This window comes from Cricetulus griseus, chromosome 3 (genome assembly GCF_003668045.3).
Source record: "Cricetulus griseus strain 17A/GY chromosome 3, alternate assembly CriGri-PICRH-1.0, whole genome shotgun sequence".
Classification (NCBI taxonomy): domain Eukaryota; kingdom Metazoa; phylum Chordata; class Mammalia; order Rodentia; family Cricetidae; genus Cricetulus; species Cricetulus griseus.
The window spans coordinates 24,056,603-24,337,700 of record NC_048596.1 but is presented as its reverse complement, the minus strand read 5'-3'; the positions used below and the strand labels follow the sequence as shown (position 1 = coordinate 24,337,700).

The 281,098-nt window shown below is 43.0% G+C and overlaps 3 protein-coding genes and 1 non-coding gene across 9 annotated transcripts; 3 read left to right on the top strand and 1 right to left on the bottom strand.

The window, feature by feature from the left end:
* Positions 1-94,612: 94,612 nt before the first annotated feature.
* Positions 94,613-223,127, top strand: Exoc6 (exocyst complex component 6). 6 transcript variants are annotated; one of them, XM_027407453.2, is made up of 23 exons: positions 94,613-94,774; positions 120,684-120,855; positions 122,986-123,033; positions 123,166-123,256; positions 126,337-126,382; positions 129,159-129,363; positions 131,092-131,247; positions 131,574-131,642; positions 134,502-134,585; positions 138,033-138,079; positions 138,212-138,332; positions 139,848-139,919; positions 143,916-144,013; positions 146,379-146,484; positions 148,023-148,129; positions 149,644-149,755; positions 150,638-150,772; positions 160,169-160,348; positions 165,592-165,627; positions 179,387-179,528; positions 194,310-194,383; positions 221,365-221,477; positions 222,723-223,127. In XM_027407453.2, exons 1-23 carry the CDS (start codon positions 94,674-94,676, stop codon positions 222,853-222,855), a joined length of 2,448 nt encoding a protein of 815 aa, XP_027263254.1. In that variant the 5' UTR covers positions 94,613-94,673; the 3' UTR covers positions 222,856-223,127. The 6 variants fall into 6 exon arrangements, with proteins under 6 accessions (XP_027263254.1, XP_027263253.1, XP_027263256.1 ...); XM_027407452.2 differs by having other exon boundaries at positions 148,020-148,129; XM_027407457.2 differs by lacking the exon at positions 94,613-94,774 and adding an exon at positions 117,060-117,210 and having other exon boundaries at positions 148,020-148,129.
* LOC113834850 lies at positions 96,272-96,358 on the bottom strand. Its single transcript, XR_003483743.1, has one exon. It is a non-coding gene; the product is annotated as a small nucleolar RNA SNORD86 (small nucleolar RNA).
* An 899-nt stretch (positions 223,128-224,026) lies between the features above and the next one.
* On the top strand, positions 224,027-232,803 carry LOC100755258 (cytochrome P450 26C1). Its single transcript, XM_027407451.2, has 6 exons — positions 224,027-225,703; positions 226,188-226,412; positions 226,866-227,141; positions 228,312-228,467; positions 229,754-230,071; positions 232,030-232,803. Exons 1-6 carry the CDS (start codon positions 225,500-225,502, stop codon positions 232,405-232,407), a joined length of 1,557 nt encoding a protein of 518 aa, XP_027263252.1. The 5' UTR covers positions 224,027-225,499; the 3' UTR covers positions 232,408-232,803.
* A 4,584-nt stretch (positions 232,804-237,387) lies between these two features.
* LOC100755549 (cytochrome P450 26A1) lies at positions 237,388-240,843 on the top strand. The gene is made up of 7 exons (XM_027407450.2): positions 237,388-237,576; positions 237,767-237,991; positions 238,237-238,533; positions 238,614-238,772; positions 239,227-239,361; positions 239,922-240,074; positions 240,323-240,843. The coding sequence occupies exons 1-7, from the start codon at positions 237,388-237,390 to the stop codon at positions 240,662-240,664; spliced, it is 1,500 nt and encodes a 499-aa protein (XP_027263251.1). The 3' UTR covers positions 240,665-240,843.
* Positions 240,844-281,098: the final 40,255 nt, after the last annotated feature.

Here is a 281,098-nt window from a genome sequence, read left to right as displayed (position 1 = left end):
AGCTTCTGATCCTCTTGTCTGTACTTCCTCAGATGTTGGGAACATAGGCACAGGCCTGAAATGCTGGGGACTGAACTCAGGGCTTCATGTGGATTCTAGGCAAGCATTCCACCAGCTGAACTACAGCCCCAGCCTCTCTAGATAGCTAGCTCTTTAGTCACCAACCACATGGGCTGAGTTCTTTTCAGGCCTTTGATTTCAGTCCTTCAAATGAGCTGTCTCTAAATGTCCTTCATTATCAACACCATCAGAGCCTTGTTTTGAGTATTCTATGCAAATTCTGGTGTTGATATGTGTCTGTGTGATTATGTATTTAATCCAGTTGGACTAGAACTTTCTGAGGGTAGAGACTCTAGCATCCCACACACTGGTAACACACAAAGTCCTGGCCAACAATTTGAGCAATGTTTCTTTTTTTCATAGCATTTCTTTTTAAAATTACAGTCATTTATTTTGTGTATAGGGTAGGTGAGGAGCATTCACACCAAATTTTTGGAAGTCAGTTCTCTTCTTCCACTGTGTGGAATTGAACTTAGATCATCAGGCTTGGTGGTAAGTGCCTTAACCTGCTGAGCCATCTCACCAGCCTAGATAAGTATTTTCCTCACAAATACTTTGTGAGGAAACAGATCAAGTATTGAGTGGCAGAGTTGAGAGGAATTATGGATCTCTTGTTTTTTAACTTAAAAAATTTACAAAGAGTTTTAGATGAACAAAGAGTATAAAGAAGACAATAGGCGTCTATATTCATTACCCGGTATTATTAGTTGTCACAGTTTTAACACATTTATCGGATTTCTCCTAGCCTTCTGAAAGCACAGAAGCATTAATTACCATTTATTGCATGTTTACTATGTGCTGGATGTTGAGCTAAAAGCTTTGCCTATATATTGTCACTTCATTTTCTCAACAACTCTGCCAGGTGGCATTCTTAAGCCCCATATTAGTGACAAGGAAACTGACAAAGTTTAAATCAGTTTAGGCTGTATCCAGCTCAGGCAGATGCCTGTGTATAAGGCTTATGCTCTAAAAAAAAATGTATTAATTATTTATTTATGTGTGTGTGCCTGCATGAGTTTATATGTGCCTTGTGTATGCAGATACAGATACTCTTGGAGACCAGAGGGAGTCAGGTCTCCCAGAACTGGAGTTACAGGCAGTTGGGAGCACTGGGAACTGAACCATGGTCCTCTGCAAAACCACCATGTTTTCTTAATCACTGAGGCCACCCGGAAAGGCCATGTTCTTAACTACAAAACATGGCTTGTTGTAATTTTAATCAGACATACTTCCTTTCTATTGCCTTTTCTCCTGCCTATAGCTATGGGTTTCAAAGAAAAAGTGAAGCTTTGTTTGTTTGTTTGGTTTTTTTGAGGAAAGGATATCATGGTTATAAGAAAGAGACTCTGGAATAACTAATGTGGAGGACTCATCTGAGCTCAGATCCAGCATAAACCTCACTCACTACATTGTAGCCCCTGCCTGGACTCCAGAGCCCCAAGAAAAGGGCTCCTCCCTCCCCACTGGCTTCCACTGCTCACCCACCAAGCCCTAAGTGGGTGGGCTCTGAAGGCAGAGCTCCTGGTGCCTTGAGGTTTTGAAGACACCAAGAATGGAAAGACTGCGCAACATAGGAAGCATGCATGATGGTTCAAGGCACAAGCTCGATAACAGTGCGGAGCGGGACTTGCGAGGTTTCCTGCAGGCACCTAACTGAAAAGAATGGGAATTGGTGACAATTTCCAGCTGCCTTACTTCTTAGACTTCATTTCTGGAGTTGGGTTTAGTCAACTTACAATGATGAAGAAAACACTACCATCTGGTTAGCCCTCAAAGAATAAACCCAGAAGATTTCCGTACGAAACACACTCACTGTTTTCATTTTTGCATACAGAGTATTAATAGCTTTCCCTTGGTGAGAACGAATATGTGCAGGCGTTGTCCGGAGCCCTTTTCACACATTGCTTTGTTCTGTTCTTTTCACAGCTCTACAAGGCAGGCATATTTATCTCACTTTTATGCAGAGGGACACGGGCAGTTGGGCTGTCCAAGGTCATCTAAGAAGTGGTAAAAGTGGGCCTTGAACACTTGCTCATACATATAACCATCTTCTTATGTATGTCTGTTTGGATGAAAAGTTGTGTCCAGCCAGGTATGTCTCCTGACCCACAGCATAAGTGCCAGGCTATTATTAAAATATTCCCAAGACTGGTGTGGTAGAACATACTTATAGTCCCAACACTAGAGGTAGAGTCAAGAGACTCACAAGTTTGAATTCAAGCTCAGCCTGTCTGGTATAGTGAGATCCTGTCTCAAAGGAAACAAAGGGCCAGGGTGGGGTGAGGCTATCGATGTAGTTCACTGGTAGAGTGCTCATTTTGCTTGGGCGAGGTCCTGAGTTTGACCCTAGCACTGAGAAAAACTTTTCCAGTCTCCTCTAGGTTGTAACTCTCCAGGCTAAACTATAGCTTCTTTTCTTTTCTTTTCTTTTCTTTTCTTTTCTTTTCTTTTTTTAAATGCCATCTGCTCTCAATATGTGTGACTGACAGTCAGGAGCATCCTTTTTCTTCTTACTAAGTAACCCATGGTTACTCCTGTCACAAGCCCCAAACCAGCTGTGCCCTCTTACCTGCCAACCTCACTGATCAGCAGAAATGCTCACAGAAGGAATTAGCCTAAAATTCGGTTTGTTTGTGTTTTTCAAGACAGGGTTTCTCTGTGTAGCTTTGGAGCCGGTCCTGGAACTCGATCCTTAAACCAGGCTGGTCTGGAACTCAGAGATCTGCCTGCCTCTGCCTCCTGAGTGCTGGGATTAAAGGGGTGCGCCACCACTGGCCAGCGAGTTTAAAAATCTTATAATAATGATTTTCGACCTGATAATCTCCTCACTGTACTCAAGAAAGGACAGTGATCAGAAAGAACTGAGACAGGAGATGGGACATGGCAGAATTTCAGAGACTCTTAGATACTCATTTTAACAAGGTAGAAAATATCATTCTGTAGAGTGCTGGGGTATGAGGCAGGGGCTCTTGGCCATGGTTTGGATCTTATATGTCCCCCAAAGAGCCATAAACTAATGGCTTGACTGCTTGTGGCACCAGTGGGAAGTGGTGGGACCTTTAGGAGGTGAGGCCTCATGGCAGGAATGCCCCTGGGAGGAGTTATTGGAACCCCAAACCCCTTTTCTTCTCTCCTTTATGGCAGGCATGAAGTGAACAAATTTCCCCTGTCATATGCTTCCGGCCTCAGTGTAACACTGAAATCTCTGAAACTATGAATCAAAATACTCTTTTTTTTCCCTTATAATTTCTTTACCTCTGCGATCTTGTTATAGTAACAGAAAACTGTGGAATATTCCTTTACACTGCGTAAATATATGTGGCTGTGGTTGGCTTAATAAAAAAGCTGACTGGACAATAGCTGGACAGCATAAGGTTATGTGGGAGAACTAGACTAAGGACACTGAGAAGGAGAAGGGTGGAGTCAGAGGAGTCACCAGCAAGACACAAAGAGGAAACAGGAGGTGTAGCATGAAAGAGAGGTAACACCATGTGGCAGAATGTAGATTAATAAAAATGGGTTAATTTGGCCAGATAGTGTTGGTACACGCCTTTAATCTTAGCACTCAGGAGGCAGAGGCAGGTGGATCTCTTGAATTCAAGGCCAGCCTGGTCTACAGAGTGAGTTCCAGGACAGCCAGGACAACACAGAGAAACCTTGTCTCAAAAACAAACAAACAAACAAACAAACAAACAAACAAAAAAGCAGGGGGCATTAATTTTAGTTGTAAGAGTTAGCTAGTAACAAGCCTGAGCTATTGGCTGAGCATTTATAATTAATGTTAAGTCTTGTGCATTTATTTTGAAGCCGGCAGTTCCGATAAAGTCTCTGCCTACAGAAAAACAAATAGAACACACTCTAGCAGTTGACATCCATGACCCAAAGATCACAAGTATAACCAGGACTAATTTTCAGCTTGGGTTCAAGTAAAATAATGGATTTGTAATTCTTAGCTAGCATTGTGTTTCATTTCACCTTTTAATCTGAGGTGCCTACATGTTTCTTCCTACCACCCCATAAACTGTTTTTTATAAGACAAAGTCACTGAACTCATGGCAATAAAACTCATATTTGCTTTGGACTTATCATCTACTATTTTAAGCACTTTATAGATGTTCTTTCATTTAATTTCACAACCAACCAGTGAAGGAGGTCCTGTCATTACTGGCATTTTACAGGTGACAAGTCAGAGGTTTGCGAAGGGTACAAAGTGACAGTCTAGAGAGGTAAGATGCAACGTGAGAACTAAAGTTGGAAATGTCCTATTGTGTGCTGGTATTTTCCCAAAGAGTAGATTTTAGTTTTTTTAATTTTAATTTTTTTAAAAATTAATTAAATTTAATATCTTTTTTTTGGAGACAGGGTTTCTCTGTGTAACAATTCTGGCTGTCCTGGAACTCCCTTTATAGACCAGGTTAGCTTCAAACTCACAGAGATCTGCTTGCCTCTCTGCCTCTGGAGTGCTGGGATTAAAGGTATGTGCCACCACCACCCAGCTATTTTTTTTTAAACACACACACACACACACACACACACACACACACACACACACACACACGTACACACACACACACACACACGCACACACACACACACACACACACACACACACACGCGCGCGCGCACACACACACACACACCTATGAAACCATAGATAGTGGGTTTGTTTGACTATAGTCGTCATTTCATTCTACACTTCAAGAAACATGTTTCGAAAGGGAGCAAAAGGGAGCAGGGAGGCTAACTGCAGACCTTCCCCTCTCCCTCCGCCCCTGCAAATTCATTCCCTCAGTTCTATCCCCAGCTCTATAGCAGAGCAACCACTGCAGTCTCCCCTTCCTCACTGACAGAGGAAGATCCAACAGATCTTGCTGACCGCCATCAACCTCTCTTCTCCTAGTCATCCCGTTATCCCGGCCTCCAGCACCAGCGGGCACTCCCTGGGAACTCACCGGCCACTCGGCCACTCGGGTCAGGGAAGCAGGCAGGACAAGAGCAGGTCTTCACTCCTCCAAATCCAGTCTCCCTTTGCATGCCCAGCCCTGTGTCAGACCACCTGCTGCAGCTTGGCTGCCTCCCTACTTTCATCTCCAGCGAAAGCACAGTTCTTCTCATCGGTCATTGCCTTACCCCTGTCCCCGACTCCAGCAGGCACTCCCTGGGAACCCAAGGGCTACACCAGCAAGGCAGGCAGGCAGGTAGCCTTACTGTGGATCTCCACCTCTCCCTCAAGTTCTCCAAATTAAATTCCCTAGTTTCACCCCATCTCTGTTCAGATGAGTTCCGTGCCCCCGGCCCCGACCCATGCCCTCATCTCCAGCTGATCACACAGATCTTCTCCTCCAATCTCCAACCATCCTGTCATCCCAGCCACCAAATTGTGCAGGTATTCCGTGTGAGCCCACTGGCCAAGCCTGCCAGAGAAGAAACTCACCAGCTAAGCAGGCCGGTGAGCTTCACAGATTTTCACTTTCCCTCCTCTCCTTCAAAGCCAATGCCTCAATCTTATCCCCAGCTCGGTAGCAGCCTACCTGTTGTGGCTTCTTCTCACTCTCTACCACCCCAATTCCCAGGGAACTAAGCAGATCCTAGTGGAACACCCTGCTTTCCTCCCTCCTGTGGACGCCCCCTCCCCCAGGTCCATCCCTATTCATAAACATCTGCTCCCAATACCTAGAAAACATTTCACCTGGAATCTTCAGTGGCCATACCAATCAGGACCTCAGAAGAATTTCTTGCCAGGCAACACACAGCCACCATACCTCTAAGAACCAAGGGACAAAGCACCCATCCAACAAAGACAAGACTAGATATTAGCATTTAGAATTCCAGTCTTCCCAAACCTAGAAGCCTATCCACCAGTGTGAAAGTAAGCAATAGCAGCTAGGAAAATATGCCTCCACCAGAACCCAGCAAGCCTACCACAGCAGGCCCCAAGCATTACAACATAGCCGAAGCACAAAGACCTTAAAAAAAGACTTTATGAATAAGATAGAGGTCCTTAAAGAGGAAATGAATAAATCCCTTAAAGAAATCTAAGAAAACACCAACAGTGGAAGGAAATGAATAAGATAGTTCAGGGTCTGAAAGTGGAACCAGAATCAAGAAGGAAGACCCAAACTGAGGAATAACTGGAAATGAAAAATTTAGGACCATGAACAGGAATCTAAGAGGCAAGCCTCACCCAACAGAGTACAAGTGATAGAAGAGAGAATCTCAGGCATTGAAGACATGATAGAAAAAATGAATATCTCTGTCAAAGAAACAAAGCTGACACACACATCTGAGGGTCAGAGATGATTTTCACATGGCTTGACTTTGTGTGTGCTAAATCAGTTTTAAAAACCAAACCAAACAATAGCAACACTGCAGAAACCTATCCATTTTGCAATGGAAAAGCTACCCTGGTAGGTGATGGACTCTTTCTTGGGCAATGTTTCTGTCTAGTTCTGATGATCAATGCCTTCAAGGCTATGAAGACCCAGGCTTTAGTCTGTTAGTTAACTTAGGTATTAATTATATTTGCACGATTGTGACCATGGAAATTGTACTGTTAGGACTGATGGAAACAAATGAAGGAAATACTTATTTTGGTTCATAATTTAAGAGGATTTTAGTCCATTGAGATGGGGAGAGGAAGGCAAGTGGGGCAGTTCATTTCATGGCAGCGGGAGTATGTAGAGGAGGCAATTCACAATATGGTGGGCCGGGAAGCAGAGAGAGCAACAGGAAATAGGGACTAACTGTGGCCTTCAAAGGCCCAGCTTCTAGTATTCTACCACCAGCTGGGCCCCATCTCCTAAAAGTGCCACATGGTTCCACACTTGCTCTATCAACTAGGGAATAAGTGTTCAAAGCATGAAAAAGTGGGAGACATTTCTGGTTCACCCAATTCAATTGGTAACCACAGAGAGGGGTTTAGTTTTTCCAGACCATAACGTCTTTCTTTATAAAATGCTTACGTGTTCTACAAAGTTTTATCTTGCAAAACACACACACACACACACACACACACACACACACACACACAGGAGGAGAAGATCACTGGCTCCACTGGAATTTCTGGCACATAAGGGTTGGCCAGTAAATGTTGATGAATGGAACCAATCAAGGCAGTGACACCAGTTGAAAACAAACTCATCCTATGAAGGTATGTCCTGTTTTCTATCATCTTTGCTTCATCCTTCACCAGCCCTTGTGTATGCTAAAAGTGTACCATTTCCTTGCTGAGAAGACCTTTCCCCTCATAGATTATTGAACCTCTTTTTTTTTTTTTTTTAAGGCGGGTGTGCTAGGAACTCAACTGAGGACTTTTTGTATGCTGTAGAGAAACATTCTATCACTGAACTCTACGCCAATCCATTCCTTATATTCTTAATTAAAAATAATAATTGTTACCACTATTGTAGGGGAGACCCTCTCTCTCTCTCTCTCTCTCTCTCTCTCTCTCTCTGTGTGTGTGTGTATGTGTCTGTGTGTGTGTGTGTGTGTGTGTGTCTGTGTGTGTGTGTCTGTGTGTGTAAATCAGAGGATACATTTGTGAAGTCAGTTCTCCCCTTGCACCTATATGTAAGTTCCAGGCATGGAACTCAGGTCATCAAGTTCACATGACAAGGGCTTTACTGAACATTTTGCCAGGACTATTCCTATGCATTCTGAATTCTTGTTATGTTGATTTCTGACTTCCTAACTCAACACCTAGTTGGCTGATGGATGAATGGGGAGTCTCACTTGATCTTTTCTGAGCTGAGCAAATAGCTGCATGAAGAATGGGAAGGAGGCTACACAATCAAGGAGAAACACCTCCTGACGGCATATCTTAATCACAAGCCAGGCTTCTTAGTGTATTACCTTCCTGAAAAGGGGATCCTTAAGACAAATTGTGAACAGTAACAGAAGCAATATTGCAAGGCAGAAAGGCTCTTTCGTGTTTGGTTTAAATAGAAATAAATTGCAGATATAACAGCCATTTATTTGATGGGATACTTCCACTTTTGCCTGGCTTTGTGCATTCCCCAACACACACACACACACACACACACACACACACACACACACACAGAGAGAGAGAGAGAGAGAGAAAGAGAGAGAGAGAGAGAGAGAGAGAGAGAGAGAGAGAGAGAGAGAGAGAGAACCTGCATCTTTGTACTAAAAAAACCCACATTTGAGAAATGAGTATTTCCAGAGCTTTGGAGTCTAGTTGATGCATTTGTCTGAGGCGGCTGGGTAGTAGACAACTGGCTTCTCCTGCTCATTGACAGAACTCCATTTGTGCTCAGGGTTGCAGACACCCTTTTAAGAACAAGTATCTTCCCCAACCTCCTAAATCTGGAATGTTCACAGTCCAGGTCTGGTCTCTGAGAGATAAGTGTAAGTTTCCTGCGAGGGGCGCTTCCAGGAAAGCCATTGTTTTCTTAACAAAACAGATGAGTGCAATTGGCACATGTGTTCTGTCCTTTACACTTCCCCTTCTTCCTGCCTGGAAATGTGGACCCCATAGGGGCGGGGGCAGAACCCAGCTGCTGAGGAAGAAAGTCAGGCACCATGAGTGACAGATAAAGAAGCTGCAGGGGCACGTGAGGTCTCTTTCTTAGGCAGCTGCTTCAGTCCGATCTCAAGACCTTAGTCACAAAGAAACACTAAAGCCCCACTCAGTGAAGCCTTTGGATCAGTGATTTGGGGTTCAGTGTAATCCTAACCCACACAAGTGGAAAAGATAGGGGGATTCGAAAATTGTAGGCTTTGAGAAACGCTTAGCGTACCTTGAAGATATTAAGAAGCAACTGTGCCTTGTCACAGATACCACTAGGCTTTGGACCATCTAGATTTTGTCAGTGGTTATTTATTTTCCTCTTTGCCTGACATTTCCCTTGCTCTCTCCTCCTTGCCTTCTTTCCCCTTCCTTCCTTCCTTCCTTCCTTCCTTCCTTCCTTCCTTCCTTCCTTCCATCCTTCTTCTCCCCCTCCCTCTTTCCCTCCCTCCTTCCTTCCTTTCATTCAAAATGTGTTAAACAGCTCCTATGCTATCTATGTGCATAACCACACAGCCAGCCTTTCTTCACTCAAATAATTATATATTCCTTATTGTCCTAGATACGTTTATGACAACTTGACATAAGTTGGAATCATGTAAGAGGAGGGAGCCTCAACTAAGAAAATGCCTTCATATGATCATGCTTTAGGCAAGCCTGCAGGGCATTGTCTTCATTAGTGATTGATGTGAGGTGGTTCAGCCCACTGTGAGTGGGGCCACCCCCAGGTTGCTGGTCCTGGTTTTTTGTTTTTTTGTTTTTCAAGACAGGGTTTCTCTGTGTAGCTTTGTAGACTAAGCTGGCCTTGAACTCACAGAGATCTGCCTGCCTCTGCCTCCCGACTGCTGGGATTAAAGGCATGTGCCACCATCGCCCAGCAGTCCTGGGTTTTGAAAGTAAGCAAGTCATGTGGAGCAGGCCAGTAAGCAACATCCCTCCAGGGTCTCTGCATCAGTTCCTGCCTCTGGGTTTCTGTCCTGTTTGAGTTCCTGTCCTGATTTCCTCCAGTGATGTGGAAGTGTAAGTCAAATAAACCCTTTTCTCCCCAAGTTGCTTTGGCCATGGTATTTCATCAAAGCAATAGTAACACTAAGACCCTTGTGTACTTAAGAAATCAGGTCAATGGAAGCAAGTACGGAGGGCAGTGAGAGCATGAACAATGCTGATCAACTAGGTCCAGTCTGGTAAGGTTGTTGTATTTTTGGACCTGAGGTTTGATCTGAGTCTAGAAGGATGCACAGGAGTTTGTTTGGCAAAGTGGATTGAGCGAGGCAGAAATGGCCAGTGTGGGGGGCCTCAAGGCTGCAGAGCACTGCTCTTTTAAGGAACCGAAAGTTGGCCCCTGTGACCGAAACATTGAGAGCAAAGAAGTAGCACCGAGTTGCTCTGGTGCAGCAAACAGGGTTGGTTGGTGTTAACTCTGTGTGTCCTAAAAACAATGGAGAGAACCTCAAGATTCTTAACTCCTAGGGTTGAACCTGAACATACGTGAGTTAGAGAACCTGAATGTCATTCTCACCATACAGCCTGTATCAGCTGAAGGATATATAAGTGACATGTGGGAACATCTAACCATACAGCCTGTATCAGTTGAAGGATGTGTAAGTGACATGTGGGAACATCTAACCATACAGCCTGTATCAGTTGAAGGATGTATAAGTGACATGTGGACTGTCTTGTTGTGAAGCAAGGACTGTCTTGTGGAACAAGAAGAATAAAACAAGTTGGATGAGGGGAGGGATGGGCTTCCAGGTGGAAGGATGACTTAGGCAAATTGTTCTGAAGGCTGAAAAGGCAAGTTACAGGAGGGGACTTCAGGATTTTGAGTCTATGCAAATGGATCTGTGGAGGGCAGTGACGAAAAGGTGAGTATGGTTTGATTGAGGAGATTTGCCCTGAGGAATGGGCAAAGGCAGGGAAGGAAGGGGTGAAGTGACTGCAGAGAAGACTCCTTAGGTTTTACCAGTAAAATGCACGGGACAGGGCAGATGCTGCAGGCAGGAGACCAAGGAGGAGGCTGTGCTGGGTTACGGGAGCCACTCAGCTAGTTAGCCCTAGTGAAAAGGAGGCATTCTTGGCCTCATGCTATGCAACCCTCAAGTCTATTGGGTCCATATGATGTACAGCTATCAGGCTGCCTCTGTGCGTCTCTCTGGAGACTGACACACAATTTCTTGCTTTTGTTTCTCCTAGCACACCAACTCACTTCATGAGGCCCTTGGCTTCTGCTTGCCATTCACCAAACTGTGTGGAAATTTTGGGCTGCCATGTATGGTAGTTTGAATGAGAATGGCCCTCAAAGACTCATATATTTGAACCCTTGGTCCTCAGTTGGTAGAACTGTTTGGGAAGGATTATGGGGTATGGCCTTGCTGGAGAAGGTGTGTCACTGGGGGCAGACTTGTGCCATTCCCAAACTCTGCCTCCTACTTGTGGATCCAGACGTAAGCTCTCCGCTGTTCCTGCCACTATGCCTTTGCTTGGCCACAGTGGAACTTAAATCCTTTGAAATTAGAAGCCCCAAATTAAAGGCTTTCTTTTATAAGTTTCCTTGGTAATGATGTTTTACTACAACAACAGAACAGTAACTAAGACATCACAGAACTCACAGGCCTGAATATACTGGATCTTACAGTTCCAGATCCCACCACCATGGGCCAGTCTCTTTGTTTAGCAAAACAAAAAGCCAGACCACTTTGTGGTAGCAAAGTGATTCCAAATTAATTTTCTAGTCACAACCAATAGAGTAACATGATAAATCTCACCCTGTTTGTATTGGTGGGAAGCCCTAATGTTTTACATTGTTCCCAGTGTAAAATTAGAATCAAATATACCAGGTTATAAATGCTAAACCTCCAACTGTGTAGATTTGTCAGTGTTTATTTAATTGTTTTCATTTTCCCAACATTCCTTTTCTCTTTCCTTGCTTTCCTTCCTCTCTGTTTCTTTTCTTCCTTCCATTCAGAATTTGTTGAGTGGTGAGATTCCACTCATGTTATTTCTACATTTGATCAGTAACAGATTATTATCTGTTGCCAGAATGAGGACAAGGACAAGTTTATCTCCTCTCTCACCATGTCTATTCCTGTATAATAAATTACCTCAAAACTTAGTGGCTTAAACATTAGATGACTCTAGCCAAAGAAGCAGATTATGCCTTGCTCAGCCATCATCAGAGATGCTTCCTCCTGCAGCAGATGAGAACAAAAATGAGACCCACAGCCAGATAGTACACATAGAGTGAAAGAGCCTGGATTACACAGTCCTAGATGTATGTCTCCATCAAATCCCTCTCCTCAGGGCTTAGGGAACCCCTTGGAGAGGAGGCAGAAAGAGTGTAAGAGCCAGAGGGGATGGAGAACACCAAGAAAATAAGGTCCTCCAAATCAACATGATAAAGCTCATATGAACTCTCAGAGACTGGGGCAGCTTGCCAGCCTGCACCAGGTCTTCCATGTATGTATTTATGGCTTCTAGCTAGCTTAGTGTTTTAAAAATGGGACTCCTGAGTGTGTGAACGAGCATGTCTCTGACTCTTGTGCCTTCTCTTGGGTTCTTTCCCTTCTGTTTTTTGTCTAATTCCAATGTGCTAATTTTTGTTTTAACTTATTATATTTTATTTTATTAAAAAAAACAGACATTTAGTAACCTCTGTGGGTTAGGAATTTGGAAGTTGGCCTGGGTGGCTGTGGCTTTGGGGTCCGTCATGAAGTCAATCAAGATGTTGGCTGAGGCGTCCGTCCTCTGAAGGGTTGGATTATCACATGGTCATGACCAAAGAGCTGCTTGAGTATCCTCACAATATGGTAACTGGTTTCCTTGGAGCAAGCGATCCATCACTGAGAAAGGAGGAAGACGATGCCTTGCTTTTAATGGCCTAATCTCACAAGTCAAACATGGCCCTTGCTGTATCTGCTTGTTAGGAGCGAGTTATTAAGTCTGGCCAACACTGAAAGGAAGGGGAATTGGGCTCTCTTGTTTGACGAAATGATTGTAAAATGATTTGTAGATGGTTTTGGAAACTACTACAACTGTTCTAACCTCAGCACCTGGTACAGTGCCTGCCAGCTACTGGATGTTTAATACTAGTTTGTAAAATAGTATTATTCTCTCTCCCAGATTTGGACACTAGCAATGAGAGAGTGGGCCAAAGGCACTCATAGTAAAGAATGACCGCTTGAACTTTGGTGCCTTACTCATTCGTCCCATCAGGAAATGGGGTGTGAGCAACTGTTCTTTCTTCACATCTCGGTGTAAGCCTGGTAGAAGAGCCCACAGGGCCCACAGGGTCCTGAGTATCAACACAGCTAGTGAGTTAGAATTCTACCTCCATATTTACAATAGGAATCTTTAATTGTTATTTTGAGGCACAGATAATTTACACATCTACTTTACTTATCTCTGAAGATTTGGTACCTCTTGATCAAACAGGTGCAGGTTAGAGCAGCTATCATGGCCTGCGTACTGTAGCAGGGGAACAGAATAACAGGATGCTGAAGATAACCGTCTTCTTTCTTCCTTCTTTTCTCTTCCTTTTAATATCTTCTTCAGCTTCTCCTCAGCTGGTCATGGCAGGTCCACATCTGTAATCCAAGCACTCGGGGGAAGAGGCAGAAGTATCAACAGTTCAAGTTCAGCCTCAGCTACACAGGGTGTCCTGGGCTACCCTACACTCCATGAAACCCTTTCTCAAAAACTGGGCAACTCTTTCTCTTTCCCTAGCCATTTGCTCTCATGTAGTTGCAAGAGCCAAGCATGGTGCCATGCACCCATAGCCCCGGCTACTCAGGAGGCTGAAGTCGGAGGGTGACTTGAGATCGGGAGTTCAAGGTCAGCTTGGGTAATTTAGTGAGACCATGTCAAAGGAAGAAGGAACGTAGAGTAAGTACGTAGAGTAAGCATGCCATGATAGCCACTCTATAGTAATTACTGTAGTGATATATTATTTGTGATTTATTAAAGCTTGTCTGAGGATTCAGAAAGCAAAGTCAGCCACAAGCCACAGAAGCCAGGCACATACCTTTAATCCCAGCAGCCAGAAGCTAGGAGGTGGTGGTACACACCTTTAATCCTGGGATGCAGGATTAAGAGGTAGTTGGATCTCTGTGAGTCCAAGGCCACCCAGATCTACACAAGATTGATTCAGTCCTAAAGAGAAACAGCTCACACAAAGATGATCTCAGCACCTGGGATCACACATCTTTAATCCAGCACGAGGGAGGTATATAAGACAGGAGCAAGGCATTAAGTATGAGGCATTCATTCTCCAGCCACACTGAGGAGAGGCAGCAGTTCGAGGCTTGGTGAAGAGCTTGTGGATCAGCCCTTTCAGCCTGAATTAGAGGTGAGAGCTAGTGGCCGGCTGCTTTGCTTTTCTGTTCTTCAGTTTGAAGTTTGAACCCCAACATCAGTCTCTGGGTCATATATTAATTCATGTTACAAATCACATTTAACTTCATTTTAACTTCTTTTACCTTCCTCAAAGTTTTGCAAAATTTGTCTGTCTTCCTCCGGTCCATCTGGCATCCACTTCTTTTACTCTATTCCAGCATGCTCTTCTCAAGGCCACCAATGACCCCATGGCCTTACCAGAGACATTTTTTTCCTTGGTCTTGGAGCATCTGACTTGTCAGCCATGACCTTTGAGACTTTTTGTTTCTGACTTGGTGCTGTCACATGTGTCTGGTTTTCTGAAGCTGCCATAACTGGAGGTCAGAAGAGAGAGATGGATGGGACAGGGAGGTTGGTTCCTTGGCTTGTAAAAGCATCATTCTGACCCTTGCCTTCATCTTCCAGGGTTGTTCTCCCCGTGGGCCTGCCTCGGTTCCAATTTTCTCTTTTTATAAGGACACCAGTAGGTTTGAATTTCCCCTCTCCCCATAGCTTCATCTTTGCTGATTGACATTTCTGTTTTTCCTATTTCCAAATACGTTCATGAGCTGACGTTCTGAAGGGTTATTCATTAACCTTCAAGACTTTGCTTTCACCCCGTCCTGTCCTTGGCCTCTGCTGAGAAAAATCCATCCTTTATATCATGTTACAATTAAGGATACCCAAAGGCTTTTTGCCTTGGAGTTTTTGGGGGACTGGTCCAGTAACCCCTCTGATAATATTCAGATGTTTTTAGGTCCCTTTAAATTTATAATGTCAAAACTGGATTTATCTTTCCCCAGGGTTGTTGCTTCTCATGAGTGTTCCAGTCTTGAATTGGCTCCACAGTCCATTTGGTTAATAGTGGGATCACCTCTGCTATCTCCTTCTCCTCACCAAATACTGTTAATTACACTGCTTCAATGGCCACCACATATCTCTCTTTATGTCACTACATACATTTATTTTGTGCTCTTTTAGCTTAAACTTATTATTATTATTATTTTAGACAGCATTTCACAATGTATCACAGGCTGGTCTCAAACTCACAGCCTTCCTGTCTCAGCCTCCTGTGCTTCACCATACCTGGGAAACTTGAATTATTAAGACTAATAATGGTAATAATAGTAAGCCTTTGTTGGGAACTTAATGTTAATGAGTACTATGTCCTTGCATGAGGTGCTTTTCACTTTTGCCTGTCTATTGAATTCTAATTATTTTTAATAATAAAAACCCAGAGTCAGATATTGGATTAATGTGAATACCAGAGAAGCAAAGCGGTCAGTCACTGGAGAGTTCTCATTTCTACCAATGCTCAGACCAAAGGGGGAATCCTGTCTTCAGACTGCATTCTTAGACTGTGATGCTCCTCAGACTGCATTGAGTTCCTGTCTCCTCCCATCTTATACTTCTCTTCCACCAGCCGTGTTGGGATTAAAGGCATGTCACTCCAAGCTCTGGGATTGCCTTTGTATGAGCTCTGTTTCTCTTTTAGACAGATCCAATCTCATGTAGCCCGGGGTGGACTTGAACTAATAGAGATCCCTCTGCCGCTGTCTCCAGAGTGCTGGGATTAAAGGTGTATGCCACCACTGCCTGGCCTCTATGGCTAACTAGCGTGGCTAGCTTTGCACTCTGATCTCCAGACAGGCTTTATTTGTTAGATCATAAACAAAATATCACCATGTTTGCCCTCTTCAATACATCTTGCTGGCATGAATGTGTAGGACTCTTGTTCTACTTTGATTGTGATAGAACACTGACCAAAGCTAACTGGGGAGGAAAGGGTTTATTTGGTTTACTGTGCATCATGAAAGGAAGTCGGGCAAAACTCAAGTACAGAACTGAAGCAGAGACCATGGAGGAACGCTGCTTGCAGGCTTGTTTCATCTGCTTGTGTTTAGGCAGCTTTCTTATACTACCCAGGACCACTGCTCAGGGGTGGCACTGCCCATAGTTAGCTGGGACCTCCTACATTAATTAGCAACCAAGAAAATGCCCTGCAGACCAATCTGATGCAGGCAGTTCTTCAACTGATGTTCCCTCTTGCCAGGTGTGTCAAGTTGATAACCAGTATTAGCCACCATATCCCTCAAATCCAGTTGATCAAGAAAAATACAAATTTATCTTTTTCCCTGTTATTAAATTAATGATTGATTTAGATTTTTATTTCATGTGATGGCAGAAAACAATTTCATATAATTTTGAGTAAACAATAAATCCCTGCACTGTGATTTTTCATTTATTATTTTAAGATAAGTCATATTTTTATATTTTTATATTAATATCAACAATAGTTGAGACTGTCGATACTTTTGTGGAAACACAGTTTTGCAATATGTGGACTTTTGGCCAGTGCATTATTTATGAGCCTTCACAACAATTCCTCTTATCCAATCTTTGTGAGACACTCTAGAAATTTGTCAGTCTATCAAATAGCCCCGTGCAGAAATCATGTATAAGAAGGGACTGCATTATAAAATTTGATAGAAGGGGCTGGTGAGATGGCTCAGATGGCTACTCTTCCAGAAGCCTAGGGTTCAGTTCCAGCATCCATACGACCTCTGCAACTCCAGGGATTTGTCACCCTTTTCTGACGTCAATAGGCTCCGTGTGCATGTGGTGCACATACATACATACATACACACATACATACCTATATATATGCACATAAAAACAAATAAAAATTAAAGTTTGATAGTTATTTGTCAAGTTGTCTTTTAAAGAGTTTATGACCATTTATATTCTCACAAATAGCATTAAAATGCTTATTTCTCCACATCTACGCCAACAGTGGACATCATCAAACTTAATAATATTTCTGATATCTTGTTTCTCTTGTATTTTTTCAAGTATGGATAAAAATAACTTTTTAAAGTTATATTATGTTATAGTATAATATCACCTTGCTTTTAGTCTCACCTGTTCAATTTAATATGAATACCTTTTCATTCAAATAAATAATGCCACTTTTAGGAAGTGATCTGAGACACCGGGGGTGGCTTGAGCATATATGCACACACGCACGCAGGTGTATATACCCATGTGAGAGTGTGCTGAGGCCATAGAAAGTTGTTGGATGCCTTCCTCTATCACTCTTCACCTTGCTGCTGTGAGACAGGTCTCTTGCTGAATCAGTTCAGTGTTTCAGCTTTGTCCTGGACTGCCAGTGAGGCCCTGGGGCCTGCCTGTCCTGGCCCCGAAGTACTGGGCTTGTAGACACAGCCTTCCCATGCTTTTTATGAGAGTACAGAGAATTCAAACTCATCTAAGTTCTCTTCTTCTTCTTCTTCTTCTTCTTCTTCTTCTTCTTCTTCTTCTTCTTCTTCTTCTTCTTCTTGTCTTCCTTTCTTTCTTTCTTTCTTTCTTTCTTTCTTTCTTTCTTTCTTTCTTTCTTTTTTTTTTTTTTTCGAGACAGGGTTTCTCTGTGTAGCTTTGGAGCCTATCCTGGCACTCGCTCTGGAGACCAGGCTGGCCTTGAACTCACAGAGATTTTTTTGGTTTTTCGAGACAGGGTTTCTCTGTGGCTTTGGAGGCTGTCCTGGAACTAGCTCTTGTAGACTAGGCTGCTCTTGAACTCACAGAGATCCACCTGCCTCTGCCTCGGGAGTGCTGGGATTAAAGGTGTGTGCCACCACCGCCCAGCCTAAGTTCTCTTCTAACTTAGATGACTTTGAACTTTTGATCTTCCTGGGTATGTGCCATTGTGCCCACTTGTATGCTGTGTTGAAGATCAAACCAGGGCTTCCTGAATGCTAGGCAAGCAGCCTACCAACAGAATTGCAATCCCCAACTCATTATATCTTTTCTTCTAAGTCTTCTCAATCCAGTGAGCGTTTAACACAGTCACATCTCAAATGGTCAACAGCCACATGTGGCAAATGATAAGAAGTGGTAAAGACACTTGCAGTTGTTAAAACCTGGATAGATTAGCCTGGTGCATAACAGCTTGCCCAATGTTTGAGGCAAAGTTCAGTACCTTTTAGAAAGGAGATACTTAACCGAGGATTGTTTTTCTTTTTCTTTCTTTGTTTTTTCTTTTCTTTTGTTTTTGGTTTTTTGAGACAGGACTTCTTTGTGTAGCTTTGGAGCCTGTCCTGGAACTCGATCTATGGATCAGGCTGGCCTTGAACTTTCAGAGATTGCCTTTAATCCTAGCACGCAGGAGGCAGAGGCTGATGTCTACCACTGCCTGGCTCAAGGTTTGTTTTTCTAATGGAATTTTTTTCATTTTTTTCCAGTTGAGTGTTTCAGTACTTGTTTTATGTAGATTTGTCCAAAATACCTCCCTGTAGCCAGGAAGTATTTTGTTAGTCATGAAACAGAAAACAATTCTTGCATACATTTTACTTTGTTTCTCCAAAATGAGAGATGTTTTAAGAATGTGTTTTCATAAGATTTGCCAAAATTTTTACAATACACAATAGCTTCTCCCCCTCACCCCTCTTCCTTTTGGAGAATTGATGGGTGGATGAAGCTTGGAACAAAACCATTGACAGTGGTTGGGAGAGCAAAACAATGTGATGTGAAGAGGTTTCGAGGAAGTGGCACTCTCTAGAATGCTTGAGCTCTAGTTGTAGGAAGTGTCTCATCTTCAGAGGATGTTGTGATTTGTGTTGATAGTCGGAGTCTGGGAAGACTGACAACCCTGCTGACAGCCATAGGCCATATTAGAACTAGATTCCTCCAGGTAGCATTTCCCAGGTTCTGCTGCTCAGAGTTTGCCCCACAAATCATCTCTTAGGCAAATGTTAACCCACTTATCCTTCTTTCTCTCTCTCTCTCTTAATTGGTGTTTTTCAGACAGGGTTTCTCTGTGTAGCCTTGGCTGTCCTGGAGCTCACTCTGTAGACTAGACTGGCTTTGAACTCATAGAGATCCGCCTGCCTCTGCTAGGATTTAAGGCATGTGCCACCATGCCTGACTTCATCCAGGCTGTTTGAGGCAGAGTCTTGTTATATAGCCGAGGCTGGCCTTGAACTTGTGCTTAGCTTCCTGAGGGTGAGCCCCACAGCCAGTCTGTAAGAGATTCATAACAAGATATGTGTAGTCAGACTTTTCTTTCCTGCCCACCAGTTCCCAAATAACCAATATGGAGACTTAATATTAATTACAAATGCTTAGCCAATAGCCCGGCCTTGTTACTAGCTAACTCTTAATTTAAATTAACACACACACACACACACACACACACTTGTTTTTTTGAGACAGGGTTTCCCTGTGTAGCTTTGGAGGCTGTCCTGGAACTAGCTCTTGTAGACCAGGCTGATCTAGAATTCACAGAGATCCGCCTGCTTCTGCTTCCTGAGTGCTGGGACTAAAGGTGTGTGCCACCACCACCTGGCAAATTAACCCGTATTTTTTATCTACACTTTGCCATTTGGCTGGGTACCTTTTCTCAGCATGGCATGTCCGTCTTGCTTCTCTCTGTGTTTGCTCGCTACTTCTTTGACTCTGCCCTTCTTCTTCCTAGAATTACTTTTTTGGCTCTACCCTAACCTTATTTTGTCCAGCTTTTGGCCAGTTAGCTTCTCTATTAAACCAATCACAGCCAGCCATTGGTGACGCATGCCTTTAATCCCAGCACTGGGGAGGCAGAGGCAGGCAGATCTCTGTGAGTTCAAGGCCAGCCTGGTCTACAGAGTGAGTGCCAGGATAAGTTCCAAAGCCACAGAGAAACCCTGTCTCGAAAAACAAAACAAAACCAATAACAGTGACATATATTCACACAGTGTAAAGAAATATTCCTCAGATGTGAAAATCTGTTTGCATGAAAATAATTCAGTTTGAACATGGAAGCACTAACGAATTAGAAGTACATGCAGAATACCAGCTGGGAAAACCCTTCAGGCCATCTGGTTCTGCTGAATTTGCTCTTTTTTTTTTTTTTTTTTTTTTTTTTTTTTTTTTTTTAGTAATTTATCTAACTTTACTTTATGTGCATTGACATCAAGGTATCAGATCCCCTGGAACCAGAGTTACAGACAGTTGTGAGCTGCCATGTGGGTGCTGGGAATTGAATTTGGGTCCTCTTAAACAGCTGAGACATCGCTCCAGCCCCGAATTTGCTCATCTTATAAGAGCAGGCAGAGGGCTTGCTTATCACAGCCACAGAGAGAACTAGAATTCAGATTTTCAATGTCTCTGTCCATTTCTCTTTTGCTAGAAGCATAACCAACATTTATCAAACCCTTGCTGAATGTTAGGTGCTGGGTTAAACACTTTTCACAAATTTCAATAACTAAAAAATATCCTCCAAAGAAAAGCATTTTAGGCTTAAAGGAAAAAACACCACGCTAACAGATTTTCTGTTGGCATTTCCTTCACTTTCTTAAATATAAGCAGCTAGCACACAAACTATTCTCCCATTTCAGATTTGAAGTGTGCAAAGGGCTCTAAGTAGTCTCTGCTGGATTGTGTTTTGAAAGCTAAATAAGCATTAATTCACAGCAAAAACTCAACATATTGTAGTTACAGATTGGAAGGCAGCTATGCTCACCACTATACCACCAATGCAGGTTAGTTTTGGTTTGGAAAGCACCTTCCCTAGCCTTCCTTCCTTGGCTTTTGTTCATTAACTACTTTTCTTTCTTTTTGTATCCCCCCATCTCTTTCCTTCTTTCTTTCCCCCCCTTCCCACTTCTCCTTCCTTCCTTCCTTCCTTCCTTCCTCTCTCCCTTCCTCCCTCCCTTCCTCTCTCCTTCCTTCCCTCCTTTCACTCTCCCTTTCTCTCTCCTTGCCTTTAATACCAAATTTTGTTGAGATGCCAAATGTTTTGACTTTTGCCTGTGAGCACGTGAGGGCCTGAGCATCATCTAAAGGGAAGCAGAGGCCCAGATCGGGTAAGGACTGATCCTAAGATTAGTGGAATAACTGCTGAGATCAGAACATTGTTACAAGGGTCTGTGGAGATGGTCATGCAAGTAGCAGGACCACAGGTCAATCCCCAGAGCCATGTAACAAAGCTGGGCATGATAGTGCATGCCGGAGAAGCAGAGAAAGAATGTCCCCGGAACTCAGTGACCAGCCACCTAATCAGTGAGTTCTATGCCAAGTGAAAGGCTCTATCTCAAAAAAAAAAAAAAAAAAAAAAGGGGGTGGGCAGCACCTAAGAAATAACAGCTGAGGTTGACCTCTGGCCTCCACACGCGCACATACATTTTCGTGCACACATGCCCAGTACAAATGTGGACTGCAATCTGAGTAGTAACGGTAGTGCCCGAAGCGTTCTGTAGGCTCAGGCTTTTGGTTATTTTGTTCGATCTCAGATTCTTCAAGTCCCTTGAAGGTATCCAGGGGCCCTCAGCAGGAGTCTCAGAATGAAAAGGAAACCTCTATTCACATTCGGCACTTCAAAATCCCTTGAGGTGAGGCACAGATTGCTCACACAGAATATGTTCTCAGAGATACAGGGGTGTTGGTTTTAGAATAATAGCAAAAGAGAATTCTCAATAGAGGAATCTAAAATGGCTGAAAGACACATAAGAAAGTGTTCAACATCCTTAGCCATCAGGGAAATGCAAATGAAAACAACTCTGAGATAACATCTTACTCCTGTCAGAATGGCCAAAATCAAAAACTCCAATGACAGCTTATGCTGGAGAGGACGTGGAGAAAGGGGAACACTCCTCCACTGCTGGTGGGAGTGCCAACTCGTACAGCACTTTGGAAATCAGTATGGCTGTTCCTCAGGAAAATGGGAATCAGTCTTCCACAAGATCCAGCAATTCCACTCTTAGGCATATACCCCAAAGAAACACATTCATACAACAAGGACATTTGTTCAACTATGTTCATAGCACCATTATTTGTAATTGCCAGAACCTGGAAACAACCTAGATGCCCCTTAACTGAAGAATGGATAGAGAAAATGTGGTACATTTACACAATGGAGCACTACTCAGCGGGAAAAAATGGAATCTTGACATTCTCAGGCAAATGGATGGAACTAGAAGAAACCATTCTAAGTGAGGTAACTCAATCACAAAAAGATAAACATGGTATGTACTCACTCATATGTGGATTTTAGACATAGAGCAAAGGATTACCAGCCTACAATCCACACCACCAGAGAAGCTAAGAAACAAGGAAGACCTCTGGAGAAGGGGAAAGGGAAAAGATCTCCTGAGCAAATTGGGAGCATGGGGGGGAGAGGGGAGGGAGCAAGGAGAAAGGGAAGGGGAGAAGAGGAGGGGTGAAGAGGACATGAGGGAGCAGGAAGTTTGAGTTGGGGGAAGAATAGAGGAGAGCAAGATAAGAGATACCATAATAGAGGGAGCCATTGTAGGTTTAAAGAGAAATCAGGCACTAGGGAAATGTCTGGAGATCTACAAGGATGTCACCAGCTAACAATCCAAGCAACAGAGGAGAGGCTACCTTTAATGCCCTCCCCGATAATGAGATTGATGACTGACTTATATGCCATCCTAGAGCCTTCATCCAGCAGCTGGTGGAAGTAGAAACAGACACCCACAATTAATCACTGAACTGAACTGGAATCCAGTTGCAGAGAAGGAAGAGTGATGGGCAAAGTGGTCAAGACCAGGCTGGTGAAACCCACAGAAACAGATGACCTGAACAAGGGGGAGCCTAGAAAGCAAAATGAGTTGAGTGTAGATCTGGGAGGGTGGCCCAATGGGAAATCTTTTGCCATTTGATGTGAAGGCTGGAGTTTGGGTCCCTACATATGCAATGCTGGCAGTGTGATGGCACACAGGAAGCTGAGACAGGGAGCAAGCTGGCTAGCCAGATGGACTGAACTAGCAAGCTCTGGATTAAAGTGAAAAAACAGACCTCAATATACAAGGTGGAGAGTGATCAAGGCAGATCCTCCGCGTCAATTGCTGTCCTCTGCATACATGTGCACAAATCCGTGTAAGAACATCAGTGCATGCATGCGCACGCGCGCGCGCGTGCGCGCGCGCGCGCGCACACACACACACACACACACACACTCACCACATATTAAAAAAAAAAGAATTAGTGGACTATTCACCAGGTGTTAATATACTACTAAAACCCAGCTCCTACCTGTGGTCTACAAGGCTTGTGCAATCTGGCTTCTCCTTACTTTTCCAGCCTAGTGACATTCCCTCTGTGTCTTTTTGATTCCTCAAAGCTGTCAGTCATAGTTCTTTTCTGGAGCTCTTTCCTTCTCTCTTAATTTGCCTAGATTATTCAGGCCTCACTATTGCATAGGCCAGGTCTTCATTGACTCCCTCATCAAAAGCTGACCGCTCAGTCCTCTTCTCTTCAGAGCACCAAATGGTGTTTGCATTGTACATTTATCTGTGAATTTATCCTAATGCGTGTTTCCCTAGGTGTGCTGCAAAATTCTAAGTCATGTTTTTTTTTTTTTTTTTTCCTCCTGTGTTTCCTGGTACAGAATGGCGATTCAGTGAAGATTCGCTGTGTAGTGGAGAAGGAAGTTACTTAGTAGCCTGAATTTGATCCTCAGATAAAAGAACCTGATGTAGTAGCCTGTTTGTAATACCAGCATTGGGGGGGGGGGGGCGGTGGCAGGGAGAGACAGGCAGATCCCTGGGGCTCACTGGCCAGCTAGCCTAGCCTACTTCTAGCCTACTTGGTGAGCCCCAGGCCACTACAAGACCTTGTTTCAAAAAAATAGGTAGATGACATCTAAAGGACACCCGAGGTTGACCTCTGGCATTCACACTTGTGCACAAACAAGGGAGTCAGTGAAGACCTGGCCTATGCAATGGCGAGGCCTGAATCATCTAGGCAAACCAAGAGAGAAGGAAAGAGCTCCAGAAAAGAACTACACAACACACACACACACACACACACACACACACGTTCATGAACACTGATACACACGTGTACATATATACTGTACACATGAAAAAAGTGCTAGTTCCTTGGTAAAATTAAATGAGAAAAATTGTTGCATTAGTGAGTGAGGGAATGAATGGATGTGTTAGCAGAAAAGCCCCAACTCATTCTACACTTTCTGGTTGCTGTTGATGTTTTTGAGACATGGTCTTGCAATGTGTCCCAGGCTGGCCTTGAACTTGAATTCTCCTGCTTCAGCCTCCAGAGAACCAGGATTCTAGGTGTGTGCCACCACACCTGGCTTTTATTGGTTGTTTATATATGACACAACCTACACAAATACTCAGTGAAATCGCCCCTTTGACCCTATTTTGGCATTGTGGAAACAGCTATCAGAAGCTAGGCAAGTTGGCATTTATTCCAACGTGTGTTTATTTAGACTGAATGGGCCTCTTTAGTGACTCAATTAAGAACACCACCTTGCCAGTTACTGCAGCCTCAGTTCTTTCCATCTGAATTCTTGTTGTATCTCAGTGAAGTTTATGGGCCAGGAAGTTACCTGAGGACTCAGGGTTTTGATATCAATAAAAGAGAAATCTTGAGTGACTTTGCCTAAAAATGAGTCAGAATCAAGTTATAACGTGGGATTATCACAGGGTCACCTGGTCACCATTGGTTTAGCTATAGATGTTGCTGGGACCACATCAAAAAAGAAGTTATTTATTAAGGAGAGAATGGTTCCTTTTAAATTCTGCAGCAATCATGTCCTGCGCTCTCTCTCTTTTTTCCCCCTTCCAGTCCATGGAAAGTGTTATCTCAGGCGGCTTTGTGCAGGAAGTTGTGTTTATCGCTTCCTCACAGTGGCAGTTTGTCTGGGACTTAACTGCATGCTATCAGATTACATCAAAATGTAGGCCTTTGTGTGTTTAACTCATCAAAGGAGTGGTGGACCCTCAGGACTTGCTATCACTTCTCTGCATATGCAGCCATGTAGCAAAACAAAGCCTATCTAAACAGGACACAAGTATTTCTGTTGTGTCGTGGCTCTGCAGGCTCTCTGCTTGCAGCAATGCTTGGGTTCAGGTGTCTGCAGTGTTTCACTTCTTGTTTTTTATATTTATCTCCTTTTAGAATTGCTGTCATTTGCCTGGTTGTGTGCAAGGAAGGAAAACCCAAAATACTACTTACCAGAGAGGAGGCGAGATCACTGCAATTCACAGTGGCGGTTGGGCTGGTAAAGTCTTTACCTCATGGTCTTGATTCTCACTTGGGAGACTCAATGAATATTGTGAAGGTTTGTGGAGCCTGTTAACCCGATTTGAATCCTGGCTCCTTGATGTCACTTCTATGGGCTTTCATTTTCCCAACTGAAAAAATGGAGGTAATAATAACACCTGTCTCAGTGTGTGTGTGTGTGTGTGTGTGTGTGTGTGTGTGTGTGTGTGTGTGTGTGTTTGGCTAGGGTCTTATAGCTCAGGCTGACCTGGAAACCAGCATGTAACTGAAGATAACCTTGAATTTCGATCCTCTAGCCTCTACTTTCTGAGTGCTAAGATTATTCGGGTTTGGTTAAGAGAGAATCCCACTATGTAGCTCAGGCTGGCTTAAAACACACTATGTATGTTCAAATCCAGGCTGACCTTGAACTCAGAATCTTCCTGCCCCAAATTCTCAAGAGTCAGGACTACAGACTCGTGGCCAACACATCCAACTCTCTCATCCCCTGATGCCAAATAAGTCATATTATGTCAAAGAATGTGTGAAAAGTGCCGCTAAAATGCTCCCCCAGGAGGACAAAGGGCATTTAAAGCCTGGGAGGATGCTGTGTGCCAAGTCCCACAGAGTGGCAAGACCAGCAGACAGCTCTGGGCCCCGGCTGGTTACATTTCCACCTTTGAGGACTCATTGTTACTTTCTTCTCCTTCCAGTCTTTTCTTTTTGAGACAGGATCTCACTTTTTAACCAGCTGGCCTGGAACTTGTTATGTAGACCAAGCTACTGGTACAGAACTTGTAACAATCATCCTGCCTCAGCCTCCCCAGTGCTGGGATCAGAAGTGCAAGCCACTGTACCCAGGGTTATTTTCTTCCTTAGAGTTCCGGCTTCCCTTTGGTAGGCTGCCTGCCAGACGCTGCCTCTATTGGCAGCCACAGGAAGCCAATGCAACTGTGAAGTAATACTTCTTCCCCAGGGCTGGCTCCACCCTGTTGACCAAGGTTTTTTTTTTTTTTTTTTTTTTTTTTCTTCTCTTTTTCTTTGCTCAGCCAACTTCTTTTAATGCTTTGCCTAAAAAGGAGTTCTCACCCCGCCTTGCTGCAGAGGGAAATGGCTGACTGCCCTAGAGGTTCCCGACACAGCTTTCGTGGGATGGAAATGGTGGCATAAGCTTTACTCCTCAGGGGTCTGAGGGTTCTGCCTGGCAGCAACTGGCCAACATGAAACTCATTTCCCAGGCACATGTCAAAGGAAGAGCTGGATTCTGTAAAAGATCCTCTGAGGCGGTCTTAACAAATATTTGCATGGAGGAAGTATGACAATTTTCAGAGACCTAGGACCGGAAAGAAATTGAAGTTACACCAAAAAAAAAAAAAAAAAGTATACTTTAGGAAGGTGTTTTCTTTTTAAAAAATCTGAAACCATCTAGAATAGGATATTTAAACAAGCCTCATGCTTTATTGCTTCTTCTTCTATCTTTCAGTTGTTTTGATTTATGTTTCTTTGTTTCTTAGAGCAGGTCTTACGCTATAGCCCAGGCTGACTTAGAATTTACTATGGTTGCCCAAGCTGGCTTTGAACTCTTGGTACTGTTCCTTCCTCAGGCTCCTGAGTAGTGAGATTGAGTCATAAGCCACCCCAGCTGGCTTGTACATTGTCTCTGTGACGTCTATGTATTCGTGTTCATCTGCATGTGGGCATTCATTTATGGAGGTGTGTGTACTTGTGCATGTGTGCACATGCATGTTCGTGCACACATGGAAGCCAGCGCTAAACTGAAGCTTACATTTCTGCCTAATTTATTTATTTGCTTACTTACTTTACAGCAGGATTGTCAGTTCCTTTTTTAGAAAAAGATTTATTTTACGAGTATGGGTATTTTGCCTGTATGAATGAATTTATGTATGTGCACCACAGGTTTGTAGTGCCCTTGGAGGCCAGAAGAGAGCACTGGATCCGCTGGAACTAGAATTAAGAGATGAGTTACCCACGGTGTGCTGGGGATCCAAACTCTGATCCTCACTTGCCAGCAAGGACTTTTTATCCAATGAGCTGTCTCCCCAGCCCAGGGCTCTGCTGTCATTGTTCGTTTATACTATGGTTACTCATTCTCTGCCAGTTTGCATTCTTCGTGGCATCTTCTCAGGATATGGGGATATCTTCTCCACTGAGAGGCCCACTTCAGAGCCATCAGTCATTCCCACTTAGTGTGAGCTGGCCCTGGGTGCCAAGTCTCCTCCGATTGGTTTGACGTCTCTGCCTGGCTCCGTGGAGTGAGCTCTTTGGCCATTCTTTTCAGCTTTTGCTCCTGGATGCTGGGTCTCAGCTTCTCCATAATGGTTACAGGGTGGATCTGGTCCCACATCAGATAGCACAGAAATAAGATCCCCAGTGTTAGTGTAGAATTGAGTGTTCCCTTGTCTGGAAAAAGACTTGGGACATTTGTTGAGAGCCCTCTTAATGGTTTTAAATGCTGAGTGCAGAGATCAGCACTTCCTGTAGACTGATATTAAAAATCTTCTTTTCTAATTACAAAAGTAATAAATGTGTTTTATTAACACAGACACAAACCTAAATACAGAAATGTATAATTTAAAAATTTATGTTGCTGGAGTGGCTCAGTGGCAGAAAGCTTGCCCGCCTCATACAAGACCCTGGGCTTAGTTCCCAGCACAAGAAAGAAAGAAAGGAAGAAAGGAGGAACAGAGAAAAGGGAAGGAGGGAGGGAAGGAAGAGAAAATGAAATTCAAGGCTTTTTTTTTTTTCTTGAGACAGGGTTTCTCTGTGGTTTTGGAGGCTATCCTGGAACTAGTTCTTGTAGACCAGGCTGGCCTCAAACTCATAAAGATCCATCTGCTTCTGCCTTCTGAGTACTGGGGAAAAAGGCATGTACCACCACTGCCTGGCTTCATTTGTGTTTCTTATGCTGTTAGTAAGGTTGAATGTCTTTAAAAATCATTTGGAGGGGGCTGGAGAGATGGTTCGGAGGTTAAGAGCACTGACTGCTCTTTCAGAGGTCCTGAGTTCAATTCTCAGCAACCACATGGTGGCTCACAACCATCTGTAATGAGATCTGGTTCCCTCTTCTGGCATGCGAGCATATGTGGAGGCAGAATGTTGTACACAAAAATAAATAAATAAATAAATAAATAAATAAATAAATCTTCATTTGGAGGGCTGGGGAGATGGCTTATAGGGTAAAAGTGCTTGCTGTGAAAGCCTGAGTTCAATTCCTGGAGCCCAAGTAAAAAGCAGGCCCCCGCCGGGCTTTGGTGACACACGCCTTTAATCCCAGCACTTGGGAGGCAGAGGCAGTCGGATCTCTGTGAGTTCGAGGCCAGCCTGGTCTCCAGATTGAGTGCCAGGATAGGCTCCAAAGCTACACAGAGAAACCCTGTCTGGAAAAACAAAAAACAAAAAACAAAACAAAACAAAACAAAACAAAACAAAAAAAAAAAAAAAAGAAGAAGCAGGCTCCCATCGGTAACCGCAGTACTCCTTTGTTGAGATGGGTGGGGGAGTCGAGAATGGCCAGAAGCTCACGTAAGCAGGGCAGTCACAGAAGCAAAGTGACTTTGCTCAAGGACAAAGTGGAAGGAGAGAAGAGAAGTGATGGGAATCGTGTTGTACTCTGACCCCACACAGGCACCATGGTACATGCACACTTGTGCTGGCCTCTGCCACCACACAAGCCAATAAACCTTAGAAAAATGTTTTCCGTTACACTCAGATATGTGTAGCTGTCACCTCTCATCAAAGAAACTCCTCTTTGCAGGAAACAGGCCGCTATAGAAAGCCACAACTGTTTAAAATACAGAAAACAAATAAACAACAAACGATAACAACTGCCCATTGGGTGCTCAACCCCGGTGGATACATCTACAACTCCTGCACCTAAAATTCAGGGAACATTACAGGAGAGGGAATAGAGACATTGTAAGAGCCAGAGAGCCAGGAAATCTGCTAGGAGGTCACAATCTCAGGGATGCTTTACCTGTGGTAACGTAATGCAGTGATGTAGTTGCTTAAAACAGACCTGGACAACACCAATAGACAATTAGAGAGTGTCTGGGGGGAATCTCATCAGACCCCACCCTTAAACAGACAACTACAGGCCACTATTGTCTGTTGAGAGTGGAAAAATTAGCTGGTGTGATGATGCATGCCTTTAATTCTAGCACTTGTGAGTTCAAGGCCAGCTTGGTCTACGAAGTGAGTTCCAGGACAGCTAGAGCTGTTACAGAGAGAAACCCTGTTTCAAAAACAGAGAGGAAGGAGGGAGGGGTGAAAGGGAGGAGGCAGAGAGATAGACAGAGATAGAGAGAGAGACAGAGAAAGAGAGAGATAGACAGACAGGTAGGCAGACAGAGAATTTTAGTGTTTCCCAGGGATGAGCTCCTAATTGGTTATCCAATACCAAATGGTCAGTCCTGAAACCAGGACTTTTCTTGAAAACAGACACCATTATCATTATTATTATTTACCTTAGTGGAATGGCAATGTTTCAAAAGGACACAGCTATGTAAGCAGGAAGCTTGATCAGGTTTAGCTTCTAGAACCTGCTCACCGCTGGCTAGTCCCTCAGGTGGTGAAAAGCTGATGTCACCCCATGGCATTTTCTTTTCCTTTCATCTTCTGTACCTGTTGTTTGCTCTTATTCTTTTCCTACTTGACAGCTGGGCCTGGGGTCATAGACCTGTGATCCCAACCACTCAGAATGCCTGCGGAGGCAGGAGGACACAGCTCAAAGCCAGCACGGGCACTTTCCTGAGACTCTGCCTCAAAATAAAAGGTAAAATGTGAGATGGGATATAGCCAGTGATAGAGAGTTTACTCAGGATGTGTGGTGCCCTGTGCAAAAAAGAGGAAGGAAATGAGGGAAAGGGAGAGAAGAAGGGGAAAAGGAAGGAAAGAAAGAAGGAAGGAAGGAAGGAAGGAAGGAAGGAAGGAAGGAAGGAAGGAAGGAAGCAGACAATCAGGCCAAGCCAAAGAAACCCATAACATTCTCTGATGACCTAGTGGTAGGATTTGGCGCTCTCACCTCTGTAGCCTGGGTTCAATTCCTGACCAGAGAAGTCTTCTTTTTCTGACAGCTAGAAATGTAGCTTAGTGGTAGAGAGTTTGTCTGGCATGTACAAGATCCTGGATTAAAATATAGCATGTGTATACACACACACACACACACACACACACACACAGGAGAGAGAGAGAGAGAGGGGAGGGGAGAGGGAAAGAGGAGGGAGGAGGGAGGAGGGAGAGAGGGAGGGAGGGAGGGAGGGAGGGAGGAAGGGAGGGAGGGAGGGAGGGAGGGAGGGAGAGAGTTCCTTGACTCTGAGTTTAACTGAAAACTGGTTCTTTCAAAGAGTTTTCAGTGTCTCCCAAGCATTTTTGTTTCAGGTGCAGGATGGAGCTGCCCCTCTCCAGGCTCTGCCCGCCTCGCCTATTCCATTTCTTTCTTTGATGTATTCGAAGTGCTGCCTGTTGTACCCTTCAGGCTCAGCAAGGGTGTACCAGTGAGCTGGCGCCTGGTTCACTAGCTGACTGTTCACTAGCAAGTGGTCTGGTGTCCTCCCCCCCACCTACAACTTTACATCTCCCTTATCAAGCAGCATCTTCAGGGAGGACCACAACTGTTTCAGCTTTTCCACCTCAGTTAGTTATTTGTGCTCACCTGGTTCTTCATCTCCTTCATTTGCACATTTGCTTTTCTTAACTATTTTAGCCACACTCACTTATTCTTTGCAATTAATCTTTACTTCTAATTCATCTCATTTTAGGGTTACTTCCTTTTTGGGTCTAGCTCATTTGCTATAGCAAAAAGGAGCTAATATGTGCCAACTCTACAATAACTTTTAGAATTTCTTTATGGAAATGTGTGTCTGAGACCCTTTAAATGCAGTGGGACTTGTCCCACTTGCTTATAATGTTGAAAGAACATAGTTTTCATCGCTGTCAAGGAGGGAGACAGGTGACCAGGCTGGGAACCTGCCCAGGAGGACCATTCTTGAGGGCTGGGATTACCTGGGTATTTGCTATTTCCTTTCACTTCCTAGCTTGCTTTTGTGATTTTTTTCATATATTGCTAGACTGTTTTGAAGCAGGAACTTGCTGTGTACCCCGGCTGGCCTACAAGCATGGTTGATTGTTTCAGCTCCACCCTAGAAGGTTCTGGGAATCTATCTATGTATGAACGCCAGCCCGTCTTTGCTTTTGCTGTACTATTTTATCGCTTCTACTTCTCACTCATTTTCCTTGATTCCCGTTTTGTTTTGTTTTGGAAGGAACATGGACTATGAACTATAAATAAACTCAAGTTTCAACACTATCTTTCCATGTACTGGACATGAGTTCTTGGGTAAGTTACACTTCCAACTTTTCCTCCCAACAACTGAATTTTAAAATATGAATCATATTTATAAGGCACAGTGCTTTCTAGAGACACCTAACATGTTTCTTTATCATCATCATCATCATCATCATTATTATTATTATTTTGGTTTTTTAAGACAAGGTTTCTCTGTAGCTTTGGAGGCCATGTACTTACAGAGATCTGCCTGCCTCTGCCTCCCCAGTGCTGGGATTAAAGGTGTGCGTCACCACCATCCAACTGTGATTGGGTTTGGATGAGTCTATACACTTAGAATCTTTGAAAGCTGCAGTTTCTTTCTCCTGCCTTCTTGATGTTAGGTCAACAACATAATACATCTGTCAAAAACAATGAGTTTTTATAATCTTAGAATAAGCATTACTTCATTGTAAGGAATAAATGTGTCTAGAATCACAGTGTTAGAATCTGAAGGTATAGTCCAGGCCAGCCACACATGAACTAATGCTGCAAAGATAAGCAATTTGGACAACCCACAGTGGAAGATTTGTGACCCTTAAGGTTTCCACATTGTAGGAAAATATGCTGTGTTTGTATCTCTCTCTCCCCCATCTCTCTCTCTCTCTCTCTTTGGGTGTGTGTGTGTGTGTGTGTGTGTGTGTGTGTGTGTGTGTGTGCGCACGCGCACATGCACGCACACATGCAGAAGTTGACAGTGGGCATCTTCCTTGACGGCTTCTCCGCCTTATTTTTTGAGACAGGGTCTCTTGCTGAACCTGGAGCTAAGCAACACAGCGAAACCCAAGTCATCTCAGGGATCCTCTCCTCTCTCTTTCATAAGTGCTGGGTTTACAGGCACAAGTCTGTGTGCCAGGCTTTTTGTATTGGTACTTATGATCTGAACTCATGTCCTCATATTTGTGTTGTTTTAACTTTGGCACAGTGGCTGCACCTTAATCTACTGCTATTTCAGCCAGCAATTGTGACTCGGCAGTTATCAGCCTGCTTCTCTGGCAATAGCCCAGCCACTCAGGCCGCAACCTGGTGGGAATCCTGTTCCCCAGGCACTGGTTCTGCTGCTGCTGCTAAAGGTAGCTTTAACTAAATCTCTACCATTCTATTTATTAGAAAGACTAGAGATTCAAAGCCTGGGGTGAAAACCTGTTATCTCAGAGAGGATGAGTAGCAGCTAGCTTACTTTTCTTGCTGGCATCTCCCAAAAGGAGTGTCACTCCAATGATAGGGAATGTTCTTCTGTATATATGTTTGTCTTATTGGTTGATGAATAAAACACTGATTGGCCAGGCAGGATGACAGGTAGGACTAGGAGACAAGGAGGATTCTGGGAAGTGTAGGCAGAGAGGAGTCATCATGAGATCCCAAGAAGTGACATAGCTGGACAGAAACTGCCACTGGCTAACCATAAAGGTCTGGAGGTCTGTACAGACAGGCAAGAAGTGACGTAGCTGGGCAGAAAAAGAATATAAGTAGGGACAAACAGGAAATCGCTCTCTTCTCTGCAGAGACGTTGAGCAGTCACAATGTAATGGGCAAGGAAGTTGCAGGTCTGGTAAGCCAAGATCATGTGGAAATACATAGATTAGTAGTTGTGGGTTGAGAAAAAGAAGCCCAAGTTGCCAGCCAACAGCTTTATACTAGTATAACGTCCGCATGTTTCTTGGGGGCAGAGAAGGGTGGCGGGACCTGCTAGGCCAGAAAACTTCATATTACACTCCAAATTCCTTCCTACTCCTTCTGCTGCATCTATCTCTCCCAGATGCCCTCTGAGGCTCTATGATTACTCTCTATCAACTAGTAGCTAACTCAGCCTCCTGACCCAAGGTTAATTTTATTTAATTAATACAAATGCAAACTTGGGGTTCACAGTGTAATTGACTATCCCCCATCAAGCCTGTGCAGCAAAATTCTATCAACTGAGCCATCTCTCCAGTCCCAAACACTTCTTGAATTGAGGCATAATTCTTATAACATAAAATGAACTATTCTTAACCGTACAATGTGGTGGTACTTGGTAAATTCATAGTATGGAATGATCCTCTTTAGTCTTGATCACTCCATGTGTGTGAAGCATTTACTTCCCATCTCCCCTCACACCAGCTCCTGCTAATCACTGGTTTACTTTCTATCTTGATGGGGTTAATTTTCTGTGTCTTTCATGTAGAAGGAGTTGTACAATGTGTTCCTTTGTTCTTGACTTCTTCTGCTTAGCATAATGTTTTTGGTAGTCAACAAAAACTATTAATAAAATTCAGGGAATACAGGAAAGTAAAATGAAGAAAACAAAACATTCTGCAGTCCCAGTCAGCTCTGATGAGACAGTTTGCAGTGTGGCTAGCATTGCTAATGCCATTATCTCTCGTATAAACGGGCTTATACAATTTGTACCTTTTGTCTTTCTAGCCAGTGTTCTATTTAGTACTCTGTATGCAACTTGCTTTGTGGCTGCATATGGATTGCTTCTTTCTTTTTAGTGGAAATGAAGGGTCTTAGTATGTGATGGTATTCTAGGTTGTCTGACAAACCTGTAGTAGGATAATCTTTTCTCTCTCATCTCCCACTTCCTTGCTAAATAAAATAATTTGCATTCTAATCTGCCCTTTGTGAGATATCCTGAAATTCTGCTATTGGAGAAATAAATGGGGAAGGTTTGTATTTCTGTAGAGTCAGTATTATGTGGCAAGACTCTGCAGGGAGACACAACACACACACACACACACACACACACACAGAGACACAGATGCACACACTAACACACACACACACACACTAACACACACAGAGAGACACAGACACACACACTAACACAGACACACACAGAGAGACACACACACTAACACACACACACACACTAACACACAGAGAGAGACACAGACACACACACTAACACAGACACACACAGAGAGACACACACACTACACACACACACACACACACACACACACACACACACACACACACACACACCTACTCACCTCAGATAGAGAACCCACAACAAACCAAAGGGACATACCACCAAAGTCCAACTTGGTGCGCCAATGAGTTTTCTTGTTTTACAGAAATGTTGGTGAAGACTTACTTGCAAGGTCAGAAAAGACTCAGAGACAGTGCACTACCAAACCCTCCTGCCTGGGTCACAGCTCATAAAAGCTGAAAACCTGGGACGTACCTCACAGCCTGCAAGCAACAGTTTGGGAAGTGTCCAATCCAGGTGCCTCAGGTGGTGTGAGCATCTTCTAGGCAGCTCAGCTGGTCTCTGCTTCTGTCAGGATGCTTGTCTGGTATCTGAGTCTCCTTTGAAGCTGGGCTCCTCAGAGAGTGTTGCCCAGTGGTTTTTACTGCTTCCTCTCAGGTACGGAGGAGCCTAGTGAATCTGGTAGGCTCCCTGAACTTCCTGAAGTGATTTTTGAGTTGTTTGCTTCCTATCTTAAATAGCTTCCCTGCAAATTGGAGTGTTTCAATCTCAGAGGAAACTGCTATACAACTGTCAGCTTGGATGTTGGGATTTTCACACATCAGTCTGTTGTAAAGCCCTTTCCATCCTGCAGAGAAGCTGGTTAAATAACATGATGCACACAACTCAAAATAACTCCAGGAAGTCCCTGAAACTGACCAGATTCACTAGGTCCCTCCCTCCCTAAGAATACATTAGGAGGAAAGCCTGCAGATAGTCACTGTCTGACAAGGCCAAGCTGGGAAAAGAAGCAGAGCTCAGCTAAACTAAGTTGCCTGGAAGAGGCTCCAACCACCCAGCCACCTGGAAAGCCACCCAGCCATTCTCCAACACAATGACCTAACTGCTTATTGTGCATTGTGCTCTGTGAGCCATCACTCATGCTGGGGGTATGCTTCGGTGATGCAGCTGTCTTTCTGTTCCTATAAGTAACCCCAATAAAACTTACTGGTGAAAGAAAAAGTATGGGCTCAGAAACCCCAAGGCCAAGTTCTCAGCATAAAGGAGATTTATTTGCCCCAGAGGGAGAGAGGACAGGGAATAAGAGACAAAAACAGGCAATAGAGGATAAAGGGGAAGCAGAAGGGAAAAAAGGAAAGGGGACAGAGATATTTGTCCTGGGAAGACAGAGGACTGCCTCAGGATAGAGAGGAGACACATGTGGCCCACAGGCAAATGGCAGTTTATAATGGTGGTTAAAATGGAAACCCTGTGTTAGGATGAGGTATTTGATTTTTTAACATGATTAGGCATGTTAATTAGGCTAGCTAGAGGGAGTGTTTGATTGCAGGACTTCAATACTTTGATAGCTGGACCTTGGTAGTCTACCTCAGGAGGAGGAAATGGCCAAATAAGGGAATAGAGTGTGGTGAGTAGCTTTAGGAATGTAATCCAGTGGTTTGTAGCAGAGGGAGTCAGGGAGAAGGGCAAGGCCTGCCAGAGCCATGTTCGCCATGCTCGAGTCAGCCAGGGTCCCTTCAGTTGGTTCACAAGTTTGTACTTTGGTGATATCTGTACTTTGGTTTGTTGTGGGCTCCTATATGTGGGGGGAGGGGGGTGGGGAGTAGATGTGTGTGCATTGTGTCTCCCCAAGAAAAAAGCCTGTCAAATAAAGAGTTAAAGTTCATTAAACCTTGAGGCTGTTTCTAATTTGAGATTCATTTGATCTTAGAATCAAAAGCAAATCAAGACAGTGCTCAGGGATGCAGAGGAAAGTGCCCAAGACTGGTGCTCTGGAAGCCCAGACTCCATTTCTCTGCCACCAGAGGCTGGATCTGGGCCTTTGCAATATGATTTACTTATGAACTCAAGTTTCCTCATCTTTGAAACAAGGCCTACGAGCCAGGCAGTGGTGGTGCACACCTTTAATCCTGGCACCCAGGAGGAAGAGGCAAGAGGATCTCTGTGAGTTTGAGACCAGCCTGGTCTACAAAGCGAGTTCCAGGACAGGCTCCAAAGCTACAGAGAAACCCTGTCTTGAAAAACAGAGAGAGAGAAATGGGGTCGACGAGCTGGGTGATCCCTGTGATAATAAATAAGTTTCAACTGATGTTAACACTCAGTAGTGGTGACTCTGCCTCTGTTTCACAAGGATGGGACCCCAAGTCCACTGTGGTACGACCCCTCCCTTCCTCCGGTATCTCTGCTTGATTCAGTGGTAGCCACTTGTGACAAGTCAAGTCTGTCAAAATCTTTCTCTAGGACTTTTGAATGTGAACCACAGAATGTATGAACAGTTCCTCTCTTGTGGTGGGGGCCTGTGAGAAGTGAAACTCGGTAGCCATTGGTAACCGTATTATCAGTGTAGTGAGGTGCTGATGTGGATAGGACAAAGATTGGGTTCCTTGTCCCATGGGGAAGTCACATAAAAAGGAGCGACCTCTAAACATGATATTTGGATTGTGTCCTGGAACCCAGAGCATTAAAAAAGAAAAAAAAATGAAGCTTCCAGTAATTTCATGTGTCCATTTGACCACACCCAGTTCTGGGATGTCTGAGAAAGTGTATCTGGGTGAGATTAACATTTGAATGGATGCATAAGCAAAGCAGATGGTCCTCCCCAGTGTGAATGGAAGCCTGATGTGACCCAGAGGGACAGTTTGCCCTCTTTGCCTGCCTTAAAGTCTCTCTATCCCTTCAGGCTTGTTCTCAGGCCAGGCCTGCATCACCAGCCCTCCTGGGTCTCCAGGTGACCAACTCTTTCAAGCCATTCTATAGTATGCCATTGCTTCTGCAGTCCCATGTCTGTAAGTCCAGTACTCAAAGGCAGAGTCAGGAGGGTCACATGCTTGAGGCCATCCTGAGTTACATAGTGAGACCCTGTTTCAAAAGCCAAGGGTCTGTAGCTCTGTGGTAACACTTTATTAGCATGTGCACAGCCTCAGGTTCTGTCCTCAGGACTGCCAGTTCACTAGGAAGGGCTACTGGTGACTATCAAGTCTTTTACATGTGTTCTTTCTATGTTTAACTTTTTTTTTGTATGCCATGCCTTTAAAGTACAGTTAGGCTGTAATGTGACACCAAATTTAGTTCAAGAAATGATTCATGAAGAAGACCACACATCCTAAAGAACAGGACTCTTCTTCACCCTTACCAGAACTTTCCCTTCTCTTTGAGTGAGTACAGTGGACTTTAATGACACCATAGTTGTGATGGCTAATCTTGATGTCAACTTGGGAAGAATGAACCTCAGCTGCAGAATGGACTCCATCAGCTTGGCCTGTGAACAAGTCTCTGGGGCATTTTCTTGATTCATGATTGGTGTGGGAGGGTCCAGCTCTATGCTGGTGGCACCACCCATGGGCAGGTGGTCCTGGGGGACATAAGAAAGCAGGCTGAGTGCAGGGGGAGCAAGTCACTGTTCCTCCATGGTTTCTGCTTCAGTTCCTGCCTTGAGCTCCTGCCCTGGCTTTTCACAATGATTGAGTATGACCTGTAAGCCAAAGACACCCTTTCTCCTCTAGCTGCTTTTGGTCATGATGCTTGTGACAGCAACAGAGAAACAAACTAAGACAGAGATAGGTGCCTGGAATGTGAAGAACCTGACCATGGTGCATCTTGGAGGGTCCTGGAAAGTGTTTTGAGCTTTGGAGTGGAAAAGTTGTTGAGCACTTAGACCTTAGTCTGCTGTTTTGTGGGAACTTGGAAGATGAAAATCCTGGGAGAGATGCAGTTGGTGGAGGCCTGGGTTGTGAAGTTTCAGATAGAAGCAAGGGCTCTGTGGGTGTCATTTGTATAATATATTAGAATTAAGAATCTTTAGAAGCAAAACCTTTGCTTTACTGAGACAATTGATGCTGGTTAGCTGGGGCTGAAATGAATGAGACCAGCCTCACAGAGGTGGAATCTTCTAGGAGCTAATTCCTCAGGATCAGTACACAGAAGCTATGGTCCTGTATGCTAAGCCTACAACCCCACTTGGCAGTGGACTTGGTAGTGTGTACAGCTGCCCCACATGGTGTTGGATTTGAAGGCATGAAGGGGTCGCTGAGAAGAGCTGAAGCTTTGCATGGTTTGCCAGGGTCCTGACTGTGTGACCTCTTTGACATTATTTATCCTTTTTAATGCTGTCTTGTTTTCCCAAGTAGCACCATTTTATCAGTTTCACAGATTATTTATGTTGAGACAGGGTCGTATCAGGCTGGCCTTGAGCTTGCTATGCAGCAGAGGATGACCTTGAACTTGGTCCACTTTGTATGTGTTTGGGCTTATAGGCATGTACCTCCATGCCCTGTTTATATAATCTTGAGGATTGAAGCTAGATTCAATACACAGTCCTCAGGAATGTTAAGCACTCTGTCAATTGACCTACATCCCCAGACCTTCACTGGGTTTTCATAAGACTTCAAGTGTGTGTGTGTGTGTGTGTGTGTGTGTGCGCGCGCGCGCGAGTCTGTTTATAAAAGAAATTGCCCTCAACATTTTATAACATACATTTCCATGCTTAAAAGTTAACTCATTTTCAGTGGGTTTGGTGGGGAGGAGAATGCTATTTAAAAATAAACATTGGGCCAGTGAATTGGCTCAGTAGGTAAGGGGGCCTGCCTCAGGTCTGATGACCTGAGTTCAATCTCTAGAACCCACATGCTAGAAAGAGACAGCCAGCTCCCACCAAGTTATCCTCTGATCTCCACAAGAGCGCCATGGCACAATACCTCTCCAAAATAAACAAACAAATAAATAAATAAATAAATAAATAAAATAAAAATTAAGCTGTGTGTATTAGCATATTTGTGCAATTCCAGCACTTGAGAGGTAGAAACAGGAGGGTCGGGAGTTTAAGCTCATCCTTGTCTACATATTAAGTTCAAGGCTAGCTGGGACTACATTAAACCTGTCTCAAAACTCCACATGAGCTGGGTCTGGTGAGGCATGCCTTTAGTCTTAGCACTGGGGAGACAGAGGCAGGTGGATCTCTGTGAGTTCCAGGCTAACCTGGTCTACACAGCAAGTTTCTGGCCTGCTGTCTCAAACAAACAAACAAGCAAACCTCTAAACAGTAAAAAAGACATATGCTGATGATCACGTGCTAGACAACATAGCCATACTCCAAGCCATTCCCCTTCCCTTCTGTTGGTTGAACTCTGGGCTTCTGTAATATTTCCTTGGGAATTAAAGAAAAATAATTTCTCATTACATAGCTATAATTTTAGCTGAGGCTGACCTGAAATTTCCCATGCAGCAGAGACTGACCTTAAACTTGCGCTGCTCCTGCTTCTACCTCCTGAGCGCTGGGACTGCAGGCATGTACAAACACACTCCACTTTCCGGGGATTCTTGCAGTTGTCTTTTGATTTGGTTCCCAGTGACTCCTAGTACACTAAGCTCCGTGTGTCTTCCGAGCCTTGGATCCTGTTGGTCGTTTGCTTACAATTCTCCTACAGTACAGACCTATGTGGCTTGCTCCTCCTTTTAGTTAAGCCTTTGCTCAACCCTAACACCCTCAGCAAACCTCTTCCTCGTCTACTGCAATGGTGCCCTACTATCTTGCCACTCTCTATTCATTGACCTGTGTTGTTTTCTTCGTAGCATCTCTCTCATTCTTGCATTTTATTATACATCTTTTTTTTATTAACTGCATCTTTCTCCATGAAAGCAAGGATTTCCTTGGTTACTTCTGAACCCCAACACCTAGCATAGGCTCCAGCTCTGTCAGTGCATGTCAGTGAAGAAAACCGACTGGATGGCTTGGGAGAGCAAGGACAGAAGGTGCATTCTGGTCTTCACTTCTGCTGCTCCATGTGGCTGTTTCTGGAAGGCTGGAGCAGTGCCAACGAATAGTCCTCTGGCTGGTGGAGGGAGGGGTTCCCAAAAGAACTTCTAAGGGAGGCAGGATGAGACCTGGCTCAGGTGGGGTGCCTGTTGGTAGACCATGTTCCCTCTGGTCCTTTCTCACTGACCTCTCCACAGACTTGGCAACCTCCTTTCTTCCTCATTCCTCCCCACTGGACCCTTTAAGTACTGCTGAACCTGGGCCTGACCTCTCCATGCTTTCCTCAGTTCCTTGATTTAATGAGAATCTTTCAATGGAGGAGTGGAGCCAAGAACAATGGCGTGGAGCACCTGTTTCCTGACCTTTCAGAAAGCTCAAGGATGTGGGGCAAGAAGTCTCACTACAATTGGCCAGCACCCATTCTGATCTGCAGTTGTGTGCTGTGTAATCCCCCTTCTCAGCCTGCCAGAGTGCTTTGTAATCAGATCATTGACTCTGTTCTCATGGGATTTGAAAATTGGTTGCATTAATTTCTTTCCATGATCTCTTGTTGAGGGCAAAATTTCAGCTTATTGGATTTTAATTTTTCTTTTGTAACAGGATTAGCACATGGCTTTTAAAGAATATTTGCCTTGAATTGGAAGTCATTTTTGGAAGAATAAGTATTAAATAATTGCGATATTTATTGACTTGAAATTATCTAAAGTTTAAAGTAATGTTGATACTACCATCTATTAAGCAGCAGTAGGTGTTGTGTCAATGTAAAACATGAGTTTTTACAATATCTCATGTCATAATTCTGTCACACAGATCATATTAATTAGCTCTTATTGTATGACTGTTAGCCGGTTAAGCACCCCCTTACATAAACACACACACACACACACACACACACACACACAGACACACACACACACACACACACACACACCAATTTCATTTCATTTCCTCAACCCTGTAGCAAGGGTAACGTTGTCCCATTTTGTAGATAGAGAACCTGAGGTTTTGTGAAGTATGCTAGTTTGCTGTGGATAGTGTGAGGGAAAGTACAGGCAGGTAGTCTTAATTAACAAAATTGATTTTCCACAGTTTTTAGAAGCTAAAAGTCCAAAGTCAAGGACTCACTGGCATCTTGTTGTGCTTTCTTGCTTCAGGTAGCTTATTCTCTGCCAGGATGGCTTTCTGATACCTCTTCTCCTCTTATAGATACACCGATAAAACCCAATTACAATTTGTATTGAAACAGGGTCTTACTATACAATCATGGCTGGCCTGGAATCTGTTATGTATGTAGACCAGACTGGCTTCAAATTGACAGGATGCCCCTACCTCTGCCTCCTAGGATGCTGGGGTGAAAGGTGTGAGCCACAACTCTCAGTTACACATTTCTCTTTAGTAAATCTTTCTCCTTTTCTGTTTCGGCTCTCCAGGAAGCCTCTCCTTGCTCACCCATTCTCACTAGTTAAATGTAGGAGCAAGTGGCGCTGACTTTGTGGGTGTAGACCTGCTCCTGCCATCTGGCTTCTGCATCTCCCTGGGAAGCTTGCCCACTTGAGCCTTCCAGGGTCTCACTTTTGGTGGGCCTGATTTTAATAAGTGCCCTCCATTCCCAGTAACCATGCTCAGGGGACCATTCATTGGCTCACCTGGTCTAGGTGAGTGTGGGGGCGAAGAATACCAAAACTGCCTGCTAACTCACGCTTGTCCCTGACTGGGTCTTTGGAATTCTCATGTCTCTGCCCTAGCTCCATGACTCATAACTAGTTGCTGCTACAGTGCCTGGTTCTGGGGTTCCCCCTCCCACTTGTCTTGTCTAGGGACAGATGTATGCTCTCGGCCCCAATGCATGCTAATTGTTTTCTAGCCCTTGTTCTGATGCTAAGAATTGACTCACACCAATTATGATTGCACGGTGGAGAAGGAGCCCTATAGAAGTTGTTGGGGATGCTCTTGACTGTGGAAGTTGGGTGATGTGACATTAAACTATTTTATTATTTTTAAATCAATTAATTTTTAAATTTCATTTTACATTCCAACCAATATTCTCCTTCCCACCCTTCCACCTGACTCTCCTCCCCTCCCGGCTTCCAGCCTCCCCCAACCATTCCTCCCAACAGGTAAGGGGTCCCACGGGGAGTCGACACAGTTTGGCACAATAAGTTGGGGCAGGACCAAGTCCCCTCCCCTCTGTGTTAAGGCTGAGCATGGCATCCCTCATAGGGAATGGGCTCCAACAAGCTGGTTCATGCACCAAGGATAGATCCTGGTCCTACCGCCAGGGACCCCTCAGATAGCCCAGACTTCACAGCTGTTTCCCAAATATGTAGGACCTAGTTTGACATTAAACTATTATTTGTTTATCTTTTGTTTATTTATTTATTGGTTTTTCAAGATAGTGTCTCTGTGTAGCCCTGGTTGTTCTGGAACTCACTGTAGACCAGGCTGGCCTTGAGCTCTGAAAGTCCTCCTCCCTTTTCCTCATGAGTGTTGGCATTAACGGCGTTGCTCTACCATGCTAGGCTTAGTGACCCTAAATTCTTAACTTCATTCAGTACATGGCTGGGTTGTTCCAGTCTCTTTGGACCTCCATTTTTTTTTTTTCGAGACAGGGTTTCTCTGTGTAGCTTTGGAGCCTATCCTGGCACTCGCTCTGGAGACCAGGCTGGCCTCGAACTCACAGAGATCCGCCTGCCTCTGCCTCCCGAGTGCTGGGATTAAAGGCGTGCGCCACCAACGGCGGGCTGGACCTCTATTTTCTAACCTGTAAAATGGGTTGGGGATGTTTGCTGTGTGTATGCCTTAGAGAGGGTGAATGGGAAGAATGACACAAACGCGAATCTCACCTTAAAGGTGTGTGCTGTAGAGATAAATAATGAAATTAGAGGCAATAATGCCACACACAGTAAGATTTGAATACTTTTTATTTTGACTGCATGTAGAAGAGGGGCAGATGGGAAAGACAGAAGACAGTCTATTGAAATCTTTTAAACGTGTTGAAACTGTTGTGGTCCAATGGAAGGTTGAGAACCGCTGCGCTAGACTGCATTTAAGACAAACCCACACCCCACGTTGAAATAGAAAGGACCGTTGTAGGGGCCAACTTAGTTCACTCACTAGTTCACATACACTCATTGTCAAGAGAAAACTGATTACAGAGAGCTGGTAGTGGTCTCACACTGGTCGGCAGAGCATTGGCAACTTTCTGACTGTTTTAGAGGAGGCTGCAGAGCTCTCACTGGGGTGACCCAGCACAAGAGTGTGGGAAACCCTGCACAGTGCCGGCTTGGCTCTCTCAGACCTGGAATCTGCTCTTCTTGAACAGAATTGCCGAGGGCGCCCTCTAGAGGTCTATTCACTAGTGTTACTACACCAGGCTCTGTCTTTAGCAGTGACAAGCTGCACACAGTAGGAGTCTATAGTATGTGATGGGTGCAACCTGGGCTTGCAATACTATATTTTAACTGTGCCACAAGATTTGAAGCAGGCCTTTCCGAGCCGGCGGTGTGCAAGGGAAATGCCTCGTAGATAGGGCTCACAATAGGGATATCCTCTCTGGATACCCTGATTGGGGCAGCAACGCTTAGGAAAGCGCAGAACTTTGAGGTATTTTAAAAGAGATTAACACTTATTGTAGGGGTGCTAATCACCCTGCGGAATAATCAAGGGCCAAGCTACAAGGTGTTAACAAGAAAGATTAGAGAATTGGTGTGTGAATATTCAAAACTGGAGCTGAGAAACCTGGGTACACAATAGGAAAACACACACACACACACACACACACACACACGGGTGGGCGGAGAGAAGTGACTAGTTTCCCTGAGGCCCGGGCTGCCACAGGCTTAGTTTGTTTCAGGAACACAATAAATTTTAGATACAGCCACCTCTTTTGTTTAATAAAGTTCCTACGTTCTTTGTTTGGGATATTAAGAGGACCAGAGAGAAAAAAAACAAACAAGACTTTTTTTTTTTTTTTTGAAAGTAGAAGGGAGTCTGGCTCCTTTATTTCTTAAAAAAAACTGAGGAACAATTTGCCTGAAAAAATCGATCACTCTTGAACGAATGATTTCCGGAACTTTTTCGATCAAGGATGGCAGTTGCTCAGATCATTTTCGTTTTCTTTCTGGAACGAGTCAGAGCACCGAATAACCAAGGACCGAGAACTTGAAAATGAAATTAGAGCTCAAGAGGAAATGGTTTGATGTCCAAATCACCAGGGCCATATGAGATGGTTTTCTAGGAAGCTGGTATTTGCAGAGAGCACAGTAAGAGGGCAGTGGGGAGGGCAGGCACCAGCGGGGGGTGGGGGGAAAAGCAGGCAGTCAGTCACCCAGAGGAGGCTTCTCAGAGCAAGGGGACCTCTGAGAATGACTGTTAATTTTAAAAGACTACAACAAAAAGAACAGAACAAGTCTAAAGGAGAAGCTTAAAAAAAAAAAAAAAAAAGGTTAAGTATTGTATTCCTTATAGTTAACACTGGGTGGGGGGGGAGGGTATTTAAATTAGCCAGAGCAGTCAGAGCAGTTTGATAGTTGAGTGTTTGTCTTTCTTGTGCTGAATTGAGGAAGAGGAGGGCAGGAGCATTTGCTGGGCTTTCCTAGGGCTATTGAAGGGCAGGGAGGGGTCACTGCTGACCATTGTAGAAGTTTCTTTGGCCAATATTGAGAGCAGCACTAATCTATGAGAATAAAGCTAAATATTTAGAAAGCACTTTGATAAAATGTCCATTTAGTAAGACAACAGTAGAAGGGTCTCTAGGGCCTATAGCCTTCCTAGCCATAGGTTTACAGTACCAAGCATGAATTCCCTCGAGTGCAGCGGGTCTCAAATCCAAGCCCAAGTAGTCGCTTGTCCCCATAACCTTCATAGCACTGTTTTCCCAGGAGACCTAACCTGCTTGGAAGGTCCATTTGTAGCATTCAGGATTTGGTATTGGATATCACTAAGGGTCCCCCCAACCCCCCAGCAGCCCACATAGCAAGTGGTACTATGAAAACTAGCCACGCTGACTTCTTTGCCTTTACTCTCCTCCTTAGAGGAGAGGGTATCACTGGTTTTATATGTGAATGATTGTGAATATTCAGAAGTGTAATTTTGATAGTTCAAAAACAGTAAAGTAAGGGCTGGGGATACAGGTCGGTGGGAGAGAGTTTGCCTTGCATACTTACAGTCTTGGGGTCCATTCCCAGTACTACAGAAAAACAACAAATCAGTGACTTAGATCTCTTTCAATCTGCTTTTCCTGTTAACATTATGACTTCGTGACAGATTTATCAGCCTCATTGTTTTTTAAAGAAACTGTCCTTAGGTTATTTAACCATTTCCCTATTGATGAAGATTTAGGATGTTTTTAATTTACTAACATTATTGTGAGAAAATGATCTAAGAAAGTATCTTTTTCTAATGATGAAAATCATATCACTTTCAGAAAGTAGATGGCATGCCTGTCAGAGTTTGGAAAATTAAGTTGTTTAAACTGTATGACTCAGAGTCAGTACTGCCTGCCACCTCTCTGACTCTCTCTGAGCTACACCAAATCCCCTGGGGTTCTCAAAGTAAGTTGTCACAAGCATTCTCTATTAAGATACACGTTCACTTTTCACAGACCCGAAACTAGATGAGAGGCTGAATAGGAAAAGAACAGTTTTCTGTGGCTTGGAGAGAGAGAAAAAACCATCAGTGACGTAGGGGTGGGGGTGGGGGTGGGGCTGTCGAACACCTGGGAGAGTGCTTGCTGCTTGCCTAGCACTTGAAGCCCTGAGTTCAGTCCCCTGTGCTGCATGAACTGGGCAGAGTGACCCAGGCAAGTCATCTCCGCATTTGGGAGGTAAAAGCAGGAGAATCAGAAATTCAAGGTCTGGTTACGGAGTGCATTCGAGGGCAACCTGGGCTACATAAGGGTGGGTGGGTATGTGAGAGAGACAGAGACAGAGACAGAGACACAGAGGCAGAGACATAGAGACAGAGAGAGAGGAGAGTGGGGAAGGAGGAAGTGTGGGGGTGGGGAGAACAGCAATGCTGTGATTCTCATTTGGAAAAAGCCCTGAAATTTTACTCATACTTTTTTAAGTCCTTGAGGTGCTTGGAAGCCTCGTGAGACATCCTGGCAGTTCCTTGGTGTCCTGAACCTGCTCTGTCCTCTTGTCTCATTTCTGGCTGTGTCCCATGCTGCATAGTTACTCAGCACCTCAGTCCACCTCAGGGGAAAGCTATCTGATAGTTCATATCCACTGTATTAGTTCACTCTGTATCACTATATTGAAATCATGTTATTTTAACTTAGAAAAAGGTTATTTTTATCCATCGGTCAGAGACTAGATCTCAACATAGGACTGTCTGTTGCTTTCTGCCTCTGGAAACCTATGTGTTATAGTAGAAGTATATGGTTAAAAAAAAAAAAAACACTCAAGTCACAAGCTAGGAAGCAAACGGAGAGTGCTAGAGTCTCATCTCATGATCCCTATGTGGGGGCTCCTGTCACCTAAGGACCTCTTAAGAGGCCCCTGCCTCTTAACGGTCCACAGCAGGCCCCAGTATCTCTACTCTGGTGCTGTAGTTCCATTCGTGTTGCTGTGATAAAACACTCTGATCAAAACCAACGTGGATAGGAAAGGGTTTATTTGGCTTATGCTTTCAGGTCACGGCCCAGGATGTCAAGGTGGAAAGAAGGCAGATGTGCTTACTATTCTACAAAGCAATACCCATGACCAGGGAACTCACTACAACTAGGAAGTACAACAGAAGCCATGAAGGAACGCTGCTTGGTGGTTCACTCAGGTACAGGCTCAGCTAGCTTCCTTATACAGCCCAGGACTATCTAGGGAATAGTGCTGCCCATAGTGGGCTGGGCCTTGTGTATCAATTGATAGTCAAGACAAATCCCTTTAGACACACTCAACAGACCAACCTGCTATGGGCAATCCTTCAATTGAGACTGACTTCTCAATTGATACAACTGCTAGGTTGTATCAAGTTGACAGTTAAAGCTTACTAGGATACTTGAGGAAGCAAACTTCCAAGGCGTGGACCTTTGAGGGATCCTACTCATATTCAGGCCATTGCACCATTAATGACAGTAACCAACAGATGTAATGCTTGTGTGGAAGAGCTACACACTAAATAATATATTAAATTGACAATTCTCTATTCTCTTTGTCCCTGCATTTAACAGTCATTTAATACTTTTATTCCCTAAATATGCTTGTTGTACAAACAAGAAGACCTGAGTTCAATTCCTACGTCCTGTGGTTGAGGAATTGAACTGACTTCTGACCTCTAAATGTATACTATGGTGCCTGCATCACACACACACACACACACACACACACACACACACACACACACACACACACACACACGTGTTGGGGGGGCTAATAAATAAAATTAAAAGTAAATGTAATGAATATGTCCTGTAGACCATACACAGGCTCTGGGCATGCCAAGGTGAATTTGAGTACATGATCTCTAAGGATTATTCTAGAAGTTTGTTTTGTTTTGTTTTGTTTTGTTTGAGACAAAGTTTCTTTGTATTGCTTTGGAGCCTGTCCTGGAACTCTCTCTGTAGACCAGGCTGGCCTCCAACTCACAGAGATCCACCTGCCTCTGCCTCCTAAGTGTTGGGATTAAAGGTATGTGTCATCACTCCCCAGTTTATTCTAGAAGGTTTTTTTTTTTTTACAAAGTCCGTATTTTCAGCTATTATGCAGTCATGGCAGTTGTCATTGAGGTGATGGTAAGTGAAAAGCAGTGTAAAAAGGAGGCATTTCAGGGTCTACTTAGTATAGTATTTAAAAATAGTCCTAAATAAAATCTTACTAAAAGGTGCCAGTCTACCAAAAAATGATCAGAATATGAAATGTACAAAATTCCTCCAAATATTAGACCTAAGGTTTTTTTGTTGTTGTTGTTTTGTTTTGTTTTTTAAAAACTAAACAATTAGTATTGCTTCTTTTTACTTTTTAAGATAAGGTCTGTCACCCAGGTTGACCTCAGCCTTCTGAGTGCTGGGATTACAGGTGTGTAATCCCTTAATTATATTCCTGGCATTGTCTCTAGAATTTTTTTCCCCTTCTCTGCTGCTTCTGTCTTCTGTGACCAATCCAGGCCATGGGGATTTTTCTCATATCACAACACAACTGCCTTTCGTTTCAGTTGGGGAACAAACTTGGCACATGGGCAGCAGATAGCCCAGCTGAGTCTCCTAGAATGAAACACCACATCTTATTTGTGAGCCAGAGCTTGAGCAGAGCAGAGCAGAGCGCATGATTGTCAACTTCTCCACCCCAGCATTTGGTAGAACTATGTGCAGAGTAGATATTATAGCAAAGTAGGCCGTTCGGCATCATACTACTCTAAGACATTTTGAAATAGGTTTCCCCTTCCTCCCTTCCACGTTGAACAGACAAGCTCAGCACCTGCCCAGAAAACATTTTAAGTTAGTGAGTCATTAGGCTATGTTAAGAGGACTAATCTTGTGTAAAGCTGCTCCAGCCAACAAAACAAAAAGGCTTCCATGACCACAACTCTTTTCAAGGAAAGAGTAAACATTTTAGCCAGGGCTGTGCCCTAATTCAGCAAATTTTATTTATGTCCAAATGCAGTGGTATTGGCAATGAAGAGCAATTCAGAAGTCATAACCAAGAAGATGGTTGTGTGGGGCCCTTAGAGTTCCCCATAAATTTCCTCTGGTGACCTTAGAGCTGCTGCTTGACCACATAGCCAAATATTTGTATTAGGTGCTCCTGTGTTTAACACACTAATTAAAAAGATGGCATTCTTTGACTCCCTCTCAAATCATTTGACTTCTAATCTCTTTCTGGGAAAGGCTGCGGGAACTAAGAGTGTGTTTTCTAAAGACACACTTTACTATGTTGCAATAAATCCAGGGCCTGGGGCATTAATGCACCTGAAGTGCTCTTACCCTGGCTGTGGTGGAGATCATCCTTCAGGCCTGTTGCAGAGAACTTTACCTTGAGGGTTATAAATCCTCTGATGAATGACTATAATGGGAAAGCTTCACCAAAGGAAACATGGACTTCAAACATAGTTAACTGCGTTGGGCAGAAAGGAGGCCACGGCACTCTGGGGGACTCACTCGGAGCACTTGTCTCTGGCAAGGTGGAATGACTGGCTCTGAGATGTACACAGGAGAAAATAAGATGCCAAGATGCCAGAGGAAATCTCTCCCCAGCCCCTAAAACAATGTATTTCTCTTTCTCTCTTCTGTTTGTAATCCTGGGCATGGTAGGGAGAGACCACAGGGATAGGAAGCTCCTGTCTTAAAGTGCATTCCTTGGGCTGGTGATGATGCTCCATTGGCGGATGACTTGCATGGCAAACCCAAAGCTGGGAGTTTGATTCCCCAGCACCATATATAAGCTTGCCATGGTGGCTAAGCCTGTAATCCAAATCTATGGGGATACAAAGTAAGAGAGTCAGGAATTCGGGATCTTCCTTGGCTACACAGTGAGTTTGAGGCCAGCCTGGACTACATGAGAGAATGTCTTAATAAAGTACAGTTTGAGAACTCCAGCAGAGTGATACCAAGAAATCAATAATATAATACAAACTCAGGAAGCAGAGGCAGATGGATCTTTGTGATTTTGAGGCCAGCCTGGTCTACAAGAGCTAGTTCCAGGACAGCCTCCAAAGCCACAGAGAAGCCCTGTCTCGAAAAACAAAAACAAAACAAAACAAAACAAATAATAATAATAATAATAATAATAATAAAATAAAAAATAAAAACAAACAAAAAAACTGGCCACTTGTTGTGGCAGAGTTGCGAGTTGCTCAAATATTTTCCAAGTGCCCAATGGATGGAATGGATAGTTGCTCAGCATTGAGACCACGTGGACTGACTGTCTGGATGCTGACTGTGGCGGCTCATCTTAGTCCTCATTACAGTATACCTTCTTATAGTCTACCTTTTTGGTTTTCTCCCATACCTCATCTCTGTCTCAAATATTTTTTCTCCTTGGCCTTCAGAATTAAATGCCATTCTTGCTGGACCACAGCCCCTCACACGCTTGTTTCTGTCTTCTGTTGCTTCTTTCTATTTCCTGTGGCCTGCATTGTGGATCTTTCAGGGTTTAGACCTTGGACTAATTTCTTTATTTTCTGTCTGGTTTCACCTGAAACACTGTCACAGTACCAACCTTCTGAGAGAGACAAAGTTACATTTTATGTCTTAGTTACTATGCCTTAGAGATCCATGAAACAAAAATGCCTCTGATCTGCAAGCCCCTTGCCCAAGGACAGAAAGTTCCTGAAATGCTGGAGGCCACATGTTTTCACTGCCCTAAACAAGTATGTTTGACCCATCTGCATGGAATGTGCTTGATCACATGTGGGCAGGAAATATGCCAATATATATGCTTGCCGCTGATTGGACCTGATGGGAAACGCAATGAATTATGGGGTTTCCTTCTTAAGTTCTTGCTGTACTTGATTCTGGGCCATTTCCTGGGAACCTGTGTGGACCTGGCCAAAGCCCATCTACCGGGCCAGTATTTAATTAAAGTTGCTTCAAATTTGGCTTTCAAACTGTGGTAGTTGTCTTATTCTGGATCATCGAGTTTAACCCTCCACCTTCATGTAGCTAACTCCAGAATCCATATCTCTATCCCTGACCTCTGACCCGAGTTCCTGCCTCTTATCTCTGTCCACCACTGGAGATGTCTGCCTGGATTTCCCACCACCACATATCCAGAGCTGGCTTTCCCAGGCTCCTGTCTATAAGGAAGGGATGTGTGTATGTGTGCATGCGTGCATGTATGCATGTGTGTGTGCATGTGTGAGACGTGTTCTTACTTCCACTGACAATAACAATGAGTGTGGTAGCTACAACCCTGTAACTAACCACTCCATGTCAGGTGCTTCACATCACAGCCTTAATACCTCACCACAGTCTTACAGGAGGGGAATTGTTTGCACTTTTACATGGCAGGAAACAGAGGCATAAAGAAATTTAACAGCTTGGCCTCTATGACACAGTCACTAAGTGGACATGACTGTGTATTCCAAAGCTTGTGTGTTTGCCAAAAAGGAGACATGATACAAGACTGCTAAGTGTTCAAGTCTGCCATCCTCCTTTGGGTGCCAATAAAGTACACTTGGCCCTTGAGGGTGCAAGAACTTTGTGTTGATGAAGGATGAGGTGAGCAAGCCAAGGCTAGAAATGGGCCTTCTTCTTCCTGCTCTGTGCATTGAGTATATATTATATGCTAAAGTCTGGTTTGTTTTATTTTTTAAAGCACTAAGACTGAGCCAGGTTGGTGGTGCATGTCTTTAATCCCAGCACTTGGGAAGCAGAGGCAGGTGGGTCTGTGTAAATTCAAGACCAGCCTGGATCACATATTGAGTTACAAGTGAGACCCTGCCTAAAAAAACAAACAAACAAACAAACAAGATTAAGTCCAGCCCTGTAGGAATTTACAGCTGTGGGAGGTTGGACACACAGAAATTCCTGGGAGTCCATGAACATAGTAAAACTTGGATAAAGAGTTTGAAAAGACTACAGCAAGCTACGGACTTGCAGGGCTCAAGACAGTTTCCTGTCCGGAGGTGAGGAAACAGGCAACAGGAATTTTCAAGGCCAGCCTCGGTGCATGCTATGGAGACGGACAGAGGCCAGCCTCGGTGCTTGTTATAGACAAGGGCAGAGGCCAGCCTCAGTGCATGCTATGGAGGTGGGCAGGTGTCTCTGGACCCTGTCCATCCGTGCTGGGAGCTGAGAAGGTTGAGGTGAGTAGAGACTTCATGGCAATGGTTTTGTATTTTGTACTGAACAATTTGTACTCTATATGGAAGCAATCAAAGTTGAGGGCATGGGATCCTTTCCATCTCTCTCAGTCTAAAATGCCTAATTTCAGATCTATTTTGCCGCCTTCTCTTAAACACTAGCCCTCTTCCTGTACTTCCTGCCACAAAGTCCCCTCTTGCTTTGATTGAACTGTGAGCCTGTATAAACCATGTTTCCTTGAATCCTTGCATGAGGGTCTGGAAGGAAAGTACACTTTCTCCCCTCTGTTACTCAGGGAAGGAAGTGCAAGGGCACAGAACCCTCCCCCCTCAGCAGAGATCACCAAAATCATAATCAATACAATAAAATGTTGATCCCATGGATCAAAAACACTTGTTGAGTACCTTTCCAAATTTCCATCTTAATTTTAGTGTTTTAAAACACAGACCTATAAGTTGGAATGTAGTGTTTGCCAAACATACAAGGAGGATCTTGATTTGATCTGCAGCACCAAGACCAAACCAAACCAAAATAAACCAAAACAAAACAAAAACCAATTCAAGTCTGAATCACCTATCAAATTTTTATAATGTTCCCAAAGTAGATATACATCCACAGAATTTGCCTATTTGTGTCCCGAAAGATTTAACACATCTTCCTGGGAAAGCATAAACCTCTTTACAGGTCATTGAAACAGCAGCAGAAATGTGCATGGCGTATTCAAATGGACATGCTTGCTTTTTAACTGAGTGATATTCATGGAATTATTTCTACAACCTACAGGTGCAAAACAGAGATTGTAGCCCCCAAACAAAAGGGCAAGTTCATTGGCTGACTTCATGCTCATTTGTCATCCTTTTCTGTACTGTATTAGTATCTTTAACTGGCCAGTCAATCATAAAAAAAAAAAAAACAACTCTCAGTAAATCTTATCAGTAGCGCACAGATAATGGGATCTCTGTTTACAAGCTGTCGATTGTGTTCAGTCTTTGATAAAGACTGCAGACAGTCAATAAACGAGGAGACATTTACATGGCCAGGAGGAGCCTAGCTAAACTATCTAATCTTTCAAAAGACCGTCAACACAATGAACTCCAAACGTAATCCCTTCAAATACTAGGGAGACAGTTTAGTGCTTAAACCCAAACCACCATTAAAGAGCCATTAGGGCTTTTCCCTTTAACTCCCAGGGAAGAATCCTGACTGCAGTTTATTCTCTGAAGGCAGGTCTTTATCATCCATGTTCAATGATTTCCAGGACCTGGGCTCAGGCAGCGTGACAGCTTTTCAAGTACTGGACAGCTGACCCCTACTGTATATCTAACGCTTTAAAACTTGACAGGAACAACTGTCTTTGATTTCACAAAAGTCAAACACCCTACTTTCTGGTTTTATTCTCCTAATCAAGTAAGGAATCATCTGTTCAGAATTCTTGGATATCAGTACTTTACATATTACTTGGAGATTCTTAAAAAAAAAAAAAAAGGTTTCGAAAAGCCTAGGAATTAACCCAATGAAGGAGCAAAGTTTAAAAACTCTGAGATCCTTCCAGACACTTTGGAGAAGACAGGTTGTAAAAACTGGGTACTGAGACATCAATGTGGATACTAAAACCTGGGTTTTCTGTGCTCAGAGGGAGAGACAGAGAGAGAGAGAGAGAGAGAGAGAGAGAGAAAGACTAAGCATGTTTTGTACAAACGCTCTTCTGATGCTCCAGAGCTTTGGGGATGTCCTTATACAATGCTATTGGCTGGATAAACCAGGCCTGGCATCCCACTCAATGCTTCCTCTGGGATGCTTGATTTGAGGCCACTTTGTTCTGTTTGGGTTCTCCCTCTCTCCTGTTTAAAAAGCCTAAGGAAGTTTGGGTTATTTCTCCATCCCTCACCCAGGGTGTAGTGGCAACCAGGAAGGCTTGGCCTTGTTACCTACCGAACTTCAGAGATGCTGGGCCTGAGGGTAGAGCCCCACAGTGGGCCACAGAGCACTGATGTTCCATTTTCCACAGGTAATGAGATTCTGACTGGCCTGGCACCTAGCATGCCGGGAAGCCTACTGGAATCTCGACTTTGTGGATTAAGAAATGGCAGGAAGTTTACCAACACCATGAGTCCAGGCACATGACTTCACCCTTCAGGTAGGCAGTGGGAAGTCTTGGATGAAGGCTGCCATGTTTTTTTGTTTGGTTGGTTTTTGGTTTTTCGAGACAGGGTTTCTCTGTGTATCTTTGGAGCCTATCCTGGCACTCGCTCTGTAGATCAGGCTGGCCTCGAACTCACAGAGATCCACCTGCCTCTGCCTCCCGAGTGCTGGGATTAAAGGCGTGTGCCACCAACGCCCAGCTTTATTTTTTAATAAAGTTTGAACTCACACTGATAGGATATCAGTAAGGGGTAGATTTGGGTATGGGAGGGATTGTTTAGGGGACACACATATTCCAGGCACTAACAGTCGTTCACCTTCAGAACCCCACGCCCGTTGTCTCAATGCTACTATCACAGGCACTCACTGTCGCTCCTTGCCCGGCCTGAGTCATTTCTTTGGCTCCCTGACCCTGCTCACTTTGTTGAATTATACCTAGTCCCCTCCCCCACTCCATTCCATAGCTGAAAAAAGCTGGAGCATGGTTCACAGCCATGCTGATCTGGTTTTGTTTGATTTTTTTTTTTTTTTTTTTTTGGTCTTTTGTTCCTTCTCTTTCTGTGTCTCTGACTCTCTTTCCTTTCATTGGTAGGTTCTCATGTAGGTGAGGCCAGCTTCAACCTCTATGCTCCCACTGCCTCCATCTCCTCAGGGTGGAGCTTACAGGTATGTACTACTATGCCTGGCTTCTTTATTGATCATTACCTCTGGTGGGCCCTTCTGGGTGCACAGTGTATTTCTTAGGCCCCTCATTCATTGCTCTGCTGGGAGGGGATATTTTATACCATTTTTTCTCAAAACTTTACCCTCACAGCTGACCTGAACAAGGGGGAGCTCATGGACCCCAGACTGATAGCTGGGAAACCAGCATAGGACAGACCTAAAAGTCCTGATCGTGGGTGTCAGGAGGCCTGGGCAGTCTATGGGGCTTCTGGCAGTGGATCAGTATTTATCCCTAGTATACAAATGGACTTTGGGAGCCCATTCCACATAGAGGGATACTCTCTCAGCCTAGACACACAGGGGAGGGTCTAGGCCCTGCTCCAAATGCTATGACAGACTTTGACGATCCCCCATGGAAGGCCACACCCTCCCTGTAGAGCAGAAAAGGGATGGGATTGAGGGTTGGTGGGGGGCAGGGGAGGAGGGGAGGGAGAGGGAACTGGGATTGACATGTAAAACAATCTTGTTTATAATTTAAATTTAAAAATCTGAAAAACAAAGCAAAACAAAAAAACTTTACCCTCTTCCTACCTCATTGTCCCAATGACCTTGCTTCCTGTCTAGTGAGGAAATAAAACCAGTAGAAGGAAACTTCCACAAACCTCTAGATTGCACACACTCTCTCCCTGTCTCTTTCTCTAGATCTCTGCCTCCTCTCCTCCCTGCTTCCACCCTCTCTTTATCAGGATTTAAACTACATTTATTTACTTGTGTGTGTGTGTGTGTGTGTGTGTGTGTGTGTGTGTGTGTGTGTGTGTGTGTGTTTGCGCATGCATGAGTGCGTGTCTAGATGCACAGACCACAGCACAAATGTCAGAAGACAACTTGATTCAAGCCCCGACCTACCTAGCCGATCAAGCATGATGCCATAGCCCCTCCCACTCTCCTGCAATTCCAGTCTTTGCCAGTACCACACAAGTATCTCTCACCCTAAAAAACTAAACACAGCACGTGACTCTCTTACCCCACTTTCTCCTCTAACTTATGTCCCAGTTCTTATCTTCCCTTTTCAGTAAAATTACAAAAGCGAAAAGCCCCTCCTTGTCCCTTTTACTCCCCTCACCTACAGAAACCTCTCTCTCTCTCTCTCTCTCTCTCTCTCTCTCTCTCTCTCTCTCTCTCTCTCTCTCTCTTTTTGGTTTTTTGAGACAGGGTTTCTCTGTGGCTTTGAAGGCTGTCCTGGAACTAGCTCTTGTAGACCAGGCTGATCTCGAACTCACAGAGATCCGCCTGCCTCTGCCTCCCGAGTGCTGGGATGCACCACCAATGCCAGAAACCTGTCCTGTCAGACAGCCACAGCACAGATACTGGCCAACTGGTGTGACCAGTGCATAAGGCAGTCACTGCCATTCAGAAGGCTTTCTTCCTGCTTATAGCTTCTACCTGGTCCTGACTTCCCTCCCACTAACTGCTTCTAACTTTTCTTGTCTGGTTTTTCAGATTTTCTTCTTCTTCATCTCCTCCTCCTTCCTCTTTCTCTCCCCTTTTTTCCCTCCCTCCCTCCCTCCCTTTTTTGGTGCTGGAGATCACCTTGAAGACTCCTTCATGGTAAACACATAGTCTCCCACTGAGCTACACTTCCCAAAGACTCTTGTCCCTGTCCTCTCCAAGTTACTCTAGGATGGAGCGAGGACGCCAAGATTCAGTTCTTAGCAGTTTTCTGTTATTGACCTATACCCACGACTTTTCATGTTTCATCCAATTCAGCCTTTTCCATATTATCTCCATATTGATAGCTTCTAAACATGTTTACTTCCAGCCTGTACCAAGTCTCTGTGGTCTAGACTATATCCAACTCAAGACCTCCACTTAGGTGTCTAATACACATTCGAAACCTGAGCTTATTATCCCACACTAATCTCTTCTTAGAGAGTGTCAACTCCAGTTGTTCAGTCCTCAAGCAAGTAAACAAAGTCTTGCTATCACCCTTGACTTCATTTTCTCTTGTATTCCAATCTATTAACAAGTCCGGTTGGTTTACCCTTCAAATTGGAGTCAGAAAATGATCGTTTTTCATTTTCTGTATCACTACCTCACTGGTCCAATTCACCCTTTTACCTGGTCTCCCTGCTTCTCCTTCATGTGGTAAATAGCAGACCTGAGATTTAAACCCAGTCATTCTCATTTACATTCTGAAACCTTTGTTTAGGCTTTTCTGCTGCTTTTGTTTTCTGTTTGTTTTGATGTTGTTTGTTTTGTTGTTGTTGTTTGTTTTGAGACAGGGTTTCTCTGTCCTGGAACTTGTAAGTGAACCAGGCTGGCCTCGAACTCAGAGATCCGCCTGCCCCTGCCTCCCAAGTGCTGGGATTAAAGGTGTGCACTGCCACCACTGCCTGGCTTGTTTAGACCTTTCTAAACAAGTCACCACAGCCACACACATCTCCCCTATTCTTCCCACTCTTCCTGAAATCACATAAAGTCTTCTTTCCCAGACAGGTATGATCAAGTGACCAAACCCTGCCCGATGACATAAGGAGAAGTTGCTGGCTAGAATATTCTTGGAAGAGGGGCAAATGGTTGTTTCATATTGTGGAATATTTCTTTACAATGTGTGGATATATGCCTCTGTGATTGCTTTAATAAAGAAGCTGACTGGCCAATAGCTGAACTGGATAAAATTAGGCCGTCGATCCAAACTGAAAATGATGGGAAGAAGAGCAGAGTCAGGAGTCTCGAGAGACACAGAGAGAAGCAAGAAGAGCATGCCATACTGAGAAATGTGACATACCAAGTCACATGACAAAACATAGACAAGAAATATGGGTTAATTTAAATGTAAGAGTTAGCAGGTAACAAGCCCGAGCGATTGGCTGAGCATTTATTATTAAGGTTGAGTCTCCATGTTGATTATTTCGTAACTGCCCTTTGGGAAAGAAAAGCCAGTCTATACTGCATCCTTTCTTTACTTTCCTACTCTTCTTCCTGCTATATGGACAAACGACTTTGTGGCTGGGTTCCAGCGGAATTGTAGCATAGTCTTTCATCTTGAGGTAACCTTGAGATCTGAAGCCTCTATTAGGATAGAAAGCGGAAGGACAGTTGCAACCGGGGTGTCTGATGACTGTGGAGCCTCCTCACAAGCCCTAGCCTGCCTTAGTCCCATCTAGAATTGTATATGTGAGTCTTCAGTTAATAATATAACCTGTATTGAATAGAAAATATGGCATAAAATAGTGGGACTGAACGTATAAGTTTTCACTAAAGATAAATGTCATTACGTGAAGGTTCTGAGCATGAAAACCCTGTTGCCATGCTCAGTTCCACTTGCTGGGCCAGCATCATCAACTTCATCAATAGACAAGTTTCTGTGAAACACGAACTTCGGATCTCTACAAAGACTTAGTGAACCATCATCAGCTTTGCTACAAGAGAAAGAGAATAAGAAGATTTTCTGAGGAATCAGAATTTGGCCAATTTGATGTTGACTTCAAAGTAAAGGATGTATTGTTTTAATTTTCCTATCATTGGATTTTGCAGCTTATTTTTATTTTTATTATATGTTCGCATGCACACAGTGGTGTGCACATGAGTGCAGGTGCTTACAGAAGCCAGAAGATGGCACTGGATCCCCTGGAGCTGGAAATAGAGGCTGCTATGAGCCACCCAATACAGAATGGAACTCATGAGTTCTCTGTGAGAGCAGTACATACTCTTAGCTGCTATGCCATTTCTCATCCCTCAAATACACTCTTAAATCTTAAATTTTACTTCTACCTCCGAAGCTATTAATTGTAAGCCTGATTATGAAGACAGAATAGTTATAGGTGTGGAAAGTTAGCTAATTGCAAGATATTTGTCCTGTGATACTCAGGCCGGGACATATGTCCATGGCTTCTGATTGGTGGAAAGAGCATGTTCCTTCAAGTGCTGCCACTAACACTGGTTTTAAATATATATACATTTTTTTGGGTGGTGGCAGTGCATGTCTTTAATCCCAGCACTCAGGAGGCAGAAGCAGGCGGATCTTTATGATGCCAGCCTCATCTACAGAGAGAGTTCCAGGACAGCCAGGGTGACACAGAGAAAAACCCTGTCTTAAAAAACAAAATGAAACAAAAACATCTCTCGCTGGGCAGTGGTGGCGCATGCCTTTAATCCCAGCACTGGGGAGGCAGAGGCAGGCGGATCTCTATGAGTTCGAGGCCAGCCTGGTCTATAAGAGCTAGTTCCAGGACAGCCTCCAAAGCCACAGAGAAACCCTGTCTTGAAAAACCAAAAAAATCTCTCTCTCTCTCTCTCTCTCTCTCTCTCTCTCTCTCTCTCTCTCTCACACACACACACACACACATATAATTACTTAAGAATTTTATAGAAGCCTGGCGTTGGTGGCACACGCCTTTAATCTCAGCAATCAGGAGGCAGAGGCAGGCGGATCTTTGTGAGTTCAAGGCCAGCCTGGTCTACAGAATGAGTGCCAGGATAGGCTCCAAAACTACCCTGTTTTGAAAAACCGAGAGAGAGAGAGAGAGAGAGAGAGAGAGAGAGAGAGAGAGAGAGAGAAACTTCATAGAAAGTATAGTGATCATATTCACCCCAACTTCTTAACTCCTCTCAACCCCCCCATCTCTATACCCTCGAAACTTCATCTTCATGTCCTTGTATGTATGTATGTATGTATGTATGTATGTATTTAATAAGCCATCAAATCAAATATGCACTGTCTGTATGTCCTTCTGGGTGTGGGGCCATCCATTGGAGTGTCACATTTGTCTTTGGAAAGTCATTTAAACTCAGAGTTTATTGATAGAATGGGAATACTGTGGCAAGTGGGCATTAGGGCTATTGAGAAGAAAGCATGAGCAGCAGGCTTGGTTCACATTTTACAAATGCTTTAGCATTTTGGAATTCCTTCTCTTATGGCAAAAGTTACTGTCAAAACACCACACTTCCTTCAAGAGCCTTTGGATGCCTGTTCTTTAATTGTTTTAGGATGTGACCAACTTCTGTGGAGTTGAGCTAGTTGGCTCCATTATTCCCCTGCAACATTTCCTCTGCACTCGTTGATTCCCGTGGCTACATGATGATCGCTTCCTGAGAAACAAAGGGACACGTGTGTTTAGAAGTAAAAAGGAAGCATGCAGATCATCCACTGAACTGCAGCCCTGTAGAAGCCGGTATTAGTGGAAACTTCCTTTCTGTCATCATGCGTTTGGAACGAAGGACTTCACCTCAGTCATTCTCTTAAGTCTTACTCTGTAAGGGGCCAGAGTGTGTCAGGGCCTGCAAACCAAACTTACTCCCAAAAGTTTAGTCAGACAGGCTGTTTGCTTCATCAATATTTCTGAGTAGTGGCCAACCCAGAGAGAGAGATAGTCAGCAGTGGGAAATTTGAAGAGATTATGGGGAGTGAAACCTGGTGAGGTGACACATGTCTGTAATCCCAGCATGCACAGGGCTGAAGCAAAAGGATCATATTCAAAACCAACCTGAGCTACAGTGAGACCTATCCCCCCCCCAAAAAAAAAACCAACTTCCAGACTAACAAATAACCAAGCCACCGACCAAAAGACAAAAGAATGGGTGCAGGAAGAAGAAGCAACTCACTGCTTAAACTGGTTCTATTTTACCTAATTACTTCATTAATGCTATCAACAAGCATTCACAAAGACATCCATGTATGAGGTCAAAGGTGAAAACACCCAGAGATGAAAAAAACTTAGCTGGGCATGGGAGACACCTTTAATCCCAGCATACAGGAGGCAGAGGCAGTGGATCTCTGTGAGATTGAGGGTAGCCTGATCTACAAGATTGAGTTCTAGGACAGCCAGGCCTACACATGGAAACCCTGTCTCAAAAAATCAAAGCAACAAAGCAACAAAAACAAACAAAAAAGGGAGGAAGGAAGAAAATTTTATTAGTTCAACAGTATTCAATAGTATTCCTTATACAGCATCTAAATCTTGTCCCAAACTTTCCTATACAATTAGGAACCTATAGTGGCTTTGAAGTGAGGGCACAGCTGTGCATGGTGAATCTTGAACACAGAGAAGTCCATTGGATAACCAGACGTCTAGAAGCCCATTCCAAATAACAGGAATAGCATCCACTGTTGTGGAATAATCTTTTTGTATGCTGCAAAGATGTGTCTTTGCCAAGGTGCCTTCTGATTGGTTTACACAGGAAACATGAGCACACAGGAATCTAGAGTAAGGAGAAAAGAAAATTTAAGAAAGAATTTTTAAAATCTTGGGGAGATCATGACATTTATAAAACAAGCTAAAGAGAAGCTGGGAAGCTATGACGAAAGCCAAATGAGGATGCAGCCTTCTTCTGCCATAGTGGGGTCCTTAAGTGGCTGTTGAGAGAATGTCAAAGCAACCCAGAAACACTAAAGGGACTGCTAACTGGATCCTTTTTCTACTGATTCCCTGACCCCTAGATTTGTGGCTATCTTTCTGATGCTGATCCTACCCTTTGTTCCCAAGAATAAGTTCCAGAAGTCTGGTAGAGCAAATGGGTGATTACCTCTGGATTGTATAATGGAAGCTTCCAAGAGAAGGGATCGCCCTGTGCTTATTTATGCCTTTCCAATAGTGCTGGTGTCAGCTTTGGCCAGGGAAGAGTCTGTTTGCAGCCATCAGCAATAACCGTAGAGACTCATGTGCTCAAAGTACAGAGAAGCAATGACTGTTGAATAGACATAAATGAGACATCTGTATCATTTCCTCTAAGGCTCAGGAGACACTATTGAAGACAGGGCGAGACAGGGCAGGAGCCAGAGGAAGCGTGGGGGCAGAAGGAGTTGTGAAACTCTGAATTCTGGGTATGGCATGTCTGTGGTTCTCTTGAACTCATAGCACCCAAGATCACTTGCACAAGATCTCCACAAGACTGGACCCAGCATCGTTCTGGCATGGAGGGAGAGGCTCCTGGGATACTCCCTACCCACTGAGTTAATGGTTGACTGGGGAGGGAGAGATATTTTCTTAAGTGGTGTAGCCATTGGTAAGGATCCCATGCTCCTGTAAGCAATTCTTATCCATACTTCTATAAAGGACTCTAATGAAAGTGATTGGGAGAGCACACACACACAGACACGAAAGTAGAAGGGGTAGAGCTAATTGAGAAGAAAGATTAGTAAGAGAGGGAAGGGGGACAACAGTGGGTAATGGGGGGTTGGACATAATCAAAATACATTATTCACATCTATAAAGATGTCATAATGAAAGCCATCATTATTCACAATTACTGTATGGTAGTAAAAGCAGTTTTTAAAAGGATGGTTCCAAGTTGTAGCCATCCAATGAGCCAGGGAAGCAATGTCTTATAGGGTAGATGTGAACAGAGCATCAGGCAGATCTGTGTTGAATTCTGCTTTGGGGTTTAGAGACAGAGCCTTCCAGTTAGTGTGGACATGTGAAGCTCTGATGTTGACTGCATCAAACCTCAGCCTTCTCCATCAAGCTGAAACAATGGAGAACTTTCTCTACTGACCTCTGGGCTTCAGAAGGGCTTGGAAACACAGTGGAGTTTTCAATTATTATTATTTTTTTTTTACTTTTTGTTATTTTGTGACAGAGACTTGTTAAGTAGTCCAGGCTAGTCTTGAACTTGTGGTAATCCTCCTGCCTCAGCCCTTGGAATGCTGGGAATACAGGCATATACCTCTAAAGTCTTAAGTATGTAGTTTTATTTTGAAAGACAAATGATTAAATTTACAAACCAGAGAGAAGCACATAGGAAATAATTTTATAAGCACCTGAAATCTGTAGTCTCCTAATGTTTTTTTTGGGTCATTGAGCTTTTCAAACCTCTAACCATTAGGCTTTAAAGAAACATCCATGGGTACTCATTAGAGAAAAAAACAAAAAAACAAAAAACAAAGAACTAATTCTACTCACCAAACAAAAAATAAAAATGCTCCTTGGAGCTGGAGATGGGTCAATCAGAAAAGTGTTGCCACTCAGGCATGCAAACCCAAGTTTAGATCCCCTGCACTATATAAAGCCTGGCTCAGAAATGTGCCTCTGGAAGCCCAGCACTGTGTGTGTGTGTGTGTGTGTGTGTGTGTGTGTGTGTGTGTGTGTGTGTGTGTGTGTGTGTGTGTGTGTGTGTGTGTGTGTGTGTGTGTGTGTGTGTGTGTGTGTGTGTGTGTGTGTGTGTGTGTGTGTGTGTGTGTGTGTGTGTGTGTGTGTGTGTGTGTGTGTGTGTGTGTGTATTGAAGGATCCTTGGAGCTTATTGGCCAACCGGTCTAGCTGAATTGATGAACCCCCAGTTCAGTGAGAGACTTTATCTCAACAACGAAGGTGAGGGCTGGTGAGACATCTCACCAGGTAAGCCTGCTTGCTGCTAAGCCTCAACACTTGAATTTGATTCTGGCAGCCCACATGGTTGAGGGAGAGAACTTACTCCTGCAAGTTTTGTTCTTACACACACACACACACACACACAGAGAGAGAGAGAGAGAGAGAGAGAGAGAGAGAGAGAGGCACACAGCTCTTTTGACAAAGCCATCTTCAATGGTACATGGTGCTCACTCATTAAGCAATGGCTAACACTTTCTTGGTGTATTGCTTTTCCTGGTGCTGATCTAAAATTGTAGCATCATTAGTTTGCTGAATATCCTAACAGACTTTTGGGATAGGGGTTTGTCTGGTATGTAGAAAAAGAAACCCAGGCACAGAGATATATACTTAACCAATAAATAGCAGAAGCAGGATTCAAGCAGGCACTTCAACACCAAAGTCTCTAATATAAACAGTCACAATACACAGACATCTATCTAGCTCTTTACCTACCTGAAGATAGATATAGATGTAGACACATCGATATTTAAAATTCAGGGTGAGTTTGTAGTTGAGTTTGTAAGGCCAATGCAAAAAAAAAAAAAAAAAAAGAAAAAATATTTCCTGATGTTATGTTCTCTGAATGAGGGTATTTTACAATTATTAACTCTTATTTAATTATATTAAATATCACTTACTGAAGAAAAGAATTCCAAATGCATAAAAATAAACCTGATTAGGCTTTGTGTTCTGATTAATGTTTTTTTTCCACCCAACAGGAAAACATTTATTAACAAAAGTTTTGAAAACAATAAGGCAACTGGAGGTTATTAATATGAAAATAGCGTTGATTGTTTCTCCTGTAGAAATCTCCGTGGGCAGCCCGTTTCCTGAAAAATGACTCAGCAAAACTGCCAAGGAGAGCTGTTGGTGTTCACTACAATTGTTAGGTCAGGGTTTGTTTCTTATCTATAAAGTCTCGTTTTGATTGATGACCTGTGCTTCTTTTCGATAAGGGGCTTTGGATGGAAACGATTTCTAAATGTAAACAAATGGCTTTGGTATTAAAAGCAAAACATTTCCGTTTGTTTAGTACCATTTCCTGATTTAATGCCTGAAACTCTATTTTTGACGGAATTGTTTGGTTTCAAAAGATGGGAGAAGATGATTGTTTAGAAGAAAGTGTGCAAAAGGGAGGGGTGCCTTGGCCCTGGGCAAAGGGCCCAAAGAAACAGGTGTCCTGCGCTCTGCCTCTGTGCAGGGGTCCCTCTGATCTTAAGAGAGGAAGGGAGGTCTTTAGCACTGTGTTATTATAGGTCTTGCAGCACGCCCTTAAATTCCCGCTCTGTTGATGAGATCTAACGGTACGTAGAGGGAGGATTAATAATGCAGAGAGCTGCTGCTTAAAACGCTAGAAAGGTCTGGAATGATTCGTGACTATTGCAAATGTAGACAGTAAAATGAGTGGACCATGATGGGGCGTGCCTGCAACCCAAGGGTTAGGAGCCTAAGGCAGGAGTATTCTCAAAAATTCCAGGCTAGTCTTGGCTACATAGCAAGTTCTGCCAGTCTGAGATAAATGGGACTCCTTTCTCAAAAATAAATAAATACGGGGTTGGAGAGATGGCTCAGTCATCAAGAGTACTTTTTGTTCTTGCAGAGGACACTGGTGTGATTCCCAGCGTCCACACGGCTGCTGGCAACCAACTGTAATCCCATTCCCTGGGGATCCAAATGCCTCTGCTGACCTTCTCGTACACCAGCCACACGGGTGTTGCACACACACACACACACACACACACACACACACACACACACACACACGTGAAACACTCATACACATAAAATAAATACATGAACAGATGAAACAACCCTTTTATAGAGGTCATCTAAGACCACTGAAAACACAGATATTTGCCCAGCAAAATTTCAGTTTTAAAGTAACAACAAAAATAATTTTATGGTTGGGGTCAGCACAACATGAGGAACTGTATTAAAAGGTCTCAGCATTAGGAAGGTTGAGAACCACTGCATTACATGCATGTATGAAATTCTCAAACATAAAAAAAAAAAAAGTAAATTTTAGAGACATTTTAAAAGTGCTAAAACATGGCCACTAGGTGGAGCTGTAACCAAGCTCTGTGCCCACAGACTTACCCTTTGGCTGTATGTATTGGCTCCTTCAAAAGTAGACTCAGGAGGATAACACCCAGACTGGCTTGAAAATTTTCAAGGAGAAGACCCTAAAATAAACTGAATCTGTATAAAGCTCAACTATTTATTTGGTGAAGCTAATTCTACTCTGGCAATTATTTTCACTGAGAATTCAGAAAGAGAGGAGGAGATTGCAGAAAAGATTTGAACTGTCTTTTTTTAAAAAAGTTTTATTTTATTATTTATATGTTGTGCGAGTGGGGGTGGTGCCTTTGTGTACACACATGTATGCGTGCCTATGTGTGTACATGTATGTGGGGTGCCTGTATAGGCCAGATGAAGGCTTTAGATCCCCTGGAGCTGGGTTACAGTTGGTTATGAACCACCTGACATTGGTACTGGGAACTGAACTCTGATCATGGTCTTCTGCAAGAGCAGTAAGTGCTCTTAACCACCAGACCATGGCTTCAGGCTTGAGTTATCTTTTAAGGAAATCCAGATTTGCATGGAGACAGACAGAAAGAATTATCACAAATAATTTGGACATTTCAATTTTTTCTTGTCAGATTAGAAAAAAAGTATCAACTTAATTGAGGAGCAAACACTACTCATGTTTGTCTTGAGCCAATGCTGAGTCATCATTCTTGCTCAGTCTTCCACCGCCCAAAGGTTCGAAGTGTGCCGGCTGCACGCCTGAAGAAGTGTGGAGACAGCAACTAAGGCTGACAGCAGCCAATCCTCTGTAAACAAGAGGCTTTAACAGTCTTAAAAGATGAGTAAGGGCTGGAGAGATGGCTCGGTGGTCAAGAGCACATTTTGCTGTTCTAGAGGATCCAAGCTGTGTTCCCAGCACTCATCATATCTGGTGGTTCCCAACCTCCAGCAACTTAGTTCCAGAGAATACAATGGGTGCCCTCTTCTGGCCGCCTCAGGCATAGCAACACACACAACTGGCACAAGAACAACCACACATAAATAAAACAAACCCTCTTAAAACAACAACAACAAAAAGATGAGTAATAACAGCTGGTACTGATGCTTATTTTATGCCTAATCCTCTCCTAGTCTCCTAGAGGCATTTCCTTCTTCTTCTTCTTCTTCTTCTTCTTCTTCTTCTTCTTCTTCTTCTTCTTCCTCTCTCTCTCTCTCTCTCTCTCTCTCTCTCTCTCTCTCTCTCTCTCTCTCTCTTTTGTTTGTTTTTAGAGACAGGGTTTCTCTGTAGACCAGGATGGCCTCAAACTCACAGAGATATGCCTGCCTCTGCCTCTGCCTCTGCCTCTGCCTCGGCCTCTGCCTCCCGAGTGCTGGTATTAAAGGCGTGTGCCACCAGTGCCCGGCTTACAAAATTGGTATTACTTAGAAATTTCACTTATTTTAGCTGATGGGTAAAATTGTATGCAGTTTGGGGCATACTATATGACATTTTGAAGTATTTTATTCTTTTTTTAAAGATTTATTTATTTATTTATTTATTTATGTATACAACATTCTGCCTCCATGTATGTCTGCAGGCCTGAAGAGGGCACCAGATCTTATTATGGATGGCTGTGAGCCACCATGTGGTTGCTGGGAATTGAACTCAGGACCTCTGGAAGAGCAGCCAGTGCTCTTAACCTCTAAGTCATCTCTCCAGCCCCCGTATTTTATTCTTTAAAGAATAACTGTAGAAGAACTGTAGGCATATAGCTAATTGGGAAAACAGATCTATTGAACCATCACAAAACTCATAACAAAATACATCCTCAATTCTCTGAAGATGTTATAAAAATATATAATGGCTCTGGGGGAACATATTTTTATGCCATAGCTCTTTGCTTAAAGAACAGGCTTCTGAATAACAAGCCAAATAGTGAACCTGCTCTCCTAAAAGTAATACTGCTATGAGGGTCTTAAAAAATCACAATTAATATCTTGAAAGATCTTAAATGTTGAACTCATACCAGTACAATGCAGTTTTTAACTATTTTATTTTAGATAACATTTGTAAGGCTGTGATATCACAATTAAATATTTATTAGTTATCCATTACTTACAAAGCACTGTGCTTCTTTGTCAAGATTATTTATTGAACAAATATTTATTGAGCACCTGACTTGTGCTAGTCACTCTGCTGACTGCTGAAACAGCAAAACAGCAGGGCCTGATCTCCATGGCTAACATCCTCTTGTGCTTCCCAGGATGTGTCGTCCCTTCACGCTAAGGATCTCTGTGTCTGCCAGCTTCTTTGGAATGTGACTTGGCTATGAACCCTGAAGTATCCAGATTAGCTCCTCAGTGACTTGCAGGCCCAGTGACCCACCCTCTATGCACACTCTCTGTCTCACTTGCGTTCTCTAGGCCTAAAAAAAACAAAGCCATCACTTAAACAATTCAGAGTATACGGTTCAGAGGGTTGAGTGCAGTTGTTGTTTTGCAACAGATCTCCAGACGCTTTTCCTCTTGAAAAAAAAAAAAAATCAAACTTGTACCTCCATTAAAGCAGCTTCCTGTGCCATTCTCCCCAACCCCCCACCACCACCTCGGACACCTGCGGTCTTGCTTTCTGTCTCTATGAATTTTCCTTTGGGTGCCTAATCTAAGTGGGAAGGGACAGGATTTTCCTTTTTGAGACTACTCGTTTCTTTTAGCATGTTCCCCCTAAGGAGAATCAATGTTCTTTCTCAGGCGGAATAATATCCCCTGCATGCTTATACCACATTGACTTAGGATTCTTTCATCAATGGGCACCTGAGCTGCTCTGGCAGGTATTTTTATTCTTTCTTTTTTTTACCGTTCATTTCTTGTCTTCAGGGGAAACCATCTGGGCATGTATTTTTCTCTTCTCATCTGTCTTCATTTATCCATCCAACTAATATTTGCTGAAGGTCCTCTCCTTGCCGGGCACATGTGTACCAGTGTGGGTTCTGGAAACGCGTCATCAAGGAACAGAAAAGAAACGAGAGTTCACCTTCGTGTATCTGCCATTCTAAGAGGGAAGACAGGTAGTAAGGCAGTTGGGGAAAGTCACCAGTGTGTCCCGAGCTGGAGAACCTCAAGTGAGGAAAAGAAAGCAGAAGAAGTCGGGGAGAGGACTTTCCCTTTAGGAAAGGTGAGCTTGGAGGGAGTGAGCCAACTCAAGGTCAGATAAAGCTTCGAGGAGTGGAGCAGAAGCTGAAGCCAGGAAGCAGAGCAAGCTGGACCCCAGAGGACAAGAGAGTAGACCAGCAGAGGACAGCAAGTACCAAGGTTGGGAGGGGGTAGGGGTGAGAATTTGGGGTGGGGTAGGGATAGAGGCAGAAGAGTCAGACCCGGCCATCAGCAGGGAGTTCTGAGATCATTCTGAAAAGCGCCATAGGCATTTCATTCAGATTACCATTTGAAAGAATATTTGAACAAATACTAGTCTCCTCTAATGCATTTCTATGCCACATGTGCCTTAGAGGATGATAGCAAGAGAAAAACCCGCCATGTTGAGTTTTGTCAGTCCTAAACATAATGGGACCATTGCCTTCCTTGTTCTGTACTGATTGCAAGTGTGATTGTTATTATTATTACAGAGATGAGCTTCATGTACTCCAGGCTGTCCTTAAATTCGTTGTTTGTTTGTTTGTTGAGACACGGTTTCTCTGTGTAACCCAGGCTGTCCTTAAACTCTTTTTGTTGTTTTTTGAGACAGGGTTTCTCTGTGTATCCCTGGCTGTCCTAGATAGAACTCTCTCTGTAGACCAGGCTGACCTCGAACTCACAGAGATCCACCTGCCTCTGCCTCTGCCTCGTGAGTGTTGGGATTAAAGGCATGCACCACCACCACCCAACTTTAAACTCTTTATGTAGCTCAAGAATGAGCCTGAACTTCTTATCCTCCTGCCTCCACATCCCTCTCCTAACTGCTGGGATTACTGTGTGTGTGTGTGTGTGTGTGTGTGTGTGTGTGTGTGTGTGTGTGTGTGTGTGCCAGCACCTTGGTTTATGCAGGGCTGAGACTCAAACTAGGAGAAGCACACTCTAGACCCATCTACCAAGTGAGCTACATGCACAGTTTTACTATTATTTGTTAGAGAGGGTCCAGGTGGGTCTGGAACTCCTGCTTCTATCTCTCCAGCACCAGGATTACAGGTGTGAGCCCTTATGCCCATGTACTATGCTGATTTCAGCCAAGATTGCAAAGGCTGCATTAGAGGAGGTGGGGTACACTGTAAAGCTTCTGAGCATGAGCTGTGCTCTGGTCTCTGTGCTTTCCATTCTCTCTGTCTGAGAGACTCCTGTCCCTTTCCCTCCCCTTAGTGAAATGTCTGCTTCTCTGCTCTTGCTGCTCTGATTTTTGTTTTGTTTTATTTCTCAAGACTGGGCTTTTCTGTATAGCCCTAGCTGTTTTGGAACTTACTCTGTAGATCAGGCTGGCCTTTGCCTCCTGAGTGCTGGGATTAAAGGCTTGTGCCACCACCACCTGTCGAGATGTTATTCTTAAGGCTGGCTAAGTGCCCTCCTTTGAGCTCCCTCCAAAGTTCTGGGGACATCTTTCTCAGATCACTATGTTGTATAAAACAACATGGCTCCCAGAATGAACTGAAAGTTCCCAGAGAAAAGGAGTTTATTAATATAGAACAGTCTCAAGTAAGCATTTGATAGTGGAAATAATGAATGTTCTTAGGTTTTAGTTAAATGAAGGAACTTTGGATTTCTCCCTTCTAAATATTATTGGCTTAGAGTTTTCTTTCTTTACTAGCCATTACCCTTGCTTCTTAGTGAATTAAAATAGTGACTAAAGCCAGTGGTGGTGGCACACACCTTTAATCCTTGGGAGGCAGAGGAAGGTGGATCTCTGAGTTCCAGGCTGGCCTGATCTACACAGCTAGTTCCAAGGTGGCCAAGGCTACACAAAGAAATCCTGTCTTGAAAAAAAAAAAAAAAAGTGACTAAAATTTTCCTGAAGACATTTCTTCTACTTACTGATTTAGTAGCCCGGGGAAAGCTACTCAGTTTCTCTTTGTTGACTATTTTAAGTGCTCTAAAATGAAGTTAGTAATAGCTACCTATAGGCCTTGCAGAGATGGCTCAGTAGTTAAGAGCACTCACTGCTTTTGCAGAGGACCAAGGTTCGATTCCTGTGACTCACGTGGTGGTTCACAACCATCTGTCTGTAACCAGTTCCTGGAGCATCCAGCGCCCTCTTCTGACCTCTAAAGACATCAGACATGTAGGTGCTTCACTTCCATACATGCAGAAAAAAAAAAAAACACTCATACACACAAAATAAATCTTAGAAATTTACAAAGAATGATCCCACTATTAAAAACAAAACAAAACAAAAAACCCACAACCCAAAGATTTTTAGGGAAGGTGTGTTCAAACATTTCACATAGGCCTGTGTGTAACGGTGACTATTTGGATAGAAGACAATAAAAGCATGTAGGGACACAAATATCTGATGTCTCTGAAGATGAAAAGAGATAGAGAAGGAAGGAGAAGGTGGAGAGGTCAGCTAGACCAGCTTTTGAAATGATACAGGCCCAGGGAGCTTGCTTGTTAGTGAGGGAGATGCCAAGTAAACAGGAGAGGGCCTGCCCGCTGTGTGTTCATGGTATTAGAATTCATATGCTAGCTGGGTGGTGGTGCTCGCCTTTAGTCCCAGTATGAGGGAGGCAGAGGCAGGTGGATCTCTGTGAGTTCAAGGCCAGCCTGCTCTACAAATTGAGTTCCAGGACAGCCAGGGCTGTTGCACAGAGAAACCCTGTCTTGAAAACCAAAAAAACAAAAGTACAAAAAAGAAAGAAAGAAAAGAAAAGAAAAAGAAAAAAATCATCCGCTGTGTTTTAGGGGGAGGAAGTGGAGAACAACAGAGCTCTGTGTGTCAGGGTATGGTGTCCAGGGCATGGTTCGGGAGCATGTTAAATGTGACAGATGATGTTTTATGACTTATGAGCAGCTGCTGTTACCTGTAGCATGACCCCTATTTCTTTTTTTTCTCTGTGGCTTTGGAGGCTGTCCTGGAACTAGCTCTTGTAGACCAGGCTGGTCTCGAACTCACAGAGATCTGCCTGCCTCTGCCTCCCGAGCGCTGGGATTAAAGGCGTGCACCACCAATGCCCAGCAACCCCTATTCTTAAAGCTAGACTATGCACCCACATACCAAATGAGTCTAGAAAAGTAACCTGCAAGAGCTAAAAGTCATTCTAGATTCGGAACTCTAAAACCCTACTTGTTGTAGATGTTCTTGACTATTTTTCTCACTTGAGAGGCTCTCAACTCAGTGCTGAGTTCTGGCCAACTGGACTTAAAAGCTCTCACTGGGCCCTTCTGAAAGGACCTTGTGGTTTCTTATTCTTAGGACTTGGTTAGCTCTTTCAGTTATGACGCAAAGTATCCCAGTCTTAGTCAAGTCGTGTATCATATCCCTAGGTATCTGGTGGATTTTAATACTATTGTACATGGTAGTGATTTTGTATTTCATTTCTCTGGGATAATTTTGAGTAGAACTAGTGATTATTGTTTTGTGAACAGAGAAGCTAATGTTGGTCTTTTCTTCAGCAGACATCATATCAACACAGGCTTTTTCATAGGCTTTTAATTGTAAAGTGGCTGTTTCTATTGGTTTTTATGGATGCATAAAAACATATAAAGATCAGAATTATACAGAATGAAACTCAGATTCTGCAAGAACAAGTAGCACTGAATGCTAAGTGATATTTGCTAAAGCGGGGTCACTCACCTTTGGGGACCCTTCTTCCTTATGGAACACCCTTGCTTTGTCCCCAGTCCCTAGATATTGCCTAAGGACTTCAAATTGTTGGTGCAGCACCCGTGCCTGGGAAGCCATGACACCAGCTGGAGTCCAGTCCTGATGGGAACAGAAGCTTTTTTTTTTTTTTGGTTAAATCTTAGATTCATAGGACTGAGGGCTCCTAGCAGAGTAACAAGACAGAGGCTTGTTACAGAGAAGGAGGAAGAAAAAAGCCGAAGCAGCCTCAGGAACAGAAACCAGTCAAGAGCCTCACGCCCTGATCATAGGACCACTTCAGCTTCCCTCAAGTACCAGGCCTCATCCTAGGAAGCACTGAGTCTGCTCTGTAGCTAGGAGAGATCTAACATGGAGACAGAATCTCGCTGAGCATACAAACTATACTTAAGGGCAGGCCCCATTCTGGCGGAAGATGGTCAACACAAAACAAGTTCAATGGTGTTTCTGGAGAGTTTTTTGTTTCATAGTGCTTTGTCTGAGCTTTTTTCTGTTTTACCTTATAGATCTTTTGCTTATATATTTTGGTTTTGATTTTGTGTTTTTAGGGGATTTGTATGTGTGTGTCTCTTTATATGTGTTTTTTCTCTTTTCTGCTTTTTCTTTGGCTCTCCCCACCCCTCCCCCCCAGCACCCACCCCCATTTGTTTTGTCCTAGTCTGTCTTCTGTTTTTGCTTTTTTTGTTTGCCTGTTTGTTTTCTAATGAGAGGGAGAAAGAAGGGTGTGTGGAGTTGGGTGTTTGGGTGGGTGGGGAGGTAGGGAGGATCAGGAAGGAGTTGGGGGAAGGAGAAACCATGATCAGAATATATTGTATGAAAAGAATCTATCCTCAATAAAGACCAATATATATATAGACCATATATATATATATATATATGTATATATATATGTGCTGGGGCTGGAGAGATGGCTCAGTGGTTAAGAACAGGGGCTGCTGTTCCAAAGGAGGTCCTGAGTTCAATTCCCAGCCACCACATGGTGGCTATAATGGAATCCAATGCCCTCTTCTAATACAGGTGTACAGGCAGACGAAGCACTCTTATACATAAAACAATAAACAAATAAACCATTGAAAGATTTCTAAAAAAAATAATGAAAAAGAAACTACAAGCCTTGTGTTAGTGCACACACCTTTAATCTCAGTACTAGGGATGCCAGCCTGGTCCAGGATAGTCAGGGCTACAAGGAGAAACCCTGTCTCCAAAAACAAAACAAAACTAAACTAAACAAACAAACAAAAAAAGTGAAGAAATCTGGAGGTAGTGGCACATGCCTTTAGTCCCAGGACTTGGGAGGCAGAGGCAGGCAGATCTTTATGAGTTCAAGACCAGCCTGGTCTACATAACGAGTACCAGGATAGGCTCCAAAGCTACACAGAGAAACCCTGTCTTGATAAACCAAACCAAACCAAACCAAAACAAAACAAAACAAAACACCAAAAAAAACCAAAACAAAGAAAGTACAATAAACAGTTAATATCTGTAATAGACCTCAGCCTACACCATTCTTTTTAATGGAATATGGCTGGTGAAAACTTTCCATTTTCTCCTTTTCTTTTCCTTATTTGATGAATTTGCCATCAGCGCATCACTCACATAGGAGGTTGTTTTTCTGACTGACTTGAGGGGAGAGAGAGAGAGAGAGAGAGAGAGAGAGAGAGAGAGAGAGAGAGAGAACACTCGAGCATGCACTGGCAGGAAGTGAACTCAAACTTCTAAATAAAAGGAAGATGCCAGCTGAGCTGGTGGAAACAGGAAGTTATTGCTTAAGTCTTCCATAGAGTGGAGGAAAGTAAAAGGCAGGGAAACACTCATTTTACCAAGTTGGAGCAGCAGCAGGAGGGAGTGGAGGGGAGGAATGGTAGGGAGAACTCGGGAGCTGAGTGGTGAGCGAGTCACCAGCCTAGAAGACAGGACTCTTTGGTTGGGGCTGGCTGCTCTGGAAGGGAATGGTGGCTCCTGACAGCAGGCCCAGGGTTGCCCGGTAATAAATAATTCAAAGCTGTGGTTGCTACAGTGTAGCGTTTTGTTAAATAAACTGTGTGACAGTGTTTCTTCTAAGTGTTCTACTTAAGTCAATAGGATTCGGTATTAAGGACATATACCTATGTCCTAAAAATCCCCTCCAGTAAATGTAGCAAAGTATAGCAACCAAATGAAGGACATGTGGTTGTTCATTGTTTCTTCTCAGAACTCTTCCTTAAGTTTGAAAATGTTAGATAACTGTGTTTTAGACAAGGTCTTACTATATACCCAAAACTGGCCTCAGACTTCTGTTTCTGCCTTCCAAGTGCTGGGATGCAGGTCTGCTCCACCATAGCAGGTCAAAACAAAAATCCTGGCTATGCTTGGGAGAAGAAGCAATTTTTAAACCATGCCCCATTTAAGGGGGGGGGACCCATCTTATAGTTGTTTTTTTTTAAATTTTTTGTTTTTACTTTTTTTGGGGCTTGCCACCCAGCTCCCAAATAAATACATGGAGACCTATTCTTACTTATGAATGCCCAGCCTTAGCTTGACTTGTTTCTAGCCAGTTTTTCTAGCTTAAATTATCCTGTTTCTTTTTGCTACATTTTACCTCTGAGCTTTTTAACCTTTCTTTATTCTATATAGCTTTCTTTCCTTCTTACTCCATGGCTGGCTGTGTGGCTGTTTGGATGGTCCTGCTCTCCTTTCCTTGCTCCTATCTCTTCTTCTCAAGCTTAGATTTCTCCTATTTATTCTCTCTGCCTGCCAGTCATGCCTATTTCTCTGTCCTGACTTGCTATTGGCTCTTTATTAAACCAGTTGGGTGTTTTAGACAGGCAAAGTAAGCACAGCTTTACAGAGTTAAACAAATCCAACATAAAAGAATGCAACACATCTTTACATCATTAAACAAATACTCCACAGCATAAATGAAATTAACACATCTTCAACTAATATTCCACAACGTTGTCCTTTCAGGCAAGTATTTGTGGCATTATCCACATATTTTATCTTTGATATTTGATCTATTATGCTCATGAATGATAAGAGTAGCTTCCGGTCGTATGCATTTTCAGGTTTTAATAAGTTTATTTTGAAGTTGTCAGATGTTTGCATCATTTAGACCAACACTTCCCTACAGAGTAAAAGTAACTTCTAGTTTTTATATTCATTCATTTGATAGGCATTTCCTGAGCATCTAAAGGGGGTAGGTAGACAAATATAAATCCAATAATAGCCTGTTCATAAATAGTCTTATGATTATAATCTGGTTCATGTCAAATGCCTAGCATATAGATGACGTTAACAGATGATAGAGGGGCATTGTTTTCTGTTAAGTCTCCAGAGGACTGAATGCTAAGGGCCAAACTGGGTTAGGCATGTTCCGTCCTGCCATGGAAGGAAATCAGGACTGAGTTGGAGCTAGTGGTGGTGGTGGGAAGAGTGCTACGTCAGGTTGCTATTGCTGGTCATCCCTCTGGCTGAGAACAGCATTCACTTTTGCTCTTGTGGGCCTGGCTGATCTGGTTGGGTCTGTATGGGCAGCTTCCGTAGTGTGGAAGGTGTGGACGGCTCTATTTCATGTATCTCTCTGGAAGTGTTTTTCTCTGACGACCGAAAAGATTCAAGAGGGCTGACTGAGAGATATGTGAGGTCTTGGGGCTGGAGTGGGGCTCAGTGGTTAATAGCACTGTCTGCTCTTCCAAAAGACTTACTTAAGTTCCAGTCACAGAACCTTCATGGTGGCCCACAACCATTTCTTACTCCAGTTCCAGGGGTTCCAGTGCCCTCTTCTGGCTTCCATGGGCACTGGTCATGCATGTGGTACACAGACAAACATGCTGGTAAAAAGATGCATATTAATAAATAGCAAAATTATGAGGTCTCATAAAGTCCAAACCCAGAATTCAGTGTCTTTGTTGCTCTAGCTCATATGTCATTGGCCAGCAGAAGTCACCCACGGTCCATGAATAGAAATAGTGCCTGCAATGATATCCTGACAATGGTATACATGAGGTGAGGAGTGACAACCTGGTACAATCTGTGATAAATGCCTCACGATTATATCATGTGTTAACTATTGCTTTAGTTATGTTTTTCTTTTTTATGTATTCTTTCTCATATAACCCCAATTTTAGCCTTCCACCCCTCCTCCCAATCCCCACCACCACCTCCTGTCTCCCCCAGATCCACTGCTCCTCCATTTCCCTTCAGACAAGAGAAGGCCTCCCAGGAATAGCAACTGAACATGGCATAACAAGATGCAATAAGACTAGGCACAAGCCGGGCATTGGTGGCGTACGCCTTTAATCCCAGCACTTGGGAGGCAGAGGCAGGCGGATCTCTGTGAGTTCGAGGCCAGCCTGGTCTACAGAGCATGTTCCAGGATAACCTCCAAAGCAATACAGAGAAGCCCTGTCTCAAAAAACCAAAAAAAGAAAAAGAAAAAAAAAACAAAATAAAAAAACTAGGCACAAATCTTCATATCAAGGCTGGACAAGGCAACCCAGTAGGAGGAAAAGAGTCCCAAGAGCAGACAAAAGAGTCAGAAGCACCCCTGAAAAGGAACAAAATCAAACACGGGATAGGTTATTAAATAATATATTTAATAAGAAGCGATACTCACACAAGGAGCTGATAACCAGATTGGCACTCTGAGAAGCCCAGTCCCAGATGCCTCTAAGACCTGGCCTGAACCCTGAGAGAGAGAGCGAGAGCGCCTCTCCTCCTCACTTTTTATCCTACCCCTCTACATATCTGTGACCATGCCCAAATGGCCATGGTCAATGGTATAAGTATCCAGGTCTCTCTCTACAATTCCCCTTTTAGTCTAAAAAAAAGGTTTAAACTTGAAACAAAGCTAAATTTTGTGCAAAATATCTTAACATATGTAAGAGAGATAAGACGAAACAGTAAGATGACTTGTGATATACAAATTATACATAATTTACATCATATAAGGATCTATAACAGTGTAAGTTGTCTATAGTCAATCACTAAGGTGAATCACAAGAAGATATAATAATCTACTTATATCTCATCCTAACCATATCTATCCCGTCTAAACTCTAAAGCCATCTGAAAGAGATGTCCAAGTCTGAACATCTTTTTCCAAACCCAACCCTAAACAATAGAAAACTAACCCTAACCAAGTGTACATTATTCTTAGTGTCAACAGTAGGGAAAGGGGGCATAGCATTCTCAGAGTTACTTCCTGCTGAAATGGGATGACGATAGCCTTATGGGGTCCTGTAGTGAAAGTCTTGAGTGAACTAATTACAACATTTGTACCCAGTCTCTGTTTGGCGGGAGATGCTTAATTAACATTCTTGATAGAAGTTCTTACCTTGATTGAAGCCTTTCTTTTGATTGAAGTTCTGATCTGAAGCTCTGGCCAGAGTGTAATTAGAGCGTGCACCATCTCAGCTAGATGTTATGGAATGGTCTAGAGTGATGTGGTCCTAAACTGGTTTTAGAGTGGTGATTGTCAATTCAAATGCATCAAATTGGATCCAGTGGAATCAATGAGGTGGGGCCCCATTTTTTTTTTCAGAGGGTTCAGAAATTGCTGTTAGGAAATTCTTTGTTCACTGTGGAGAACTTAAACATTAATATCAGCACAGAAATTTCAACTTTTATAGGTATGCATACCAGGAAGGGCAACAATAGGGAAGATAATGATTACGAAGGAATTTAGACTTTCAGAGGAAGAACCGAGAATAGACAGATGACATCCCTTGAGAAACACCCAAATGGCTATGTTGCATATCAATGGGAACCAATACAGCTAAAAGACCTAAAGGGAATTAAGGAAGCTGTTGTCACTTATGGTCTCCATTCTCCTTATGTCAAGGAACTACTGACCTCATGGGCAACCATAAATACGGTGACCCCTAAAGATTGGGCACATCTAATATCAGCTGTACTTGAAAATTCGTCTCAAATACAATGGAGGGCTTTATGGAGGGAGGAGTTGCGCGGTAGGCCTTGGTTCTGCGTCTCCTTGGGGTGGAGGGTTTCACGTCAGTGAGAGATAGGGAGTTCACCTCAGTTCAAGTGGGGCTGCCAGCCCCGGCAGGGGGAGGGGCTGTACTGTGAGTCCCAGCTAATCTGCCTGACCCTCGGAGCAGCTCCAGTCAGGGGAAGGGGCGCGGGGCATGGGGGTGAAACACCACTCCTGGTACCAGCTGAACAAGAACAAAATCGAGCACGGGATAAATTTTTTTTTAAGATTTATTTATTTATTTATTTATTTATTATGTATATAGTATTCAGTCTGCACCCCAGAAGAGGGCACCATGTCTCATTATAGATGGTTGTGAGCCCCCATGTGGTTGCTGGGAATTAAACTCAAGACCTCTGGAAGAACAGCCAGTGCTCTTAACATCTGAGCCATCTCTCCAGCCCCATGGGATAAGTTATTAAATGGTATATTTATTAAGAAGAAATACTCACACGAGGAGCCAATAACCAGATTGGCACTCTGAGAATCCCAGTCCCAGATGCCTCCAAGACCTGGTCTGAACCAGAGAGAGAGTGAGCGCCTCTCTTCCTGGCTCTTTATCCTAGCCCTGTACATCCCTGTGACCACACCCAAATGGGCATGGTCAGCAGTACAGGTATCCAGGGTCTCTCTCTACATATCTCCACTTCCACGATTAGGAGTCTCACAAAAAACTCCAAGCTAACAACCATTCATATATGCAAAGAATCTAGTGTAGACCCAAGCAGGTTCAGTGATTGCTGGTTCAGTCTCTCTGTGAGTCCCTATGAACTCTACTGAGTTGATTCTTTTGGCTGTGTTCTCCTGGTGTCTTCAACCCCTCCAGCTTCTGCAATCCTTCCTCCCCCTCTTGTGTGGGGTTCCCTGAGATCCACCTAATGTTTGGCAGTGGGTGTCTGCATCTGCTCCCATCAGCTTCCAAAAGAAGCTCTCTCTGGTGATGATTGGTTTAGACACCTATCTACAAGTACAGCAGATTATCATTCAGGGTCATTTCATTGCTTTTCTTTTCCAGTTGTGTTTAGTTCTACCCTAGGTCTCTGGCCATCTAGGCAAGCATGGCTCCCTCTTGTGGCGTGGGCCTCTAGTTAGAGCAGTCATTGGTTGTCCACTCTCACAGCTCTAAGCCAACATTGTCCTAACACATCTCGCATACAGGACAGGTTGTAGGTTGAAAGTTTTGTGGCTGGGCTGATGTCTCAGTCCCACCACTGGGAGCCTAGCCTGGTTACAGTAGAAGGCTGGTTCATGTTCCATATCTTCCATTACTAGGAGTCCTCACTAGGGTCACCCTCATAGGTTCCAGGAAGTTTCTACTGTACTAGATTTCCATTAGTTAGGTTTCGTATTGCTGTGATAAGACACCATAAACAAAAGAAACTATGGGGGCTGTTATTTCAATTTATACTCAGATCACACTCCAACACTGAGGGAAGTCAGGGCCAGAGGTCAAGGTTGGAACCTGGAGACAGAAACTAAAGTAGAGGCATGGAGGAATGCTGCTTACTGGCTTGCTCCCCATGGCTTTGCTCAGCCTGCTTTCTTATACAACCCAGGACCACCTGCCTAGGGGTGGTACTGCCCACAGTGAACTAGGTCCTCCCACATTAATCATTAATCAAGAAAATGCTCAATAGATTTGCCTATAGGAAGATCTTATGTAGGCATTTTCTCAGTTGAGAGTCCCTTTTCCCAAATGACCCTAGTTTGTGTCAAGTTGACATAACACTAACCAGGACACCTTATTGGTTGTTGTTGTTTATTTTCAAGACAGGGTTTCTCATGTAGCTTTGGCTGACCTGGAACTCACTCTGTAGACCAGGCTGGCCTCAAACTCACAAAGATCCACCTGCTTCTGCCTCTGGGGTACTGGGATTCAAGGTGTGAGCCACCAACTCCTGGCTTTTTTTTTTTTTAATGAGAAAGAACTTCAATTTTTCAGAGCAATTAAAAATCTGACAAAATTTAAAACTAATAGCTTCATATGGAAGGATGTTGCTTTCCATCTCTTTAAATACCCACCTTCCACAAGCTGGAGGAGAAACCCAGGGAAGAGCAAGTGTAAAGGCCCGCTTACTCCTTCAGATCTATGTTGGTTACACTTCCCATGGAAAGTTTTGAATATCTAGTTCTAGCTCTCTTTCTCCCTCTCTGTGGCAACCAGCCTCATAAAAATCTTGGCAACTTCACCTACTTTCTTTTCCTTATTGAAATTAATCCTATAGAAAGGATCCAGCCCATTCACCCACAGTGGGGAGTAAGTGTAGAAGCAAGATTAAACTCTAGGCACCTCTAGGAGCATCTAAACTGGAACAGGAGGGGAAAGAGCCAATGCTTCTAGAAGGGAGACAATTAGCATGCAGAGAGTAGAAAAGAGAAGGACCAAGGAACTATCCCAGAGACCTCAAAATCACATTCTCTGGGTCATCACCTTCTTCATAGACAAGTTGCCTCCTGGGGTTCAATAGCAAGGGCAGTGTTTTCGTGAACAGCATGAATTTTGCACTACATATGTTAACAAAAATATTATTGCAAATAATACTATTTTTAGCATAAAGTAATATTAAAACATGCCACGGCAAATCAAGTGTATAATTAATTTTACAGGGTTATGGCTGTGGTCCCGTCTCAGAGTTGCTGTCTTCGAGAAATAAGTGGATAAAGAGAGAAGGCAGTGGGCAGTGGGCAGGAGCTTTCTGAACTGTGTCAAGGTTAATAATAAGTAAAATGTTGTAAGTAGAGACGAGACAGTAACAGCTGTGCTGCATTCTTGGAAGCAAGGACATTGATAGCATGGGGACAGACAGTGAACTTGCTTTTTGTTGCTTCTTTGGGTGACCAGAGAAGCCTTCAATTGGAGAGAAAACACCATTTATTGTATAAATTACTATCATTCCCATATAAAAGGGAATGTCTACAGCTGGGAAGTCGGGCACATGCAGGGTCATGTTGGAAGAAGACACCGAACAAGCCTTTGAGAATGTCCTGGCTGAGATACAGTCTTTTGAGCTACCCATTGAAGCTACTTTAAGGTAGGTTACCTTTATATTTTGCAGTTTATTTATTTTAACTTTATTTCTCTATTTTCCATTTTGTTTTCTTGGTATCCTGAGACAGTCTCACTCTGTAGCCTAAGCTGGCCTGAAATTCCCAGCTATCCTTTTGTCTTGGCCTCTTGAGTCCTAGGATTATAAGCATGCACAACTCTTTAAATTCTATAGGTTTTAGTGGCTCTAAAATGACCTGTGCATACCTTCCTTGCACTGGCCCCCTCTTTCTTTTTGTTTTGACTTTTGAGACGGGGTTTCTCTGTATAGCCCTGGGTGTCTTGGAACTGGCTTTGTAGATCAGGCTAGCTTGGATCTCACAATTGCCTCTGCCTCCTAAGTGCCGGGATTAAATGTGTGGCTTCTTGTATACTTTCTAAATATAACAGAATAAAAACGCTTTTGAAAAACAATCACTCTACATACTTAATAGCAAAGTTTTCATATCCTTTAAGATAGTCTAAGAATTAAGCTGGGCAGTGGCTCACACCTTTAATCCCAGTACTCCGGAGGCAGAGACAAGTGGATCTCTGTGAGTTTGAGACCAGCCTGGTCTACAACAGCTAGTTCCAGGATAGCCTCCAAAGCTACACAGAGAAACTCTGTCTTGAAAAACCAAAAAAAAAAATTGTTAAGAATTAATCTTCCTTTTTTTATATATTGTGTTTGTTTCCTGACCAATGACCACAAGAATAAAAATGCAAGACTTTTAAGTGATGAAAGTGACCCCATATCATCTCCTAGTAGGTATTCCATTTCCATTCAATTGTTTTCTCTAAAATATCTCAGTGAAAAAAAAAGACCATAAAAATTAGACATATCATCAGAACCGGTTTATATTGGGGTTACAGAACAACACAGTAGAATGCTTGTTTTGTATTATTCTCTTGAGTGGCCTGTTAGCTAAGTGCTTTTTATTTCCCTGTAAGACCTAAACATAGCCTCTTTGGTAATATGGGCAGTCACTGGCACTGCCCACTGAAGCCTGGGATTAAAATGAAAAAATCATGTTTCTTTGTTAAAAGGGTAGCTTTAAACATTTCATCGTCTCTGACTGTCTGCCTGTATATGACACTCGTCAGTGTGGGAACATACCGATTGCGGCATGTGACAGTGACAGTCAGTATTTGTTGGCTAATGTTTATAGATTAAGAGGGAGAACATCTTTAATGTCTTTTCTTTATTTTTGGAAAAATCTACTGCTTAAGCTTACATACATTTCGGCTATATATTTACATTTTAGTTTGAATCTCTTTAAAGAGTTCAGGGCAGGGCTGGAGAAATGGCTCAGAGGTTAAGAGCGCCGACTGCTCTTCCAGAGGTCCTGAGTTCAATTCCCAGCAACCAAATGGTGGCTCACAACCATCCATTATGAGATCTGGTGCCCTCTTCTGGTGTGCAGATATACATGGAAGCAGAATGTTGTATACATAATAAATAAATAAAATCTTTAAAATAAAAAAAAAAAGAGTTCAGGGTAGTGTTGGGCCCACAAAAAAACTACTGTGTCTTACCGACTGGATCTTGGATTGGCAATGTACAGTTGTAGATGCAAAAGAGTTTCTCCATGTGGATCATACTGACTGTACCAGCCAGTCCTTCTGAAATGTGTGCCTTCTTTGCTCAGTGGCTAGTTTGGAAGTGTAACTGAAGCAAGACAGGGGGAGTCAAGGCCCCTAAGCATAGTCAGTGTCTTCAGTCTCTGCTACCAATACCGTTGAGAGTCCTTGACCTCCACTCCTGGTCTTGTCCATTTCTTCTTTAGTATCCCAGTCTTGGGCCAAACCTACAAACTATGCCCATCCTTGTAAGACAAAAGAAAATAGACAGTCAAGAGAAAAAGTTGATATCTCAATGAAAGGAAGAAACGAGTCTCATTGTAGTGGCAGATGCCTATAACCCCAGCACTCAGGGGGCTAAGCCTAGAGGATCACGAGTTCCAGGCTGATCTGAGCTACGCAGTGAGACCCTATCTCAAACAAAACAACCTAAAAATAGTAACAATAAAAACCCCAACAACCGAAAACTAAAAACAAATGCAAAAAAAAAATCAAATACAAAAAAAAATCAAAAAAAGGCAAAACTTTTAAAATTACAAGGGCTACGGGCAGAGAGGAAGGGCTTCAGTGGAAGCAGATTGCCTAGAAGAGGCAAAAAGGTCTTACTGTGAGGTCCTGGAATGGACAGTGAGGGGAGGGTTAGGGCACTGAGGTGATTAGGCTAGGAATCCGTGACACCTTCCCAGGGAAATACCAGTGTGCAGGAATTGAGGCAGAGAAATACCTGAGAGTTCTCCTACTCATTTTCCCTACCGTGGGGGAGAGGAAGCATTTTCTGCAAACATCCTAAACTCTGTCACCGTCTTCTCTCTGCCTCTTTATTTTTCAGGCAGGAATTTGAGGTGTACCGTTGAAGAGCAGCGCAGGAGCTTACACTGTCTCCACCAATGTCACTTAAGGATGACTCAGTTGCTCTTTGCAAAGCCAGAGAATGTTCCTGGCACATTCACTTCCCCCGCCACATCCTATGGAAGAAAGAGCCTGGGTCCTTGAGAGCAGGAAACATACCGGCAGGAATCACAGATGACCCGTGTATTCCTCCCACTTCTTGATTTCAAGATGTTCCCAGAGCAAGCTACTCCCCTTCCTGCTGCCCTCAGTAGGCCCTTGGGCCAGCATCTTGCCTTCCTTTTTGGAAAAGTGGCTGAGAACCACATGGTTCTGAGGCCTTATGGTAATTTTCATCCTGTGTATGAAATATGGTACCATGGGCTGTTGTGCTGTTTGAAGGAGAGAGAGTTTGAGAGCTGAGACACTTTGCTAGCCCAAGATTTGAGTAACCCATGAAATGCCCATTATAGCTGTACAAATTGAGTTGGAGAATAAAATTCCAGGATGGGAAAGTAGAAGAATCTCATATTAGCCGTGGTGGCCGTTAGTTCTATTTGTCAACTTGACAGAATGGAGAGTCACCGGGGAAGAAGAGAGTCTCAGTAAGGGACTATCTAGATGAGTGGGTGCTGCGTCTGTAGGTGATTCTCTGGTATTGATTGAGATGGGATGTACCTAGCCTAAAATAAGTGGTTCCATCCCCCTGGTTTGGGGCCCTGGACTGTATGAGAATAAAGTAAGTGCCCAGTGGTGGTGACACAGGGCTTGCATCCCAGCACTCAGGGAGCCAGGGGCAGGTGCATCTCTGTGAATTCGAGGCCAGCCTGGTCTACAGAGTGAGTTCCAGGACAGGCAGAGCTAAAAGAAGAAAAAAAGAATAAAGAAAGCTAGCTGAGCACTAAGCAGTCATACATTCATTTCTCTTGGTTCTTGACTGTGGGCATGGCTAGCTGCTTCAAGCTCGATCCCTTATGATACACTGTAACCTGGAATTGGAAGCTAAGCAAGTCCTTTCTCCCAGAGTTCGTTCTTTCTTTCTTTCTTTCTTTCTTTCTTCCTTTCTTTCTTTCTTCCTTTTCCTTCCTTCCTTCCTTCCTTCTTTCTTTTTTTTTTTTCTTTTTGGTTCTTCCAGACAGGATTTTTCTGTGGCTTTGGAGGCTGTTCTGGAACTAGCTCTTGTAGACCAGGCTGGTCTTGAACTCACAGAGATCCGCCTGCCTCTGCCTCCCAAGTGCTGGGATTAAAGGAGTAAGCCACCACCACCCGGCCAGAGTTCTTTCTTTCTTTCTTTCTTTCTTTCTTTCTTTCTTTCTTTCTTTCTTTCTTTTTTTAAGAATTTATTTATTTATTATGTATACAACATTCTGCTTCCATGTATATCTGCACCCCAGAAGAGGGCACCAGATCTCATAACAGATGGTTGTGAGCCACCATGTGGCTGCTTGGAATTGAACTCAGGACCTCTGGAAGAGCAGTCATTGCTCTTAACCTCTGAACCATCTCTCCAGCTCCCAGAGTTGTTTCTTACAAAGGTATTTTTATCACTGCAATAGAACCAAAACCATGACAGCCACAGCTATGGTGACTGAAGAGAAAGGGGAGAGATGGAAAAGAAAACCTGCTACCATCAGGCATTGTCCTAGCACAGGTTAGCTTCGGGCATTGAGCGTCTCCTATCTGGCAGTAATGCTGGCAGGGTGCAGTTCACCACCAGGTGGGGCTTTGAATTAGTTTTGCTGTCAGTGTCCTTTTGTTTTGGGCACACCGTTTGCACCATGCTACAGCCAGACACATAACTTATATCCATAGGATGTTTTCATTCTGTTCAGCTGCCTTGATTTTTACTCCTGTTCCTCTATTTAGCTTAGACCTACCTGGTTCCACGCCAGTTCCTCCCTCTAGGGGACATCCCCCCCTCCCCCAGGCTCAAAGGCTATCCCTGGAAAGCTTAACATCTTAGCTGTGTTCAGAAAACCTCCTTGAGAAAGGAAGGTCAACGGATTTCAACTATCAAATCATTTGTGCCAATGGTTCCTGAATCGCCGTGAGGAAGATCCTAACAAACTAGTGATAGCAGCTATGGTTTTAGGAGAGGGCAATGGAAGTGTTTGCATGTCTATCTATTTACCACATTCACTCTAGAACTTCCTGACACTAGGCCTCAACCACTAGCCACACCCTGCACGGCCGGATGTTGAACCTCCTGAGGTCCTGCAGGTGTGTTCTCAGCTCTGTAGCACAGACTCTGAAAATAGGTCTGAACCGATTTGGTTCAGAAGTCAACCTATGTTTTGTTGCTGGAACAGAGCCTCCCTGATAAGAAAGTCAGGACAAACTGTGGGTGTTGCAAAGTCAGTGGGAGGTGGAGGGGTGGAGGCGGGGGCATAGCCACAAAAGGGCCTACAGAAGGCTGGGAAAAAATAGGAGGAAAAGGGAATTGTACGGGATGACGTACCAGAAGAAATTTTTGTAATTGTTTTGTGATAGCATAATTGTTTCACACTTGTATTCACAGACTCCCCTGGGCACATTTCCAAAAGCTGAGCGTGAAGTTTTACCAGTCTGAGAGCAAACAGGATATCATATTTCTTTGACTTGAATGTTTTTAGGAATAAAGATAACAAATCCGCTTTCAGAGAAGGAAAGAAGAGGGTTTTTTTTTTTTTAGCTCCAAATTAAATATATCCTCAAATTTTTTATATCCTCAAATCTTAACATTAAAAAGTTAACTGATTGAGTTCAACTTCAGAATGCTCTTGCTGTTTATGTTTTCAGAAATGTAAGATTCCTGTTTTATTTCATTCTATTAAGTATGTTGATTTAGGTAAAGATCTAGGTTTTAATGTGGGCCATATACATTCATTGCTTGTATGATTTTGGCTTTAGTTTCCAGAGTTATGGCATGGCAAATACAATGCAGCCTATTGCAAGGGCTTATTGACTATGAAGCTTAGCACAATGCTTGCTCGGTACATAGCAAATGCTTAGTAAACACTAGGCATTGCAACTATTGTTTGCATCTGAGACATATATATCTGTGTCACATATACACTTTATTTTTAATGTAATTTAGAGTCACAATAAGCAAACACAACATTTTGAAACTCTGAGTAGCTGGGAAATATTAAGTCATAAAATTTTCTTAAATACTTTCATTTTTATGTATATGAGTGTTTTGTTTGCATGTATGTCTGTGCCCCATGAACATTTCTGGTGCTTGCAGAGGTCAGAAGAGGGTATCCGATTCTGCTGGAACTGGAGTTATGGACAGTGGTTGTGAGTTATGTGGGTACTGGGAATGGAACCCGGTTCCTTGGCAAGAACAACAAGTGCTCTTAACCTCTGAGCCATCTCTCCAAACACAAGCAATGAGAAATTTTAGAAAGAATTTTGTAGTTCTTAAAAAAATTTTAGTCACACGATTGGGCAATGTGAATGTCAGCATCTTGATATTCTGAACTGACCACAGAGCCTTATAAAATCCCCTTTAAATACCTCATTATCAGGCTCAGAAAGACTTTGACTTCCTTGTGTTTCTGAAGTTTGTATTTTCTTTTTTTTAAGATTTATTTTTTATTTATGTGTCGACGTGTGTATCTGTGTATACCACATGAGTGTGGATACCCACAGAGGCCAAAAAAGCTATCAGGCACCTGAGAGCTGGAGCTACAGGCAGTTTGTGAACTGTCTGATGTGGGTGCTGGGAACCCATCTCAGTTCTTCTGGAAGAGCAGCAAGGGCTTTAACCACTGAGCTCTCTCTTCAGCTCCCAAGTTACTGTTTTAAAAGGAGTTGCTGTGCTGGAGACATGGCTCAGAGGTTAAGAGCACTGGCTGCTCTTCCAAAGGACCCAGATTTGATGCCCAGCACCCACATCATCTGTAAGTCTAGTTCCTTGGAATCCAATGCCCTCTTCTGACATGGTACACAGACATACATGCAGACCAAACACTCATACACACAAAAAAGTTTCATTTATATCTGGCTGTCCCAGCACTCAAGAAAGACTTGCAGTAATGAAAATTTTATTTTGGCTGCATAACATTCAAGGGATAAAGGTGTCCCTTTAAAAAATCATATTTGATACTTAGGGCAATATTACTCTCTCATTTATTCCCTAATCAGAGTTGTATATTGTACTACATTTTGTGGGTGTAAGATGGAATTCAGGAAAACTGTTCAGAAGAAAATGCCGTAGGTCTGTTGGTAGAGCTTGTCCAGCATACATGAAGCTCTGGGTAAGACTGGGTGTGCCGGGGATGCCTGCAATCTGTGTGCTCTGCTATGTAGTATGTTTGAGGCCAACCTGGGGGAAATGAGACCTTCTTTCCTCAACAAACAAACCAACCCTAGGTACAGCTCAGTGGTTAAGTACTTGCATGTGTGGCCCTGGGTTCAGTACATAGAACTGTAACAAATAAGGAAGTAAGTAATAAGCATTCGGAAGGAAAGAAAGAAGGGGCCCTGGAAAGACAGCTCAGTGATTATGAGCACTGGCTGCCCCAGGTTCAATGATCCGTACTGAGGTGGTGGTTCCCAACCATCTGTTAAGTTCAGTTCCAGGGGATCCAATGCCCTCTGCTGGCCTCTTCGGGTACCGGTCACACACTTGGTGAACAGACATACATTCATTCAGCTAGAACACCTATACGTGTAGCCTTTTAAAAAGGGAGGGAGTGAGGAGAGAGAGAGAGAGAGAGAGAGAGAGAGAGAGAGAGAGAGAGAGAGAGAGAGAGGGATGATGATGATGATGATAATGATAATGGCTTACTGCATTTACAGTACCTTGGCAGTCTGGGCTCCTTGACTGGAGCAAGCTGTGTAGCCAGCCATTGCTGTAGGGTTGGGGATGTGGCTCAGTAGTCAAGCACTTGCCCAGTACTGCAAAAACCACAATAATAACAAAACCCATGCAATAAAAACAGTTGATGAATGAATCAAACTTGGGGCTGATTACTTTTGAACTCCTGAGAACTGGCCCATATTACATGAAAAACTGATTTTATTTGGCTGTAATGCCAGATTTCCTTCTATTGTTCTCCACGCTGGGGTCCTGAGCTTAATGGGAGTGCGGGTTCCTGTGCAAGGGGTTTGCAGCAGGGATCCACCCTGTCCCTATGCAGTTTATTCTCATGTACTTACAAGGCATGGTCACTTGGGGTCACAGTACTCACAAAGTATAAGCAGGAGGTTCACCCTTGAGACAGGCTATCTGGAATCATCTAGAAGCCAGCTGGAACTCTTAATTTATTAGAGCCAGTATGGTTTACATTTTGTTACAGTTCTTTATATATTACAATTATATTATAATCACATGTCTTTAAGAAGCATCGGAAAGACATTAGCAAATCTCTTTTGTTCCCCCCCAAGACAGGGTTTTTCTGTGTTGCCCTGACTGTCCTGGGACTTGCTCTGTAGACCAGGCTGACCTTGAACTCACAGTGATTCACCTGCCCCTGCCTCCCGAGTGCTGGGATTAAAGGCATGCACCACCACTGCCTGTCAAGGTTAGCAAATCTTGAGAGCATAAAGATCATGTGTTTATTAAAGGGTTTTCCACTGCAGGAAGGGTTTTTTTTTTTTTTAATAGAAATATTCTTACCCACATGGAACAGGTTTTTACAGCATTAAGCTTACCTGGACGTAGCTGCCTGGGCAGTGAGTGTGGTCCTGGTGTCTGCTTTAGGAGCATTGTCTAGAAGTGGAGCTAGATGCCTTGGTTTGTTTACCACCATGGTTTGTGCCTCTAGGGATGGGCACTGACCCCCAGGACAGGAAGAGATGTGTGCCTTCCTAATACTAGGTCCAGAGGGCCGGATGAAGTGGTTCTGGAACCCACGAGGTTAAGACAAAGACATATTCCATTTTCCTCCTCTGTGACAGCAGGAAACAGATTTTATGTGGTTTCCACTGACTAAACTTTCAGAAATGTCAAGGCACATAATCTGGGAGCCCTGATGCCCAGCCATGTTACTGTAGCAGTGGCTAGGAAAAAGAATGATTGTGGCTTGCCTTTTATTTTTATTTCATCAAGGAGGAAGTTAAATTGTTGTTCTATATAATGACAGATGCTGACAAATTACTGACAAATGCCTGGTAATTTTAGTCTCCAGCGCCAATGTTGATAGAACTCTAACTAAACATTATACATATATTATCTCTAACCCACACACAATTTGATGCACTAGGGACCCTCATTGTGCCTAATCCCCACTTGAAGAAATTGAGGCTTAGACAAGTTAAGAAGTCCCTGAAGCCTAACAACTACTAAGAGGTCACTTGGAATTTGACCCTAAGCAGTTAAAGTGCCCCACTAGGTCACCTGTTTCTTGTATGCTCCTCCTAAAGGTGATGTCTTATTAAGTCAAGCTTAGTTTAGAGACATGTGGTTAAAGTGTAAGTTTTTAATGACTACAGTTTCCCATGTCAAATCTGCACTTGGCTGGTTAATTTCATGCTGGACAGAGAATGATATCATGCTGTGACAGTCTTCCTGGCATATATTCTGGGTTTATCTTTCCCCTCCCAGGGGAGAGATTTTTGGGTGGGTCTCCAGCAGTTACTATCCATTGCCCAAACAACTCAGTGTGCACTTGAAATCTTCCGGTGTGCCCTACTATCTGCACCCTCCCCCCTCAGAGCAGACGAATGGAACCATGTACCCTTGGACAGGCTCTCCACCCTTTTCTCCGAATTCCTTTTACTTACGTGCGATTAAAGTGCAGATAAGATAGTGGGCTGAGGATGTAGCTCAGTGGCAGTGTTTCCAGACAACTCAGTCTGTGGCTGTAACTAGACACTCAGGTTCATTACACACAGGAAGAATTGATCACTATGGCAGGACCTAGGTTTGCTCTCCAGTGCTGGGAGGGAAAAGATAAAGACCCTGGAGCTGATCTGGGAAGATAGGTAGGGGGTAAAGGGCTTAAGGCTCTAAATTCAAATCCCCTAAACAGACGTAAAGCTAGGCCCAGCAGAGTGGCCCTGTAATCTCAGTGGTCCTGTTGTGAGAGGGGAGGTGGAGACAGGAGCCACCCTGGGAGCTCCCAAGTCAGCTGACTGGTGTATACAATAGTGAAAGACAAAGAGGCTCTGTCTCAAAACAAGGTGAGGACCAACACCCCAGGCTGTCCTATGACTTTTACACCAGTGCAGCTACACTCATGAACACATTCTCTCTCTCTCTCTCTCTCTCTCTCTCTCTCTCTCTCTCTCTCTCTCTCACACACACACACACACACACACACACACAATTCTCTCTCACACACATACATATACACACTCTCCACATACACACTCACACACTCTCTCACACAAATACAAACAACACATTCACAGATACATTCTCGTTCACATACTCTCTCTCTCTCTCTCTCTCACACACACACACACACACATACACACACACACACACACACACACACACACACACACACACAAGGAACCAGGAGAGACCACAAATCAGTAAAAGAAACTGGGTTCATTATAGTTTGTCGAAACTAGGGAGAGAGCAAAACCCAAACTTCCTACTTTCTCTCCAGCTTTCTCAGGACAGTCTTACAACTTACAGGAAAGTGAAGTGAAGTTTAGGAAATATACAGACAAGGTTAGCTTTGAGACAGGTTTGGGAGTTGGGGGTGATGAGAGGTGGGGAGCTTTGCCATGGCTTCCATTTCCAACATGCAAATTCTGTTAAACTGTCAAGAGTGTGACAGTTGCCTAGCATGCTTGTGGTGACATTTTTTGTTTGTTTTGTTTTTCCAGTTAGGGTTTCCCTGTGGCTTTGGAGGCTGTCCTGGAACTAGCTCTTGTAGACCAGGCTGGTCTCGAACTCACAGAGATCTGCCTGCCTCTGCCTCCCAAGTGCTGGGATTAAAGGTGTGCACCACCACTGCCCAGCGTGGTGACATTTTTTATTATTTATTTATTTATTTATTTATTTATTTATTATGTATATAGTTCTCTGCATGCATGCTTGCACACCAGAAGAGGGCACCAGATCTCATTCAGATGGTTGTGAGCCACCATGTGGTTGCTGGGAATTGATGAACTCAGGACCCCTGGAAGAGCAGACAGTGCTATTAACCTCTGAGCCATCTCTCCAGCCCTCGTGGTGACATTTTTGAGACCCTTAATTTAATAAAAAACAAAAAACCAACCAGCCAACTGACCGACCAACCAAACAACCAAAACAAAATCAAAGACAGAAAACTTAGTTATAAACACATTTAGTTTTAAATTCTTAGCAAAACAACAACAACAACAAAACCAGAACAAAACAAAATATAAAAGCAAAACCCTTTAGGTACTAACAGAACTGTCCAAGGCCACAGAGAGGAAGCAACAGAAACTGCTTTCAAAGGAGAAGTGGTCAGTGGACTGACTTCCTTCAGTCCTGAATTGTGCAGAAGAAAGCATAGTACTCAAGGTGAGGCAACTTCTCTAGCAGGGCCGGAAAGGGGCCCGGTAAGAGGTAGCTTCAAGCAGCCCTGCTTCCCAAGGGGAGCATTTGGAACTGGGTTTGGAGAGATGGTGTCAAGATTTCAAAGGGAAGGGAAAGGTCTGCGTAGCCAATGCTTAGGAGAGGAATACCTCAGCAGGAGGCAGTGACTAACAGCAAGCTGGCCTGTCCAGCATGCCCCTTCTCCTTGTGTTCATAACTTGGCTTTACTCTATGGAGCAATGCATTCTGGTCATGCTTACTTTCTGAACCAAGATGCTCTGTAATTTGCTTTATTTCTTTGTAGGAAAGAGAAAAATTTTCCTCATTCTTTTGTGATTTAGTTTTCAGGTTTCTTTTCCCTTTTCAAGAGTGGAACCTGCAGGTAGGGAGTGCTAATACCAGGCAGGACTGCCTCAGTAGTTGGAGAAGCAGTCAGCAGAGGAAAGCCTAACTTATTTTTATTAAAGACCCATTTGTATGAATAGCCATGAGATTTATGGCCTCTGACAGAAGTTCATAAATAGTGTCTCTTACATCGGAGCTCTTGATAGACATGGGTATCAGGGAGTTGCAGTTGGTCTACACTGTACCACAGGTTTCTCTCAAGATGACGAAATACAACAGCATTATGGGATGTTTGATGTCAACACACAAAAAGCAACTTTGAAGAAACTGCTGATATTTTGATAGTTTAAGCCAGGCAGCGGTGGTATACGCCTTTAATTCCAGCACTCAGGAGGCAGAGACAGACAGATCTTTGAGTTCGAGGTCAGTCTGGTCTACAGAGTACGTTCCAGGACAGCCAGAGCTACACAGAGAAACCCTGTCCTGGAAAACAAACAAACAACAAACACAAAACAAAAGAAAAAGCAAATAGTTTACATTTCTAATTGGTACCAATCTCAGGGCAGCTACCTTCTGCCCTTTGCTTAGACCTGTTTGGACCATTTCTTTCTAACTCATCCTAAATTTTCCAATTACTTCAGAACTTCAGCATTGTTTTTTCGGGGGGGGGGGAGTGTTCCCTAGACAGGGTTTCTCTGTGGCTTTAAAGCATTGTTTGGTTTTTAAGAAAAAAAAAATTCCCGAAGCTTTCTCTGCTATGTTTAGAATTATCAGTAGGTGCATAACTAAACAAAACAAAACAAAAAACCCAATAGGACCTTAACAGAGTGTGACAATAGTGGTCGTCCTGATTTTTTTTTTTTCTGTCATTCATATTCTGAAGCATGTGGAGATGGGATTTCCCAGGAAAGGCTGTATTCCCTTGTACAATCAAGACAGTGGGAAGAGGAGTGAGGCTCTGGTGGCTTCACTCAAACTAGCAATGGGCTTGGTTTCTGGTGAAATGCGCTGTCAGGTGTAGCAGATTCTCTGGTTTCCCAAGTCATTGTGCACTGAACACTCAGGTATGTGAAATGAATGAAACTTGGCTGGAGAGATGGCTTAGCGGTTAACAGCACTCGATGCTCTAGCAAAGGACCCGGCTTTGTTTCTTAGCATTCACATGGTGGGTAACAATTGTAATTCCAGTGGCAGGGGATCTGATGCTCTCTCTCTTCTGACCTCAGTGAGCACTGTACATGGTGCACAGATACACATATAGAGAAACAATAGTACACATAAGTAAATCTTTTTTATTTATTTATTTATTTAAAGCCAGACATGGTGGCACACGCCTCTAATCCCAGCACTTGTGAGGCAGAGGCAGTCAGATATCTGTGAGTTCAAACCCAGCCTGGTCTATGTAGTGAGTTCCAGGATACCAGAGCCACACAGTGAGAAAGCCACAAGTAAAGGATGTAATAGTATTTAGGAACTGGAAAAGCAAAGGGACAAATTCTTTACTAGAGTCTGGAAAGAAATGCAGGTGTGTTGGCACCTTGTTTGTAACTCAGTGAGAGTCACTGTAAGGTCTGACTTTTGTGGTAATTTGTTACAGAAATAACAATAATTAATATAATCTAGGATAGCAGTATAAGGTAGACACTGCTGTTATTGATATTTATAGATGGGGAAACTGAGAAAGAAAAGGATTAGGTTTTGCCTACTGTCACAATCTGTGAAGTGATGCCAATCAAGGAATGTGGTTTGGGACACTCATCTTCAGAGCTCATGTTCTTAACTGTTACTCAATTCCATCTCCCAGGGTTTCCTATGGGGAGGAGGAAGGAGAAAGGCTTGCAGGAGAGGCTCAGGGAAGGGAGTGAGTCTGACAGCTGGCTAGTGCAAAGCCTGTCTGACTCAGAGGGAAGCTCAAAGCTCCTGGATTAATGGGAACCAGAAAATAGTTGTCCCTCAGGGTAGGTTTGAACTCTTTTCTGATTAATCTTCCAGCACTGCTTTGATCATGACAAACTGGTTTACATCATGTCCTAGATACAGGTAGTTAAGCAAGACTCTTTCTACATGGATTCCTTTGCTCAAGCCACCTGGCATTTCTTACCACCTCTTTGTCAGGCAACCCCGTCCCCCTCCCCCGAGCTCTCGGGGGGGGGATGTATTTTTCTCACCCCATCCCAGCTACCACTATCTGGGCGCACTTGGGTTCAAGAGCTTTGCCACTAAATGAGACATTGCCCTAGGCCTCTTTTTATCCTGACAGCAAGTGCCTTTGTGTTCTCCTTTTCCCTCACGTTTAATAGTTGATGTCTAAACTCAGTGAACTCGCATCAGGCAGAGGACACGATCTACTCAGGACACTCGTGATACAGAGTCCCTAAAATAAATCTTAACGACCCACACCCAGTTTTGGTTTTCGCGAGAGCATTTGCCTCTCTCTGACTCGCCACTATTTAAAGCCCATCGGGTGCTCTGGTAGCTTCTGTTACGGAGTAAGTGTGACTACGGGTCACCTCCGCCTTGCTACGGTACCTGCGGCGCGCAGCTGAGGCTCTGGCACTAATATATGCGTCTATATAACCGGGGCGGGTGGCGAGGAAAAGTGGAGCCGGTGGCCTGTTCCCGCTACGGTCAGCGCTACCTCCCGGCGGGCGGGCGGACCCCACCCTCTGCGCCCCGCCCTCGCAAGCCCCGCCCCCGCCCGCAAACCCCGCCCCGCAGAGCCGCGCCGCGCTTGCGCCACCTGCCGCTCGCTCCTGTGGTCCGCGCGGCGCCGCGCCCGGCCGGAGCCTCCGCTGCCAGCCAAGATGGCGGAGGGCGGCGAGGCTCTGGGCACGGTCCCGGAGCACGAGCGGATCCTGCAGGAGATCGAGAGCACCGACACCGCCTGCGTAGGGCCCACCCTCCGGTAAAGCTTTCATCTGCTGCACTTTCGGGCCGCCCTGGCCCGGGAATCCGGAGGAGGCGGGCGGGGCGTCTGCTGCCGGGTGCGCGCGCGCGCCGGCCCGACAGGTGGTGCGCGCGGGGGCGGGCGCTCGTGGGCTGCGGGGCCCGGAGGGCCGGGGCACCTGTCACCGCGTCGCCTGTGGGTGTGGCTGCTGGGTGTCCCTGACCCCGGGAGCCGCCCCAGCCTGGGCCCTCGATGCGCCCAGGCCCTGACCCGAGCGAGCGCTGTGTCTGCGGCGGGGCTGTCGGCTCGGTGCTGGGGACGAAGGTCACCTGCCGGCGGCCGGCGTGACTGACCCGGGTGCCAAGTTGCGCTCTGGAGGGAACCCAGGCGCATTGACTGCTCCGGGCGTGGGAGAATTGAAATTGGGCGGGAGACGCCAGCACCTTTCTCCCCCGTGGCAGCACCTTTCTCCTCGGGCGAGACGCGAGCGTGGGCTGCAGGGGAGCTGCGGGTGGCTTGGGCTCACGCTGGGGTGACGATGCTCTTGGGACAGGAAGCTTTTACTTATTGACAAGCATCTTGTTAAATTTTGCATTACATTTTCAGTTTGACAATTTTAAAATGGTTCCTAACCCATTAGGAGTAGTACCCGGTAATGAATATTCCATACCAGACGGTGTACTTGCTGTCCCAATGGAATATTAGCTGGTACGGGTACAGAACCGTTAACAGTAGGTTAGACACTCTTCAAGAATTAAGGTCTCGTCTTTTGCAGTTAGTATGAAGGAACTTGTTCATTTAAGGAATTTGAGTCGAATTGTGCCTTGTCAATAGTCTTTCTTCAGGATACACTTCCTGGAAATGGAACTCTGTTTTCTTGACGTTAAGTGTAGATAAAGTGAAGTCAGTTCGAGTTGCAAATTCACTACCTCAGAGGCCAGTTCATCAGGTGTACTTTGTATCTTTCCCATAGACCTGCCACTGATGACTCCAAAAGTCACTTAACTCCCTTGGCCTTGTTTCCATATTAGTAGAATGGGAAGGAGTGTTTAGATGCCCAGAAAGCTCAAAATATGAGAGACCTTGCCTAGAGTCTGCTGTGTCACTACCTCTGAGCACTCAATAGACAGGTTACACGTTTTTATTATACAAAGTTCTGCTATGATACGGGAAGGCCTCATTAGTACTCTTAATTTACTTACATGAATCTTTTCACCAAACTTTACATATATACTCGTAAAAATATGAATCAGACTCCAAGAAAACTTGGTGACATCTAGATTCTACTGAAGGATCTCTCCAATCTCATAGAAGGATAGCCATTCCTTAACTTGTTCATGAAGCAATTGATTTGTGATTCAGTACTGCTTTTATTTGCCACAGATCAGAAAATGTACTTTTGTTTTTGGTAGTTGCCCATCCATTAAAGGTGGAATGGAAAATGAGTCCTTATTTTGTTGTGTGACTCCTGGTCTTCAGGAGGCTGGAGACCAAGTCCCTTTGTTGGACCCTAGGGATGACTGAGACATCAGGACTGGCCATCACACCATAACAGAGGTCTGTAGAGGTCAGCAGGTTTAAAAATTATGAGACTGTGTCATTATATCGCCCTGGCTGTCCTAGAACTCACTGTGTAGACCAGGCTGGCCTCAGACTCGTAGAGATCTACCTCAGCATGTTGAGATTAAAGGTCTGTGCCACCATTCCTGGTTAAATTTTAAATTGTTTATTGTCTAAGTAAGATTAGGAGCTTTTTTGGGTGGGGGGCAGGGTTTAATTTGAGACAAAATAGCTGTGTAGCCTGGCTGTGTTGAGCTTGCTAAATAGACCAGGCTGGTCCTGAATTTGTAGCATGTTCTGCTTCGGTTCCCCAGCTGTGGGGAATCACAGGTTTGCATCACTAAAACAATCGTTTTACTTCGAAACCAATGAAACGCTAGTGTACCCTACATTTAGGTTGGTTGGGGGAGATATTCAGACGTCCTGATGTACACTAGAGAGTAATCTAGTGACTGTGCAGGTGCCTACCGTTTAGCTTTTATGTTCAGATTTTTTTCTTGTTTAAGAACTAGAGGGGCCTGGAGAGAGATGGCTCAGAGGTTAAGAGCACTGACTGCTCTTCCTGAGGACCCGAGTTCAATTCCCAGCACCCACATGGCAGCTCACAACTGTCCAGTTCCAGGGGATCTGATACCTTCACACCAATGCACATAAAATAAAGTTAAATAAATTATTTTAAAAAAAGAACTAGATTGTAGGTAGGGTTGTGATTCCTGCTGTAGTCTTCCTAGCTTTTCACCTCACCAATACGGGTGTACCTCATCTGATGATATGAGCAGGGCCTAGCAGAATGAATAGCAGAAGAAAGCTGAGTTCTCTCTTGTTCTCTCTCTCAAAATTATTTTAATTTATTTTATGGGTATGAGTGTTTTTCCTGCATTCATGTCTACACTATATATGATCCTGGTGCCTAGGGTGTCAGATCTCTAGGAGCTGGAGTTATGGGCTGGGAATGGAACCTGGGAAGACCAGCTAGTGTTCTTAACTAGCAAGCCTGCTCTCCAGCCCCTGAGTTTTCTCTTCCTGTGCTGGGGCATGGATCTTCTTTTGTCTTTGGGTACTGGAGCTTCTGTAATCCTGTACTCTTGAACCCATAGGAGTCCCTGTGGTTCCCGGCCTTCTGATGTTCTCGGAATTGTATTCCTGGTCCTGGTTCTCCAGCTTACACAGAGCCTGTCATGGAAGTTCTTACTTTTCACAATAGAAAGATCCAATTCTACAATAAGTTCTTTTTCATTTCATCTTCTGTCCTTCTGCCCTCTCTGTCTTTCCCTTTGATGAGGGGTCTCTCTGTGTTACTGAGAATGGTCTCCAACTTCTTTTTTTTTTTTTAATTTTTTAAAAGGTTTTATTTATTTATTATGTATACACCAGAAGAGGGCACCAGATCTCATTATAGATAGTGTGAGCCACCGTGTGGTTGCTGGGAATTGAACTCAGGATCTCTGGAAGAGCAGTCAGTGCTCTTAACCTATGAGCCATCTCTCCAGCCCCGTCTCCAACTTCTTGAGCTCAAGTAATTATTCTGTTTCCGTCTCCAACTTCTTGAGCTCAAGTAATTATTCTGTTTCCGTCTCCTGAATGCTGGAATTACATGTGTGTTAGCATGTCTTCACATGGGTTTAATTTTTTAAAACTTCGATGTCACTTACTATGGTTGTGTGTGTCTATGATATGCCCCGTGTGTGTGTGTGTGTGTGTGTGTGTGTGTGTGTGTGTATACTTGGCATGCATGGGCGCATGGCATGGTGTGTATGTGGAAGTCACAGAGCTTTATTTGGATTCCAGGGGTTGTGCTCAGCCTGTCAGGCTTGTGTAGCAAGCACTTTTACCTACTGAGCCATCTTGCTGGTCCTCATTTTAATTTTTAATGCAGGAATAGTGTTAGCTGCACTCCTTATAAGCAAAAGGTTTGTGGACTTATTTCTATAAGTTTTTAGAGTGCGAAAGAGGGAAAAAATGAGAATTCTTTTTTTTTTTTTTTTAACCCTCTAAAACTTACCGTGTAGCCCAGACCGGCCTGAAATTCACAGTTGCACTCTCTGGTCATTGTTTTTCCTAGTATGACTTTTAATTACGGGTTATAATTTCAACTTTTGACCAATGAATATGCCTCATATCAAAACTACTGGGGCAATACTCACGAGCACATGACCTGCAGTAGTTACAGATACCCTTCACACACTTTCCCAAAGTGGAAACATGAGCACTTGCATTAACTGTCCTAGATATAAATAAGGCTTCTGCAGGACATATAAAAAGGAGAAACAAAAGTATATAATTTAGTTGTGTTAGGTAGTAGTCCGTCTTCTAGTATTCTGTTGTATTTCACAACCAGATGATAGAGTGATTATTAATTATCTAGCTTTTAAAGTTCCTTGAAGATCTTGATGATTATTTTTAGACATATTAAAAAGGAATGACTCAGTTTATTTGAGCATAAACTTGCCTTTTTCATCATCTTAAATATTATTAGAATAATGCTAACTTATTTGGCCAGCAAGTAATCCAATCTTATAAACAAATTATCAAACTAGGGTGGTTTGCCAAAGTTCTACTGTCATGTAACATTGAGCATTTAAACATTTCTGAGTTAATGTCTGTAGGAAGAATTTTTTATTTATTTTTTACAACTAGCACATTTAATGTAGTGAAAGTTCAATTTCCTTATTTTTCTTGGAATTTTGAATAGTCCACTAAGTTACTTACTTACTCTTTTTTTTTTTTTTTTTTTTTTTTTTTAGATAGTTGTAGTCCAGGCTAGTTCTGAACTTCTACAGTACCTCCAGCTTCAGCCTCCTGAGTGCTGGGATTAAAGGTGTGCACTGTTGAACATGAGTTTCCACTTGTTTTAACACTTGTTTATATCAGGAAGCCAACTAGAACAGTGCTCCTTTAAACTGGAACTTTACAAAATAAATTATCAGTGCCCTGTAAAGAGAAGTTATTTTACAGACACCGTGAGAGGTAAAAACCTTTCTGATTATAAATTTGTTTCAGTAACTTCAGTCAAGAGATGTTAAGAGTCACAGAGAGAAAAAACTTACTGGTCCAGGGTTTGGAGAGATAGCTCAGTGAAGTGCTTGTCACATTAGCCTGGGGACTTGAGTTTAGATTACAAAATTGTTCAACTCCAGGTTCAGGAGAGTGTAGAGCAGTTAAGGAAGAGACAGGATGTTGATCTCTGGAATCCACACAGATGTGTGTACACACACACACACACACACACACACACACACACACACACACACACCACATGATCTCTGGAATCCACACAGATGTGTGTACACACACACACACACACACACACACACACACACACACACACCACACACCACACCAGGAGAGTGTAGAGCAGTTAAGGAAGAGACAGGATGTTGATCTCTGGAATCCACACAGATGTGTGTACACACACACACACACACACACACACACACACACACACACACACACCACATGATCTCTGGAATCCACACAGATGTGTACACACACACACACACACACACACACACACACACACACACACACACACACCACACCACACCACACCACACATGCGCGTGCCATGCATACATGGAGCAAACAGTTTACTGACTCAGATACCAGACCTGGGCCCTTGGTGGATATAAAATCTTTAACCAAATTCTTGAAAAATATCCACTCTTTCTCAGAAATGACAGGATTGTCCTTTCCTTTTGTTAGCCAATCCTTTCTCTCTATTTCTTTTATCCTGTGTTTGTCATGACGCACAGCATGCTAAGAAACTGACTTCCAAGGCTGTTTCCCATGCCTCCCTTTCTGGGATAATATCTCTTTTGCTTCTCAGTTGGTGCTTGATCTTGTTAATGGTCCCATAATTCTGAGAGGGAAAAGAACCCAATTTCACATTTAAAAAACACACAAATGACCCCCCCCCCAATAAAAATTCCAAAACCATGGTAACACTTGTGACTGTGTTTACAGTACCACACATGTATCCATTCCCTCCTGTGGAGTCCAAGCTGAGAGCAGTTGGCTACCCCCATAAACCATGCCACTATTGCACCATTAGGGCAGGTTGGTATTTCGGTCTGTAGGGTTCTGGTAGAGACCACTGATGTTTTATCTTCCCTAGCAGTCCACATTGTACCTTCTGGCACTGTGAAAGCTGCTGGCAGAGAGGAATCTTCCAGCTCACTTCCAGCTTGCAGTCTGTATAACTTGCACCTAAGGTATCCTAAGCAACATGGTCTTATTGTCTAGGTCTGATGGGTAATCAAGAGGAATGGAAATAGCTTGTGTTGTTTTGGGGTCCTGACCATATAAAGAGGCACCCTATATCTAGTATTGGAGATTTTCTTTGATAAACAATGGATTCTAGGAACAGTGTTATCTAGACATGCAGGCTATCTCTCTTTAACTTGTTTTTTACTCATTTTTAAAATATGCTTAAAAAGTAGTGGGTTCTATATGGCTTTTTCATACAATTCAGTTCACCTAACCCTCTCTCCCTGTTCCCTCTTCTCCCCTGCCTCTTAGTTCCATTTTTAATCAAACATGTCCACCCTCAGTGTTGACACACTCTATTTTCAAATCACCTATGTTCTACTGGCCACTCTCTCTTTGAACACACCCCTACCACCAACACACAGTGGGTCTTTTTTTTTTTTTTTTGCTTTTATAGGCACTCCAAGTTAAATGCACACTAAAGATTCAAAGCTAGGATCTGTTTGTCAGAGAGACCTGTGGGTTTGTTCTCTTGGCGTGGGTCACCTCACTAAAACTTTCTCCTGGAAACTTCACTGTGGTGGCTTAGCTAAATTGACAGGGCTCCAAGGTGCAGTCTAAGTGTATTCACAGATAAGTGGTCCTCTCATCCTTAATCAGAGAAGCTTCTCTCTATAGTGACCGCTGGTGAAGATGAGTGTTCATGATGCTTAGAATGATTGATAGTTTAGTGTTCATCCCTAAATAGGGCATGCATACTGCTCATTGTAAAGGCCAGGGATCATTGTGGAAGATGGAGTGGAAAGACTGTTAGGGTGAAGAGATGGGAGATGCTGCCTTGAGGGTGTGACACAGCTATTGCAAACACGATCTTCTAGTAGCTGTGGTTGGACCTGCACAAGGCTGGGCGCGTCAACAGCCAGTCATGGATGGGGCTAATGGGACTCTGACCTATCCCTGCTGTACTATTGGCTACTGATAGATTCCGGGAGAAGGACAGTCAATACCTTGAGTTGTGTACCAAATGGTAAGCCAGCCAGGCTTCAATGGCTTCCAAACCTGTGGCCACAGAGACAGAACTGGGTAAAACTAAAGGGTCATAAAACAAAACAAAAAGGCACAGATGTGGGAAAGGGACCGGAAAGGAGGAGAGGGCATAACAGTGTTTTAGTTAGGGTTTCTATTGCTGTGAAGACACACCATGACCAGAGCAACTCCTATAAAGGAACACATTTAATTGGGTGCCTTACAGTTCAAAGGTTCAGTCCATTATCAATCACCATGGTGGGACATGGCAGCATGGAGACAGACATGGTGCTGGAGAGGTAGCTGAGAGTTCCACATCTTGCACACATATATACAGACATATGAAATTGTCAAAGAAAAATTTAATAAATATTAAAGAGAAACTATAAACAAAACTAAACAAACCAAAAAAACTTATGTACCATTAGTTGGGAACATTTTTTATTTTGTTGTTTACCTATGGTTAAATTTTTCCCCTTATATAAAAGTTTTTTTTTTTTTAAATAAAATACAACTAAATTTTTTCCCTTTGTGCTTCTGGATTTTGTCATAGTATAAAAGTCTATGTTCGGGCTGGACAGATGACTCAGCAGGTAAGAGGCTGCTCTTCCAAAGGTCCTGAGTTCAGTTCCCAGCAACCACATGGTGGCTCACAACCATCTGTAATGAGATCTAGTGCCCTCTTCTGGCATGTGGGCATACAGACAGACAAGAATTCTGTATACATAAATAATAAATACATCTTTAAACAAAAAAAAAAAACTATGTTCTTTTAAGGGACTTTACCTATATTTTCTTTTGGTACTTACATGATTTAATTTTTTCTTTTACAACTGATTCTTATTGCATATTTCTGAGATACGGCATAAGGAATGGCTCTATCTTTATCCCTTTTTATATGCAGTCCAGATAGCTTAATACTAATTATTTAAAAAGTAGATTTTCATCCCACATTGACTGTAGATGTTGCTACTACTGGGTACTGAATTTTCATACATAGAGGTACTGCATCTGGTTTCTCTGCTCTTTTAATGTTTTTATGTCTGTTCCCTGGTAATTAAGGAGGCTTTTCTGATTGTTCTATCCGATTGGGCTATCTCTATCTTGTTACTTACTTTTTCTTTTAAAGGGATTTTCTGGTAATTCTAGTTTATTCTTCAAATGAACTTTGTAATCAACTTGTCTTGCTCTTAAAAAAAAAAAAGACCTCGAAAGTATTTTATTACGCTTGAGCTAAATTTATAGATTAGTTAGAGATACATCTTGGTAATTTTAAGACTGTCTATTCAAGAACATAATACGATTTGAGAGTATTCCATGAATACATTTTAGGTGTATGGTTGTAGTCATGTGCCTTGGAGAGACATTTTGATCAATGACAGATTTCATTTATGATGGTAGTCCCATAAGATTGTAATGGAGTTGGGAACTTCCTGTTAGATAGTAATTTCATCTTTGTGGTGATGTCAATAGCACAGTGCATCAGTGTCATATTTGTGGTAAGGATGTGGTAAAAAGATCTACTATGCTGCTGGTTATATAAAGTAAAGATTGTTCAATTGTATGCTTTTTTTTTTCAAGACTTTTTTTCTGTGTAGCAGCGCTGGCTGTCCTGGAACTCTCTCTGTAGACCAGACTGGCCTCGAACTCACAGAGATCCACCTGCCTCTGCCTCCCGAGTGCTGGGATTAAAGGCGTGCGCCACCAACGCCCAGCCCAACTGTATACTTTCTAAGAGGCTGTTAGTGGTTTATTATTTACACTTTTGAAAATTGTTTTATTCTTTAAAAATTTTTATTTTTTATTTATGTGTATGTGTTTGTATCTGCCTTAGTTTAGTGTACCACACGAATAAACTAAGGAGCCTGCAGGAGCCCGAAGAGGGTGTTGGATCCCTCTAGAGTTCCAGGCAGTTGTGAGGCATCTGGGGTACTGGGAACTGAACCTGGGTCCTCTGAGCAATAAACACTCATAACCCTGACCATACTCTGGCCCCCAAGTCATCATTTTAGATTCCGCTTTTTCTGTGTAAAGTTAGCTGTAAGACAGTGTTAGGTCCTAGGAGGTAAAGGTGGTGTTGTTACAGGAGATCACAACTCTGTGCAGAGTATTGCCCCCAAGACCTTCCAGTGGGGCAAGATGTGGAGGGGAAAGGCAATGGTGCTAGGTAAACCTAGGCTTATGTGTATGTGTTTTCTTTTGTGGGTGTGTGATAGTTGCTAAGCAGGTGGTCTCCCATTGAGTTATATTCTTGTATCTTATTTTTCAACCAAAAAGTCAAAAAAGAAAAAAAAACAATAAAAGAAATTAAGAATAGTATATACTATATAGCTAGATGTGTAGTAGACTGAGCCACCTGGTTTTGTGTAACTACCCTCTGCAATGCTCACTCCATGGCAAACTCATCTCACAATGCATTTCTTAGAACATAGCCAGTGAATTGGGGATATAACTCCATTATAGGGTATTTTTTAATATGCATTGAAGCCCTGAGTTTGGTCCCTGGTACCACCAAAAAAAGAAAAGAAGCAACTGAGGGAGGGAGAGAGGGGAGGGGAGGGAGTGAGAGGGAGGAAGACATGTGAAGAACATAGTTCCATTATTACATAGCATTATGACAGTATTTGATTTTTGTTATTTTAATTGAGACTTTTCTTATGTTTTGTAATTGGTTTTATACATATACAATGAGCCCGTGTTGCTGTGGTTTAGTTTGTTAAAGGCTTTATTCTAAGGTGGTTCTATTGGAAAGTGGTGAAACCTTTAGGAGGTGGAGTGCATTGGAGTTCTCCAGAGGAACAGAACTCATAGAATGAATCCATATATGGGAGAAAAGCACTTATTAGAGTGGCTTACAGGCTGTGGTCCAGCCAGTCCAACAGTGCTTGTCTGCCAATTGGAGGTCCATTTATTTAGTCCACGAGGCTGGATGCCTCGCTAATCTTCATTATACTCTGGACTCCTAAAGAAGTAGGTTGTAATGTCAGTGAAGGCTTGCTGGTGAGAACAAGGGTATAAAGCGAGGGCAAGCTTCCTTCTTCCGCCCATGTATAGGTTGCCAGCTGAGGGCATGACCCAGATTAAAGGTGGGTCACTCAAGGATGTGGACTAGAAGTGACTCTTCTCACTTCAAATGAGTTAACTAAGAAAAAAATCCCTCATGGGTGTGCCCAGGCATTTGGGTTTTAGTTAATTCCGGATGTAGTCATGTTCACAACCAAGAATAGCTATCACATGGGTGTAATGAGAAGCACTTGGGTCACTGGGGAAATGCCCTAGAAGGGTGCTGTGGGACCCCAACCTCTTCCTCTTTTGCTTTCTGGCTGATGAGGAGAGCAGATTGGCTCCACCATGTTTCCCACTACAGTGCTCTGCCTTGCCACAGCCCAAAGCAGTGACCTCCCAGACTGAGCCAGGATAAACCCTCTGCTGCAATTTCAGATATTTCTGTATAGTGACAGCTGAGTGACACACACACTCCCTCCACAAATGCTGGTGGTCTCTGTGCCTATACCCCTCTCACTACCCAGTGTCTTGTGCAAACTGGGCAAATACTCTAGCACTGAGCTACACCCTTAGACCTGGATGCCAACTTTTTGACTATTATCTTATTTGAAGTTTTATCATTCACAGTTAGATTGTGTCCCTCATTAATTTTGTAGGACTTTATGTTAGTTTTTGTGTTCCTGTAATAAAATATGACCTAAAGCAACTTAAGGAAGAAAGGTTTATTTCAGCTTATGGTTCCAGAAGATAGAGTCCTCATGGGGAAGACATGGATTGTCTGCGAGAGCAGGGAGCTGGGCGATCACCTTTTACCCACACACAGGAAACAGAGAGGACAGCAAGCAGGACCAGGCTGTAGCCACCCCACACACACTCAAGCCCACCCCAGGGATATACTGCCAGTAAGGCTTCTTCTGCATGCTGCGAATATGTGTTGCTTTTATTGGTTGATGAATAAAGCTGTTTTGACCAGTGGCCAGGCAGAATATAGCTAAGAAGGAAATCAAACAAAGATACGGAGAGAAAGAATGGCAGTCAGGGAGATGTGAGGTAACAAGCCACGAGCCATCGTGGTAAAATATAGAATATTAGAAATGGGTTAATTTATATGTAGATCTAGCTAGTGAGAAGCCTGAGCCATTGGCCAAACGATTATAATTAGTGTTCAGCCTTAGAGTGGTTACTTGGGAACTGGTGGGCGGAAGAGAAACCTCCAGCTACTAGGCTTCACCTTCTAAAGGCTCCCTAACTCCCCTAACAACACCATTGACAGGGGATGAAATGTTCAGATCCAGGGGCCAGTGGAGGACATTTCTCATTTAAACCACCACCACAGGCTTTGGTGTCTCTCTCTCTCTCTGTGTGTGATATGTGTGTGTGTTGGTTTTGTGGTGCTGTAGCCAAAGTATCGGAAACAACTACTGGGAGGAAAGATAGGTTTTGGCTTATGGCTTCACGGATTTTAGGACGTTATGGCAGGGAAGGCAAGGCAGAGTCCCTTAGTCCATTGTAGTAGGACTTTGGTAAAGGCTCTTCCCATCCTGCAGGACCAGAAAGTGAGGTGGGAACCAGGATCCCCTTAGAAGATCGAGTAGGCCTCCCCTTATAAAATTGCATTTGTTTATTTGTGTTATTTAGGTGGGCGGTGGGTGCATGTGCTACGGCACAGTGTAGAGGCCTGAGGACAACCTGCTGTCGGGTCCCTCCCAGCTTTACGTGAGCTTCAGGGATGGAACCAGCTTGTCAGGCTTGTGCAGCAAGTGCCTTACCACTGAGCCATCTGACCAGCCTCAGGCTCCACCTCTGAGAGGGTCCACAGCCTCCAAAGATGACACTGCCAGCTGGGGAATGCATGTTCAAAATATTGGCCTGTGGGGGACATTCAGACTCAACCCACAATAAATGATGCATTTAGAAAATCTTTTACTTTCTTCTTAAATCCAATGTTGCTTTTTTTTTTTCCTTTTCTGATTATTAAGTTGAATACACAAGGTGAACACAGTACAGGTTGAGTATTTCTAATCTGAAAAGTCTGCCTCCAAAATACCCCCAAGTCTGAGGCTTTTTGAGCACCAGCATAATGCCACAAGGGGGAAATCCCACACCATGGTTTGTTTTATGTTCAGTTACCAAAAATAGTGTGTCAAATTACAGTTCAGCTCTGTGTAGGAGGTATAAAAAGTCTAAGTGCATTTCATGTCTCCTTCCCTGAGATGTGTTATCTTATGTATGTGCAAGTTTCTCAGAATCTGAAGGAAGAAGATGACAGACACCTTTGGTCCTGAGCATTTTGGGTTGGAGCTGCCTTGCATGCAGAGTGTCAGCACCTTTTCTGTCCCCTAACTGCTGGGGACACTTTTAGTGGCCCTCCTCAGGACAGCTCTGGCTTTGGGGCTAGGCTGACTTTTGTCCTGTGCTTTTCTGCACCATTGGGGATAGACCTCTGATTTTTCTCTTGCTTTAACAGTGGCTGAATTGATGCTAGATTTCCCATTAAGGAAACATTCCTGCCATTGCAGAATAGCTGCTTGGTGGTGGTGATGTGCGTTTCCTGTGCCATGGGAGCTGGTGAGCTGGATGCTTTGTCTTGGTAAGGTGAGGTTGGTCTGCTTGCTGCCTTGGGACAGCCTTTGAGGCACTGCAGTGTCTGTTTCATGAAACAACTGAAGTTCTCCTTCAGTTTCTGTGCTTTGCATAAACATGGATTAAACCTGACCTTGAGAAGAGCAGCTCAGGCCTGATGCTTTCATGGAGGCGTCTTTTCCTTCTTTCCGTTTCTTCTGCAGTAATCAATTTGTTTGAGACTTTCTGTCCCTAGGTGGTCAATTAATTATATTTTATTAAATTATCCATCTGTCCAAGTTTATCAAATACTTTGGAGTTAAATATAATTACATGATTTAATAATTTGTCCTGTTTTTGATGATATTTCTCTTGTCAGTTCTAGTTTTGGGCAGTTGCAACTTCAATCACTGACTCCCCATCTCCCCCCACTTAGGCTAGTGGCTTGTCTGTTGTTGATTTATGTGTGTATATTTTGTGTGTTTGTGTGTGGTGTGCATGTGCATCTAGAGGCCAGAGGACAGCTTTGGTTGTTGTTCCACAGGCTCTGTACCTTTTTCCTGGGACAGGTCTTTCACTGTACTGGAACTTTACAATCAGGCTGACCCTGGTGGCCAGCTAGCCCCGGGATGCGCTGACAGACTCCTGCCCTGGATTACAAATGTGCGCTCATGTGATGACTTTGTTTTTTGGTTTTTTTTTTGTATCAAATATTTTTTTTGCCATTTTTTTTATTGAGCTATACATTTTTCCCCACTTCCTCTCTTTCCCTCCGTCCCCTTCCAACGTCTCCTCTGCCCTCCATGCTCCCAATTTACTCAGGAGATCTTGTCTTTTTCCCCTCCTAGGTTGGATCTGTGTATGTCTCTCTTAGGGTTCTCTTTGTGTTACAGTGTTCCCGCCCAGTTCTGCAGCAGCCTCAGAGCCTCCAAATAACACACGAGACATTATATTATAATGCTGTTGGTCAATGTCTAGGGCTTCTTTTTGGCTAGCTCTGACTTAATTTCTAACCCAAAACAACTGCTAATCTGTGTATTTCCACGTAGTCTTATTTTACTGGAGAAAGTTCTGGGCCTCTTACTCCGTTGTGGTCTACTTTGTGTCTTCTTCTGCCTATGTTTCCCAGAACTCTCCTCATCTCCTAGAGCTGTCTATCGTGCTGCCCTATTGGCCACAGTGTTTTTTTCATCAACCAATAAGATAAACATATACAGAAGACCATTCCACATCATCTTTGTTGCCTGTTGTGGCCTGTTGTGTAGTTGTCCTTTGCTTTATGTCTGATATCCACTTATGAGTGAGTACATATATTTGTCTTTCTGGGTTTGGGTTACCTCACCCAGGATGGCTTTTTCTAGTTCTGTCCATTTGCCTGCAAATTTCAAGATGTCATTTATTTATTTATTTATTTACTTAACCTCCATTATATAAATGTACCACATTTTCTTTATCCATTCTTTGGTTGAGGGCATCTCGGTTGCTTCCAGGTTCTGACTATTACAAATAGTGCTGCTATGAACATAGATGAGCAAATGTCCTTGTGGTGTGAGTGTATATCCTTGGAGTATGTGCCCAAAAGTCACAGGCAGGCTTTTTAAATGTGGCTTCCAAGGATCCTACTCAGGTTGCTGTGCTTTCAAGACAAGCACTTGACCAATGGGATCCTCCACAGCCTTGTTCCATTGGTTTTCGAAGCCTGCCTTTTGGTTTTGTTAGCTCCTTTCTGCTCTTCTGTTTGATGAGTGCTTCATCTCTTTGTGACTTTGTGAATTTGGACCCTCTGCTTAATTGACAGTTATTTAGTGCTGTTGGTTTTTAAATTTTTTTATTAATTTATTTTTTACATTCCAATCCCAGTTCTACCTCCATCCTCTCCTCCTACCCCCCCCCCACTTTCCCCCATCTGCTCCTTGGAGAAGTGCTGTAGGTTTTTCTCCAGTGATTTTATTTTATATCTGGTTTTTGCCCTAGCTGTGCCCATATATTGGGATCTTTCCTTACTACTGTTTCAGAGAAGTTTTGCTGTTTGAATTTTGTATTTTTCCCATTGACACAACAGTTTTACATAGTGGGTTTAAAGAGAGTCTAGTCTTTTTCTTGGGGGGGGGGCGGGGTTCCTCTGTGTAGCTTTGGAGCCTGTCCTGACACTTGCTCTGTAGACCAGGCTGGCCTCGAATTCCTACCTGTCTCTGCCTCCTGAGTACTGGGATTCAAGGCGTGCACCACCAAGTGTCTAGTCTTTGTTCTGTGAAAATTTTTTGTTCCTTTTTTGGGGGTATGTAAATATCAGTATTACATTTTTGTTTTGAAAAATAAATATACTACTCCACTTGCAATTTTTAGCATTACAAAATGACATCATCATCATCATTATTTGTCCTGGGTTCATATATTCCTTTTGCTGTTTTTCTGAGATGCCAACTCTTTCTTAATTGCACATTTCTTAAAGCACATTTCTTCCCGTGAGGGATGTTGGCAAAGCATTAAAGTGCAACTCTTAAGCCATTGGCAAAATGCACCTTAGGTCTGCCTTGTACAACCTGCTGTTTTTGTTAAAATTTCCAAACTGTTCTAGGGAAGCCATCTCTACCCACATGCATGCATTAATCTGCTTAATTGCTGCCAGATTTTAAAGTTACAATGATTTTAGTGATTGTTTATTTTAGAGGACAAATAAGATGATAAGTGCTGGGTACTTCCATTTCTCGCCCTTTGTATTTTACCAAGTAGTCGGAAAGTCAACAGGAAGGGACAGCTCTTTGGTCAGGAATGTGAAAACAGGAAGGAGGAAGTCTATTGGAAGTCTGTGTTGGCTGATTACACCATCAGCTCCCCATAGAGGATGTTCATTAGTGAGTATGTGAGCTATTACCCAGCCTTAGAGAGACTACTAATGTCAGACCTACGAGCGTCAACTCATTACAGGAAGCAATGTTAACTAATGTTAACTAATGTTTCCTATACACTGATGGGATACTGTTAGTGAGAACAAATCACAGGAACCCCACACAGTGGAACACAAGGCAAGTAAAATTCAGCATCAGAAATTTAGGAAAATATCCCTTCATTTTTTGGCCTTTGCTTCTTCATGATGCTTAGGCAAGCCAGATAATCCCTTACAATGGGTGTCCCTGTTCAGTGCTACAGATGTACAAAACCAGAGAGAGGTCCATTCCCCAACACCTTTACCCTTAAGGGGGTGCGGTGTGTTAGCTCTATTATAGAAACATTTTTCAATATTTCAAATTTCAACTGAACTTGAATCAGGTTGCCATTATCTTATAAAGGATTGAATTTATTTTATTGCATTTATTAATTTGATTTATGTGTGTTTTACCTTTGTGTTTGTATGTGCACCATGTGTGTTCTTGGGCTGCAAGTTCAGAAAAGGGTCTTGGATTTTGTAGGACTGGAGTTATGGGTGGTTGTGAGCTGCTACCATGTGGATGCTGGGAGTCCAACCTGGGTCCTCTCTAAGAGCAACAAGGGCTCTTAACCTCTGAACTGTGTCACTAGCCCCTTATAAAGCATTTTAAGATCACATGTAGCAAACTAGATAAACTATTTTGTGGGCAAATATACACAGAATGGGTGTTTTGTAAACAAGAAATCTTTTTCCAGGATTCTCTGACAAAAGAGAATTCTCTGACAAAAGTTCTTAGGAATACTCAATTACTCTGAGCCAGAGGACACACCTTGGTTTGGATACCCAGCCTATTTTAGGATGCCTTAATCTTTATTGTTAATTATTATTATTGTTGTTATTTTGTAGCAGTACAGCGTTACAGTTGATTTGGGAGGAAAGCATGTAAAATCTTGCTGGCATTATTGTCAACATCATAGTCAGGGATGGTTTGGAATGCTATTTCCTGTAGTCTACCCATTTCACCTTGGCTTTAGGGCCTTATTTCTAGATTATCATGTGGTACTTCCCAGAATTTTTTTTATGTCATTGCATAAATTGGCTAATGAGAAGGCTCAGCTGGATGAGGAGCTTGCTGCCAAGCCTGCTGACCCGAGTGCAATCCCTGGAATCCATATGGCAGAGGAGAGAACCAACTCCCTCAGATAGTCCTCTGGCCTTTATGCATGCACCAAGACACAGGTGCATGTGTGTCACACACATACACATCACAGTAAATATGTAAAGATGAAGTAGATTAAACCGCTTACAGTTCTATTAGAAAAAGCTTGGCTGTTTTACTAGTCCGTGATTTTGGAATCATCTGCACACAACATGAATAAATCATAAAGTAATGTATTTGTAGGTCTTTACTGTTGATATAGAAAATGAAGCACAGTTTGATATTCAGTTCAGTTAACTAAAGTGTTAGTGTTGATTTTGTGTCAGCTTTTGGTATCAATAGTACACATGCTTTTTTACATATTTTTTTAAAACTCAAATATTGCTTTAATATGATAGTAAAATTATACTTATTTATTCTTCTCTCATATATTATATCCCAACCACAGTAAGATTATTTTTATGTGTGTTCTTTCAGTACCTTAATGCTTACTAAATGTCAGGTAGTATGTAATAGATAAAGGGTTATCCTGTGCCATGCTGGTCACTCATAGAAGCTTGAGATTGGAGAAGTTTTGTTGTGTTTATAGTTCTGTTTCACCATTTTAAATACTTATTTTAAAGTAATGAGTAACAAGATAAAATAGCTTTAAAAAGAAAAGTAGCCGAGCTTGGTATGTACCCTTAGTCCCAGCACTCAGGAGGCAAAGGCAGGTGGATCTATGTGAGTTTGAGGTCAGCCTTGTCTACAGAGCAAACTCCAGGACAGCCAGGGCTACATTGAGAGACCCTGTACTGAAAAACCAAAAGAAAACAAAAAACAAAGGAGGAAGCTTATTTTTATTTTGGTTTTATACTACTCAGATATCAATTAGGTTGTATGTGAGATTCATGTACATTGATGCCATAGTGATTGCTGAGGGCTACTTGTTGGTGAAGAGTGCCCTCTAGTGACTGACTCTTGTTATTAAAATTTACACTTTGTAGCCTCATATTTGTGAATTGAATATAAAGATAGAAGACAGCATCAGTTCTCAAAGAACTGAGAATATAACAATACACTAACTAAATAGGCTGGGCGGTGGTGGTGAGTGCCTTTAATCCCAGCACTTGGAAGGCAGAGGCAGATGGATCTCTGAGTTCGAGGCCAGCTAGTCTACAGAGTGAGTTCCAGGATAGCTAGAGCGGTAACACAGAGAAACCCCACCTTGAAAAACAAAAACAAACATGTTGCACAAAAAATAAATGAACCAAAGACTGACATTGAGGTTCAAGATTCAAGCTGAAGATCAAAAGCAAAGCAGTTGGCCACTAGCTCATACTCTGTCTCAGTCTGAAAGGTGATCCTGGCTCCACCAAACCTCAGATTACAATCCCAGAGTGCTATGCCAAGACTGAATTCCCTACCCTCAATGTGGCTGGAGAATGAATGCCAGCTCTGAGAGCCTGTTCCTATCTTAAATACCTCTCAGGAGTCCTGGGATTAAAGGTGTGTGATCCCAAGTGCTGAGATTATCTTTGTGTGAACTGTTATTCTTTAGGACTGGGTATATTTCTTGTAGCTCAGCATGGCCTTGAACTAACAGGATCCATATACCTCTCCCTCCCAAGTGGAGGGATTAAAGGTGTATACCACCAACGCCTGGCTTTTATAGCTGTGGCTGACTTTGCTTTCTGAATCCTCAGGCAAGCTTTGATAAATCATTAATAATATATCACCACATAAACAAACAAAAATACTCTAAATAAATTTGATGTGATGTATGACTAAAATGATACTATAGACTTTGTGTAGAAGGCCTGGGGAAGTTCCATGTTATTGGAGACTGATCTGGTGTTACTATACAATCCTGAAGGAACTGTCTTGAGCTAAAATTGGAAAGAAATGTAAGATATGTATTGAAGCTTATGTAGGATAAGGCATCCTTGGAATGGAATTTCCCTCAAAATTAAGTAGTTTCTTGAGCAAATATTTTATTCATTTAAGTTAGATGGAATCTATTATTTGTTTGTTTGAAAGAAAAAATTTCAAATCATGTGATTTTTATGAATAAAGAGCCTTTCTCCCACATGACATCTCCTTCATTGTCTTTGAGTAATGCCTTACCTTACCGTGGTTTCTTACATAGTTGTTCTGAAAATCCAGAGCCTTAAGTTTACCTAAAATGGTTTGTAGTTTTTGGGTCCATCTCTGGCTCCAGCTATAGGGTCTCAGGGATTCTAAACTGCTTCTGAATAGAGGGCACTGCTGAAAGACTGGATTATATTCTCAACCTGTGATAGCCAAGAATGAAAAAATGTAACTAGCAACAAAATGGTCACTTGGGTTGTAACAAATAGAATATCACAGTGTAGGCCCCCCCTTCCCCCAGGCACAAACAAGTATGCCCCTGAAATGGCAGCTTTATCTGGGCAGTCTGGGCAAGTGTTCTCCCTGCATCTCAGCTCACTTTGTGCCATGTAACTGACTGGATGCTCATGTCCCATTCTGGAGGAGCTGTCATAATATGTGGTCTTTTGTTTAAGGAAACATCTTAAAATCTTTTCAGCTGTCATGTGATTACTGATGACTGCTTGGTGAATTTAGAAACTTACTGACATAACAAAATTCTTTTCTGAGTCTGTTTTGAAGCTGGTGTCAAACAATTTATATTGGATAGGATGGTTTTTAATAGATTTTGGAAATTTATATTCAGTTTTTTGTAGTTACATTTAAAGTTGTCTTCATAGCGACATTAAAAATGTTTAGTTTGTCAAAATCTAGTAGTCATATTGTGGTTAATTATTTTATCAAATATATTTGATATGAAGCAGCCATTTTATAATATTAATAATAACCTGAGAATTATTTGAAGAGGAATGGTAAGTAATTTCATTAACATGAATGATTACATTTGTATTAGAGATATAGTAAGAGTGATAATCTGGAAATTAAGTTTGATTTTTGCATCTGAAGAACTGAAGAGAAGCCATCGAGAATGCCTGAACTTGAAGGTTGTGAAAGCAGTTTTTATTGCCGGAGATGGCGATTAAAGGTACTATGTCACTCGAATGATAGCGGGAGTGCCCTTGCAGCTGATGTTTGAAAGGTAGAAAGGGGTGTCACAGGCTCCAGAGAGTCAGAGGCTCCCACAGTCAGAGACAAAGTAGGGAAGTTTTTTCTCAGAAAGGTTTTAGAAAGATTTGACATAAAAAGGTGAAAGTTGACCACTAGTGCCCAGAGACTCCTGAAAGTACTTTTTCAGGTTTGCTAGCATTTGGGAGTCCTTTTCAGTGCTAGGTGTTTTTTTTTTTTTAAAGCAATTAAGTTTTAACAAAAATGTATCTTTTTGTGATGGCAGCTGCCATAGTATCTTTCTGCATAATAACATTTGCAGACATTGGCTTGGACCTGCTCTTTCTTGGCTATGGCATCTCACATACCCCATTAGAGAATGAAGTGTTCTCGAATAAAGGAAAAAATGCTTTTTATTTGGAAAAGAAACTATAGTTATTTTAGTAAAAATAGGTAATATGTGGCATCGAGGATTGAATGCTTTGAGGTTACATCAATTTTTCTCAAAGTTTAAGTGTTTTAGGAAAAATATGTTTTGGGAGCCAATGTTTTTAATTTTCTTCCCATATATTATGGTGGACTTACTCTTTATAATGAAGATACAATAAAAGAAAAAGTATTGAAAATAGTATGGGGATATGTGCTTTTTGATGAAAAAAAAAATCTGATTACCAGAGTTGAGAGTCCTGTTTTACATTTCTTGGGACTTAAATGTTTTTTTTACAGCAGGAAGACTTTTTCTTTACCAAAATAAAACTATAAAAATTCCTAACTTGTTTCAGTTACAGAATGAAATTTACACATCTATCAGAACACTGATGTGACTAGACTTATCAGATTACAGTTAATAATAAAAGCATTAATTTCACTTCACCCAGTTTAGCTTGTAGAGCCTTCCTGATGTACCAGCGTCACTGCCTTCCAGAATCGTCTTTCTCGAAACTTCAGATGCTTCTAAACTTTAGGATTTTTTCTATTTTTTTATTTTAATTTTCTTGTTTTTTTATATTTTCTACCACTAGGTGGAGGCCTACACAAATACTTTAAAAAGGTGTCTGTGAAAGATGATTTTCTTGTTTGAATCCCAAAAGCCTCATACTATTAGCTAATCAGGTATTATAGAATTATAACTCAACACTTGACGTTGGTGTATGAGACATGAGAAGATGAAGATGGATTGTGTCTGTACTGAAAAGAGAAGCCATGTCTAAGAAACTTCGTGCATTCCTAGTTGCTAGAATTAAAATATGGCAATACAGCCTTCAGTGTGAGGGGTCTTGTGTTTTTGTTGTTCTTGTTGTTGTGTAGCATAGACTCTTGCCAGAAGACTTTATTGTGCTAAGCATTTGGAAAAGTGACTATATTTTTTAACGTATTTTGAAAAAATGATTCTTTGGAAATTTCACATCATTCGCCCCAGTCCACTCATTCCCTAGTCCTTCCATGTCTGCCTTCCACCCTTGTAGCCTCCCCCCCTCCCCCCCAAAAAAAGTGAAGGGACCTGCTCCCCTTTCGGCAGCCATAACAGCCGAACACGTGCTTGCCATAAACTTGCCTTGGTCACTTAGAGGTCAGATGCCTGCCTCGTGACAAGGAACCCATCAGAAGTTAGTCACTAGAAAGTCAGATGCCTGCCTCGTGACAGGGAACCAATCAGAAGTTAGCTGGTGGTGCTATGCTTTATGACTCTGGGTGTGCTTTACGGACAAGCGCACAGCAATGACGTAGAGAGTATAGCAACTACCCTGGGAGGGCCTGTGGGCCATAACAACCAGTTGGCCAATCAACACAGGGCAAGCCCTCCAAGCCTGGAGACACACCAATCGTGAGCCTGTGTGTACCCCTAGACACTCGCCTTACGCAGTCCTATAAGATCTCTTGGGAGGCCCTAGGAGCTGTCTTTTGCTAGCCATCCGCCATGGCAGGTGGGTGAAAGACCCGAGCTAACATGGGGTTAGCTCGTTAAATTACAATAAAGCCTCGTGCAGTTTGCATCAAACTCTCGAATCCGCCTGGTGATTGGGGTGACCGCAGTCGTGGCCTGGGACCCCAGATACTTGAGTTTTCCGGGGGTCTAACAAAAGAAGAAAAGAAAAAAGAAAACAGTGGTTAAAATAACCTCCAAACCCAACAACAACAAAACAAACAAAACAACTCCCTCCTCTGTTTTGGCAGCCTCTCAGGCACACATTTGTTGTCATAGCAACATTGGGAGCTTTGGTGTGTCTAGCAGTATGCCCTTTTGCCCAAACAGCTTTACTTGCAAATGTCCGTTGCAGTGAGCTGTTGGTCAGGTTCAAGGCCCCTGGCTTCTGGTACACCATCAATTCTGGACCCTCAGGGAGGTTCCTGTCCCGGAGACATGAAGACATGAAGGTCCTGCAGTTACGGTTCCGCAGGACCAGTCCCTTCATGAGCTCCCCCAGCTCATCGGTGGGGTAGATATTGGGGAGTGCCAACTCAAAACCTTGGATGTGGGTGTGGTTGGAAGCCAGGTTGGTTAGCCAGGACCTTCCACTAGGACCACCCTCTTAGGTTAAGTGTAGGACCAGCTCTCCCATCAAGGCCAATTCTGCTCCCAGGCCACCACAACACGCTCCAGTTGTCAAGGGGCAGGGTCAGCTTCCCCAAGTGTGCTGGCCAGCAAGGGGGGGGGCAGCCCTCCCTGGGCCAGCGAGGGGTGGGCCTGCTCGGCATGGCCCTCAGACATCAACATGGGTTTAGGCCACAGTCCAGACCACGGGCATCCTCATTGCCTTTGGTGGAAACATGGTCATGCACCAGACATGGCCCTCAGCTACAGCAGCGGCACCGACATCACATACATAACCTCCGGGGGTAGCACAGGCCACTGGCATCAGCCTGTTCCTCACAGCCATTTCTCTCCACAGCACAGGAACCACTCTGCTTCTCTTCCTCTCCTGTTTCTCCACCACGTATTTGCTCATCGTGGTGGTGTGTGTTGGCTCAAGGCGGTGGGCATGCTTCCCCCTTGCTGTATGGAGCACCAAGGTACCACCTCAGTGGGCTGGAGAGATGGCTCAGGGTTAAGAGCAGCGGCTGCTCTTCCAGGGACCTGGGTTGGTTCTAGCACTCACATGGCAGCTCATAACTGTCTGTAACTTGAGTCCCAGGGAGTCTGACGCCCTCTTCTGGACTCCAGGACTCTGCATTCCCATGGTGCACAAACATACATGCACGCACAAACACAGCACACATAAAATTAAAGTCTTTTAAAAAAGGCACCGCCTGTTTAAAAAAAAAAAGTACCACCTTAGTGAATGTGGAGTAGCATACCATTTATCAGCATTCTCAGGTCCTATCCTGCTAGTCTGTTATATTTATGAACGTGCATGTGTTTGTGGGAGCTTGATTAGGTTTCCCAGTAGATTTTGGAAATCCTGGGGAAAATCTCTTAAAAAATAGTTTTGTTAAAGCTGTATGTCACTGAAAATTTTAGAACAGTAATGTAGCTTACACTAACATATTAAGCCGACAGAGTAACCAACTTTGGGCTAAAGAGTAATACTAACTGTTCTCTTTCCTGCCTGGCAAATCACAGTTTCAAAAAGTAACGATGCCCGTTCAAGGTAAAGTGAGTTTTTTTTCAGAAGGGGGGACCTCGGTGTTTCCGCCTCATGTCTTGATCCTCAATCTGTTGCCTAACAATTAGCCACGCCTCATCCCCTCTTCCTGCTCCTCGGTTGATTTCACCCGGTGGGTGGGCGACCATCAGGAATCCCCTGCGGAGTCATTCCCATCGCTGGGCTGCAAAGGTGATCTGTGTGGCTGCTGGCTGGGTCTTCTCATCCACACTCCACCTGCTGATCACCGCTGCTCACTGAAAGTCTCTTAACGCAATGCTTTTAAATTATACTGCATCAGGTAGATTTGGGATTTAGTTTTGGCAGTGTTTTTATGTGACTTTAGACATACGAGTTAATCTTCCTCAGTGCACTTGAAAGAGCTGCTAGCAGAGTGTGCTGTGGAGGTGTGGTGAGTGTCCAATGATTCGGCCCTGCATGGGAAGCACTCTGAGTAAGCACTCAGTTGGTATTTTTATTACTGCTATCACTAAGACCTAGGCAGCTCTCCTGACTGCTTACATGGGTTCTAGGGATCCCAACTGCAGTCCTTGAGCTTTCACAGCAAGGGCTTTGATGGGTGAGCCATCTCCCGAGCCCTGGGAGTCTGAATTGTGAACACTCCCATATCAGACAGACTATGCACCGCACAACATTGAACTCAAATGCTTCTCTCATCGCCCATGAACCTTGAATCAAAATAGGTGGCCAATTGCTTTGGTTGCTTGTAACACAGGGGTTTCATAGGGTGTAACATTTTTAGTTAAAAGCAGAGCAGCCTTTGATGGACGGGGTGATGTACCGCCCTGTCCCACTTCCTGTCCCTCCTCCTGTACTTCCTCCAACCACTACGTCCCTCTTCTCCTCCAGTTCTTCTCCCCCACCGTTTTCTCCAGAAAAAGGATCAAAGACCTGGAGGAGGTAGGGAGAGAGAACACACGGGAACACACATTTGCAGGGCGTAGGGCAGGAATGTACTTGTTATGTCCAAGAATTCATGCGGTCGGGGCTGGAGCGATGGCTCAGCAGTTAAGAGAACTGGCTGTTCTTCCAAAGGTCCTGAGTTCAATTCCCAGCAACTACTTGGGATTGAAGCTCTCTCTTGCATGCATGCAGACAGAGCACTCATACATAAAAATACATATATAAATGAATATTTTTTTGAAAAAGGAGAACAACAAAGAATTCAGGGGGAGACCAGTGTTGCTGGCACAGAGATCAGTAGGAAGTGAGGCCAGTGCAGCAATGTGCAACAAAATTATACAGAGCTTTGCAGGGCTGTTGTGAGAGAAGAATGATTTGAGTTATGAGATCTTCTATTTTAATAAGACCATTCCCTTTATACATCATGTGGCTACTCTGTGGAGAAGATACTGAAGGTGGAGGCAAGGTAAAATCATACCAGTTAGGAGGCAGTTGGCTATAATTTGAAGCAAGACATGTTGCTAGCTTAGTCTAGGGTGATTGTGAATGTGATGGGTTTTCTAGATCAGAGGTGGCCAACTTTAAAAAAACCCCAAAACCCCTACATTTATTTATTTATGTATTGTGCATGTATGTATGTATCTAAGTACACATGCTGTGTGTGTATGCATCTGTGTACACGCTCCATGGCATAGGCAGGAGGTCAGAGGACAATCTGTTCTATCGTTCTGCCATTTGGATCCTAGGGATTTAACTCACATTGTCAGGCTTGGCAGCAGGCAACTTTACCTGCTGAGCATCTCACCAGCCCAGCAGCCTTTTGACATTGTGATACGATGTTGTCATTTACAAATGTGTTGGACTGCATTCATCACTATCCTGGGCCACAGACTAGATATGCCTGTGCCAAATCATTTGTGGTCAGAAGGGGAGGAAAAAGGTCAGGCATGTTTTCAGGGTTTTTGTCTGAGAAACTAGTTAAGTGGAGTTTACTAAAATGAAGAAGATTAAGGTTTGGGGGAACTGGGTTAGGAATTCCCTTTTGAGTAAACTGAAGATAAATGCTCACCACACGTTCATTTGGAGAGATCTGAGTCTGCAGCTTGAGGAGAGGTTAGAGGTGGAAATATAAATTTGGAAGATGTTTGTGTGTTTGTAGAGTCAAGCTGAAGACAAGAGTATATAAGTGAAAAAGAAGGTGACCAAGACCAGAGCTTCATTCTAGCCAAGCACTCAAAGGCCCCCACTTTCATAAATCTTACTGTTATGGCCTCCATGCCAACAGACAAGACTTTACAGAGTGTTCACTCCTGGAGCCAAGGACAAGCCTACTGCATAGTAAAGGGGTTGGTGCATCGCCCTTTCTGTGGTGTTAGCATAAACTGAACTTTGTACCACATTTGCAAATGCTTGGTAACCACAATATGATTCTGTACTTGAGGATGTAAATTTTGGAACCAGAGGGCCAGGATGCATATTCCAGTCATAAATCTTGCATTGTGGAATTTATGGTGAATAATGTATCCAAAAAGTTATAGTGAATAATGTGTCCAAAAGCAAGGGTAATAACAATATCCATTTTATAGGCTTTTTGTGAAGACAAAAGAGTTGCTAGACAGCTTTTAGAACCTGTTCTGACACATAGTAAATGCTGTGAAAGTCATGAGTTTCTTCCACTGATGCAGTTTTCAGCCTTAGTATGCTAAGGACTAGTATTTAACCCACATCTCCTAAGCCTCAAGACTTCTATTTCTGGACACTTAGGAATATATTTAGAGGGCTTCTCGGTCTTTGAGTATTAGCATACTCAAAAAGAAATGAAATATTTCCCTTTAAAATTATTTCTAATGAAGGTAATAACTGTCTAGTTAATTTACTTGCTTGGAGATTAAATCTGTAGTTACAGCAAAGACTGTGCTTAATAGGAAAGACTTTCGGTGAACTGAGAAGTTAATTTTAGTTTTCTTTTACATACAGGTCTGTGTATGATGATCAACCAAATGCACACAAGAAGTTTATGGAAAAGCTAGATGCTTGTATCCGCAACCATGACAAGGAAATTGAAAAGATGTGTAACTTTCATCATCAGGGCTTTGTAGATGCTATTACGGAACTCCTTAAAGTAAGGGCTGATGCAGAGAAACTGAAGGTAGGAAATATATGCAACTTCTCTTTGCCTTTACTATCATTAAGTTATGTAATACTGCAGTACCATGGCCATTGAGTGCACTTTCAGTAAGTAAGTGGTACACATAATTGAGCTCCATGAACACAGTTGTCAGCACTAACGACAGGAGTGCTTTTTACCTAGTAGGCTGTCTTTTGTTTTTTTTTTTTTCTGTTTCATGGCTTTTTTTTTTTTTTTTTTTTTTAGTTCAAGTTAGGGAACAAACTTGTTTCACATGTAAGTCCCTTCTCCCTCTCCCTCCTCTCACCCCCATCCCTCCTCTCCCACCCCCAACCTACTCCCACCCCATCCACCCACCACTCCCCAGGCAGGGTAGGGCCCTCAATGGGGGCTCTGCATTGTCCACCAAATCTTCCTGTGCTGGTCCTGGGCCCTTCCCCATGTGTCCAGGGTCAGAGTGTAGCCCTTCATGTGGGATGGGCTCTCAAAGTCCCTTCTTGCACCAGGGAAAAATACTAATCCACCACCAGAGGCTTCCTGGAGTGCAGAGGCCTCCTTATTGGCATCCATGTTCAGGGGGCTGGATCAGTCCTGTACTGGCCTCCCAGACAGCGTCTGGGGTTGATGTGCTCTCCCTTGTTCAGGCCAACTGTTCCTGTGGGTTTCTCCAACCTGGTACAGCCCCTTCGCTCTTCATTCCTCCCTCTCTTCAACTAAATTCAGATTTCAGCTCAGTGTATATCTGTAGATGTCTGTCTCTGCCTCCATCAGCCACTGGATGAGGGCTCTTGGATGGCATAAAGAGAAGTCATCAATTTCATTTTAGGGGAAGGGCTTTTAGGTTATCCTCTCCACCATTGCCTAGATTGTCAGATCGTGTCCTCCTTGTAGGTCTCTGGAGATCTCCCTAGTTCCAGATCTCTTCTCGGACCTATAGTGGCTCCCTCTGTTATGGTATCTCTCATCCTGCTCTCTCTCCTCTATTCTTCCCCCAATTGGCTGTCTTTACATGCAGGAAATGTGTTAGACGTGCAAACAGGGAAAGGCCTATTTACAGTTTTAGGATTTTTTCAAAAAGATGATACAATAGTGTTAAAAAGCTATCCTCACTGGTCAGTGGTGCCGCATGCCTTTAAATCCCAGCACTTGGGAGGCAGAAGCAGATGGATCTCTGTGAGTCCAAGGCTGGCCTGGTTTACAGAGTGAGTTCCAGGACAGCCAGGGCTTCACAGAGAGACCATGTCTTGAAATACCAAGAAAAAAATCATTATCCTCTAAAGTCATAAAAATTTACTATAAATGATTTCATGCTGTTATTTAATTATACTGAAAAATTTATTAAAGAAAGTTGTTCACATATTCTGCCCTACTGGAGGCATTATCTATTAAAGTAGGCCTGGGTTTGTTCAGTCAGAATATAAAATATTTAATTATAGGAATTGTCTTGTCTTTTCATTTAAAGTGCTTATCAGGCAGAATCCAAAGATTCTGATTAGGAAGGCCATCGTATAGAGGATATTCAGATAACAAGAGACCAGGCACACCATCAGTGAGGTCACTGAACATCTCTGGTCTGCAGCTAATGAGATTTTTAATAAACGAGCATGTGCTTCCTCAGACAATGACCTAATGAGTCACTTAATATGTGGGAAAGTCCAAGCTGAGCTTCGGCTGCACCTGCAGCTCGAACATGCTGCTGTGGCCTGAGATTTCTGTGTTTGATGTTAACCAACCTCCCAGGGTTTGCATTCAGAAAATATGAATGTTTAATTACCGTAAAATGCAATAGCCATTTCCTAAAGACAGTGAATGGCACATAGACCTCATTGAAGTTATCAAAAAGGGACCAGTGGTCAATTGGGTCAGTGATTTGAATTGTTTGACAGACCCAGAAAAGCAAGTAAAGTTCAAAAATCCTGAGTAAATTTGAGAAGTTTGCCACAGAATCTGTTAAAAAGAACTGTCATAACCAATTGAAGTTAACAAAAGTCCTTTTCAATCAAAAGTTCAAGTTCAAGCTGTAGAGTTAATTTGAATTTGCATTTCTTTGTTCTGAGTTTCTCATGAAGCATGATCTGATTACAAGGGTGAGCAGTTACATCAGGGCAGCTTTATGCACGTTTGTCTAACTAAGGCGAAACTGTTTTTAAGGTGCAAGTGACTGATACCAACCGAAGGTTTCAAGATGCTGGAAAAGAGGTAAGGAAAGGGTGGATGGACATAGGGATGAATGGATAGAAGGGTGGATGGATGGAAAGAGGGAGGGAGAGAGAGAACTCTGTATATGGGTGCCATTTCACTTTAAAATTGTCAACACCTTTATTTTCTAAGGTGATAGTACAAACAGAAGATATTATTCGATGTAGAATTCAGCAGAGAAATATTACAACCGTAGTAGAGAAATTGCAGTTATGCCTCCCAGGTGAGTCAGACTATGTATCGAATGTTTGGTGTGATAAAATTATAGTTCAATAGTACTGGATAGTAGTCATCTTCTCTATGGGAATTCCCTAGCAATGCCTGTGGTTGCCTTTCATGTTTGCTCCTTTTCTGGATTTCCATGAGTTTTAGAACATAAATGTTTCCATTTCACCTGTTTCCTAAACATCTTTGCATTCTTCTCTGCCTAGCTGGCCATTTGGATCACCTCCCCACCAAAACCCCATCTCCATGTTTGTCTGCTTTCTGTCAGGGAGAGTGTCTTTTAGTTATGGTTTTCTAATCTTTATCTAATCTGTCTTTTTTTTTTATCTCTAGTTTTCCCATTGCTTTCTGTTTGTCACTTAACAGGTTGATTTTGCTTTGTTCACAGTCTCACTTTGCAAATAAGGTAAGGAAACATTATAAATACTAGGCCTCCCCCCTTTTGCCTCTCCTGATGTTTTTTGGAAAGACTTAGTTCCTGGTCTGGCTTAGATATTACTGGGATATCACATAAATTCTCAAGAACTAACCAATATTTTCTCTTTTAATTTTTTTTTTTCAAGACAGGGTTTCTCTGTGGCTTTGGAGGCTGTCCTGGAACTAGATCTTGTAGACCAAGCTGGTCTTGAACTCATAGAGATCCACCTGCCTCTGCCCCCCAAGTGCTGGAATTAAAGGCATGCGCCACCAACGCCCGACCTACCAGTATTTTCTTTACCTGGACTTACTGTGTTTTAAGTTGGATACATCCTGTTCAAAGCCATTTCTTTTTCTTCTCATTGTCACTGAAATTCATCTCAGGGTCTGGTTTAACTTTTATTTCCTCTTTAGGAAGAAATTTAACTCACCATATCCAAGGAAATAGAAAATCATGTATATATTCTACTTATGTAATAGAAATTTAGCTTAGAATATAAATGATATTGTCAACATTGTCAGCAGTGAAGGCGGGGTTTAAATGAGTCCACTAGACCCAAGATAAATGATAATTAGATATTTATTAGGGAAGCACTTACACAGATAATAGTAAGTAACTACTGTGGTCTTTTTCCTCCAGAAGATGCAGTCTCTGCCCTTCCGTTGCTCTCACCACAACCCAAGAGCCAGCCCCTCCTTTACCTTATAAAGGGGTCACGTCTGCACACCCAAGTCCATGCCCATAGGGTATGGCCACCACCAAAAGTTCACTGGCAAAACAAGATGCCACTACACAGCAGTTTTTTTTTTTTTTTCTTTACCATTACACAATTTATTGACAAGTTGACCTTTTTATTCACATGGAAAATGGAAGTCTGGTGTCTGTTTAGTTTCTTTTAATTTCTTTTAATAAACATTTTTTATCATTTTTTAATTTGAATTAGAAACAAGATTGATTTACATGACAATCCCAGTTCCCTTCTCCCTCCCTTCCTCCCTTCCCACTCCCCCCAACTAAAACCCTACCTATCACATGTCCTTTCTTCTATTCTTCACCTGACTCAACCTTTCTGCTCCCTCATGACCTCTGCATCCTTCCTCTTCTTCCCTTCTCATTCTCGTAGCTCCCTCCCCCCTCTTCCCGTGCTCTCAATTTGCTCAGGGGATCTTGACCCTTTCCCCTTCTCCAGGGGACAATGTTTGTCTCTTTTAGGGTCCTCCTTGTTTACTAGTTTCTCTGACAGTGTGGATTGTAGGCTGGTAATCCTTTACTCTATGTCTAAAATCCACATATGAGTGAGTACATATCATGTTTGTCTTTTTATGATTGGGTTACCTTGCTCAGAATGGTTTCTTCTAGTTCCATCCATTTTCCTGCAGATTTCAAGATTCCATTGTTTTTTTTTTTTCTGCTGAGTAGTACTCCATTGTGTAAATGTATCACATTTTCTCTATCCATTCTTCAGCTGAGGGGCATCTAGACTGCTTCCAGTTTCTGGCTATTACAAATAGTGCTGCTATGAACATCGTTGAACAGATGTCCTTGTTGTATGAATGTGCTTCTTTTGGGTATATGCCTAAGAGTGGAATTGCTGGATCTTGTGGTAGACTCATTTCCATTTTCTTGAGAAGTCGCCATTACACAGCAGTTTTTATTGGCTAAGATAAATATATTGTTTTCTCACTAATGAGAATAGCTTTTCTTAGAATTCCTAGAAGTCCACTCAGTCATAGTGGACCGGGGATATTTGCATGTTAACTTTAAATAGATAAAATGCCAGTTTTCTAAAGGTTTTATGGTTGAGGAACACTTTGAATGGGGTTTAATAGTGCCTCTGCTGCCGTTAAATCATTGGATTAGCCACGATGACGACAGCTTCTTCCCTGAATTCTTTGTCATTTGTCACTTTAGACAGTAAGCCTGAGATTGGGTACTGGTGGAATGAGTGGCAGAGAGCTGGATTCAGCGCGCACCTCAGTGAGCTGTGAAGCAGAGGTGCTGGCCTGTGGCTCTGAGCATGAGTCAATACTTACTCTTCATTGCCACACCCTAAACCTCTCTCCCCAAATTTGCCCTTTTGATGAGCAACACATACGTTTCCCTATGTGTTAAGTATTATGGAAGATCTTGGAATTATACAGTTCAAAGTTTACTATTTTATTGGATAATTGTATTTCTGGGGCTTTGTGGAAGGGTTGAAATAAGTAAAGATTTTTTTGTTGGGTCTATTTCCACTAATGCTATAACTTGCTGTGCTGTTAGCATTTGACAGTTTTCTTTCTTGTAGCTTGGGTGTAAATTTCCTTGTATAGTTAGTTATATTATAGTTGTGCTATTTATGTTGAGTCAGCTGAATCTCACTGTCACTCAGTCTTCTTTCTCAAGTAACTAAATTAGAAATGTTCCACTTCTGGAAAGAGATATTAGTAGTTTCTAAATAGAATGATTATTAATAGATTCCTGTGTCATTGCAGGTATCAGTGTATACCATCGTTCCAGCTTTAATATGTTAATGTATATAATGTTTAATATGTGCAAATTAATAATACATACAACATTTTGAGAACATTAGCTCACCACTTCATAGTATAGAGAAGACTAATGAATTTGTTATGTCGAACGTACTTTCTTATAAAGCTAAAACATTGTCTTTAATGCAGTGCTGGAAATGTACAGCAAGCTGAAAGAACAGGTGAGCATGAAAAGGTGAGTTCGCTTTTCTGTTGTCTTAAGAGTCCTTTTCTGGAAGCACAGGTCAACTCAGTGGCAATTACAGTGAATCTGGATTTTGCTTTTTGTCTTAACTCTAACCTTTCTCATTCAATGTGTTTATTGTTATTGCCCAGTAAAGCAAACAGTAGCCACGTATTTATGAATCCTTATCATTTATAGGGGATATGAAAGATTGCTAGTACTGATAAAGGATGATGACAACTCAAAAGGAGTCGGAATTTTGTTAACTTACTGACATCTTTTCCTATAGTGCAGGGTTGAGTGCAGGATGCCGGCTGAAAGCAGAGCACAGGTGGTTATGAGTTGGCAGCCAGGGCAGTGTACTTCAACTTCAGCTTCCTAATGCAGATGAAAGCATGACATGGAAAGTAATAAGAAGCGGCTTATTAATTGCCACAGGGACAGTGATAAGATGATGTTCAAGATGTTTAAAATGAACAACTCCAAAGGAAGACTGAAAAGCCAAAATAAACAAGACACATGTGGGTTGGGGAAAACAATTCTTAATTATTTATAATCAATTATAACACATAACATACAAATCTGTAGTCAGCAGATGCCTTGCGTCATCAGGCTGCACCTTGAGTTTCAGTAGGTTTGCCTATCTGTATTAATTTGTGGAATAGTAATTTTCCCTTATCAAACATAAATAAGCCAGAAAAGTCTTTTGTTTATGTACTATTAGTATGTTTTCTGTTTGTGTTATGCATTCTCATATTTTAAACTTCAAAAAGTTTTATGTGTTTGTTGCAAAAAACAAGCCTTCTATCCATGCCCCCCAAGCCCCCAGGGATTATTTTCTCTTCGTTTCATTGACCCCTTCTTCTCATGGGGCAAAGGCTTTAACTCATCACCAGTTGTTCAAGTGTAAAAGCATGTAAAGTGTCTCCAAGTGGCTGTTACTGTCTTCCAGTCTAGGGTTTTTATCTCCCCACTGTGCCCCAAATATCATTTTTTTTTTTTTTTTGAGACAGGGTTTCTCTGTATAGTTTTGGAGCCTATCCTGGTACTCGCTCTGGAGAACAGGCTGGCCTCGAACTCGCAGAGATCCGCCTGCCTCTGCCTCTCCAGTGCTGGGATTAAAGGCGTGTGCCACCAACGCTCAGCCAAATATCATTCTTATATGGTTTTTTGGTCCATTTTATTTTATTAATAAAACCCAGTAATCATTATTTTAGAAACAGGGCTCATCTGTAGCTCAGGCTAGCCTGGAACTCATTGTGTAGCCTCAGACTTGCAGTGGTCCTACCCCTCTGGCTCCTCCAGTGTTGGGCTGAAGGTGTGAGGCTCCATACTTCTGAAGGTGCTGCACTCCAGCTGTTCTGTGTTGTTCATGAGAAGTTCAGGTCAGCTCTTGTAGCTTAGGACACATTGGTGTTTTGTTTGTTTTGTTTAGGGTTTTTGAGAAATAGTTCTCTGCATAGCCCTGGCTGTCTTGGAACTCATTCTGTAGACCAGGCTGGCCTCAGATTCACAGAGCCCGTCCCGCCTTTGCCTCCCAAGTGCTGATATTAAAGGTGTGCACCACCACTGTCCAGCTGGGATCTCCACTTTTAATCTCTGTTTTCTTTGTTCCTTTTTTTTCCTGATTATTGCTGTGGAGTGATGAATATTTTAAAAAATGTATATATATATAAATATTCATATATATAATATGTATATATATATAAATTATATATATCTATATATATAAAACTTGAACTTATGACCATTCTGCCTCAGGCTATTGATGATCCAGCTCTTTATCAAATCAGTCAGAAGGTGTCTTAGACAGAGACACATCTTTACAATATACACAAATATTCCACAACACTGGCATGACAGACAAGCAATGCCTTGTCCAAGGTTTGATATATTCTTTTTTCCATTATCTTTGTTTACAGTATTTTCTAGTTTTCCTGGGATCTCTGAAAGTTATGATATTTATATGTTTTTACTGTGAGTCCCAGAACTGCTTCACTATGACATCTTGACCAAATTGCATACTATTCAGTTTTCTCATCATAGCATATAAATAGTATTGGCTGCCAATAACTTATACCACAGAGGGTTGAAAGAAAGAATAAGTCCATGAAAGTTGTCAATTTCTCTGGGGCACAAACTCTGGTTTATCAGACACCTGACATGTCCCATAGTGCCTGATAAATAGTGGCCAATCAGAAAATATTATTTGAATTGAAAGAAATCATTCATCTGACTTTTGAGGAACTTAGTGATATTTCTAATTAAATAGTCATGAAATTTTCTAAAAAATGTTAAATAAAGTTTGCATTTATTTAGAATGAATGAAACATATGCTATAGTTTTTGATGGTACCATTGTGTGGATGGATATTGTGGTAGAAAAGATACTAAGAAATTGCATAGTGAATAATTTAGTATTGTGTTGTGATTTGTAAATTTATTTACAGTCAAGACATTGCAACAACCATGATAGTGTTTCTCATGTTATACATTTAAATGGAATTAAGTAAGGAGGGTTATGTCAGTAGGAGCCATGAATGTTAGCTATCAATGTATATATAGTATGCATAGTTGTGTTTAGTAATAGAGATAAATGTTCATTTTATTTTCTCCCTGGTGCTGTATATGGAACCCAGGGCCTTGTGTGTGCTCAGCAAACATCCCAGCACTGAGAGCCCAGCTGCTGTCACTCCTCTTTGAGGGAGCGTCAGGCTGAGTCGTTATTTGGATCTTTTTGTAAAGTGAATCACATGAACTTTTTACAGTTCCCTGTTAACCTCTTGCAGGTATTATTCGGCCCTGAAAACGATGGAACAGTTAGAGAATGTGTACTTTCCCCGGGTTAGTCAGTACCGTTTCTGTCAGCTAATGATAGACACTCTTCCTAAACTCCGAGAGGATATCAAAGAAATCTCCATGTCTGATCTCAAGGACTTCCTGGAAAGCATTCGAAAGCATTCTGACAAAATAGGTGAAACAGCCATGAAACAGGTGAGTTTAACATTGTAGTTTAATATTGCTGATGTCTAGGATGTAAAGAATGTTTACCTCTTGACATGTTTACCGTTTTATCACCCTTCATCCTCCTTTAGAATGGATTTTTTTTTTTCAGTATTTTCTTTGCAGTTACAGATATTTTAAAAATTTAGGTAAAGTCAGTGTAACTTGGATTTTTCAGTCAGTCACCAGCTAAACTGTCAGAAGTCTGTCCTTTCCCTCACATGGTTTGTACTCATGCTTTCTTTTTCTTTTTCTGTTTTTTTTTTTTTTTTTTTTTTTTTTGGTTTTTTGAGACAGGTTTTCTCTGTGTAGCTTTGGAGTCTATCCTGGCACTCACTCTGGAGACCAGGCTGGCCTTGAACTCACAGAGATTGGCCTGCCTCTGCCTCCCCAGTGCTTTTTAAAGGCGTGCACCACCAACGCCTGGCTGCACTCATGTTTTCTAGTGGTCAAATCTGCCTTCAAAATAAGCATTAGCCACACAAGTGGAGTTATGCTAACGTCCTAAATTGTTCCTTTTTAAAGATTTATCTTTATTATTTTTTATTATGTGTATGTGGGAGTGTCTGGGTGTGGTGCCTGAGGCAGCTAGAGGTGTTGGATCCCCTGAAGACTCAGTTACAGGTGGTTGTCAGCTGCCCAACATGGATGATGAGAACTGAACTCTGGTCATCTGCAAGTGCTCTTAACTACTGAGCCATCTCTTCACCTCACATAAATTGTTCCTTTTATAGAAATATTAAAAATGCAGTTTGAATTAAAATCCACAGTTCAGTATTAAGATCAGAAACAAGCTGAATAGCCAGGTACACACCTTTAATTCCAGCACTTGGGAGACAGAAGCAGGCAGATCTCTGTGAGTTGAAAGCCAGCCTCCTACAAAGCTAGTTCCAGGACAGCTAGGGCTACATATTGAAACTCTGTCTCAAACAAACAAACAAACAAACAAAAAAAGAAACAAGCATAATAAAAGATAAAATGCAATGTGGAAATCAGCCAATCTAAAAATTGGATCATAATATTTCCAAATAAAATTGATAATCCTTTGTGAATTTGAAAGAGAAGAAAGTACAAATCAGGAATTAAAAAGAGGACATTGCTACAGATCCTACGCCTACATTTCAATAATAAATTACTGGCTTTGGGAGATGGTTCAGTAGGTAAAGCACTTGCTGCTCAAGCATGAAGACCTGAGTTTGATCCCTGGAACTCACATAAAAGAGCCAGACTTGATGTGTGCTTGCAATCTCAACCCTAGAAAGGCAGATATGGACAGATCACTGGGGGATCACTTGGTCAGCCCCAGGTGTCCATGAGAGACGTCATCTCAAATCAGTCAGTCAGTCATGATCCTGAGGAATGGGTTTGAGTTTGGTCTCACATGCACAGTTTTCTCCTAGTCCTGACACACATAAGAAACAGTTTATAAAAAGGAATATGTTATGAATAGTTATTTTGGAGCACTGTGCATGGTGACACACAACTATAAACCTAGCACTTGAGAAGCTGAAACGGGAAGACCTCAAGTTTGTGGCCAAGCTGAGAGACATAGAGAGTTCCAGTTCAGCCTGGCTATATAGCAGGAGCCTGCATCAAATATGTAAGTAGGTAGTTTGGTAGGTGGATGAATGGGTGGATGGGCAGGTGGATAGATAGTGAATGTTGCTTTTGACTAGAATCAATTTTGAAATAATTTGAACCTTGTTTTCCTTCTAATAGGCACAACAGCAGAAAAGCTTCAGTGTTATTCTGCAGAAGCAAAACAATGCAAGGTTTGGGAAAAATACGCATGTAGATAATGACAGCATCCTAGAAGAGAAGAATGACATTGTATTGAAACATGTGCTCGAAGAGGAGGCTGAGAATGAAGAGGAGGTAATGGGGTTTCTTTCTTCTTTTATTAGTGAATAGTTTTTGCTTCATAAAGTACTGTGTTTTCCATGTGCAACTTGATTTATGTCCATCAGTCTGGACAGTGAGTGATCTGAAATATTAGACTATGTAATCGTTAGGCAGCAACAGTAAGCATTTAAAGAATGAACGGAAGAAACACCAAAGTGAAATGAAATGGGGTTGTTTATATTGCCTGTTATGGGAGAATTAAATCAATATTATAACAGTCTGTGACTCGATAGCTGTTTTTCACTTTTTATTATTTGATAGTTTAACCTATCATTTTTAAAAATAGATTTATATTTTAGGTCTTAACTGTTCAAGATCTCGTTGACTTTTCCCCTGTTTACCGATGCTTACACATTTATTCTGCTTTGGTGAGTATTTTTGGCACATCTCATTGACATATTAACCATCTAAGTTTGCTATACTGTGGTTTAATTCTTTGCTGCTCCTTTCAACCATGTTGAGTTTAGTAGAGAGTGGTAGTACTTAATTTTTCCATCCCAGCCTCTCTCCCTCTTTTTTCTTTACCCTTCTCCCTTTCTTCCTCTCTTTCCTTCTTTCCCTCTCTTTCAGTTTTGACAGGTTCTTATATAGCCCAGCCAGGCCTTGGATTTACTGTTGGCCAAGGATGACCTTGAACTTGGTTCTCTTTTCCACCACTGGCTGGTTTATGTGGTGCTGGAGATTGAATCTGGGGTTTGTGCATGCTAGGTAATCCCTCTGCCACCTGAGATACACCCCAGCACCTTAGCTCTCATTACTTTTATTTTGAGACAGGGTCTCACTAAGTTGTGCAGGTTGACCTTGAACCTGTGATCTTTCTGTCTCAGCCTCTTGAGTAGCTGGGCTCACAGATCTGTGCTACCAAGCCTAGCTGGTGTTTTGGATTCTATGTCTTTTATTATAACCCAAGCTGAATTATGTTATATACTGCTTACTCTTGTGGTTAGTTCTTTTCTGACAGATTTATTTGAATTCTTCTTCTTTTTTTTTAAAATCCCATTTCTTTCTTTCTTTCTTTCTTTCTTTTAAATTCTATTCTTCTCTCATATATTACATCTTGACCACAGTTTCCCCTCCTGTCTCTCCCTGCACCTGCCCTCTCCCCCAGATCAATGCCTTCATTTCTCAAAGAAAAAAAAAAAAGAAAAAAGAAAGGCAGGCCTCCCAGGGATATCTACCAAATGTGGCCTAACAAGTTACAATAAGACTGAGCACAAGCCCTTAAAATCAAGGCTGGATGAGGAACCCAGTAGGAGGAAAGGATCCCAAGCACAGGGAAAAGAGTCAGAGACACCCCCCACACCACCCCACTTCTATTGTTAGGAGTCCCACAAGAACGACAAGCTACACAGCCATAACATATATACAGAGGGCCTAGGTGAGACCCATGATTGTTGCTTCAGTCTCTGTGAGTTCCTATGAGCTCTGCTTAACTGAGTCTGTGAGCCATGTTCTCCTGGTGTCATAGACCCCTCTGGCTCCTACAATCCTTCCTCACCCTCCTCTGTGGGGGTCCCCTGGCTTTGCCTTGTGTTTGACTGTGGGTCTCTGTATCTGCTCCCATCAGTTACTGGATGAAGCCTCTCTGATGACAGTTGGGCTAGGCACTGATCTGAGTATAGCAGATTATCATAAGGAATCATTTCATTGATATTTATTACACCCCCCCACCAGGTCTGTAGGTTGGAAGCTAGCCAGGGCCACATAGCAAGGCTTTGTTTAAAAGAAAAAGAACAAATGGGTAGAGAATTTTAGGACTCCTGATAGCAATAAACATTAAATATTAAAAACCATTGAATTAATAATAAAATGTTAACCCTCAAAATGGACAAACAAAACTATTATATTTTATATAAATTTAAAAGATACTAATTTTCAATACAAATTTATATTTTATTTACTCATTATTAGAACATAGCCCATGTTGATGCTATTTGGAACAGTTAAGTACTAATTAGAATAGTTTATGCCTGAAATGAAGTAATAATTTTAACATCAAGATTCTTGTAAGCTCAAAAAGAAAATAAGCACTAAAACATTTTACATTAGAAAATACAATATTTGGACAAAATAAATGAAATCAGGTAAAATTGTGTAAGGGTAGTGTGCTGTTAGCAGGAATTCAAAAGTAAAGGGATACATGTCAACTGTGTATGTGAGAGCTGTCCATGTATCATAAGTAAATGACACTGGCTCTGTTTAAATGAGGTTGTATATTATTTTTAATGTCATATCCTCTGCATTTGTTCAAAGTCTTAATAAAAAAACTCAGTTAATGTGTTAGAATTGCATAATCAGTAACATAGTTACTTTGAAGTTCTTGGTAGCTGGAGCACAAGAACATTAGAAGGCTTTCTGTAGGTGATACTTAAGATTTTTTTCTATATTATGAATTTATTTTAGATGACAATTAGAAAAGTAATGGTTTTGTAGCTCCTTAATATAAAGAAAATAAATCTTTTTTTTTTCATTAAGAATTTTTCTATTGTTACATTTTCCCTGTTTTTCTTTTGGAGTCTTAGATGAAGAGGAGAATGTGATTCCTAACTTTTTCTTTGATTCTGAGAGGATTCTTACTTATCAGACAGGATGGAGATGTATCTTTATCCGCGTTTAACATCATCCGTTTATTTGTTGGATGGTGCAGTGGTTGGAAGTGTGAATTGTTACAGAGTAACTGAAAATAAGGGAAAGAGTTGGAACTCTAGGGAAAGCTTTCTAAAGGACTTGCCATCCAGGAGTCCTGAAAGATGAGTAACAGTGTCATAGAGAGAATGTGAGCTGGGAACGGCCCACCAGGAAGAGCATGTGTAAAAGCCTAAGAGTGGGGAGGACAGTGAAGCGGACACACTGACAGGGTGTGGCCGGCATGGAGAGAGAGAGACCAGTGCATAGTCTGACAGCTTTTTTTTTTTTTTTTAGTTTTTTAGAGAACCATATTTTTAGTTCGGCCAGTGAAAAGCTTGTTTAAGTGGTAAATTAGGAAAATGTCTAATTGCCTAATCTTTATTTTAGGTAACTTCAAAATAAAGTCGCTAGTTTTTTAAGCTATAACACCAAACTCCTTTTCCTACCATCTGTGTGAAATGCCGTTTGTCATTTATGTTCCAGTTTGTAAAGTTAACATGATCCCCAGAGGATGAAGAAGGCTCTTTCAGCTGGGAGGGCAAGGGAAGAAGGGAAGTCAGAGGCAGGGTCATGACCATCTTTCTCCTGGTGCTCTTTAGGGTGATGAAGAAACCTTTGAAAATTACTACCGGAAGCAAAGGAAGAAGCAAGCACGTCTGGTTCTGCAGCCGCAGTCGAGTGTGGTGAGTGCAAGCTTCCTGTGCAGTGGCACTGGTACCTGCAGCCTGTACCTGGCTTTACTTTTCAGGGCATGTGTCACTGCTCATTCACATATAAATATTTATTGATCACCTACCGCTTCTAGTAATTGACTTAGGTGCCAAGTGTACAATAGTGAACAAACCCCAGTCAGTCTTTTCTCTCATGAGTTTACATTCTATTAGGGAAGATAGACATTGAATTAACATAAGCAAGCAAAACGTCACAGAGCGGTAATTTGTTTCTGACACTAGTAAACTGTGTGCTAGGATTCTTTGTCACACTGAACAAAGCAACTGAGGACAGTGGATAGACTTTTTCTTTGCATTTTTATCTTTAATCCTGTGTATGTGACTGGGGGTAGGTTTGTATATGTGATTAGGGTTACCTGCAGAGGCCAGGAGAACATTAGATCCCCTGGAACTGCAATTACAGGTGGTTGTCAGCCTCCTCATGGGTGCTGGGAATTAAACCTTGGTCCTCTATAAGAGTGCTAGGGCTCCTAACCACTAAGCCATTTTTCCAGCTTCTGGATAGACTTTCTTTCTTTCTCTTTCTTTCTTCCTTTTTTTTTTTTTTTTTTTTTTTTTTTTTTTTGAGACAGGGTTTCTCTGTAGCTTTGGAGCCTGTCCTGGAACTCTCTCAGTAGACCAGGCTGGCCTCGAACTCACAGAGATCTGCCTGCCTCTGCCTCCCAAGTGCTGGGATTAAAGGCATGCGCCACCACTGCCCCGGTTAGACTTTCTTTTTAAATTAGATTTTTCTTAAGTGTACTGGGGATCTGGCAGGAAAATATAATTCAGCCAAAAACTTTGGCTGTTGTGACATTTACATGACTAAATGTGGTTGTAAAAGCTCATACACACTACACATGAAAAAATACCTCAAAATATCTGACTATATCCTAAATGAAGGCAGGAACCCAGGTAGGTTTAATGAGGCATTGGGTGTAGCTTTTATCCTGAAAGGATCTATGTGGCAGTCAGAGAACAACCTTGACTCTTCCTTAAGTACTGTCCACATTGTATTTTAGAAAGATAATTTTTTAAATTAAAATATAATTGTATCACTTTTCTTTCTTCCACTCAACCCCTCTCATGTCTCCCCCCACTCCTCAAATCAGTGGTCTCATTTTCTTTATTGTTAGACATACATAAATAGGGACTGCTGAATTTATTTTTGTTGTTTATGTATCTGTGAGTTCAGAAATGGTCCCTTTATATTGGATTTTTTTTTAAAGATACAGTGTTCCATTGGCCTGGAACTTGTCAAATTGACTAAGTTGGCTAACTGGCAAGTGAGCCCCATGGATCTACCTGTCTCTGCCTCCCTATCACTGGAACCACAAGCATGTTTTACAATACCTGTCTTTATTTTACTTGTTTTTAGAATTTAAGTTTTAGTTACACACACACACACACACAGAGGTATATATGGGGGGTATGTGAATGTGGGTGCAGGTGCCCATAGAGGCCAGAAGAGGGCATCAGATCTTCTGGAGCTGGAGTTGTAGCTGGTTGTGAGCTATCTGATGTGTATACTGGAGACTGAACTTGGATATCCTGCAAGACCAGTAAACACTTGTTAACTGCTGCGCCATCCCTCCAGCCCCAACACCTGGCTTTTGGGAATTGAACCCAGGTTCTCATGCTTCCAAAACAGCCACTTTACCAGCTCAGTTACTATCCCAGCCCATATATTTTTCACATTCTCATGTGTTTGTATGTGGTTTCATGTGTGTATGGCGTGTGTGTGTGTGTATGTGTGTGTGTGTGTGTGTGTGTGTGTGTGTGTGTGTGTGTGTGTGTGTGTGCGCATGCATGCATGCATGCATGTATGTGCTAGTGTTTGTGGAGGTTGGAGGTAAATGTGGGGAAATTATCTTAAGTCTCTCTTTCACTTTATTCTATGAGGGAGGGTCTCTAATCAAACCCAGAGCTCACTGAATTATCTAGTCTTGCCAGCCAGCTTACTCTGGGGATCGCTTGCCTCTTCCTGCTGAGGCTAGGATTCCTGGTAGGTTGTCACCTTCACCCAGCATTTATGTTAGTTCTGATCCCCACACTTGCCTAGCAAGGCTTTAGTCCCACCCCAGCCCATTTTTAAGGTAGTTGACTTTGATTATAAATGGTGTGAAAGTATTATGGATGGCACTTAAAAGGTTTTGGGACTGATGGTGATGGCACACACTTTTAATCCCAGCATTTGGGAGGCAGAAGCCAACAGATCTCTGTGAGTTCAAGGCCAGCATGATCTACAGAGTGAGTTCCAGGACAGCCACGGCTTTTACAGAGAAACCCTGTCTCAAAAAAAAAACAAACAAAAAGGGTTTAGCAGAGGATATAATGTTCTGGTAGCTACTTGAACTCTTGTCTGTCACCGGACAGCTGTGTGAGAACAGATCACAGTGGGCAAAGTCTAGGGACTGAGCCCAGGTAGGACTGCCAGGTATTAGCTCAAGTGAAAGTGAAATTACCACTAGTCAGATGTAGGCTCTGAAATCCTATTTATCGTCTAACTTATTTAATAGCTCTCTCCTTTTGAATGTACATTCCATGAAGGCCTGCAAGATGACTCAGTGGGCAGGATGGCTTGATGGGGAGGATGGCTCAGTGGGTAGGGTGGCTCAGTGGGGAGGATGTTCAGTGGGTAGAGCTGCTTGCCTGTTGACCTGACTTTTTTTTTCTCCATTTTTAAAATTTGAATTAGAAATAAGATTGTTTTACATGTCAATCCCAGTTCCCTCTCCCTCCCCTTAATCCCTACCTCTCCCCCAACTAACACCTTACTTATCCCATACCCTTTCTGCTCCCCAGGGAGGGTGAGGCCTTCCGTAGGGGGTCTTCAGAGTCTGTCATATCCTTTAGGATAGGGCCTAGGCCCTCCCCTGTGTGTCTAGGATGAGGGAGTATCTCTCTATGTGGGATGGGCTCCCAAAGTCCATTCCTATGCCAGGGATAAGTACTGACTTACTACAAGAGGTTCCATAGATTTCCGAGGCCTCCTCACTGACACCCAAGTTCATGGGGGCTGGATCAGTCCCATGCTGGTTTCCCAGCTATCAGTCTGGGGACCAAGAGCTCCCTCTTGTTCATGACCTGACTTTTTCTTTGATTCCTGGAGCCCAAGTGAAGGTGGGAGGGGACAGCTGACTCCATGCCATTGTCTTCTGACCGCCCGTCATGTTCTGTGGCATGTGTGTCCACACAGATATATGTCATACACTCCCACACACAATAATAAAAGTTTCTGAATGTGTAATCCATGAGAGAAAAGGCTTTTTGTTATTTTCGAGTATATCCTTGGTACCTAATTAGTAAGCAGAACTTAGTAGGCTCTCAATAAATATTTATTAATCAAGTTATAGTGACTTGAAACTTTTATGTTACTGTATTTATTGGTTTAAATTGATTTTTATTTTTCATTTTAAGCATGAAACAGTTGATGGCTATAGAAGATATTTCACTCAAATTGTAGGGTATGTATCTAATATGGAAGAAACTATTACTAATTTTATTAAAGTTTGTTGAATGTCAGAAATAATTATTTTCTACTTGCACTTTCTCCCTTTTTCCCTAAACACATGCTATGTTGGTAATTGCCATTTTAGGTTCTTTGTGGTGGAAGATCACATTTTACATGTGACCCAAGGATTAGTAACCCGGGCGTACACTGATGAACTGTGGAACATGGCCCTCTCAAAGATAATTGCTGTCCTTCGAGCTCACTCAGTAAGTCAGACCATTCATGTTAATAATTACAATTAATTTGATTTGTATAATGTAGAAAACTGCATCTTTCTTACCCTCCCCTTTTGGGTAAATGCTCAGATTTGTAAGTAATACCATCAAGGCTTCTGCCTGGTTCTTTCAGGCTGCAGTTCTGTAGCTGCCTGGGGCTTCTGAAGACACTTTTATTTGAGCCTTACAGAAAATGAAGAATTAGGCTAGCCCCATTAGTCTCAGCTGACCTCTTCATTAGACCACCGAGCAACACTGTGAAGAAAGGGGTTTTAATTATTCCAGATGTTTTGTTTCCAAAGTCAACGCTACCATAAAACTCAGTAGAGCTTGTTTCCGAATGTGTGTAGATTTGAAAATCTACAGTTTTTACAGTTTGAACTCACTTGAAATAATAAACCTTCATGTAATGAGAGTTTTTTTTAATAGGTTAAAATTAAATGACCAACTATTTTCTTAATACCTTTCATGGAAATAGCTAACATGTTAGAGCTATAAACATTATTAAGTTCATAATTGGTCAGTCTAAACTTTAACTTAAGATGTGGTAGTAGTTTGTCTTCAATAAAGTAGCCTTGTATTTAAAAGTTTGTAATCAGATACTATAATTGGCAATTAAAATTTAAAAGAGGTAAAAGGGGAATTTTATCATATTTAGATTATAAATAAATTTTGTTTGTGTTTATTAGTAGTATAGATTTGTGATACATTGGCAATAAAACTTTAAAAATATTTTAGTGAATAAAGTATTTTGGGGGTGCTAGGAACAAAAACTTGGGCCACATGAGTACTAGAAGGTGCTCTGCCCCTGTCTAAAATTGATGCATTTTACCATGGTTTATATTGAAATCGGCTCTAATTATGCCATATTCCTATTAATTCCATGACATCAAATATCTTTCTGTTGTTGGGCTTTTTGTTGTTTTTCAAGACAGTTTCTTTGTGTAGCGCTGGCTGTCTTAGAACTCACTCATCCACCAGCCTCTGCCTCCTTAGTGCTGGGATTAAAGGCGTGCGCTATGCCTGCCTGGCTCACATTCAAAATCTTAAGTGTTATTAAGAGGTAGTGGATTACTCTGTCCTTATAAAAATATTAATTTTCTTTCAGTTAATTACTAAGAAATACTTAAATTGCCATTCATATATTGGAAAGGGATATGCATATGTATATGTATTTATATCTTTTGTAACATGGAGAATACATAAAGAATGAAAGTAGAAATGTATGGTTATATGGAGACCACTGTTAGAGTTTGTAACTAGTTTCTCAAAAGTCTAAAGATTCACAAAAACACAGTATCCTTTCTTTCACATGAACTTTTACATCTTATGTTATGGCTTCTTCTTACACATGTAACTGAGGAGAGGCCAGCTCCTTGGATCTAATGAACCTGAATTTTAGTTTTGTTCTCAGTCTCCCACATTGAAGGACAAAGTGTCAGGTTCTTATTTCTTAGTTTTAATGTCTTGTTTCTATTTTTCCGTGTGTCCTTGTGCATCCCACAGTCTTACTGCACTGACCCCGACCTTGTTCTGGAGTTGAAGAATCTCATTGTCATTTTTGCAGACACTTTGCAGGTGGGTGGTAACCTAAAATGCAATTGGTGATAATTTCAAGTGTGTAGGGACATAAAAGACTGTGTTTTATTATATTGTAGATTAGTGGTAGTGAATCAGTAGTGATAAATGTTTACTTATAGATTGCTATTTTTCTACCCAAAACTATATGCAACACCTCCTTGGTAGCTTTGAAGCTTGGGCAGAGCTCAGAAGATATGAACACCTTTTAATACATGAGCCATTTCAGTAAGAATATAGTCTTTTTGTGACTTACAAAAAGGAAGCCAGACATGATGGCGCATGTCTGTAACCTCTGCTTCAGGAGGCTGTATCAGGAGGATCTTGAGTTTGATCCAGATTAGGCTACAAAGGGAGATCTCAGAGTCTCAGGGCAGGGTAATTACCAACAACAGCAGCATGAACCTAGACTTGGTGAGATGACTCAACAAGCAGTAAAGACAACTGTACCAGCTCTAATCACCTGAGTTCCGTTCCTGGGACCCACATAATGGGAGGAGAGAAGTAAATCCCTCAAGTTGTCCTCTCATCTCCATCTATGCACCCCTCACACACAAGTAAATATAGTTTAAAAAATTTTAAAGGTATCTGTAGTTTAAAAATATTCCAGAAATGTTAAATGAAATAAAAGTTTCTCTGTCAGTGCCTTTCTCAGAACAAATGTATGTATACTTTAGGCTTCCAAAGGGACATGGCTATGCAGTATTTCCAAGTACATGCGACTATACTGTATTCCCCAGTACACGTTATTATGCAGTGTTTCCCAGTATATGTAACTATGCAGCATCCCCAGTCATGTGACTAGGCAGTGTTCCCTGTTGTGGAACATTACTTTAACTAAGCGAAGATGTGTTACGTTTGTTTATGCGCCATTTGTTTAACAAGGGAAAGAGGTGTTGCTTTGCCTGCCTAAGGTACCCGATTGGTCTAATAAAAAGCTAAACAGCCAATAACTAGGCAGTAGAGGGTTAGGTGGGGCTGGCAGGCAGAGAGAATAAGGAGGAGGAATCTGAGTGAGAGTTGGGGGCAGAAGAGAGAACAAGGGAGAAAGAGAGGGAGACCCAGAGGACCAGCCAGCCAGGCAGCCACCAGACAGACAGACATGGAGTAGGACATACAAAAAGAAAGAAAGATTAAAAAGTCCCAAGGCAAAATGTAGATGAAGAAAAACAGGTTAATTTAAATTACAAGAGCTAGTGGGACAAGCATAAGATAAGGCTGAGCATTCATAACTAATAATAAGTTTCGGTGTCATGATTTGGGAGCTGGTTGGTGCCCCCCCAAAAGTTGCATTTGGTCTTCTCTTCTCTCTCAAGTCTAGATTCCTTCTCCTACTTATTCTCTCTGCCCACCAGCCCAGCCTATCCCTCTACTGCCTAGTTATTGGCTGTTCAGCTTTTTATTAGACCAATCAGGTACCTTAGGCAGGCAAAGCAATACATGTTTCCATGTTAAGCAAATGCAGCACATCTTTGCCTAGTTAAAGTAATATTCCCCAACAATTCCCCAGTATATGTAACTATGCAGCATTCCCAGTCTATGCGACTATGCAGTATACCCTAGTACATGTTACTACTCAGTCTTCCCTAGTGCATGTGACTATACAGTATCCTCCACTCATGTCACAGTGCACTATTACATGCATTATTCCCAGTAAATGTTACTATGCAGCATTCCCAGTACATGTGACTATGCAGTATTCCCCAGTCATGTTACTGTACTGAATTCTCAGACCTTTGAACCCTTTTCTTTCTCTTAGAGCACTTTTTAAATCTGTAATTAAAAAAAAAATGCTCTGGGGGCTTGCGAGATCCACCATCCGTTAAGAGTCCATACTGCTCTTCTAGAGGACATGATTTGGGTCTCAGCATCCTTGCCAGGCAGCTACAATTGCCTGTAAACATAGCTCTAGGGAATCTGATGCCTCTGGTTCCTGGGTACCTATACACACGTGACATACACATACAAATATGCTTTGTGTGCTCTGGGAAATGGTGCGTGAACTATTTGCTTTATCATTACAAGTCTTATAGTTGCTTTCTTTTTCCATAAAACTAAGGAGAATACTCCACAAGCTTCTTCATAAATTCTTTTATTACCTTATATACTTATTAATTTGAATGGCCTATTTGTTATCAACAGAGTAATGTGGAATGTGGTTATTTTTTCCCATAAATTTTATGATACATTTATCTATCATAGTGATCTCCTTGCATTGTTAAGTTTTATTTGGGGGTTTCTTAATTTTAGGGGGTCTACTGTGAGTAACTCAGGGGAGCTTTGCTTTCCTTAATGATTTGAAGCATCCAGAGTGCTTTAGGGATCACTGTTCTTTACGTTGTCATTGAACTGTCAATTGCTTGTTACCTTCATAACAAAATAAAGTGATGGGATCACCAAGCACCAAGTTTAGCTCTGTTGGCATCCTGCTGTAATATGCAGGATTTATTCCATTTTAAGTAGGAGTGTGGGTATATATTGTAGTACAAACTCCTTATCTCTTTGTAAGACCATTACAAACAGTTTGGGACCAGTGTATTGAAATAAATGAACCCAGAGTATTTGATAGGTTCTGAAGGAATCAAATGAAAGCTAAAGGAGGTTTAAGTAGCGGAGACATTGGAAAAGCAACAGCGCTGTTTCTGTAACCTTTGAAAGCACACTCGCCTACCTACCTTCCTTCTTTGAGACGGATCTTGTTTGTAGCCCAGGCTAACCCTGAATTCCTGGTTTCCTGCCTGCACCTCTTGAGCTCTGAGGCTGTAGATAAGTTCCACCTGCCTAGTTCTTTCTGAGCTTAACTGCTTTGAAATAGTTTGGAGGTTAAACATTAGTGATCTTTAATTATTCAGAAATTCTTCATTATTTTCATTTTTCCTGGAAACTGATAGGTTCATTATTAGACACATTTATACTACATTAATGAGTGATATCTTTTGAGTTTGTCTTCTAATTGAAGAGTCAGGGTATCTTTTCATAGAAACAAAAGAATGTTTCATAATTTTTAGGTTTTTTCTTTTTGGTTTTTTCGAGATAGGGTTTCTCTGTGTAGCTTTGGAGCCTATCCTGGCACTCACTCTAGAGACCAGGCTGGCCTGGAATTCACAGAGATATGCCTGCCTTTGCCTCCCAAGTGCTGGGATTAAAGGCATGTGCCACCAATGCCTGAACTTTTAGTTTTTTAAATTGACACTTTCACTACCTTAAAGAACTTTTACTTAAAAAAAAACAGTGTGGGGCTGGAGAGATAGTTCAGGGGTTAGGCGCACTCGTTGCTCTTAGAGAAGACCTGGGTTAGGTTCTCAGCACCCACATTTGTAACTCCAGTTCCAGGCATCTGATGCCGTCCTCCGGGCCCTGCACACAGTATACAGACATACATGCATGCAATTTACAGACATACAAGTGTGCAAAACACATATGCATAAAAAACAAATAAACCTTCCATTTTTTTAAAAGAAAAATGTTTTAATACATTTTTGAGTTTATTCTTTGATGATTTCATGCACGAATATGATGCATTTAGAGCATCATATCCCCGACTTCCGAATTTCAGCTCCTTTGACATTCCTTCCATACCCTCCCAGCTTCATACTGAGGTGGTGCTCGCAGTCATTGACATTGTCACCATCCTCATTCCTTTCTTTAAAAGAAAAGCTGATAAAATAACACCAAAGAAGGTAATACCAGCACATTTCTAGTTCTGTTTACCTCTCGTCAAGTCAGAAGTGTTTGTTTTATTCACTGACACTTCTCTGAGCAAATGTCGTGTGCTGGGAAGATGGTTGATGTGTGTAGTGGTAGAGACAGATGTGTGGTGTGGTGGATATGAGAGAATGGCTGAGCTCCTTGGAGATGTGGGAAACTGTAGCATTTGAGTCTGAGAAAAGAAGTTCAGACTGTGGTGACAAAAGAGACCTTACTGAAGGCAGTCTGATGAGGTCAATGAACGTTTTAAACACATTCGACTTACCTTTTTTTTTCTCTGTGCCTTAGGGTTATGGTTTTCAAGTCAACCGACTTTTTGACCTTTTATTTGAAATAAGAGATCAATACAATGAAACATTGCTTAAGAAATGGGCTGGTATTTTCAGGTGGGTCCAAACAATGGCGCCTTAGTATAATGAATACGTTTGTCAAACACTTAACCAATTGGTTTTGCATATAGTAATAAGAATGCTTGAATTCAATTTCTGTTGTAGGATGCACACAATTATAACTGATCCGTGTGTAAGTTTACAGTACCATGGTGTTAAGTACATTCACACTGTTGTCACCACTCCCTCTCCAGACCCTTGCATATTCCCAAACAGAACCTCCCCCCATTGAACAATATCTCAGGTCCTCCCATCCTCCAGCCCTGACGACCACCGTCCTTTCTGTCTTGTCTCTAAATTTGACTACTCTAGCATCTCATATAAGTGGAATTGTAGAGTATTTGCTCTTTTGTATTGGAATTGGTTCACTTAGCATGCCATTGTGATTTGTTTATGCTGTACACGGGCCAGAATTGCATTCCCTTTTAAGTCTAGGTCATACGACACTTTATGTGTCTGCCACCTTTCCTCTACTTATTTCTTGATGGATATCTAAGTTGTTTTATTGGTTGTTTTAATATTGTTAGAAGCAAATGTATTTGGGAATTATGTATTATGTCTGAAATGTTATTTGTTTTCCTCCACAATTACTGTAGATGTCTATTCTGTCTCTATTTGAACAAACACTTCACCTTCCCAGAGAGAACAAATATTTCACAGCTCCTAGTTTTGGGGAACAATGACCCTGCTAGAAGTCTTAAGACAATAAAAACAGGGGTTTTTATTGCAGGTCAGGGTTAATACATAGTAACTATTACTAAGCATCAATCAGACTGAATTACTGATTAAAGGTAAATTGATGCTAGGCATACAGCTGGTGCACTTCTTTAATCCCAGTACTAGGGAGGCAGAGGCAAATGGATTTCTGTGAGGTCACGGTCATCCTAGTCTACATAGTAAGTTCCAGGACAGCCAGTGAAACCCTGCCTCAAAAAAACAAAAACAAAAACAAAAAAACAAAAACAAAAAAACAAAAACAAATAAACAAAAATTAGTTGATTGGGAAGCAGCTACCTTAGGACAAGCCATGTGGGTTATAATAGTCCTCAGTCGATGAAAGTTGTTTATTTCCCACACAGAAGTCAGAAGTCAGAGACCTGAGCTACTTCAGTTGTGATTTCACCTTTTGAACTCATTGTCTCCAGGGAAAGTAAGGTTGTAACACAGATGGTTAAGAGCAATCTTCATCACTTCCACAGTGGCTAAAACCAGTTAGTCATGTCTGACATAGCCCTGTCTAACTGCAAGAGTCTTCATAGGTGAGCACACAGGAACTAGGAAGTGGCCCTTGTGACTGGTGCTTAGAGACTCAGTAATAAACACTTGTCTTTTTTTTTTTATTTATTTATCATGTATATAGTCTTCTGCCTGCATGCCAGCAGAAGGCACCAGATCTCATTCAAGGTGGTTGTGAGCCACCATGTAGTTGGCGGGAATTGAACTCAGGACCTCTGGAAGAGCAGTCGGTGCTCTTAACCGCTGAGCCATCTCTCCAGCCCCACTTGTCTTGATCTTCAGAACTGAAGCTTCTTCGGAATGCTGCATCCTGAGAGACAGCCTAGACAGCAATGTAGCACAAATTCTAATTGTTTTAATAATAAACACTCAGAGTCAGTTATTGGAGGGGTGAAAGCTGAAAGATTAGAGAAGCAGAGTGGCCAGCCACTAGAGTTCTTACCTCTATCAATGCTCAGACCAAAGGGGAGATCCTGTCCTCAGACTTCCTCCTCAGACTGCCTCTTCAGAGTGACTGCTCCTCAGAGTGACTGCTGCTCAGACTGCACTGAGCACCCGTCTCATCCTGTTTTATATTTCTCTCTCCACCCAGCCATTTCTCTCCTGTCTCCAGCTCCTTAGAGCTGGGATTAAAGGCACATCACTCCAAGTGCTGGGATCACCTATGTGTGAGCTCTGTTTCTCTTTTAGCCTGGGTCATTCTAGTGTCACCCAGGGTGACCTTGAACTAACAGAGATCCATCTGCTTCTGTTTCCTGAGTGCTGGGATTAAAGGTGTGTGCCAACACTGTCTGGCCTCTATGGCTGACTTGTGTGGCTGACTTTGCACTTTGATCTTCAGGAAAGGTTTGTAAGATCATAAAGAAAATATTATCATACAGCAGAGTTAAAAGTGAAGTTCTTCAGGATGTAAAATTAGGACCAGGACACTGGAAAGGAACTGTGAGAGATAAGACCTATTTGATACTGGATTTTAGGATTCTGGATGATTAGTATTTTCCTGTTGTGACTTTTAATTGACAAAACAAATAGAACTGTAAGAGCTGTTTTTGTAAAGATACTGTAGTCTAATTCTACAATGGTCTAATGACAGGATAATAAGATTTCAACTTTTCTTGTTTAACAGGGACATTTTTGAAGAAGATAATTACAGCCCGATCCCTATTGGCAGTGAAGAAGAATATAAAGTTGTCATCAGTAAATTTCCCTTTCAAGATCCAGACCTTGAAAAGGTATAAGCTAGTTTTTCAACTTAAGGATTAAGAAAAAACCAAATCATCATATTTATTACTATATAAAATTAACGTTACAAGTTGAGGATGACTTCTTTGGAGGCAGTTTGTTGTTGTCATTTGAAAAATTAATTATATTTTAACCTTCAAAGATTTCTTTTTTAGTATTACTACTACTACTACTATTTTGAATAAGTTAAGTAGGAACTTTTTTGGGGATCTGGGGACACTAGACACAGTTGTCCAAATGTGAGTTGGATTCCCAGGGCAAGAGATACTTGTGTGCATTCCAGAGCAGGTGTATTGGATGCTGGGTAGATTGTAGTAATTAAGAGTACTGCCTTAATTAGGGTTCCTGTTGCAGTGGTAAAACACCATGACCGTAATTCACTTACACATCCACTTCACAGTCAGTCAGGGCAGGAACTCAAGCAGGACAGGAACCTGGCAGGAGCTGATGCTGTGGTCATGGAGGGGTGCTGCTTACTGGCTTGCTCCTCATGGCTGTTCAGCCTGCTTCCTTATAGAATCCAGAATCCCCAGCCCAGGAGTGGCACCATCTTCAGTGATCTGGGCCCTCCCACATCAGTCATCAGTGAAGGAATGCACTATAACCACAGGCCGTTTTGATGGGGAGGCATTGTCTCTACAGAGCTTCACTCTTCTAAAATGACTCTAAAATGTGTCAGGTGAACATTAAAACTATCCTGAACAAGCATGCTCTAGGAAGAGATTGTCTTTGACATATTTGTCACTGTGAAAGATCTTATTTTATGGCTTTAAAAAAGAAGTATATTAGATAGGGGAGAAGGCTCATGGGAAAAGTACTTGCTGCACAAGTATGAATAACTGTGTTTAGATTCCCGTCACCCACATAAAAGCCAAAGCTGGACCTTACCTATGGTATTTGTAACCCAGCACTGGAAGGGAAATGCAGAAGAAGTTAAAGGTGTTTCAGAAAAGAAAGTGGAAAGCAATAGAGGGAGATGCTTGACATCGACCTCTGGCCTCCACACACAAGTGCATGTGCATGAAAACACACACACACACACACACACACACACACACACACAGTCTATAAAAGTTTATTTTGATTAAGTACAAGATATGCTGCTGCTATGTAGATTTCTTCTGGAAGAAGGCAATGGCTGTGCCTTCAAAATAAAAAGTAAATAAATAAACAAACAAATAAATGATAAAATTCTGGATTTGTTTAAAATTAAAAATAGGCTAGACATGGCAGCACATGCCTGTAATCCTAGCCCTTGAGAAGCAAAATCAAGAGAACCACATGTTCAAGGCCAGCCATACTACTTAGTGAGATTCCATCTCAAAACAGCTAGCTAACTAACTAACTAAATAGATGAAAGTTTAAAAAAAAATAAGAATAATGTAGAAATATTACCATAGAATTTTATGCAATTATTTACATCCAATTGTGAAATCATATTAATTTTTTACCTTTATAAGAGACTGGAAGTTGTTTTTTAAAGAAAAACAAATCTCAAAAACAGTGTTAAATTTCTCTTTTACAGCAGTCTTTCCCAAAGAAGTTTCCCATGTCCCAGTCAGTGCCTCTTATTTATATTCAAGTTAAAGAGTTTATTTATGCCAGCCTTAAATTTTCAGAGTCACTACACCGAAGGTAAGCTCACTGACATTAAACCTGCTTTGTCATATGCTTTTAGAAAGTGTTAGCATTTTATTTCCAAACCCTAACTCTTCAGTAGCCTGTCATCTGATTGGAAAGGCTTCCTTCCGTATTTGAGTTGTATTAAGGTTAGATTGCTCAAACTATCTTACTTAACTTTTTGTTATTTAGTGTTGAGACACATATGGCACAGATGATTCAGTGGGAAAGTTCTTTGCCCTCAGCATCTAGATTTAACAGTAATAATTATTTTGCCTCATATCCTTTGCCTATTTATTATTATTATTATTATTATTATTATTATTATTATTATTTATTATTATTATTATTAAATTAGTAGTATTTTATTCTGTGGGTGTGGATGTTTTGCCTGCATGTATGTCTGTGTATCATGTGCATGTCTGGTGCCCAAGAAGCCCAGAGGAGGGCATCAGATCCCCTAGAGTTACCTCTGGTTATGAGCCAAAATGTGGGTGCTGGGAATTGAACTGGAGTCCTTAACTGATCTTAACTGCTAAGCTATCTCTCCAGCCCCTTTGTCTATTTTAAAACACGTTTAAAAGAAAATTTCCTAAGTAATGGCCTTTTATCCTTAAGTATTTAGCACTCACTGCATTCTACCCCAGTGCTACAAGTTATTCTTACAATTGCAGAGCTCAATCTGAAACATTGATTGCTTTAATATTTTGTAAATTGGTAATGTGTATGATTTGAATGTTCTTATAGATACTTATGTCTAATCTAAATGTTGATTCTTGAAATACAGAAATTCATACTTGATTAACATTCTGTTAAATTTGGAGAAAGTATAGGAATTTAACATCTTGGAATTAGCTTTATATAAAGGCTGATAAAATTTTACTCATGTTTAAGGCAGGAATTCCCGTGGGGTAATTTTGGTTTTCCCTGCTGAAAACATTATCTCTCTACAATTGGCAATGCCTAGAGACTTTTTGGTTGTCACAGCTGTGGGTTACGAGTGCTACCTGGGATTAGCAGGTAGGGATCAGAGGCGCTGCAGAACACATCACACTCTATTGCTCTGGCATTGTATGGCCTCACATATGCCAGGCAAGCGTTTGACCACTGAGCTACATCCCTGGTCTCTCAATTCGTATTTTAAAAGTAGCTTTTAACTTACTGTGTATAAAGTACCTTACAAAGTGACTGCTTTACAGTGGGATTATAATAATGCATTGCTCAAAGTATCTTATGATTTTTATCTTGATTGATTTGGTAAATTTAAATTATGTCATAAATGAGCATTCTGCTTTAGGGGAAGTGATCCCTTTTAAAATTAAATTGAAGTTTGTAGATCAATAATTTATTGCTGTTTATATAGGAGAAACATATATATATATATATATATATATAAAGATATATGATTTATATATGATATAGAAAATAGGACTTAGAAAAAATAACTTTAGTAAGTTATGTTACATAATTGAGAATGTTAACTAATTGTGCTCTTGGAACGTTTTCTCAACGTTAGCATTTGTTTTCAGCTCAACAGAAATAGATGATATGCTTAGGAAATCAACAAATCTGCTCCTGACCAGAATTCTGAGTAGCTGTTTACTGAACCTTATTAGGAAACCTCATATAGGTTTGACAGAGGTAAGAAAAAATAAGAACCAGATGTTTTACCATTTGAAAAAATTGGGGCTGGAGAGATGGCTCAGAGGAAGAGCACATACTGCTCCAACACACATGGCAGTCATAACCTTCTGCAACTTCAGTTTCAGGGGATCTGATACCTTCTTCTGACCTCTGTGCGCCCCAGGCACACATGCAGGCAGAACACCCACACACATAACAAAGAATATAAATTGTTGTGAAATGTTACCTGTAGCTTTACATTTAAAATTTATTAATGTCAATAGACTAAAAATGTAAAAGCATCAATCCACTTTAAACGTGAGGGAGGAGCTAGTTAGAGAGAGGGCTCAAAGGTTACAAACACTGCCTGCTCTTCCAGAGGACCCCCGTTCAATTCCAGCACCCATATGGCAGCTCACAGCATCTGTAGCTCCAGATCCAGGGGATCCTCTGCCCTCTTCAGGCCTCCGGCACTGCATGCCCATGCTGTACAAACACTCATGCAAACAAGACATACACATAAAACTTAAAAATTCCTTAAAAGTGGAAATATGCGGGAATAGTAGACAGTTGGAGATGTGAAGGGCACAGCCTTTCATACAGTCACAATCCTCATTTTGTGCTTAGTGTATGGGATCTACAGATTGCTATGGGAAGTTATTTCAAAATAATTGGCTGTGGACTCCTAGAATATACATGTTTTTAAAAACAACATTAATTCTCATAAGAACTATTTAGGGTAGACTTTTTAAATCAGATAACCAGTTATATCCTGTTTTGCTGGAATTATGCAGACATAGTATGGAGGCAGACTGGAAGTAGTTATTGTGGTTTTAGATAGAGGTCAGGTGGTCCTCTGTCGGCGTGGTCTATATTTACTGTGGCTCTCCTGTGTTTCAGCTGGTACAGATCATCATAAACACAACACACCTGGAACAGGCTTGCAAATACCTGGAAGACTTTATCACTAACATTACAAATATTTCTCAAGAAACTGCTCACACCACAAGACTCTATGGACTTTCTACTTTTAAGGTATAGAAAATAAGACCAAAAGTTTTTGCTCAATTATTCTAAGAAATTAAAGGTAATTTAATTGTTGTATTCTAAACATTGAGACTCTATTGGAGATAATCATTGCCCATAATGAAGACCAGTTGTGTGTTCCTCTTGGCAATTTAAGCATCTTACTGAAATACTAAAAATAGTATTGATCCTTTATAATACAGTTTGTTCATGATTTGACAATAAGTACTGGCAGTATTGAATTAGACTAACTGAATTTCCATTAATGTTTCATAGTTTAATAAGTGTACATGATTGTGTGTATTTGGAAATAAAAATGAAGTAGGAGGTTTGCTTTCCATCCCCCTTGGTTCTGATACGAAGAAAAATAGATTCAAGCCTCCCTTATGGCAGGATGAAAAGAATTCTGTTTGTGTGAGGCCATGGAGTGTGCTGAGAGAATCACCAGTCAATGGTGTGTTAGGCAGAATACAAGATTAATTTCATGTGTTTTTTATAATCTATTTTCTTTCTTTTTGTTTTGGGTTTTTTTTTTTTTTTTTTTTTTTTTTTGTTTTGTTTTTCAAGACAAGGTTTCTCTGTGTAGCTCTAGCTGTCCTGGAACTCACTTTGTAGACCAGGCTGTCCTCGAACTGAGAAATCTGCCTGCTCCTGCCTTCAGAGTGCTGGGGTTAGTTAAAGCATGCACTACCATGCCTGACATAACCTGTTTTCTTGCTCTATCAGTCTTGAGCAGTAGGTTTGCCATTGGCTGTACCAGCTTTCTGTTGTTGTGACAGATTCTTGAGAAACAGAGTGGTGAAGCCCGATTAGGTTTATGGTTCCACAAATTTCAGTCCGGGGTTCCTTGGCTTTAGTGCTTTGGGCTTAAGATGAGGCCAGGTATTGTGGTGATGAGTACGTGGTAGTGCAGAGTGGCTCACCCCATAGCAGCTCGAGTTCAGCTTTGTGTCTGCTGGTTGTTTCTCCTGCCTTTGTCGCTTCTAAACCTCCAGGCTGTTGACACTGCCACCCACCTTCACTCAGGGCAGTTCTTCCCTGACTCAGTTGCTGTTCCATATGCCAGATGACATCACCAAGCATGAGGACCTGAGCTCAGATCCCCAGAACCCCAGGGAAGCTGGGTGCAGCAGTGTCCTAATTCCCAGCACTCCTAAAGAGGGCGGGGACAGAAGAGTCCTCAGAAGCTCCTGGGCCAGCCTCTCCTTTCTTTAAGACTGTTCTGTTGCTGTGGACACCAGGCTTGCTGTCTCTGCTTCCCACGTCAGTGTAGGAACGCTGGGCTTGCAAATGATTGGGATGGCACCCACTCTATCTGGGTTCTAGGGACTTGAACTCAGGTCCTCATGTTTGTGTATCAAATAAAGGTGTCTTCCTAGCCTTTAAAATACACAATTTAAGCCAAGGAACCCTGGACTGAAATTTGTGGAACCATAAACCTAATCGGGCTTCTCTCTGTCTCACTGTCACGGTTCTTCTCATGAGTAAATTTTAGGTTTTATTGCATTAATTTGTTTTCCCTCTGTTTTTAGCATCAGTGTTGCCATTCGATGACAAATGGATGGTGTATGCCATGCAATTCAAATCAGGAAGTTCAGTGTGCAGATCAGATGGTTTACTGGCATACTGCTTCTTGAGTCAGAATAAAAACTAGCTAAGGGGCTGGAGAGATGGCTCAGAGGTTAAGAGCACTGACTGCTCTTCCAGGGGTCCTGAGTTCAATTCCCAGCAACCACATGGTGGCTCACAACCATCCATTATGAGATCTGGTGCCCTCTTCTGGTGTGCAGATATACATGGAAGCAGAATGTTGTATACATAATAAATAAATAAAATCTAAAAAAAAAAAAAAAAAAAAAAAAAAAACTAGCTAAGGAGGACACATTTTTTGAGGTGGTTTCAGCCTGACCTCACTTCTATTTTTATGACCTCTGAAAGGTCATTGAGTGTTTCCTTTGCTCTAAATGATTAAAATGTCCCTAGGCATTCATAATTAATGTCCTTAAGTGTTCATAAAGTATTTCAAATGGGGTACTCACATTAATCAGTGATATCAACAGTAAAAAAAAAAAAAATGGCAAGAAAAACATCTCAAACTTTCTTAAACAATAATGGGCCTGACCTGTAGTTCTGACTGTGTGGAATACTTAGGCAGGAGGATTGCTTGAGTCCAGGAATTGAAGACTCAATTTGGGCAACAAATCAAGGCTTATTTAAAAAATAACAGAAAATTACAATAATGGGAAAGATTTTTGCCCATTGAGACTGGAAGGTCCAAGGATGGGACAGATTTCAGGTGAGGGTGAAGTTGGCTGCTCAGGGGCCCCCGGGACCCATGTCTCTTCCCCTGTTAGCTCTAATCTATGCAAGTTTGGCTTCATCTCCACACTTCACAGTGTACAGAGTCTACATGGTGACCACAGAGCTCTTCTAGGCTCTCCCCTGATAGCAAAATGGCTAGCAGGTCACAGCTCCAAACCTCATGCCCTAGCTGTCACAGGATTCTTTGCTAGCAAGTGGGGAATTACCAATCAACTTGACCTCATCAGGACCCATCCTTGGAGCTAGATCTAGGTTCAGCCCTGCCCAAACCCATACCTGTGTTTTCCCAAAGCGTGCTTGGGGGCTTTTAAAAGAAGGAACAACAGATAACAGAAAGTGTAGGTGTTTACTAACGATGTTTAGCTGTTACTGCTTAGCTTTATTCAGAACACGTGTGCTTACAGTTCAGGAGGAGCAGGAACCTGTGTGTATGTTGAACAGCTCCTCAGGTGGTTCTGTTCTGCACCTTTGGTTGAGAAGCTCTGATAATGAATGGAAGGAGAGCATTGTCATACAATGAAGTAAAGGTAGGCACATTATGCTAGATACATTTCTGCCCCTAGAGGGCACTATTTCTTTAACAAACAAAGAAAGACTATTATATTTTTATAAACCGACTCTTTACATTTTAATTAAGAGTATATAGTAGTGTGTCAGTTTGTGCTGGGCCAAGGGCACATGTAATTCCAAGTGATTTTATTTGTCTGGGTTGTAAAATGTCTTAGACCCAGTGCTTAGCAAAGTCCTTCCGGATAGATGTCTTTACTATTCCTGTTCAAAAGTGCTAGCTGACTTCTTTTCCTTACCCAGCGCAGTCACTGAAGTTTTTACTTAGAGTTCTTTGTTTGCTATCATAGTCTGTGGAAGACATTAATAATGTTTTAAAACATGCTCTTCCCTTAATTTAAAGGAGGTCTTGAGAAAAGTTTGTTTAACCCAGTTCACAGGAAAAGCAGAACTTCTCAATATTATCCTAGAGAAGTAGGCTAATCCCAAAGTTCTTGATAGCAACAGTGATAACAAAGATGAATTTTTATATTCTCTGCTTCATTTTTACTTAGTTCCTTTTCAAAAAACAAAACAAAACAAACTAGTGTAATCTGGATCAGCTTTTTTCCAAACATTAAGTCCAGAAAAGACACACTTTTTATTTGAAGTTTCACTGTATACCTCTAGCTGGCCTGGAACTCGCTGTGTAGACAGGTTGTAGACTCACTGTGTAGCCCTAGCTGGCCTGGAACTCACTGTGTAGACAGGTTGTAGACTCACTGTGTAGCCCTAGCTGGCCTGGAACTCACTGTGTAGACAGGTTGTAGACTCACTGTGTAGCCCTAGTTGGCCTGGAACTCACTGTGTAGACAGGTTGTAGACTCACTGTGTAGCCCTAGTTGGCTTGGAACTCACTGTGTAGACAGGTTGTAGACTCACTGTGTAGCCCTAGTTGGCTTGGAACTCACTGTGTAGACAGGTTGGCTTCACAAACCTGCCTCCCTCTGCCTCCTTAGTGTGGGACTAAAGGTGTGCACCATTTTGCCCAGATCCAGAAAATACACTTAATTACTTCATTTGAGTAGAAAGTAAGTGATTTTATTGCCATTATATATTTCCTGTCCTCAGATTAAAACTTATTTTTTTCCCACATGGCTTCAAAATGTCTAGGTATCTGGTTCTTAGACCAAAAATATTTTGGTTAATAATTTAATCCCATAGAGAATGTGAGCTAATAACCTTCTTTGTTTTATAGCAATAAAACTATATGGTTAAAAAATGGAAATAACAGTCTAGGGGATGATAGGGCACACCTTTAATCCCAGCACTCTGGAGGCAGAAGCAGGTAGATCTCTGAGTTCAAGGCCAGTCTGGTCTACAGAGAGAGTTCCAGGACAGCCAGGACAACACATAGAAACCTGTCTTGAAAAACCAACCAACCAACCAACCAAACAAACAAACAAATACAGAAATACAGTGTTAATTTTAAAGCTAGAGTTAAATTTTTTTTTTCAAAGTTTTGGTTTGGAGGGGGTCTCTTAGCTTTAAGTTTTTGTGGATGGAGTTAGTGCTCAGAGGCCTCTTATGGTCGAGAGTAAGAAAGAAAACTGCTGTGCCTCTATCTTTCTCTCCTTGCCTGCATTAAGCGCAGCCCAGAAAAGCAGGAGCAGTCACGGGTGGGGGGTGAGGATGTGTAGGGAATGGAGCAGACCACAGGAATAACCAGTGTCTGATTTCCTCTGCCTGTTGATAGTGGAGAGCGAGTGGAGAGCTGGTGGGTCCTGAGCATTGAGCTTCTGTCAGGCTGTGCTCCGACAGTGTCACCCCGCTGTAGTTCTGTAGTGAACGGTATTAATCTGCTTCAATTAGGGACATGCAAGAAGGGCTGACTGTGAACACCGGGCACAATGCAAAGTGATGAACATCTTTATGCTGCTCTGAGAAATTGACTTACAAGTGCTCTCATTACAGTGTGGTGTGGTGTAGTTCTGTGGGTCGAATGCATTAACAGTCTGCCATTCCCTAATATGGCAAGGAAGGTGAAAGAGGAAGGAGTGTGTGTTACTTATGGCTAATACATATTAAACATGACTCCTCTGTCCAGTTGCTAGTGCTCCATTCCAAAATGGTATTTTGTAGTTTTTCAATTGCAAATGATGCCAGTAAGTTAAATTTCGTAATTTGGAAATCTTGATACTGTGATTATTGATTATCCTACACAGTGTCACTACCCACCAAGTGATCTTGTTGCTCTCCAGGGATGGCAACTTTTGAGTGACCACCACTTTCTTGGCAGTTCTCTCATTGAGCATCGGAGGAACTGTGAGCACTCTTGAGTCTGGCAGACTTGTGCTTATTTACAGTAAGACTCAGAGAGCATGGTGGAGATAATGTAAAGCTCCTGGGGTTAGGACAGAAAAGGCAGGGACCTTCCACCTCTTCCAGGCATGCTGGCAGACAGCCTTGTGCTGCCCTTAGAAGTTCAGTTACCAGCATCGAGCGGGTACAGATGCAAACCTTTAATCCCAGCCCTCAGTGGGTCAAGGAGGAAGATCTTGAGTTTGAGCCAGCCTGGACTAAGGAGTGAAACCTGGCCCCCAAAAGTAAGCAAACAAAGGTGTGGAGCCATGCCATGAAGAAGCCAGGCATGTGGTGAGCTCACCCACCTCAGGTGCCAGGCACATGAGTGAAAGACACCAGGTGATTCTGACCTCTGGCTCCTGGGTCTTGTTCCCGAACTTTCAAGTCATCCCAGCTGAGGTCTGACATTCTGGGGCAAGGTCATCCCCCTCTGTCCTCTGACCCATGCTCCTGTTAAGTCACCAAGTTCTGAGGTAGTTACTCTCTAGTGTTTCACGGGGACGGCTGCTGACATCAGTGCTTCTTCATAGGCCCCCGGCACGCTATCACTAGCATGATGTTCCAGCCCACACTGTCTCTTTTAACTGTACTGTGTAAACACTGATTTGCTTCTATTTACTCATTCTGTAGTTATTTTCTATGTGGCACTTTTGTATATGAAGTAGATTACAAACCTCTCCAACATATTATTTCACAACTACTTATCTACTGTGCACTGTGTGCCAAGTACTGTTCTAGGTGCATGGGGCTGTGTTAGTGAGCAGAACAGATGAGAATTCCTTTCCTTAATGAGGCTTACATTTTGGTGGATATCCTTTTTGTTTGTTTTTTGAGCCAGGGTCTTACTGTGTAGCTCTGGCTGTCCTGAAACTCACTGTGTAGATCAGGCTGGCCTATAACTCACGCAGATCCATCTGCCTCTGCCTCCTGAGAGTGGGGATTGAAGGTGTGAGCCACCATGCCCTGCTTTGGTGGACATTCTTCACTCAGAGTCCTGGATATATAGAGATAGCACTGATCCTGTTACTGACAAACAGTAACAAAGAATTAGCTCTTCAATCTTAATATTTCTCTGAGTTTAATTGTATTAGGCATTTCAGCGAGGATAAGTTACTGTAAGTTACCGAGTTAGAACTCATTGCTGTTATCACACTTGGCAATACTTTATTATGCTAAGACTTTTTAAACGTACCTGAGTTCTTGTTTCACCCACAGTACTGCTTTTACTTTCTTCTACAGCTAACAAGGGATACTGTTGAAAGTTTTTATTGTTTATGTCAAATTTGTATTAGACCTCTTAATAGGGATGGAAGAAAATCCTTGTTGCAGTACCCGTTCCAGTCCTACAGTGGAGAAGCCGCCAGGGCATGGCTTTCCTTACCCAACCAAGTATGGCAGAGAATAGAAATGGCTAGGCAGTGTGGAAAGTGGAGAGGTCACTACAAACGCACAAAAAGTTAGATATGGTACATCTTACTCATTCATATTTGCCTTCCTGTATATTATCCATTTGAAAGAGGTTTCTATAAAAAACTGCTAAGAGCTCAATATTATATTTTTTGCATTTATTTCATTTATTTAGTATGTGTATAATTTTATTTTTATTTGCATTCTAAACTCTTTTAAAATATGTTTATTAATTCCTGGATAATTGTAAGCATGCATACAGTGAAATTTGTTCATATTTGCCCTCTGCTCCTTCTCCTAACACTCTCATATCCATTCTCCCTCTCAACTTAGGTCTTCCTTTTATTCTTGTTCATATCCTACCGTGTCTAGGGTGTGCTGCCCATATACTCAGGGGTGTGGGATTATCCACTGAAGAATAATGGGAACCCACCAGGGACAACACCCTTAAAAAACGTATTCTTTCTTGCGGTAGCCATCAATTGTCCGTAGCTCCTCAGTCAGGGGTGGGGGGTTCATGAGTGCCTCTTCACCCTGTGCTGGAATGCTGACTGGCCTGGTCTTGTACAGGTCTTGTGAAGGCAGTTTCAGCTGCTCTGAGCCCGTGTGTGCAATGGTCCTGTTGTGCCCAAGAGACAAAGTTTTGCTCATCTTCTCCCAAACTCTGTTCTTAATCCTTTCTGCCCCTTCTTCCAACATGGTCCCTGAGCTCTGAGGGAAGAGGGTGTGATAGAGATGTGTAACACAGATTGTAAAACCCAGGGACTGATATTGAGGTTCAAGCTGAAGATCAGAGAAGCAAAGCAGCCAGCCACTAGCTCTTAACCTCCGTCTCCAACCAAAATGGGTGGTCCTGTCTCCATGATTCCTCAGAATGCAATCTTCAGAGGCAATATGCTCTCCTTTCCAAGCCTCAAGACTGCAGTCCTCTGAGTTCCCGTCGCTTGCCTTATTTTCCTCTCTGTCTCCCCCTCCCTGGAGCTGGGATTAAATGCATGGGATCCCAAGGGCTGAGATCACCTTTATGTGAGCTGTTTCTCTTTTAGACTGGATCAATTTCTTGTAGCTCAGTGTGGCCTTGAACTAACAGTTCCATTTGCCTGTCTTCCGAGTCCTGGAATTAAAAGTGTGTACCACCACCACCTGACTCTGTGGCTGTGACTAGCTTTTCGTTTTGATCTCCAGTGCCTTTATTACATCATTGCCACATAGATGTCTTCTGTATTGCTGAGCGCTCCCCCAGACACATACTCTCTGCACTTTGACACGTTGTGAGTTTCTGTGGTAACTGCCATCTGCTGCACGGAGAACCTCCTCAAATGGGGTCGGAGTGCTGCACTCATCTAGACTAGTGTCCACACTTGGCCCTCACGGGTGCCCTTCTCTGTTTACTGAGAAGTAAGCACAGCTGTGAAGTCTGTGTTTAGCCTTTAAGTTCATATTTGTCTATTTTTAGGGAGTAAAATGTGGCCAGCTATTGCTGAGTTTTCAGCAGATTTGTGCTAGGTCTAGTTGCTTTGTATTGTTCATCATCATCTAATTTTTCCATCAGGTACTGAACTTTCTAATGCTTCTTTCCCATTTCACTTCATACATTTGAGTCATTTGACTGTTTATACTTTCTACTTACTGAGGCATTTCCCTCATTTTTAAAAAGAGTTTTTAAGGCTTCTTTTTGTTTTTTGGACACATTTTGAATAGTTTATGTGAAGTTTTGTCTTGTAGTCTAGTAACTGGGCTTCCTCAATGATTCTTCTATTGATTGCTTTTTCTTCCTTACCTACCAATTGCGTGATTTGTAGTTTTTATTGATAACCAGACATCTAAAATGATGTGATATGGCAGATTTGGAAATGAGTATTCATTCATCCTTGGGTTTGTTGTTCTTCTTGTTGGTGCTTTATTGTTTTTCTGGAATGAATTTGTAAGTCTATTTTCTTTGTGTGGCCACTGAAGTCTACTTACTTAGCTTAATGGTCAGCCAGTGATTAGACAGGGATTCCCCCGAAAGCCTAGAACATTAAATCCCTATCTTCTGTAAGAGATTCTTTGTGTGTGCTGGGGCATGCCTTAAAAACCGAGGCAGGGGGCTGGAGAGATGGCTCAGCTGTTAAGAGCACTGGCTGCTCTTACAGAGGACCCAGGTTCAATTCCCAGCACCAACATGGCAGCTCACAACTGTCTGTAACTTCTATTCCAGGGGATCTGACACCTTCACACCAATATACATAAAATAAAGTTAAATAAATTTATTTTTTTAAAAAAAGGTATGTGTGGGGGGAAAAAAGGCAGAAGTGAATTGTGGTCTCTTCTCAGCAACCTCTGCTTTCTGGTTTAGGAGACGAGTCAGGGGTTCATATGCTACAAAACAACCAGTCTTGTGATGGTTAGCATTGTCAGCCAGACCAATCTGGAATCATCATCGGGGAGACGAATCACTGCACATGCCTTTGGGGGAGGGGGTACCTTGTCTGTGTTAATGGAGGAAGGAGGGAAGCCTTCCTTTGGCTGGGATCTGGGTTTATGTAAGCAGAGAAAGGTTGGTGAGCAGCAGCAGGCATTTATGTGTGTGAACCACAATTAACACGTTTTGCAGGGTGGCTTATCACAGCAGTAGGAAAGGAAAGGAAGACAGTCTCTTAAGAACAGAGGTTGACAGTAGAATGGGAAGGAGACCAGACAGGACACCAGACAGATCGGCTCTGCCGTGTCAGAAAAGCACCCTTTCTGTATTCCCAATAAAAACAAAAAACTTAAAAATTTAAAATTTAAGGACACCTGCCTGCTTCTGTAACTGCTTCTTACTACTGTTATTTTGTCCCTCAGGATGCTCGACATGCAGCAGAAGGAGAAATATACACCAAGCTCAATCAAAAAATTGATGAATTTGTTCAGCTGGCCGATTATGACTGGACAATGGCGGAGTCAGATGGAAGAGCAAGTGGTTATCTAATGGATCTTATTAATTTTTTGAGAAGCATTTTTCAAGTGTTTACTCATTTGCCTGTAAGTATAAGCAATTTCAGATATTGTAAGTTTGCTTTCTAAAATACATTTTAGAATTTAATTTTGGGTGCTTCCTTGTTTAAAACAACCTCGAAGTTTGCACATTTGTTTTTTTCATTATTACAAATCATTTGATAAAGAATCTAGCTGAAGGTGACTGAGGTTTTAATTCATTGTACTTCTTAACCTAAATTACTATGACTTTCTATTAAAAGTAAATCAAACTCCTGAAATCAACAGTATAGGTTTAAATAGAAATAATCTTTAATAGGCGTTTGTGTGAAATTCAATATAATCAGTAGTTTTTTCTAGCTTATATAGTATAAGAAAAATTAGATCTTTTAAATTATTTTATTTATCTATTTATCCCAGAAGACTCTAACTTGTATCAAGTTGACAGAAAACTAGCCAACACGTCCTATTACATAAGATATGGCTGAATTTAAAAATAAACTATTTAACATAGAACCTAAAGAAATACTGCTAGCTGGGCTGGAGAGATGGCTCAGGGTTTAAGAGCACTGCCCGTTCTTCCAGAGGTCCCGAGTTCAATTCCCAGCAACCACATGCTGTCTCCCAACAATCTGTAATGTAGTCTGGTACCCTTTTCTGGCCTTCAGGGACACATGCAGGCAGAACACTGTATACGTAATAAATAAATAAATAAATAAATAAATAAATAAATAAATGTTTTAAAAAAACAAAACGAAACAAAACAAAAAATTTCATTTTAAGCCGGGCATTGGTAGCGTACGCCTTTAATCCTAGCAATTGGGAGGCAGAGGCAGACGGATCTCTGTGAGTTCAAGACCAACTTGGTCTACAAGAGGTAGTTCCAGGACAGCCTCCAAAGCCACAGAGAAACCCTGTCTCAAAAAACCAAAAAAAAAAAAAAAAAAAAAAAAAGGAAAAAAGAAATACTGTTAGCCATTTCCTCTATTTCAAATGAAAAAGCAACGGCAAAAAGCAACCCCAGTGTTTCCAACATCATTTACTCTTTTGTTGTAAATAGTTGAATAAAATAGTTGAAGGAAGGTGTACAGGAAGAAAAAAACTTTAAATTATATTTGTTCTATAAAATAATGGGTTTGATTATGACATAGTTGTACATATGTCAGGTATTTAAGTAATAGTCATCCCACCCTTATCTGGTGCAAACAATACCCCTTTCAAGGTGGTGCCTGGCTGTAACGCTCCCTAAGTTACAAGATTTTTATTGCTATGAAGAGACACCATGCCCAAGACAACACTTATCAGAAAACATTTAATTGAGGATGGCTCACTTATAGTTGCATAGGGTCAGTCCATTATCGTGACAGGGAGCATGGTGACATGCAGGCAGACGTGGTGCTGGAGCCAAGACTGCTTCATCTTGCAGGCAACAGAAAATCTACTGTCACACTGAGGGAAGCTTGAGCAAGAGAGACCTCAAAGCCCGCCCTCACAGTGACACACTTCCTCTAACAAGGCCACACCTTCTAGTAGTGCCATTCTCTTTGGGGACCATTTGCTTTCACACCACTACAGAGACAAAAATGGATTCTTCACCTACTGAGCTGTCACTGTCACACCAAATGTCCCCCTCTGCTCACCTGACCATCGGGTTTAAGGCATGTGGGCTCGTCCTGTGACCAGGACAGTTATTGTTCACTAGAATGCCTGGCGTTGGGTCCTCAAATCCAGAAAGCCAGGGATGGATCTCAGGTTGTTACCCGCTTTTCTTTGTGTAGCCTCTGTGTTTCCTATTCTTTTCAGCCCCTGTGCCTTACCTTTCATGATTCCTGACGCTCTTCTGTGTCTGTCTTTGGGATGTAGTATGTTCCTTGAATCTTCTTATTCACAAACTTCCATGGAGGAAGCTTTTCCCCACACTGAAAATTCTATAGTTTCAGTTTTGTTGTTAGCAAAGATTTATTTGCAGAGTTTACATGGCTTTCCTTCACTGCTGCATATAAATATGGTGTGTGTGTGTGTGTGTGTGTGTGTATTTACATACATGCATTTGCTAAGCCTTTCCCTGTAAGTAGGAATCTGACTGGGGTGTTTATGTATAGTTTTTGTTTGTTTAGCATTTTGCTCAGGACTCTTCTCCTTAGAATAAGCAGGATTGAAGCTAGTCATGGGTTATGATCTCATCTTTTAGAGCTGATTTATTTTCTTTTTTAAAAATTTGTCATTTTTTTAATTTAGATGTTATGTGTGTGCCTTTGTGTGTATATGTGTGGGTGTCCATACAGGACACAAGAGGCCATCTGATCTCTTGGAGCTGGAGTTACAGGCAGTTGTAAGCTGGCTACTGTGGGAGCTAGGAACCAAACATGGGTTCTCTATAAGAGCAGTTAGTGAGTGATCTTAACTGATGGGCTGTCTATCCAGCCACTGGGAGCCACTTTCTTCTGCATGTGACCTGTGCAGTTGCAGCGTTCCCCAGGAGGGAGGCTTCTGAGTGGGATTGGATATTCTGCTGTTGTTAGCTTCAAGTTCCTAAATTTTGAATAAAGGACTGCACGTTTTCATTTTGTGCTGACTCCCCAAATTATTTCCTGCCTTCCCCTTTCTTATGCCTGCCATTCTCTTTCCTTTCCATCTCCTTACCCCTTCCCTCTTACACTTCCTCCCTCCTTTGTTCTCCCTGTGTCTACAGCTTCAGCTGTCCCCAAATTGTTCTCCAGGTTACTTTCCCTGTTCTCTACTCCCCTTTCCATTGCTCTCAGATTTGCCTTCTCTGTGCCTGCACAGCTAGCTTCTAGCTGCACTGCAGTTCTCTGGTCATGGGCACTGCACAGTGACTGTCCCTGCTATGCTCTATCACCTTCTGTCTTCCAGAAAGCATTTTTTCATTTTCCTGTATGTCTTCATTTTCTTTGCTTTTGAATAATTAGTCTTTTAAACAGCAATTTGGTACTTTTATTTTGCTTGTATATTAGAATGCAAAACAAACATTCTGTCTGCCATCTTGATTTTTTTATGTTTTGCTTACATGTAAGCGCATCACATGTGGGCAGTGCAGGCAGAGACTAGCGAAGAGTGTAGGAGTCCCTGGAACTGGAGTTATAGGTAGTGGTGAGTGCTGGGCAGCAGACTCAGGACTTTCTTTTCCTTTTGTTGGTTCAGTTTGTGTGAGTTAAACCTGTTCTTTTGACTGAGAACTGTAGAGGGAACTTTAAAATCAAGAGCAGAACCATTGTCTTTGTTATCTTTTCTTTTATGTGACCAGAAAGAATTATATTAAAAATTCAAGGATATATACATGTAAATGTATATATATATATATATATATATATATATATATATATATATCCCCGTTTTCTTATTAATGTTAATTTTTAAATGTGGACTGCTCATGAATAATATTTGTGTGATTCACTGAATATAATTCACAGCTGTACAGTATTGGTGCACACATTTAATCCTAGCACTTGGGAGGCAGAGGCAGGTGGATCTCTTGAGTTTGAGGCCAGCCTGGTCTACAAAGCAAATTCCTGGACAGCAGAGCTACACAGAGAAACCCTGTTTCAAACCACCCCCCAATCATATAAAAGTAATATAATATGAACTGTTGTGAAAGTAGTACACCTCCTATGATTTATAGTATTGTCTTGCTGTTGACTGACTTTTTCTTAACAAAGTTGCTAAATTTTAACGGAATTTTGCCTTGATTCTATGTCTTTTATATATATTTTCTATTATATCTATATATACTATGAAAGATTAAGTAAGTAAATATGATGGCAAGTAAATAACAAAATTATTGAAGTTAAATCTAGAAGTGATTTAGTGGTTATCTAGATACAAGCCCAATCTGTGTGAAGAATGAATTTTATAGCTAGCACAGTTGTCAGTTCACTAAGTATAAGCTTCATTTGGTTGCTTAGCTGAGGTGGTTGAGTTGGCCTGAGTTTACACTCATGTATTTGATGGAAATGTCCAGTCTTATTTTTGCTAGAAGCTCAGTTTCCACTAATAAGCAGGATCTGAGCTCCACTGGGCTAACATAAGCTTGAACCACATTTCTGAGACAGTACCTTTCACTGGAAAGTTTTTAATGATACCTACATATTATGCATTGACTTTTGAAATGTAATGGATGGTACATGCCTGTAGTCCTAGCACTCAGGAGGATTGTAAACTGGAGAAAATTTATCTGATGACTATGCCATATAGACTCTATCTCCAAAAAGAAAAAAAAAAGTAAGAAAAAATAAAGAAGGTAATTTTAAAATAAGCAGTGTTTTAATAAAATCCTTTTATTTAAGAAATTGACATTTTGTTAATCATTGATATTTTAAAAGAAGAAGCCACCGGGGACATATATGCAGTTAAATTATGACCAGTAATTTGGCTTTTACTTTGGCCTACTATTTACTTCTTCTTCTTTTTTTTTTTTTCCTTTTCTGTTTTTCAAGACAGGGTTTCTCTGTATTGCGTTGGAGGTTGTCCTGGAACTCCCTCTGTAGACTAGGCTGGCCTCAAACTCACAGAGATCTACCTACTTCTGCCTCCCTAGTGCTGGGATTAAAGGCGTATGCCACCAATGCCTGCCTACTATTCACTTCTTAGGGAACAAAATATATTTAATTATCTGCAACATGCAAGCCTTCATTCCTTAAGGAATTTAGTTTAAGCTACATAAATTATGCTGGAACATAGTGATTTATCCTTTCAGAGCACCCTTAGAAACCTGTGTTCTCCATAATGTTCTGTTATTTATGAGGAAATAGACATTTCATTTCTTCCTGAATTAGACTCATCTATGGAAAGAGCTGCTTGCTAACTGTTCGGGTTCAGTGCATGTTGTAGACCTAATGCAATCTCTGTAGCTTAAGCTCTGCATTTTTAACTTATTGCTTAATTCTTAACATTATTATTGTTTAAAGTTTGAGAACCATTGCTCTCGAGCAGAGAACCCTGTCTAGAAAACTGATTTTTGTTAAGTCTGCCAGTTCAGCATACATTGAGTAACAGTGAAAGCTCATTATGTTAATGTTGACCAGCCAACTTCCTTATATGTAAAAATGTTTGGAGAAAACCTATCTGATTAATGTGTATGTAAAAACTCACCTATAAGCCTTCAAAATGAAATGACCGTCACATGCATGCGGTAACTAATGCCTTTCCATGATGGCAACACAGACTCTACTTGTTTATTGTGTATTTAGTTTTGCTCTTTGGATGTTGCTTCTGTTGTAATTAGAATACATTTCCCCCTTTTCATTTGACTGCCTTGCTTCCTTCCTTCTCAGACTAAGGCAAACACCAATGATTATGCAGCCATGTCGGTAAGTAGATACAAGCTAAAGTCAGCATGTAAATTAGAAAATGAACTTCTTGCAGGCTTATTTTTCCCCAAGAAAAATAAGAATTTAACTTGTAATTATTTTGACATTGCCTTTAATGTATTTGTACTGTGTGAAAACATAATGTTTGAAGGTAATGTTAGCTGTTTAGGTAAGTCAGGATTTTCTGGAATTTATTATGAAAGGCAATAGGAAATATCTGTGGGCAGGGCAGTGCTTTAGGGACCTCTCTGAGGTCTTCCCCCTGTAAACTGATGCTAATGAGAATATGCCTACATGGTTCTTTTGTGAGGAGTGAATGAAATGGGACGAACACGATGTTTAGAAGAATGCTTGGCATCTAATTGGTTCTCAGAAACCATTAGCTGTTAGCATCATCTACTTTGAAGACTTCATGTTTTTCCTGAATGCTCTTTTTCTACAATAGTATACCACACTACACTTGTGGAAATTGGCCAAGTGCATTAAGTCAAAGTAGTTCACGAGCCCATGGGATACGTGAGCCATGCTATTCATAAACCTATGTGATCCATGAGTCCACCCTGTTCATGATCCATGAGTCCATGTGATTCATGAGTCCATGTGTTACATGACAAAGCTTTGCCTGGGGTGATGCAACACACAGCAGCATCTACTCAACCTAGGCTGGGAGCCATCACAGACCCAAGTATGGATTGTTGTAGGTCTGGGGTCGTTCAGAGATTCACCAATCTGACCATGAATAAATTTTAACAAAGAAGAGGTTTTATTCATATACTAGTGCGAGGTCTATCCAGGACTCAGGACTCCCGAATGCAGCATCCAGACACCTCAGTCAGGGTTTACAAAGGCCAAGAACACAAAGTTAGATTCTGTTTAGGTGTGAGCAGGAGGTCCTCTCATGAAAAATACGATTTTGTTTACAGAAAGAGAATAGTAAAAAATTAACCCTCAACAGCTATTAACCTTTGGCAGTCTAATTTTGCCTCTCTCTCTTTCTCTCCCTCTCTTTGGTTTTTTGAGACAGGGTTTCTCTGTGTAGCTTTGGAGCCTATCCTGGCACTCGCTCTGGAGACCAGGCTGGCCTCGAACTCACAGAGATCTGCCTTGCTTTATTCTCTTAAGCACAGTGATTTTTATTTTGTTTTTTGAGACAGAGTTTCTCAGTGTAATAGTCCTAGCTGTCCTGGAACTCGCCTTTGTAGACCAGGCTGGCCTCAAACTCAACAGAGATCCACCTGCTTCTGGCCTCCCAAGTGCTGGGATTAAAGGTTTGTGCCACCACCACCTGACTTTAGATTTAAAATTTTTAAACATAAAGTTAGCCATCAATATAGTGTTAGTCATCACAGGACACCACCAAAGCTAAACAGTCAACCACTGAGTTTTATTGGGATTACTTACAGAAATATGGTAAAGAGTTACTTACAGGATCATAAATGACTCAAAGACAGCTGCATCACCGAGGCTCACCCCAGCATGGGTGACAGCACACAAAAGCTAGGAATCTGGAACACATTGCACAGCCTGTAGGCAGCTCAACAAGTTAAAGAGACTAAGTGACTCAGTTGGTCCCATCTCTTCCAGGCAGCTCAGCTGGTTTCTGCTTCTTCTAGGCAGCTGGTCTGGTCTCAGTGTCTTCTTTGCAGTTTAGGTTCTCTGAAACTCTTCTTTGCTCCTGGCGCATCTGCTAGTGACTCTTATTTCTTAGCTTGTCTGCTCTTGCAGGGAGGGTCCTAGTGAATCTGGTCAGTTTCAGGGACTTCCTGAAGCTGTTTTGAGTTGTTTACTTCCTGCCTAAGATGGAATGTTTCAGTCTTTGAGGAAACTGTTATACAACACAACTTACCTGAACCATATGATCATGAGCCATTGCAAATATTTCTTTCCCATTCTAGCCCAGGACTCTTCTGAATCAACTTAACCTTTACTTTTAAAAATGTCTTTATCGAAGTTTTTATTATTTTTACTCTATTTGTCCTTTATATCTCTAGTTGTGTGTCCTTGACAGCCATAATAAGAGCTAATACATGTTTAGATACTGAAATTGCTTCTTATGAGGATAATCTAATTTAGCATGTAAAATTTAAATGTTTCTATCATGTATTCTCCCTTTCTGTTATCCTTGTCTCCTGATTGGTCTGCACCAGCTCTCTTTACATTCAACAATTTTCTCATGTACTCCAGAAATACTCTATTTCTTTATGTTTTTCATAATTGTTAAAGATGCCTATCACATAACAGCCAAGTTTTGCCCATTGAGAATTCACATTGAGACTGTGAGCTCAGTATACATTGGTTGTTGATGTCTCGATCAGCTAAATATTGACTAATCTTGGTAAGAAGTGTTAGTTTTAAGTGTATATAACAGCATTCTCAAGTTTTCCCCTAATGTTAAATATTGTAGAAAGTTTTACTCTGAAGTACTCTTGGTCAGGACTTTATTAGAAAAAAGTAATAGCAATAATGCAAAGGCTTTTAGAATCGAATAATCATGGAAGTTTTATAGGAAGCCAGTGCATTAGGGTAGGTCTCAGGGCCTGGCTGTAAGTTACCAGGGAAAGGAATGCAAGTGGACACAGAACAGACCTGGTCTGTGGAATAATTTGCATATGCACTAGAGATACTGTAGCATGCTGTGGCAAAGTTTAGTGTTTTGAGATAGGGTGTTGCTGTGTAGCACAGACTGGCCTTGAACTCTTGTCCTTTCTGCCTCTTGTAGGGCCATGCTTTTAATCAGTGCTAAAATAAGAAAGGAAAAAAAAAAGCTTTTTGGCTGGCAGTGGGGTGTGCTTACAATCTTAGCACTTGGGAGGTAAAGGCAGGACAACTGGGAGTTCAGGATTATCTAGCACACACACTCTCTTTCTCTGTCTCTCTCTCTCTTTCTCTCTCTCTCTCTCTGTCTCTTACTTGAGTTCTAGCCTAGCCTGGGCTATAGTCTCATAAAACAAACAGGTCACAGGTTTAAACCATGGGGTAACTGGTTTTATTGCTGTGAAGAGATACCACAACCATGGCAACTTCTATAAAGGAAAACATTTAATTGGGGCTGGCTCTCAGTGCAGAGGTTCAGGGGGATCACGGTGGCAAACAGGCAGGCATGATGCTGGAGAAGGAACTTAGAGGTCTACATCTTCATCCACGGGCAGTAGGAGACTATGAGCTGCACTGTGCATAGCTTAAGCATATGAGACCTCAAAGCCTGCCTCCACAGTAACACACTTCCTCTAACAAGGCCACACCTCCTAATAGTGCCACTTCCTATGGGCCAAGCATTCAAACAGGTGAGTCTGCGGGGCCATTCCTATTCAAAACTCCACAGTCACTGCTCCTTTTTGTCTAGGAAGCCTGAAGTAGTGTGGAGAAATTGTTACATACTTTTAACTCTTATCATCTTTTATGGAAATCAGTGTCATGGATGGTAGTATTGAGGTTAAAAGCTTCTGTTGATTCTTTGGAAACAAAAAAAGAGCAATTGGCAGATCTGCTGGAAGTCTGTAAGGACTTAGTCCTCATTCTGATCATCATCCTGAAGGCTGTTCTTAGGGGGAACAAAAGTAAATACCTGACTTGGGTGTGCATACACATATGTATGTGTAAGAGAGCATGAGTGAGTGAGTGAGAGTGTGTGTGTGTGTGTGTGTGTGTGTGTGTGTGTGTGTGTGTCTATTGGTGATTGAGCTTAGGGCATTGCCCATGCTAATGAAACACTCTGTTGGCTTTCTGTTTGGAGACAACAGTCTTGCCAACTTGCCCAGGCAGGCCTTGATTCTCCTGTTTAGCCTCTGAATAACTAGGATTCTAGGCCCGTGCCTCCAGGCCCAACTTTCTTTATGTTTTTGTTTTTGCTGTTGTTTTAATACATACTCATTCATTCTTTGAATACATTTCACTTATTTATTTTTTATGCATATGGATGTTTTGTCTGCATGTATGTGTTTGCCCCACATGAGGGCCTCTCCAGTCCTCATTTACTCTTTTAATACCCAATCTTAGATATTCAGATTTGCTCAGCTGCAAGTGACTGGTGGTATCCATATTAGCACTATTCCCCTAATCCAGGGTTTGGACTAGTGTTGTTATTTGTCCAGAAAGCTCTTCTCATCTGGAAAAAGCACATGCCAGGACTTTGAGAATTCCTAATTTGAGGATGTTATTATGCAATATAATTTCCCCTCCCCCTCTGTGCTAGAGACAGGGTTTCTTTGTATAACCCTGGCTGTCCTGGAACTCACTCTGTAGACTAGGCTTGAACTCAGAGATCACTTGCCTCTGCCTCCCAAGTGCTGGGATTAAAGGTGTGCCCTATCACCACCCAACCTGTTTTTTCTTTTTTTAGACAGAGTCTTATTATTTATCCATGGTAGGCCTGGAGCTTCCAGAGATCCACTTGCCTCTGTCTCCTTAGTGCTGGACTTTTTTTTTTTTTTTTCAGTACTGCAAAATGTAATTGAAAACCAGAGATCTTACTGGGAGTCACTTCATGTCACCTGCACCAAAGCCACATTGTTTATGGAGAAATTAGGGCTCTGATTGCATAATTCACTGGTGTGATTTTCACCTTATACTGTAGTGATATTTTATTTGTGATCTAACAAATAAAGCTTGCCTGAAGATCAGAATGCAAAGCTACCCATACTAGTTAGCCATAAATGAAAGGCAATGGTGGCTCATGCCTTTACTCCCAGCACTAGGGAGATGGAGATAGGAGTGATCTGGCTGGGCAGAGAGAGGAATATAAAGTGGGAGGAGACAGGAGCTCATGGCAGGCAGTCTAAGGATTCGGTCTGAGATGCAGTTTGAGGTTTTGTAGGGGCAGGATCACTCCTTTGGTCTGAACATTGGTAGAGGTAAGAACTCTAGTGGCTGACTGATCTGCTTCTCTGATCCTTCAGCTTTCATCCCCTATAGCTGACTCTTGAGTTTTTATTATTAAGACAAAAGACAATTTATGCTACATTTGGCACCTAACTTTTGGGGTATGAATTCACGAAAGAGCTGTTTGCCTGTGGCTTTGTAGCCACCAGCATAGGCTGGAGCTACACGCAGCTGGCGCCACCACCCTACCACCTAGGTTTTCCTTTCTTTTCTCCTGGTGGACTGTCTCTGGACCTCCTTGGGCTGCTGCCAAACTAGGCAGTGGCCTTGAAATCCAATCAGGCTTTTACTGTTCTACGCAGCAGCAGTTAGCCTCATATCTTCATCATCATTGGCAGATTTGCTGAGATAATTAGAAATTCTTAAAGGGAGGAATTAGTTAAAAGAGAGTGTTTTTTTCCCATGTAAAAAAATTGGAAACACAATTATGATAAAGTTAGGTCTCTATAAGATTATACAATGCATGATTTAAAGGTAGAACAATTAAATGAGGAGACAATCAGCTTAAATGAAGAGATAATAAACTCAATCGGGATTGACATAATGTTAATTATCATTTTGATAATCCTTGTTGTCGTTTATCTTGTCGTAATCCTTGTTGTCGTAAAACTCTTGGTTTATCTCTTAAAAAGTTGTTTGATGTGAGTACTAAGAGACAGATCTTAGAAAAGCGTAATAAGACAGATCATAGGGATATTCAAATCTAGACAGAGGAATTTAAAGGAGAACCAATTTCAGCATTTGGGCAAATTAATGTAGGATCAACAAGGGATGGTCAAAGTAACCCTTTGCCATTGGGAAACTCGAAGGCCTCAATGCCAAATTTAATTCAGTATTTTCCTGCCATTGTGTAGGAAACTCCTTCCCAGCACAATTAAAGAACCTAATGCCTATTGTAAGAAACTATACTGCTCTGGATGATAGAATAGCTAATGGGGGAAGTGCTTCTCTATATATGTTTGTCTTATTGAATGATGAATAAAGTACTGTTGTGAGGTAGCCTGGCTCACTGTAGGCTTCCTGTTGTAGATGCTGGTTTCTGGCCACTCTCCAGAGTCCTTGACCCATCTGCAAACTTGAGTGACCTTCGATCCCCGCCTAACCTGCTTCTTCATTGGCCAACAGTATTTTATTCATTATCCAATAAGACAAACACATACACAGAAGCACTTCCCCCTTTCAAATAGCTATAGAAGAACAAACAGAAATTTCAGGGAAAACCATAAAGTGAGTATTTTGGCAAATTTTATAAATGAACAAAGACCAAAATTAAAAATGCAAATAAATGATGTCATTGAAGGTCCAGTAGACATAGGTGCAGATGTAACAATTATTGCACTAGAATCTTGGCATCCAAGTTGGCCTCTTCAGGAGGTAAATGTTCAGTTTTGGGGGGATTGGAACTTTACCTCAGGTAAAACAGAGCACAAGATGGGTCGAATGTATAGGGCCAGAAGGGCGGAGAGGAAAATTAAAGTCATATGTGGCTAACATAGCAATGAACTTCTGGGGACGTGATTTGCTACAGCAATGGAATACTCAGATTAACATTTCCCAATCTTAGAAACAAACCATAAATTAATGTATGTTCCTGGGAAAAATATTACAAGGTATTATAAAGAACAGTCACCGACCATTTAGGTTGTACAAGAACAGGGCAGAACAGCTGCTAATCTTTCAAAGGCATCATCAGCCCTACCTTTAAAATGGCTGATGGACAAACCTGTATGGGTTGTGCAATGGCCTTTAACAACAGAGAAACTTTGGGCTTTAGAACAGCTGGTATGGGAGCAACTAAATGCTCAGCACATTGAAGAATCAACCAACCCTTGGAATTCTCCTGTATTTGTTGTTAAAAAAGGAATCTGGAAAATGGAGAATGGTAACAGATCTGAGAGCTGTTAATAAGGTGATTCAGCCCATGGGCTGTCTACAGTTTGGAATTCCTTTGCCTTCTCTATTGCCTAAAGAATGGCCTCTTATATTTATTGATTTAAAAGATTGTTTCTTCACTATACCTTTACAAGAAAAAGACAGAGAAAAATTTGCCTTCACAGTGCCTACTTACAATAGTTCTCAGCCTGCTAAGAGATATCAGTGGAAGGTTCTCCCATAGGGAATGTTAAGTAGCCCCACCCTGTCATTGAATGTGTTCCTCAGTAAATGAAGCCCCACTTGTACCAGCCTCTCAGTAAATTCCTAAGACATTGAAACTTGGTGAGCATGGTGTATATGCCTGAATCCTCAACATAGGTGGAGGTAAGAGGATCAAAATTTCAAGGCCATCCTCAGCTACCTACTGTGTTTAAGGTTAGTTTGGGCTATGTAAAGCCCTGGTTTCAGAAACCAAAAAGAAATTGAGAGGAGCGGGAGGGCAAGTCATTAGGATCTTAAGGAAAAGGAAGGTAAGTTAATTGAGAGGGGGAAGGAAAGGTTGAAACCTAAATAGAAATTTTTGAATGACAACTGTGTGCCTCTTTTTTTATATTTTTGAGACAGGGTTTCATATAGTCAGGACTTTCTTAGAACTTATTAGGTAGCTAAGGATATTCTTAAACTCCAGATTTTCCTGCTTCTACCTGCCAAGCACTGGTATTATCCTCAGCTTGTATTACATTTTCAGTTCTGGCTGTGCCTATACCAGCTACTACATCTTGTTAATAAGCTGCCTTGGGCTGACATTTGTCTATTTACTGATGATCATTTGGGAGTTACCTCTGGCAACTTCTTTGGAAATTTTAAATTGTAGGATCAGTATTGGATTTCCATTGCTGTATGTTCCTGGAACACTGAGTTGTATACTTACACTCAGTGAAGAAATATGGACATGGCCCAGTTCTCAGAGTTTCTGCTTTGATAATGGTTTCTTGTGTGTTTTAATTTTTTAACCTAAATGTCCTGATTGGCTATGCTACTCAGTGTCAACTACAGGGTAAAATTAAGTGAATCTTTAACTTCTCTCATTTGGTTGGTTTTTAAAAATATTTGTCAAAGGATAAGAATTTTAGGACCTTAGTAATTAATCAAGTTAAATTCCCTATTTAAGGCTTGGCATGGTGATTCATGCTTGTAATCCCAGCACTTGGGATGTAGAAGATCAGTTCAGACCTTCCTTGGATAAGTAGTAAGTTTGAGGACAGCCAACACTGTAGGTCTTATATAAAATAAATAAATAAACAACAACAAAAATAAATCCAAACCAACAAACAAACAAACAAACAAACAAACCACACAACCTTCCCACACTTAAATATTTGTTTTGTAGTCCAGTAATTCATAGCTTGTAATACGAGGGATGTCTTCTAACACTTGACCTTTCAAGGCTTAATTAATGCTTCCTTGCCGTCTCTCTCTGGGACGGTACGGCTATGACAGCAGCAAGGGTGCCTTCCAGAAAGCCAAGAGTATGGATGTGGCATGCCATTAAAATCCCCATTCAAAAGACTGTTTAAAACATGTGTGTTACCAAAGTTAGATGAGCCATGACCGGGATGTGGAGGCTGTAAGGGAAGTAGAAATGTGTGTGTGTGTATTACAGGTGATCACTTCGGGAAAATTCGTTTCAATTTTAAGATAATCATATTTACCACTACACCCACCCCCCCCACCCCCCCTACCCCCGCACAAGAATTTATGCTATAGTCTCAAGTCCTTGTGAATGGTAAGCATTAACTAGAGTAAAGTAAAGTTTTTTAAAAGCCTAAGAAGAATGAGAGTTTGTAGTTGATTGTGGGGCTTGGGGTAACCAATTCTTTCAGAGATAAAAATAGATGAAGACAGAAAGTGAGCATGAGAGAAACACAGACCTGTGCAAGTGTTGAGAGTACTGAATGTGTTAAATGTGTGCATTTTGATAAACTGTGGGTTTTGGCACAATCTCAAAAGTCTGTCTTCAAGGTAGTATTAAAGTCATTATTAAAACTCACTAAAGAAAGTCATCTCGGTATTTAAACCTTTATAACTCATCCGTTCTGTACTATTAGGAATTTGAGACATTTTAGTGTGTTCAGGGCCTTTTCATCTAATAACATTTTTACAGATAAGCAAGATATACTTTCATGCAGCAAAACTTCAGGTCAGTGTGTTTTGGGTTTTTTGGGGGGCGGGGAGGGGATGGGGGTTGGCAGGGTTTCTCTGTGCAGCCCTGGCTGTCTTGGACCTCACCAGGCTGGCCTCAAACGCAGAGCTCTCCCTGCCTCTGCCTCTGCCTCTGCCTCTGCCTCTAGAGTGCTGGATTTAAAGTGTGTGCCACCCAGCATGCCTGACCAGCTCAGTGGTTCTTAATATACAAACAGAAGGAAGAGTTACAGAGGCCTTGAAGTAAAATGTTTCCTTTTGAATGATCTCTTTATATTTTAATTAAATTTTTATTTCTGATTTTAATATTTAGCCTACATTTGCTAAAAGACCTGGTTCTCTTAGTTTATATATTTTGAAATACCGTGTATTGTGGCTCTTTAGGAAACTGACCAATTTATCAGAAACACTTTTCCTTTCTTTTTGTTCCTGAAAAGGTTACTTTACAGTCTCATAACTCTAGTTTCTATATCAAACTAAGCATTTGTGTATAATAGAACTCTACTGTTTGAACTTAAGTGACTTTAAAGAGCAGGGCCAGAGTGAGTAGGTTCACTTAGCAGTGTTAGGTGTGGCTCAGGTCCACTGCTCCTTTTTCTTTTTTCTCCCAGCCTTTGAAAACAAATCTGATACTAATTTACAGAATAACAGTGTACAGTATATTTGTCTCTTTGTATTTTTTTGTAATTAAAAAATAGTTCATCCTTCAAGATTGATTTGTGTGTATAGTTATAAAAAAAGGAAAATAGATCCTTCTGGGGTTGTTAAGGAAGAGGAGATCATTATAGAAAGAATGGATGTGATTTTAAGAGGGTATTTTTGCATCAGATGTACTTTTGAGGATGAGAGCAGCCTTGAGAAAAATGCTTTCAAATAATTACTGTTGAAATTAAAACTTTCTTATTAGATCTGTGAAATAAGAGAATGGTAAGACAAATACAAACTTCAAATGAAAATTTAAAGTGCCAAATTAGTTTTTAAGTTTTCAGTGTTTCACCCACTATGATCTTAGACCTATGAAAATATTACTTTGAAACCAAAACAGTTTGAGCCATAATGTAATAAAATGTGTTGTATTTGTGTTGCCATGCTATTTTATATTTCAAAAGAAACAGTATCTGTAGCCTAATCTACAATAGTAAATTATTTTGGAAATTTGGCTTGACACACAAACAGATGTGTCTTCTTGATTTCTTTCGACTGAGGTTGGTGGTTAGTGGCTCATTGTTCTGTGATTGGCACAGAAAGCCTCATTTCACAGCTTGCAGTAGGAAACTATTGGGTAAAGAGTGGTTGTGTTCCACAAACGAAATTCAGAAAGTGTCAATCAAGCTCTTACACGGGTTACTCGGAGAATGAGTTTTCTTACTGATTTCACTAAATGTCACCTCATGCTGTCTTTGATTGGCGTAGCCTGGCAGGGAGGATGGATGAATCTGTCACCAGCTAGTTAATTGTGTTGCTGGTCTGAGTCTGACATCAGGTCTTTGACTCCTAAATGGCTCAATACAAAACAAATTAGCAGATTGTAGTCATATTTCTCATTCTATATGCTCTGCCTTTGGTGAATGCAGTCCATAAATCATATTGACTGACACACAAGCAAACGATGAAAGCTGCTTTTGAGACGCCCGTCCAGAAAGCAGCCCTGTGAAGGTGCCATGGAAGGGTGCATGTGGCTGACCCTGTGGGAATTGCCAGGGAGCCAAATGTCTCTTTGCCACAATTGTTCTTAGAAGAAAAGCTTTGGGGTAATGCAAAAAGGATCTAATATGTCAGCAGATTCTCTTTTACAAGTCCCTTTGAAATATAAGAAGTTTGTCTAAGGGCTTTCTCTCTTGGCAAGTTGTTTTTCAGAAAAAAAAAATGTTAAAGCAGGATGAAAAAAATGTAGTTACCTTTTTAAAAGTTTGGCAGGTGTTTTTACTTATTGAACTTTGTGTTGTTAAAGAAAAAGAAAATGGTAGTAATGTTACAAGTAATTTTTCACATGAGGGCAGGAAATGTTTGATTGCTTAAAATGTATTAAATGTGCACTCTTTTGTTGATTATTTTGGCTTTGTTATCATGTTCATGTCTATGAAAAGCTAGTTTTTAAAGACAACCAGGAAGGTGTTTAAATTTTTTGTTTTAGGATAATGCATTATTGTGAGTCAGTGTTACTAGTTACAATAATGCTTAGAGAGTCAGTGTTACTAGTTACAATAGTGTTCAGGGAGTCAGTGTTACTAGTTACAATAGTGTTCAGAGAGTCAATGTTACTAGTTATAATAGTGTTCAGGGAGTCAGTGTTACTAGTTACAATAGTGTTCAGGGAGTCAGTGTTACTAGTTACAATAGTGTTCAGAGAGTCAATGTTACTAGTTATAATAGTGTTCAGGGAGTCAGTGTTACTAGTTATAATAGCATTCAAGGAGTGGTTGGGTTATTAAAATGGGCCAAGAGTCTTAGGCATGAGATATTGGCTACAAATATGTTTTTGAGCATGTAAATATTGAAGATATTAATTTTTTCTATATAAAATAGATCAAATTTAAAGCATGATTCTGTACATTCTGAAATTACAATGTGGACATCTAGAGAATACTATATAATCTTATAAAATATAAGCTTTTCTAATTTTCAACAACCTGAACCTTTGATAGTATTAAATTTTAGTGTACAAAAAGGAATACTTTTATTTAAAAATTTATAAAATTTTGTACTTTGTAAGTCTTTAAAACCTCTATCTTTGAGAACAATAAGCCTGTATTCAATATGCCTAATCAAAAGAAGTTTAATATTAAGATTTATTGTTATAAATATTTAACTACAAAGAAAATTTGCATTTCTATTTTCATTGCCTGCTTCCACCAGATTTATGGAATAGCTTATACTCTTGTCATCATTTTTGGCTCCAGTATTATTGTATAGTTATTTTTTTCTCTGAACCTATGTTAAAATAATACCACTTAAAATGTATGGGATGTTTATGTACACAGTGAGATCAGTAGTTTTTTGACAGTTTATTAATTTCAGCTAGTACATTGTCATATAACAGTACAGTAAGCCATAGAGCTGAATTGATGGAAAAGTACATTAAATTAAAAATTCACACTAAGTGAAAATAGCATTTCCGTGAAGTATTTGCAAGCCTATAACGCCGAAACTAAATGGCATGCCATTGACTTCTCTTCTTCCTGCTTTTATTCCCCTCCCATTCATATTGATATTATTCTGCTTGGAGAATGGAGCTGCATGTCTCTCAGATGATCTCTTTTGGGTTTGGGGCCTTTTGAGCATGCTGGGTTTTTCATTGTTTGTTGCATTCCCTTTTTTGGCAATTCATCAGTATCCGTCAAATATATTGTTTGCATTGGCTTTTATCTCTGAAGTTTTTTATTGAAAAATTGACACTGCTTGTCAGATATGTAGTTTTCTGGGTGCATAGTGTCTAAAGCAGTTTGGTTCTAGTCTGATTTTTAATGTGCAATTTAAAGAACAAATATTCTAATACTTATGAAATGTATTTATTTTCCTTATGACCTTTCATATCAACTCTACACAAGCAGTATATTGTAGCATGTGTGTTTGGAGGGTGTTTTTTATGGTTTTGTTGCTCTATTTGCTTTTGTCATTAGAAGGAAGAAAATACAATTATCAAACATCACTGGTAAATATTTGTTAGTTGAAATGAGGCAAAACATGGCATGTCCTATGAAAATCATTATTTTCCTAACCATAATCCTAATCTTTATTCCCATTGTCGGAACCAGTCCATAACCCAATTGTAAAATCATCTGAAGGCATCCGGGTGCCCTACAAGGGTGGCACTGGAAAACTTTGACATAAAAGAGTTTATACTGTTAGACATCTGCTTCAAATGCACATGCTGCTTAAAGCAGTGAGTGACAGATGGAGTGTAGTGGCACACGCCTTTAATCCCAATGCTCAAGCAGAGGTGGGCAAATCTCTAGGTGTGTAAGGCCAGCCAGGTTTATATAGTGAGTTTCAGGCCAGCCAGAGCCACATAGTGACACCCTGTTGCAGAAAAACAAAAAATCCCCCAAAACCAGTCTGTACTAACTGTGATTCAACTGTGTAATCTGTATGCCAAAAATTTAAAAAAAAAAAACTGGTATTTTAAGAAAATTCAAGTAAGACTGTCAATGAAAGTTCATATAGAACTTCATATAGAGCTTAAAGTGAATCTTGTGTTGCACTGAAAGAAAGCCGTGAGATTAGTTCCTGTAATTACATGCAGCATGAATTTGATTGAATAGAAATGAAGCTGAATTCAAAGTGATGAGCCAGCCACTTTCCCCACTGGTAACCGTGAAACTCTCTGCTGAGGACAAGTGAAGACTCTGACTCAAAGTGAATTTTGATTTGTTAAGTAGTAGTAACAGCAGCAGCTTACATTACACAGTTGACTTCCTTTGTTCCCTCTTAATTAAACACACAAAGGAGAACTTAGGGGACATTATATGAATAAACTGTTTTGTCAGTATGGTAATTTAATGTAGTAAATGCCATATTTTCATGTGCATTTAAAAGTGTTACATTATTTCAAGAGATCTGAAATAAGTTTTCAAAATTTATAGTTTTCCTTTGTGCAGTTAGCACTTTAATAATATTGTATCCCGAGAAAGATGAATTTTAGTTCTTAGGATACAAATGCACAGCCCTGTAGAATAGAAGCAGAAAGACCACCAGTCAATATTGTACCAATGAAAAGAGTGCCCGGTGTAAAATCTTGTGTTATTTTGTGATGTATTTTCATCCTTGCTTGTTTACTTTTGGTTTGGTTGTTTGTTTTACACAGGGGAAAGTTGCCCAAACAGCTTGCATGTCAGCCTGCCAACATCTGTCAACATCCTTAATGCAGATGCTACTGGACAGCGAGTTAAAACAGATCAGCATGGGGGCCGTTCAGCAGTTTAACTTAGATGTCATACAGTGTGAATGTAAGTACATATTGTCCAACTCTCGTGCTTTCTCTAGAAACCTACACTTAAATATTATGGAAAGTTGTATGTAGTAGGACATCTTGACAAGGAAGAAGACCCAATTTAACTACAATTTTGGGAGATGTAGAAGTAAAGCTAATTCCTTCTCAGGAAGAAAAATATCTCAGCTTTTCATTAACAGCCTCAAAAAACTTCACTGGAATGGTGATCTAGATCAAGGTAACTGAAGAAATGATCTATTCTCTCTGGTCATTCTTGCCACCCCTCTGGAACTCTCCCAGTGCCTGCTGTGAATGAATGAAAAAACCTCAAGCTTGTCATTTTACTTTTCCTGAAGATGTAGGTTATTGCTTGGATAATCTTAAGCCTTATGCACCAAATGGTGTTTCTGTAATTTTGTTCCTCATTCCTAAAATGTTTTCCAGCCTTGATAGCTGCAGCTGCAGTTTGTTTATATCACAAAGTTTGCATCTGTGGTCTAGTGTTAACATTAGGTAATGAGTGTGTTGTTAGCCTTGTTATACTTGCCTCAGATATGGGTTTTATCAGATCTCTGGCCCTAACTAGCTAGCTAGAGAACTTGGAGTCATTTTCAAGCAGTGGTCTTAGATGAATGGTTCCCTAATTAAATGATGATAGTCCCCAGTTGACAAAGGAGTCAGACACCTCCAGTGACAACTGAAAGTCAGCGGGGCACCAGAAAGATTGCAAAAAAATTTTCCAGGGGTTGGGGGGGGGGTGGTGTCGGGATTTACAATAGTACATCATTTGAAAGACTAAAAAAACTAAATGTCAGCAACCTTCAACTAAAACAATAACATGTTGGTTTTTTTTCCCCCAGAAACAAATAATAAAATATTTGCGTGCCTTCTGTGTATAATATATTCTGCTAGGGGGAAAAAGTCTGTTTTTTCTTAGAAAGTGATCCTAACTTTATTTTACCAAAAAACTTTTATTTTTCTCAAAGTACAATTCTCATTTGTAAAATATTTGTGTTTATAAAAGTGTTTGACCCCAAAAATGTACCTTTTAAATTTTTCTAAATCTCAGATCAATTATTATTCTCCTTCTACAGATCATTTGCTCTTCTCTTTCCATCCTCCCCTTTCCCCTCTCTCTCTCCATCCCTTCCCCTTTATTTTTAATTGGTTTTGATTAGTACACAAAGTAGAGATTTCCTCGCAGCACTTTCACACATACTGAGTTTTGGTAGATCATCCCTAACCACCCCCACATCAGCCCCTCTTCCTGCCTTCTGCCTTCTTCTGATGCCTGGACCCTTCCACTCTCACACCAGCCCTCCTTCCACCCTTCCCCCCCTCTAGGACCCTCTCACCCCAACATTCCATTTCCACCTCCTCTCTGATGCTGGAATTGAACCTAGGTCCGGCATAGTTCTAAATGCACATCCTACCGCTGAAGAGCACCCCAACTTAAACTGGTGTCTTTAAGAAGCTGTATTTTGAGATTGTTGCAGCCTGATATTGCTTATGTCATATTCTAAACAAATATTACTTGATTCATTTTGTATTATTTTGTCTTTAGTGTGGCTTCAAAATAACTAGGTGTTTGGCCAACTGGCTGGTTCATTAGGTAAAGACCCTTTCTACCAAGCTTAATGACCTGAGTTCATCCCCAGAACCCACATGGTAGAAGACGACGACTAACTCCCTAAGTTATCCTCTGACCTCTACATGTGTGCTGTGGTTTAAGCCTGTGCTCACCTTTGTATATGCACACAAAATAAATCTAATAGAACTTCAATAAGAATTGGTTGTTAGACCTCTTGCTGGGTTTGGTTGTGTCTTTTTGGTTACAGATATTGCTGAATGGTAGATATTGGCATCTGGGTAGGCAGTGTTCTGATGTTCGGCCCTTGTTCTCTTACTTCCCTGTGGCTATAGAAAATCATGCACTATGCCCCACCCAGGCATTGCCTCAACCCCTCTCGAGGACACTTAGACCCTTCTTCTAGTCATTCCTTAGGGCAGTTACTGGGGGCACCTTTTTATTCTCCCAGAGAAGACCAGGAAAGGAAATGCAGTCTGGTATCAGGTGCAGGAGGGACGAATCTTACTCCGTCAGGCTGAGTCTCGACAACAGAGACATGGAAGCAAGAGATGGCAACTCGGCCCCGTTCCTATTCCCTTTGCAATTTTGCCTTTGGTTGGCTCTGCTCTTTAAAACTTACCATGCAGAACTGTTGTAATCGTTACTTCAAATGTAATTCTTGGTTAAGTTTCTTTTTTCCTTTTTGTCATTTTTTAGTAAATTGTGTGTGTGTGTGTAGGTCAGAGGGAAATTCATAGGCATTAGTTCTGCCCTCCCTCCTTGTGGGTCTCAGGGATCAAACTCCGGTTCACCTAAGGCTGTCAGAGTCGGACAGCTTCACTTTGGCTGAAGCGTCTTACTACTCCTGAGATGTGGAGGACAGCCCTTCTGAATTTATTGTGATTGAAGGTTACAGATGAAATGGCAGTTTGGAAGTTTTATATTATTAAAATATTTGTGGTAATGGGTACAGAGAGCATACTCAATAGAAATCGAAGGTTGTAAGTGGTCTTTGTTTGAAATGGTTGTGTATAAATATTACATTTGTAATAAGTAGAAATGTAGCGATAAAGTCTTTCATATTTTTTCAGTCTTTCACAGCAGCACTTTGAAACCACTGATTCCAGGGTTGTCAACCAATCTCAAGACGTCTGCTTAGTTCCCCAGCTTACACTATAAAAACCGCCTCTACCCAACAGCAATGAGAGCAGATGCCAAGGCAGGCCCTGAGAGTTCCATGCAGCCCACAAGGAAGGTGTTTAAGTAGCAAAGTCAGTGCCTTCATCACTGAGCCATCTCTGCAGCCTTACTGGCGCTTTTAAATCAAGAACTTGATGCTGACTTTGCACATAGAAGAGGTACATGAACAACCAGGGAAAGACAATTAATAGGACTCATGGTAGAGAAATTGATGGAAAGAAAGACGTTGGGCTTAGGAGTAACGGAGATCTAGGCTCCAGTTAAGCATTTTCTTTCCGTGAGTGATTGGAACAGGGCAGGCAGCCATGCTAACGATGAGACAGAATGTAATGCATCTGTGGTAAGCTGTGATCAAGCCATAAATGTTTAAAATAGGGGCAATTTTATTTCATAAAAAAGCAGTTTATGTGTTTACTTCAGATTAAAGAGGAAGATAGAAGTGAAGCCCTTGGTTATTGTTCTCAGGTAGTCTCTCTTCACAGGGGCAGCTGAGGAGCAGAGTAAAAGTACATTAAAAGAGATTATGGCACACACAAGAATGGAGAAAATAAATACAGTCCACTCACAGTGTGGACTGTTGAGGAGTAGAAAGCTGGAAGCTTTAAGTGAGTAGATAGACACTTTAAGCCTCCAGCTCTGTGATTGTGTTTCCTTTGTTCCTGAAGGAGACCCTACACGGTCCAGATAGATTTTGAAAGAATGCTTTTATCTGCTTTACTTACTGTGGTACCAGCTCGGAGAGGTACTATGGTGTGTGTGTGTGTGTGTGTGTGTGTGTGTGTGTGTGTGTGTGTGTGTGTGTGTGTGTGGAGAGAGGAGAGAGAGAGAGAGAGAGAGAGAGAGAGAGAGAGAGAGAGAAGAGAAGAGAGAGAGAGAGTGTGTGTGTGTGTGGAGAGAGAGAGATTGAGAATGTATGTGTGTGTGTGGAGAGAGAGAGAGAGAGAGAGAGAGAGAGAGGAGAGAGAGAGAGAGAGAGATTGAGAATGTATGTGTGTGTGTGTGGAGAGAGAGAGACAGGTTGAGAATGTGTATGTGTGGGTGTGTGTGGAGAGAGTGAGACAGATTGAGAGAGAGAGAGGGAGAGAGAGATTGAGAATGTATGTGTGTGTGTGTGTGGAGAGAGAGAGACAGGTTGAGAATGTGTATGTGTGTGTGTGTGTGGAGAGAGAGATAGAGAGAGAGACAGATTGAGAGAGAGAGAGAGTGTGTGTGTGTAGAGAGAGACAGACAGACAGACAGGTTGAGAATGTATGTGTATGTACAGATACCTAGGCATGTGTGTATAATTGCATATGGAGGCCACAGGTCTGTGTTCATTTTCTTCAGTCATTCTCTACCTCATTTTCTGAGTCAGGGTCTCTCATTGACCCTGGAAATCACTCACTTAGCTAGACTGGTTGATTGAGCTCTAGGGATGTGCCTATCTCCTCGTTCTCAGAGCTGGGATTGTAGATGCATGCTACCACACCCAGCTTTTTGTGTGGCTGGTGGATATCTAGACTCAGGTCCTCACGCATGCAAGATAGCACTTTCCAGCTCCAGTCCTGGCATTTATCTTTGTATTTCTGGATTATTTTACTTAATATATTCTATCTTAAACAATATTGTTGCAAAATAAATTTATTTTTAACGGAAAAAATCAAGACTTGATGAAATCTGAATCATAAGAAGTTAACCTGGGGCTGGAGAGATGGCTCAGTGGTTAAGAGCACTGGCTGCTCATCCAGAGGTCCTGAGTTCAATTCCCAGCAACCACATGGTGGCTCACAACCATCTGTAATGAGATCTGATACCTCTTCTGGCATGTAGGCATGCATGCAGACAGAGCACTGATACCTAAAAAATTACAGAAATAAAAAAAAAAACGTGAAAAGAAAAAAGAAGTTAACCTTAGTGTTATATGGAAATTAAACTGGATCAAGGGAGAGGCTGAAAGCAGGAAAATGTGCTAAAAGACTTAAGCTTTTCCTTTTCAAAGATAAACAGAACCTGTTAGTAGGAAGTGGAAATGAAAAGGAGAAAGCTGACTGTTGGCATTTTGGAAGAGGGACTATATGAAATTAGTGAATTAATTGAGTATGATATGAGTACGATGAGTTGCATTAGAAAGTCACACCATGAAAGAGACTAAAGACCATATCCTGTAGTTAGGGGAGGATGTGAAGGGGAAGAAAGAGATATTTAGCCATACAGGATAGATTAATTAAATTCTACCTCCCAATGGAAATTTTAGGAAAACTGTGTTCATTGTGAAATGTCTGTAAATGTTTATTTGTTGAAGAGACATAAACTAGAAAGTCTCTGTGATCTATTTTGTCACTTCTGGGGTTCTACCTTATAAAAAGATAAGGCCACCTGGTTCTGCTGTTCTTCAAATCGGGACTAGTCCACTCTTTGACATAAACATAGCTGATGATTATACCCTTTGAAAACTTGATAAATTGGATAACTGTGGATAAATGACCTTTCATTTGTTCTGAGCTAAATAGCCAGGATTTCTTTGTTTCCTTGTGAAATCAAATTTCCTCTCCATTCTGTCTTTTTTCTTTGGAACTTGTTCCGTTCTTTTTTTTTTTTTTTTTCCCAACTACTTTTTGCACCAATTCTGGGTCAAACTTGATTTATAATGTTTGGAACCAGGAATGTGGAATGATCCAAACTTTTTGTGTGTTTAGAGTGCCTCATTCGCTCTTTTCAGTGGTCTTGCTATGTAGCCCAGGTGGGCTTCTCAGTTCCAGATTGGACTCTGCCTCATTTGAGTATCAAGAAGCCTCAGAATTTCCCCTAAAACACAGGATTTAGAGTTTCGGATTTCCCAGATTATTCTACTTCTGAGAATGAGAGGTTGTGAATTTTAAGTCAAGTGAAGAGTGGGGAGCATGAGGTTATATGCTGAGTCCTTCATATTTAGTCGGTATGCGGCACTTAGAAGCTACAGTGGTAAACAAAACAGAATAGGGACAGTCTTACTTTCTTGGGACTGAAGCCCAGTGTGGCGTCAGTAACTTCACTACAAATATTAAAAACAGACATACTTAGATATGAACCTTCGTAGATTTATAGTATCGAGTAGTGTCAGTGCATGACTGTAGTGGGCATGTTTGCTTATTTTGATTATAACCATGGTATTAGTATAACTACGTATTTAGAGAATGGAAGATAACTAGAAATGTGTACTTGGGAAATACAGAGCTTGGTTCCTCTAAGATCCACATTGATCATCTGAACCTAATATGGAACAACGTAAAGTTCTTGATTGAGGGTGATTTGCCATGCTTGTCATAGGCTGATATTCTAAATCTGCACGTACGTTTTTTTTTCATGTGTTATGTGTCAATGTAGGTACCTTGCAGATAGAAGTATATTGAAAAAAAGATAACTCTTCTTACTAAATTATTATAAAATGTCTCAGAAATTCTTTACACTACTGACAAAATACAAAATATTTCCAAAGCATCAGGAAATCAGATTCTAATCCATATTTAAAATAATCCAGACTAGGTCTAGAATTTATATTCTAGATATATATTTATATCTTTTATGCATTTCATACACATATCTCATGAGGTTATGATCTGCTAAGAGTTTAATATCTGAAATCCACAGGTATTAGAAAAACACTATCAAACCAGACGGTGATGGTGTAGGCCTTTAATTCCAGCCCTTGGGAGACAGAAGCAGCAGATCTCTGAGTTTGAGGCCAGTCTGGTCTACAGAGCTGGTTCCAGAACAGTCAGGACTACAGAGAAACCCTGTCTTGAAAAACAAACAAACAAACAAACAAACAAACAAAATCCAACACCAACAGAAAAGACAGGAAGGAAGAAAAGAGAAAGGAAAAAGGAAGGAGAAGCAAAGCACTGCGTCAGTGATGCTGGTGCCGGTTTGTATGGGGAGTGGACCAGGGCCTTGTGCTCCGTCAGCAAGAACTCTTTCTGCTTTGAGACAGAATCTCACTAAATTGTCAGACTGGCCTCAGACTTTCATTCCTTCTGCTGAGATTACAGGTGTGCCAGCACTGTACCCAGCTTGACATCTGTTTTGATGGTTAGTCATTGATAAATCTCCAGGCTGTTTGTCATTTTGGATAAAGGCTTAACATATCTAAAATCATAATAAAACAGAGCAAGCAAGCAAAGCTCACTTAGCAGCAAAAATCTTTGTAGATTTTGTTGTTTCTGGTGAAGGCCGTGATCTCATGACCTTGTTTTAGCCTTGGTGCAGATCTATGTCTCCAAATAAGAATATTGAAGGAAAATCATGAAGATGCTCAGTGTCACACTTAATAGTGTCCCAATAGTTTGACTGAGGATACTTTGCTGAGGTTTTATTCCAAGAGGTGGTGAGGACTAAGATATTACTTTGTGTCAAAGTGAAACAGTAAATACCCTTAAGGCTTGCATCTCTGCTGCCAACCACTTGTAATCTAATACAAGTCAGAGATAAGAATGCTGACTCCTGATAGTCCACAGTAGTTTCAGGGAAACCACTAGGTGGTGCCCTTAGTTGTTCCTTCTTACAAGGCATCCACACAGGTAACAAAAATCTGAGTTCCAACTACATATTTTAATGTCAAATTTTCTGAGAAATTTGTGCATATACATATGAGCATAAACACAAATAAATAAAATGTTAAAAAAGTTTTTGACAAATTTTAAAAAGAGAGAAAAGGAGAAGAAACTGGGGTTGTCAAGTTGACCTGCAAATTGTCCTCTGGTTTACATGAGTGCATATGTATCACACACACACACACACACACACACACACACACACACACACACACACACACACACACACGTAAAATAGACACTGGTGGCACATGCCTTTAATCCCAGCATTCTGGAGGCAGAGGCAGGCTAGTCCACAGAGCAAGTGCTAAGACAGGCAGGGCTACACAGAGAAACCCTGTCTCAAAAAAAAAAAAATTAATAATATAGCAATAATGTCAGAAAGTAAAGTCCAAAAATTATGTTTGGTGTTTTTTTGGTTTTTGTTGGTTTTATTTTTTTTCTTCTTTTTTGTTTTTGTTTTTCTAGACAGGGTTTCTCTGTGTAACTTTGGAGCCTATACAGGAACTCACTCTGTAGACCAGGTTGGCCCCAAACTCACAGAGATCTGCCTCTGCCACCTGGCTTGGGTTTTTTTTTTTTTTGGTTTTTCAAGACAGGGTTTCTTCTTATAGCCCCGGCTGTCCTGGAACTGGCTTTGTAGACCAGGTTGGCCTTGAACTCAGAGATCTGCCTTCTTCTGCCTCTGCCTTCCAAGTGTTGAGATTAAAGGCGTGCGCCACCACTGCCTGGTTTAAGATTATGAAACAGGATATTTAGAATAGCCTTCTTGATTTTTTATTATTTATTTATTTAAATTAGAAACAATCTCATTTTACATATCAATCCCAGTTCCTTCTCCCTCCCATTCTCCCATGCCCCCCCACACACACCCCTGTCCCACTCCCCCGGGAGAGTGAGACCTTTATGGGGGATCATCAAAGTCTGTCACATCATTTAGGGCAGGGCCTAGGGCCTCCCCCATGTATTTAGGCTGAGAGAGTATCCCTCCATGGGGAATGGGCTCCCAAAATCCTTTTGTATACTAGGAGTAAATACTGGTTCCACCAAAAGAGGCCACATAGATTGCCCAGGCCTCCCAGCCTTCTTAAAGTTTTTAAATTTTATTTATTTCTTTATTTAACGTCCCAACCAAAATTTCCCTTCCTTCCTCTCCTCCCAGTCCAGAGCCACCCATCCACTCCTCTTCCTTTCTGTTCAGAAAAGAGCAGGCCTCCCACGGATATTGACAAAATGTGGCATATCCAGTTGTAGTAAGACTAAGTATGGCTGGTCAAGGCAACCCAGTACTTTTGTTTTAAAGCTTAGAAGCTATATTAAAATACGTTTGAAGACCAAAATCATTCTATGTTTTGAAAACATCTTTAAAGGCATAACTGAGTAACCAAGGTAGAGATCCTCTGTGGGGTCATGAATCAGTATTGATGGCAAAGAATTGTCTGTTATTATGTATCCCTCATTCAGCACACACTTGCTTACTATTTCCTGTATACCAGACTCTGGCTATATAAAGGTAAAGAAATCTCTGCTTCCCAGGAGCTTTCTGTTCGATAGAAGAGCTCAAAATTTCAGTTTTGTTGAAGAATGTGTTAGGAATATTCTCACCCACTCAGTTGCTCTGATAAGAATACCCTAAACATGTACACAGTATTTTGTGTTTACATTACCCAATAGCCACATGTGGCTATTAAATTAATATGAGCTAAAACTATCGATTCTGCAGCACAGTCATAGACCCTTTTCCATCATCGCAGGCTGTTCTGTTGAACCATGCCATTCTAGAGCTACTCAACAAGCTAGATAACATGTTAACTACAGGCTGTGCCCTGTAGAATTTATTGCTCATTTGTTTCTTTTCTCTCTGTTCACTTATTAAACTTCCAGCGCATGTTTATTATTTAGGTAGTAGGAGTTAGGGATGAAAGTATAATTCTTACAGTTGGGGAGTGCATGGTTTCATGGGAAAACCCGGACAGAATAAACAATTAGAAGGCAGCAGAATGGGCACTGTAGTAGGATTCATACAGGAAGTTACAATGAGAACACAGAGGAAACAACTTACAATCTCCGGGGATAATGGACGTCTCCCACAGAAGGTGATGATTGAATTGAAGGATAAGTAAGAGTTACACAGGTGGAAGGGAAGAAGAATGCCCCAGGCAAGAGGATCAAAGGCATTATGAAAAGAGACTGGTGTGTGCAAGGAAGTCTAGGCAACCTTGTTTGGAAAGAGTTTAAGGAAAGTCTTAAGAGATCAGGCCAGAGAGGTAGGCAAAGGGCATTTTTAAAAGTCTTGTTTTACTGTGAGGGTGATGGTGAACCATTACAGGATGCTCAACTTTGAAATGCCCAAGTAACAATTCCATCTGACATTAATCACTGGAAAGGAAAGAGAAGCAGCCAATACAGCATACTGGAGCGTTTAGTAATCCAAGCAAGAAATGATGATAACTTGAGCGAGGAGAGAGATAGCTGAGACTTGAGGGAGACTGTAGGGTTCACTGTATTTGAGTTTTGAAGAAATAAAGAAAAAGTATGAAGCTGCCAGTCAAATTGAGTGGCCTATTATTACAAATGTTCTCTGTGTTGTGTGATTTGAGATTGCTAAATCACCTTCTATACCTAGAAAATGTTAGAGGAATAAGCCCTGAGAGATATAAACTGCTGCTTTGACTGTATTGGTTAAATTCTGTGTGAAAAGGGGATAGTAGTGAGAGACTGAATACTTAATCAGGTTCTGGATCAATGGATCAAGTGCCAGGATGACAGATTTAGCTGTGTGGTCCTGGGCAAGTCACTTCACTTTTAATTTTTCTCTGCTATTGAACAAAGAGCTGGCAGCTTTTCAACTGAGCTGACTGTTGGGGATATTCAAAGTGGGTATCTCTTTGCTTGGAAGATTTTTTATAAGCTATCATCTATGTGCCCTGTTGCCAAAATAAGTTGTTATAATAATCAAAGCATATGGTATATGAGAAAGTGTTTTTTGATCTATAAAATGCTATACAAATTTATATTATAATTTTGACACTGCACGATTGGGTTTGATGCCAAGCCTATGAACTTTTAATTGTCATGTCTTAAACAGGAATTGAGGGGAAGAAAGAGGACAGATTCGTTCTTTTTTTTTTTTTTTTTTTTAAACTTGTGGTGCCAGGAATCTTACCATGGCCTTGTGTACCCCAGAAACCTGTTCCACCACTGGTCTCTTCCCTGCCCAGATTGTTTTCAATATAGAAAAATTCTGAAGCCAGAGATGGTGGTACAAACCCAGGACCCTACCATGGGAAGCTGAGGCAGAAGGACCATAAGTTTGAGAATTAAATATATTACAGTTACAAGCATGACTGAAATTGAGCTGCTTTCTGTGCGTGTCTTATAGGAAGGCCTTATGTGATTCTAGGTATTTTCTTTTAATTAGAAGATACTCATTTTTAAAAAGATTTTTATCTGGTGTATGATGGGGAATGTACTTCTGTGTATGTTTATCTTATTGATTGTTGAATAAAGTACTGTTTGGCCAATGAGGCAGCAAGTTAGACGGGACTAGGAGTCAAAGAGGATTCTGGGAAATGTAGTAGAGAGGTGGTGATTCAGGCAGGAAGTGACGTAGCAAGGAGACTCATATCTATGCAAGGAGAAACAGGAAATGGCCCCTTTTCCCCTTCGCATCCTCCAGCGACGCGATGTGATCCACCGGCAAGGGAGGGTACCAATGGAAGGCTTCCCATAAGATAAGTCTTATAAAATATATAGAATTATGATAATTAAGACTGAGCTAACAGATGGGAATCCTAGTCATTGGCCAAGCAGCATTTTATTCAACAATCAATAAGATAAACATACACAGAAGTACATTCCCCATCATCTGGCGCTGTATGTAGAAGTATTTTGTCTGCATGTATGTATGTACACCAAGCACATGCCTGTGCCATGGAGAACAGCAGAGGGAGGGGAGATCCCTGGAATTGGAGTTAGAGATGGTTGTGCGACACCATGTGGTTATTCAGAACTAAACCTCAGCCCTCTGCAATAAGTGTGCCTAACCTGTGAACTATCTCTTCACCTTCTAGAAAACTTTATTTTTAACCAGCTATTATAGGTTTTCTTATTCTTCAATTAAGATCTAATAGGAATAGAGAAACTCCAATATCTGTTGCCACTGTATGACGCAACGCCATTTTTCATTGTGGAAAGTACCATTGGCAGGAGTAAATTAGCTATCAAGTGAAAAGAGGCTATACATCTTTTCATTAAAAACTTGTCTTCTGGGGGTGGAGAGATGGCTCAATGGTTAAGAGTACTGACTATTCTTCCAGAGGACCTGGGTTCAACTCCCAGCACCCACATGGCAGCTCACAACTGTCTGTAACTCCAGTTCTAGAGCTTCTGACACCCGCACACACATACACATGCAGACAAACACCAGTGAAAATAAAATAAGGATAAATAAAGTCATTAAAAAAAAACAACAAAAACAAACTTGTCTTCTGGTACTAGAGGGCCCAAAAAAGATGATTCCAATCATCTGATTATGTCTTTAGCTGGAGCCTATCAAAGAACCTGGGAGTGTGTGTGTTTGGGGAGTGATGGCACCTCTTGGTTAATTATATTTGAAAGGTGCATATCAAAGTGATTTAATATCCACTAATTAGCCAGGTTCGTTTGCACTGCAGTACACCTAGTTGCTTGGGTGACTGAGGCAGGAGGATCACTGGATCATACAAATTTGAACCCAGTCTGGACAGTATATGGAAACACTATTTAGAAAAAGAAAAAAAGGAAGGTTCGGGCAAGAGAGACAGGGACAGAGAAAGGGAGGGAGGGAGAGAGGAAAACTGACTCTTGAGTGAGCCATGATTTGTGGAGAGGCCCTTGACCTCATCGGGCTTCCTCATGATTGTGGCACTGCCTCCAGTAGTTGATCAGCCGACTTACCAGTTCAAGAAGAACAAGGGAATAATATTAACAAGAGAGCTTAGGGAAAAGCACGGAGTGGGGATTGATGTTAAAACTATAAGAAAGAGTGCCGAGTATTTAGAAAAGCTGGACAGAAATAAACCGGGTCATTCTGAGCCTTTTATACAAAGAGAAATAAAAGATTTTTAGTGGTGTTCCAGAGAATTATGAAAAGATTTTGGTAGTAGTCTGTTTAAAATAAAAGACTAATTCACTCGACAAAGTGCTGAAGCAGAAAGTTGATACTCGAGGTGATGTTATTATCTCAACAAAGCAGGAACTTACTCTGAACTTTGTAGTCCCCAAAGAAGGGAAACCAGGTAAATTAGGCTGAGTTAAGTTTTGTTTATTTATAATTATTTATGTTGCTAAACTATTGTTTCATATAAAATGCATTAAACTTGAGACTTAGTTTTGTTATTCCAAGAAGTATACAGGCAGAATTATAAATAACTCCTAAAATACTAGCTTGGTTAAGTTCACATGTAGACATTCTATAATGTTTGTAAGAAAACTGAGGTATTAGTGGGAGGGAGAATCAGAGACACTTGCATAAAGATGAATTGGGCAGGCAACATGACTCAGCAGGTAACGGCTCAGCAGTTGCTGCCACCCTGACAACCTTAGTTCCATCCTTGGGACCCAGATGGTGCAAGGAAGGAGAGGATGGACTCTGGAAGTTGCTGTCTGGCTCCCACATGTAGGCCATGGCATGTATGTATGAATACATGCACATGCACGCACTTTTTTTTTTTTTTTTTTTTTTTTTTTTAACAGTGGAGCTGGAGAAATGGATCTGGTAGATAAGAGCACTGGCTGCTCTTTGGGAAGGCCTAGGTTCAGATGCCAGTACCCACTTGGTGGCTTGGTGGCTCACAACTGTCTGTACCTCCAGTTCCAGGGGATCTAACACCCCCTTCTGGTCTCAGTGGGCACCAGGCACACACATGGTGCATAGACATATATTCATGCAAAACTCCCATACACATAAATACATTTCTAAAAAAATTAAATGGTAGAGTCTTGGATCTGGGAGACAGCTCAGTAAAGAAAGTCTTAGCCAAGAGCAAGAACCTAAATTTAGCTCTCCATCCCCCACCTCAAAAAAAGAAGGGGGCCAGGCTTGGCAGCAAGTTCCTGTAATTCTAGAGCTAGAGAGGCAGAGACGGGGTCCTGGGGCTTGCTGGTCACTCATTCTCGACATATTGATGGTCTCCAGCCTCACCGGAGACCCTGTCTCAGAAATAAAGTTTGTAGCATGGTTAAAGAAGACACTCAACATTGGTCTCCAGCATCCATGTGCACACATGCACACCAGCTTATTTATTAGTCATGCATACACACACACACACACACACACACACACACACACACACACACACACACACACACACACACTGAAGTCTTCTTATGAGCTAATCATCTTTCATTTAAAACAAAGTGGAATTGAAATGCTTTTTTTGGTACTGGAATTGAACTAAGAGCTTGCCATGCAAGCTCTCTGCCACTGAGCTATGTTAGTCTCCCCTCTCCCCATTTTTTATTTAAGTTGAGACAGGGTCTCCCTAGGTTGCCCCGGTTGACTTTGAACTCAGGCCTTGAATTGTCTTCAGCTGCCTAAGCAGCTGGGGTTGTGAGCCTGACCCTCCAAGCCTGGCTGTTAGGATTACAATTCTTAAAGCACAAAATTATTGAAAAATATCTTTAATTTTTAAAAAATCTTATCTTAAGCTATTCTTTCATGCCAGGTGGTGGTGGTACACACCTTTAATCCCAACACTCAGGAGGCAGAGGTATCTCTGTGAGCTTGAGGCTAGCCTGGTCTATATATAGTATGAGTTCCAGGACAGCCAGGACTGTTTCACAGAGAAACCCTGTCTCACAAAAACCAAAAACCATTCAAACAAACAAACAAAAAATTCTTACGTTTTAAAGACAAAAATTCCTTGATGAAAAATGACTAAGTGACATGAGCAGACGTTCTTGAATTCATCCTGACTTTGCTATTTGAACACCTTCCCTGTGGGCTGCATATAAAGCTCAGAGCCTGCCTTGGCATCTGCTCTCATTGCTGTTGGGTAGAGGCGGTTTTTATAGTGCAAGCTGGGGAACTAAGCAGACGTCTTGAGATTGGTTGACAGCCCTGGAATCAGTGGTTTCAAAGTGCTGCTGTGACTGCTCACCTAAGGCCATAAGAGTCGGACAGCTTCACTTTGACCGAAGTGTCTTACTACTCCTGAGATGTGGAGGACAGCCCTTCTGAATTTATTGTGATTGAAGGTTACAGATGAAATGGCAGTTTGGAAGTTTTATATTATTAATTTATTTATGGTAATGGGTATGGAGAGCATGCTCAATAGAAATCGAAGGTTGTAAGTGGTCTTTGTTTGAAATGGTATAAATATTTCATTTGTAATAAGTAGAAATGTAGCGATTAAAGTCTTTAAGATTTTTTCAGTCTTTTCCTGATTCCCTTTTATTTTTTAAATTTTTAAAATAGTGTTTGCCAGCTCTGAGCCTGTGCCGGGATTTCAAGGGGACACCCTGCAGCTGGCGTTCATCGACCTCAGACAAGTAAGATGTATTGACTCCTTCCACTTACTGTTCTCTTGCCTTATTAGTTTATTTTTAATGGTACCACAATGCTTGTTTGCCCTGAAAACCCATCTTTGGAAGATGCTTTTTTTTTTTTTTTTTTTTTTTTAATTGCTGTGTCCTTGTTACGTCTCTGAACTTGTGTTCATACAGTGTCAAGAAACTTGATGGAGCATTCTCATAATGAGAATTATTCATTTCATGAAAACATTTTTAATAATTTCATGGTCATATATAGAAATCAGTAGTAGTAACATTGTTAATTATTACTAGAAAGTCATCCCTTGTTTAGACTTGTATTAATGGTAGTATTTACAAATTTTTGTATGCCTCCAGAAAAAGGGATAAAACTAGGTTTTAAAAAGCAATTCATTCTTATATATTTTCTTTGGTAAGAATGTTCTAACTTTAGTAACAAATGTGAACTTGTTTCTGCCTTTTATTCACTTTTCAGTTTTGACATTTCTGCTCTGTTGTATTCTTTATTTTCTTTTTTCTATCTCCTCCTACTTTTTTCTTCTTAGTCCTTTCTTCCTCTTTCTTCTCCTTTTTCTTTTTCTTTCTTAATCCTAGGATTAAGGAGCTTAGTAAATCTGGGGAGTCAGAGGGTGTAGAGGCAGGGGCAATCCCTTAGAGAGTTCAGGAGTGCTAGATTGACAGCAGGGGTGGCTGCTGTCCTTGGCAAGAAACCATATGGAGACTGGATTAAAACAAAGGCGCTGGGACCAGTCTGTTAAAGACACTCATTTCCCTTGGGGATGGAGGTGACCCGTGGTGAAACTCCACCATTGTTATGAACAGACCCTTACCTCACTGGAGTCTACAGCTTGAGCATTTAAGGAACTCGATTTCAATAAATGTTTGGGATCAGAGCTGTCTTAGCTGTTCATGTACAGCGGAAGTGGAGTAAGTGCTCATGACACCTGTGTATTCATTATTTGGTGAGGAAGTGCGATTGAAGCTGATACAAAAGAGTAGAAGGTATTTCGTTCTGTGTCCTTTAGACATCCTTTGGGAAGACTGGAACCTGTGTAAGTCTGTGAGACCCGTGGAAATGAGTGCTGTTTCAAGTCAGGGTTACAAGGATGCTGAGAAAGTGCTCCTGTGAGGCCCTAACTTTTTCTGCATACAATCAGTATTTAGTATCACACCAACAAGGCCCATCTTCTGGGTGATGTGGATCTATAGACAGCTAGCTGTGCTAAGTTGGGAAGTCAGGCTCAGCTTTGCTCCTGTGGGCGACAAGAGATTCTCTTGCAGTAGGTCCTTTCAGAGGACTTCCGTTGGTTACCTTTGTTCTTGGAGAAGGATGGTTTAACATAGAAAGCAGAGTCTGTAACAAGTTGGAAACAGGTTTCATCAAGTATTTATTTCTCAGGCAGTTTATGGCCACTTATTAATCTTCTCCAACCCAGAGGAGATGACCTGATGTGAGTAATCTGTTCAGAGATTTTGTTTCGCTGAATTTAGATGGTGTTAACTAGTTTATACATTAGCCAGTTCAAAGTCTGTAGGATTATGAATAAGACCACATAGTTTATGGAATTGAAGTTGTTATTGTCCCAAGGGGATGAATATGTGTAGCTCAGCTGATAGAGCAACAACAACAAACAGGCATGGGAGTGAGGTGATACACTGGTGTCACCTGGTATCACTGGCTCAACAACCCTCCTCTACAAACAAAAAACACCACTAACAAAAACAGGCCTCTCTTGTTTACTGCCCTTTGCATTGTATTAAGTGAAACAAAATTGCTTTCTCCTTAAACACACCAAAAAAAATCTGTTTTTTTGTTTGTGTAAATATATTTGACCCCAGTTGCCTTTTTCTTTCAGAGTCATTAGATAGCATAGATGGCCACTTTATAAACCAGATGGTGGTGGTGTACACCTTTTATCATAGCACTTGGGAGGCAGAGGCAGGCGGATCTCTGTGAGTTTGAGGCCAGCCTAGTCTGCAGAGTGTGTTCTAGGACAGCCAATGCTACACAGAAAAACCTGTCTCAAGGAAAAAAAAAAAAAGATGGCTACTTTGTAAGGCATGTATATACTCCCTAGGGGATTGATTGTATTATTAAGGTGCACTTATAAATATTAACATCTTGTGTCATGATTAATTATACTTTTAAAATATGTGCATTTAGAAGACATGAAGTCCTGGTTGACTTCCTCTTTGAATTGTAAACTGTTTGAGAGACTTTTAAGTGGGTTTAGATACTGTCTGTGAATATGCATAATTATGAAACCTATATATAGAAACCTATATATATGGGGAATTGCTAAAATGCCCACCGTACAGGGATAGCTGTGAAAACATTAAATACCACTGTACTATATGGTAGTCGTAGTCAGTATGAAATGGAAGAGAGTAGTGAAAGAAAACTCTGATGAACTGATTATTAATTAGTTAATTTTTCTAGTCTTAAAAGGGACTTAAATTTTGTTCTTTATTAATGTTGAAATTTAGTGACTCACTATCCCTAGACTTTTATACTCTAAAATGAAAGGAAACAGCTAATTCTTGGGTTTGGCTGTTCTGTCACTTTGGCCATAAGTTAAATTTATGAGTTTAGTGATTTAGATTTAATCAATTCAAAAAGGGTAGCTGTATTTCACCACATTTGCTTTTAAAATTAATTTGCAATCACATTATGAAATATGCAATATGAGAATAGGCAAAAAACCAAAAATGATCCTGAAAAACAAAAGTCTTGCATGAGATCATCCAAGTTCATTCTGTCCAGTGTTACTGATTTTTTAAATACTGATGCCTTAAAGTTTTGGTGGTACTTGACATCTGACTTCATAAATAGATATTATAGAGTCTTTACATTCGTGTGAAGGAGTTTATCGCTCAATATAAAAAAAGGGGCAGTAGCACCTTTATTTACATTTCAGTTGAGTTTCTTCACTTTTCTTTCTCTTTTCCCCTCTGGTCTGTGATCCATTTCTGTCTTAATAGGGTGGCTGACAGTTCTTTTCAAGTGTACTTAGAGAGGCAAGCAGCTCTTTTCATAGCAGGTATAAGGGGTCGTGCTTCTGGTTTCTAGTTTGAATTTGATACTGCTTCATGAATTGCTGGGTATGAAAGATTAGGAAGTAGGTCCAATGGTCGAATTTTACCTGCCCACCCGGACTTTGCCCTGAGGTCAAACTCCTGATATTTGCTGCACTGAATAGAGGAGTTGATGACAAGTATGAGTTGATACAAAAGGAAAGTTAGAACCATATCAAAGCTGAAGGCAAGAGAATTGGGACTCAATAAGAGACTGTGGTTAAAAGATAGATCATCAGGAATGCCCTCCTCTAAAGAAAAGGAAATAGCTGACCTGTGAGTGAAAAGACTTTATCATCCTGCCAATCACAGACTTGCTAATGGAAGCCAGTTATCTCAACAACATCTTAAGACCTACTAGCCTAACAGACAGTGTGGAGGATTAGCGGTCCTGGTGCTGCTGTGGGGGTGTGCTGCCCAGTCAATTTAAACAAGCCATTTAAACACAATTTGTACGTGTAAGGTTTTCTGACAAATAGAAGTTGTCATCTTCCTGTATGAAAGTCGCAAAATGATGACATTTTATATATTTATAGGTCTTTTTTTTTTAATTCAAAGGTCATTTTTTAAAAAAATCAAGTGAACTTAAAATATGTGACATTCTTTCGATGATATACAAAAACCTAAAGGTTTGAAAGCTATTTTACTGTAAGATAGTGTCTTAGTATATAGTACTCAGAGGCAACCCATTCCTAATACATTTTACTAAATATCACTGGAAAATGAAATACCTCAAACGAATGCATTTTCTGGGTAGCTAAGATGGCTAAGGTTGTATTTTAATCATAAAACCTTTAAAATTTTGCCATTTTGATGGAAAAATTTAAAGTGTCCAGCCTGAATAGCTTGTGAGCATGATTCTTCCCTGATAATGGCCTTAAATCTTAATGGGTGCTGTAGCTTTATGCTGGGTTACTGCAGCTGATGAGATACTGCTTCATTTGATGTTTTGATTCTCCTTTGGATAACATGTAGAGTTTTAAATTTATTGAATGGTAGAGTAGTAAGGTGGGGTTGTAGCTAACAAAACAATCTCTTGCCTCAAAAAATGTTGGCTGAAGTCTTCTCTTCACTCTTGAGCAGTATTTCCTGGAGTGTCTTTCTGGGAACATTGATTTCTTAGGATGAAAAACATTTCTTCAGAAAAGGGTTCCAAGCTGGGAGTAGAACTGGCAAGTAGAACACTTGCCTAGGATGGGTGAGGCCCTGGGCTGGGTACCAACACTAGGAAAGAGAAAGATTTCCAACCCATATTAGCATAGAGGCACAAGAGACACTTTCTCTTTTATTTCATCTTTCGGAGACTAACTCGGTACATTAGAATTTTAAAGATCATTCAACAGCCTGGCATTTTCTAAGCACTACATAGAACATTTGCCTTGCTCTTTTTTTTGGGGGGGGGGGAATGTATTACATAAAACATCTGTCTGAAATGCTGTCTTCAGCATGACTCTAGAGATGTCTGTCTCTGATTGGGGCCAATGTATTTTTAAACTAATGACTTTGACCAGGATATGAATTAGATTTATTGTTGCATAAAGCTAGACAAGTTACTAAGATGACAGAGAAGACCATCAGAAGGCTCTAAGAACTTTAGAGGCCTCCAAAGAGATACAGGCTAGTGTCTTTGCCTGTGGTTGCCCACCAGAGCTGGATGTAAGACCCTATTGCTGAATGTGCAGCATCACATTGGGTTGCAGGACATAGAGCAATCATGCTGGAACTGAGCTGGCAGCTTTCTCCCTGCAGGCTATCTTCATAGTTCCTGGAGGTGCTGTGCCTGTGGGCTATTGGGAAAGACAACCTCTCAACTGTCTTCCCTAGCTGTGAACCCTGTGAACAATACCAGCCTTCCAGGGAAGATGTGTCCACTAGTGCAGTAGTCAAGACTATTAGAGAGGCAACTAACCACTTTCTTTTTTTTTTAATGATTTATTTTTATTTTTATTCTGTGTGTCTGTGTAAGAGTGTCAAATTCCCTAGACTTGGAGTTGCAGATAATCGTGTGCTGCTATGTGGGTGCTGGGTGGTGCTCTTAACTTCTGAGCCATCTCTCCAGCCCTTACTAACCACTTTTTGATTGGGATTTTGGCTGCTCTTCTAGAGGACCTGGGTTCAGGTCCCAGCACCAACATGCCAGTTCACAACCATCTGTAACTCCAGTTTCCAGGGACCAATGCCATCTTCTGGCCTCTATGCATAGCTAAAGATGGTGTTTTAATCACAAAAACTTTTAGTAATTTGCCGTTTTGATGAAAAAGTTAAAATCTTCCAAACTGTATTGCTTCTGAGCATAATTCTCATAGTAAATTGAATATTCCTTGCTTGCCCCTGTGTGCTAGAAGGTGGCATCAGATCCCTGGAATTTTTTGTTATTTTAAAACATTTTATTACTATCATCAAATATGTGATTTTTTTTAACTATTAGTTAGGTATGTCATTTTCTTCTCCAAATATATGCTAGGCCACAACAATTATGATTGTTTTTAATCTCTTCTAGAATTAGGTCCTGTTTTCAAGCACTTGATTTGGAGCAGCAAGAGAAAAGGACTGGCCCTTCCTTTAAACTACATGTAGAGATTTCAGAGAGAATACAAATTTTGTAAAATGTATTTGGATTTCTTAGCATCTTTCTTTTTACTATTACTAATTTCAGTTTTGGTGTTTTGCCTTCATATATGTATGTGCACCGCATGTGTGCCTGCTGCCCGCAGAGGGAGGGCATTAGACCAATGAAACTGAACCCAAGATGGTTGTGAGATGTCATGTAGGTGTTGGGAATGGAACCTAGGTCCTCTGGAAGAGCAGCCAATGCTTTGACTTCTGAGCCTCACCAGACCTCAACAGCATCTTTTCAAATGTACACTGTTAAGTTTTCTTAGTTAAGGTTTCTGTTACTGCGATAAAGCACCATGACCAAAGGCAACTTAAGGGTGACAGGCTTTATTTCTCTTACACTCCCATATTACAGTTTGTCATTGAAGAAGTTAGGGCAAGAACTCAAAGGAGGGCACAGACTGGAGGCAGGAGTGATGGGGGGACGCTGCTCACTGGCTTGCTCCTCATGGCTTCAGCCTACTTTTTTATAGCACCCAGGATCACCAGCCCAGGGGTAGCTGTACCCACAGTAAGCTGGACTCTCCTGTATCAGTCATCAGTCAAGAAAATGCACCCAGGTTTGCCCCTCTGGTGGGGGCATTTTCTCAGTTGAAGGTCTCACTTCTAAAATGACTCCAGCTTATATCAAGTTTCATAAATCTAGGTAGCACGTAACTACAGTATATGTTCAGCAAAATCATGGGTATAGTGCTGATTTTTCACAGAGTGACTTTCTCTGTAACACTCAGGTCATGAATGAAGACTTGACCCCTTTGCCACGTTCACTGTGCTTCTTACCAGTCCTGACCCTTCCCTCTCAATCCACTGTCATTTCTGATGCTACGTAACTTTGGCCTGACTTGGAGCTTTGTACACATTACACTATGCAATATAACCTTTTGATTTTTCCTTCTTTCCTTCAGTGTTGTGTTGTGCAGTGTGTGCATGTTGTTATGTGCAGCTGTGGTTCATTCATTCTCTTTGCTGTTTAGTTTATCCTTGTACAAATATAACTGCCAATTCATAATCCTATTATTGGCATACATGAATTGATTCCATACTTGCTTTCATAAGTGGTACAAACACATACATTTTTGTATGTCAAGTAGTGAGCATATGCATGCATTTTTGTGGAGGCATTTATCTAGGAATTATTGAGCCAGGGAATGTATATATGTAAACAGTTTTAGTAGAGACTATGGAGTGGTTTTCCTAAGAGTTATGCTAGTTTATATTTCAGCCAGCAGCATAGAAAAGCTGCTCACTCGTTTATCATCACTCGGTATTGTCTGCTTCTTCCTTTTTAACCACTCCCAGGACTGGACAGTTACACCACTAAATTCTTCTCAAATTATTCTATAAAACAGAAAGAGAAAGAATAGTAACCAAACTCATTCTGTGAAGCCAGCATTGTTCTGATACTGTGCTGGCTAGTTTTATGTCAACTTGACATAAGCTGGAGTCATCTGAGAGGAGGGAACCCCAAATGAGAAAATGCCTCTTTAAGATTGGCCTGCAGGCTAGCCTGTAGGACATTTTCTTAATTAGTGATTATTATGAGAGGGCCCAGCCCATTGTAAGTGGTGCTGTCCCTGAGCTGGCCCTGAGTTCTGCAAGAAAGCAGACTGAACAAGCCATGAAGAACAGGCAACTAAGTAGAAACCCCCAGGGCCTCTGCATTAGCTCCTGCCCCCAGATTCCTGCCTTGTTTGAGTTCCTGCCTTGACTGCCTTCAGTGATGAACTGTGATATGGAAATATAAGCAAAATAAATGCTTTCCTCCCCAAGTTGCTTTTGGTTACAGTGTTTAATCATGACAACGGAAACTGTAAGACAGTATCAAAATTAGATGAGGTCATAACAAATAAGGGAAATGGTAGACTAGTTTCTCTGATAAACATAGATATAAAAATTCCCAATAAAATGTTTAAAAACTGAATTTAAAAACATATTAAAGCCATACCCATGGCAAGATAGTTTCCTTGGTCCACCATCTATGAATGTGTAATATAGTATATAAATAGACTCAAGGACAGAAAGCACACAGACATCTCAATCATTAAAGAAAAAGCCTTCAATAAAGTTCAAGATCCTTTCATGATTAAAAACCCTGAATAAACTTGGAATAGAAGGAACATCTCTGAACTTTAAAGGCTGTGTGTGTGTGACAGACTGACAGCCGACCTTATAGTAAGTCAGGGGGACTTGTGTATATATGTCTCTTAAAATCTGCAAGAAAGCAGGATGCCCATTCTTTCTACTCATTCAGTCTCTTTCTTGAAGTTTTAGCTAGAGTGATAAGACAAGAGGAAGAAATAAAGGGAAGAAACCCAATTGCCTTGTTTGCATATGACATCATCCTGTACTGAAAAGACATTAAAAGCTCCATCAGAAAACTAGTAGACCTGATAAATACTCTCAGCTAAATTGGCATACAGAAATCAGTAGCATTTTAGTAGCAATTATATATTCCAATAATGAGCCTGCCAGACAAACCCACATACCCTAGGAATAAACTTAACAATAAAAGAGGTAACAGACTCCTGCAGTGAGAACTTATTTACTTTGAAGAAGGCATAGAAAGACCTTGCATACTCATGGATAAGTAGAATTAATTTTGTGAAAATATTATCAGAAATAATCTATAGATTGAGTGCAGTGCCCCATTAGAATCTGATACTCTTCACAGAGGTAGAGAAAAATCCTAAAATCGTATGGAAGCATCAAAAAAAAATTCCAGATGATCCTTAGCAGACAGAGCAGTGCTGGGGATATGCCAGTAACAAAACAACATAGCATCGGCATAAACCTTAGACATGTAGACCAGTGGAATGAAAAAGAGGATCCATCATGTTAAAGGCTTGGGGAAGCTTACTGAGCTCTCTGCCAAACTTAATTTAGATGCAGATTTCTTAATATGCTGCAAAGCAGTGTTTTGTGTGGCACAGTTTGAAAACAGACTTAGCCAGGCCACTATCACATTACATATAGGTCCCTAGCACTGTCTCTTACAACCAAGGGTCTCAGTGCTAGGTGTGGTGGCTCACACCTTTAATCCCAACACGCGGGCAGAAGCAGGCAGCTCGCGGTTAGTTTGAGGCCAGCCAGAGCTATGTCTTAAGAAAAGAAAAGAAAGGAAAAGAAAAGAAAAGAAAAGAAAAGCAACAACAACCCCACACAGTTATAATTGTAGCTGGATGTGTTTTAAAATCTATATGAATTCCTTAAATATTAAAATGCAAATGACACAAAAATGATGAAAATGGTTTTCAAAAACAATTTGTTGAACTTCCTTTCTGTAAGCATTGAGATGACTTTACAAAAGATGGTAATTGCTAGAGGATTAATGCTGCTTAGGAGCAGCAAACCAGGCAGTCAATTACACAGAATAACTTGTTTTGAAGAGGCATGAAATGGCAACACTGGATTGCTTGTGAAGAATGAAGGGATTTAATTGGGAAATTAAAATCCTAGTTCATGTACCTTCAAATCCCAGCAAATGTCAGATTCCTCACCAAATCATCAGTCTGTGGTTATTAAACTGCATTATGCATGCTTAGAGAGAAATAATGGATACGTTCATTAGTATCTGTTTTCCTTACTAATATTCCTCATATGTTATAAATGAAATGGAAAATGGGAGGGTAGATATTTTTAAGTGATGAAAGTGATTTTATATTTTTCTCATTGTTAAAACTGTTAAAAAGGAAATAGAGTTTGACATGACTTTTGTGCCTGTAATTACATATTTCCCTTTAGACAGACTGTCTAGAAATTGCCAAATTTACATCTTTAAAACAAAACCAGAACTCCCATTGCTATTTAAGGGCTTTATAAATATGAAGAAGCAGTTAAACTTTTTTAGTGCTTATAGAATTTCTTTGCCCGGTTGACTTATTTTGCATGTTAACTTAGTCACAGGCACCTATGTGTGGAGAAAGAAACACTGAGCTTTGTTCAGTGGATGTCATTACCTGATTCTAACTTCTCCTGCCATGTCAGCAAGCAGCCCTCTCAAAACCCACCAAAAAGCAAAGTAACTTTAGTATGATACAGTTCGAGCTAGTCTTTATAGAGGCAACACAAGGCTCTTTCTCAAGGCACAGATTTGTGTTAGTCACATGTTAATGATGTAAACATAGTTTTGGGTTTGCTGTTGTTTTTGTTTTGTTTTGTTTTTTGAAACAAGATTTCTCTATGTAGCCCTTGCTGTCTTAGAACTTGCTCTGTAGACCAGGCTGGCCTTAAAACTCACAGAGATCTGCTTGCCTCTGCCTCCTAAGCGCTGGGACTAAAGGTGTACGCCACTACGCCTGGCAAGTGTATTGGTATGTTCATTCATCTATTTAACTTTCTGCTCTTGTTTTGAGAGTATCTGCTTATGTGTGCAGGCTGTCCAGGAACTTGCTCTGTAGCCTGTGCTGGCCCCAGCCTTGAAAAGTGGTGGCATTACAGTCATACGCCACAATGCCAGAGGCTTCACTCATCTGACTGCTTTATCTTACTACTTTACAAAAAACTACATGGGTGATTTGTGGACTTTTATTGCTTTATTTTCTTTAGTTTTTACTCGTGGAGAGATAAGCTATAGGTTGGATCACATTACAGAGTTCTTTGCATGCCTTTTGATCATGAGTTCTAACCTGGAAATGATGAGTTTTTTTTAGCAGGTTTGTACAGAATTTTGTGTGTGTGTATCTTCTTTCTGAGAAGAAGCCTGATGTTTCCATTTCAGAGGAAACATGTCTGACCTAAAAATGCTAACTAACCACAACTACTCTAGAAATTGAAAGCTGGTCAGATTAATCCAGATCGCCAAGAGCTGTTTCAACTTCAGATGTTTCTTTGTGTGTTTACAGATGAACACATACCCTGCCTATAAGTGCTGGGAAGCCATGGTGACTGAGCAGGCAGAAATGCTGCTCTCATAGTTTCATTTCTGTTTGCCGAATTGTATGTTAGAAGGAGAGCCACAACAGATAGTGATGATTTCAAATAACTTTAGATGGAACTTCAAAGAGCTGCCAGATGGTACGAGAAAAGAAAAACACGTCCATGTCATTTGTGACTGGAAGTGAAGTGGGCAGTTCAAACTTTATTGATCAGGAACTCCTCTTTAAGGAAGTGACCGTTGAGCAGATCCCTGAATGAACTGGGAAGATGTGAGGGTGTAGAAAGTGCAGAGTCTTGAGACATGCCAAAGGACAGGAAAATTATGTTTGTGGCTGTTATGTAGTGAGCCGGGAAGAGAGGCAGATGACACGGTACTATCAGCACAGAATATCCATGCACGACCTGGCAAAGGAGTGTGGGATAGTAAGTGTGCTGGGGAATTAGCCAAAATGTGTTGAGTATCTTTTTTTGGTTTTGTTTGTTTTGTTTTTTCAAGACAGGCTTTCTCTGATTGTCCTGGAACTCACTCTGTAGATCAGGCTGGCCTTGAATTCACAGAGATCTGCCTGCCTGCGTGTTGGGGTTAAAGGCGTGCGCCACCATTGACTTGAAGGGTATCTTGTTCTAGTTTAAAATCTGAAAGATTATTCTGATTGCTTTAGGAGAATAGATGTTTAAAAAGACAATATTAGGGTCAGATTACTTTGGTAGCTCAGATACAGATGATTCAGTCAATGGTGCTTATTGATGTGGTTGACTGTTTTACAGTGATACCATCATATAGACACACAATTTTTATTTTAAGTATTGCATATATTGAGTTTGTCTCTATCTCAGGAATAGTGTGTTTTCTAATTAAGCAGAAAACACGGGTGTGCAGTATAGCACCACTTGCATTCTGTACATTCCCATCATCTTTCTCCCATGCTGGCTTTCCCCTGGCCCTGGATTCTTTTGGTTGCTACATTGCATAGATTTTTCCATCTGTTTGTTGGTTGCTGTAAAGCCCTTTTGGAACAATGTGATTTATAAATAAACATTTGTTAGGGGAATCCTAAAATGTTTTGCAGTCAGAAGCTCAAGATATAAATGGGTTTTCTTTATCTGTTTACTAAATAAATCTCTCTTGAGTTCCTCAAATAGCCAAATAGTAAAGAAGTACAAGTCGGCAGTAGACATAAGCTGGGCCAGTGGTGAGTGGTGTATGCCTGTAACCTGAGCACTTGACAGACAGACTGGAAAGCCATGAGTTTGAGGCCAGCCTGGGCTGTTCTCTCAGGCCCTGCTTCAACAAACGAACAAGAACTAGACTATTTGAGAGATGAGTTAGTTCGTGTCAAGACAGTGTTATCTTGGCAAAAGGACAGACACTGGTAAAGTGTGAACAGGAAGCCACTGGCATGGTGTGCTAGTAAGATCACTGTTGGATGGAGCACCAGAGGCTTCATGGGCTTCTACCTCTCTTAGTAAGTATGTCATGGCCTTAGAAAACAGTTTTCTGAACTATGTCAGCTGTTTGTTTAGTAGGAAGGACTGTATGGTTCACTGCTGGGAGAGATCTCTTCCCTGACATGCTTTCTCCTCATTTCTAAAGCTAGTGACTTATGTGACACATACAAGGACCATCGACTGATTGAGTCATCGGCTGCCGTCGTCCTGTACCTAGCATATTTCCTCAGAGCAATGGCAGGGTGGTGGCCCGGGTGAAGATGATGGGGAACTATTTGGAGCTGGCATTTCTCCCCACCCAGTGCTGCTTGAGAGAGGAAGCACCTTGGACATCCACCTTCTTGTTCCCTTTATCCTCCTCACCTTCTCTCTTCAATCTTTCTATGCACAGACCATACTCCCAAATAATTACAGGCTGCAAATGTTAGGAAAGAGATTCTGTCAGCCACCAGGGAAAAACAGGAGACCCCTGTAAATTTGCAAGACTCAAATTACATTTGGCACAAACAACCTTGGATTCTCTGTCTGGGGACATGAACAAGTCTTGGAGGTTCTGAAGGAAGTGTTTGGCCAGAACTCTTGCCATGGAGACTGGGCGTCTGCCAAGACTTTACTTTGAAATCTCTGTCTTCTGTTTCTAGTCTTAAGGCATCATAACATACCATTCTTTTGCCGCTAGTCTATTTTATTCTTTTATGAAGAAGTCACTTTTAAATAACAATTATTTCCACTATAATTAAACAAATCTTTTGTTTGCATTATATTTGTTACTATATTGTATATACACCCTGCTTGATTAAACTTGCCCATGTAACTCCTTCACAGGAACTTGCTTTAGAAGTCTGAAGTCTGAGTTCTAATGAGATTTGCCAAAGTTGTAGTATCCAAACACACTTGACTAACTACAGTAGTGAGACAATAAGTGTCCATACAGATCCTCCAGCAAGCTTTTAATTCTTAGACAATTCTAAATTCATCTGAAGTGCCAGCGAATTAAAGGAAGAGGTATTGGGGTTTACTCCTGAATATAACAAGACCAGACATCTCACAGAGTTTACCTCCAAGTCCAGATATTAGAAAAGTACACTGCCTTTGGGAAAGCTTAGATGATGAAGGATTAGTCTGATCCTAAATGGCTTTTGCCTTTTTTCCTCTTTGTGTTCCAGTGTCATTACTGTAGAAGATCATGGTTTATGTTTAAATATGTAGGTGACTTGTGCTCATACCTTCAGTTATGAATATACATTTTAGACTCAGGTTTAACTGTTCTTTTAAGAACTAAGTTCGAGCTGCTGTATTGTATAGGAAACTATTTTTTGAGATAAAGCATGTTTTCTCTGCTGAGGGATTTATAATACAAGGCATGTGTTTCACCATGGAACTGTCTCTAGCCTGGTTTCTCATTTTTAAACAGTTATACACCCATTTTTAAACAGTTATACACCAAACAGGTCCCTGGTACAATTCTTCCTTTGGCTTTCCCCAGTGATGCTACAGTTCGATTATCAAGATCAGGGAACTGTTTAAAACCTCAAAGAAAAAGCTCTCTCTCGCCCCCCTCCCCATCTCTTCAGTCTCTCAGAGTAGCCGGTTTGTTTCCTTCCTCACACTTTATAATTCACACATATTTTTGAACACACTTAAGTGCATGCTTTGAGAGCTTATTGAAGTATGTGTCCTTGTTGTTAGGTATTATAGATCTCAAGATTTTCACTGTACATAATGTCATAAATACTGTCCATATACAGTGAGTAGCTGTGACTATTTCAGAAAGCCTTCAGAAATGATATTCCATATACTGTCAAAAGTATGCCAATCATTTTAAAGAGAGCTACCAAGTAATATGACAATATACTTAACAGCTATGTGGAAAAATATACACTGTGTAAGTACAGTTTGGCAGGCATGGACTGCTCCTTATTATGATGTAAGCGTTAGCATTCTGCATGTATGCAGGAGTTTGGGGAAAACAATGCCGGGGATCAAATACAAACAGCAGGAGGCTTTATTGCAGTTGTTTAATGAGCTAACCCCATGTTAGCTCTGGCTTTTCATCCATCCACCATGGCAGATGGCTGGGAAAAGGCTGTGAGAAGTCACGGGACCGAGATCTTATAGGGCAGCGTAAGGGGAGTGTCTAGGGGTACCCACAGGTTCAGGATTGGTGTGCCTCCAGGCTTGGAGGACTTGCCCTGTATTGATTGGCCAACTGGTTGTTATGGCCCATAGGTCCTCCCAGGGCAGTTGCTATGCTCTGCACGTCATTGCTGTGCACTTGTCTGTAAAGCACACCCAGAGCCGTAAAGCATAACACTACCAACTAACTTCTGATTGGTTCCTTGCCACGAGGCAGGCATCTGACCTCCTAGTGACCAAGGCAAGGTCAGGCAAGCACGTGTTAGGCTGTCATAGCTGCCAAAATGGGGAGCTGGTCCCTTCATTCCCCCATTTTCTTTTTGGAGATTCCAATTATGGAATTGCTGTCTCTCTGGCATCCCCATCAGGGAGTGAGAGATATTGGCATCCCCTATGTAAGAGAGTTTATTTTGAAGCATTTCAACCAGGGAAAATGGGCGATGTATTCTTTCCCATGCTACTTCTTGCTATGTCAGTGTTCTTAAGATCATCAATATCTTGTTTTTTTTTGTTTTTTGTTTTTTTTTTCTGAAAGAAATAGGCTAAAGTTCCTAGAATAGACTGCCACAGTAAAGAGTAGAGGTATCCTGGGCTTTGGTGAATATCATACATATATCATAATATGACTTTACTTTGGGACCAAGATTCCTAGTATTCATTTGTAAGTATTTTTTAGGGCCAGTGAGATGACCATTGTCTTCAAATTTGGGTGACTCAGGGGACTCTTCATACTCTGCTATCATTTTTGTTTTGTTTTGTTTGAGACAGGATCTCACTGTGGAGCGCTGGCTGGTCTCGAACTCCCAGAGATCACTTGTCTCTCTTTCCCAAGTAGTGCTGGGATTAAAGGCCTACAGCACTGCGCCTGGCCCACTGCTAGCACTTGGAAGGAATGCATTCCTCCCCTCTGTACTGGTGTGTGTGTAGGGGCACATTATCAAAAAGTTCTTGATTAATGAATTAATGGTGGTGGGGAGAGTGAAATGAAGGCCAGGCTGACCACAAACTCAGCAATCCTCCTGCCTCAGTGCATTCAGACACACGCACTTTAGAAAATCTTCTCTGTGGGAAGTGGTTAGACACTGCCTTTTCAGACACTCACTGACTGCATCCCTCATGCTCACTGATTGAAATACCTGATTACTCAATGGAAGTGATTTCCTTCTCACTCTGGTGTCCACTCTTTAACTCCTGATCTTTTTCTTGTTTCATTTTCATTGTGTGTAGTGTATATTATTTTCTTTCATTTCTTCTGTGCCGTTGCCATCCGAACCGCCCCCCCCCCATTCCAATATAAAGTGGCCCCAGCCTTCAGCTGTTTGGCAGAAAGATTTCTTTTCTCCCTTTTCCTGTTGTTCTGGGGCACCCTATCCTGTAGCTCTCTCTAGTTTAGAGGGAGAGGGAAGGATGAGTGTTGGTGCCCTAGTTCTTGCTCTCCACCCCTTAGGCACTTCCTGTCATTCACCTCTGCCTCTGGCAGTCTCTCACTGTTAACTTTTGCATGTGCCCTTCTTTTCTGCATTCTCAGGTGGTAGCCATTTTTAATGAGTGTGTAGCACTCCCAGAAGTACAGCTGGGTACCTCCCTTGTGTGGTCCCTATATGCATAAAATTCCTCTACCCTTCCTTGATCAACTCCATACACTACGCACTCAATTTGGATACTGTTAAGAGTGTACTACCCTAGGAACACAGATGGGCATGACTCTGTCTTTTCATGATGTCAATGAATAATAATACTTATTTGGAAGCTAAGTCGGTTTTGTTGGTTGCAATTTTTCAGGTAGTCTCAGTTTCCATGGATAGTAGCTATTGGCAAGCACAGATTCTTTATTCCAATCTTAATTATTAACATGAACTCAGGTCACACATGCTTCACAGTAATGTGTGTGTGTGTGTGTGTGTGTGTGTGTGTGTGTGTGTGTGTTACAGAATAGCTGCAAAAGGGTTAAAGAGGCTGCAGCTGTAGCACAGATTCTTATTGGTCTTAATAATAAAAACTCGGAGTCAGATATTGGGGTTAAAGCTGAAGATCAGAGAATCAGAGTGACCAGCCACTAGAGAGTTCTCACCTCTACCAATGCTCAGACCTAAAGGGTGAGCCTGTCCTCAGACTGCATCTCCAGACTGCATCTGTCTCTACCAAACCTCAGACTGCACTGAGTTCCCATCTCTTCCAGCTTTATATTCTTCTATGGTGCTGGGATTAAAGGTGTGGGATCCTAAGTGCTGGGATCAAAGGTGTGAGCTCTGTTTCTCTTTTATACTTGTTAAATCTCATGTAGGGCAGTGTGGCCTTGAACTCCTGATCTTCCTGTTTTCACCTCCCAAGTGCTGGGATTAAGATGAGTGCAACCACTGCCTGGCCTCTTTGGCTAACTAGTGTGGCTAGTTTTGCACTCTGATCTTCAGGCAAGCTTTATTTGTTAGATCATAAACAAAATATCACCACATGCAGCAGAGTTCAAAGATACCTTCTCCGGAGGCAGGCAGAGACAGAGAGCTATACACATGCAAAGAGAATATCTGCAAGGGTTAGATAAAGTCGTACCAAACCTGGGAGGAGACCTGCCGGAGGGTCCACAGAGCCAGATATTAGTGTTCAGTTGAGTTAGAGTTGAAGGACAGGACATGAAGGCCACAGAAGTGAGGAGCAGGTCTGGATGGATGGATGGATAGGCAGACTAGGCTGTGTTAGCAAACTGTGAAGTGACCCCCCACCATGAGTTCCCTACCTGTTGGTCACAAGTGCGGTCAGATGATAGGTCAGAGGGGGTCTCTCCTTCACAGTGCTAGCTGCTCTCCTCTCCATATTATGGAGTTCCAGGTAAGGGTGCTGTACCATTTGTTAGTCTCGTGTTTCTGCAAGTTTTCCAGCTTGCTTTTCCTGATAAGGTTTTAATATGTCTTTTGATTCATATATTCTCTGTCTACTTTGATCAGTTTGTAGGTGGGATCTTTTTATTTTCTGGAATAAACTGTATTTACCAGCCCGTTCCTTATGGGCAGTGCTGAACAGGTGGTGGTGTCTGCATGCCCACCAAGATATGCAAGTCACCCTTCCTCTGCATTTGTACTCAAAGGAAAGTTAAATGTAAAATAGTCATACACAGCAAGGCATGGCTGAAAGCTACTGCTTAGGCCATGTGGAATAATGTAGAGCAGGACACAGTCTGATCTCCACAAGATAGTTTCTGGGGTCCTCTTTCTATCCTCTCCAAGCAATGTGCTCTGATAATGCCATGCATCATACTATTAACTTAATCAACACACCAGCTCTAATGATGCCATGCATGCATTAGCATAGTGACTGGTAGTCATGTTTGTATGACTATCTTTCCTATTACACTTAGGATTTTCTCGGATACAAAGACTGGATTGTTATAGTATCAAATGTAGTGCTTGTCATGGTCCCTTCACTGTAATTCTGTAGAAGAGGATGCTGAGAACTGTATTAGTTAGGGTGTCTATTACTGTGAAGAGACACCAAGACCATGGCAACTCTGATAAGGAAAGCATTTAATTGGGGTGGTGGCTTACAGTTTCAGAGGTTTTGTCCGTTATCATCAGTGGAGGGGAACATGGTGGCATGCAGGCAGATGTGGTGCTGGGGGAATAACTGAGAGTCCTACATCTTGCAGGCAACAGGAGGTCAACTGACTATTGCACTGAAGGAAATTTGAGCAAAAAAGACCTCAAAGCCCACCCCCACAGTGATACACTTCCCCCAACAAGGTCACACTTCCTAATAGTGCCACTCCCTTTGGGCATTTTCTTTCAAACCACCACAAGACCCAAGTTATAACTTCTTTAAATGGTTAATTCAAAGTGTAGGTAGCTTCATTTTTGCAACTTGGTTGGATAGGAATTTAATAAGGCATAAACAGTTGGTAGACAGTATTGGTGTCTATTATGGAATGTTTCCAGAATTGTGAGAAGTAAATGTCTGTTATTTATTTGTTTGTTTTGTTTTAGAGAGAGAGAGAGAGAGAGAGAGAGAGAGAGAGAGAGAGAGAGAGAGAGAGAGAGAGAGAGAGAGAATTTTCTCTGTGTAGCCCTGGCTGTCTGGGAATTCTTTCTGTAGACCAAGCTAGCCTAGAACTTAAAGATCCACCTGCCTCTGTCACCCAGTACTGGGATTAAAGGTGTGTACCATTATGTCTGGCAAAACAGTTCTTAAGTATCATCTTATTCAAGTGAAATAATCAGATTGTTACTGGTTAAGGGACAGAGACACCTGTTGTCACCTCAGCATCCTGAGGAGTTTCTCAGACCAAACTGGGATTCGTGGCTTTGATGTAGAGAAGACTATTCAGTATGATGAAGCAAAGGTAGAGATTACATCAGAGTCCTTATTTATTTATTTATTTATTTATTTATTTATTTATTTATTTATTTAATGTAGACGAGAGCATGTGGGTTAGGAGAGAAAGAGAGGCTGCAGAAAGAAAGACATGTCCAAGCATGGGTCTAGGCTTCCCAGGGGAGAGTGGAAGGAAGTAAGATACACGCAGCTGTGGGTGTGTCACCTCAAAGAAGAGCAGCAATCACCTGATTTAATATTAGTCATATGTATCATTTTGATGGTTCAAGTTACATCTCAAAAAGTTGCTAAGAACCTGCATGGGGCTGACTTAGGCCCTCTGTATGTATGCTACAGTTGTGTAGCTTGGTCTTCTTGTAGGACTCCTGTGGGAGCAGGGGCTGTTTCTGACTCTGTTGCTGCTTTTGGGACCGTTTCCTTCTACCAGTTTGCCTCATCCAGCCTTAATAGGAGAGGGGTGCCTAGTCTGACTGTAGCTTATATCCCATGGTTGGTTGATATCCATGGAGGCCTGCCCTTTCCTGGAACAGCAGACAGAGGCAGAGTAGTGAATGGGTGGGGAGAGGTGAAGCAGCTACTGTGAGGAGAGGAGGGAGGGGATATGGTTGGGTTGTACAAACAAACAAATGAATAAACCAATTCAGCCTTTCTTATCCTTTTCTCACTTTCGCTGAGATTGTTTGTTTGTTTTGTTGTTGTTTTTCAAGACAGGGTTTCTCTCTGTGTAGCTTTGGTGCCTGTCCTGGTGCTCTTGTAGACCAAGCTGGTCTCAAATTCACAGAGATCCACCTGCCTCTGCCTCCTGAGTGCTGAGATTAAAGGCGTGCGCCACCACCGCTCGGCTTTCAGTGAGATTCTAAGGGAGCCCTGGTATTATTGGATGGAATTATAATCTGATAGAGTGATACCAAGGAGCTTTCACAAGGGCCTCCCAAATTGCACATCTTCCTTGTACTGGGGTTTCTAGTGGGAGTTCTAGAAAATTGTAGGTTTATAACAGGAGAAAGAAAGACCTTGCTGTGCTGGGATTCTTGCTTCTCTTCTGGCTGAATGGCTCCTGTCTGCTTCTTGTGTCCCCTAATTTCCCTCTTCCTATCTTGCCTCAAGATAAGTGAGTAGAGTTTTATTAGGTAAGAAAATGGAGGGCTCAAGTTTCTAAAAGCTTTTCTAATTTCTACCATTGTGATGCACCGTAATTAAATATAAGATACTTAAAAATTATTTCTTAAAAAATGCTGACTTGTTTTAAGTTGTAATGTTCATCAACTCTTTCCTTAAATCATAGTCTCTTAATTATCCCAGATTCTTGCCAGGAAGTTTTACTTTTAATATTTTATGAAGTTTTTCAGATAATCTGTAAAATACTTAGAAGATAACTTCCAACTTCCTTCATGTTTCTCTCTCTCTTTCTGTTCTTTGTTCTCTTCTTAATTATAATGAACCAGGCTTTACCTCCTCACCTATATTGAGGGCACTGGGCCAGGCACTATTTCCGTTCTTAGGAAGAAGAGACTGGGTCTTGAGTTTTTTCTGATGGCCTAGTGTGAGCTGTTTGTGCAAGGTATCAATGGAAACAATTATCCTAACAGGATGACACAGCCTATTAGGCTTAGAATGTCCTGTCTTCCTGTTTAGGTTATCCAGAGGTCAGATGCAGGTTCATTTTCCCACTCTAGTCCACATGGTAGAGTGTGGTAGGACTTGGATCACAATCCACTTATCTGCATTCATCTTCCCAAGAAAGTAAGCCTTTGCCTTTCTGCTGTTGGCATTTTATAGTTATAGCGCTTTGTGAGGCTGTGGTGTCTGACACAAGCTGCATGCCAATAGCTGCTTTCTAACTCAGCAGCCTCTTCAAGTACATTTGTCCCAGTGTTTCAGAATTGTCACTTACCTCTCTGGAATCTGTCACTAAGCACTGGGCCAGGACGGACGTAAGCCTTGCCTCCATGCTGTGAACCCTGCCCTAGTGAATCAGACTTAGCAGTTTGCCATCTGCCTTCTTACCCCTTGTATTTAATTATGCTCGAGGGTATGGAAAGACGTTTCTCTTTAAAGCAGATTAAGCAGCAAGTGTTCTGACATGCTTTCTAAGCAAATCATTATACCTGACAAAAGATAATTACATATACAATCAGATCTGGAAGTGAATGGTTAATTAGGGTTAATAAATAAGTGCCTTTTAGATTTGAGGAAAGTATATACATATTTTAAATTGCCTGAGCAAAGATAATACAATCTATTATAGAAAGAAATAAATGACTGAGAATTCGTGTCCCTTAAAAATAAAATAGTAGAATATCCACTTGTGTGTGTGCGCATGTGCCCTCCTCTGTGCTTTAGCGCCAGCCATAATATTTTTTCTGTTAAACGGGGATGGTAAAGTGCCTGCTTTTTTAACATCCATTACCCTGCCTTTGGTAGTCCAGCTACCTCACTTTGGATGTCAGGGCAAGTGGTAAAGTCTGGCACCCGCAGCTGAGACCTTCACTCTAAAGCATAGCTATGGATCGTCTGAGCTTTGCCTTTGGCTGAGGAGCTCTCACAAGGATAAGAACTGTGACTGTAGACATGCACCCTCTTCTTCCTAAGGCAGTTGGGGTTTGCTTTGCTTAGTTTCATCTGTAAATGCCGTCTGTCCCTTTTTTTTTTTTTTTTTTTTTTTTTTTTGCGACAGGGTCTCATATAGCCCAAGCTTGTCTCAGAGTTCCTATGGAGCTGATGGTGGCCTTGGCTTCCTAGCCCTTCTTCAGCTATTGTCCTGCTGTGAGAGGACATGCTTTTAATCCCAGCACTCACTTTGAGTTTGAGGCCAGCCTGGGTTATATAGAGAGTTCCAGGTCAGCCAGGGCTATGAAGTGAGGCCCTGTCTCAAAAGAAAGAGAAAGGGTGGGGGTGGGAGAGGAAGGAAGGTAGTTGAAGTAATAAAGGAAGAAGGAGGAGGAGGAGGAAAGAAAAATAGAAAGTACACTTCAAGAACATTTTCCTTCATTTACAGTGAAGTGAATGAAAGGGTGATGCCTGAAAGAGAGTTAAAGGGTAATGGCAGCATGTGGCACCCTGAGCTCACCCTGAGCTCACCTGTAGTCCTCACAGAGTGCAGAAGGCACTGGCTTAGAGCAGGCTTGAAAAATGGACCTTTGAAGAGAGAAGGCTTAGGTGAGGACAGCTTGAAGGCCTTTAACACTGAGAAGCAGGAAAAGGAGGCTGGAGGAAAAAAATTGAAACAGGGTCTATAAGGGCTAAAGTTAACCTGAAAGCCCCATTTGCCCAAGGACAGATAACTTCCTGGAGTGCTGGGGGCTGATGTTCTTGTATGATACCGAGTCACGTGATTTCACTTCAGTAAGCAAGGTTATTTGCATAAGTAAGGCTTGTGCTTGATCACGTGTCGGTAGGAGATATGTAGACAGGAAGTACATCAGAATATATGCTTGCCCCGATTGGATAAAGATGGAAAGTACCATAGCCTTGTGGGTTTGGTCTTTATAGATACCTGGCCAACATAGATCTTGTGACCATTCTCTGGGAGTCCCAGGTAAGGAACTGGCCAGTGTCCATTGCCTGGCCAGTATTTAATAAATCTTGCTTCAATTGAACAGCCATGGATTTGGTCTTTCTCCTTGAAGTTTTCAGGTTTAACAGGTCTTTTGTGGTCTAGACTGACCTTGAACTCCTGTTTCTACTGTTCATGTTTTGGGATTACAGGTTGCATGACCATGACGGTTTTTCTGAGGTGATGGGGATTGAATCTAAGGTCTCAAGAATGTTAGGCAAGCACTCTACAGATTGAGCTACACACATGGCCCCTTGTATGGAGTTTAACTAAGTTGATGTTGGCTCTATCTTAAATTCTCTCCTCGGCTTCATCTAGAGCTTTCTCGGTGTGGTATTTTCACAGAGAAGGGAAAGTCTAGTGCTTGAGAAGGCAGATGGCACTCATTTGATATCTAGAAAAGACAAGTATTCTGAAGAAAGGTCAATAAGACCTTTCTTCTTCAATTCCCAGGAGCCAATTACTGAGGATTTGTTTGAAGGGCAAGTGTTTCAGCTTCTGTGTTGTATGGGGCTTAGGAGTTTTGTTGTTGTAAAGTCTCTGAAGCACACTAGGAACCTAACATCAGCTTTGTTTCTTGAAGGTGAAGGAAAAACGATCTTCTGGTTTACTTTTGGAATTTGCTAAGTGATCCTCAAGTCCCAGGTGAATTTAGTGCTTGGAAAAGGGAACTTGGGGGACTAAGGCTGCCCCTGAGCCCCCAGGTCATTGTTCACAAAAGCAAACCTGGTGTCCCCAGTTGCTTCTCTCTTGAGGTTTGCTTGGCTCTATTTATCTTCTGCCTTGGGTCACTGCCCCTGAGGTGCTTCAAAAGCAAAAATCTCAAAGACCCAAAACAAAACTAAACCAGATTCAAGGAAAAATGACCCGGCACTGTGGATTCAGTTTTACAAAGACAAAAAGGCACCCTTAAGAGCTCCACAGGATGGTTTTAAATGTTCCTACATTTGCACAAAGTGAGTGATCTCAACAGGTTTGAGATCCCAAAAATCTACAGATTGGGAACCAGTGTATATGATGGGAAACCGTCAGCCAGCTGGATGGATCGCATGAAGGAATTCCTCAGTGGTTCTGAAGTGGCTCAACTATCTAGAGCATATATATGGGACCACCCATGAAACCATTTCATTCCTTAAGCTGACCTTTCATTTGCTGGACACACAGCAAGTGTCCCAGAAGTAAAGCTTAGAATTTATTCACAGATATTGGCATAAACCCACCTGATGTGTCAACATTTGTTCTGGAGGGTAAGGGAACCCTGACTAAAAGAGGGATACTGATCTCAGGTGATACTTTAGAACTCGATGAGATGGAGCTGAAACACACTGTTTTCTGCTTACTTTTATGTGATCCATACTTTGATCATTTACTCAAAAGACTTGGAGATTCATTTTACTTGACTATTGCAACAAACCCACTGACAGAACTTGTACCGATTCTCACTATCATGTGCCCTACTTTATCCTTTAATCAGCATTTGTGAAGTGGCTTTTGGATAACGAGGTGATGTTTTGTTTTTGTTCATGTTCCATCTATGTCTTTGAACTCTGTGTATCTGTGTTAACTAGTAAATTCACCTATTGGACCACGTCTCTTTTTGTGTGTGTGTTTTTGCAAGACTAAAAGCATTTTATGTGATTACTACAAATGTTTATGCACTGCTATCCAAAGGAAGCAAAACTGAAGCAAAAGTGATGTTTTCTGTAGTAGGGGCCTTATTATTAAAAATGCAGCATCTTGTGATACTTGGACAACTCTGAGAGGTGGCCCCCAAGGCAGTGGCAGGGTGTGGGGTGTAGTGAGTACTGGTGTTTCCTGGCAAGTACTCTGCCTCCCTTACCTCTCCATCCCATTCTGACAGTAGATCAGTTACACCTTTCTAGGCATCCTTATCGCACCAAGGTTTATGCTGTTCCAGTCAGAGCAGCCCATGTGGAGACCTGTGGGGCTCTGGAATAAAGCCCTGGTCTTGTTATCCTTTCATTTCAGTAGAGATATACTTTAAAAGGACCAGATCTGGTGGGGCAAGGCCCTTAATCCCAAAACTCAGGAGGCAGAGGTGCTTTAGTGGACAGCCATATATTCAGGGACTGAGAGTGACAGGCAAGAGAGTGGCAGGCAATTGTGGTTTCCACCTTTCTACATATTAAGCTGACAATAGCTTACTCCTGTTTTAGTAGAGTTCAAATACTAGGAGTTGTGTGAATAATGTTTTTAAAAATAATTTCTTTATGTCAGCATCAAAATATAACTTGTTTCTTTGTTAACTTATTACCACTTAATAATGTCCACTCCTTGAGAAAAGGGACAGTGTCTACTTTCTATACTGTCTTCTGCTGCATAATGTGGTAGGTAGCACATTGTAGGTGGGCTGTAAACATGAGTTGAATGATTAAGTAAATTTTATCTAGTGTTTTATCTGGTGTTGAGTTCCTTAAACTTTAACGTACAGGTTTCCATAAATATCCATGAATTACACATGAAACATATTTTACAAAGTATTTAACATTAATGTGAAATATATAGAGTAGAATCTGGTAGGTACATTGAATTTTATACTTCCTGTAACCGCTAGTGATTTGCAGTGAGTATCTGCATATGATGTCTGGTCATGCGTACAGATTATAAGCATAGTATTCCTATTTAGGAAAGACTTTGCTGGAGAAGGGCCACGTGTCTTCACAGTTGTAGTTGGTTCAGTAGATAGGGTTCTTGCTTCCCCACCTGGAGTTGGTAGTTCAGCCTAAAAGAAAAGAAGCTTCATTTACAGACTCTTCCATCTCCTAAAGGTCTCTTTGCTAATGCCATTGAATGTAGTGGTTACTTTCTGCAGACTGTGAATGACCACATTCACATGTGGAATCATACAGAGACCAGAAAGAGCAGCCTTCAGAGTGAGGCTGTTGCTGACAGCTATGGAAAGACTGTTAATGGAGGGTATGTTAACAGATATATAAATGCTATTTATTTATTATATATACAGTGTTCTGTCTGCATGTCTGCCTGCAGACCAGAAGAGGGCACCGGATCTCACTGCAGATGGTTGTGAGCCACCATATGGTTGCTGGGAATTGAATTCAGGACCTGTGGAAGAGCAGCCAGTGTTTTTAAGCTCTGAGCCATCTCTCTAGCCCATAAATGCTATTTTTATTTCTAGAATTAAAGCATGTCCACTGCAGAATATTATGACAATAAAGAAAATAAGTTACTTGTAACCCCACTGTAAAAGTAACATCATTCTTGGCATATTTTCAAATTTTCTTTCATTTATAGGGTTTTCTACAGTTAAGTAACAGTGTACATCATAACCATCTTCCTAAGCCATTTAAATTCTATGTAAATGATTTTATTAAGCATGTGATGGTCATTGTTAAGTTCTACCTTACTGTTTTATCAGTTTATCTTTTTTTTTTTTTTTCCTTGCGGTAATGCCGGGCATTGAACCTAGACCTCATGTACACTAGGCACAAGTTCCTTGATATTGAGATTTAGGCTGTTTTAATTTTTTCTGTAACCTAATAAAATGTTGGAAATTACTGTCTCTATGCATAACTTTTTGTCCACCTTTATTATTTTTCCTAAAATTTCCTCACCTATAAGTATTATTATAAATTCCAAGAAGATCACAGTTTTATGGTTCTTAACCCCATTGCAGAAGGATAGCCTATCAATCACAGTATTATCATCTGAGTGTATGAAATTAGTGTTCCTTGGGAAAATGTGTTACCAAACAACATGAAAAAATTATGCACACATTCTCTTTCCATTGTTATCCTTTTTCTATTGTTTCATTAGAGTTTCTATAACAGTGTTGTAATTTCTGTTATGGTCTAGAATGTTCTCTTGTCTGAAAATAAACAGAGCCATCATTAGTCATTAATATTTTCATTATTGAACTTTCTACCTTTTGTAAGGGTCTGTATGACAGTTGCAAATTGATGGAGGAAAAAGAAGAGTCAGTCCCCTCACCATCCCAAGAAAAAGTTGGTTTCTCCTCATCTTTCTTTTGGTGGCTTTAATCACCTTAAAAGTTTTTATTCCTCTTAGAGTTACTGGTTCCATAAATGTGTCCTTCATGTGAAAGCAAAACCAAGAGACCCCCTATTTATGAAGTATGTCTTTTAAAAGAATATAAAAACGGAGGAAACAGTGAGTGAAGCATCAGGCTTTCGGAAACAATTCAAATGGGGGAAGGAACAGGAAGTTGGCTTTAAATGGCTTAAGGGGATTAGGGCTTTAAAGGTGGGTAAGGAGCTAGATGCTTTGGGTTAGGCCTGGCATTGCTTTTAAAAGATTATAACAATATTTGACAGTGATTCCAAATGGAGTTTATAAAGCAAATAGTCAGTTTTGAGACACTATGGAAAACAGAGGATGTCTTTTGTTGTTGTTTGTTTACACAAAATGATTGGCTAAAGTTAACAGGCGAATCCTGAAGCCTGAGCTCATCATGACACAGAGTTCTGTCACTTCGGAGAATCCAGCAGAGGTTGTTCAATGCACTTCATTGAGATTATCTGAGGTTTTGCTTTAAATTACTTTAGGAAAGTCTGGCTGCAAATGGCTTCTTTGAAAGGTAAACATACTTCTGCTCTCTGCTTCTATACATAGTTGGTGGCACGAGCCTTCCCCCTGAGTTGTGGGTAGTGTACAGAGATACAAACCTTAAACATAGTACAGGTGCTGATGTGATTGAGAGAGTGTTCCATACAACTGTATCGAAATGTCATAAATCGTTAGGACAGCAGCCACTGACAATTGTTAGCAATCTCAAAAGAAAAAATAATGAATATGATTTTGGTTTGAAGTATACCAGTTATGTTCTTAAAATGAATTTCCTTATTTTACTGTAAGAAGAAAGTCATGTGGAAAATGAACGAAGAATAATATATTCTTGATTTATGTATGAGTAAATGTCCAAAAGCTGACTTGTTTTCACCCTCTTCCTCAGCTCCTTGACCTGTTTATGGTTTGGGACTGGTCCACTTACCTCGCTGACTATGGACAGCCAGCCTCCAAGTACCTTCGTGTGAACCCACACACGGCCCTTACTCTCTTGGAGAAGTGAGTATGTTCTCAAAACTGTTTTTGTTTTTATTTTAGGTAGCATTTACACAAGGTTCGATTCAGTGATAAGGAACTAGAAATTTCTCTGAAAAGAGAAATGTCTAGATGGAGTTTTGAAAGTCAGTACAGCCAGATGTGATAGCATATGCCAACCGTGACGCAGGGGGATCATGGGTTTGAGAGAGCTGAGACTTTAGTGAGTATATGGAGTGAAACCTGGAGGAGAGGCGGGAGGGAAGGAGAGAAATTGAGTCCATCTTAATGAACCAAAGATAAGTCTCTTTCTTGCCTTTCAGGATTATTTTTATTACATATGTGTGGAAAAACTTGTTTTTTTCCTAATGTATCTTGAAAATCTCAGGCTCAGTTTGCTTTATAAATATGTTACTGGAAGTCTGGAATGTTTAGTACAGTTGTTGACTGCATTGTGCTAGTGCCTGACTCCATTCCCCCAACTGGAGAGAACAGGGTTCACTTGAAGACACAAGAATTGGAGCTACTTAAAAATAAAATAGACAGGGCCAAGAAATGGAAAGTTTGCCTCAGTAGTATCTCAGTCTTGAATTCTGTGTCGGTGGAGAACTACATGATTTGAGAAAACAAACGATAGTAAAAACTACGACAGTAGGGTTTGCTGCTCCAGCTAGACACAGTGCTTCCCCCCCCCCCATTATGTGGCAGACTTTTTCTTCACTCAGTCACAGTTTGTTTAAAGTATAACTATTAAGATGTAGTTTCATGCTATATTGTACATTGTTTTCCCAAATTTCAAATATAGTTGTGGTTATTTGATTTGAAAGGATGTAAGAAACTATTCACAAATTATATAAATTGATTTTATAATGTTAGGAAATGCTGCTGAGGCAAAAAAAAATTACATTTAAAATTTTCTGATGCCGTTTTCACTTTCACGTGGTCTTGCTGTGAATGTGTAGGAGAGCCCACGTTGGGTATTCTAATACATCTTCTGGTGGGATGTCTTGGATTTGTGTGCTAGTGCAAGTTCATGACTTCCCCCCCCCCCCCCCCGTCTCCATGTGCTTTCTGTGTCTGTACATTTGATAGCACCTATTTTCATTTTAAGCAAACAGTTGATATTGGATAAGTCAGCATGTGGAGAGAGCTGGGAAGGGAGGGAGGCAGGGAGGCAGGGAGGGAGGCAGGGAGGGAGGGAGGGAGAAAGAAACAAGTCCTGGGAAGCAGCTTTTCTTTTTCAGCATTTGTGTTTGTATGTGTTTGTAGGATGAAGGACACCAGCAAGAAGAATAATATATTCGCCCAGTTCCGGAAGAACGACAGAGATAGGCAGAAGCTGATAGAGACGGTGGTGAAACAGCTCAGAGGCTTGGTGACTGGTATGTCCCAGCACATGTAAACATGTCCATGAGTGCGTCTCCATGGCCAGCACTGGTCATGAGACAATAATTTGTTTACAGAAGTCAGAAAATACGGTAGAGGAAATAAACTGATGAGGGCTTAAACAAGTATTGGTAACAAACATCATTTGTATGGATTTTTAAATAATTGAATACTATTTTATATATAAAAATGTAAGATTAATTTTTTTCAATTTCAGAGGAAAAATCGAAAGTGTAATATATAAATCCAATAAATTGTGTATGAAACTGATTGCAAATATTAGAAAAACTTGTGTTTCTGCTTGTAAGTATTCTTTCTTCTCTTGAAGCCGGAAAAAGCTCCTGTTGTGTCATTATAGTTTGGGGCACAGCTGCTGCTGAAAAGGGAATATTTGGCTATCGTTGTTGGATTTTTAGCTTTTATTTTCACCTTAGTTTGACTCATGTGCCTAAAAATTTTTGTTCTGCTGATTCTGAGGAGGAAATCTACAAATCTTGACAGTTCCTGAAGCCAAACACAGCTCACCAGGAATGTAAATTATTTGTTATATTTGGATAGCTTAATCATTCTGAAAATGAAGATAATGGTTTGGATTTCCTAAAGATGTAGTATTTCTTGTAGCTGACCCCATGTTAGAGTTTTAGTTTGGTTTAAGTTAAAGACAAGCCTGTCAAGGGGCTGTTTACATCAGGTGTGGCTGTCCTAGTGTGAATGTGTTCTTCCTGCTTAATGAAGTTACCACAGGTTCGGGTGAATGTGCTCCAGATAGTATATCTCAATGCTATAGACTGTGGAACTCAGCAGATGAACTGCACTCTGGAACCTACAGCAAATGTACATTTTCCTCTGGATAAATCAGTGACAAGAATGCGATGTAAACTTGACCATTGTTTTCTCTCCACTGTAATTATGCTAAAAGTACCCTTTGCATTTTCTGGATTTATGCCTGTAGACTCCTGACTCTGTAAAATAAGTATGACCAGCTATGCTTACATGTCTGGATTTTGTGTTGAACATTAAAAAGGTTGGGAGTTGTTGAAGATGCTATTTCAGATATTCAGAGCTTCTCATTTTAAACGGCCACCTCCAGAAAAGGCCTATTATTCCCTAATTATCAGAATATGCATGGCACAAAACAAAACATATTTGTGCTCTTGACAAAATACTCAAGTATTTAACATTTTGAACTTTTACAGGAAAATACGATAATTCTTCAGACACAATGCATATAGGTTAGGTGTGGTGAGCTCTGAAGATGCCCCTCACTCGCTGGGTACTTGGAAAGGCTCCTGGTTTTGGCCCAGGCACCTGGGGATTTGGAAAGAGGAAACTCCACATCCCCTGGAGCAGGAACTTCCCCCTCCCCCCCCCCCCCCCGCCTTGGGCTCCTCTGTACTCTTTATAAAAAACAAGGCACTCCCCACCCCACCCCCATACCCCTCCCACCCCCATATTGTATTGTTAACCAGCGGGTAGGCCTAAAGGCATTGCAGCCCTGAATGGGGCAGAAAGCCCAAGATGCAAGCTGATCTTGGGGGAGGGGGCGGGATCTCTCAGGCTCCGGAGATGGGCAACATAATGAAAAAGAAGTGAGAATTTGGTTAGGTCCGGAGACCAGAGCTGTGCCCAGGATAACGGCTTCTGGAGGACTTTGGGTGCCCCTGTGAACATTAGGAGCAGTGAAATGACCATCTCCTGAAGGTTCCCTCAAGTGGCTGATGGACAGCTGGGCCCCAGCTGTGCTTCTGGAACGCTGGGATCACAACCCACAACCTTGCCCTGAAGGAGACCAAGCAAAGGGAAGCAACTCTAGCCCTTTGGCCCTTGATTTGGTGAACAGAAGGGGTTTCCAGGCTCGAGGGTGGGGGACCAGAGAGGACGCTAATGGCATGGAGACAGGTAGGTCAAGAGCATGGCCCTGCACGCAGAGTGTCTAATTCTTGTGGGCTTCTCACGCTGGCTGGGCTCTTGCTCTCACCAAGAGCCCCGAAGTTACAGGGCAAAACCTCAGGTCCGCCCGAGGGTGCGCTTGGGGCACGCCCCCCCTCCCGCCCAGATGTCACTCCCTATTTGGATCTCGAGGTGAGCCTGACACTGCCCACTGCTTCCAATCATTAGTCTGGGTGGGACACTTTAAATATGCGTATACACGTCGCGTTGTTTGACTCAGGACCAGTCCAGAGGGAGGGAGGCAGTATCTATATAAACGTGCTAAGGGCAGATGGAGAAGTGTTAACCGAGTTGCAGGAGAGAAGGTGGTGGGCAGGGGTCTGCAGCCCCGGGAATCCCAACAGCAGTTGGCAGCGCTGGTAAGTTGTTTCAGCCTCGCTCGCTCGCAGCTTTACATCAGGAGCGCGGATCGAGAGTGTAGAGGCATTCCGGAGGCAAACCGCCCACCATGAAGGGGCTGGCACTTTTTGACTGCAATGGGGAAAATGTTCTGGGCCTCCAGCTTTGAAGAAGGCGAATTCTCTAAGTGCTCAGGATCACTGACAGTCTCGTTTTAAGAGCGGAAGCCTTGCATGAATTTATTTATCTCTGGCTTGGTCCCTAACCCGGGACTTTTCTGGACTGCATAGGAGAGCTCTGCACAGTTCTTGAGCCCTCTGCCCTCCCAGTGGCCTAGCCGTCCCCAGCCTCCCCGCCCCGGCAGACTCGCCATGCTTTCTTGGGGGTTGAGCTGTCTGTCCATGCTGGGGGCTGCGGGCACCGCTCTCCTGTGTGCCGGTGTGCTGCTTGGCCTAGCCCAAAACCTGTGGACCCTCCGCTGGACGCTGAGCCGGGATCCGGCCTCAACCTTGCCCCTACCCAAGGGCTCCATGGGCTGGCCATTCTTGGGTGAAACGCTGCACTGGTTGGTTCAGGTGAGTAGTTTTATCATTCAGCAATGCCCCCCTTTTCTGCATCTCCCATCAGAAGCTCTTGGTTCTGGGTGCACTTGCTAAGCAGACCCTTTCCCAGGATTTCTGAAACCCTCGCCATTGCATAGCTTTCTAAGAGACGCCATGTCACCGAAGTTCTAAGCATATTTTGGGTGTAAACTAGGGGCCTACGGAGGGATCGGAGGAGCGTGGTACCTACCTTGCAAGCACAGACTGAAAAGCGGAGCCACATCTCAGCCATGCTCCCTTAGGCACCCACATTCCCAATCCAAGCCCCTATCTCACTTTACCAGCGGGCGTCTACATTCCCATAGAGTACCTGAGAGGTCCCTTTGGAATCTCGTTTTGTAAGTAATGTGTGACAGCCTGGGACAGGGGAGTTGTTAAGAAGAGGCAGCTGGGATGTCTGGGACAGATCTTCAGCCCCGCTGGCCCAGCGGCCCTTCAAGCTCCGCCTTGCTTGCAGGGCTCTCGTTTCCACAGTTCCCGCCGCGAGCGCTACGGGACAGTGTTTAAGACGCATCTTCTGGGCAGGCCAGTGATCCGCGTGAGCGGCGCGGAGAACGTGCGCACCATCTTGCTGGGCGAGCACCGCCTGGTGCGTAGCCAGTGGCCGCAGAGCGCGCACATTCTGCTAGGTTCACACACACTCCTCGGCGCGGTTGGCGAGCCCCATCGACAACGGCGTAAGGTGAGGGGAAAACCAAAGGAACTTAAGATCGATCCATCCATGGTGCCTGGGTTCCTGCGGTAGCCTGGTGTTCGGTATACTCAGAACTTGACTAGGGTCCCTGCTAAGGGAACAGGTGACCCGAGGCAAGTCTCCCTATATTTCCGGGTTTTGAATTGTAAAACAAGGGCAGGGCTACAAATCCTTTATTCCAGATCTTCTGTGACAGGTGCTAGCAGGTTTGGGGCTTCAGATTTAAGCGGGTTCAGGGAAGACTTTGTGGAGCAGCTAACATTTGAAGCCTAGATGGATGGGAGGGACTCCGTACATCAAAGTGGAGGGAACCAAGCCAGCAAGTTTAGGCCTGTGCGGCTCAGAAGAGGAAGAAGGGACTGGACTTTGCCTTTAGGCTGCGGAGTCGCGGAGCCCAAGAGGCCAGCCTGCCCTGCGCTCGCTCAGCTGCGCTCCCTACAGGTCCTGGCGCGCGTGTTCAGCCGCCCGGCTCTGGAGCGATTCGTGCCGCGGCTGCAGAGGGCGCTGCGGCGAGAGGTGCGCTCCTGGTGCGCCGCCCGAGGACCAGTAGCTGTCTACGGGGCGGCCAAAGCACTCACCTTCCGCATGGCCGCGCGCATCCTCCTGGGGCTGCAGCTGGACGAAACACGATGCACCGAGCTAGCCCAGACCTTTGAACAGCTAGTGGAGAACCTCTTCTCATTGCCCCTGGACGTGCCTTTCAGTGGCCTGCGCAAGGTAATGCTGCCCCAGACCTTAGTCCATAGCTCCAGAGGGTCTCCCAAACCAGACGAGGTACCCCGGACCGAGGGCGTGGCCCAGCGTAGGGTAGTGTGATGGTTGGTGGAGACCAGGGTTGCATTTTTTTCGGACTCCGTGTGACATGGGCAGGCCACACGTCGTTAATGGGATGCTCTTGATTCACACTCTCGCACCGAGTAGCCTTCTTGAGTTTGGGTCTTAGTGGTAGGCATCCAGGAAGGGGTTGCCTACCTTCTCAAAGTGGCGCCGAATCTCCAGCACCCTTTGGAAGGTTGGCACTGCGGAACGTTGGGGAACCGAAGGGCGCCAGACGAAGCCCGGCGCTGGGTCTGGTCTAGGGGATGGGTGTCGGCTCCCAACCCACCGACCAGGGCTGGTTTCCGGATCAGAAAAGCAAGACTTTTTTTGAGTAATGGGCGGGGCCCTAGAGCTGAAGGAAGCTGGGTCCTGCCCCTCCCCCTCTTTCTGCCCTAGAGCGTTCAGTCGCTTGAATAAAAATAATAATCTGTAAAAGAATCTTGTGTGCTGGTTACCTTGCATACATTTTCTGGTTTAGTCCCTGCAACCTGCAAAGTGTTATTCTCATTTTATTGGCAAGCAGGTCTCTTTGAAGTCACGAGACAAGAACACAGTCAAGATTTGAACAAGATACTTCTGGCTACAAAACTCAAGTGTTGGCTTTCAGGATGTTTTGGCTGGGCATGCTTCCTTCTGAACTCTGCCGAGCCATCCTTTCCCCCTTTGCTCAACCCCCTGATGGAAGCTAACGTTTAGAATATACAATAGTGTCCTCAGTGGAGTTTCCCAGGTGCCCCTTTTTCTTAACACTGATTCTCATTACCTGAGCACAGGGAAAGGGTAATAGCTAAGTGCACCTCCATGGTTCTGTGCCAGGAATGGGCACTAGCCGCTGTGTGAGGGAACAAATGTTTGACCTCTCAGTGCTTTGTGTGACATTAACTGCCTTGCCAGAGGAGGCTGGTGATGATTATCAAGACAGAGTACTGTTTATAGACAGTGAACAAATCTATGACCGTTTCTTGAGCCATGCCTGCTTCCAGCTAGGTGTATAGCTAAGCTGAGACTCACATCAGGATCTACCCTTCAGCCTTCCTACCCCATCTGCCCTCTCTCCCCGTACATCAGGGCATCCGGGCCAGGGACCAGTTATATCAGTACCTGGATGAGGCGATTGCTCAGAAGCTTCATGAGGAGCAGGCAGCAGAGCCAGGTGATGCCCTGCACCTGATCATTAACAGCGCTAGGGAGCTGGGCCATGAGCTCTCTGTGCAAGAGTTGAAGGTAGGTGATGGGAGGCCACTTCTCCCTCCCCCCACTTTCCTTCCCCAGAGATCCCCCCACACCCAATCCATTCCCAGTCATGTCCTATTTCACACCATTTGGAGGCTCAGGCACACCTCAGGGTGAAAAAGAAGAGCCCTGGGTTCCAGTCATGACTCTGTCAACATCTGCCAGCTATGACAGCTTGGACTGTAGCCGTTCTTCCAGCAGCATCAAAACCTAAGTCTGGCATTACAGGTTCTGGATCTAGTTATCCCTCCTCTTGGCCCCTCACAAACCCCAAATGGTTCAGGAGAGAATGATCTATAGACTTGGAGTCCCGGGGAATTGAGCGCTGGAGACAATGCTGGTCCATGAAGAGAGGTAGCATGGACAGAAGTGGTAGTTTGTGTTTTGACAGAACTAGGGAGTAACAAGGCCCCATAGAAGGGACCCGTTGGTCAAAGTGGCCAGGCAGGATGTCTGGACTCTGGAGCCTCCATCTCAGCTGCATTTTGTCCAAGGTAGGACCAGCAGTTGGTCTCCAACCAGTTCAGATTTCACTCCTCAAAGATTCTTATGTACCTGTTTAACACCAGATTTTGTGCTGGGATACAGAGTGGGTGCATTCTGTTTCAGAGAATAGGGTATGAGGGTGGCATACACTCACCTTCAGGTCACTGAAGACCGCATGCAAATACAAGCACTGCTGCTGCCCTGAAGAAAGTTACTGGAAGGGCACTTAGGCAGGTGGTGGGGCCTGAGAATGTCCTCAGCAAAGCAGGGCAGAAAAAGTGGCCTTCCTGGCTTTGGAGCAAGACTGGTACTGGGCTGCAGGTGCCTTGTCTGAAGCATCATGGGTGTGTCCGGGTGGGGGAGGGGAGAGGGAGGGAGGGAGAGAGAGCCAAAGACACACAGAGAGACAGAGACAGACTCTCATTGCAGGAACTACTAGCTCTAGGGTCTTGGAGCACTTCCCAGAGTCTCAGTTTCCAACCTTATAAAGTAAGAGCAGTAATTGCTCCCCACGGGGTGAAGGTGAGAATCTAACGAGTTATTATATTTAAAGCACTAAAATAATGCACAGAATAATATCTCTGTATCACCTCTGAGAGCTCGTTCAAAGCGGGCGTGTGCAGATGCTGGTCTGCCTATTGTCCAAAACGACTTTCCTAAGTGAGTTTTGACCGATTTCAGAGCAAGTGAGTATAGCCGCCAGGGCCGGACATGAAGGCGCTAGTCTGCGCACAGGAGATAAGTTTGGACGCTTTTCACAGTACATTCAGAGCCGCCGGACTGTCTTGCAGGAGTCAGCTGTGGAGCTCCTCTTCGCCGCCTTCTTCACTACGGCCAGCGCCAGCACATCGCTCATTCTGCTGCTTCTGCAGCACCCCGCGGCCATCGCCAAGATCCAGCAGGAGCTGTCAGCGCAGGGGCTGGGGCACGCGTGCGGCTGCGCACCCCTGGCCACGGGGCCCCGACCTGACTGCAGCTGTGAGCCGGACCTTAGCCTGGCAGCGCTGGGCCGTCTGCGCTACGTCGATTGTGTAGTCAAGGAGGTGCTTCGCCTCCTACCGCCTGTGTCTGGGGGCTACCGCACTGTGCTGCGAACCTTTGAGCTGGACGTAAGTGCGCCGCGCTGTGGGGCCTCTGGATGCTTGCAGCGGCGCTGGGGTGGGAGGAGGGCAGGGAGACCAGCACAGAGATCTCTTTCCCTTGCCAGGGCCTTAGCTTTCCTTCCTGGAAAATTGGCTGAGCTCTATACTATTCCCCGGACTCTGCTTCCTCCAACTCCAGTAGAGGGATACAAAGCTTGGTGCCTGAAGAGCTGTCAAAGTTAGAAATTTTATATATAGTATATCTAAGTAGAAATGCTTATATAAAGTATGTAAGTATATAACTCAGCTTTTGTCAGCGATCCCGCTAGTTTTAGAATGCAGACGTTTTTCTCTGAACCGCACTCCTTGCAAAGTGTGTGGCTAGAAAGGGAAGGCGGTACACTACTTCTTTATTTAATTCCGTCATTAAACTAAAGAACCAGTCATTGTCACCTGTCCAGGCCTGGCTCTTAGGCCATGTACCTGGGAAATGCAACAGCCTTAAGACAAAGAACAAAATCTTAATGGTTTCATCAGGCTGCCCTTGACTGGACAAGGTTAAGAACTAGGCCTGACCGAATCTGGAAATAATGTGGACAGGTCTCCCTTTACTGTGGATCTCCGTTTATCCTCTGGGAGGACTTTGGTTTGGTTCTTTTTTTGCAGCTCTGATACTCCCCAGGAGGCTGGGGGTGTTTAATGAATTAATGAATTGGCAGCTTTGGAAATTGGGGAATTCGCACTGCAAAACTTGAGGGTCTTTGCCTGAATGGCTTTGCTGCAGTACCTTGGGAGGGGTGGTATTGAAGAGGGGGACTCCATGAGGAGGGAGGGACCAAGACTATGGAATGAAGCAAGGAGATTTCTAGGGTTGGGTGATAGCAGCCAAAGGGCTGGAATGTGAAGTGTGTGCCACTGGTGTGTGTGTGGGGGGGGCTGCCAGTCAAAGGTTGGCACTCAAGTGACTTGGGTGCTTAAACTTGAAGCTGCAGTGCTGGTGTGCCCAGTAAATGATGAGAGCCGTGGAGGACGGGGCAGCTTCCAGGGCTGTAAGTGGAGCACAGGGAAGGTCATCCTTGTCCTCGTCCTTCTCCTTCGTCCTCGTCCTGCTAATCCTAGTCCTTGTCCTAGTCCTCCTCCTCCTCCTCCTCCTCCTCCCTCCTCCTCATCCTTGTCCTCTTCCACTGTGCAGACAGGACACTGAGGACTAGGGAGGGCGATTCCGATGTGAGAACCTGAATAGTAATGACCCTCCACAGGCTTCAGAAAACTGCAGTCATCGGAGGGGCAGGTGGCGTTGTAGTCAGGGATCGGAAGACACGTGAGAAAGCTAAGAGGCTGGGAATATAGGACAGTGGCAGGCTGGGAATATAGGACAGCGGCAGGCACGCTCTCCTAGTGTGAATGAGGCCCTGGGCTTGCAATACCTAGCAGGGAGCAAAAAGAGGGCAGGACGGTTGGGAGGGTGGGAGCATCTTCTCAAGTATAACCACAAGGTCGTGTTACTGTGTAGAGGTGAGTGGGAAGGCGGGGTGGTCCTCAGTTAAATGCAAAGGAGAGTTTTACAATTGAACTGTCCCAGAGGAGGAAAGGGTTCCCTGCTTCAGCTACAGTCTTACAATATGTCTCCTGTGACAGAAGAAAACAGGAGGAGAAAGACAACAAACTCATAACATTCCGTTTCATGGGCACTAATGTGTGCCAACCTCCGTTTGAAATTCTCTCAACAACGTGGATATTTTTTATTCTTATTTTCTCAACTAAAAAAAAATGGGGGTGGGGTGGGAGGGGCGCAAGCATTTCAAGATCTTACAGCTCATTAGTGAAGACACTGAAACTGTAAAGCAGATCCTTTAGCTTCAGACTTAGTTAATCACGGGCCCCTGGAGGTTTATTCGGCGCGTCTGGGTGCGGGGGATGGGTGGGGAATTGGCTCTGGCCATTTCGCGGTGCTTAGCGATCACGACGGCCCCCTCACTTCTCAGGGCTACCAGATCCCCAAAGGCTGGAGCGTGATGTATAGCATCCGAGACACGCACGAGACAGCTGCTGTATACCGTAGCCCGCCCGAGGGCTTCGATCCCGAGCGCTTTGGCGTGGAGAGTGAGGACACGCGGGGCTCCTGCGGCCGCTTCCATTACATCCCCTTCGGCGGCGGCGCGCGCAGCTGCCTGGGCCAAAAGCTAGCACAGGCGGTGCTGCAGCTGCTCGCCGTGGAACTGGTGCGCACAGCGCGCTGGGAACTGGCTACACCTGCCTTCCCGGTCATGCAGACGGTGCCCATCCTGCACCCAGTGGACGGGCTGCGACTCTTTTTTCATCCTCTGGAGACTTTGGGTGCGGGGGATGGGTTACACCTCTGACTCGCTCGCTGCTCCTTCTAGCCTTGGCTTGCCCTGTGGCTGCCGCGCACACCCAGTGCTGTTCATCTTCAGCGCCCTAGGTCCTCATGTCACGCACATTCACGGAGTCGTGTGTTTAACAAATGTTCACGGGACGATTTTGTGCTAGACTGGAAGGAGGAGTTGACTGAGTCACAGGCCCCGCATTGGAGATGCGCTGGGCTTGGGGAAGGAGCGTGCTGCGCGCTCCACACGTAGGCACTTGGCAAGATCTGAAGGAGTCAGCGGTGGAAAGAACCTATCTCCACTAGATGAAACCTGGCTTCACCTTTCCGTGGCAAGTCCCGCAGGGAACTTGAATGTGGGGCCCTGGCGGTGTGGCGGTGGTGATTGGGTGTACTATCAAACCAGAGGAGAATTTGCAACTTTTTTTTTTTTTTTTTTTTCCGAGACAGGGTTTCTCTGTGTAGCTTTGGAGCCTATCCTGGCACTAGCTCTGGGGACCAGGCTGGCCTCGAACTCAAACTTACTTAGATCCGCCTGCCTCTGCCTCCCAAGCGCTGGGATTAAACGCCCGGTTTGCAACTTTTCTTTTCTTTTCTTTTCTTTTTTTTAAAGTTAGCAGAGATACCGGGTTGAGTCTGTGACATTGACCAAAAGGCACACCAGAGAGCTCTCAGCAATTGCCCTCAGGCTTATTGAGCCTTGGCAGAAATTAAGTACCCAAGTATGGAGGGTGGTGCTTCCTGGGCTCTAACTGGCTCAACCTCAGCAGATTCTGCTAGAGACTTCTGAAAAGAGAAATTCCTACTTCAATAATTTGTTAACATCCTCATTTATACAGAAGAGAATATGTTCTCTGGAGATGTCTCCTAAGTCTGGTCCATTCGAGGTTGAGACAAAATTTCTTCAAGGGAGATTGAGATAAACAAGACATTTTCCATATTTGTGCCAAAACAGGAAGGTCAAGAAATAACATTTCCTGCCGGTGGTTGAGTAAGGAGGCTGGGGGTCAGTTGCACAGCTGTCCCCGGGTGTGACAGCCAATGGTGGAGAGGGGTGGAATACAGAGACATACACTGTAGCCTGTACCCAGAGTGTCTGGAAGCTGGGCAGCCTCAGTCCCATGCCTCCGCGAATCTAGATGCTCGGTTTTGGATTGTTTTTGCAACATCAGCTTGCAGAATTGCTCTGCTGGCTGCTTCACTATTCTCACTATTACCAAGGAGGAACTGAGGATTAAGGAGAACAGTGACTCTCCTGAGGAGCCACTGCAGTCCTGCATCCCTTCTTTAGTCACCCAGTGCTCCCGCCCCATGCCCATGCCACCTGTGGGACTCAGACCTTTTGCTTTCCAGCACCCATCCCTAGCCTGTGTTAAGCACTGTCTGGCCTTTCCAAATCCCAAGGTTCCCACTACTGTTTAAATTAAAGCCATTATCATCCTGTCATCATCCCCCAAAGCCCATTTCAACCTGCCACCCACATTCCCACACTCCTGGGCAAGGAGACATAAGTGGCTAGCCCAGGAAGCTGTAACCTAGTCTGGGCTGACCCTGTTGTGAATCAGGAGGAAATTGGTGGCCTCCTGACCTTATGCTTAAAGTGGATCCTGGGGCCTGAAGGCAAGGGGGACATCAGTAGGTACTTGAAGGTGAGCAGCTGCTGGGGTTCATACCACCATAACCCCTACACAGGACAGTTAATCACCCATAGCTGGTCAGAGGAAAGGCCAGGTCCTGAGCTCTGCAGGCACCAGGGGGAGCAAAGGTATTATGGTGCAGGCCTACCACCTTGGAAATCTGAGAAATCTGGATCTGGATGAGGAGGCCAAAAGACCCTGCTTCAAGGTTGCTTCGAGTTTGGGGAGAAAGAAATAGGGAAGGTGCCTTTCAGAAGCCAGGACAAACTGGTTCAGAGAGACTTGTGTACTTGCTTTGTGGTCTGGACCAACTGTTAGCACATGGAAGTGACTCCAATTTTTCCCCCATTCCCCATTGTTGCATCATATTATTAGGCTCCTGGTTTAGCAACTGCAAGTTCTTAGGGAAAGAGCAGATGTAGTTCTTGCCCCTTGGACTTCTGATGTTCACAGAAAAAGGCAGACAATGAACAAACCAGCAATACAAAAGCAAAAACAAAGCAAACAAAATCCTAAGAATGCCCAGTGGTGAAAAGCATAGAGAAACTAACAGCAACAACAACAACAACAACAAAACCCAAACCCCAAAACAAAAACAAAACAGGCCTTTAACACAGAGTTAATCTAAATTCCGGCTATTAGGCAAGGGAACCCGTCTGAGGTGACATTGGCAGGGATTAGTCCACTTTGGCCTCGGTCCCCAGCCAGCATTGGGAACAGCAGCAGGTATGGACCCCTGAGATCAGAGGGAGAGGTAAAGGGGGCTGAAGGGAAAGCCCAGGAGCTTGTGCTGGCCAACTGATTCCTGCCACCTTTTACTCCACAAAAACAAAACAGTAGAAACAACCCAATCGCCACCACAAACCTGACCCCACAGCTCTGAACCCTTAGCAATAAGAAAACTGTTTGGCAAACATTTTGTTTCTTAGCGAGCCAACCTCCCCTTCCCCACCCTCCACCACCCAATAAAGTTTGGTGAAGTTTCTAGATCAAAGTTCTTATTAGGCTGGTAATTTATTGACCTCTCCCCCTTCAAGAAGTTTTTAAAGGATATTGCATTCTAAAATTTAATGTTTTCCTGCCCAGCGCTCCGCGGATCTTAATGAACAGTTAGATTTTTTAAATTTATTTTTTAAGTACTCTCTTTTTCCCTGTGGCCATTTACAGCGCGCTAGCCGGGCTCATCTTGTGACCCAGCGGGCATGTGTGCGCTGAACTTGGTAGGGTGGCCCGGCAGAGTTCACTGGGATGTCACGGTCCCGCCTGCAGGGGTCACAGGCGGGTCAGGCTAAAGGACTGGGAATGGGCCCCAGGTCACGCCCCCGCTGGCCGATTTTGCACACCGGCCGGAGGCGCTCTCCAGAAAGGGGCGGGCCGAGATTTCTGAGAATTACCTCCAGCACAGTCCGTCCGCGTTCCTGCCGTTGCAGGAGCTGCTTTGCAGTCCTTACAATAACCAAAACCAAATCATTATAAGATATGACAGCGGCAGCGCCCGCCTCTGAAACACTGAACAGAGTTATGAGGAACCACTGAACCCCGTAGGCATCCCGGCTTAGAGAGTTTTTTAGGCTTGTGAGGGTCCTCACGACCTTTGCACATATTTTGTGACTACCCCCCCGGAGGGGGTTGTCGTTTGGGGATCACATATTGATCAGCTTTTCAGAAGGCAAGTTGTTCATCTTCAATGGACTCTTCCCAAGGGGTGCTGGTGTGCTTGTGTTAAAGCCCGTGTTCCGTTCTAAACAAACACACGTCATTCTGTTTGTTTTCCGCGGCGCTGGTGAGTTCAGTGCCCAAACCAAGATAGTGTGTGCCACTGGCTGAAGTGATGTGAGGTAGATCACGGGAAGCCCTGTGTGTGTGTGTGTGTGTGTGTGTGTGTGTGTGTGTGTTGTGTGTGTGTGTCTGTGTGTGTGTGTGGGGGGTGTGTCTGTGGTGTGTCTGTGTGTGTGTGCGCGCGCGCGCGTGTGTGTCTGTGTGTGTGTCTGTGTGTGTGTGTGTGTGTGTCTGTGTGTGTGTGGGGTGTGTGTGTGTGTCTGTGTGTGTGTGTGCGCGCGCGCGCGCGTGTGTGTGTGTGTGTGTGTGTGTACCACGCAGTTCCACTCATCTCCGTATTGGCTGCAGGGGCTGCAGACTGAAGTTTGACACAGTCTCTAGAACTCGCTTCCTAGCAGATTCCCAGTGGCTGACGGCACAAGCATAGGGCCAAACAACCCTCTTACAGGGGTCTATGGCTTTGCATTGGGTGGGACCTGGGAGACTGGAGTAAGGTTCTGGAGCCTTGAAGCCCTACCATTCTATTAATGCAGTCTAATGAGCCATTTAGAAGCAAAAGTTCCCTTTAAGAACTCACAACTGCCTTGGGGTGTAGACAAAGTGGAAACACTTCAAGGAAGGGACACAGACAGGAGGAAGCCTGATAGCTCACCCAAGAGTCAGGCAATCCGAGGTGGAACGGGACACCTGGGTTTCCTCTCTCTCAAGTCTTCCTCCCCATGCCTGGCTGGGGTTGCAAGCCCCTGGGCCACAGGAATTAGGCCAGTTTGGCGGTATTACCACAGATGGGCGTTGACTTTGGAGCCACTAGTCTCTTCAGTACACCGCTGGGCTTCAGAGCAGGGGGATAGGGCTTGTGCAAGGCTGCACCTGGGGTCCCAGAAACCTGAAGGCTTGCTTGCATTGAATCCTAAAGCAGGATTTTCCAAGACTTCATGCGCGGACTCATACTTGACCTCCGAGACTCTCCGACTTAGACCCTAACCCTTGGCTCTTCTTGGGATCCTCACGGATCAGGAAGCGATTGGGATTTCATTTCTCCAAGCTGTGGGTCAAGTCCACTGAATGGCGATTCCCGACCGCGCTTTCCAAGCCCGTGCGGGGCGCCTGTGAATGGAAAGCCGGGAAGGCGGCTTTGGGCTGGGGCAGCTCATAGGACCCGGCGAAAGGGAAAGACAGCTAGGAAGCCCAGGACTCCAAATTCCCGCTTCTGGGAACCCCAATCCACAAGCCCCCTCCCCCACGCGCCCCCAACCGCTCCCTGCTGACTCGGGGAGCTCGGCACACCGGGATAGGGGAGGCAGTGTTCCTAGCCCCGCACCCCAGGAGGCGCGCTCCGAGGGAAGCCGCCAGTGCGCCGCCTCTGCCTGGGCGCGGAACAAACGGTTAAAGATTTTGGGCAGCGACTCGCGGGGGGAGGAGCTAGGGGCCCGATCCGCAATTAAAGATGAACTTTGGGTGAACTAATTTGTCTGACCAAGGTAACGTGGGCAGTAACCTGGGCGGCCTATAAAGAGGGCGCGCGGCGGGGTTCGGAGCGAGGGCGGCGGCGGCAGGTGGCGCGGAGGCTGCTGCATGCCATGGGGCTCCCGGCGCTGCTGGCCAGTGCTCTCTGCACCTTCGTGCTGCCGCTGCTGCTCTTCCTGGCAGCGACCAAGCTCTGGTACCTGTACTGTGTGAGCAGCCGCGACCGCAGCTGCGCCCTCCCTTTGCCCCCGGGGACCATGGGCTTCCCGTTCTTTGGGGAAACATTGCAGATGGTGCTGCAGGTAAGGGAGCTCGGGAAGGGACCTGACGCTTCCTGGGAGTCCGCCTCAGCTCAGGGCCTGGGCTGAAGCTGGGAGAAGTGTCCTCGCGAGGGAGGCGACTCCAGCTAGAAGAGGGGCTAGACGGAGGCCAGATGCTCCCCGGCGCCCCCTCACGCGGCTTGCGGGTCTCTCTCCTCCACCTCCCTCTCAGCGGAGGAAGTTTCTGCAGATGAAGCGCAGGAAATACGGCTTCATCTACAAGACGCATCTGTTTGGGCGGCCCACGGTGCGGGTGATGGGCGCGGATAACGTGCGGCGCATCCTGCTGGGAGAGCACCGACTGGTGGCCGTGCAGTGGCCTGCGTCGGTGCGCACCATCCTGGGCGCCGGCTGCCTCTCCAACCTGCACGATTCCTCTCACAAGCAGCGGAAGAAGGTGAGGACGAGGTGGCACCGCCTTGGCTAGCAGGGAGACCTCATTCTTTGGCTTGGCTCAGACAAACAGATGCCGGGCAAGGGTCAGCCGGATGAGGTGGGGACCAGGACCCTCGCCGGGATCCACTTTAGCTTTCCCCGCCGGCACGTGCGCGCGTAGGACTGGAGCGGCTGGGTGTTCCTGGAAGGGGACTCGGGAAGGTAGGGTGGGGCTGGTTTGTAAAGCCCTCTGCTCCCGGGGGTCAGGTGATTATGCAGGCCTTCAACCGTGAGGCCCTCCAGTGCTATGTGCCGGTGATCGCCGAGGAGGTGGGCAGTTGTCTGGAGCAGTGGCTAAGCTGCGGCGAGCGGGGCCTCCTGGTGTACCCCGAGGTGAAGCGCCTCATGTTCCGCATCGCCATGCGCATCCTGCTGGGCTGCGAGCCCGGTTCGGCGGCCAGCGGCGGCGAGGAGGACGAGCAGCAGCTAGTGGAGGCCTTTGAGGAGATGACCCGCAATCTCTTCTCTCTCCCCATCGACGTGCCCTTCAGCGGGCTGTACCGGGTAAGGGTGGTTTGCGGAGTTGGAGCCAGGGGCGCACAAGCCTGGGGTCCTCTCACCACCATTGCTGTCTCCGCGCTCAGGGCGTGAAGGCGAGGAACCTCATTCACGCGCGCATCGAGGAGAATATTCGCGCCAAGATCCGCCGGCTTGGGGTCGAAGAGCCGCAAGGGGATTGCAAGGACGCACTGCAGCTCCTGATCGAGCATTCCTGGGAGAGGGGAGAGCGGCTGGATATGCAGGTGAATAGCAATTGCAAAAGGTGGCAGGCGTGTGTAGGGTGTCTCTGGCCTTCCAGGACACTTCCGGGCGGGGGTGTGTGTGTGTGTTCAAAAGTGCTGTCGAGGGCCCAGCTTCTCAGATGGGCACCCTACCCAGATTCCACTACTGGATCCTGAAGGTTGACTCTAGATCTGGGGAGCTGTGGGAGAGGATGGCTGTGCAGCGGGGATGGTGCCTAGGTTCAAAGGGAAAGTCTCATTTGCAAAGGTTAAAAGAACTTTGTTAGGTATTAAAAAACCTTTAACTCGGGGAGGTCGGGGAAGAACAGAATTAAGGGAGCTTTGCGTTCTTTGACTTGCTATGAACAAAACGTTTATCCCTGTGATCTTCCTGCAAAATTCTCAGTTCAGGTCTTTGTAATGGGCGTTGTAAAACTGCACGCAGATCCGAATAAAATTCCGTTTTCATCCTTAGGCACTAAAGGAATCTTCAACAGAGCTCCTCTTTGGTGGCCACGAAACTACAGCCAGTGCAGCCACCTCGCTCATCGCTTACCTAGGACTCCACCCACACGTTCTCCACAAAGTCCGAGAGGAGATAAAGAGTCAGGTAGGAAGACTGAGGTTCCCTATTTACCTAGGACGTTCCCCTACTGCTCCCTGCCCCCCCCTTCCCAGTAAATAAGTTTGCTTCCTATGAAAATGAAGGACCAAGGGCTGGGGGGGGGGGGAGAATTGCCGTGTGAACTTAAAAAAAGGCAGCTGTTTGTGCTAAGATCTCTCTTGGGCAGGGTTTGACCTTGTGTTCCTGCTCCTCCTCCACCTTTCCAGGAACTGCCGAGATTACTAGGTTCTCCTTTCGTGGATTTTTGCCCATTCAAGAAAATGAATAGTGTGGCTAGTGCCATAGCTTATCAGGGTGGGCAGTGTTGGGGGGGAACGACAACAAGGTATGATCCTTATGCCTGGTGATCAACATTCCCTGGCTGAAAATAGATGGTGGGTTTGGGCTGAGGAAGTGTAGAAGCGACTGGCCATTAGCTGCTATTTCCCTCTTATCCTCTCCCTCCAGAAGCCTTTGGGGTTAGGTAACAGTAACAGTTGACAACAACTGGGCTGATTTTATTGGAATGCCCAAGCATCATTCCCCTCTGTTATCTGTTTTGAAAGGGCTTACTTTGCAAGAGCAATCAAGGCAGCAAGTTAGACATGGCAACGTTGGAGCAGCTTAAATACACTGGGTGTGTTATTAAGGAGACCCTTCGATTGAATCCCCCAGTTCCAGGAGGGTTTCGGGTTGCTCTGAAGACTTTTGAGTTAAACGTGAGTTCTCCTCCTTTCCCATGCCCCACCCTGCCTGTGCTGCTGTGGTTTTGAGCCTCAGCTTCCCTGAGCAGTGGCTTAACTGCCTTGGATACCTTCCTGCTCATATGGATGTGCATTTCAGTAATGCAAATCAACCCTTCCCCTTGCCCTCTCTCTTAACCCCAACCATTACCCGTGATGACGTTCTTGTTGTTGCAAGCTCAAGTCCGGCTTGTCGGTTCTTAGGACTTCATAATTTTTTACAGGGATACCAGATTCCCAAGGGCTGGAATGTTATTTACAGTATCTGTGACACTCATGATGTGGCAGATAACTTCACTAGCAAGGAGGAATTCAACCCTGACCGCTTTATACCGTCTCATCCAGAGGACTCGTCCAGGTTCACCTTCATTCCATTTGGAGGAGGCCCTCGGAGCTGTGTAGGCAAAGAGTTTGCAAAAGTTCTTCTTAAGATATTTACAGTGGAGCTGGCCAGGCATTGTGACTGGCAGCTTCTAAATGGACCTCCTACAATGAAAACCAGCCCCACCGTGTACCCTGTGGACAATCTCCCCGCAAGATTCACCCACTTTCGGGGAGATATCTGATGGGTATTTCAACTCTTGGACTTCTTTGAAGTGTACATTTTTTTTAATAGTGTCATGTTGCCTTTATTTAATTTCTAAATCTATAGTATAATATTTATGTCTCTACTACAGCCCCATGATCTTTAAATATTAAAATAATGAATTTGTATGATTTCCAAATAAAGTAAAATTAAAAAGTACTTTTCTTGCTTCTGAGAGTCTTATTGGCAAGCTGGCCATGGCTGTACGTGGCTGTAATCCTAGCACTTGGAAGGTTAGGGCAGGAAGAACAGGCATTCAAGGGCTACAGAGATGCTGTCTCAAAAGAACAAAACACACCAACAGAAATTCCCATAGTAAAAACTGACCTGTTCAATGTTTGTACTTTGTATATTTACAATGATTTAGAAAGAAACCACAGTTCCCTTCCATGTTAGAAAATATGTATTATGTGTGTGCTGGCCCAAAGATGTTTTTGCAAAGTCTTCTAAGGTAGTTGAGATTCCATATTTTGAAATGTTACCAAGGCTAATTAAGTTACATTTATTTATTTACATTTTTATGGTGCTGAGGGTTGGATCAAAGGCCTCACACATGTAGGGGAAGCCCTTTGCCACTGAGGTACAATTCCCTCGCTGTCAGTCCAAAGTAAAGTTCATATTCTTTTCCTTTTGTGCTTTTTGGAGTTGAACCTGGACAATTTTAGTTATTTGGTGTTGGTTGTTGGCTTTACTGTAGAGAAAGATGGCTCTGGGAAGGTAATGATGCTGGTGTATCAGGAAGCATCTTTCTAGTAACAGGGTCAGCAGATCTAACATCTAAGTTAGCATAATTAATCCGTGTCATATAGAGGCAGAACTCTTCTTTGAAGTTGATGTTTTAGATAAGACAGAGCCAGTCACTCTGATTATGGACAGTTCTTGACCAAAATGAAATTAAAAAAGAAAACCGCTAGCATGTCACCTTCACTTAGAAGTTGCTTCTGAAAACAGTCCTGGGAAAGGCAAGGCTGGTTTAGATAAGCTGAGCCCAGGCTTTCTTTATTCAAGATGAGGCAGTAGGAGCAGATTTAGCTCACTGACAGATAAAGTTTTTATCTATCTCTGGCAATAGGGTGTGAGCCTGACATGACTGATAAAATGGCCCAGTCATGACCCTGTGAACCTTGGCTAACCTCCTGGAAAGCACAGTTTTGTCACAGTTCTGACCCTGGCACCGCCACGTTTCTAAACTGAAGGCCGGACTCAATCCAGAAAGGTTAGCCACGGTGACTTGCTTATGCAAGCACATTCTCCCTTTTGAAATGGCACAACCTGCTTACTGAACCTCTGACGGCTTGTAGGTTTTGGACTTTAAATTTTTCATTACAATTTGAGAATTTGGCAATGCCACAGAAACTGGGTGGTCTGAAATAGGTGTTTGAACAGCGTTCTGTCGACAATTAGACTTACGTATCCTACCTGAGTTTTAGTTTTTGGGTAGAACTACTTATTGTTGGATTCTTCTGATATTTAGAGGGCTTATTGAATAACCCACAATACCTTACAGTAGCCTTACACTGCACCATAAAGAAATGAAGCCAAAGCTTCAGTATTCTCTAGTGTGAAAAGATGGTCCATCTTCACCATAGTTTGCCCCAGATCTTTGCAGATAGATTGAACTAGCCTGAGGGCATCATGATTACAGATTATTTATACAAGGCCATTTTGCTGGTGGGTGATTAGCCTTTACCATCCATGTCTTTGGTGACTTGAGGACTGTGAATCCCCATAAGCTGAGTTCAGTAAGAAACCTGAGTCATTTTAGCATAATTCAACCTCCTAAAAACCACCTTGATTTTTTTTTTTTTAAATCTGGAGAACTTTGAGGAAGGTGCTGGTGGTTTCTCAAGACTACCTTTAGCTCCGTATATTGTCTAGAGCCCACCTCTCAAAAGTACACCTCCAATGCAGTCTCTGATGCTGCTGCAGGTCCTGAGTGGAGGCAGGCTGGGTGTGTGGTGGGAGGCTGGCGTTTATGGGCTGTTGTAAAGGACATAGAGTGAACCTGGGTCACGCCTATGGGGCAAGCATGTTTACGGTAACGAGTACATGTGGGTCAGTGCCCATGTGATGGAGAAATGATGAAGACTTGGCCAAAACTATGGAAAGAGGGCGATGGCTATGGTCGTAGTTATAGGTGGGCTCACCACACTGGACTGGAGCCCTCTGCCTCTTTGCAGCAGGGTTTGTCCTTGTCCTTTCCTGTGCTTTGGTCTTCAGTCAGAGGTGTGGTGCCGCCAACCACAGGTCATCATCAGGGCAGCGGTGTAATGGGAGGGCATCCATGTTCTTAAGGACTGTAACCTCCTCTTAGAGGCTGGAGACCTAGGCAAGGAGATACACCAGAACTTTGGAATCAGAAAAGACTTCCCGGTGCCTTCCAGTCCACTCCTACCCCTTACCTAACAGGTAGTAACATTTGTCTATTATCTTTCCAATTTTCTGTAGTCAGCTGAGGGGTCTATCTCCTCACCTCCTTTCCTGTATCCTACCACTTCTTCTGCCTCTGCTACAGCACTCTTTCACAACGTGACAGGTGAACTGGGACTCCATGTCGCTCCCCCACCCCCATGCCCTGAGTGGTTTCAGGACTTTTGCACTTTGCAAACCCCCAGAGGTCCACAAGGGGGCGGTCTTCTCCCTTCTATGCCAGACTCAGAGCTCTGTGGCTTTTCCACCAGTGTCCATGAAATCCAAAGTTGATACATTCTGGTTCAAGGCTGCTTTGAACCCTTGATAGTGAGGAGCTATCCCAATAATGCACCCAATAATGTAGCAAGGACTCCACAACAGGCCTGGCCTCTCTGGAAGGGATCACATCCTTCAAGATCACCTAGACCATCATTTGGTTCCAGAGGTAGCCAGGCAACCTGTAGACTCTGGATTCAGTATTTCCCACACTGCCCATGTTTTGGTCTATGCTATGCTACCCAGTTTTCCAAAAACACGGGCAACCTAGTCAGTGTTTAAATGACCTGAACTTAATTCTGGAACCATCCCTTGAGAGAAAGAGCACTGTGGGGGCTGTAGAGATGGCTTGGCCATTAAGAGCACTTCCTGCTCTTGCAGAGGACCTGAGTGTGGTTCCCAGCACCCACACTGGCTATCTCACAACTGTCTGTAACTCCAGCTGCAGGAGATCTGATGACTTCTTCTGACCTCTTCTGGCCTCCATGAGTCCGCGTGAGCACACACACACACACACACACACACACACACACACACACACACACACACACAGAGAGAGAGAGAGAGAGAGAGAGAGAGAGAGAGAGAGAGAGAGCCCAATACATAAAATAAAAATAAAATAAGTCTGTTTGTTTTGAAACAGGGTCTCACCATGTAGCCCTGACTCACCTGGTTGGTGTCCAACTCAGAGATCTGCCTGCCTCTGCCTCTGGAGTGCTAGGATTAAAGGTGGGCACTGGGCTGGACAAAATACAATCATAAAAAGAAAGAAAGAGCACTGTGGATGTTCCAGAGGTCTAGATGGCTCCTACAAACAACAGGTCAAAACTACTGTAAATACTAGGGAGGAGGAGGGTGTCAGTGCCACCTTGTGAAGAAGCAGCTAGAGTCCTTTGATCAAACCTGGGATCCATCCGGCAAGGGAGCAAGCTCCCTGTCAACAGGGCCATCAAACAGAAGCTGGGTGCTGATGCTGGCTTAAATGGCTCTCCCATTCTCTTCCAAAGCTAAACAGTTGCAAAGCTCTGAACTTTCATTGTGCTAGTTCAGTTCCTCAGACACCTTCTTTACTTTGAAAGACACATTAAGAACAATCCTGGGAGATAGGTTCCCCACCCCTCGAGCTCATTCCACAGCCCTTGCCTTGATGAGCCTTAGGACCAGATGAGGTGGAGGCCCATAGCCACCAAGTACCCTGTGATATGTCACTTCTATCTGTAGTTTCTGTGACTGCTTCAATACCTAACAGCTTCCCCCAGCTGCCGAGACGCCGACCTTAGGTGTGTGTGTGTGTCGTGTCCTTCTCTTTCTCCAGTGCTGTGCACTGATACAGGACTCTGTCCATCCCACCGTTCCCTTCTCTCCACCCCCTGGAATGTTACTCTAGATTAGGGCATGCTTTTCACCATTCTAATCATGTACATTTACCCATTTGCATAATTTTCTGCCCTCTCCCAGAATATGCTCACACATAGTAGGTGTTCTTTGAGAGACAATGCTTCTGGACAACATCTACCTTATGTTTCTTCGACTAACATGGTGCCATGGGTTTTTTTTTTTGAAAAGTGAAACTTTCACCCTTGGAAAAATCTCAGTGGCCGCAAGCTTACACGGTGTGGTTTAACAGCATGTCACATTCCTGAAACCAATGCTCCATGGGTATTTGGCCAAACAAGCTTTCCTTTCTTTGAAGTAGAGTCAACTCCAGTTAGAACCCTGGGACAGGGGCGGAGGCTTAGCTCTGGACTGTGTGGTGGGTTTTCTGGGTGAGAGTTATCATGTTGCAGTGTTCATAACCACATCGCTTCAGTACAAAACACGGCCCCACACTGTAAGATTTCTCACGGCTGCCAAACTCTTAGTCCATTGAGGGGTTAGAAACCTCTGTTTCCTTAGTAATAGTAGAGGCTTCCAGACGGTTAGCCTGAAGGTACTAGTAGATTCATTTGAATTGGGAAAGGAGGATAGGTACATTGCTTATGATGTGACAAAATAAATTCACAAAGAACAGCCCCATCAGTTTATTAAGTACAATCAAGCCATCCAATGCTACAGTGACCTATTTCATACTGGATGAGGGAACTTGGTATTCTGAAATGGAATCAACTAGTCACTGACTTTTAGGGCTGGAAACGGACTGTGGATGCATCATCAGAGCACCTCCTGCTACAGCTGGGGAATTCAGGGTCCCAAGAACCCTTAGGTTCCAACAGAGACTCAGAGTGTTGTAGGACTTGCTTTCAATTTTAACAAGAACAACAACAAAGAACAAAAGAGCATTGGTTATTTGTCTATACATTGGTCAGAAGGAGACTCTTCAGACGTAACCGTATTTTTTTTTTTTTTTCAGAGACAGGGTTTCTCTGCTTAGTTTTGTAGACCAGATTGGCCTCGAACTCACAGAGATCTGCCTGCCTCTGCTTCGCAGGTGTTGGGATTAAAGGTGTGAACCACCATTGCCCAGCTAAACCATGCATGGTTCTTGATCCTTATATACCTCTGAGGAGAGAGACTTGGGATGTTGCTGCTTAGAACTTGGAGTTTTGTAGCCACAGTGAATTTTACCCCAAGCCTGGCAGAAGATACAGTTTGCTGCATTTCTGGTGAGGCTAGTGGCTGAATCTGTTCATTTTTAGAGCTGTACCCTCACACATTTTGGAGCTGCATGTGGTGGTTTGAATGAGAATGGCTCCCATAGGCTCATAGATTTGAAGGGCTGGTTCCTAATTGGTGGGTCTGCTTGGGAAGGATTAGAAGGGTGGCCTTGTTGGAGGAGGTGTGTTGCTGGGGGTGGGCTTTGAGGTTTCAAAAGCTCACGCTAGTGCAGTTGGCTTTTGCTCTGCCTCGTGGTTGATATTTCAACATGTAAACTCTCAGCTACTGCTCCAGCTCCATGCCTGCTGCCATGTTCAAGCCATGGTCATCACGGACTCACCCTCTGAAATAATAAGCAAGCCCCCAATAAACTTATTGCTGCCTTGGTCATGCTGTCTCTTCATGACAATAGAAGGTAACTAAGACACTGAGGAGACAAGCCTTGCTTATGAGATGTATGTGTGCAGCAGGATGCATGCCCACAGAGGGCTTGTTGAGATACAGATTGGCTCCTACCTAGGTTTTCTGCATTAACTCTGAGAATTTGCCTTTGCAGCTATTCCTGGGTGATGCTAATGCTGGTGGTTCAGGGACCATGCTGAGCATCACCAGTGAAAGTGATTCTGATCTGTGATTGCAAAATTGGCAGAGTCAGCATGTGATGTGCCAGGTGACTGGTGTACCTTCTAGAGTAGGCCTGATCTACTCTTCATCTGTAGGGATGAAGACCTTGGTGTCTCAAGTTCTTTTAGTTATTTCAGTTGTTGAGTATCTTGATTTGCTTGGGAACAGCCTCTTTAGATATTGGAGACCAATTCTTTTTTTTCTTAAACATGTAAGCAAAATGAAATTTGTTTGTGACCATATTGACTGGTAGTTTGAAACTTCTTGGGTATTGGTTTTGGAGGAGTTTTTAGAGGGCTCTGTCAAGAGTTCATTTGAGAGGCTGGAGAGATGGCTCAATGGTAAAGTGCACAGGCTTCTCCTCCCAAGACCCCAGGTTCAATTCCCAGCACCCAAATGGCGGCTCACAACTGTTTGTGACTCTAGTCCCAGGAGGCATAATACCCTCTGTTCACCTCTGAGGGCACCAGGCACTCATGTGCTGGGTTATAAATGCAAACAGAAGACCTATCCATATAAAGTAAAGAAAGTTAAAATTGTATTTAGGGGGGGGAACCCAAATGAGATTATCCGACTTGTTCTGTAGATTCCTGTTCAGTGGGAATGAAGTTACCCAAAGCCTTGAGTAGCGCTACAATGGTTTGCTTCCTGGATGACACACACTTGGCTGTCGACAGGAAGACTTTGTTCCTCACTCTGTGATTCTCTCTACAGAGTGACTTGAGGATGGCTGACACAAGGCATCTGGCCTTGCTTAGAACAATTGATCCAAAACCAGGAACCAGTTAGAAGCCTAGATGTCTTTTATCATCTAGCATTGGAAACCATACTTTATTCTACTGATGACACAGGTGAGCTGTCTCTGCAGTGATTCCTATCTGAGAACTACTAGGGCTATTTGGAGGTTGACTATCACAGTGCATTCAGATAAAGGCATAGATGCTTTTCCTGCCTTCTCTGAAGTATCTTTGTCTTACTTCTGAGGAATCCCAGATTTCTAGCATTTTCCTTGTCACCCATTGACCTGATGCTGCTGAGAGTTAGGAACCCCTCATCTGGACAGTCTCAGGGGTCACCTAGTCCAGGGTTGCAGACTGGGTGAAGCCTGAGTGTGTAGATGCTTAAACTTTGTTTGCCTGTGTTTCCAGCAAGCAGATTTCATTGTTAGGTTTTCAGGCCTCTGTGTTACTGGACGCTGATTTAGTTAATCTAATCATTGGGGTGATGAACTGTCCTGGTTTGTCTAGTACTTACAAATTTCCTGGGGCTCGGGACTTTTAGGGCAAATGCTTGGGTAATCCTAAGTATTTGCTCGAACAGCAGAGGTGAAATGATCCATCCCTTCTTTTAGAAAAGTATTTTGTTTTATTTACTATTGTTGTCATGTATGATATGTGCTTGCCTCAATGAGAGAGAGAGAGAGAGAGAGAGAGAGAGAGAGAGAGAGAGAGTGTGTATGTGTAGGACAGAGAACAACTCTTACCTTCCACTTTTATGTGGGTTCTAGAGATTGAACTCAGGTTTTCTGCCTTATGCAGCAAGTACTTTTTCCCACTGAACCCTCTCATAGGCCCTGACCCCATCCCTTTTGTGAGTTCATTCTCTGGACCCTCAGCTTCTGCTTCACTTGGTCACTTGGTGATGTAGCATCTCAGGTCTCAGGCATCACCACAGACTTCCTGAATCGATGTGCGTTTAATAAGAGTCCAACACAATTTGATGCACATTAAGGCTTTGGGATTTCTAGGTCTGAACCAAACTTGACAAGGTCTCTGAGGACTCAGGTTTGCTGGTTGCATGGGTAAAACAATGATCCACTTATGCTTTGGTTAGCTTGACCTTGAGACACCTTTTATTTTTAGTTCCTGCTTCTCTTCCACCACCGAAGCAAAGACAGCTAAAATTTCATTGTTGGAAGAAACCTAAAAGTCCCAACTCTCACCTGAACTTGAGTAGTGGTTTTCATAAAGCACCTTTTGACCATTGAAATCCCCAGCCCCACCTCCCCACACAAAATGCCATAAGCAGCAGAGATAAGGGGAGATGGCTGAACATTTAGGTTGTTTCCAGTTTCAGACACTCTGAGCGCTGTGTTCTGAAGTATCTTTGTACATACAGCCTTATGGAAAAATCAATGCTTCATTTCTAAAGACTTGGTTCAGAAAAAGGAGTTTACCACACCAGAAAAGGTGTTTGAGACTACAGTGGATCTCTAAAAACATGCCTGTTCAAAGAGTGTTTGGAAAAATAGTATCACATTTATTTTATGGGAAATTATAGAGCTTTAGTAGGGTGGTTGCAGGGACATCTGCTCACCTTGAAGGATAGCTTTAATGAGCTGTTTTATAAGGAGAATGTTGTTGCAGAAGGACCTTGCCCAGCAAAGAGATTATTAACACTTCCAGAATATATTCTGGATGTTTCTTCTGGTTGTAAAGTATATGTACTGACTTTGTAACTAAGAATTTTTGAGGGTCAGAGCTTGAGGTCAGTTGAAGAATGCTTGCCTAGCATGCATATAGCCCTGGGTTTGATACCTTAGAGCCTAGGGTGGGGCTTAGTGTTCTATTGCTGTGAAGAGACACCGTGTCTGTAGCAACTCTTATAAAAGAAAACATTTAATTGGGGCCACTTGCAGTTTCAGGAGTTTACTCCATTGTCATGACAGGCAGCAAGGCAGCATGTAGACAGACACGGTACTGGAGAAGTAGCTGAGAGTTCTACATCTGGATCCGTAGGCAACAGGAAGAGACAGACAGTGAGCCACTGGGCTTGCCTTGGGCTTCTGAAAACTCAAAGCCCACCTCTAGTGACACACTTCCTCCAACAGGGCCACACCTCCTAAGCCTTTCAAATAGTGCTGCTCCCTGGTGACCAAACATTCAAATTTATAGACCTATGGGACCATCTCGTTCAAACCATCACAGGGTGGGTCAGGACGATTAAAAAGTCCAGGTGCTACAGTGGTTGAGACTCTAAATGAGCCCACCCTACCTGTGTCTATTCCCAGCCTTCCTCCTCTATTTTCAAAGGCAGGCACTCTCCTTGATGTCATGTGTGAGCACTTGGTTGGCAGATCCCATGTCACATGCTCAGGCTCCTGCAGCCAACTGTGGGAAAGGGAATGTTTGATTTCCTATCCAAGGAGCCTGTGTCTCATGGTGGTGCAGACAGTTGCCATCTAACTAGTTGGTGTGTGATGTTATTTGGCCCCTAGTCAACAGTCAGAATAGAAAAATCCTACAGCTTGCTGGGCAGTGGTGGCTCACGAAACCATTAATCCCAGCACCTGGGAGGCACAGGCAAGCAGATCTCTGTAAGTTAGAGACCAGCCTGGTCTACAGAGCGAGTTCCAGGACAGGCACCAAAGCTACACAGAGAAACCTTGTCTCGAAAAACAAAACAACAACAACAGCAAAAAAACAAAAAGATGGACAAACAAAAAATCTACAGCTCTGTCCTTTGAAAACCTCTATTGTTTTGTGGACACAGTTCTGAGTTAATCAACTTTAGTTTTGCAGAGGGAAAACAGCTAACATGTACTGAATGGCTACTCCAAGTGATATTTCACATTGCCTCACTTCCGATGCAGATACAAGGTCTTCCTTTGTTGCTCAGGCTGGTCCTAAAAATAGTGGGTTCAAGTGATCCTCCTGCCTAATCCTGATCCACAGTGTTTGGCTCTGGAATTTCTTTTAAGATTTATTTTTAAAACACACACACACACACACACACACACACACACACACACACACACACACACACACACGTATTTGTGTGTCTGTGTGCGGGTATGTATACATGTGAGTACAGGTGTCCCAAGAGAGGCTGGAGGTGTTCAGACCCCTGCAGATGGAGTTCCAGGCACTTGTGAGCCGCCATATGTGTGCATTAGGAATTATACTCAGATCCTCTGCAAAATTAATACTTGTTCTTAATACCGATCCATCTCTCCAGATCCGTCAGGAATTGTTTTCATTTCATTATTTTAAAAAATGTCATCAATCTTTTTTAAAGTCAAAAAATATTTTATGTGTGTGGGTATTTTGTCTGCATGTGTGCCTGTGCATCACTTGCGTGCCTGGTGTCCTCAGAGGCCAGAAGAGGGTATCAGACCCCCTGGAACTGGAGTTATAGACAGCTGTGAGCTGCTATGTGAATGCTGGGAATCGAACCTGGGTCCTCTGGAATAGCCCTCCCCAACACAGTTTTTAATGTTGGTTTTACAAATGGAACTGCTGAAGCACACAACAGTTAAGTCACCTTACGAGAGTCACATAGTAAGTAAATACTGGAGCCAAGATTTGAACCAAGGCTATCTAAATAAAAGATATGAATCATTTTTTATGGTATTGTAGATAGAAGTTTCTGTCCTGCCCAGTCCCTGCAGCCATTTAGTCCCAAATAAATACACAGAGGCTATATTAATTATAAACTGTTTGGCCAATGGCTAGGTCTCTCTTAATTATTAACCCATTTCTATTAATCTGTGTATCTCCACATGGTCTTGGCTTACCAGTGATGCCTGGACCTCTCGCTCCCTCAGCAGCCACATGGTGTCTCACTGGTGATGCCCCTCTCCGAGTTCTTCTTCCCAGAATTCTCTTAGTCTGGTAGCTCTGCCTATACTTCCTGCCTGGCTAACTTATGCCTGTCCATTGGCTGAAGCAGCTTTATTCATCAACCAATAAGAGAAACATATGTTCACAGTATACAGAAGGACATCCCCCGTCATGGTATTCCCTAGGGAGATCTGAATGGACTAATATTAGATAGGGTATCAACAACAGACCAAAGAAACAAGTCCACTCAATTCAGTGTGCTAGATAGTTTTATGTCAACTTGACACAAGCTGGAGTCATCAGAGAGGAGGGAGCCTCAATTGAGAAAATGCCTCCATTCGATCCAGCTGTAGGGCATTTTTAAAAGTAGTGATTGATGGGGAAGGGCCCAGCTCATTGTGGGCAAAGATAGGTTCTATAAGAAAGCAGACTGAGCAAACCATGAGGAACAAACCAGTAAGCAGCACCTCTCAATGGCCTCTGCATCAGCTCCTGCCTCCAGGTCTTGTCTGAGTTCCTTCTCTGATTTCCTTCACTCACAGACTATAACAGCAGTTCTCACCCCTTTGGCAAGCCTCTATCCCCACTAATATTACAGTAGCAAAAGTACAGTTATAAAGCTACAGTGAAAGTAATTTTATGGTTGGGGGTCCCCACAATATGAGGAACTGTATTAAAGGGTTGTAGCATTAGGAAGGTTGAGAACCTCTGGACTATGTATGATGTGGAAGTGTAAGCTCAATAAACCCTTTCCTTCTCTATCTTGCTTTTTGCCATGGTGTTTCATCACAGCATAGAAATCCCAACTAAGACACCTAGCTAGATGAACCACAGACTTTAATTACTTATGGAGTTCCAGGTTACACATAGGAATTTACAGGCTTCTATACCATGGAATAAACGTCACTCCAGCAATTGTTAAGTGCTTATGTATCCTCAGGGTGAAGTGTGGACTCCTACATTGTCTCTTGGGTATTTTGTAGGCTGAAGCCTTGGACACCTTCACACTGACAAATAACATTTCCTGCCTCAGCAGCTATTAAATGATTATGTATCTTCAGGAGTGCTGTCTCCTGTATGAAACATTAAATATGAGTCTTTTCTATCCAATGCTACCCAACTTGTGTTTATGATAAGGAATTCAAGTTCTTTTTTTATATCCCTCATCTTCTAAGACTTTCATGCAACTGTTTTAATGCCCCCCTGACCAGTGACACTTTTGTTTATACAAAGGCTCTGCTATATTCTTGGATTAAAGTGGTTGACCCTTCCCCTTTCATTTCCTTTCCAACAAGTCTTTTAAAACTAGCTAATCTAGCTGGACAGTGGTGCACACTGTTAGTCCCAGAACTTGGGAGGCAGAGGCAGGTGGAACTCTGTGAGTTTGAGGCCAGTCTGGTTTACAGAGCGAGTTCCAGGATAGCCAAGGCTACACAGAGAAACCCCAACTCAATAAATAAATAAATAAATAAATAAATAAATAAATAAATAAATAAATAAATAAATAAAACTAGCCACTCTAGTAAAACTGTGAGGTTGGTCCCTGGCCAATGAGGAAAAGATACAGTCACCACTTGAGTTAGAATAAAAAGCAAGTTCACTTCCTGCCCTTGTGTGTTTGCTGTTCTGAGTGCCCCCTCTTGATCAGGAGTAAAGGTTTGCCCTGTCCAAGACTGAAACTGGAGTGGTGGCTGCTCTCTTTCCATAGCCCTGGCTGTTCCAGAAACTCACTATGTAGACCATGCTGGCCTCAAACTCACAGAGATCCACCTGCCTCTGCCTCCCAGGTGCTGGGATTAAGGATGTCCTGCTGTAGTGGTGATCTTTTTCTTTGCGAACTGGAGTTTATTTCTAACACTCCTGATCTGCCTCATGAACTCTGTGAGCTGCCTGCCCTGTTCATAAGGGAATGCTAGTGTCTTATGTCTTGTGTAGCTGCTCCAATTTCAAAATGGTGGTGGATATATTATATCCAGAGGACAAAGTTCTGCATCGTAACACTAAGCTGACTCAGGCTTGTTGTGTTTGGATCGGGTGCTGATTCTACCCAGGATAATGATGGCTCCTATTCCTGCTGAGCACTTAGTGGGTACCAGTTACTGTCCTCACTGCTTTCCATGAATGAACTCACTGAACCCACCCGACAACATCAAATCGGAAAACAACAACAGTTCTTCACCCAGGTGTGTCCTTTTGTGAGGGACATAACAGCCATGGTTCACACCCAGAGAGAGCCTGCACACTGAACACGAGCTTTCCAGAAACATCCAGCCACTTACCAACACACAGGAATTCTCTCTCGGGAGATCTAGAAATCCAGATGGTCATCCTGATAATGCAGCTGTGGTTAAAGATCCAATTTCAGCTTTCTGGTTTACTCTGAGACTGGTGCCCTGAACCAGAGCTGTATCTGGTAAGAGAATTTAAATTTAGTCTGATCTCTGTCATTGGTGGAGTTTGGGTAGGAAGAGTTCTAAGAGACGGAGGTGGTATGTGTGAGTGAGTGAGTGAGTATGTGTGTGTGTGAGTGTGAGTGTGTGTATGAGTGTGAGTGTGAAAATGTGTGTGTATGTATGTGAGTGAGTGTGTGAGAGTGTGTGTACATGCATGTGTGTGGTGGGCTTTACAGCTCTAAATTTGTCCTATTAGAAATTCCTGGGAGGGGAAGGAGATAATAAATAGTATTTTCTTGTTCACATCCAAAGTATGAAACTGTGACTCTTTAGCAGGGGAAGTATTAAAAAAAAAAAAAAAAGGAGTTTCATTGCTTGAGAAAATGTGTTTTTCTAAGTGAAAAGTAGAGTTTAGCCTCAATTTGAATTGCAAATCCTTTCACAAGCAGAGTGGAAGGATAGAGCAGGCAAGAATCAATGTTTTCTACTTTGTTTTATAAAAACTTCCTGAGACAAGCTTTAAAAACAACAACGAAAGCCTAATTATTTTTGAAAATTCCAGTGCCTTACTGATATGAATATTTTAGGTAAACTAAAACAACCAGATAATTTTATACAATATCAACTTGGTTTAAGATGAAACAAAACTAAATGCTCATTACCATTGCCGCTGGATTATTGGAAGCAGAAAATTGCAGGGTGTGTTTGGCAAGCTGTGACTCTAAGAGCCAGAGTCGACCCTGGTAGGGAAGAGAGATGAGAAATGGGACGGACAGTCAGGTCTGTGTGGAGTGGACTGAGCTCTGTGGTGGGAGATGTAGGATTTGAACTCCTCACACCCCTCGCAGTGAGCATCATTATACCTCCTGTTCAGTTGAGAGTCAACTGATGCTCGATGAAGTAAACTAACACAGCCCACGTTTTCAGTTGGTACCTAGTTGTGAGAACAACCTTGTGTTAACGAGGAGGCAGCAATCAGAGGCTCCCTGGAGTGAATATCTGGGCCTCCATTACATTAGGTCCTCTAGGTGGGAGAGTAATGAATGGAGGAAATGCCCAGTTTGGGAGCTGAGATGATCAGGCACTGGGCAAAGTCCTGGAGGAGCGGAGACCAGAGGCAGGATGCTGAGGTCTATGTAGACCTGTGGCGTGGGGACCCAGGGCAGGAAGAGGGAGGGTGCAGGTAGGCCGACCTAGCTTCTGCAGATAGGTTGAATAGAGCAAGATGCAATGGGGCGGGGTGTGTGCAAGGGAGCATTGTGGTGGCTCCAGGAGAAGGGGCGAGGCCAGAATGGAAGTGTCTGGGTGACGAGGTTGGGATCACAGAGCTCAAGAGAGGAGAGAGACTTTTGTCATTCTGTCTTTTTTAGGGTTCTTCAGGAAGTACCCCGAAGGTTATAAAGCTGAATATGTTAGAGGGAGGGACAAGGGGAGGAGAGGAAGAAGAAACGGGGATGGAAAGAGGGAGGAAATAATGAACGACTTACAGAGCTTAATGTGTGCCTGAGAGACAGAACAGTCAGAGGAAGCTGGGACACACACCACACACACACACACACACACACCACACACACACCGCACACCACACACACACACCACGCACACACACACACACCACACACACACCACACACACACACACACCATACACACACACACACACACACACACACACACACACACACACACATACCACACACACACACACACACACACACACACCACACACACACCACACACACACACACACACACACACACACACACACACACACACACACACACACACACCACACACACACACACACACACACACACACACACACACACACACACACACACACACACACACACACACCACACACACACACCATACACACACACACACCACACACACACACACACACACCACACACACACACACACACACACACACACACACACACACACACACACACACACACACACACACACACACACACACACACACACACACACACACACACACACACACACACACACACACACACACACACACCATACACACACACACACACACACACACACACACACACACACACACACACACCACACACACACACACACACACCACACACACACACACACACACACACCAACACACACCACACCACACACACACACACACACACACACACACACACACACACACCACACACACACACACCCACACACATACACACACACACACACCACATACACACACACCACACACACACACACACACACACACACACACACACACACACACACACACACACACACACACACACACACACACACACACACACACACACACACACACACACACACACACACACACACACACACCACACACACACACACACACACACACACACACACACACATACACACACACACACACACACACACACACACACACACACACACACACACACACACACACACACACACACACACACACACACACACACACACACACACACACACACACACATACACACACACACACACACACACACACACACACACACACACACACACACAACACACACACACACACACACACACACACACACACACACACACACACACACACACACACACACACACACACACACACACACACACACACACACACACACACACACACACACACACACACCATACACACACACACACACACACACACACACACACACACACACACACACACACACACACACACACACACACACACACACACACATACACACCATACACACCACACACACACCACACACACCATACACACCACACACACACACACACAGACACACACACACACACACACACACACACACATACACACACACACACCACACACACACCACACACACACACCACGACACACACACACACACACACACACACACACACACACACACACATACACACACACACACACACACACACACACACACACACACACCACACACACACCACACACACACACACACACACACACACACACACACACACACACACACACACACACACACACACCACACACACACACACACACACACACACACACACACACACACACACCACACACCATACACACCATACACACCACACACACACACACCACACACACCATACACACCACACACACACACACACAGACACACACACACACCACACACACACCATGCACACATACACACACACACACCACACACACACCACACACACACACCACGCACACACACCATGCACACACACACACACACACCACACACACACACACACACACACACACACACACACCACACACACACACACACACACCACACACACACACACACACACACCATGCACACACACACATAGACAGACACACACCACACACACACACACACACACACACACACCATGCACACACACACCGTGCACACACACACAACGTGCACACACACCGTGCACACACACCATGCACGCACACACACACACACAATGCACGCACACACACACCATGCACACACACCATGCACACACACACACACCATGCACACACACACACACCATGCACACACACTATGCACACACACACACACCATGCACACACACACACACCATGCACACACACCATGCACACCACATAGCATACACACACCACTCACACTCCACACATACCACATATACACAGACACCACATGCATATACATATACATACGCCATGCACACCACAGACACACACTAATGCATGCACTACATGTCATTCTCTCTTTCTTCCTCTCTCTCTTTCACATACACACCACATAGACACACACGCACACACACACACAACTACATATCATCCTCCATCTCTCACACACACACACACCACTTATAGACTCACATGCACATACACCATTAATACACATATATACCATGCACGCAACACACACACTTGACACACATATACTCAACACTCACCACACGCACACACACCACAGCATACTTACACATGCATGCACTACATACCGTTCCTTCTCATATACACACCACATCACGCAGACCCACACACAGCACATATATACTCGATACATATACCACTCAAACACACACACACACCACACACACTCACATACATGCACAAACCACATACACTCACATTATACACATTCACATATACACACATACCACACACAACACAAATACAGAGCACAGACTTACCCACCTGTCCTGCAAACACAACATAATAATGCACACACACCACACATGACATCACACACACACACACACACACACACACACACACACACACACACACGTATACATATAGGACATAATGTGCCCACTCATCCCACACACAACATAAGGATTTGAGAAAGGTTGCTATCTAACTAAAGCCCTGAGCCTAGATCTGCCTTCTAATCTGTGTTTCCTCTCGACAAACACGAGGGAAAACACCACGTGATGAATGGGTGCTTCCTGAGCAGGAAGGAGGCTGTGGGTCAGGTAGATAAAGGAAGAAGGGGGTGGGGAGCTCTGTGTAAATTGGTGTGACAGACAGCAGCTGCTTGGGGAAAGGCTTGGCCAGTCACCAGCACTCTCCAGGGGCCTGTCTGGCGCTTACCTCACATTGCGGCAGGGGTGCCTTGGAGGAAGGGTTGGGAGTCAGTTACCCTTGGCCAGGCAGGGCCTCTGGCATCAAAGTTTGCCCATTTGCCCTGGTGGGGTGGCAGTACCGGTCGGGGGGTGGGTGGGGGTTAGCTCCTCTGCCGCTGGAAAGCCGCAGGGACTGACATGGAGGCTGAGTCCCGCCCAAAGTGTCTGGCATGAGTCTTGTCAGCTCCCTGACCTTGGTAGTTGGGAGCCTGAGGGTACTCAAAGAGCAGGCCATACTCACACCTCTCGCAGTGGTGGTGACACTGTAGCTGTTCAGCACTGTGTAAGCTCAGTCCTGCACCGGGACTTCTGTAGGGTCACCCACCACCTCCTGGCTGACCCATCTGAAATCTGTATCTCAGGTCATTCTTCAGCAATGCCTTCCCAACCGCCCTATTTAAAGTCCCAGCTTTCTTCCCAGCCTTCCTCAGCTCCATCCTCCAGGCCATGTTAGCACCACACCATACGTTTACTTCCTTGTCTTGTTTTTTCAGTCAACAGAACAAGAATTTATTTTTGGCTTTATCAATTTTTATGTTTGCGTGTCTGTAAGGTGTGTGTGTCCTGTGATTGTGTGTGCATTTGTGTATGTGCACTCGTGTGGGGGTATTTGTGGTGTGTGTGCATGTACATGTGGAGGGCAGAGATGGACTTCAGTATTTTCAATTGCTCTCCATCTTGTATTTGAGTCATGGTCTCTCATTGAACCTAGAGCTCATCACTTGGCTAAACTGAGTGGCCATTGGGATCCAAGGATCCACCTGTCTCTCCCCAGTCCCCGCCAGTGATGGGGCTAAAGGTCTGCCCCACTGATGTGCCTAGCTTTTAAGTGGGTGCTTGAGGATCTGAACTCAGGCCTTCATACTAGTGGACAACCACTTTATTGACAAAGATATCTTCCCAGCCTCTGTCTTTATTTTTGACACAGCTGCACCCCAGCACTTAGGACAAAGTGCCCTGACCCATTGTAGGACTTTGAAAAACTGTTTTTTAAATTAATTAATTAATTAATTAGGTTTCTTGAGACAGGGTTTCCCTGTGTAGCTTTTGAGCCTGGTCTCGAACTCACACCGATCTGTCTGCCTCTGCCTCCCAAGCGGAAACGCTGTGCGTGAGTCCACACTCTAGCTGAAAGAGCTCATCCTGGCGATGAGAGCCGGCTCTGGTGAGAGAGGTGATATGTTCTCCAGAAGTTTTTCTGGGCAGATCGGTGCGAATAATATACAGAAATGCCCAACAGGTGGAACCACTTCAGGCTGGAAGGCATCGGACCATGGAGATAGCTTAGGTGTTCTTGTTTTTTGCGGGGGATTTGGGGGTTCGAGACAGGGCTTTGGAGGCTGTCCTGGAACTAGCTCTTGTAGCCCAGGCTGGTCTTGAACTCACAGAGATCTGCCTGCCTCTGCCTCTGCCTCCGCCTCCGGAGTGTTGGGATTAAAGGCCTGTGCCACCACGCCGGGTGATAGTTTTAGCTTTTCTCCATGGGGATGGCCTTCATGGGGTGCAGTCCCCTTTCCAAGGCTCTGATCCATAAAATACCCAAGAGTCACAGTGAGTCAGAGGCAGGGTGGTTTTACAGGCCGGAAAGCGAGAGGAAAAGAGGGGATGAGAGCCACAGCTTCCTTTAGGACCTGTCTCAGCGTGGGGTGAGTGGGCTTGGAGAGAGCCCCTAAATGGTGGATTCAGTGACTTCCTCAGCTGCATTCTCTATGGGCAGATGCTCTGAAAACAGGATGGTGTTAAAACATCATGAGGCAAGCGAAGAGACTAGGAGGAGGAAACGGGATGAAGAATAAGGTTTCTGTCCCAAAAAGAACACGGGGTATGGCTTTGCATCTTCTCTTCAGCCTGAGCTATAGCTCTGATTCCTGCTCCATGATTCAGGGAGAGCCTATGCCCTTCACTTGTATATGAGTGAACGCCTGTAGGTCAGACCTGGGGAGAAAGGTCAGCCATTGTGTTCTGCCCCTTACAGAGGGAGGTGACGCTAATTCCATCCCTACTGTCTGCACAGATGAGCACTTTGTTTCTGTATTCACCCCTTACCCTCTCATCTGTGCACATCTGTAGCAGGAGGAGTTCTAAGGCAACCCCTATGGTCCCCATTCCCACCTTATTCGTCTCTTAAAAGTCCAGCGTTTGAATGGCAGAGGGATTCCTGCTCACTCTTATGATTGCTTACAATCCATGACCGGAGGGATTTCATAGCTAAATCAGAGTTACTCAAAGGGGAGAGTGTCCCTAGTGGGCCCAGCTCAGCGAAGGAGATTTAAGGAGGGGGCCACACAACCAGGACTTGAGCCTGTAGGGGTTGAGAAGAGCTCTGGATACATTGGTCCTAAGAAGGGGACTGAGTCATGGCAGCGACCTGAGTGACCAGGAAAGAGGATCTAAGATCCATTTGAGAACCACTTTGGACCAAGAGCCAAAGAGATTCTGGAAGTTAACGTCGTCAGATTTGGGTGACATTAGTGATGTGCTTGACCTGGCAGGAGTAGTGGGGAGCAGTTAAAGTCTTAGTCTTGTGCAGAAGATCAGAGGAATTTGTCACTCCAGGCCACTCTTCTACACCAAGCATCAGCAGGAGAGTCTGACAGGTAGGGCGGGTCTTTCTTCTGCACATGCGCAATGTCCGGGTTGAGCTGAGCACCCCACTCCCAATACTGAGTCCGCATTCCCGGTTCTCTTCCTTCTCCACCCTACCACTCACTGGAGTCAGCAGCTGAGGGACAGAGGGACACCCTTTCCACTCACTGTTTCCCTTCTTCACTGATAGTGACTGTCAGCTACAATGATGGAAGCAAAGGCATTTCTGAGACCTTGTTTGTTGTTTGGTGAGGCAGTGGTATTGCTGAGCTCTGGCTGACCCTGGAGTTGCAAGAAGCGATCTAGTGCCGGCTCGCCAGCATGTGCCAACCTTGGAACCGTTTCTGAGAGCATTGGAAAATGGGACATGGGTCTAGCACTCTGCTCCAGACGCCGTTCTGCTGGGTGTCTGGCTCCTAGGTACCTGCTGATGGGTGTGCCATTTCCACTGGAAAAGGTTGGGCCGCTCAAACCTCTAATTAGTGTCAATTTTATTATTCATGTGGCAGAATTCAAGCTGCCTGTAATCACTTGGATAAAAAAAATTCTTTGGCTTGCCTGTAATCCCAGCACTTAGAGGCAGAGACAACAGGTTCAGGAATTCAAGGTCATTTTCAGTTACATAGTGAATTTAAGGCCAGCCTGGGCCACGTGAAACCCTGTCTCAAAATCTAAAAATACAAACACACAAAACTCTTTGTATTCCAGTGTAAATGAGGGTGTAGGAAGTATAATTTGGCCTACTGTTGGCATCGTGTGTGAAAAAACCTTAAAATTATGGATATGCTATGAACCAAGAGTTCCAACTCACTATTGTAGTCCAGGTTAGCCCCGGACTCTATGCCTCACAGTGGTGGCCTTCTTGCCTTTTAACATTGAACTACTTTGCTTGGCAGGATCTCACTCTTGGCACATATGAGTTTCGCCCAAGAGTTTCAAGCCCAGAGGGGTGTGTGTGTGTGTGTGTGTGTGTGTGTGTGTGTGTGTGTTTTCTTTTTCTCTCTGAACATAACCTTTAAAATTTATTATTATTAATAAAATGTATCCTTTATCAATTTTACACATAAACACACTTGACCACATTCCCTCCCCCATGTTCCAAACAACCCATCTGCCTCCCCTGCTTTGCACAGATCTTTCTCATTCCTGTCTACTCGTTTTATTTTGTGATTCACTAAGTTTGAGCAGAGCCACCTGTGTGATCATGAGTTTGGAGTTATTTGTTAGAGTCTGGCAGAGTGAGCAGGGGTTATACAACTAAAAACAATCGCTCCCCCTTGCCCAGAGTCTATCAATAGCCAATAGTTCATCGGGAAGAAGTAGGGTTCTTTGACTTCCTTCTTCTTCTACGACTGATTGCGGACAGGGCCTGTGTTGTGCCAGTCCAGTGCATGTAACTGCCCCTGTTGTGAGTTTGTGGTGGCAATGGTTGGGTTGAATCTAAAGCAGTGGTTCTCAGCCTATGGGTCTCGACTCCTGAAGAGGGTCGAATATCTGATATCCTGCACATCGGATGTCTACATTACCATTCATAAGTGTAGCAAAATTACAGTTAGGAGCCGGGCGTTGGTGGTGCACGCCTTTAATCCCAGCACTCGGGAGGCAGAGGCAGGCGGATCTCTGTGAGTTTGAGGTCAGCCTGGTCTACAGAGGGAGTGCCAGGATAGGCTCTAAAGATACACAGAGAAACCCTGTCTCGAAAAACAAACAAACAAACAAACAAAAAATTACAGTTAGGAATTAGCAACAAAATAACTTATGGTTGGGGGTCACTACAACATGAGGATCTATATTGAAGAGTTGCAGCCTTGAAAGGTTGAGAAGCACTGAACTAAAGGCTCACCCTTACTTTCAGACCCTCCCACACCTCCCACTCCATCATCCACCATGTTCCTTAAGCCACACAGGAGGTGGTGTAGGTTAGGTTGAGCCCCAAAGCAAGGCATTTACATCATATTTTAAGATATCTTAGGTGAATATCTACTTAGAAAGCTGCTTATTGGACCATGTATTATAGAAAACAATGTAAACAGCCTACTGTTTGTTGCCTGATGGTGATTGAGGAAGCCTTGCTGTACCTAAACAGCAAAGAGGTCTGTGGTCACTAAAAATAGTGAAAGCTAAGAATTGAGAAAGGGGGCTGGCAAGATGGCTCTGTGGGTAATGGCTCTTCCCATGAAAACCTATGACCTGAGTGTTACAATAAAGCTTGTGGTGACCCTTGATGGATTCCATGGCAGGCGAGGGTGACCGAGGCAGAGGGACAAACACGCCAGGCAGACAGAACCTAAGAAGTTTTATTAGAAAGGGAAGGGAAGGGGGAAGGAAAGAGAAAACAGGTAAAGAGACACAGAGACTGAGAGAGGACAGAAGAGAAGAGGGAGACAGGAACAGTCCTGCCTGCCCCAGGGGAACAGCAGGGAAAGAGAAAGGGAAGAGAGGAGCTGGAGAGGAGCAGGAAAGAGAGGATGTGAGTGGGCGGGGTCTGTCTTTGAAAGGGGTCCTTTGCAACTGCTTGAAGACTAGGAAACCATGGAACCCTGGGCTGACTGACCAGGGCACTGCCTGAGTGCATTCTGCCAGGTGATAGGGGCAGGCCAGCATAATGCCTGAATCCTTATGTTGAGTTACATTCCTGGGACTCACATAAAGGTGGAAGATGAGAATTAGCTCCACAAAAGTCACCCTCCCATCTCTCTCTCTCTCTCTCTCTCTCTCTCTCTCTCTCTCACACACACACACACACACACACACACCCCACTAAGAGTGAGAGTCATTTTGGGATGTCAGCCCCAACCATATAATTTGTCAGTGACTTGAACAATTTAATTTCCACATCCATCAAATGGGGTCACTAATCACATGACCCCCTGGGATTAGAACAGATAATTCAGATGAGGTACTTAGCGTAACTCTGTGCAGTGTGAACACTTGCTGGGCAATTTTGCACTCTGCTGGCCTCACACTCAAGTTTGAGAATGCCTGCAGGAAGTGATGGAGGAGACAGGAAGCACAATGGAAAAGCTGTCTCGGGTGATGGGACTGAGTGCAGGTTTTTGGTGTTTTTTTTTTTCCTTTTCAGCAGAATGCTGTAAAATACGTGACTACTTTTTAAGAAGGAAAAGCTGTTACCAAGAAGACAGTGGCCGTGATTGGTTGAGGCCTTTGGGACCTTCAAGACCCTCTTGCTCCGCTAGACCTTTGTCTTATTAAAGCCATCTGAAGTTGAACCTGTGAAGAGAACCAATAGTCTTGGCACATGCTTTCCCTTCCAGGCCTGCTCCTGCCCAGGGGACTCACCAGTGTGTGTTGGTGGTGACGGTGGTGGGGGGCGGGGATTGAACACTGAAGTCTGGGAGAAGCCTGGAGAGTGAAAACAACACCCACCCACCATGAGTTGCTTGTGGTGTGAAACCCAGCACTACTGCCAGGAGATGCCTGGGGAGAGAAGTTCAGTGGAACCCAGGGGACGGAACTCCTCTCATTGATTAGTCAGCCTTTATCAACCCAGCACCGGGCAGAGTTCTTTTGTGTCTCCCTTTTCCCCTTCCGCCTTTGTGTCTGCGCTGTCACAGACTGTTCATTAGCACTTGTGACAAATGTCTCAAGGCAAACAGAAGGACCAAGTGAAGACCAAACTGTTTCAATCTCCTGGGAGGGGCCGCAGAGATGGGTGGGTATGTCTCTTCCAGAACTGAATAGCAGAGAGGGTGGGGTTGGGGCTCCAGCTCCTGCCCGGAAGGTGCACAAAGCCTGGAGCAGAAGGGAGGTTTCCTGTCTCCAGTGTTGTTTGGGGATGGTTCATAAGCCTTGGGGGAGGTGGATAGAGCCCTGCACCTAAGGGGACAGTGAGCTGCAATGCAAAGGGAGGCGAGGAGAATGCTCAGAGGTGTGGGGCGGGGAACTGGAGCCTGATGTTTGCTCATCAAATCCAGCAGTGCTCTTAACCAGCGCCGATATTTTCTTCTTAATGGATCATGTTTTTGAGTCTTACCAATGATACTGGTTTGTGTGTATGTGTGTGTGTGTGTGTCCTGATAGTAGAACTTCACCTGTTTTTAGAATATGTTCCTACTCGCTAGATACACCCCTAAATCTTGAAACTTTTACCTAGTACAAAATCACCAAAGTTTTCCCCCTGAGGCTTTTTTAATTTTAATTAACTAATTAATTTTTGAGACAAAGACTCACATAGCCTAGGTTGGCTTTGAACTGACTTTGTAATGAAGAATGACTTTGAACTCCTGAGTCAACTCCTCTGTCTCCTGAGTGCTACGGTTATAGGCATGTACTACATGTCTGGTTTTCTGCACTCCTGGGAACTGAACTTGGGGCTTCATGCATGGTAGGCAAGCACTCTGCCAACTGAGCTACACCCCCAACCCTCCTAGGAGCTTCAGTTTCTGCATTTAATACAAATTTAAAGTATGAGTCAAATTTACCCACCCTCAACACTAGGGGTAGAACCCAGAGTCTCATGTATGTTAGGAAAGCATTCTCCCGCTGACCTATTCCTAGGAACAGAATTTGCATGTGGTTTGAAACGTGGATCAACCTTCCCCTTTCTGATTGGTAGAGCATACATGATTTATATTCATGCGAGGCTTCAGAAATGAAGATCCAAACTCAGGGAAAACTCTATTTTCATGCTTGAATCCAATCAAGAATGGACAGCTCCAAGAAATGTGGCTGGACAACAAGTTTCTTTCCTCCCAGGCCTGGTGGTGCATACCTGAAATCCCAGTGCTTGGGAGGCTGAGGCAGGAGGATCATGAATTCCAGACCAGTCCAAGTCAAGGTCATCTCTCAAAAATACCAACCAACTAACCAATAAACTAAGCAAACAAAAATCAAAAGATACAAACTAATCAAAATAAAAGCTTCATTTTTCTCCCCTGGGATGCTTATTCATTCAGCAACCCATCTGAAAGAAATAGTCTTTTACTGGCGAATTCTGTTCACATCTTTGTCAAAAACCTGTTGTCACCACTGGGTCTTCTGGGTACACTTGTAGTGCCAGAGCTCAGAAAGCTGCAAGACAGGGAGGCATGGTGAGCTTCAGGGGAGCTGCACTACATGGCAAGATCCCATGACAAAAGCAAACAATAAAAGAAAGATCCCTAACCAAAATCAAATTAACAACAAAAATATCACCCCACCAATGTAAAACAAACAAGAATTCACCACCACAATAAAACCAAGCAAATGATAGGACTCTAATTTTCTCCTTTGGTTGATTTGTGCTTTTATCATTATCACACTAAATAAATATTGTTTCATAAAAATCTTGGAATTAGTATAGTATAGATTCTCCAATATCATTAAATAAAATTTTAAAGTTTTCTGGGTTATTTCAGTGCCCTTATATTTGTATATGACTTTTAGAGCCAGCTTGTCAATGTCTGTGACAGCCCAGTGGGCCTTGGCCTCCTTACCAAGTCCAGGTTGATCTGAGGACAATAGACCTAATGATGTTGTGTCTCCCTAATGTGGACTGTTTCTTCCTGTCACTTTCCCTTAGGAGTGTCTGTAATGGTCAACACACAAGCCTTGTAGTTTTTCTTTATCAGCTCTATCCTAAGTAGTTTTTCATGCTGTTATCAATACTGCTGCTTAAATCTCAACTTCCAATGGCTCATTGCTGGCATACAAAAACAGAATCAAAGCAGAGACAGGCAGATCTCCATGAGTTTGACTTCAGCCTGGTGAAAGGTTCAGGCTTTTGATGTTGATCGGCTCTACCTCTTTAAGTGACAGACCCCGCCCCCTGACTATACTCAGGGCATGCGCAAGAAAACGTGCTGCTATGTCATCGCCACGTCACCCGTCACCCATGATGACTCTGGACATGCGTGGAACCTCAATGCCTCAATGTCTTCCCTTTAAAAGCTCCAACCCCCCTCCCCCTTCTCTCTCTCTCCTCTCTGTTGTTTCTTTTTGCGTCTCTCTCGGCCTGTCTCTATGGTGACCGGCCATGGCGGTCAGCCATTACCCCTGTTCCTCTTAGTGTCCCTACTCTGCCGGGCCCATATAATAAACTAGTCAACATGTCTCAACTTTCTCTTTTCCTTTTTTAAAAATAAAAACATAACACCTGGTCTATGTAGTGAGTTCTGGTCCAGCCTTATCTCAACAAAACAAAATCAAATCAAATCAAAACAAGACAGTATTTTATTTTTTATTTTTTATTTTTGTACCCTGATCTTGGATCCTACAGCACAGAGGATCATGACATCTGAGACTAAGGATAGCTTTCCTTCCTAACAATTACTATGCTTTTTTTATCCATTGTTCTTTGTTTTTCAAACCTGCAAAACAACACTGAATAGAGGGAGGAAGAAAGAACATCTTTGCTTTGTTCTTTGTCTCAGGTGAAAGTATCAAATTTTTCTTTGAGAACAATGCTGCCTGAGCTTCATACAAATGCTCATTAACAAACTAAAGTACTATTTTTAAAATCAAGAATAAATGTTTGGATTTTATCAAATATCCTTTCTAATTATATTAGAATGTTCAGCTGGGTAGTGGTAGTATATGCCTTTAATCTGAGCACTTGGGAGGGATTTCTGAGTTCAAGACCAGTCTGGTCTACAGAGTGGGTTCCAGGACAGCCAGGGCTACACAGAGAAATCCTTTCTCAAAAATTAAAAAAAATAAAAAATTGGAGTGTGGAGGTATGGCTGGAGATTTGACTCAACAGTCAAGGGTACTGCTGTCTGGAGAGCTTCCTTTAAAAGGTCGTGTAGTATGTGTCATTTTCATTTTCTCATTTAGGAATGTATTTTAGGTATTCTTAACATCTCTGGTTGTTTTTCACTGGTGGTCAAACATTCTGAACTACCTCTTTTTTTTTTTGGTGTGAGATAACCCTTGTGTTTTTGTGGCTGTTACTGTGGACCTCGACTGTCTTGGTCTTTATAGTTTCTTAGCTGTGTTTCTTCAAATCTAGGTGCCTGCTGGGTTCTGCCTGGATTCCCCTTTTCTGTGCTGTGCTGGAAGTGTGGGACCACTACTCCTCTTCCGTTCCATAAAGAGTCTTTCCACCTATGAAGAAATCTATGAGCAGTAGCCCCTCCCCTCTTGCTGCTCTCCAAACCAGCTCTCCCTGGAAACCAGCCCTCACAAAGCTGTCATTCTGTCTCTGAGAGTTCATCTCATCCTGTCAGCTATAAATGGAGAGTTTGTGCTTGGTTTCTTCCACTTAGCATGATACCTTTGGGGCTCATCATTGCTTTTCCACAATATGCATTCATTGAACATTGGGTGGCTTTTGTCTTCCAACTATCATGAGTAGCTTGGCTATGACCAGGAGTCTTACATATATGTTTCAGCACTCGTTCTCAATTCTTTTGACTATGTGTCTGCTGGTGAGATTTCTGGGCTATGTGGTAATTTTAGTAATTGCTAAGCCGCTTTACACAGCAGTGGAACTAGCTTCTTTCCCTATCTTCTTTTTATTTTTGTTTTTTGTTATTTTAAGACAGGGTCTCTCTACATAGCCTTGGCTGTCCTGGAACTCACTACATAGATCAGGCTGGCCTTGAAGTCATAGAGATGGGCCTGCCTCTGCCTCCCAAGTGCTGGGATTAAAGGCCATGCCACCATGCCTGGTTCTGTCTACTTTTAAAAAATGTTTTCTAGGAACAGATCTCAGGATGCCCAGTCTGATCTCCACGTCTGAACTCGGTAATCCTCCTGCCTTGACTTCTGTTGTAATTGACACTGTAGTTATGAGTCATTGCCCCCACTCCTTTGTCTGTTTTTCTGGTTCTGGGGATCAAATCTAAGGCCTTTTATGTGACAGGCAAGCATTCCACCACTGAGCTACACTCTGTGATCCTATATGTGAGTTCTTTTTCTTAATCTCTATATTCTAATTTATTACTATCAATGTGTAATGTGTGTTTGTTGTGATTTGCATGTCACAAAGTGCTTCTGAAGGTCAGAGGTCATCTTGGTGGATTAATATCTGTCCTTCCATCTTTATATAGATTTCAGAGATCAAACTCAGGTCATTAGGTTTTCAAACACCTTTACACACTGGGTTATATTCCTGACCCTCTATCTTTGAAGGTTTTATTGTTTTTATTTCATGTGTATGTGCATTTGGCCTGCATGTGTATATATATATATATATATATATATATATATATATATTATATATATATCACATGTGTGCAATATCCAAAGAGGTCAGAAGGGTGTTGTAATCCCTGGAACTGTAGTTGCTAGCTTCTGGGTAGAGTTGGAAACTGAACCCAGGTCCTCTGTAAGAACAAGGGGTCTTAAACACTTGAGCTATTTTTCCAACCCCCTACTTTTCTTTTAAATAATTTTTGGGGTTTAACGCAATCTTTAGTACATACATTTTAAGAATGTAGTTTAATTTTGTCAAATGTACACTTTTGTAAAATTGGCATCACAATCTTGTGAAAGACCCCTGGAGGCTCAGGCCTCCAGGATCTCTGCCCAGGACCATGGAGACCCCAATCACCAGGCGGAGTCGAAAGCTTGATGCAAACAGAAAGAGGTTTTATTGCAGTTGTTTAATGAGCTAACCCCATGTTAGCTGGGGCCTTTTATCCATCCACCGTGGAGATGGCTAAAAAAGACTCCTCGAAGCCATGGGATAGAGATCTTATAGGGCAGAGTAAGGGGAGGGTCTAGGGGTATGCACAGGCTCAGGATTGGTGTGTCTCCAGGCTTGGAGGGCTTGCCCTGTGTTTATTGGTCAACTGGTTGTTATGGCCCATAGGCCCTCCCAGAGTGGTTGCTATGCTCTCTACGTCATTGCTGTGCACTTGTCCGTAAAGAACACTCAGAGCCTTAGAGCATAGCACCAGATAACTTCTGATTGGTTCCTTGCCACAAGGCAGGCATCTGACCTCCTAGTGACCAAGGCAAGGTCAGACAAGCACATGTTAAACTGTCATGGCTGCTGAAATGGGGAGCTGGTCCCTTCACTTGAAATACAATTTTCCAGATTTTAAAAAGTTTCCTCATATATTTGGAATCTGTTCCTCCTTTCCTGTCAGTCACGGACAAGCTTCCTGTTAATGCAGATCAATTCTGCTTCTTCTAGAGCTTCATATAAATGCAGTCAAGTACTAGGTGCTATTTTGGAACTGACGAATTTGCTCAGCATAAAATACTGGGGAAAATTTCTGTTTTATAAACACCCACAATTTATTGATCCATTCATCGGCTCATTGCCTACCTTAGCCTACTTTTTGTTACTAGTAACACTGGTTAAGTCACAGAGAAAACAGGTGATTTGAGTTCATGGCTGTCACCCAGGGTTGAGGGGCCATATCTAGCAGTGGTCTCACTAGCAGCATAGACAGGTATGGTGACTAGAGCAGCAAGCTGAGAACTGAGGGCTCCCACCCTGAGGGTTCACTCAAAATGGCACAAGTTTGTAGCATTTCAGAGCCCATTTCTAGTGACATCTTCCCACCAACATCTTTAACTCCTCAGAGCCTGTGTCGAGTCATTTTACCACCTTGCATTTCACACACCACACTTCCTAACAATTCACACGGTGACTTTTTCACAAAGGGAACGACACCAAAACAGTCCTGTTCTATTTATCCCAGCCCATTTATGGGGGCCCCTTTGTTTCAGAAAACACGCACAATCAGGATATGCTGCTGCCCCTTTGTGAACCCAATGTAGAGGGCAAGGCAGATACATGAGAAAATAATCGCACTGTGGGAGGGTGAGAAGAGGGAACCCCCAAAAGGCACCAAAGTGGCTCCAGGGAGCACTTACCAAGTCTGACACAGAGGATCTGGGGTCTGGGATTCAGAAGAATTTCCGAGGTGCTAGAGATGGAGATGCAAAAAACAAGTATGAATTACCCGGTACAAAAAGACAAGCAGTGTGTACTACTTGCGCAGGGCACAGCGGGTAGAGCACATGCAGCGACCTTTAGGAAGAGGCGATTAGGTGGGCTTAGGGGACTGGGGCTGGACACTGTGCCCCCTTCAAACTGGAGAGCCAAGGGAATGATAGCTATTTGGCTCAAAGGTTAGACGCCTCAGGACACGGGGGACTGGTGCTATAGGTGGAAGAGCTGAACACCCACCCCCTGAAGAGCTGCTGGTGCAAGTGACTGGGGAAAGCTGAAGAATCTAATGGCCTTGCATTAGGGAAAGAGCAAAACAAATGACCTACTTAAGACAGGGTGAGCATGCATGCATGAGCTTCGTCTTCTCTCGCTTTCTCATCCTATTTGGCCTCCCGCTTATTGGGTGGCGCTACCCACATCAATGACGAGGTCCTCGCTATCACTTTGAGGATCCAACTACCAATCTTCCGTATCAATCTTCCGAACCAATTTTCACAGACACACTCAGAAACATGCTTGGCCAATTTCCCAGGCATCCCTCCATCTAGTCACGCTGACAACCAAAGCTAACCATGGTATGGTGGCTTAAACTGAAGGAAGCAGACAGCAGAAGCAGGCTGGGACTGACACCAGTAGCGTGCACGGTGAGTAAACACACGAGGCCAGAGCTCAGGGCAGCATCTCTGCTTACTGAAAGCCAAGTGTGTCCTGCCAGATTTTAACTTTGACAGTCGAGTAGGAGGGAGCCATGGGACAGAAAGCTTTAATGCATTCGTTAGGCAAGGATGGCTGGACTTGGGGAAGAGGCGACAGGGCAGAGAAAGAAGTTGGAAGGAAGGAGAATATGGTTGTCTCTAGAGGAAAGAACTGTTCCTGTGAAGTGCCCAGAGAGAAGGGCTGCAGAGGCAGCCACTGCCAAGGAGTAGAAGCAGGGGTTTTTGAATTAATTGGATCTGAGAAATGAGAGCAAAGGAAAAGTCTTGGTGTCCAGAAATGAAAGTACCATTAGAGAATGCACGCTATGGCCGACGTCCCAGAAAGCATAGTCGAAGAGTTTGACATGAGAAATGGAGAGTGTGTGCAGGGGGGTGGGGGTCTGGGAAGTTCAGTCGGGGATGGTCAAAAAGCAGCTGCAAATGAGGTCTGGTGTTCAGGGCAGATGAGATGGAACTGCAATCCATCGACGGATGGAGGGGAGGTGCATGACAGTTGTGGTTACAAATGAAACTGACCAGGCTGAACGTGTAGAGCCAGATTAGACGCTTGGAAGTGGACAGAGGGGAAGGCATCCAAGGAGACAACAGCTCGCCAAGATTCTATGCAATGAGGCAGCATTGCTGCTTTTATTCATGTGTTGAACATTCCATTGGTCTGTCTGCTTCACCTAAAAGGACATTTCATGTAACTGAGTTACATGGAGCTTTTGCTCCTCATTAATATGCTGGAATCTGCTTCTCAAAGTCTGGGGTCACGTGACCTAACCCAGTGGCTCACAACCCCTGCCACCTTGCAATGAAGGGGAAGGGCGCCACGTAGAGCCTTGTCTGTGTCTTCGTGGTAGAGCCTTAGAGAAGGAGAACTGAAGCCAACATTTACTGAGGACCTACTATGCCCCAGTTAGGCACTGGCTAGGCTATTTTTAGACATTATTTGTCCCCCACATCTCAGTGGAGAAGTTTAAAACTTGTTAGCTTATTCTCAGGTGTGTGTGTGTGTGTGTGTGTGTGTGTGTGTGTGTATGTGTGTAAAAACACCTTCATAGCTCAGAATTCTGAAATGTGGTCATCTTAGTCTTTTTCCTCTTTCCTGGTATTTCTCTTCTCTGTTTTCCTCTCATCCAATTAAGAAGTCACCATGTGCTCCTCAGATCAAGGTGGAATTGAAGCTAAGCTTCCTGTTTTTGTTTCTAAAAGCCTTAAAACATTAATGTGAGCACCTGAGCAGGAAAGGATCACACACACACACACACACACACACACACACACACACACACACACACACACACACACACACACACACACACACACACACACACACCCCTCCTGTGTATGGAGGTTGGAGAGCAGAGAGTAGAGAGTTTTCTTTCCTAAGAGAGCTTCATGGGGAGGGTGTGTAGTGTCAGGGAAACAAGGACCGTGTTGAAGGGGGACATGCTCTAAAGGTGGCTCAGAAAGGGAAGAGAGACATTTGTCCACACCTTGCAGACAAGGTTCAATGTTATTACAGGATAATTTGTGTTGGTTCATGAAGACCTATAGACCATATTTATGGCCAAACACACCCTCCTTTCTTCTTCCCCTTTCAGCTTGAGTTGGGCTCAGGGAAGGGGAAAGGGTTGGTATCCTGGGTCTCCAAAAACAGGAAGACACAATCCCCCCAACTGATAGCGCTTGCTGACTATCCTCTCCAAAGCAGAATTCAAACTGCCAGTGAGGCTCCTGAATTCAGAAGAGGGTACATGTATAGACCGCCTTTGCCAGCTAGGCAAGCCAGCTCTGGAACACCACTGAAGTCTCCCAAAACCTCCTGGCAAAAGATGACTTGCGGTTTATCAGTGAATAGAAGGAAGATGGGTTACACAGAATGTGCTGTTTTCTTTTTCTTGCTCTCTAACCTGTGGACTGAGACGCCAAGAACATAACTGACTCGGAAGCCTTGCTGGCTTTTCGTCTGTTCTCTAGGTGGAGGCCCTGTGGGAATGCTGGCCTGTGCTGCTGTCTGAGGTCCTGCCTCCAGTTGCCGCTCTTGTCTCTTGGGGTCCTATGAAGAATATTACTACTAATGATGCACACAGTAGCCAGGGTGTGTATCCTCACACCCCACCTCTGTCTGCACCCCAATCCACATTTCTTTGGTAATCAACATGCTAAGGGTCTAAATTTTACACTAAGATTCTGTATATAACCACTTAATTGTGCCATGGAGGTGAGGGCAGGCGAGGGTGGCAAAGGGGAGTGGTTCTGTGATAATTGTCCTGGGTCTATCTTAACCTTTTGTGCTTTTGGTCCTAAACAATGGCTCACTCCTCACACTCCCTGGTGAGTAATTTAGTCACCAGAAAAAAAGACAAATATGTGACACTGATGTCACCATGTCTCTTGGCGGGGCCTGTAGTGGATATCACCAGTTTGCCCAAAGACTTTTTCTGCTGAGTCTAAGCCAGTCTTCGTGTGTCTCAGTGACACTTCTAGGGAGTTACAATTGAACACACTGAAGGTGGTTGGGTCAGGTGGAAGCCCAAATGTGTCTCTAGCTTTAAAACTGGCCCTTCCTTGCTGGCCTGTGGCTGTAGAGCCGGGACTCTGGCTAGTGGGAAGCAGCCAGGCTGGAGAAGAAGGGAGGTGAAGGGACTGCCTTTTTCCTGTTTGCTTGTAGCTGTTGCGAGAGCCTCCATCATCAGGCAATAGCAGAAGCTCTCTGGCAGCAAAAGTTGAATTCAACAGTAGTTTTTCTATTTTACTATTCATAAAACTGGCCTCTGACTGGCCCAGTGCTACTGTGCAGCCATTTCCTCTGTGCTTTGAGCTTTGTCTTTGGGAGCCTTCCTCCAACATTTCTTGTCTTTTTTTTTTTTTTTTTTTGCACAATTTAAACATATTTTATTATTTTTTCATTTATTTTACACACTAACCACAGTTTCCCCTTCCTCCTCTCTTCCCATTCCGTTCCCCCCCCCACCGCTATCCACTCCTCCTCCTACCATGTCTTAATAATTCCTTTTGGGTCCTCCGGTGTGGCTGATCGCTGGTATCCGTGGCTGCTACATTCCTGTTGTCCATGGGTTCTCTTTTTGTCTGCTTCTTTACTAGTTAGCAACTCTTTACCTTTAAATCCTTTTGGCTAAAATGATGGGTGTGATACCCATCCCCGGCCTGCACCCTGATTGATACAATACAAACAAGATGAAACCTGTTTTCCTCCTGTGACCAAGCTGTAACAGTGAGGCTGGTAGTAGAGGCTTCCGGTACACAGAACCTGAGGCTTTGGTATTGTCCCAGAGAGTGTGACACTCTACAAACACAATGAGGCAGATGGAATAGAAGGACCCTGAATGACCTAGTCACTAGGTAATCTGCTCCATGATGCTAGTCTGGGTGTCTGGATACAGGCTGCCCTGAAATACCCCAGTTAAAACGCAAAATTTAGGTCAGTGGTGAAGGGATCTTGAGAAATTAGCTACCCCTGGGCCTCTTGAGCCACTGGGACTCCTTGGCTCACACAGTGAGAAATTCACGTAACTTTCCCTATTTGGGAAATGTCTAGGTTTGAGATGGTAGTTGGGTCATCAGGTTTCACTATTATATCCAGTAAAATAAAAGAAAGACATTTTTCTTCCAAAAAAACACAAGCTTGGATTAAAAATACTCTATCGCTAAAGGTAAGCAATGCCTCCATTTCTAAATTTAAAATATAAATTAATGTAACAACATGATATAAAAGAGCACATGCATACAGGTACAGCAAACGAAGAGACTGCTGGCTGTTTCTCAGCTGATTTCCTGTAAATGGCAGCTATAATATTATTTCCTTTTTTTGTTTGTTTTTGTTTTTTTGAGTCAGTGTTTCTCTGTGTAACAACTCTGGCTGTCCTGGAACTCACTCTTTGGACCAAGCTGCCTCCTGAGCGCTGGGATTAAAGGCATGCGCCACCACCGTCCAATATTATTTCCTTCTTAAGATGTTTCAGGACAAGGCTTCATCTGACAGACAGTAGCTAATGTGAATGGATATGACATATTATTTCAAGTACAGCGCAGTGACTTCTTTCCATTGTTTTTTTAGGTTCTAAAACAAAATCAACCTTCCTTCCTCCCTCCTTTTCTTTCCTCCCTCCCTCCCTCCCTCCCTTCTTTCTTTCTTTCTTTCTTTCTTTCTTTCTTTCTTTCTTTCTTTCTTTCTTCATGTAGCATTTTCTCCCATTACTACTCCATTACTACTACAGTTGAGGCCATTTCTCCCAGGGAGTTAGGGACTCCTCTGTCACCTCTTTCTAACCTTAAGAGAGGTCCCTTCTGGTGACTGACCAATCTATGGGGTCATGGAGTTGGGGGCCTTCTGGGCTTGTCCTCTAGGAGAAAGGGCCCCCTAAGGCTATCACCCAGCCCAGCTGGTTTATACCCAGTGATTTACAGAGCATTGCTGCCACTGACACCTTTTATGCCCCCCCCCCCAGGCCAAAGGGACAAAGCTTGTGAAGAGGCGCCAGGAACCCATCCCTGGGTCAGCTCCATGGAACTTTCTCATCATTGAAGGTATGTGTCCCTTTGCCCTGGGAAACAAAACCCAGGCCCCTTGACTTTGGGTTACCCACACTTTGGCATTACCTCTGATGCAACGGCCTGAATTTACGACACCATTAGTGAAAGCCGTTTGAGGCTCTGCCTTCTTTCCCGGCCACTGAACTTCATGTGGTCCAGAGTAAATCACTGTAATGGTCGCTGGGCCAGTATTGTTGTGGGGATGTTTTACACCCGCGTTGTCAGTTATTTGGGGTGGTTAAGTTGAATTGGCAAGTGTTGAGTTACAGTTGTAACTTTCCTTTGCCTTGTGCATAATTAGGAAGAGCCACACAAGCCAAAAGTAGCTGAGTTCCTAAAGGAGGGCGAAAGCAATACACGGCACCGCAAGGTGTGGGACTCAGGACTGGACAAAGAAGGCGAAGAGGCAGCGTGCGCTGCCATGCGGTCCCCCAGGCTTGCTGCCCTAATGAGACAGCTGTATGTTCTGGATCCCTCGGGTAGCTGCAAATGGAGCCCCACCGGGTTCCTGGTGTGCAAATGTGGGCCAAGAAAAGCTACAGCCAGAAAATTGCCTAAACTCCACTCCCCTCTGTATGCATTTTTGTGGCGAATGAGCTGTGTTGCAGGGGACAGCCATTTCACATCTGACTCCTGGGAGGTTCCAGGAAGGGTCCAGCTGCTAGGAAGGCAAGTCCCCAGTGGGCATCATTCATGAGTTTGTCAACTTTATTTCATTCTATCAACACTATTTGGAACATTTTCCTGGGTCAGGGAGATAGAATTGGCAGCTCCAATGCTCACTAAGTTTCCCGGCTGGTAAATCTGGCTGTGTCTGCTTGTTCATCCAGTGATGGAGGCAAAGGGAGGTCAGAGAGCACGGAGAAGCAGGTGGCATCAAGAGGAGCTTCAGCACCCTCTTCCCAGTAGGGGTGACCCTGTCCCCTTCACCTGCTCCCTGAGATCCTGCAATGGCCTTTATTAACCATTTTATTATTGAAAAATAAGTGCAAAACAGATATTCTTTCATAGGCAAATTCTAGAAGTGTCTTTTCCTCCTCAGACCCCATGCTCTCTCTTCTGGTCCCACAAGTGGAAGCCATTAGTTTTTGGTGCTGAATGCACATTCTTGCTATTACTCTTGTTTGATTGAAACAAGGCTGAACAGATCTACACTCAGCTCCATATCTAAAAAATGAGTGGCAACTCTGCAAGCCTTTAACAGGCCTTTCAAAAAGCAGAGGGTTGGGGTGGAACCCTCGGGTCACCGACAGTGAATTATATCAGAATCACAGACAGGTTATCAAATTCAAGGATATAGTCTGCTTTCTAGTCAAGGAAGTAGGCAGATAATGCAAGTTCACAGTAAAGTGTGGGTGCTATAGTGAAATTTCAGAGGGAGCTGAGGGAAGTCGGAGGAGAACCTCGTAGTGACGGATTGATGGATTGGCAAGGGGATTTCTGAAAGTGGCAATGTTTGAGCTGGTCCCTGAAGCACTGATCATCTTAACTGGGCCCATAGAAGAACAGGAGGGGAAACCCTTCTTGCAAGGTTTGGTACATGGGTATTTGTAGTCAGGTTGGCATTGATGAGTCTGAAGTGTCTGTGCCAATATTGTGGTATGCAGTGGTGTGTGTGTGTGTGTGTGTGTGTGTGTGTGTGTGTGTGTGTGTGCATACAGGTCATGTGTATGCATAGCAGTGAATCAGGAGATGAAATGAGGCTTGTTTTGTTTTTAATTTTTAAGTGTGTGTGTGTGTGTGTGTGTGTTTTGGCAGCATGTATGTCTGTGCACCATGTTTGTGCTGGTGTCCACAGAGGCCAGAAGAGGGTGTTAGATTCACTGGAACTGGATGTACAGATGGTTGTGAGCCCTCATGCACGTCCTAGGAATTGAACCCAGGTCCTTTGCAAGAGCAGCCAGTGGCCTTCCTGCTTAGCCAACTCTCCAGACATATGGAGATGAAGGAGAGGCAGGCCAGAGTTAAAGAGGGAGCTTCTCTGATGGGTGGGACGAGGTGTCTTTCTCTCACTGTTCCTCATTCCATCAACAGTTATTGAGCACCTACTCTTTGCTGGTAGAGGGCCAGGTGCTGGAGGTGAAGAAGTGATTCTGATGACATGAACTTCAAGGGACATACAAGCTGTCAAGGGATGTGAGAGAATGGAAAGGCACAACTTGTCTGTGAAGAAGGCTGCACTTGGAGGGTGACCTGGCTGATGAGCGGTGGCTAATGTGAATTTTGGAGTGTGCATACCGGTCTGTTTTAGGGGGGATGCTTTGGCGTCTCACTAAAAACACAATGGGGAAATTTAGAGTAGTGCTTGGCCACAGTGACAAAGGAAACAGCAGGAAGTTGTATTGCAGGCTCTGATAAGAGGCCAGCCCTTCACAGTCTTCATTCAGAAGCTGGGTGGGGTGGGTGGTCGCTGTGCTTCCAGGGCTCAGCAATGAAAGTGGAGGTCTCTCAGACTTAGCTGATGGGGTGGAATTGTAGGTGCTGCAATACGACTAAAGAGTTGTAAGAAGGGCGATCTGTCTGCACCCAGAGACCCTTTTCTAGGATTCATATCAAAGAAATATTCAAACAGAGTACAAAAGATTTCTGAGAGAAATGGTTATTTTAGGGACTGGAGAGATGGCTTAGTGGTTAAGAGCACTGACTGTTCTTCCAAGGGACCTGGGTTCAAGTCCTAGCACCCATATGGCAGCCCACAACTGTCTGTAATTCTAGTTTCAGGGGATCTGACACCCTCATACAGACATGCATGCAGGCAAAAACATCAATGCACATGAAATAAAAATAAACAAAAATGGTTATTTTAGGATTGTCTAAATTGGAAATGGTAGAATATGTGCATAATTATGGTACAGTTACAAGATAGATTATGTGATTACAGTCATCAAAAGTAAAAGAGTTAGTGTGTGTGTGTGTGTGAGAGAGAGAGAGGGGGGGGGCGAGTTTGCATGCTCCTATATGGGTGTTGGGAATTGAAACCAGGTCTTTCTAGAAGAGCAGCAGGCGTTCATAATCACTGAGTGTCTTAGTTACTGTTCTGTTGCTATGACAAAGCGTCATGACCAAGGAAACATAAAATAAAGCATTTAGGGGAAAGGAGAGATGGCTCAGCCGTTTAGAGCACTAGTTGCTTTTGCAGAGGACCAGGTCTGATTCCTAGCACTCAATGATGGTTCACAAACATCGGTAACTCCAGGTCTAGGGAACCTGATGCCCTCCTCTGACTCCTGTGACCTCCAAGGCCAGCAAGCACACAGGTGATGTACATACATACATGCAGGCAAAACACCCACCAAATCAAATGAATACATGTAGTTAAAAAAGAAAGCATTTGATTGGGTGCTTGATTACAGCTGCAGAGAGTTGGTCTGGATTATGATGTTGGAGAGGATGGTGGCCTGCAGGCAGGAGCAATGGTTGAGAGCTCACATCTCATCTGCAAGCTGAAGGCAGGGGGGAGCCTGGTGTGGGCTTTTGAAGGCTCAAAGGTCTATTTCTTTTTTTTAAAGATTTTTATTTATTTATTATGTATACAACATTCTGCTTCCATGTATATCTGCACACCAGAAGAGGGCACCAGATCTCATAACAGATGGTTGTGAGCCACCATGTGGTTGCTGGGAATTGAACTCAGGACCTCTGGAAGAGCAGTTGGTGCTCTTAACCTCTGAGCCATCTCTCCAGCCCCTCAAAGGTCTATTTCTGTAGAGAACTTTGATTGAGACAGCATACAAACACAAGGATATAAGTTCTTAGTGTCTTTGTGAAAAGCCAGGCACAGTGGTACACATTTGTAATTCCAGAGTTGGGAAGCCAGAGGCAGACAGCTCGCCAGGGCCCCCTGGCCAGCCAGCCCAGCCTAGCATAATTGGCAATCATCAGGCAAATGAAAAACCTGGTCTCAAAAAAAAAAAAAAAAAAAAAAGGTGTGCTGGGCATGTACACCTTTAATCCCAGCACTTGGGAAGCAGAGGCAGGAGAATCTCTGTGAGTTCAAAGCTAGCCTTATCAACATGGTGAGTTCCTGGCCAGCCAGGGCTACACAGTGAGACCCTGTCTGAACAAAAGCAACAACAGGTAGACAGTTCCCGAGGAATGACACCAAAGGTTATCCTCTAGCGACACAACACACGTACATGCCGGTACACCTGCACACATACAGACACATCTACAGGAACAACACACACACACACACACACACACACACACACACACACACACACACACACACACACAAATCCTCAGTGTAGGTATGAGCAAGACACCAGTCACCACAGGGCTTTCTCAACTCAGCACAGCATAGCAGAGTGCCAGACCAAGAAACAATGTGTAGAACAGGTAAGATGGCTGTCTTCATGTTGTAGGTGCTCTTTGGGGGTCACTCCCAAGCACCTGGACAATATTTCTTCCTTTCCAGAGCAGCAACAACAATATTAGAAAATAAATTGCATGCAACTGTTCATGAGTGCAGGTATGTGATAAAGATTTATTTAAAGGTTAAGAAAGAGGCTGAGCGTTCTGGATCCCCTCTGAGCAGGCCTCTGGGGCCTCTCCTTTATTTTCCAGACTTATAATAAGGTTTCTTCCTCCAATTTTACTTTTGAACACATGCTGTTCTGTTTGGAGCTGTAGACAGGAGAGCTCTTGGAGAAACCCTGTGAGGTTGCTGGTGGCACCCCAGAGGGAGACTGAAATAAAGGGCAGGTCAGAGAAAGAATTTCCAGAAGTTTCTGAGTGTGCTGGTTGGCGTTTGTCAGCTTGCTATTAACCCGGACATACCTAGGAAGAAGGACTTTTGTGTGTGTGTGCATTGGTGTTATGCCTGCAAGTATGCCTGTGTGAGGGTGTCAGATCCCCTGGAACTGGAGTTACAGACAGTTGTGAGCTGCCATGTGGCCACTGGGAATTGAACCTGGGTCTTCTGGAAGAGCAGTCAGTGCTCTCTTAACTGCTGAGCCATCTTTCCAACCCCAGGAAGAGGGACTCTTAATTGAGGAATTGGCCTGTGGGCAAATCTGTGAGACATTTTCTAGATTAATGATTGATGTGGAAAGCATGGTGGGTAGATAGAGCCACCCATGGGTAGACAGATTTGGGCAGTTTAAGAAGTTAAGCTGAGCAAACATACAAGCCACATTTCTCCATGGTCGCTGCTTCAGGTCCTGCCTCCAAGCTCCTGGCTTGAGTTCCTGCCCTGGCTTCCC

Excerpts from the sequence above, each read along its gene's own strand:
- Exoc6 (XM_027407452.2), top strand. The coding sequence starts at position 94,674 with ATGGCGGAGGGCGGCGAGGCTCTGGGCACGGTCCCGGAGCACGAGCGG. Across the intron at positions 120,856-122,985 it reads CTGATGCAGAGAAACTGAAG|GTGCAAGTGACTGATACCAA; the intron begins GTAGGAAATATA and ends ACTGTTTTTAAG. Across the intron at positions 221,478-222,722 it reads GCCCTTACTCTCTTGGAGAA|GATGAAGGACACCAGCAAGA; the intron begins GTGAGTATGTTC and ends ATGTGTTTGTAG.
- LOC100755258 (XM_027407451.2), top strand. The coding sequence starts at position 225,500 with ATGCTTTCTTGGGGGTTGAGCTGTCTGTCCATGCTGGGGGCTGCGGGC. Across the intron at positions 225,704-226,187 it reads CGCTGCACTGGTTGGTTCAG|GGCTCTCGTTTCCACAGTTC; the intron begins GTGAGTAGTTTT and ends CCTTGCTTGCAG. Across the intron at positions 226,413-226,865 it reads CCCATCGACAACGGCGTAAG|GTCCTGGCGCGCGTGTTCAG; the intron begins GTGAGGGGAAAA and ends CGCTCCCTACAG.
- LOC100755549 (XM_027407450.2), top strand. The coding sequence starts at position 237,388 with ATGGGGCTCCCGGCGCTGCTGGCCAGTGCTCTCTGCACCTTCGTGCTG. Across the intron at positions 237,577-237,766 it reads CATTGCAGATGGTGCTGCAG|CGGAGGAAGTTTCTGCAGAT; the intron begins GTAAGGGAGCTC and ends CCTCCCTCTCAG. Across the intron at positions 239,362-239,921 it reads GAGAGGAGATAAAGAGTCAG|GGCTTACTTTGCAAGAGCAA; the intron begins GTAGGAAGACTG and ends CTGTTTTGAAAG.